Here is a 288,358-nt window from a genome sequence, read left to right as displayed (position 1 = left end):
CGTCGCGATCGGCGCGGCCGACCGCCGGTCGAGTTTTATGTCAAAGAGTGTACGTCTCCCGTACACTGACGGTGGAAGCCGCGGGAACCTATCCGGAAGCCGTTAGCTGTGAGGAAGTACATGATGCGATCGCAAAGGGTGCGTTGAATCGGTCCCCAGGCGTTGATGGACATCCTGCTGAATTTTATCGAGAATTTCTCAACGAAATGGCACCGCGATGGACGGAAATGTACAACGAGATGTTAAATTCCGATGCGCCTATTCCACCGGCTTTTATGGAAGGCCTCTTGGTGCCAGTACATAAACCGAAGCCAGGAATTACGGTCACACATTATTGCCCCATCACCCTGCTTAATGCCGACTGTAAGATCTTTGCAAGGTTGCTAGCGTCCCGATATCGTATGTTAATTCGTAGCGTTCTCTCTCCCGAACAGACGACACCAGGTGGATCGGTGAATGTGCAAACAGCTACTGGCGAATGCCGTGATGTGATAGCGCTGGCGGAGTAGTGCCGGCTTAAAGCTGCGATGGTGGCTGTTGATTTTGACAGTGCTTTGGATAAGGTGCACCACAACTATCTGTACGCTGTACTGGAACAAATGGGATTTCCAGACCGTTTTACTGGTGTCATTAGAAGGATTTATGGGGGCGCACAATCCTTGGTACAGGTTAATGGGCGTTTAGCAGGGCCCATTCAAATTCGACGATCCATTCGCCAGGGTTGCCCTCTTTCGATGCTGCTGTTCGCTATTGCTTGGGAACCATTAATTGGGAGGCTAACAAATTCTCTTTCTGGGATGGAACTGCGGGGCTACACCTTCAAATGTCGTGCCTATGCGGACGACCTCCTGCTGCTCGTTCGTTCTGAGGAAGAGGTGAAGACGGTCCTTGAACTGTTGTTGGACCACAGTGTGACGGCGGGTAGTACAGTGAACACGTACAAATCGGCAGCAATGCCGGTTGGAAGGGGCCTTACGCCGGAAGAAATCAGTCCGTTTCCTTATGTGCAACGATTCCGCTGTCTCGGCATAGACTTTACCTCATCTGTAAAACATACTGCGGCAGTTAACTACCGACGTATTTTACAGACAACACGTACCATGGTCCGACAGCATCTCCTACGGCGCCTTGATCCTTTGCAGCGAGTCGAATATCTGAACACTTACGTGGTTTCTCGAATGGTGCATATTTCGCAGATCCTGCCCCTACCACTCACGCTCGGACGTCGACTTCAATCAGCACTAGGCTATTTTGTGATGATTGGGTCGCCCCTCAATGTGCTATACGCAACGCTCACGCTCCCTACGGACAAGGCGGGACTCGGACTTACGAATGTTCACTGCCGAGGGACGGCGCTCCTTCTAGCCACGATGTACAAGCAATGGCGTAGCGGGCGTGATTCCCTTACATCCCGCCTACTAGATCTCCTAGTTCCAGCGTCTCTTACACCTCCGGTGGCGGTAGGCAACATTACGCCATATTTTGCGCATGTATCAACATTTATCGTGGAACTTAGTTATATCAGAGACGAGCTTCCGCGCACGAGACCGCCATGCGCGAAGGATTTTTATGTTTGGCTGCTACGACTGATAAATCGTAATGTCATTGAACTCAAACACCCGAAGTTGCATTGGCCGAAGATTTGGAGATATGTGCACCAAAAATTCCTTCCTACCTTCGTTCGGGCACTGGTTCTCTGTCGCCTGTGGCAAGTTCAACACCAACCAACAGCTCCATGCAATTGGACTAGTGGACACTCCACTATGCCCGAAATGTCGCCAAGTGGATGACGACCATCACCGCTTAACTTGTATCGTGGTGGAGGACGCATGGCTCCTAGGAAGACAGATGGTGGCATGCTACCTCCGTGTGACCCCGCAACATATTACACATGCTTCCTTCTTACACCCGGAGAGTGACTACTTTCCGGCGACTAAATCACAGTCGATCATCTGGGTCAAAGGTTGGACGATCGCGTACCTCTATGGGGATGCTGCCAAGTCGCGACTCGACTTTTGGTATTTATTGCAGCAAGCCCACAATGAGGTTCATAGATGGTCACACTATCGGAAAACCTTTGCCAACTATCTTCAGGCAGTCTTCCACGACCCCCCACGCATTTGGGATGTGCCGGGTGCAGTCGGTGTGCACATTTGACAACTGATAATGAACCTCACGCTTCTCTCACCGCTCAATATGTAATGCACTTACTATACCATGAAATGATCTACATGTTCCTTTTAACAGAGTGATCTTTATGGAAAATAAATAAAAAAAAGAAAAAGTTGGTAGAGCACTTGGCTGCGAAAGGCAAAGGTCCCGAGTTCCAGTCTCGGTCCGGCACACAGTTTTAATCTGCCAGGAAGTTTCACATCAGCGCACACTCCTCTGTAGAGTGAAAATCTCATTCTGGAAGTGAAGCTATACTTTTTGTCTGCTTACAGAATGAACCTAGAATATTACATTACACCATACGGAAATGTACAGATCTATGTAAATTAAGGTAACTTCGTGAAAGTCATCATACAGAGCAAAAGATGAACATGAATTAAAAACACATTAATCTTTTGTTATCAGTACCTACACGAACATTTTCATTTTCGTATTGCCTTTCCACATTATTTATGAGCCTGTCATGCACAGAACAGTACGTGTCACTTCGAATTGTGCTTCGCTTGTGAAGGTCTTTTAATCTTTCCCGTCGCTCTCCCTCCCACCCTCCCCCACACACACATTGCACATAATTTTCCGTACAAATTACGTCATTGAAGGAGCAACCATATGTTAGGGTAAGGGACACAGGCAGCTCAGTATAGTCGTGGGACGTAGGTCGTTACGTTGCGGTGACCTTTCAAAGAGAAACACCCCCCCCCCCCTCACACACACACACACACACACTTCCGAGACGCGAAGCTCAGGAGTAACGTATCTCATCATCTCTTGTACAGATGAAACGATAGGAACAGCGCGACGTCACAGCGGCTAGCCTCCAACAGACACTTGGATACCGCAGTTGCTCGATCGATTTCATAGATGCGTAAGGTACAAATTCCAGATGCTGTCTGGAGACAATGCCGCCCAGTCTCTGACGGTCGCCTGTAGTTGTTTTTCCGTGCTGAAAATGAATAAAAAACAGTATGTCATATCTAAATATTAGGCACAGTGAAGCTTTGAGAATGACTGTATCTCTGTTTTCTGTGCTTTGCGAAGTAGCAAATTAATAATTTAAACAAACAACAACTCTAGTTGCGCAGAATGTATTTCGTGTCACGACGAGTTTCGACCCCAAAAACAATGTCAGGTGATCATAAATTATTTAACAAAAATTGAAGAAATGAAAGAAATATTTACGCATTTCTTTACATTCACGTTAAATAATACCCGACTAGAAAAGAATGGCCTAGGGAGAGAAAACTTTCTAGATTCGAGGTATATTTTATGCAAATGGACCTGGTGTATAAATTATTTATTTTGTGCAAGCACAGTAAACGGAGCTACAACTGTCCATGATGACATGTAGATAATTATACGCAACCAGCTATTAGCCGCAGCAAAAGCGATCAGTATGTTTAAATAAACATAGTCTCAACAAGTTGACTGAAGCCTGGAAATCCAAACCCGTGAACTCTCTTAAGTACGGAGCTCAGCACTGTACTATACAAGAACGTACTGCTAGGAAGTCCCACAAAGCACGTAAACGACTGATTCTAGGGCTGCCAGGTACTTAAGAATAAGATTAACCTCCAAGCATTCTGAAACTCTCTGAAAACAACTTTGGAAGAAAATTCTTCACAAGAATGGAGTTAATTTTAATTGCAACGATGTCGTAATGGATAGCTACCAAGCGACACACAGCAAATGCCTCTCGGCAGGAGAAGACAGCACCTTCAAACGAAGTCGTGACTAGCGCCGTGGTTTCACACGTTTGCGTCCCGTGTTCGAAACCTAATTATCATTTTTATTTTTGTTTTTGTTTTTCATTTACCTACCTATATCCGTAGAAGATCACTAGACGAATGTATGGTGAAAATGCGTTGCCCTTTTCTTTTATGGGACTTAACTGCTAAGGTCATCAGTCCCTAAGCTTACACACTACTTAACCTAAATTATCCTAAGGACAAATACACACACCCACGCCCGAGGGCGGACTCGAACCTCCTCCGGGACCAGCCGCACAGCCCATGACTGCAGCGCCTAAGACCGCTCGGCTAATCCCGTGCTGCTGTCCTTTTTTGTCTGCCGGAGAATGAATTTAACAAAAATAAAAAAAAGAATGAGAAAATTATTTGAAATTGTTTTCGGTGAAATTCCCAAAGTGTATCTTCCTTCATAATCAATTCCAAGTGTCAGTTTTCGGTAAGGGGATCCGTTATGCATGGATCGCCGCGAAGCTATTGCCAACGCTGAAATCTTCAGCAGTGTTAGCAACATTTCTTACCCAAAAGAGATTCACACGAAGAAATGTCGCTGTGGCAAACCTCCATCGCGCAGTGCTCTTGATGTTCGGAAGTTCTATGTTTCGATTGTTTCTACGATCGTTATCATCCAATAGAATGAACCACGTTCTCTGAAGAATAAACATAAGAGTAAAATATAAGACTTAATATAAGAATTGATATAAGAATGGAATATAAGAATATGAAAATATAAACGAGTGTAACCTCTGAAAATACCATACACTCATATAATATATAATTGATGTATGACACTTAGTGTGAGACCTAGCTGTAATTTTACAATTGATATAAAGTCCTTTATCGCCTAACTTGACAAGAAGCATTCGTGTAACAGCACTCTACGGACATGAGTAGGTAAATGAAAAAAGTAAATTAAAAATAAATAAAATAAATACAAACAATACTCGGGTTTTGAACATGGGAGGAAAAAGCGAGAGACCGCAACGCTAGCCACTAATATTACCACGCGCTAAAAGCATCTAGTTATGTCGGAAACTTTGACCGTCGTTTTCTCAGCTACCATCGAGTATCTACGGATAAGCCGAAACACGTGTACGCTTATTTTGACTCCTATTCCACTGAGCGAAGTTTCTGGAAAATCGGGTTATGGTGCTTGCCGTGTTCTCCTCGTTAGTAGGATGGGCTAAGATCGTACTCGAGAAACGCGCAAATTCTCGAGAATTTCCCGAGTACTTCCGAGAAGTTGTCGATGGTGCTACGCTCTCTGAGAGACTGCGCGAAACTACTGTACGACGAAGCGTTGAGCCGGAGCAGTCGTGATCGTTGTCTTCCGTACGAGTAAAGGAAGAATTTGAAATTGTACTTTCGACACTGGTATCAAGTTTACTACCTTTATTAATTTTTGTTGAAGTAGTAGTATATTTCACAGAAGACAAAAATGAAAGAACTGCTATTTGAAAAAAAAAAAAACAGATATGGCAAGAAACAAAACATATATATATATACAGGGTGTTCAAAAAAATGTCTAATTCTTTGAGTGGCCGTGATACTCGTCGATAAAAGAAGAATTAGTACAATAAACTTGGGTCCGGAAATGAATACTTTCTGCGACAAACACTTGTTCACAGGAGGTGTTCAACGTAGCGTCCACTCATGACAATGCATTCCTCTCCCCTCCAGTGTAAGGAATGACGCACCCTTTGAAGTATACCCAGTTGTTGTTGTTGTACCTGCTGGCACGCACTGAAGATGCGACTCTGGAGTGTCCGTACATCGTTGATTAGGGTGGCGTAGACCAAGTCCTTCAAGTGGCACCATAACGAAAGGTCTAGGGAATTGAGGTATGGGGAACGAGCCGGCCAAGGTGTCCCTCCCCCCCCCCTCCTCTCCCTCCCCCGACCAATCCCGCAGTCCTGAAATGTCCACGTCAGACGTTCGCGCACATTGTGACGAAAGTGGTGCGCCATCGTACATGAACAACATTTGTATTCGTTGCTGCAATGACGCAGCCTCCAGCAAGGTAGGCAACACATTAATAAGAAAGTCTAGATAATGCGTCCTTGTTAACATTTGTGTACCTCGTATGACCGTATTAATCTATCGTCAAGTACGCCTGCCCATACGTTGATTGAGAATCAATGTTGATGCCCTCTTTCCTGAATTGCATGGGGATTTACATCTGCCCATACATGCTGGTTATGGAAATTCACAATACCATCTCGTGTGAACCCAGCCTCATCGGTAAATAAATTCTTGGATGTGAACAGTGGATTTGTGGCACACTTCTGCAACAGAACCGCCCTCTGCCATGATGATCCTGTGGCCTTAGGGCCTGAACGCGCTGTAGATGGCTCAAAATGGTTCAAACGGCTCTGAGCACTATGGGACTTAACATCTGAGGTCATCAGTCCCCTAGAACTTAGAACTACTTAAACCTAACTAACCTAAGGTCATCACACACATCCATGCCCGAGGCAGGATTCGAACCTGCGACCGTGGCAGCAGCGCGGTTCCGGCCTGAAGCGCCTAGAACCGCTCGGTCACCGCGGCCGGTTGCGCTGTAGATGATGTGGGTACAGCAATTGTTCATGAAGTAGCCCCCAGATAAGAATGAGACACGCCTTCTGTTGCTGCTAACCACCGCACACTGGTCTCAGGGGGTTTCTTCCAGCGAACGTAGCACACACCCTCCATTTCAGGAGCGCGGACTTTGTGGGGCCTTCCATTGTCAGTCTCCCGAGGTGCAAGGGTAGCTGTGTCCCTCAGACGCTGGAATAGTCTGCCGAACAGCTTATCAGATAGCACTCTGCGCTGTGGATGTGTTTCAGGGTACAGGGTACGGGCTCGCAGGCTACGTCCATTTGCTAAACCATAACAGAATATCATGTCCGCCTTTCACTTGTCGAGTAGTAGGCATCAGTTTCTAACAAATGGTGGAAGAGAGAAAATGTAAATGTACTACACCATTTGTACTTACAAACAGCACAACAACAATGCGCGTTGACAGTACTGTACAATAAGGCACACAAACACTACGGAAACTAACGTGGACTACAACACGACTCGAACCACACAAACTGGCTGCAGACCACCTAATGGTAGGTAGAGTACTGTGAGTAAGACCTTATAATATCCTGCTGACACATTTGACGAAGCGCCAACGCAACGACTGTGCTAATATCCGTAACCAAGTGTCGCGCAGCCCTTCCTGTAAACACGAGTTTATGTACGAAAGTATGCGTTTCCGGAACCATGTCTATTGGACTTATTTTTCTTGTTTTGATGAGTACTACCACCTCTCAAAGTATTCGACACTTTTTTTGAACACCCTGTATATAAAAAGAGAAATGCTATAATCTATCATACCCAGAAACTGCTTACATGCATTTTCTTATTGCAAAAAAGAAGAAAAAAAATTATTCAGCAGAATGTATATTTGCTTCCCGTTACTGCACTGCCGTCGATTTTTGTTTACAGCTATGATTTTCTTAACCAAGTGACCTTTTATTCTGCTTCTTCGCTTATCAGTTATCAAATGGTTCAAATGGCTCTGAGCACTATGGGACTTAACTACTGTGGTCATCAGTCCCCTATAACTTAGAACTACTTAAACCTAACTAACCTAAGGACATCACACACATCCATGCCCGAGGCAGGATTCGAACCTGCGACCGTAGCAGTCGCGCGGTTCCGGACTGCGCGCCTAGAACCGTATCAGTTATCCTGTTTCGGAAAATATTCTCTCAGTGGGAACGGAAGTAGCAGGTACTGCGAGATTTTTTTTGCCACGACAGCTAGACCTCGGTAACTGCTGTCATTTCTCTTCCAGAACTGTAAAGGATTCTCCGTGCGTTGTATATGTACTATTCTTTCAACCGTCGTTGGACCTCCAAGTCTATACTATCGCAGCCGATTTTCATTAGATGTTTAATGCGAACTACTTCATCGAAAGAAGCCCATAAGGAACTCCGGAATGCTACTCGTGGCTAGTGTCGCTAGCGGGCGAATAAATAGATCTTTGAGGTCTCTGTCACGTGCGTGCACTCTGCAGTTAGGCTTGCAACGGCCTTTTTTGAATGAATGGGATTCGTAAGTGGCAGCTTCTCTAATGTTGTACTGAAACGTATTCGCAGTTGCGAATATGGGCAACCATCAACTGTATAACGAAATTGCAATGAAAATTTGTTCTGGGCCGGGATTCGAACCCGTATTTTCCACTTATCGAGAGCGATCGCCTTGCCATTTTTTTAATGCGGTATCGGCGGCAAGAAGTAAAAATATGTGCCGGACCGGCACTCAAACCCGGGAGTTCCTGCTTACTTATTTTTTTTTTTTCAAATTGAACAAGAAATAAAAATGACAGTGGGGAGATTTGAACCCAACACATATATCATCCCAATTGGTTCACATCCCATTACACTATTGTTTTCTTTCCTCCAAAGCACTTATTTAAGGCAATCAATCAAAATAAAACAAAGGAAGTCATTTCGACAAAAGCAAAGGGGTTATATCCGAAAAACGTATGTGAAGGAATATGGCGTTAATTTTAACGTGGCAACACCTTCTTTTCTCCTTCAGTTCTACACCGTGGAACATTTAAATCCAAACAAGGGTGTCCACAAAAAAAGGAGATTTTAACTTATACAACTCCTTGTCGATGAAAACAAAATACAGCATATTAGAAAAAAGCTCACGATAACGTGGCATCCCGAGCCACGTCCAATGGGAAAAGGCACACGGATCTGCTTCATATCCACTCACCATCACGTAGTGGACATAATGTCCAACAAGCCACATCATGGCATTGTTGTTCGATCGGGGAAAGAAGGTTGAATCGGGACGCACGAGAATTTCCCCCAAGATAGCCGCCTCCGACATCCGGAGGAGAAAAGCCAGTTGTCGGCGAAGCCATCTCCAATGGCCATGACCGCAGGAGATCAACCGATGATATAACGTATCAGTTTGATAGCAACGACTGCAACGCTCCGTCACATTGAGGCCAACACGAAAAAGTCGCACGTTGGTAGGTACAATATCATGAACAATTTGGTAGTACAAGGACGCTACTTCCATCGGGAAATCGGTGGCTAACGTTAGAGCAAACAATCTTCCAATTCGTTTCTGGCGACAGGGCTTCTACGGAGGGAATACTATGAGGAATTGTCCAGCGGCTTAACAGCATTTTTATGGAGAGATTCGCTTGGGAAAGGATATTTGCTCCTAAATAACTGACTTCAAGAAAAAATTCCTTAACGTGCAGTAGTTTATATCTAATCCTACCAATATCTACTGGAGGTGTTAAACTCGCCGGTCGGATACAGTCATGAAGGCGAGCTGTAAGTGACTGGGGTGTGGAGGGGGCGTAGACATGTTAAAACGGTGCGACAGATGAATAAAGCAGAAGCCTTAACCCGAATGTCAGGGAGGCCCAAACCTCCCAGCAGACGGGGGCGCACCATAACCCCATAACGCACGCGAAATGTAGAGTTGCGACAGATAAACCTGCCCGTTAAACTTTGCAACTTGCGGTACGTCATTGCAGGAAGTGAATAAAATAAGCCTTACTTAACACATGTTTCCACGGCCCGGACCTTATGAAGAAGTGAGAGTTAGCGACGCTCGTTTTCAATTATTGCTCCCTGAATCTTATCCGTGACAGACTTCTAGTAAATCGTAGCCATCTTTAGCGGACAACTGTCAATTGTAATACCTAACTATCGATATCGAGTGACCTTCAAAGCCCATGGAATTTCAACAGCGTCAAATCCTCTCAAACTGAGTAAGCGGCATTTCTGGTCATTAACCCGCGCTCCCGTAAGTCAACAAAAGACATCCAAAACTTCCTTCAGCAGTGGTATCTCATCATGGGTACGGAGAAGAACCACAACGTCATCAGAATATGCACGAACAGTAAGCCTTTCTCCCAGCCACCCAAACGAGCAGCTGTAGATCACAATAAGGATTCCAGAAACAGCACGTATAGCGACATAGATAATGGACTCCCTTGAAGGACTCCCTGACACAGCACGATGGGGGTAGTAAGGCGCCCATTTACGTCAATGGTCGACCGAATACCAGTAATTAGAGAGCTAAACAGCCGTCGTGCAGCATCGTTAAAACCAACAGTCGTCAATACTCGCATAAGGAATCCATGATTAACGCGACCTTCAAGGAAGTCCATTATCTATGTCGCTATACGTGCTGTTTCTGGAACCCTTATTGCGATCTATAGCTGCTCGTTTGGGTGACTGGTCGCTGTTGGGAGAAAGGTTTACCATTCGTGCATCAATGAAAAGCAAAGCGCTTGGCACGGGAATGGCGGAAGCAATCGAAATTAAATTACGACATTCAGCAACGGGAGTCAGGAGAGTACGACCCGAAAGACAGGTTTGATGGCTCGCGATGATGGTAGCCAACAATACCGATAGTCGGCTATTTACCATTCGCGCCACTATTTTATAATCAGAAATGAAGAGATTTATCGGGTGGAACTGATCCACACGCAAACGTCCGGGCTATTTTGGGGATCATGACAATTTTAGCAACCATGAAGCTGGGCGGGAGAAGACCTCCGAGGAATACTTCATTCACCATAGAAGTTATCGTATCTCCTACCAGGGGCCAAAATCGGATATAAAATCCTTTGGGAAGGCCATCGAAGCCAGGCGATTTGTGGGAGGGAGAACGAACCACAAAATTCTCCGGAGAGGTTACACTTAGCTCTATGTCCATTTACATTTGAGCATTATCTTTCATTTTTGTGGGGAGGTTACACTTGGCGACACCCAGTCCAGGATCTCAACAAGTGCCCCAATAATAATTTTGATTGCCAAAAATAATAAATGGGAGCCAAGCGTAGCCTCCCTAGCAATTAAATTTAATGACAATAAGAATGAGAATCGCAATTTGACTCAACGTGTAAGCTCTCACGAAAATAATGAAAAACAATTTAATGCTAATGAAACTTCTGTGACAATGAAAACTCAGTTAGACCGAAATGTCAGTCTTTGGCCCTGTGCAAAAATCAGGATTAATTTCTTACCTCAGTATAACTGCATGTCAAATTTCTGCTCTTATTGTTGGCCACGGCTTGGAGGAAATGCATTGCAAGTATTAATTTTTTTTTTTAAATTTAACTGAAACTTTTCTTTAAAGGAAATGGAAGGAAATCGTTCGTTCAATTAAATAGTTCTTTTGTTAAAAATATTGCTTTGAAATCAAAATTATTATTGGGGCACTTGTTGAAAATTAATTACAATAAATAAACTTTACATTATCTGATGGTTACCTACATTAATAATATACCTCATTCAGCATCTTGACCAGAGACCCATGTCGACGCCTGCGACTGCGTCCCACACAACTGCACTCGACTGCTACTACCGACATACTGCACTGCTCACAGACTGCCCACTGACAGACTGCTCGCAACTGTACTGCACGACTACTACCGACCGACTAATACCGACGACTGCACTGAGCTACTGCTACCGACAGAGTGCACTGCACGACGACTACTAGAGTACTGCTCGTAACACTCGCGCGGTCAAGCGCAGACTAACCACGATAAAAGGCTCTCTGGTCAAAGATTTTATCATGCCTCACCATCGCTGCTACGTTACATACGTGTTTCATAACCCTCCACTGGGGGGGCAAAAATTTGGCAGCGATGGTGAGTCATTTGGACTTGCCATCGCAAGAAATTTTTACAATTTACAGAATATTCAAATGTAGTACATAAATTAAATGTGGTGCACACGCACCAAGTACAAAATATATCAGACAAAGACAAAATGTGAGTACAAAACATAGTAGCAAATCAGAAAAATGTATATACAAATTATTTGACAGATAACAGAGTGCATACGCACTGAAAAAATTCTTTAGCATTTTCAGAACAAATAAACAGAATGGCAGAAAGTCATGTTGACAAGTGACATGAGTGTACTTAATGAACATATCAGGAAATCATAAAAGGTATACAGAATGAGTACAAATCATATTGAAAAATGAGAAAAGTGCACAGGCACTGAAGTTCAGTAGAAAACATATTAACACATAACATAAGTGCACATGCACTGTAGTTCAGAACATATCATCAAAAATAAAAATGTATATACAATATAAAAGACAAGAGTGGACATATACTGTACTTCAGAACAAATCGAAAAAATGTCTTTAGAATTTTCACAACAAATAAACATAATGGCAAAAAATCATGTCGACAAGTGACATAAGTGTACTCGCACTGGAGTTCAGCAAATCGAAAAAAATGTATAACCCATGAACATAAATGATGTTAGCAAAAAATGATCTTCACTATGTGACAAGAATTAGGATAGGAAAGGTAAGGATTGCATCATGGTTGTAGCACTTTAGATTGCACACAGCTGTTCTGAAAGTCCATATCTTTCCACAGAAGTACAACACCAAGTGACACAATTTGAAGTTCTTTTCCCATCAGAATTTATCAGCGTAGCCAAGACACTGAACTGTCGTAGTAATGTTCCATGTTTTCATTTTGGCAGTACACTAGGTACACCAAACAGTGCGACCATAATAACGTCTTCATCGCTCACGGTGGTGGGCAGCATGTCGTGTCAACACCACGCTCTTACAAGGCACACTAACGTAGAATTAGTGCAAAAACCAAATATAGTGCTCCATGATCATAAGGATGGACAGGACAAATCGACATTGCAGTAATTCAGGGTAGTTGGCTCATAAGGTGAAGGACATTAAGTCACATAATATTGAGAATTACAGTAGTAGTTTGCGGCATTCATACCCTAGTTATTGAACATTTCTGTACCATGTATTTAGTATTACAGAATAATGTTCATAAAATTAAATTATTGGCGTCATGGGTAATCTTATTACAATAAACAGTGGCAGTCCTTGGCCAGTTACAAAGCATATTTAGTATGACAGAATAATGTTCATCAGACGTCTTAATTGAAAAGTTGAGTCAATTATTGGCCTAGCATTAACATAATACATTGAGTGATACAAATTATTGGCACTCAGTGGCCATTTACCAAAACATGAAAAGTCAACATTGAAAACAAGAGCTAATTAATGGCATAACTAATAACATAATTCATTTAGTGACATTAATTATTGGCACTCAGTGGCCAGTTATTATAACATGAAAAGTCATAATTGAAAACAGGAGCTAATTGATGACATAATTAATATATAATTCATTAAGTGACACTAATTATTGGCACTCAGTGGCCATCAAGTATCGAATAGTATAAAACATTGTTCCTCATTCAGTATTATTCAGATCATTAAGAAGTCATTATTAAAAATCAGCTAATTACAATCATAGCATTAATAATCACGGGCATTATAAGTTGGTCATCATTCAGTATTATTCAGATCATTAAGAAGTCATTATTAAAAATCAGTTAATTACAATCATAGCATTAATAATCACGGGCATTATAAGTAGTCTCATTACCACAAACAGTGGCAGTTATTAGCTAGTGACAAAGCATTATTTTATATATATACTTTTTTTTGTCTCATTAAGAAGTCATTACTCAAGTGACATACTATTCAGAGCTAATCAGTATTATTCAGAATTATCATAAACTAGTGACATTATGTGGGACTGGTAATACATTTTTTTTTGTTAGCAATGCATTGCATTGGGATCGATAATTAATTGCTGAGGCATAGCAATATTTGCTTTTGACCTATTGCTGCAAATGTGGATAGGTAACGTCATTCGTCATGAGTCAGTTGTAGCAATGTTATGTAACAAGGCAGTATATGTGATCACATTTATAAATGATAGACACAAATGGGTAAAAAAATAAAATGCAAGTACTAGAACAGGTATAATAAGTAACAGGTTTAGTAAGTATCATGAAAAGCTTCTCCTGAAAAAAAATACAAAATGGATTATTGAGCTGAAAGAAGAAACGCATACTATGCTGAAAAGTAGTGAACTTCGAATTAACAGGTAGTGAAATGTGTATAAAAATGTGTTCATAGCTGTCCTTTCCAAAACTTTCCGTCATCCTACTGTGCAATATAACACCTGCTGTCAAAGCAAACTGCAACAAATACTTAAATAACTACATAGCATAAATACATAACTTCAACATTATCCTCATCCGTAAAAAAAAACTTCATTATCAATCACTTCATTATCCATATTATCATAACTTCATTATTATCATCACCTATAAAGAAAAACTTCATTATTCATAACAGCATATCCTTCATCATTATTCATCAGCATTCATTATCATCTGCAAAAAAAATCACTTCATTACTCATCACACAACTATTCCTTATCTCTAGCATATTTCATCACTAAAACTAAGATGTGTAGTTCTGTCTGACAGCCTGCATCAATCGCCTTGTATTCTGAAAGAAAAAATTAGTTAAGACTACTATTCTACGATGAGTATTGTATATTCTTGTTAATGCTTGTTAATCCTGATCCATTTACTCTTCCTCATAAAGTTATTGCATCTTCTTTCGTTTATTCTGTAGGTGAAATTCCCATTTCTGTTGAATTTATTTCTTACACACATCATTTCTTTCTGAAATTGATGAACAAAGATTAATGTCTTGCATTCAAATCAAATACCCACTCAATAATGACTGGTTAATGGTGACATAATTAACCATACAGCATAACATGACAGAAAACGTAATATGTCAAAGACATTGACAGTGTTCAGATGCAAAATGTACGGAGAATATCACAATGCAGCGGCAAAAAATGTAAAACAGTCACGATCTTGATATGTCATAGGGCAAAAAGAATGTCAAAATCAACTGGTGTGTTATACCTTAACTATTTCACAGTGCATATAAACAAAACTGGAATACAATCATACACACAAAAAATGGAAAATGTGCAGGGTCTGATGTGTAACGACAAGAAAAGCGACCTGCTAACCTTACCTTGCCGGGCACTTGCCAAGAAAAAATACGATAATCATCAGTAATTAGTCATGTGAATATAATTGCATAAGTGGTCAAAAAAAAAAATTAGTAAATGGCATCATAGTGTGTCGAATCATCAAGTGTCTTCATTCAATAAAGGGTTTAATATTTGACCAATGGTGGTTGCCTTTCGATTTTCTGGTTCTCAAAGTTTCGACGTGTACAACATTGGGGTGAGGGATGCTGCGAATCCGATATGGACCTGCGTATAAAAGTTCAAATTTACTGCACTTACCTTTTAATTTGCTGGATAAATAGTGTGTACGCACTAATATCTTCTGTCCAACGTGAAAGTCTCGGCGCGTACAAACCTGTTTTTGTTGTCTTCTCCGGCGCTCTGCGGCATGTTTGATGTTGTTCAGCGCAATGTCAATTATTTCATGGTGTCGTAGGCGACGACTTTTAGGGAAGTTTACTAATTCTTTAATTTTGTTTGGTGGTTCAACGTTTTTCAGTATAACAGACGGAGATAGCATAGTGGATTCATTTGGAATGGAATTAATTACATCTTGGAATGAGAGTATGTGTGTATCCCAATCAATATGTCTTTTGTGGCAGTATATTCGGCACAGCTTACCAATTTCTTTCATTAACCGTTCACAAGGGTTCGAAGAAGCATGGTACTTGGATATATAAATCGGAGAAATGTTTCTAGCTCGTAACATGCGTATCCATATGCCAGAACGAAATTGAGATCCATTGTCAGAAATTACTTTCATCACATGCCCTACATGGAACAGAAAATGTTTTACAAATGCTTTCGAAACAGTTTTAGCAGTAGCTTTGCGTAACGGAGTGAAAGTAACAAATTTTGAAGTGAGCTCAACAGCGACAAAGATGTAGCAAAAACCTCTGTTAGTTCTCGGAATCGGACCAAAAATGTCTACTGCGGCCATATGTCTTAATTTAACAGGTACAATGGGATATAAAGGAGGAATATGTGAAGTGGTGTCTGATTTAGGTTTCTGGCAAATTTTACAAGACGCTAAAACTCGTCGTATACGTTTCTCCATGTTGGTAAAATAACAGTTCTGTCTCAGTATAAGAAAACATTTTCGTGCTCCGTAATGTGCGTAACTTAAATGAGTGTACCAGATTAATTTGTTAACCAGTTCGTCAGGAATGCATAATAACCAATTGTTGCTGTCAGGATGAGAGCGGCGAAACAGAATGTCATTGCGTACAGTGTAATGGTTTCTAATCGTAACATTATTTTTGTTGTTGTTGTTGTGGTCTTCAGTCCTGAGACTGATTTGATGCAGCTCTCCATGCTACTCTATCCTGTGCAAGCTTTTTCATCTCCCAGTACCTACTGCAACCTACATCCTTCTGAATCTGTTTAGTGTATTCATCTCTTGGTCTCCCTCTACGATTTTTACCCTCCACGCTGCCCTCCAATACTAAATTGGTGATCCCTTGATGCCTCAGAACATGTCCTACCAACCGATCCCTTCTTCTGGTCAAGTTGTGCCATAAACTTCTCTTCTCCCCAATCCTATTCAATACTTCCTCATTAGTTATGTGATCTACCCATCTAATCTTCAGCATTCTTCTGTAGCACCACATTTCGAAAGCTTCTATTCTCTTCTTGTCCAAACTATTTATCGTCCATGTTTCACTTCCATACATGGCTACACTCCATACGAATACTTTCAGAAATGACTTCCTGACACTTAAATCTATACTGGATGTTAACAAATTTCTCTTCTTCAGAAACGCTTTCCTTGCCATTGCCAGCCTACATTTTATATCCTCTCTACTTCGACCATCATCAGTTATTTTGCTCCCCAAATAGCAAAACTCCTTTACTACTTTAAGTGCCTCATTTCCTAATCTAATTCCCTCAGCATCACCCGACTTAATTAGACTACATTCCATTATCCTTGTTTTGCTTTTGTTAATGTTCATCTTATATCCTCCTTTCAAGACACTGTCCATTCCATTCAACTGCTCTTCCAAGTCCTTTGCTGTCTCCGACAGAATTACAATGTCATCGGGGAACCTCAAAGTTTTTATTTCTTCTCCATGAATTTTAATACCTACTCCGAATTTTTCTTTTGTTTCCTTTACTGCTTGCTCAATATACAGATTGAACAACATCGGGGAGAGGCTACAACCCTGTCTTACTCCCTTCCCAACCACTGCTTCCCTTTCATGTCCCTCGACTCTTATAACTGCCATCTGGTTTCTGTACAAATTGTAAATATTATTATTATTATTATTATTATATTATTATTATTATTATATTATTATTCTTATCTTGCCAAAAGTGTTTAATTTCTTTCCACACGTTGTCTTTATTTTGCTCCTTTGCTATGTCCTGTAATGACGATGAAATAAAGTTTTCAAATGCAACTTGCTGAATGTACATGACACTGAAATTTGCTTTGCAGAAGTTGGTTGCTACGTCTTGCTGATTGTTGCTCAGAGAACGCGATAGTGCGTCTGCTATAACATTTTGTGTGCCGGGAATGTGAACTATTGTAAAATTAAATTCTTGTAAATAAAGTTTCCATCTGCTTAATCTGTCGTGAGTGAATTTAGCCGAAAGTAAAAATTGTATCGCTCTGTGGTCTGTGTAAACGGTGGTATGTCTGCCATAAAGAAAGTGCCGAAATCTCGTAAAAGCCCATACAACACATAATGTTTCAAGTTCTGTAACAGAATAATTTCGCTCAGCAGGTGACAGAATGCGGCTTGCAGATGCGATGTTTTTAATTACTATTGAACCATCTTCTTCAATCTCCTGGAAGATGTGTACTCCTAAAGCGGTGTTGGAACTGTCGGTGGCAATGGAAAAATTTCTAGTAAGATCTGGGTGCGATAAAAGTGGTGCATTCAACAGAGCATGTTTCAGGTTCATGAATTCAGAGTGTGCTTGCTTATCCCAAGACCAAATACTGTTTTTACCTGTTAATTGGCATAATCTAGGCGTATCTAAAGCAGAGTGATGAATAAATTTACGAAAAAAGTTAATTAAGCCCAAAAAACTGCGTAGTTGCTTTTTCGTTGTAGGAACAGTAATATCACGTAGAGCTTGAAGTTTTTCCGGATCAGGCGCAATCCCTTCTGCTGAAATTACGTGTCCAAGAAATTTTATAGAAGTTTTGCCAAAGTGCGATTTACTGAGGTTAACTGTGAGTCCTTGAGCGTGAAAAGTTTGCAACAGTTGTTCAAGAATCATATTGTGTTCAGACCAGTTAGCTTCTGCGATAAGAATGTCGTCTACGTACGTCGTGATTCTGTCCTTAAGTTCTGTCGGAAGTATTGTGTTCAAACCGCGAATAAAAGCTGCAGAAGAAATAGTTAACCCGAATGGTAATTTACAAAATTGATAACAGTCGCCAAAACAGAGAAAAGCTGTATATTTTCTGCAATTCGGATGAAGTTGAATTTGCCAAAATCCCGATTTCAAATCTAATGTAGAATAAATAGCAGTACCATGAAATTTCTGTAAAAGTTCCTCTAAAGTCTGTGGTCGATCTGTTTCATTAATAATAATGTCATTAATGTGACGTGAATCAAGTACAAGGCGAAGTGAGCCATCTTTTTTCTTAACAATATGTAGCGGGTTTATGTACGGACTAACTGCCAGTTCTATAATTCCTTGGTCAAGCATATCCTGCAATTCCTTTTTAACTTGTTCTCTGTGAATATATGGAATGGGATAATGCTTTGCTTTAAATGTGTCGTGCTGTTTCACTTGAAATTCATACATAAAACCGGACATAGTACCAGGAATGTTGTCAAAAACTGGAGCTTGCTGTAAAAGAATTTTGTGTAACTGCGTGCGTTCGTCGTCTGTAGTTGAACTGCTTTGTTTAACCTTATCAGAAATCATCTGTATTACGTCGTAGTCAGCTTCGTCTAGAGTATTATAGTTGTGTACGTACGTATCCGTGAACAATGTGGGATTACAGTTTATGCTACGTGTTGCGGAAATAACCTCTGTGCGGTTAATTGTTTGTTCTTCCGCAGACAATGAATGCTGAAACTCTAAAGCCAATTGTACATTTTCGTCCTTTAACATTAAATACGAATTCTGAAAATCAATAACTGCGTCGTGTTGTACCAGAAAATTCGTACCTAAAATAACGTCTGTTGTCAATAAAGGAACAATCCAAAAATTAGAGTGGTAAGTATGACCTCCAATACAAAATGATAAATGCGTCTGTAATTTAACGTCTACTCCTTTACTCGATACTGCTCCCTTCACTTTTGTTTTGCCTAAAGGTAATGTCGGATAAGTATTCTCTTCGTTGCACTCGTTGAAAGTTTCTTCATTTATTACTGATATAGGTGAGCCGGAATCGATTACTGCTGAAAATTTCGATGAACCAATTTTAATTTCGATAACAGGATGTGAAATAGTTTTCTGAACAAATGGTCTTTCCTGCAAAAGAGTGTCTCTGATGTCGTCAAAAGTAATTACATTTTCGTGAACAACATTTTGCGTGTCAAAGGTAGTGCTTGTGTTATTGGAAGATGCGACCTGTACAGTATCTAGTCAGATTCTATCTGACGTGTTATTGTTATCAGGAGGATGTTGTGGCATTTCTACTATTTGAACTGTTCTATTACTTCTTCCAGACGTATTACGCTCTGGATGATACCTACTGTCGGGTTCATTCATGAGAATATGTTCTTGTTGATTACTTTGTTGCTGGTAAGATCGACTGTTATTAAACGTATGTTGGTAATTATGCTCATTGTTTTTACGTCTGTCGTGAAAGTCATTCCTATACGGTGCATTGCGATAGGAATTGAAATACTGTCTTCTCTGTACGTAGTTGTTTCCTTGCTGCCGTGCGTTACTATTTGTTGGATCTTGGACAATACGTGCACGCGGCGGAACATTAAAGCCTGGTTGACCTTGTGCATTACATTGTTGGTTATGTATTCCAACCGGCTGACTTTCATGCTGTTGTGGTGGAAAACGTCTATTGTTATCAAAATGTGTTTCCTGTTGCTGAAAATTTTGACAATATTGATAATCTGAATTTTGTCTGTGATTTAACTTCTGGTAGTTGTCGTTCCTAAAGCGTCTGTTACTTTTCCTATTGAAATTACATCCCTGATCATAATTACTGTAAGTTTGTTGACCTTGGTTATTATACGAAAAGTTTTTGTTTACAAAAGAATAATCAGATTGCTGTACTTCCAAGAGCTGTAAAAGATCTCTGAATGCTGAAATGTTTTCTTTTTGCTGGCCCGTTAGAAGTGACACTCGTAATGACCGTGGTAATTTAGAGATGCATAATTGTATAAATGCGGATTCACTGTACGGTTCACTTAGGTACTGGTTTTGTTGCACCATGTGCTCAAAAAATTGCGTCACACTGGGAAAATTTGAGTTCTCGTAATTTGGCAAACTAATTAACTGATCTTTAATTCCGCGCTGTGTCGTCTTCGACCAGTACGCTGATAGAAAAGCATTCTGAAACTCTTCTACCGAATAGCACTGTCTCGCGATCGGTCTCATACGAGTTGCCGGTTCGCCTTCCAAAAAACTGCAAATAAATTCAAGTTTATGTGTTACAGGCCAAGTCGGTGGAAAAGCAAAGCTAAACTGTTGTATCCAATCCAGTGGGTGAATCTGTGTTCTGTCGTTTTTAAACACTTTAAACTTTCTCACTGACAGAAAATGTTTGTAATCAAAATTATCGTCCCTGTGTGATGGAACAGGTTCAGGATTGTAAGAGAATCTATTGAACTGTGGTTGTTCGGAATCTAAGTCCCGTACTCTCTGTAGATTACCCAAATTATACGCGTTGCGCGAGTCTGACAGATGTTCGCAAAGTGGCGTCTGCTGTGATGTGTTATTAACTGAAATACTTTTCATCTCTGTTACTTCTTGTTGTAGACTCGATAACTTTCTATGCAACGTGTTATTAGACGAATCGATCTCATTAAATGTCTGCTGTAAATTTTGAAATTCAGGTGTTTGGTTAAATGAAATCGGTGCAGTATCGTCTGACTTATTGTCATTACTACTTTCTATAACGTCAATACGACTGGCCAATTCATCACATTTTTCAGTCAGTATTTTAACCTGATCATCGGTTTTAGAATCGGACGCATTAATCCGTTTTTGCAACTTACGTGTAGTTTTGCTTTGATGACATCGCAATCCTGTGTTAGTTCTAATTGTTCGAATCTGTCTGTCACTGTTTGAATATTTACTGTGTGTGTATCTGTTTTTGATTTAAGATCAGAAATTTCATCACGTAATTCCGCGTTCAACTGTTCTATGGTATTAATTTTGTCGGACACTGTAGTAATATTATTGTCTACATACGTCTTTGCCTTCGCAAACATTTTACGTTTGTCTTCTTGTCTTTGAGCAGTGATTGTTTCCATGACTTGACGTTTGACTTTGTTTTGATCCTGAATAAATTTGCGGAAACGCGTATCACGGTTTTGTATGTGGTGACTAAATCGCTCGTCAATTTGAGTGTTCTGCTGCTCGAATTTCGCGTCTATCTTTTCATCCATTGTGCGCGAAAGTTCTGCTGTCATTGTTTTAAACTCGTCGCGTAATTGTGTAGCCTTTTCAGAGCATTGTTTAGCGACTCCGCTAATTTCGTCTCTGAGTGTTTCTGTTGCAGCTGTTTGCATTTCCCTTAATTCCTGAGCAACAGACCTAATTTCTTCGCTACTTTTTTTTTGAACAAGCCTCAATTTCCACGCGCAACTGTTCCTTAGTGTCATGGCACTGCGCGGCAACGGCTCTAATTTGTTCACTAAGCTGTCTGGAATTGTCGTCTAATTTTTCATTTAAGTGTCTGGCATGTTCACTAAGTTGTTTGAGATTTTCGTCATTATTGTCAAGTTTTTCACTTAAGTGTTTGTTATCTTCCCTAAGTTGTCTAAAATCTTCACTTTGTTGTCTGACCTGTTCACTAAGTTTGTCTTGTTTTTCACTCTGTTGTTTGAAATTGTTGTCTATTTTCTCACTTTGCTGTTGTAGCAAACTTCTCATAATTCGTACCAAGTCAAAATTAGCGTTTATATTCTCTGTGCTATTCAATGGTCGATCTGGAATTGTCTCGTTTTGTGTGACCATTTGGTCATTCTGTAATTTACAAAAAGATCTGTCACTCGAACGTACATTGTCAGTCACTATTTCGGAATTAAATGAATCCGTCGTATTTTCAGTACACTGACCATTTTCATTCAAAAAATTTGTCTGTACGTTACTTGAATTTTCCAAATCGGGTGTGTTATGCTGGGTAGCGCTCATTACAATAGAGCGTCCCGCGTCATCAATTGTCGTCAAATTAACAGAAGAGACAATTGAGTTCGTTTGTTCATCATTAAGACAAAAATCATCATTAGTGGTTGGAATGCATTGATTGTCAATGAAAGCAGGCTTGTCATCATTACTCTGCGTGTCACAATTATTATCAGTCACGTTGTTTAAGTCGGTAAATTCATTCACAATACCTCGCGATACACTATTCATAGTCTTTCGCGGCATTTTTACAACAGTCAATTATTCACAAAACAAATAATCACAAATGCAAAAGCAACACACAAATACAACAGAGCAAAGAATTGCCGTTGATCTGTGGAAAGAGAGTCACAAAATTAGTAAAAGCGTTGCGCCAAATCCTAATTATATCTAAGCAAATAAGAGCAGATCTCTGACTGTTTTTCAAAAGACTCTCAACGAAATACGATCCTGGCAGGGTCACCAAGTGTAACCTCCCCACAAAAATGAAAGATAATGCTCAAATGTAAATGGACATAGAGCTAAGTGTAACCTCTCCGGAGAATTTTGATTGCCAAAAATAATAAATGGGAGCCAAGCGTAGCCTCCCTAGCAATTAAATTTAATGACAATAAGAATGAGAATCGCAATCTGACTCAACGTGTAAGCTCTCACGAAAATAATGAAAAACAATTTAATGCTAATGAAACTTCTGTGACAATGAAAACTCAGTTAGACCGAAATGTCAGTCTTTGGCCCTGTGCAAAAATCAGAATTAATTTCTTACCTCAGTATAACTGCATGTCAAATTTCTGCTCTTATTGTTGGCCACGGCTTGGAGGAAATGCATTGCAAGTATTAATTTTTTTTTTTAAATTTAACTGAAACTTTTCTTTAAAGGAAATGGAAGGAAATCGTTCGTTCAATTAAATAGTTCTTTTGTTAAAAATATTGCTTTGAAATCAAAATTATTATTGGGGCACTTGTTGAAAATTAATTACAATAAATAAACTTTACATTATCTGATGGTTACCTACATTAATAATATACCTCATTCAGCATCTTGACCAGAGACCCATGTCGACGCCTGCGACTGCGTCCCACACAACTGCACTCGACTGCTACTACCGACATACTGCACTGCTCACAGACTGCCCACTGACAGACTGCTCGCAACTGTACTGCACGACTACTACCGACCGACTAATACCGACGACTGCACTGAGCTACTGCTACCGACAGAGTGCACTGCACGACGACTACTAGAGTACTGCTCGTAACACTCGCGCGGTCAAGCGCAGACTAACCACGATAAAAGGCTCTCTGGTCAAAGATTTTATCATGCCTCACCATCGCTGCTACGTTACATACGTGTTTCAACGTCCGGATCCAAACAGATTAAGGTGAGGTCATAAAAACTACAGCCTATACCGCGATCGTCATCTAGCATTTCGAAGACCGTCAGCGGGATTCCATCTCCATAAAGCAAAGCTATACCGAGAGAATTTTCAGGTGCGACATTGAAAAACAGAGTATCCAGAAAGACAAAACACATCAAATAACTCTTGTAAACTCACGATATCAGCTTGGGAATCCTAAATAAATTGGCGTAACGCAGCAACCCGTAATTGGGAAGATATCCTATTAACATTTAGGGTTAGAAATGTATATGCCTGCATCCGTTAGCTCATCTAAGGTCAATTAACAACACTAAGGAAAAAGCACTCATCACGTCCTTCTCTCCTCAACGTCCGAAGGAGAGGGAAACAAGGGATAATTCTAATCCTTCCCACCGGAAGCCGAGGAATCCTCGTTTTTCTTTTTACGACGCGCCGCTGCACGTGCAGGTTCAAAACGCTGTTTCACACCACTCCGTGAAAACATACACTCTTTATGTGGAAGGTTTGGGGGCACGTCAAGCTCCGATTTGATAGAGGAGTCATCGCCACTGCACTCATCAGAAATCGGGAAGCACAACTCAGAGCGATTAATTGGTGGAAATTCGCGAGAAGTAGGAGGTAATGTTGCCCCCACATCGCTTAAAGCTGGAGACTGACTGACAGCTGACTGCGATGACAATATGTCTCCTAATGTTAAAGGAAGACGTTTTTTATAAGACGTCAGAACAGTAGTACGGCGCGGACAATCACATCTGAGATGACCGCTTTCGTTACCCCTGCCTGCCACCTTCAGAATTTGAAAGAGAGTATTCCAGTCAACATTGTCAAAAACTTTCTCTAAGTCTACAAATGCTAGAAACGTAGATTTGCCTTTCCTTAATTTTTCTTCTAAGATAAGTCGTAAGGTCAGTATAGCCTCACGTGTTCCAACATTTCTACGGAATCCAAACTGATCTTCCCCGAGGTCGGCTTCTACCAGTTTTTCCATTCGTCTGTAAAGAATTCACGTTAGTATTTTGGAGCTGTGACTTATTAAACTGATAGTTCGGTAATTTTCACATCTGTCAACACCTGCTTTCCTTGGGATTGGAATTGTTATATTCTTCCTGAAGTCTGAGGGTATTTCGCCAGTCTCATACATCTTCCTCACCAGATGGTAGAATTTTGTCAGGACTGGCTCTCCCAAGGCTGTCAGTAATTCTAATGGAATGTTGTCTACTCCCGGGGCCTTGTTTCGACTCAGGTCTTTCAGCGCTCTGTCAAACTCTTCACGCAGTATCGTATCTCCCATTTCATCTTCATCTACATCCTCTTCCATTTCTATAATATTGTCCTCAAGTACATCGCCCCTGTATAGACCTTCTACACTCCTGGAAATTGAAATAAGCACACCCTGAATTCATTGTCCCAGGAAGGGGAAACTTTATTGACACATTCCTGGGGTCAGATACATCACATGATCACACTGACAGAACCACAGGCACATAGACACAGGCAACACAGCATGCACAATGTCGGCACTAGTACAGTGTATATCCACCTTTCGCAGCAATGCAGGCTGCTATTCTCCCATGGAGACGATCGTAGAGATGCTGGATGTAGTCCTGTGGAACGGCTTGCCATGCCATTTCCACCTGGCGCCTCAGTTGGACCAGCGTTCGTGCTGAACGTGCAGACCGCGTGAGACGACGCTTCATCCAGTCCCAAACATGCTCAATGGGGGACAGATCCGGAGATCTTGCTGGCCAGGGTAGTTGACTTACGCATTCTAGAGCACGTTGGGTGGCACGGGATACATGCGGACGTGCATTGTCCTGTTTGAACAGCAAGTTCCCTTGCCGGTCTAGGAATGGTAGAACGATGGGTTCGATGACGGTTTGGATGTACCGTGCACTATTCAGTGTCCCCTCGACGATCACCAGTGGTGTACGGCCAGTGTAGGAGATCGCTCCCCACACCATGATGCCGAGTGTTGGCCCTGTGTGCCTCGGTCGTATGCAGTCCTGATTGTGGCGCTCACCTGCACGGCGCCAAACACGCATACGACCATCATTGGCACCAAGGCAGAAGCGACTCTCATCGCTGAAGACGACACGTCTCCATTCGTCCCTCCATTCACGCCTGTCGCGACACCACTGGAGGCGGGCTGCACGATGTTGGGGCGTGAGCGGAAGACGGCCTAACGGTGTGCGGTACCGTAGCCCAGCTTCATGGAGACGGTTGCGAATGGTCCTCGCCGATACCGCAGGAGCAACAGTGTCCCTAATTTGCTGGGAAGTGGCGGTGCGGTCCCCTACGGCACTGCGTAGGATCCTACGGTCTTGGCGTGCATCCGTGCGTCGCTGCGGTCCGGTCCCAGGTCGACGGGCACGTGCACCTTCCGCCGACCACTGGCGACAACGTCGATGTACTGTGGAGACCTCACGCCCCACGTGTTGAGCAATTCGGCGGTACGTCCACCCGGCCTCCCGCATGCCCTCGCTCAAAGTCCGTCAACTGCACATACGATTCACGTCCACGCTGTCGCGGCATGCTACCAGTGTTAAAGACTGCGATGGAGCTCCGTATGCCACGGCAAACTGGCTGACACTGACGGCGGCGGTGCACAAATGCTGCGCAGCTAGCGCCATTCGACGACCAACACCGCGGTTCCTGGTGTGTCCGCTGTGCCGTGCGTGTGATCATTGCTTGTACAGCCCTCTCGCAGTGTCCGGAGCAAGTATGGTGGATCTGACACACCGGTGTCAATGTGTTCTTTTTTCCATTTCCAGGAGTGCATATACTCCTTCCACCTTTCTGCTTTCCCTTCTTTGCTTAGAACTGGGTTTCCATCTGAGCTCTTGATATTCATACAAGTGGCTCTCTTTTCTCCAAAGGTCTCTTTAATTTTCCTGTAGGCAGTATCTATCTTGCCCCTAGTAATATAAGCCTCTACTTCCTTACATTTGTCCTCTAGCCATTCCCGCTTAGCCATTTTGCACTTGCTGTCGATCTCATTTTTGAGACGTTTGTATTCCGTTTTGCCTGTTTCATTTACTGTTGTTTTATATTTTCTCCTTTCATCAATTAAATTCAATATTTCTTCTGTTACCCAAGGATTTCTACTAGCCCTCGTCTGTTTACCTACTTGATCCTCTGCTGCCTTCAGTACTTCATCCCTCAGAGCTACCCATTCTTCTTCTACGGTATTTCTTTCCCCCATTCCTGTCAATTATTCCCTTATGCTCTCCCTGAAACTCTGTACAACCTCTGGTTTAGTCAGTTTATCCAGGTCCCATCTCCTTAAATGCCCACCTACATACATACCTAGGTACTTTGTCTGAGTTCTATTAATAGATTTTTTTAAACATGACGGTACATTGTAGAAAGAATGTTGCAGTAAGTGTTATCTCCATCCTCCGTGAAGTATTGTCAGTTCCATGACTTTCATTTTCGTGTATCCATAATAATTTGAATCACTTTATTAAAGAGAAACTTTAAACAAACGATATTGGAGTGCCAGTGTTGTTAGGAAGAATGATGTAATGTTTCTTCGGACATGCACGCACGTCCGAAGGGACACGCACTGCGGCGACAACAGCCGTTATGAAATACATGAAATGTATTCGCAGTTGCGAACACTGACAACCATCAGCTCTATAAAGGAATGACGACAGTGAAAATTTGTGCCGGACCGGGACTAGAAACACAGATTTCCAGCTTTGGTCGAGCGGTCGCCGTACCCACTTCGGCTATTCGTGCACGACTCACGGCCATATGTCATCGTTCCTCTGTCACATCCTGTGTTCTTACACTCGGTGTGTAATGCCCGTACAGGGGAGGACATTTTAATTGAAAGTCGCTGCCTGGTATCGCCGGATGGATATGATATTGTAGTGCCTGTGTTGGATTGGATTGTTTTGGGGGAGGAGACCAGACAGCGAGGTCATCGGTCTCATAGGATTAGGGAAGGACGGGGAAGGAACTCGGCCGTGCCCTTTCAAAGGAACCATCCCGGCATTTGCCTGGAGTGATTTAGGGAAATCACGGAAAACCTAAATCAGGATGGTAGGACGCGGGATTGAACCGTCGTCCTCCCGAATGCGAGTCCAGTGTGCTAGCCACTGCGCCACCTCACTCGGTGTGCCTGTGTTGTTAAGAACACATGAAAAGGTATTCGAAGTTGCGAATACGAGTAACCATCGATACCAGGCAGCGACTTTCAATTAAAATATCCTCCCCAGCACGGGGATTATACGAGTACAGGTTGTGACGCAGGAACGACGACATATGGAAGTTTGGGTCTGGCCGTGAGTCGTGCGTTGATAGCCAAAGCGGTTAAGACGACCGCTCGCGTAAATCGGGATATCCAAGTTCGTCTCCGGGCCCAGCCAAAATTTCGTAGTCGTTATTCTCTTATACAGCCGAAGGTTGCTATTATTTTCAACTACGGATACATTTTATGTAAACATGCGAGCTAAGAGCACAGCGGGTCGCGAGCATGTTTGTGTTGTGTTAGCATTCAATTCAAATACAACCCCGGCGCGTATTGTCGCAGTTCACTGGCGCGCCACGACAGGTGCCGCCGCGCGGTTTCTCGTGAGCTTCTCGACAACTGTTAGAGAATTAAACTGAAGCGCCACAGAAAATGGTATAGGTATGCGTATGCAAATACAGATATGTAAACAGGCAGTATAAGGCGCTGCTGTCGGCAAAGCCTCTATAAGACATGTGTCTGGCACAGTTGTTAGATTGGTTACCGATGGTGCAATGGCAGGTTATCAAGATTTAAGTGTGTTTTAACGCAGTATTATAGTCAGGGCACGAGCGATGGGATACAGCATCTCCGAGGTAGCGATGAAGTGGGGATTTTCCGTACAACTATTTCACGAGTGTACTGCGAATACCAGGAATCTGGTAAAACATCGGATCTCCGACATCGCTGCGGCCGGAAAAAGATCCTGCAAGAACGGGACCAACGACGACCGAGGATAATCGTTCAACGTGAAAGAATTGCAACCCTTCCGCAAAAAGCTGCAGATTTCAATGCTGGTCCATCAACAAGTGTCAGCATGAGAACCATTCAACGAAACATCATCGATATGGGCTTTCGGAGCACTCGTGTACCCCCGATAACTGAACGACACATAGTTTTACCCCTCGCATGGTCCAGTCAACACCGACATTGGACTGTTGATGACTGGAAACATGTTGCCTGGTCGGACGAGTATCGTTTCAAATTGTATCGTGCCGATGGACATGTATGGGTATGGAGGCAAGCTGTTGACTCCATGGACCCTGCATGTCAGCAGGGGAATGTTCAAGCTGGTGGAGGCTCTATAATGGTGGGAGCGTGTGCAGTTGGAATGATATGGGAACCCTGATACGTCTAGATACGACTGTGAGAGGTGGCACGTACGTAAGCATCCTGTCTGATCACCTGCATCCATTCATGTCCATTGTGCATTCCGACGGACTTGAGCAATTCCAGCAGCACAAAGCGACACCCCACACGTCCAGAACTGCTACAGGGTGGCTCCAGGAACACTTGTGAGTTTAAATAGTTCTCCTGGCCACCAAACTTCCCGAACATGAAAACTATTGAGTATATCTGGGATGCCTTGCATCATGCTGTTCAGAAGAGATATCCACCCCCTCGTACTTTTGGGGATTTATGGACAGCCCTGCAGAATTCATGTTGTCAGTTCCCTTCAGTACTACTTCAGACATTAGTCGAGTCCATGCCATGTCGTGTTGCAGCACTTTTGGGTGCTCGCGGGGGCCTACACGATATTAGGCAGGTGTACCAGTTTCTTTGGCTCTTCAGTGTAGATACTGGAGGAATTTTCAATACCCTCAAGTTGTCGCGCTTCGCCGTCCCGGCTTTACCTCTCCAGCCCTACATCAGTTGTATCATGAATATGTTTTTTCCGTTGATAATGAAGGCTACATTCACATTTTCTGATATTTCAACGCGTTGTGTACTGCGCTTTTAGGTACTGCATGCATAATTCTAACGTGTGGTCTTCAGTCCAGAAATTGGTTTGTTGCTGCTCTCCATGCTACTGTGTCCTGTGCAAGCTTCTTCATCTCCAAGTAATTACTGCACCCTACATCCTTCCGAATCTGCTTAGTGTATTCATCTCTTGGTCTCCGTCTACGATTTTTACCCTCCACGCTGCCCTCCAATACTAACTTGGTGATCCATTGATGCCGCAGAACATGTCCTACCAATCGATCCCTTCTTCTGGCCAAGTTGTGCCACAAATTCCTCTTTTCCCCAATTCTATTCAGTACCTCCTAATTAGTTACGTGATCTACCCATCTAATCTTCAGCAATCTTCTGTAGCACCACATTTCGAAAGCTTCTATTCTCTTCTCGTATAAACTCTTTATCATCCATGTTTCACTTCCATACATGGCTAAACTCCGTGAAAATACTTTTAGAAAAGACTTCCTTACACTTAAATCTATACTCGATGTTAACAAATTTTTCTTCTTCAGAAACGCTTTTCTTGCCATTGCTGGTCTACATTTTATATCCTCTCTAGTGTACGCCCCATTAGCTGAATGGTTGCCGGCACGGTAGCTGAGCGTGTTCGGTCAGTGTGTTAGTCGCCCTCTGTAAAAAAAAAAAAAAAAAAAAAAAAAAGTGGTTCAAATGGCTCTGAGCACTATGGGACTTAACATCTGTGGTCATCAGTCCCCTAGAACTTAGAACTACTTAAACCTAACTAACCTAATGACATCACACAGATCCATGCCCGAGGCAGGATTCGAACCTGCGACCGTAGCAGTCGCGCGGTTCCGGACTGCGCGCCTAGAACCGCTAGACCACCGCGGCCGGCTGTAACAAAAAACTGAGTAAATAGATTAACGATGAACTCGAATGGGTGCCGTGGGACGTCCGCCCTCAAGAAATGGAACGAACAATAAAGAACAAAATGAGTTAAAATTTAAAAAAAATGGTCAGCACGTTGGATTGCCAACCACAGGTGCCCAGGTTTGATTCCTGGCTGGGGAAGGAGGTTTTGTCCCCTGGGGAACTGGGTATTGTGCTGTCATCATCATCATTTCATCCCCATTGTCGACGTGCAGGTCGCCCAATGGGGCTTCGCACTCAATAAGACCAGCACTTGGCGGCCTAACTTACCGTCTGGGAACTCCCGGCTCGGTTCTAGGCACTCAGTCCGGAGCCGCGCGACTGCTACGGTCGCAGGTTCGAATCCTGCCTCGGGCATGGACGTGTGTGATGTCCTTAGGTTAGTTAGGTTTAAGTAGTTCTAAGTTCTACGGGACTGATGACGGGACTGATGACCATAGATGTTAAGTCCCATAGTGCTCAGAGCCATTCCTAATCTAATTGCCTCAACATCACCCGAATTAATTCGACTACATTCCATTATCCTCGTGTTGCTTTTGTGGATGTTCATCTTATACCCTCCATTGAAGACACTGTCCATTCCGTTCCGCTGCTCTTCCAGGTCCTTTGTTGTCTCTTACAGAATTACAATGTCATCGACAAACCTAATTTTTATATTTCTTCTCCATTGATTTTAATTTCTACTCCAAATTTTTATTTTGTTTCCTTTACTGCATGCTCAATGTACAGATTAAATAACATCGTGGATAGGCTTCAACCCTGTCTCACGTCCTTCCCAACCACTGCTTCCCTTTCATGCCCTTCGACTCTTATAACTGCCTTCTGGTTTCTGAACAAATTGTAGATAGCCTTTCGCTCCCTATGTTTGACCTTTGCCACCTACAGAATTTGAAAGAGAGTATTCCAGTCAACATTGTCAAAAGCTTTCCCTAAGTCTACAAATGCTAGAAACGTAGGTTTGCCTTTTCTTAATATATCTTCTAAGATAAGTCGTAGGGTCAGTATTGCCTCACGTGTTCCAACATTTCAACGGAATCCAAACTGATCTTCCCCAAGGTCGGCTTCTACCAGTTTTTCCATTCGTCTGTAAAGAATTCGCGTTAGTATTTTGCTGCCGTGACTTATTAAACTGATATTTCGGTAATTTTCACACCTGTCAACACCTGTCAACACCTGCTCTCTTTGGGATTGGAATTATTATATTCTTCTTGAAGTCTGAGGGTATTTCGCCTGTCTCATACATCTTGGTCACCAGATGGTAGAGTTTTGTCAGGGCTGGCTCTCCCAAGGCTATCAGTAATTCTAATGGACTGTTGTCTATTCCCGGGGCCTTATTTCGACGTAGGTCTTTCAGTGCTCTGTCAAATTCTTCACGCAGTATCACATCTCCCATTTCATCTTCGTCTACGACCTCTTCCATTTCCATAATATTGCCCTCTAGTACCTCGCCCTTGTACATACCTTCTATATACTGCTTCCGCCTCTCTGCTTTCCCTTCTTTACTTAGAACTGGGTTTCCATCTGAGCTCTTGATATTCATGCAAGTGGTTCTCTTTCCTCCAAAGGTCTCTTTAATTTTCCTGTAGGCAGTACCTATCTTACCCCTAGTGATATATGCCTGTAAAACCTTACATTTGTTATCTAGCCATTCCCGCATAGCCATTTTGCACTTGCTGTCGATCTCATTTTTGAGACGTTTGTATTCCTTTTTGCCTGCTTCATTTACTGCATTTTTATATTTTCTCCTTTCATCAATTAAATTCAGTGTCTCTTCTGTTATCTAAGGATTTCTACTAGCCGTCGTCTTTTTACGTACTTCACTATTTCATCTCTCAAAGCTACCCATTCGTCTTCTACTGTATTTCTTTCCCCTGTTCTTGTCAGTCGTTCCATACTGCTCTTTGTGAAACTCTCTGCAACCTCTGGTTCTTTCAGTTTATCCAAATCCGATATCATTAAATTCCTACCTTTTTGCAGTTTCTTCAGTTTTAATCTACAATTCATAACCAATAGCTTGTGATCAGAGTCCACATCTGCCCCTGGAAATGTCTTACAATTTAAACCCTGGCTCCGAAATCTGTCTTACCATTATATAATCTATTTGAAACCTTACTGTGTCTCCAGACCTCTTCCACATGTACGAGGGTCACTCCAAAAGAAACGCACACTATTTTTTTTAAATCCATCTTTTATTCTACATGTCTGAAAGTTTTACAGTATGTAGATACATCCTTTATGAACAATATTTTCATTTCTCCACATAATTTCCATCCCTCTCAACTGCCTTACGCTATCTTGGAACCAGCGCCTGTATACCCGCACGGTAAAATTCTGGACCAACCTGTTGGAACCACTGTTTGGCAGCGTGCACAAGGGAGTCATCATCTTCAAATCTTGTTCCACGAAGAGAGTCTTTCAGTTTCCCAAAGAGATGATAATCACATTGAGCCAGGTCAGTACTGTAAGGCGGGTGTTTCAGTGTTGTCCATCCGAGTTTTGTTATCGCTTCCATGGTTTTTTGACTGACGTGTGGCCGTGCATTGTCGTGCAACAGCAAAACATCCTGATTTTGCCGATGTGGTCGAACACGACTCAGTCGAGGTTGAAGTTTCTTCAGTGTCATCACATATGCATCAGAATTTATGGCTGTTTCACTTGGCATGATGTCCACAAGCAAGAGTTCTTCGGAATCGAAAAACACCGTAGCCATAACTTTTCTAGCAGAAGGTGTGGTTTAAAATGTTTTTTTCTCGGGTGTATTTGCATGATACCACTCCACTGATTGCCTCTTCGTCTCTGGCGAAAAATGATGGAACCATGTTTCATCACTTGTCACAATTCTTCCAAGAAATTCATCTCCACCATTCTCGTACTGATCCAAACGTTCGCTGCATACCGTTTTTCTTCTTTCTTTGTGAGCCACTGTCAACATCCTGGGAACCCACCTGGCACAAACCTTTTTTAACGCCAACACTTTCAATATTCTGCAAACACTTCCTTCCCCTATTCCAAAGTAGCGTGACAATTCGTTCACTGTGATGTGTCTGTCAGGAGTCACCAAGTTGTTAACACTCTGCATATTGTCTGGAGTGTGTGTAGCACGAGGCCTGCCGCTGCGAGGACAACCCTCAATATTGCCGTGCCCGCTTTCATCACGTTACCTGCTTGCCCACCGACTAACTGTACTGCGGTCGACAGCATCTCTATACACCTTTTTCAACCTCTTGTGGATGTTTCCCACTGTCTCGTTTTCACAGCACAGGAATTCTATGACAGCACGTTGCTTCTGACGAACGTCAGGTGTAGCAGCCATCTTGAAGACATGCTGTGACGGCGCCATTCAATGGAACAGGTTGAACTAAAGAGTTTGAAAACAAGCGCGAAGGATGTATCTACAAACTGTATTTTTACAAAAATAGAGTGCATTTCTTTTGGAGTGACCCTCGTACAACCTTCTTTCATGATTCTTAAACCAAGTGTTAACTATGATTAAGTTATGCTCTGTGCAAAATTCTACCAGGCGGCTTCCTCTTTCAATTCCTTACCCCCATTCCATATTCACCTACTACTTTTCCTTCTCTTCCATTTACTACTATCGAATTGGCGCTGAGCACTATGGGACTTAACATCTATGGTCATCAGTCCCCTAGAACTTAGAACTACTTAAACCTAACTAACCTAAGGACATCACACACATCCATGCCCGAGGCAGGATTCGAACATGCAACCGTAGCAGTCGCGCGGCTCCGGACTGAGCGCCTAGAACCGCTAGACCACCGCGGCCGGCTTACTACTATCGAATTCCAGTCACCCATGACTATTAAATTTTCGTCTCTCTTCACTATCTGAATAATTTCTTTTATCTCATCATACATTTCTTCAGTCTCTTCGTCATCTGCGTAGCTAGTTGGCATATAAACTTGTACTACTGTGGTATGTGCGGGCTTCGTGTCTCTCTTGGCTACAGTAATACGTTCACTATGCTATTCGTAGTAGCTTATCTGCGCTCCTATTTTTTTATTCATTGTTAAACCTACTCCTGCATTACGTGTATTTGATTTTGTATTTATAGCCCTGAACTCAGCTGACCAGAAGTCTTGTTCCTCCTGCCACCGAACTTCACTAATTCCCACTGTATCTAACTTTAACCTATCCATTTCCATTTTTTAATTTTCTAACCTACCTGCCGGATTAAGGGATCTGACATTCCACTCTCCGGTCCGTAGAACGTCAGTTTTCTTTCTCCTGATAACAACGTCCTCTTGAATAGTCCCCGCCCGGAGATCTGAATGGGGACTATTTTACCTCCGGAATATTTTACCCAAGAGGACGCCATCATCATTTAACCGTACAGTAAAGCTGCATGCCCTCGGGAAATTTTAAGGCTGTAGTTCCCACTTACTTTCAGCCGTTCGCTGTACCAGCACAGCAAGGCCGTTTCGATTATTGTTACAGGGCCAGATCAGTCAATCACTCAGACTGTTGCCCCTGCAACTACTGGAAAGGCTGCTGCCCCTCTTCAAAAACCGCACGTTTGTCTGGGTTCCCAATAGATGCCCCTCCGTTGTGGTTGCACCTACAGTACGGCTATCTGTATCGCTGAGGCACGCAAGCCTCCCCACCAATGGCAAGGTCCATGGTTCATGGGAAAACGTAAGAATGCTATTGCGTTACATACTTGGGGTCAGAATGCTAAGACAAGCCATTCCAACACAGAACGACTAAAAATATCGACGTGTGGTTTTCACTAGTTTATAGCGGACAGTGTGGGACATTTTGTGACATGTGCATGCATTTTCAACGTTTATAGATGTCGAAATAGGTTACAGCCTTTTTCTAATAGAACTAAATGTTTTTCTATGATATTTGATAGAGCCTTCGTAAAGAACTCCAGAGTCGTAACAGTATAAACTTAATGAAATGAAAACAAAGTACTAACTCCGCAAACAACTTTCCGCATTAAGAGAAGAGGTCCCACAAACGTGTGCCATAGTGTGCCAATTGTAAGCAAGACGTAGCTCACTTACGTTCCCTGTATTAACCTGCGCGATTGAAGACTATCGATCTTTCTGTGCCTTACTGTTGCAGGGATCAGACAACTTGTTCGCGAAGTTTTTCAGACTTGCACAGTCTATATTACAGTCCAAAAAGTGGATATGATTTTCATTTACGGTGCATTTGGCCAAGCTGTTCAGGCAGCGGTGTTGTTTTATGCTGGAAGGTATCTTTACCGTGAGAACCTCCGCGATCTGTCTTTGCAAACGTCATACAAAAAGTTTCGACAGCCTGGAGGATTGACGAATAAAGTACACCAACGCAACAGCAACTGGCGAATAAATGCAAGTAACATTTTAGCAGTGTTAGCAGACAGCTCACATGCCACTACCCGTGAGAATGGGGAAAGCTAACAGTTTGTATGCGAACTCCACATTCTAATGCATTTCATCATTTCAGCATTTCATTTCATCAACAACTTCATGGTAATGACTTTCAAAATTAGTTGCAGCATCTTGAATGGTGTCTACGAAAACTGTAAGGTAGAGCGGCGTTTCTATGTAAGATTTCGTTTGAGGATGAAGCATAGTTTACAAAGCACGAGAAAATCAATCTTCGCAATCTGCACTACAAGCCAGTTGAAGATCTTCCCTGGCTGAGAGAAGTAGGTAAAGAACGACCTTAATTTGTCAACCTGTTGTGCAGGGTTTTCAGAAATCGCATTACTGGTCTCTGTTCTATTTAAGGGACTCCAAATATCCACAACTGTCTACAGCTCGTAAGATATGGGCTGCCGAAGTTTCTGGATGACACCCGACTCGACATAAGGAAATCCGTGTAGGTCCAACATGACGGCGCAGAAAATGCCATATAACACGGTGTTCTGCTGCGATAAGTCCGCCGGCCGCGGTGGTCTAGCGGTTCTAGGCGCTCAGTCCGGAACCGCGCGACTGCTACGGTCGCAGGTTCGAATCCTGCCTCGGGCATGGATGTGTGTGATGTCCTTAGGTTAGTTAGGTTTAAGTAGTTCTAAGTTCTAGGGGACTGATGACCACAGATGTTAAGTCCCATAGTGCTCAGAGCCATTTGAGCCATTTTTTTGCGATAAGTCCAGATGAAATTCGGCATGCAGTATCGTCTATCTGGAATCGTTTTGTGGCGTGCCTCAGTGCTCTAGACTAACATTTTTAGCACTTGGTTTGACAGTCATAATAATAAACACACCAACTGTAATTAATATCGGATGGCAAGTTGAGCAGCATAATTGGAAAGGTCTTCCCACATTTTGCGGCTGCAGACAACTTTCCTTTGCGAAGTGTGAGAGTTGTCTAGGTAAGTGTATCTGTTAAGTGTAGGTGACTAAAGTGCGTGTGTAGAGACTATGAGAGGAGAGACTGAAACCCGGTGCCATCAACTAGCCTACTCTACACGAAGAGCACTAAGGGGGCCGCCGAATTTAACGTCCTCATCTGACGGACGTATCATCATTGATAGTGTCACTTGCCTTCACTTCATGAGACGCTACATATATGTTTGAAATTTAATCCAGGACATGGCGCTAAGACTACTGATCAAGAACTTTACGCGACCACCTCTCCTCCTCTTGCCGGCCAAACAAAAAAAAATGTGCAAATGTGTGTGAAATCTTATGGGACTTAACTGCTAAGGTCATCGGTCCCTAAGCTTACACACAACGTAACCTAAATTACCCTAAGGACAAACACACACACACCCATGCCCGGGGGAGGACACGAACCTCCGCCGGGACCAGCCGCACAGTCCATGACTGCAGCGCCCGAGACCGCTCGGTTAATCCCGGCGCCGGCCAAACACTGGCAGTGAAAATTTCATCCACCCCCATCCAAGGAAAACGGATTCCGCTGTTGTCTTTGGCCACTAACGACAACTGTGCAATGTGCTCAAAACATTGCAAGTGTTAGTCGTTTTCAGAACAGTATTCTACGTAGTTTTTAGTGCGTTATGTTGGAGCTAAGTGAATTGGAACGTGGTTAAATTGCGTTCGAATGTTGGGTGTTTCTGTAATCAAGGCAGCCGAAGCGTTTGGTATTTAAAAAGACAGAATATCAAAGATTTATATCGCATACAGCGAAAACGGGAAAACATCAGCGGCTAAGTCACAACACGACGAAAGTGTGTGTGCTGAGTTGTCATGACGGACGGTCATTGAAGAGGATTGTGACGAGAAATAAGTAGACGACAGTTTGCAAAAGTCACTGGAGAACTGAATGTCGTACTCGCGAACTTTGTCACCACAAAACACTAAGGGAGCTCCGTAAGTAATGAACTGTAGGGCGAGCTGGAATACCAGACCCACTCATCAGTCATGCAGATATCCGAAACTGGATAACGTTCTGTCAGTGTCACAAAAGCTGGACTACGGAGCAATGGAAGTAGGTCATTTGTTAGGATGAATCTTGCTTTATACTGTTTCCAGATTTTGCCCGAGTTTACGTCCCGAGATTAAAATATGGCGGGGTCCGGTGGTGATTTCGGCAGCCATACCGTCGCAGTCCATGGGAACAACGGTTACTCTGCAAGGTCGCATTACCGCCAAGGATTATGTGGTTATTCTGACTGATCAGGTCCGTCCCATGGTACAACGTTTTCTCCCGAGTGGTGACGCTGTGTTCCAAAATGACAGAGGTCCAGTTCACGAGGATGAATTGTCTCATTTCCCTTGACCACCACAGTTACCAGATTTCAACATTATGGAGATTTTGTGGTCTGCTTTGGAGAGTAGGATGAGTGACCGCCGCACACCTGCATCATCCTTACCTGACATCGCCACTATTTTTCAAGGATAATGGTGTAAGATTACCCTGAAAACCACACAGGACCTATATTTATCCATTCAGAGACGACCGAAAGCTGTTCTGAATGCCAAGAGTTTTCCTACAACGTATTGGGCTTGCTAATGTATTGTGTTTTTGGTGTTTCCATAATTTTTGTCCGTCCTCTCTACCTACATATTGGCATGCGTGACTGCCATTAGCCCTGATAACTGTGGCGATGTGTCGCAGTAGGGGTTCCACGACATGCCAAAATCCGTGGGAAGCTCTCCTGAGATATGACCGCTCAGCAGATATCCACAACCCTCTGTCATTCGTCAGGCTTAGTGGGACTGGGCCAGGTAAACTTGGAATCACCAAACACAAACACTTCTGACAGGATTCGGGAGTTATGTATTACTATGTAAATTGAAGAGGTGGAAATGGGGATGATGGGAGCGGGGGGAGAGGGGGGGAAATTGATAATATATGCTGAATCGGGACTTTGTGCAGACTGAGACTCGAACCTGGGATCTCCTGCTTACTAGGCAGCTGCGTTAACCACTGCGCCACCCGGTCACAGCGTTCGTCGTAAATACGAGGACAATCTCGGCACGCTCCCAGGCCGACTCACATTCCCTCCAGGTGCCACATATCCGCACTATCTGTCCGTATCCTCCATTTTAGATTCCCACTGGAGCTCGGACGTAAATGTGCATCCACACTGAAGATTGTGGATTCATTGCCCATCGAAGTGAATCAATTATACGAAAGCGTGGTGTCTGTTCTTTTGGAAACGTCCGAAACAACAGACACCACGCATTCATAATATGCGTTAGCTTCATGAAAGTAACATGTCGGTTCTGGAAAAATGTAAGCGAAAAAAAGAATGCACATTGTCTGACAAAGTCTGCATGATTTGCCTGAGAGAGACCAGAGCAAAGTTATCAGAGTTATCATTTCATGTAGGGTAAATATACCCCATACTATAACAACTCCACCTCATGCTTGAATGGCGCCCTGTTGCAAAGTGAAATGCATTTTCGACGTATTCTGTACCTCGCATCGACGCGAACCAATGTGTATCGCGACACGTCAGTCCAGGCGGCGTTTATGCATACTTCGAGTACCCAACGGCGGTGTTGGTGCGATTATTCAAACCTCGCTGGTCTGTGGCGTGCGATGAACAAAGATACACATATGGAGGGTGAAGGCTTTCCAAGGCGCTTGTTGTGCAACACTGAACTAGCAAATGATTGGCTGCGTTTTAGTCAGCGAACCCACTGTTAATCGCTATATTCGTCGGCGATAACTGTCATCAACCTATTGTTTCCCACGCATGTGACTATGGCAGCAGCGTCTTTCTCCGAATCGGCGTACTAATTGTGCATAACCTGGCACGTGGCACATCAAAAGCTCAGTGTTTGCACGACCTCTGAGATAGAACGAGCCATGCGAGAAGTAAAACAAAAGTCTGACTGTGATGAAATGTGCTGACGTGGCACGTCATGTACACCATTCACTCGACTGTTACGTTGACGGGCAGTACCAGATCTGAGAATGTCTGAATCTAAAGTCCGAATTTCTCTTCTCTCTCCACCCCCCCCCCCCCCCCCGCCCCCATCCCCCCATTTCGCCCTCTGCCTCTGCGTCCCAGCCCCTTCCCCTCCTCGACCAATGACTAATTACTGAACAAGTAACGTCAATATATTACACTCATGAATGTACATCGATCTATCAGTACAAGTAGTTTGTTACAAGAGTAAGGCCTCATACGCGCCCAACAGATCGGGCTCGTATTTGGTAGGTGGCTTGTTTACAGCCTAAAATGAAAGATTAAGACATTTTCGTTGAGCATTGCGCCGTTTTTGGAAAAAAAACCCGCCTCTGAAGCTCAAAATTGAAGATTGGCAGGTAACTTTAAACTGAGCATTTTTCGTCAACATACATGGTGTCCACAAACGAGTATTTTCCTACAAATCGAAGAAAGAAACTTTGACTGCCGTTTGTGTACGTATGCATCAAGTAAACTCCGTGCAACGAAAGCATCGCTAGTGTAGCGACCAATGTATGTGGCTGGAGAGCACTCACCTGTGTTCGATTGTTAAGTGCATTCATTTGTTTCTGCAACTACATACACTCCTGGAAATGGAAAAAAGAACACATTGACACCGGTGTGTCAGACCCACCATACTTGCTCCGGACACTGCGAGAGGGCTGTAGAAGCAATGATCACACGCACGGCACAGCGGACACACCAGGAACCGCGGTGTTGGCCGTCGAATGGCGCTAGCTGCGCAGCATTTGTGCACCACCGCCGTCAGTGTCAGCCAGTTTGCCGTGGCATACGGAGCTCCATCGCAGTCTTTAACACTGGTAGCATGCTGCGACAGCGTGGACGTGAACCGTATGTGCAGTTGACGGACTTTGAGCGAGGGCGTATAGTGGGCATGCGGGAGGCCGGGTGGACGTACCGCCGAATTGCTCAACACGTGGGGCGTGAGGTCTCCACAGTACATCGATGTTGTCGCCAGTGGTCGGCGGAAGGTGCACGTGCCCGTCGACCTGGGACCGGACCGCAGCGACGCACGGATGCACGCCAAGACCGTAGGATCCTACGCAGTGCCGTAGGGGACCGCACCGCCACTTCCCAGCAAATTAGGGACACTGTTGCTCCTGGGGTATCGGCGAGGACCATTCGCAACCGTCTCCATGAAGCTGGGCTACGGTCCCGCACACCGTTAGGCCGTCTTCCGCTCACGCCCCAACATCGTGCAGTCCGCCTCCAGTGGTGTCGCGACAGGCGTGAATGGAGGGACGAATGGAGACGTGTCGTCTTCAGCGATGAGAGTCGCTTCTGCCTTGGTGCCAATGATGGTCGTATGCGTGTTTGGCGCCGTGCAGGTGAGCGCCACAATCAGGACTGCATACGACCGAGGCACACAGGGCCAACACCCGGCATCATGGTGTGGGGAGCGATCTCCTACACTGGCCGTACACCACTGGTGATCGTCGAGGGGACACTGAATAGTGCACGGTACATCCAAACCGTCATCGAACCCATCGTTCTACCATTCCTAGACCGGCAAGGTAACTTGCTGTTCCAACAGGACAATGCACGTCCGCATGTATCCCGTGCCACCCAACGTGCTCTAGAAGGTGTAAGTCAACTACCCTGGCCAGCAAGATCTCCGGATCTGTCCCCCATTGAGCATGTTTGGGACTGGATGAAGCGTCGTCTCACGCGGTCTGCACGTCCAGCATGAACGCTGGTCCAACTGAGGCGCCAGGTGGAAATGGCATGGCAAGCCGTTCCACAGGACTGCATCCAGCATCTCTACGATCGTCTCCATGGGAGAATAGCAGCCTGCATTGCTGCGAAAGGTGGATATCAACTGTACTAGTGCCGACATTGTGCATGCTCTGTTGCCTGTGTCTATGTGCCTGTGGTTCTGTCAGTGTGATCATGTGATGTATCTGACCCCAGGAATGTGTCAATAAAGTTTCCCCTTCCTGGGACAATGAATTCACGGTGTTCTTATTTCAATTTCCAGGAGTGTATTTAGTGCGTGGTGGAGGATACTCTGTACCCAACTAGTCGTTTCCTTCCCTGTTACACTGTCTATATGCCTCCGTATGAGCTTTAATTTCTCTTATCTCCGTGGTTTCTACGCGAGATGTATGTTGGCGCCGGTAGGATCGTTCTGCAGTCAGCTTCAAAGTTTCTCAGTAATGGTCTTTAATGTGAATGTGTTCTTCCCTTCAGGGATTCCCACTTGACGGATTAGGCTGACTTATTGTTTCATGTATATTTTTCCGTTACGAAACTGATACGAAAAGGACATAATTAGGTATGTAAATCATCAAGAAATAATAACAAGGCAGACAAATATCTAAAACGATTTGGATTAGTAAGGAATTCAGAATTATTACTTGTCGCTTTGGTACGTGTTATACAAACATTGGATTCAAATATACTCGCAGCAGCAAGAACATCTAATGCGTGCAATCTTCGCGCAACTATTTCGTTCCTTTCGAAGATGCGACAGAAAACACTTCGTTTACATTTAAAATTACTTATTTTTTCGGGAATTAATTTTGATACATACCACGCGTATGATAAAATTGCCCGAAAAATCGGTGCTTAAAGTTGATCACGAATTATGCTCTGAATCGTTATTCTATCCACACGGTTGTGCAATTCCTGCTGGGTTTCCAGAAGCGGATTACAATTTTGAAATCTTGAAATAACGTTTTAAACTTGGCGATAAACGTAAACATCACATTGCGGGCACAAAAGTATGCAGTTTGGCGGTATTGCTTCTACCGTGCAAGTCGGTTGACCATCGCGATCTATAACCATGCAATCATAAATGACAGTTTTCCACCACAGGAATCCAACATAAGACAAAACCTGTTGTCAGCAAGCAACCGTTTTCAAATGTTCAAGATATATTTCGTGAATTTAATTTATCAGTTTACTGTATTTTAATCAGATGACAAGCACTTTATGGAGGTGGTTAAACGATTGACCTCTTCTATAACCCGAGGACCAAATTAATATTTTGTTCTTTAAAAGTACACGAGAATTTTAGGCAACATTTTTCCAGGCAGTGTGATGAAATATGGCCCTTGTACTAATTTGTTGTTTCTTGTATCCTATCAACTGCGACAAGGATTCATTTTTATTCCTTATGCGATAATGTGAGCCGAAAGCATTCTTTATTAATCCAAGTCATTTAAGAAATTTGCTCAACTTGTTAATGTTCCTCGATGGTTTATTTACTTTATTAACTCTAATATTTGCACCAATTTTGAAACGGTAAATTCCAAATGAAAAAACTTAGGAATCTGACAGGTTCTCAGCTCCCGAACCAAATGTCTTTGTCGGTACGTCAGCGGCGCTTTCATCGGCCAGAGTTTATTTTACGGATACAAAAGCGGGTGCATCCCCCGTCCCGTCTTAGGGCGCAAAAACAACTGGGGTCATATGCACCTGTCGAAAAGTGGCACTTTCCTTCATTTCTAGTAAAATACGCGTTCTTGGACCCCACATATTATTATGGAAAGTGTTCAGTTTCTGCCTGCAGAGTATGCTGGAGTCGCTGTGTGGAGCTAGTCCGACCCCAAATCCAGTATTTCAACCATCTGCCACCCTGGTAACTGGTGAGGGCCAGAGTGATTTTAGATTTGGTGCACTTTTGCTTCCGTTTTTAGTGTGATATTTTCTGACATTTTATCCGAGCACCACAACCATGTAGCTGTTTTTTTACGGATGGGTTTAAGCAGGGGGACTCCGTTGGTTGCTCTGTCTTATTCCCCGATCGTGTCCTCAAGGTTCGACTGCCTCCAGAATTTACTATCTTCGACGCAGACTTATATCTTGCGGACACTGGAACAGATGAGCCGTTCCCCCAGTGTTAGATTTCTCGTATGTTCAGATTCTCTGAGCGCCCATCACACTCTTCACCGTTTGTACCCACCAGATAAAGTAACCAAGAATCTCCAGGATGCCCTTCTCCAACGACGACGACTGGAGAATTTGGTGTCTTTCTGCTGGGTAACAGGGCACGTGGGAATTGTGAGGAACGAAAGGGCGGATCGAGCACCCAGGGAGGCGTGTTGTGATCCCCAGGTATTTCGGTGCGCTATCCACGTGCTGCTCTCACCTCACTGTTGAGGTGTGAAGTGCTGTGTCGATGGGAGGGATGACTCATGGACTCTTACTCCGGCGAGAGTATCCTCCAATATGTGATGCTTGTGGCGTGCAGATCACAGTGCGCCACATTTTATTGGACTGCCTTTTTATTTGCCGGACTGTGGCGGATCTGCCTGCTATTTTATGCAATGATCAAACGAATGTGTTTCGAGGTCGGGGACTTCTAACTTTTCCCTAAAGCGGAAAAGACTCAAAGGGACCGTATTTCAGAACAGGGAAGACCTTATATAGAATTCGGCGGACCAGCTGATCATCATATCAAAAGAGGCTCTCCAGCGATTCTTCCAGCAGTGGCAGCAGCGTTGGGAGATGTAGATGCTGAACGGGACTACTTTAAATGTGATTGGTGTCAAAAAATTTCATTTGAATAAAGACTGAATTTATAAATAGTCGGGTACTTTCTGAACAGCCCTCTTAACTCTTTATCTGGTGTGTGGCGGAGGGTATTTTATGTACCACTGTCAATTTTCCTTTTTCCAGTTCCACTCGCCAATGATACGCGGGAAGAAAGATTGCTGGAAAGCCTACTAGCTAACTCTAATGTCTACCTTCACGGTCTTTATGCGACACGTCTGGTGAAGAGAAACTGAAATAAACCTGAAATTTACCACATATCAGTTTTTGATCTCATCAAAATGCATAAAATATATCGAAAAACAAGGCAGGAAACAAAATTTTTAATATATTATGTTTTTAAATCCAACTAAAGTATAATATAGTTTCTCGTAGCCTCACCCAGATTCCTAACTTAGACACACTAGTTTGAAAATGTGTAACTGAATTTTTAATAACTATGACATTACTTGTAAGATTTAAAATGAAAAACGCGCGGTGTAAGAATAGTTCAACTCACTCCAAGTGTGTTCATGGCTATTAAAAATTCACAACAGATGTCAGTGACTATCTTTATGGGGCTAGGAATGTATGTGGGGTCGAGGAGAAATTTTTTATGCTTTTTAGTACAATTTAAAAAGTTTTAAAATTTCATTTTTATTTAGATAATTATACTCTTATTACTACAATGCCTGGGCACACTGTTAGAAATAATTCTTAAACGAAATATCATGAAATGAAACAATGTTTCACATTCTTAGGTGTTTATATTGATACAAACTTAATCTGGACGTTACATGTTTCAGAGCATCTTAAACGTCTCAGCTCGGCTACTTCTACATTATTGATAGCAGATGACATTGAAGAGGTAAGGAAACTGCCTTTTCCTATTTTCTTTCTGCTTATTTCTTCATATTCTGGACAAATCTTCGTCGAGGAAGGGAGTGCGTGCTGCACGGAAGAACGCTATAGAGGTGTGGGATGTCCACACTAACAGAATATCTTGCAGAAAATTTCTCTAAAAATTGGGCATACTGACAGCACCATAATACATTTACATCAATCAACACGGAAAAGTAATATTCATAAATGTTATACTAGAATAAATGACTTGTGAAAGAGTCGGGGGGGGGGGGGGGTGTAAGTATGGTACTAATGTTTTTCTCACGTTCTATTCCACTTGCCAAATGCAAGCTTGTTTGGGAACCTAACAAATCAACATCTTAACATGTCTGACGGCATAATTCATGGGAAAAGGGGGGGGCCGAGGGTAATTTACCATTTAGAAAAAGTGTCGATTACAAAAGTGCGAGGAGAAACACACACACACACACACACACACACACACACACACACACACACACACACACACACACACACAGAGTCAGTCACTTTTCCTAGCTTCGTCGTAGTGATAAGTACGCAAATTCTTTGCTAGCAGCGGGAAATTCTCTCTAAATTAGAAGAATAAGATTTTACTTTCTTTTGGCGTCAACCATTGGAATTTCATTATTTATTCCATGTTTTCGCTCTGGCTTAAGCCCGTGACGGAAGCTGGGCTATTCTTTCAGTCTTCTTACACTCTTCTGTTAATTCCATTTGGTAATAGTCCAAGACGGACATTCAGTGCTTCAAAACTGATCAATTAAAAGTTCTGTAAGATGACTTTTTCTGACCTAATTACACTTCCTTAGGAGTCTTCGACGATATGTTAACTGCTTCCCTCCAAGGGCTAAATTTACGCTATCTTTTACCTTAAATTGCTCCAGATGCATACACCCATATAATTAAACACTTTAAATGATTGCAGCGAATCGTGGCCAATCCTGTAGTCACACGATATCAGGTCTTTTCAACTACCTACGCTCAATATACTGGATTTATGTAAGCAGAATCAGCTAATCCCACGGATTTTCCTGTATTTAGTAACGTCATTTACAACACTTTCGCCTCGTTGGAATGAGGCTCACTGGTATCTGGTTGTTACACTGCCGTACACGCAAGGGCTATCGTTGACTTCATCAAGCCCATCCTGCAGTATTTCTATATTTACCTGGAATCTTCTAAAGATATCTTCCTCTCGCCGCAGACGACGACGGTCGGTTGTGGATTCTTGATTTGATGCTACGAGAAGGTGATGAAAGGTAAAGCCTCAATTTTTTATGGGAAACTCCAAGACTTTCAAACAGAGCAAACTTTCTTAATATTTTACACCTTTATTCTTTATGTCTGCATGTTTATTTCTGAACATAGTTACTCTGGTGACGAACAAATTTCTCCAAACGAAAACCCAGTATCTACATCTACATACATACTCCGCAATCCACAATACGGTGCGTGGCGGATGGTACCACGTAACACAACTAGCATCTTCTCTCCCTGTTCCACTCCCAAACAGAACAAGGGAAAAATGATTGCCTATATGCCTCTGTACGAGCCCTAATCTCTCTTATCTTTGTGGTCTTCCCGCGAAATGTAAGCTTGCGGCAGTAAAATTGTACTGCAGTCAGCCTCAAATGCTGGTTCTCTAAATTTCCTCAGTAGCGATTCGCGAAAAGAACGCCTCCTTTCCTCTAGAGACTCCCACACGAGTTCCTGAAGCATTTCCGTAACACTCTCGTGATGATCAAACCTAACAGTAACAAATCTAGCAGCCCGCCTCTGAATTGCTTCTATGTTCTCCCTCAATACGACCTGTTAGGGATCCCAAATGCTCGAACAGTACCCAAGAATAGGTCGTATTAGTGTTTTATAAGCAGTCTCCTTTACAGATGAACCACATCTTCCCAAAATTCTACCAATGAACCGAAGACTACTATCCGCCTTTCCCACAACTGCCATTACATGCTTGTCCCACTTCATATCGCTCTGCAATGTTACGCCCAAATATTTAATCGACGTGACTGTCAAGCGCTACACTACTAATGGAGTATTCAAACATTACAGGATTCTTTTTCCTATTCATCTGCATTAATTTACATTTATCTATATTTAGAGTTAGTTGCCATTCTTTACACCAATCACAAATCCTGTCCAAGTCATCTTGTATCCTCCTACAGTCACTCAGCGACGACACCTTCCCGTACACCACAGCATCATCAGCAGACAGCCGCACATTGCTATCCACCCTATCCTAAAGATCATTTATGTAGATAGAAAACAACAGCGGACCTACCACAATCCCCTGGGGCACTCCAGATGATACCCTCACCTCCGATGAACACTCACCATCGAGGACAACGTACTGGGTTCTATTACTTAAGAAGTTCAAATGGCTCTGAGCACTATGGGACTTAATATTACTTAAGAAGTCTTCGAGCCACTCATATACTTGGGAACCAATCCCATATGCTCGTACCTTAGGTAGGAGTGTGCCGTGGGGCACCGAGTCAAACGCTTTCCGGACGCAAGGAATATGGCAGCCGTCTGATAACCTTCATCCATGGTTCGCAAGGTATCATGTGAAAAAAGGGCAAGTTGCATTTCGCAGGAGCGATGCTTTCTAAAGCCGTGCTGATACATGGACAGAAACTTCTCTGTCTCAAGGAAATTCATTATATTCGAACTGAGAATATGTTCGAGAATCCTGCAACAAACCGATGTTAAGGATATTGGTCTGTAATTATGAGGATCCGTCCTTCTACCCTTCTTATATACAGGCGTCACCTGCGCTTTTTTCCAGTCGCTCGGGACTTTACAGTATGTTGATATTGTCGCTGTAGAATGTGACATTGTTGATGAAGCCACAGCCTCAACTGTGCTTGCACCGCTTCATCAATATGAGAGTGAAGTCCTCGAATGTGTTCTGTAAGTTTCGCAAATACACGAAATTCTGATGGAGCCAAGTCGGGACTGTATGGAGGATGATTGATAATGGTGAACCCAAGGCGTCTGATTGTTGCAGCGCTCATGTGTTGGCTGGCACTGTAATGTTGAAGGAGAGGGAGCTCCAAGTGTGGATGAACTCTTCGAATTCGGAACTCTATTATAGCGCGGTGACCGTCATGCACTGACAGTTATGTTACCACCATGGTTCAAAATGGCTCTGAGCACTATGGGGCTTAACATCGGAGGTCATCAGTCCCCTAGACTTAGAACTACTGAAACCTAACTAACCTAAGGACATCACACACGTCCATGCCAGAGGCAGGATTCGAACCTGCGACCGTAGAGTTTGCGCGGTTCCAGACTGAAGCGCCTAGAACAGCTCGGCCACACCGGCCGGCTTACTTACCACCATGTCACACGCTACAGTTAGGAGCCCTCTTGTGTGAGATGGCTGCAAAAATTAAGGATAAAGATGTGGAATGTTATAACGCGTGTTTTATTTAAAAAGATTAGGAGTTTTTACATAATCTCCGAGGCCTGACACTAGCAATTTCAGAGTTGTGTTCGGTAGATTTACGCTCCAGTACCATAGAAAAGAGATGGCGAATTGCTCCCAAATTTTTCCCAAAGCACGAGGTTGAGAAACAAAGTCATACAAAAAAATAGTATTGGTAGTTTATTCACCTCCAAGATTGGTGCTTCCAGTTCTTAATACAATTTTGAATATTTTTCTATAGAGTAAAGGTCGAAGTTACGACCTAGTTATTAGTTTGAGCTCCCTCACTGTGATAAACTTTCATTGGTATTCCCAGAACATTAAAATGCTGGCATATATTCTCTTCTTACGAAAACTTTTTATGTCAAGTGTGTATCTGTTTCATGTGAAGTTTCTGGCCCAATGTTGGATAGGGATTGTGGAGAGAGGAGAGAGGAGAGAAGAAAGAAGAAAAAGAAAAAGAAGAAGAAGAAGAAGAAGAAGAAGAAGAAGAAGAAAAAGAAAAAAAAGGGGGGGAAGGAGGGCCGGGGAGGGGGGGGGGGGGAAGAGAGTAAACCGACATCGATAAATACGGTACTGACTTCTGCCCTCGACTTCTTCAGACTTTAAAAAATTAGTCTATTTTAGGGTTCATCGGTTTTGACTGACTATGTGGTTGATCAGACAGTGGCCCATTGATACACGGAAAAAGAACACACAGCATGGAGGGAGTTCGGACGATAATATTTTTTCCTCTTCCGTTTACTGAAATATGATGGTTATGACTTCCTGCATCTTCGCATTATTATTGCTACGCTTGTAGTGTTTTACTGTTACTGTGGTTTGATCATCAGTAGAAGTTATCAGGAGACGAAAGTATAGTTATGGATACTATGTACGTGAAAAGTGTTCGTGTTGCTTGTTGCGAGCTTAAGCAATTAGCGGGTTGGGAAGGAAGGAGGGATGGAAAACAAACAATCGATAACAAAGTGAATTTATTAAAAATCTGATATGCAACGTATTTAAATTTTAAGAATGTTACAAAAGAAAAACAACAGCATCGTTCTCAACGAACGCAATAAGTAGCAAATTTACAAAAGACTATGAAAACAAGTAATCCGCGAGTAAATTAACGGTCATTGCTTTTGCAAAATTTATACAAGTTACACAAATAAATCAGTTTGACCAACCATTAACAAATTTTTCTCATATTCCGAAGATCTTTTGTTTTATTTACAACATGCAGTGAAATACTAAAAGCGTCATAGTTTGAACCGAATGACTGATTTTTCAGAAGAAAGCCTGTTTTCGTACACGCTCAAGACCCCTCTCAAATCACGGGGCACCTATTCTTATTTTGCTATGTGGGCGCAGGATTCTCTGAGAAAACTGCGAACAAGTGCTGGCCGCGACCGCCACGACGACTGCCACTGCCACAAAAGCGTCACCAGCGACGCCTCGGCACATCAGTCGCTCTCTTTAGCGTCAGTCATCAAACTCTATACTATACGTTTTGTTTATCGATAAAGTTTCTCGCTTTCGTGGTCTCTTTCACAAAAATCAGATTTGGTTATCTGTTTGGTGATACCAAATGTGTTTGATAACTAAATTCAAATACTTAAACAAATCATAATCTGAACTTCAACTTTGGTAGATCATACACGACTGTACATTGTGACTCTTTACAAACCCTCCTGTTAAGAGGAATTAAGTGATTTGGATTTTACTTCCAAGGAAGTGACTATCATCTTCACTGCTGTTACACGCCAGTATTCTGTCATAAGATTCACCGTACACCAATAATTACGGTTCTTCAGTTGAACCTAACGTAAATTATAATAATCAGAGCACTGCACATTTACTGTATGAATGGGTGTTGACAGAGAAGATGCGGTCCATCAGGTGAGTTTGTGTTCCTTCCGTTGGACAGCACATTCAGATTCCTTCTGCTGTTGTCTTTGATCACAGATATGAACTGAACCTACACTAGATTCAGTCTCACATGCACAAAATTACTAACATACACTCTTAACATACTCACGTCCATTATATTCGGAAGTGCTTGCACTAATATGTACAAAAAATAAGTTACTTGGCGATTTCACTAGTGATTTTGCAAGAGAACTGTCTGGTCAGGTATACAAAACATTGGAAAGTTCATGGTAAATCGCTCCCAGAAACCAATTTCGGAGACATTTTTCGATGACTCGTCTCCTGTATCTGATTCCTTGACTGGAGCAGCTTCTTTCGCTCGCGATCTTACCCCATCAACCTGCAACAGATACAACAAATATTTAATTGTAATTTACTTTAAGACAAACATAGCTTGGGTATATTTCGTGCAGTTCACACAGATTTTTATTAAAGAAATTCACAGAGATTCCTCTGCTATGAAATCTATTAAATTTCTTGAACATATTGTCTAGCTTTATTTATCGAAGATGTTGAGTTTGAGCGAGATCGGTGTGAAGGAAAGTATCGACATTGAGGTTAAACACACTGGCTACAACGAGGTGTTGAGCACTGACACGTACTGGAGGAGGAGGCGGCGGCAGGGAGGCAGAAAATTGCCCATACCCTTCTCGAAGGCACCCTAGTGATAGTCATGTTAATTGATTTGGGAAACTATCCAGCAGCTAAATTTGTATCCCCGGGCGGGGACTGAACCCTGTCCTTTGTGAATAAGAGTGTCATTTCAGTTTGCACTGTTACGGCATTTACTTCGTGAGTGGAAACATTGTAAAGTTTAGGACGAAACTGGCCAGCTCCAAATGACCATGTGAGCAGCATGGAATTGTTAGCATTGCACGAAACGCTTCTGAAGTAAAATTAAAGCTTAACATCTCTTAGACCTCTTCAAAATAGGACAACTAGCTTAGATGGGCAATGTTGGAGGAGGACACGGTCCCGGTTGCTTAAGAAAATATCCTGACATTCGTCTGAACTAATTCACGAAAACTTCGACGAAGATGAGGACAATGGGCAATGGTGATAGTTGCTCCCAACGGAGTAATTTGTGGAACAGTGACTAAGAATAAACCCCGAAAACCTGGACCATACCTTAAAACCTTGAGAGCCACGTTCCGCAACGAACAGTGCCCTTCGGTGATTAACACTCCATGTAATTCAAGTAGAAACACTTCGACGAGCGGTAATAGATTGGTAGTTAGTTGGGTTGGTGGAGGGATGGATTGGTACGTAGGTGAGTGAGTAGGTTGGCTTGGTCGGATAAACGCGAGGAAAATAATACACGGTGACAGTTTTTGAAGAGACCACTGAAGTATCTAATAATACTAGTAGTGACCTACTACCATATAACCGCATAAAAGATTTGCGGTACTAAAATTTAATTGTTGTTGTTGTTGTTGTTGTCTTCAGTCCTGAGACTGGTTTGATGCAGCTCTCCATGCTACTCTATCCTGTGCAAGCTGCTTCATCTCCCAGTACCTACTGCAACCTACATCCTTCTGAATCTGCTTAGTGTAGTCATCTCTTGGTCTCCCTCTACGATTTTTACCCTCCACGCTGCCCTCCAATACTAAATTGGTGATCCCTTGATGCCTCAGAACATGTCCTACCAACCGATCCCTTCTTCTGGTCAAGTTGTGCCACAAACTTTTCTCCCCAATCCTATTCAATACTTCCTCATTAGTTATGTGATCTACCCATCTAATCTTCAGCATTATTCTGTAGCACCACATTTCGAAAGCTTCTATTCTCTTCTTGTCCAAACTATTTATCGTCCATGTTTCACTTCCATACATGGCTACACTCCATACAAATACTTTCAGAAATGACTTCCTGACACTTGAATCTATACTCGATGTTAACAAATTTCTCTTCTTCAGAAACGCTTTCCTTGCCAGTGCCAGTCTACATTTTATATCCTCTCTACTTCGACCATCATCAGTTATTTTGCTCCCCAAATAGCAAAACAACTTTACTACTTTAAGTGTCTCATTTCCTAATCTAATTCCCACAGCATCACCGGACTTAATTCGACTACATTCCATTATCCCCGTTTTGCTTTTGTTGATGTTCATCTTATATCCTCCTTTCAAGACACTATCCATTCCGTTCAACTGCTCTTCCAAGTCCTTTGCTGTCTCTAAAATTTAATTAAGCTTGTTTATTTGATTTCACCTGTGACGGTCCCAGTCACATCGGTTTTCTTATTTTGTTAAGACTCATTGATTTCCTGAGACTAAAATTTCTTTTAGTTACTTTGTAAAATACAGCTTGTAGGGCTGTGTGTTGGACGGTGGTGCAGACACTCCCACCTTGTCTAAGCTGAGTCCAGCTGTGTGTGGCAGTTGAGTACCGTGTAAAATTTAGCTCGCAAGTAGATTCACCAAAATTATTCTCCCGAACTGATGTGTTATTAGATATTAACGTAAAGTGTCACTGGGCAAGAAAGGAGCACGGGTGGAGGGGAATCAACGCATAAACAGCAGTTTAATAATAAATGTGAGACATTTTATACGCCTACGATAAAACAAATCAATAAACTGAAGTCCGAATGCCAGCGAAGAGGCACAATATTCTATCATTACTTTTTCTGTTCACTGCAAGAAGACAGCCGTACAAGAAGTACGCTATAGGTCTTAACTCTGTGGCAACAAGTAGCTCAGAAAGTACTCAATTTTATTCTTAGTAGTTGAGTGGTTTCTCCAGACACACCAAGTGTGTGAAAGTTGTTTACACACATCGCATATTATGAATCATTGGAAAAGGCCTATCACATTCAGTTAACAATGTAGACTGTCATCTTTACTTCATCTATAATGCACCTCTCATTATCCAAATACATGAAGTAGCCGTCATAAGAAAATTTCTTTATAGTGGGTTGCGTTGCCGATGATCCCTGTAGTACGTGTTCACTCTGCCAGCCTTAAGTACTATCCGCGGATAGGAAGGGAGAAGTCTCCTTTGAAGTATCATGAAACTTTGAATTAAAGGCTTAAATATTCCCTATGTGTTAATTTTAGTTATGTTAATCGAGGTTGACTTTTTTTAGTGTATCGTGTAACCACTATACAGGATATAAGCGCCTGTAAGTGCAGATATATTTGTGTGGTACCCTGATATGTACACACAGTGTGTTGGTTGTTTTCCCTCTGCATCGTACAGTCTTCCCACAAACATGACAAACTTTGCGACCCGAAGTTTTCTGCACGGCCGTGACTGCACTACTAAGTGGACTACGCCTGTCAGTATACACTAACCGTTTTGCGTCCACACTTTAGCACCTGACCTTATGACCAGGGAAAATAAGCATTAAGGGTTTGCTCTTGTCATATGTACTTGGAGGTACTAATCAATATTAAACATACAACTTCTAATAGCTGTAATTGTTCATCGGCAAATGATGTATACTGACAAGCCGAAACATTACGACCACCAGCCACCTCTACGTAGGATGCCACCTGGTGGCGTTGCGGGAACGTGACGCGGTGTGACAGAAGTATGTAAGCACAGCAGACACTGACGGGGGATCACACTAGCTAAAATATGGGCTGCGAACGGGGAAAGCCACTGATATAAGTGACAAAGGGCAGATTACTATTACGCAGAGCCTGTGAACAAGAATGTCGCAAACGGTGAAGCTTGTTGAACATTCACGTGCTACTGCCGTGATAATCTACGGAAAGAGGTAGGAGGATAGTGAAACCACCACTAGGCTCTTCACTAAAAGTGGGGTTCAGAGGCTTGCCTGCTCTGTAAAGTAGGATAGATGGTGATTTGTCGCCCCTGTAGCATCTCTGCCGAAGGAGCGCAAGTGAAGCTGGTGGACGCACAAGTGTTTTCGGAGCGCACCGTTCATCGTACATTGTTGAACATGGAGCTTCGCAGCAAACCACCTCTACGTGTTCACATGTTGACCCAACGACAGCGTCAAGATTTCAGTGGGCACGGGACCATCGGCAATCTATCGTCGATCAATGGAAACGTGGCGGCTCTTCGGGTGAGTCACATTTTTGCTACATTAGGTCGATGGTCGTCTCTACAGACGCCGTCATCAAGGTAAAAGGCGGCTCGAAACGTGCAACGCACCACGGACGCAGACTGGTAGGAGCAGTGTTATACTATGGGAGACATTCTCCTGCACTTACGTCGGACCTGTGGTAGTAATGTAAGAGACGCTGACAGCTGCGAACCACCTGCAGCCCTCCATGCTTTATGTCTTCCCCGGCAAAGATGTGATATTTCAGCAGTATAATTGTCCGTGTCTGAGCCAGAACCGTGTTGCAGGGGTTTGAGGAGCATTATAGTGAACTCACGATGTCTCGGTGCCCAAATTCGCCTGACGTAAATCCTATGGAACACATCTGGGTCGCTATCGGGCGCCATCGCCGCGTACGCAAATCAGCGCTTCGTTATTGAAGCGAATTTCATGACGTGCGTAGACATCTCATGGCACATACTTGCACAAATTTTCCAACAAACTGTCGGATCCCTGATACGCAGAATCAGTGTTTTGTTTCGTTCCAAAGACTGACAAAAGCTATTAGGCAGGTGGTCAATGTTTCGGTTCATCAGTGTAATGTTATTCAGGACACCGTCCTCAGTCACCAGTAGAAATATATATTACACCCTGTGTAACTTCAGTGTAACATAGTATCTGAAATTTCCCAGAAATGTCACTGGTGTCAGATTTAGTGGGATTCGAAAAACTTACTTCCTTGTTAGCCACGCTACACTGCGATCTTGTCTCATCAGTTTTCATTTCTTTGAATACGCATTCGAAAAGAGGGCTTCAGGATACTTACATTTGACTCTGAGTGTTGGAGATATCCGTTCATTGAACTATGCACTGTTCCATTTGCCGCATCCTTCTTTTCAACCTCTTTCAGGTGTCCATTCTCTGTAACTGCTTCAGTTTTGTTGCTTGTCACTGCAGTGGCATCGTCATCCTGTGAACAGAGCGTGTAAATCGGTTTGGCTTTCAGCAGCAAGCCAGCATACACATACGCAATAAAAGCAATCTGAGAAACTCAGCAGTGGTTTTCTGAAAGCAAAATACAGTTGTGCGGATATTCTAATAAGATGAGAAACCAGGTAATGTAAAAGTTGTTCTCGACGAAATACTTAGATAAAATTCTCTCTTTTTCGCAGTGGTATGTTTTAATGGTATCTTTACGTGACCGCACTGTGAAGTAAGTCTGCAGACTGTTACACACAGAATACCAGCAAAGAAGCAGTTATGTTTCACAGTTCCTGTATATAACTAAGGAAGCCGCTGAAAGCTTGACATATTGAAAACTAACGCGGCAAGGAAACCTAAAGAATTTTGTCCAGTTTCAGGACATGTGCGAGATTTTTTTCTCCATCAATGCGCAATTCGTAAGCAGTTCACTTCTGCGATGCCAAAGGCTTCATTAGCCGAAGTGAAGTGTGCTCACTGTCAACTGCCGCTTTTGTTTTGTTAACGAATATTTTAAGATTTGTTACAAACCTTCTTGCTTTTCCTATCGTTTCTGTAGGCTTGTTTGTAGAAATCAGAGAAGAGGAAGTAGAACATGAGAGCGTGCATGCCGATCCACCAGACGAAGCCCTTCGGATAGTCGCATTCGATGAACAGCAGCTGGAAAGCGTGGACCATCATCAGCACGAACTGCACCTGTGAATTGGATAAACCAAATTACAGCTCTGCGATCGGAAAGTCTCAGTGCTCCTACATTCCTCTTCACCATTCTATGTCACAGTTTTATCTCACTTAAAAATTTAAAATCTAGTACTTACTCGCAGTGCTCTTAGAAACATGCTTTAAATTGTGTGATCGAACTAGCTGGAGATATATGTGTTGTTTTGTATTTCAAGGCTTGTATATTGGTAAGTATAAGAAAGAAATCTAAGACGCTCCATATATCTGACGTCAAGTAGCCTCCATCACCGCTTCCGAACTACAAACGACTGAATGACTGGTTTAGTTAAATCAGTGTAGCACAGGAACATACCATCTCGCGTACAAAATGTCAAATGAAGTAGAGGGGGCCAGTAGCACCCGATTTCATGGAAGAGATGTTCATGGAGATTAATGGACAATTTGGACATTAGTATTCTGCAAATTACACGGACCAGTCCCATTAGACCGTAGCTCGTGGTCTAGTAGCTAGCGTTGCTACCTCTGAATCACTGGGTCCCGGGCTTGAGTTCTGACCGGCATGGGGATTTCTCTTTGCCCAGGGACTGGGTGTTTGTGTTATCATCATTCTATCATAATTCGTGGAAGTGGCTAGATTGGACTGCGCACAGATTGGGAATTTGTACGGGCGCTGATGACTGCGCAGTTGAGCGCCCCCACAAATCAAACATCAAATATCAAACATCGCGTGACTTCAGTGTGACTACCGAGAATGTTCGACGTCCAAGTGCAGTAACTACTCACAGACTGCAGGTGACAGTACTAGCAGTGGAAGGTATGTGAAACAAGTCCGGGAGACGCGGAAAACAGTGCATTTGTCGTCGTAATGCGGAAACTGAGCGATTTATCTGATGTCGAAAAGGGCACGATCATTGGCTTTCAGCAAATGTTGCATTTGTACCGAGTGACGACAGGTGGCGTTTTCAAATAAATCACGTTGTATGCTATATCGGAGAGATAGCCTTTGGCGTGTGCAGGATGAAATGTCTGAAAGCAAACGTCTTCAATCGTTATGGTCTGGGGAATGTTTTCGTGACATTTGCTAAGTTATCTCTTGTCATTCTGCAAGGCACCACGGATCTTCAAAGGTATGCATCTATCCATGAGGACCATGTTCATCCCTACATGCAGTTCGTTTTTCCTCGGTACGATGGCGCCTCGTAGCAGAACGGTGCAACGCGTCACACAGCTCTCATGGTTGGAAGAGCATGAGAATGAATTTAGCGTATTTCTTGGACGCCAGAGCCCCAGGTTAAAACCCAATCGAGAATCTGTGGGCTCACCTCGATCGGCCTGCTCGCACCATGGATCCTCAACCGAGAAACCTAGCACAGATGTGCACAGTACTGGAGACTGTATGGCTTCACATTCCTGTCGGTATCTTACAGAAACTCATTGACACTGTTCCTCCAAGTCCCGCAGCGTTCCGCGCTGCAGAAGGTGATTAATCAAGCTTGCGGCAGATATTCGCATTAATGCGACTGGACAGTGTAAACGGTGATGCTGAGTAAATGTTTTAAGGAGATCAAACAACTATGGTCATCAATCTCCTATTCACCCTCCTCCAGCACGCAACATACCCAATCTGTCTTCGTATAAAGTAGTTAGTGTGAGGAAGTTCCAAATGGTTGTGTAGCGTGTATCTGAGGCACACGGGAACCAGCCCGGACTTCAGCTAGTGGGACGTGGGAAACCGCCTAAAAGCCACCTCCAAGCTGGCCGACACACCGACCTCTCATCGTTAATTCTCCGGGAGGATTCAATACGCATCTGGCATACCTCTTCGTTCTGGAAGCGGTCACGTTAACACTCGCAGCTACCTGCGCAGGTTACAAATTAGACCTGTGGCACTTAACACATGATAGCAATTTAGTTTTGTTGTTTATGTTTACATTGCAGCCTAGATTGCATGTTCCAGCACAATACTGAAAACTTTGAGGCGGCGACTGTACCTCCACAATTCTGTAATTCCTTACGACAGACACTGAACTGATAATTAAATCTCAAGTGCTACAAATGTCACCGTCTGTGCCATAAAGAAGGCAGATTCAGTAAAATCATCTCTTGCAGAGGGAAAAGGAAGCTATACTGTGTGTCTTCAGCTGATATTTCTCTTCATTTCGTTGTACTATCGCACACTCCAGGATTCTCGACATGTGACACTTTGCAGGTGCGACTGATGACACTGTTTTGCTTGCAGTTTCTGCCTGACATGGGCAAGAACAATAGCCAGCCGTAAGAAGAAGTGCACGTTACGAAACGTTTAGACAAAGTTTGCGTGTGCTGCTGACGAGCTGCAGCACCAGCATTCTTCCAGACACGTGCAGCAGGGCTCAACTTGCTGCCGAGCTTCGTGACTGCAAACTAAACTTGCAGCTTACCGAGCACGCCCGTGAACAGGCCACACGTGTAGTCAGACTAAGTCCTCTCGGTGATATGAATGAATATATTCCTAGATTTACGAAATATAATGGCGTATATGACTGAAAAAGCGTACTGCGATTCAAAAAGCCTTCGGAACGAAATCTCAAATTTCTTCGGATATACTTTCTAACGTTCCTACCGCGTTTTCAGAAACTTGTTGGGATAATGAACCTTCCAAACACACATTTGTGCTATCTACACATGACTGTTCGGAATGTGATGGTTTGCACTTTTTCACGTAACAGGTCACCTTCCCTTTTAGGAATGAATACCCCGTGACCACTACGTTTACAGAATCAAGAGAGATATGCTGAAGTCAGTTTGTGACCTTGGCACGGTCCACTCCATAGCTAACCTCAAAGTGAGTGTGATCAATAGCGAAAAAGTTTTGTAATAGGCAACAGTAGCTGCCATATGTTCTGAAGTTTCATTTCCTTCCTCCACCACTTTGACGTATCAGTATAGAGCATTCTCTTCAGTAGTAAAATGATTGCACAACTTGTGCCAAAAGTTTTATATTATATATGAGAGAGTTTCCATTTGTGGGCACTGTTCTCAGTGGAATTCATTAAGTGAACTCTTTCCCAGTTAGCGAATCCGCCACATATCGCACAGTTCTTTGAATATTTTTCAGTCAGTAATTATGAAGCTTTGCTAAGATCAGAGAAGGACGAGCTGAGTCGTACGACTGATTTGTAAGCCACAGATAAACCACACCATTTTAGAAGTCTCCAAGTAAACCGAGACCTGGCTTTTCTGTACTCTGTTACAAGAGCCACAGCGTCGCTCGATCGTGGTCTATATCGGCGTAAGCTGTCACGCCACTATATTTGATCGATGTCTCTGGCGAAAGTGATTTATAGCTGATAACATACTTAAAACCATGTAAGTGCTTTTCTTCTACGTGTTGGCACTAGCTACAAAACACATCTTTACCGTATGTGTATTGAGGAGATAGTAGTTTTTTTGCCCTTTTCGTTTTCCGGATTCACTGCTAGTTATGAGTTAACACTTATTTGTGATGGCTAGATTTCACTATCGCCGTCTCCACGTCTGGGGATGGAAGTATTCTATGCTGTTTTCTACTTTTTTTAACTTTCGTCCTGTGTGCGTTAAACTTGTTTTTAAGAATGTTAAGCATGGCTGCTGCAGCAACTTTGCATATGTAATATATGGAAAAAAAAGTCACCAGTTGCGGAAGATAGTAGTCGAAACCTCTTGACCTCGGTTTCAACCCATTTTATGAATGTCAGACGGAGAAGGTAATTAAAACGAGGAACGAGGAACGAGGAACAAGGAACATTTACTGGGAAAGTAGGGTATTAATATTCATGGCTCCACATACGCTGAACATCTCTTTCAAATCGGACTTTCCCCTAGTAATTTGGAAGATAAAGCTATTTTGTGAAGAGAGTAGGAAGTATATAGGTTGGATTTATTGGAAGAACTTCAATGTTTTAAACACAGTTTCAACAATAAGGATTCAATTTTTAACGACGAACTGCAATTGAAACATGAAAATATCTTCGATGGTTGTCGTACTATGCTTGAATTAACATACTTATTACATCGCGCCACTCTGTTTTCTAAAGGTCAAGCTCTTCATAAGCGTTGCCAATAAAATGTTGAATATGTGTGTAATGACGTCACTTCTAATGTAATTTTCACAAGCCTAGTTGTCATATTGTAACAATTTTTGCTTCTGTCACTCACTGTCTTCAGAGACTGTTATAAAAATGTTTCGGTTTTAGCATGTGGTACAGTTAAATCATATGTTTGCTGCGGATATAGGCCACAGGGTGTATCAGTGCCATCTTGGCGCAGTTTTCTTAATTTCTGTTCGCACATGAATGTTGCCTCGATAGTTGCATGTTTAGCCGTTACTGGTCACACGCGTCACATCTACGTATTATTTTATGCATGACAAAGCCAGATGGCCGGCCGGAGTGGCCGAGCGGTTAAAGGCGCTACAGTCTGGAACCGCACGACCGCTACGGTCGCGGGTTCGAATCCTGCCTCGGGCATGGATGTGTGTGATGTCCTTAGGTTAGTTAGGTTTAAGTAGTTCTAAGTTCTAGGGGAATTACGACCACAGCTGTTGAGTCCCATAGTGCTCAGAGCCATTTTTGAACAAAGCCAGATGGCTGTTTTCACGATTGTCAATTTTAATTATGACTTAGCCTGTTGGCGGCACATCATGGTCCGCATGTAACACTAGAGTTGTGGCTTATTTTAATAATTAATAACTTTTGGCTTTATCAAATGTTAGGCACTTGGCCTGTCGGCAACTCTGCTGTGTGTGCATTTGGCCATTCTGCTTGCATTTATGGTAACAAGTGGACGTAATTTTATTGTCTATTGTAATAACCTCCACTATACGCAGGTAGTGTTTTATAACATCCTAAAGTTTTGAACGTTGTATTTATCTGTGTATACTTATTTCGAATAAAGATTTCTGAAGAACGACCATTTATATGGGTTGAAACCGAAGCAAAGAGCTTTTTGAATTATCTACGGCAACTGGCAGCTGTTTTTATTCCATATATAACTTTTTTTTAGTTATTGGTATTTGGTGTGTTAAGCAATTGCGTACTGATTATTTGTGACCGTGAATGCCAATGAAAACAGCATTCGCCTGAAAGGATGTGGGAGACTGTCTAAATTTCACGCTTAGTCTCATCACCTCGAAAGTCGCATAGTTAGGATCCAGTTCCGGCTCGCCATGTTGTTTTCACTACTTGGCGCACTACGGAGCCGCCCGAAGAACGCAACAACTATGAAATCAAATTTGCCGCTCTTAATGAAATTCCGAGTACTCGTTCCTCGTTCCATCTGCTGTGGATAATTTAAAAACGAGCCATAATATTGCCTTTTTAAATATTATTAATTCGTCCTTGGTACGGTCATATAAGCCACGATTCTCGGAAATTTACCTCATCTCTCTGTGCATCAATCGTGGAATCCGAGCTGAGCGTTAAAGTGTGAAATGTTAATTCAAAGAAATGGCATGCGTTAACAGGAGGACGTTGGTGTAAGATAGGGGACACGTGAAAGACTCGTCATTGGATATATTTAGAGAGGAGGAAATTACTATAGCGCAGCATTTATTAATTTCTTGATAAGCACTCTTAAGGAACACACCAAGAGAGTACAAATCCATCTGCTGTTACGACACATTGACATCTTACCGCATAATGCGCGAAAAAGGATTAGCTTTTCAGCTGAAAGGCGTAGTTTGGTTAAGAATTTTTTTTTAAAGAGGGCGTCACCGTACCATCGGGAGAAATCAGCTTAGGACACGTGATTCGTAGGTGCCAAAATACAATTTCAGTTGCATGCCTTCTGATTTCGTACGGTAAAGTATCAAGCGGTGAAAACAAAATTGTCTTTACTTTCGGATGAACTACAGAATTTCAGATGGATGTTTCGTGATATCTTATGGCAAGTGAAATGAATAATTACATATTGTTATACCATCGTCATGGAAGAATTTGACATCCAAGGCTGTAGATGTCTATAGTTTTATCCTACGTTACTCCTGCCACCGGTGGAAATCTAACTTCGGAAAACCAGTCGTTTCCAACTGATGATGATCCAACCGATCAGGGATTATTCTATTACCTCTGATTTCTGCGAAATTGAACAAAAGAAGGGGCTGTATCAGTGCAAGTTGATTTCCAGACTGACTGATTTTTCTTAAACTGGTTTCTTAATCTCTTCTACAATTTGAGTGCAATACCCCTTTCTGGTTAACTGGCTATATTAACATCGTTCATAGTCTACACTTAGACTAGATGCAGAGCAACAGTCGAGAGAAAAGGGCGGGGGCGGGGGAGGTGTAGCGTGTGTAGCTCTCGATAGACGGAAACAAGTTTACTCGTCGTCTTTAGTCGTATCGTCGCTCACTGTGTTTGCAATGTCACGCAAAGCCGTGACGAAATTACTTAAGTCCTGACAAATATATAATCGCAATGGGAAACACTATAGCTTCGGCATGACTACACAGTAAGTATCGGTTCCTTGAGGGTTAGTCGTACAAAACACTTGCTGCATTTTGTATAGCAGCGAAATATTTTCGGAAACTGGTGGCTCTGATATCTGGATTTCCAATGATCACAAGGGACAGCGGAGTATGAGAGAGAGAGGTCAACGGTAGGCTAAGTACTAACCACTTTATTTTATCAGGATGCTCGACTATACAAGACAATGGGTACATTATGGGATACCGATTCTATGTGGTCACATACATACATAACATGGGAAACACTGAAAACATTAATAAACTATTTCAGAATAATCTTGAGCATAGGCGCATCACGCTAGGATTGTTGAGAAATGAATAACACACACACACACATATATATATATATCTATATATATATATATATATATATATATATATATATATATATATATATATATATATATATATAAGGAATACTTCTTATAAATCTCAACAAACGGAAATACTACTAATCATATAGGGTTTCATTTTGTTCAGCAAAGTTCTTATTTCGCAGTCAGAGGATTACTGAGGCTTTAAACGGCGATCAGAACCAACCGGTAAGATTTATATAAATGTTACCGCAAGTATAGATGTTCGTTTCGTTAATTCGCCCCATTCAAATAGGAATGTTTCCTAAGAGCAAACTAGAGATTCGCTTACGTGTCGAGGTCGGTACCACATGAAGGCGCAGTTCTACGAGGAAGACAAGAAATTTAATTGATATTACTCCGTTAAAAGCCGCACTCTGCACACTAGCATGTATTAATTGTTAGGCATGAAGCTGAAACGTTGAACTTCATTGAAATGGGCTTGGAGAGAGCACGTGGCCTGATCCAGACTACGAAGTTCGCTGTCTATATGCAAATTTTATTGGAGTAAGAAAGATCTTCACCAAAAACATTAACGCCTGTCGAACCGATGTACACTGTGAGATCAAAAGTATCCGGACACACCTAAAAACATACGTTGTTCATATAAGGTGCATTGTGCTGCCACGTACTCCATATATCAGCGACCTCAGTAGTAATTAGACATCGTGAGATTGGTTGGTTGGTTGGTTGGTTGTTTGAGGTTTAAGGGACCAAACAGCAAGGTCATCAGTCCCTTGTTTCAAATATACTCCATTCTGCTAATGGGACATCTCAGAAAAGTCAGAACAATAAAACGGAAAAAGGAAAAAACGTAAAAGGGCAGTCACGTTGTCATTGGTAAAAAAAAAAAAATGATGGAAGTCGGCAAGAGAACGAACCCCAACACTATGCTGAAGCAGCATAGGCAAGACCACCTGTGACTTAAAACGTACAACAGCTATAAAGCAGAAAGTACGTATGGGAATAGAAAGACTAACCAAGCCTTAAAAAAAAAAAAAGTATAAACAGAGTAAAAGGTGAAGAAAAGAGGATTCCAGTCAGGGAGGTGAATCGGGAATTTCTGAACACAGCCTACAGTGGGAGACACCCAAACACTCACCGCCCTGTCCCAACACCAGAGAGAGATTAAAAACCTTAAAACTGAGAATAAAAACCACTCTCCCGGAGGAAACCGAGAACCGGAGAGACCATCCGGGAATCGTCAGCCAACATCAAAGGTAAAGTGTGGGGGATTCTGTACTTAGCACGCAGAGCCAAAAGAAGGGGGCATTCAACCAAAATGTGGACCACTGACAGGAAGGCTTCACAACCACATAGCGGGGGCGGCTCATCACGCAAAAGAAAACCATGGGTCAGCCTGGTATGGCCAATGCGGAGACGACACAGTGTGGTCGAGTCCTTTCGGGAGAGGCGAAAGGAAGAACGCCATGGGCCTAGTGTCACCTTAATTGCACGAAGTTTATTAGACAGGGGAGTAGCCTCCCAAGAATTGGCCCATGACTGTGCGAAGTGGGATTTGATGTGAAGCCGTAAATCCGCTGCAGGAGGGGTTACAGAAAACGGGGGTAAGTAACTGCTCCCCCAGCCAAACGATCAGCGAGCCCATTACCCGGGACACCCACATGGCCAGGGACCCAAAGGAAGTCAATGGAACAAGCAGCACGGTGAATATCAGCGAGATGGTCATGGATGGCAGAGACCAAGGGATGGCGCGAAAAACACCGGTCAATAGCAAGAAGGCCACTCATCGAGTCCGTACATAACAAAACGCGGTTGTGTTGGGATTGTTTAATAAAGGTAAGGGCCTGGGAAATTGCCATCAATTCCGCAGTAAACACCCCACATGTAGGAGGCAGCAGATGACTTTCCGTTCCAACAGAGGACGTGAAGGCATACCCAACATGATCAGCAGATTTAGAGCCATCAGTGTAAAAAACAACAGCATCCCGAAACTCCCATAAAATTTGGCGGAAAAAGGAACGGAACACTACCGGGGGGATGGAATCTTTCGGACCTCGGCGGAGATCCATCCGAATTCGAGGCCGAGGAACTAACCAAGGAGGGGTGGAGGGAAGGGAGCGAGGAAGACAGGACAAAGAAGGAAGCTGAAAATCACGGCAAAGAGACGCAAGGCGCAGCCCAACCGGTAAACCCGCCCGAGCGCGGGAGTCGTATGGGCGACGTCCATGGTCTGGGAACAGGTTAGAATAGGAAGGATGAGTGGGAGAGGAACGGATAGTGAGTGCATAAGACACCAGAAGCTAGGTTCAAATGGCTCTGAGCACTATGGGACTCAACTGCTGAGGTCTTTAGTCCCCTAGAACTTAGAACTACTTAAACCTAACTAACCTAAGGACATCACACACATCCATGCCCGAGGCAGGATTCGAACCTGCGACCGTAGCGGTCTCGCGGCTCCAGACTGCAGCGCCAGAACCGCGCGGCCACTTCGGCCGGCCCAGAAGCTGGGACCGCCGAACTGAAAGGGGGGGGGGGGGGATCCCAGCTTCAACCAGGAGACTATCAACAGGGCTAGTAGGGAAGGCACCGGTGGCCAAACGGATACCACGATGGTGGACTGGATCCAGCACGTGCAGTGTGGAAGGAGCAGCTGAACCATAAACTTGACAACCATAGTCCAAGCGAGACAGAACTGGAGCATGATAAAGACGGAGGAGGAGGGAACGGTCCGCACCCCAAGAGGAGTGGGCAAGGAAGCGAAGGACATTGAGTTTACGGAAACATCCTACCTTCAGGAGTCTGATATGGGGCAGCCAAGTGAGCTTGTTGTCGAAAAGAAGACCCAGGAAACGAAACTGTGGGACCACAGGCAATCGTTGTGCAGCGAGATAGAGCTCTGGATCAGGGTGGATCGTAGTACGGCGACAGAAGTGGACCACTCGCGATTTTAAAGGAGATAATTGAAACCTGTGTGAGAGGGTCCATGCAGAGGCACGCTGTATAGCTAGCTGGAGCTGCCGCTCTGCAGATGCCATCGAGGAGGAACTAACCCAAATGCAGAAATCATCCACATACAGGGCAGGGGCGACCAAGGGACCGACAGAGGCCACAAGTCCATCGATAGCAATGAGGAAAAGAAGGACACTCAAGACAGAACCCTGTGGGATGCCCGTCTCCTGGGTCCGTGGAGAACTAAAAGCAGTACCAACTCGAACTCTGAATGACCGATGGATCAGGAACTGGCGGATAAAAATCGGGAGTGGGCCCCGAAGACCCCACTGATGAAGGGTAAGTAAGATGTGATGGCGCCAGGCCGTGTCATAGGCCTTGTGAAGGTCAAAAAACACTGCAACCAAACGGCGGCGCTGGGAACAAGCCTGCCGAACTGCGGATTCCAAGCGAAGTAAATGATCGATTGAAGACCGTCCCTCTCGAAAGCCACACTGGTAAGGGGACAATAGATCCCGAGATTCGAGGACCCAATTGAGCCGACGGGCTACCATCCGTTCAAGTAACTTACAAACAACATTGGTCAAACTAATTGGCCGATAGCTGTCAACAGATAGGGGGTTCTTACCAGGCTTAAGGACAGGAACCACAATGCTATCCCTCCACTGAGAAGGGAAGTCACCCTGGAGCCAGATACGGTTAAACACCCGAAGATGATGTTGCCGTTGTGGAGCAGTGAGATGCTGAAGCAGTTGGTTATGAATGGAATCTGGGCCAGGGGCCGTATCATGAGAAGAAGATAGAGCAGAAACAAATTCCCATTCAGTAAAAGGTTCTTTGTAAGATTCTGACTCACAAGGGGTGAAACATAAGGTGGAAGCTTCAGCCAGCTGTTTTTGATGAAGGAAAGCAGCTGGATAGGAGGCTGACGCTGACGCCACTGCAAAATGGGTCGCAAGATGTTCTGCAAGAACTAATGGGTTCGTACAAATGCCATCTGGGAGGTGAAGGCCTGGGAGGGTGGACTGCCGATGGCAACCTTGGAGAGAACGAAGTGTAGCCCATACCCGTGACAGAGGGACAGTAGAACCAAGGGAAGAAACGAATCGTTCCCAACATATCTGCTTGCTCTGTTTGATTAAATAACGGGCTTTAGCACTGAGGCGTTTAAAGGTAGTAAGGCTGGCTACGGATGGGTGCCTCTTAAAGTGTTGCAAAGCACGACGGCGATCACGGATGGCAATGGCAATGGCCATACTCCACCACGGGACTTGCCGGCGACGAAATGGTCCAGATGAGCGCGGGACAGCAAGGCTAGCAGCGCGAACAATCGCGTCAGACATGTCACGTCGGACGTCATCAATGCAACCCGACAAAGAGGGAGAAAACTCGACCTGTGCAGTGTATAGAGGCCAATCGACGCGGTGGAAAGACCAACGAGGTAAACTGTCTATCGGGGAGCGGGAAGGGAGCGTGATAATCAACGGGAAATGGTCACTATCACAAAGGTCGTCGTGTGGCGACCAGTGTAATGAAGGGAGGAGAGAGGGAGAAGAAAGAGAAAGATCAATGGCAGAAAAGGTACCATGACCGGCACTGAAATGAGTAGGGGAGCCATCATTAAGAAGGCACAGGTCGTGGTCTGCAATAAATTGTTCTATAAGAAGACCTCGTCTAGATGGAAAGGCACTGCCCCACAAAGGATGATGAGCATTAAAATCCCCAAGGAAGAGGAAGGGAGGAGGAAGTTGCTGATGAAGGGTGGTTAACGCAGCAGGTGTAAGAGTCCTGTCAGGAGGGAGATAAAGATTGCAAACTGTGACTGCAGAGTCTAAGTGGACCCTAACAGCAACCGCTTCCAATGTAGTTTGGAGAGGAATCCACGTGCTAGCAATGTCTGTACAGACCAACGTACAAACGCCACCTGAAGCCCGCAAGGATCCGACCCGATTTCGACAGAAAACACGGAACCCACAGAGGGTCGGTGAGTGAGCACCAGTAAAATGAGATTCCTGGAGAACCACACAAGCTGCAGAGTAGGACGAAAGAAGGGATTTCAATTCCGGAAGGTGACGATAGTATCCATTACAATTCCATTGGAGAACCACAGAACGATGGTTTAAATGAGGGCTGAACACGCTAAATCCAGTCATACCGCCGGGTCCCCACCCGTCACCGACAAGGAGGGGGCAACATCCATGAACGACAGGTCAGAATCCGGTTGTGAAGTCTCGGAAGGGACCTCCGGTGACACCAGACGCTCTTTGTCCCGGGACTTATGTTTCTTCTTCTTTTCAGGCTGAGATCGAGGAGGGCTGTGTGGCATAAAGGAGCCAGCTGCAGCAAGATCAGGAACAGAAAGAGACCGGGCGACCTGGGGGCCGACAGACCGCGGCTCTCGCGGTCGCCGCGCGGCAGCAGACCTTTGACCTGGAAGGTGCCGGGAAGGGGCATCCCGGGATAGGCGCCCTTGACCGGCAGACGCCGAAGGAGTGGGGCACTTCTCCGGCTGGAGAGGGGGAGCAGCGCCCACAGGAGAAGCTGTGGGAGCCGCAGGGGAGGAGGGGAGGAGAGGGGTCCGGGAAGGGGGTAAGGAAGGGGGAGGAAGGGGTGAAGATGTAACCAAGGCGTAACTAGATGTCATGGACACAGGGTGCAGTCGTGCATATTTCTTACGGGCCTCTGTGTAGGTTAAACGATCGAGGGACTTATACTCCTTTATCTTTTTTTCTTTCTTATATACTGGGCAATCTGGTGAACGTGGAGAATGACTACCATGACAATTTACACATACAGGAGGGGGAACACAGGGACTCCCCTCATGGAGTGGACGTCCACAGTCACCACAGAGAGCGGCCTTGGAACAGCGAGAAGACATGTGGCCAAAACGCAAGCACTTAAAACACCTCATAGCAGGTGGGATGTACGGCTTCACATCACAGTGATACACCATAATCTTAACTTTCTCAGGGAGGGTATCCCCTTCAAAGGCCAGGATAAAGGCACCAGTATCAATAAGATTATCTTTAGGACCCTTCTGAACACGCCGAACAAAGTGAACACCCCGCCGTCCGAGATTGTCCCGAAGTTCCTCATCAGTTTGAAGGATGAGGTCCCTGTGAAAAATCACACCTTGTACCATATTTAGAGACTGGTGAGGGGTAATGGACACAGGAATTGTGCCAAGATGGGTACAGGCACGAAGGGCCGCAGATTGGGCAGCTGAAGCAGTTTTTATCAGCAACGAACCCGACCGCATCTTGCTCAGGGAGTCCACTTCGCCAAACTTGTCTTCAATGTGTTCCACAAAGAATAAAGGTTTGACACTGGTGAAAGTATCTCCATCAGTCATGGTGCAAACTAGATAACGGGGGAAAGGTTTTGCCCCTAGACGACGGGCCTGACCCTCTTCCCAGGGGGTAGCCATGGAAGGGAAGGCCGAAGGGGCAAGAGAAGCTGCACTTGAGGAATCAGTTCCACGCAGAGAGACGGCCGCAGAAGAACGGCCAGAGTTTTGGAACCATATGCGTTTCATCTGCATAGTGTCCGCCCTGATACCACCCACTCCGATCAGGGGCTCTCCTCACAGGCGCCACCCAGCCACACCAAGGGCCGTCTGGCACGGCGGCCATTGCCGGGAGTTCCGATGCTCCAGGATGACGAGCAACCACTCCAAGGCATGCATGAGGAGGTCACAGCTCAGGTATCAGAAGTGTGATCCCTGTGTGTTCAGGGGACTCAACCAAAAGGGTACATAGCGACACCACCACATGGGCTGGCTACGGTGCTGGCTATGCACCCTAGTATCAGACAACGACGTGAAAGAAAAGGTGGAATGTACTAGGAGGGCGCACATCGGAGACACTAGGTAAGGTGCTCTTCCCCAAATGGCTCACACTACGGAGGAGAAATTTTGTAATGGAGGTCAAACCCCAGAGGGGGACCAAGGAATGCCAAAAGGAGGAGATGATTACACAACAAATCCGGAGTGTAAAACCCACAGAACCAGGAGGATAGCAGGGCCAACATAATCAAGGACACCAATAGAGGGAGAGGAGAGGGCGAGGGGAAAGGAGCATGGAGGGGAAAGGAGGGGAAGGGAAAGGAAATGAAATGAAATGCAGCCTGGGAGAGAAAGAAGGCTGCAATGGCTCGGGGCCCCGTGCTCGCCACGCACGTATCCACAAAAGAGTTGTGGACCCCCTGGGGGGGGGGGGGGGGGGGGACATCGTGAGAGAACAGAATGTAACGCTCCGCGGAACTCACGGACTTCGAAAGTGGTCAGGTGATTGGGTGTCAGTTTTGTCATACGTCTGTACGTGTGACTGCTACAATCCTAAACATCTCTAGATCCACTGTTTCCGATGTGATAGTGAAGTGGAAACGTGAAGGGTCACATACAGCGGCAAAGCGTACAGGCCGACCTCGGCTGTTGACTTAAGAGACCGCTGACAGTTGAAGAGGGCCGTAATGTGTGATAGGCAGACATCTATCCAAACCATCACACAGGAATTCCAAACTGCATCAGGATCCACTTCAAGTACTATGCCAGTTAGGCGGGAGGTGAGAAACACCAGTAAATGCCAAATGACGCCTCTCTTGGTGTAAGGAGAGTAAACATTGGACGATTGAACAGTGGAAAAACGTTGTGTGGAGTGACGAATCACGGTACACAATATGGCGATCCGATGGCAGGGTGTGGGTCTGGCGAATGCCCGGTGAACGTCATTTGCCTGCATGTGTAGTGCCAACAGTAAATTTCGGAGGTGGTGGTGGTGTTATGATGTGGTCGTGTTTTTGGTGGAGGGGCTTGCACCCCTTGTTGTTTTGTGTGGCACTATCACAGCACAGGCCTACATTGATGTTTTAAGCACCTCCTTGCTTCCCACTGTTGAAGAGCAATTCGGGGATGGCGATTGAATCTTACAACACGATCGAGCTCCTGTTCATAATGCACGGCCTGTGGCGGAGTGGTTACACAACAACAACATCCCTGTAATGGATTGGCCTGCACAGAGTCCTGACCTGAATCCTGTCGAACACCTTTGGGGTGTTTTGGAACACCACTTTCGTGCCAGGCCTCACCGACCTAGATCGATACATCTCCTCAGTGGAGGACTCCGTAAAGAATGGGCTGCCATTCCCCAAGAAACCTTTCAGCACCTCATTGAACGTATGCCTGCGAGAGTGGAAGCTGTCATCAAGGCTAAGCGTGGGCCAACACCATACTGAATTCCAAAATTACTGATAGTGGGCGCCAGGAACTTTTAAGTCGTTTTCATGCAGGTGTCCGGATACTTCTGATCACACAGTCTAAGTGCATTGGTTCCCTCACCGCAATCCGTATTTTGAACTACACGAAGCAACCTGAACTTACAACGGATCATGTTCTGAAGAATAGAGAGATTCACGAGTTGATGACTGCAACGAGAGTGTATTTAAAAACCAGCCAATAGACGACCGTTGGAATCTGTCTTTTTTTATTTTCGTATGGTGGGGAGGACCTGGCCAATAAGAAAAAGGAACAGCAAAAGCTTTGAGTCCACAACACTCAATGTTACTGGATATCTCTGAAAATTACCCAGTGAGGTTGGCACGACTATACTATTAGGTAACGAAACTTCTCGGACCTCCAACGGCAAATTTGAAATCATTCACCCACGCATCCATAAACGACGGAAATTATTCGAGGCATAGCAGGAAAAAGGAAAGGTTGCTAATTTTAAAATAAAAAAAAGACTTCTCCAGCGTATTCTTTTCCCAAGTACTCAAGTATGACTTGAGAGCAGAAACAGCTGCGAGACTTCAAAGAAGAGGTAAACTAGGCATGAGACTACAAACAACATTAAAGTGGTCTAAAACAGCCTTCTTTTGTGACCATCACATGGCCTTCCGATATTTGAGAGACATTGTCAACTTCAGCTATGCGTCCATTGCATACCGGAGTCTGACAGACTATTCCACCTTATTTATTCAGTAAATGACAAGGGCAGTAATCAAGTGCTATTGCTACTACCCCAATATTCAAACTAGAATACATCGAATGGTTCACGTTTCCACTGTAAGGAACCGTCTGCCCAGGAATTTGAATCTTTTATTAAGAGCCTCATTTAATTCTAGGGTTACAGCTGTGAGATTCCCTCGGAAAAAAGTGAGTATTTGCTATCATCATACCGCATTGCAACAATTTAAAAAGGTAAATACATGTTTACACCTTCAAAGCTTGTTCTGACAAGTTTAAATCAATAAATTCCAGTATTAATTTTCACTCTGCTCCGTAGCGTGCTCCGATTTGAAATTTCCGGGAGTTTTATCAGTGTAATCTATGCAGAAGAACTTAAGTTTGGCATCTAGGAGACGAGGCACTGGCTGAAATAAAGCTCTGAGAATGGGACGTGAGCCGTCCCTGGATAATTCAGTCCTATGAACGCTCGCCCACGAATGTCTCAGGTTCAAATCCCGGTATGGCATACTGTTTTAATCTGCCAGAAAATTTCAACCAAAGACCAGCTGTAGACATGAACACAGTTTTCGCTTTCCGACACTAAACAGAACATCTGTTTTTACCAAGATAAGGGGTGGAGGAGGGGAGTTGCATTTGAGCTTCGTATTATACAGATTGACATGGTCAAGTTCTGGAGCACGCAATCCGATTCTTCAAAACAAATTTTGTCTCGAAATGAAGATACAATTACATGTGACAAATGAAGTTTATACGAAACTTCATTATTTCGTATTGTACACATGTTTTTTAGGTTTGTAAAACTTAAGAAACGTTCGAGAACGAAATCTCCACTCTTCAGTGAAGTGTGACTCTGCCCGACATCAAAACTAAGTACCCAAGCGGCAGCCTTTCCCTTTTAAGAGCGATGGCCTACAATATTCACTATCCCAACGCACCTCGCAGACCAACATCCAGATTTGGACCGCGTTGTAGCACACGATTTAGATCTGCTTAGAAGGACTTCAGAATGTATTTTGAGTATTACTGCCACAAAAGTAGAGTGAGTGTGGTGAATACTGATTGCATGGGCGTGCGGCTGTAAGAATGTTTCCTACATGGTGAGTTCACACCGCAGCTGCTACTTGCAGGAACAATCAGTGGGAGCATGCGGCTCCCGTGCTCTGGAGGATTCGCGTCTGAATCAGTTGATGAGCTCAGCTGGCCCGAGTTCCGAGACAACCGCACGAGGCGCTACCGTGCGCCGCGTCCTACACACAGCCGCCTGTCTCCGCGTCAGTAGGACTGCGTAGCTACGTCACATTCAGCTGTGGACAACACGTATTGGGGCTATCTACTATCGATTAAGAGACAAACTACCTTCCCACGTAGTGTTGATAGACCAAGGACACCAGGTCCGTTATTATACCGAATTTAATACTGACTACACGGTCTCAGGCAAGAAAGTGGCCTTCATTACATATCAGTCTTCTCCGTGTTTCGCTTTCACTTATCGTCTAACTGGTTGCTTTCGCTTGTATTATCTTATTACGAGGGCCTGACTGGTTTCTAGTAGTGAGAAGTTATCGGCTCATTTCGGATTGTGTTACCTTTAATTTCCAGAAGCATGAACAACAATAACAACAGAAACTAGTAACAAACACGACATAGGAATAGTAATAGCAATAATAGCAGCAGCAGCTGTTATTCATCCACAGATCACTTTCACAAGTATAATGGACATGGCGTAGTGTTAAGGACAAAAACTGGACATTTCATGAAGATAGCGAGTGTGTGTAGCGCTCGCTTTTCAATCCTGAATGCTATCTAGTTTACGCGATGATTACTTACCATCTGGAAGGCTGTGAGGTATTTCTTCCACCACAAGTATGGACGCATCTGTGGCCCCATGGCCGCCAGCATGTAGTATGTATACATAACGACGTGTACGAATGTATTCAGCAGACCGAAGAAGGAACTGTGGCCTCCTGAAACAATAACCAGTGTGTTTAATAACGAGTTTACGTTGTGTCACATTCAGTATTTCATAAGCAACACGAGACTGACTGCTTCGTTTAAATGATAGTCTGATGAAAGAGAGAGAGAGAGAGAGAGAGAGAGAGAGAGAGAGAGAGAGAGAGAGAGAGAGAGAGAGAGAGAGCGCACATTAGCAGAGTTAAGAAATATAGGTGGAGAACTGGTAATGGTCTAATAGAAGGAACAAGTCATTCTCACTTAATGTCCTTTAGGGAAACTATAACAATCAGCATAGTCGGGTGGGGATTGAACCTGTTGGCTGCTCGGTCTGAGGAGCATAGCTGGTGCGTGAAACACCCGTGCGTTAATTAGTAACATCATCAGTCTTGAGCAGTCTGACCGCTGCTGGATTGTAGCTCATCCTACAATTTAATGTAATTTCCCCAAAGTACACTCATTGCCTTCAGAGATAAGCGTATATAAGTAAACTGTTCATATTTTCGGGTGTTCACTACTGTGAACTAAAACAAGTAATTGTAAGAACAAAAACTGCTGCCGTCTCTGAGAAATTTCTAATATACCACACTGACTTAATAGCAAATGATATTGGCGATTGTCTTACTTCCTTTTCTCATTTTTTACGCCTTCATGAAGACTGAACTGGAAATTAATAATTTTTACCATACCACTAGTACTTTCGCGATATGGGAGCTTAAGGTAAGACAAAATAGTCTATCCATATTTTGAAATTTTTATTCACTCAAGACTTTCGAAAGAGAAGTGAGATAAATACTTGCAGATCAGCGAACGGGAACTACTCATAAAGTGCATAAGGCGCCGCAGTCATGGATTGTGCGGCTGGCCCCGGCAGAGTTTCGAATCCTCCCTCGGGCATGGCTGTCCTTAGGATAATTTAGGACAAGTAGTGTGTAAGCTTAGGGACTGATGACCTTAGTTAAGTCCCATAAGATTTGACACACATTTGAACATTTTTTGAACGTTAAGTGCAAGAAAGGCGGATGAACTTTGAAATTATGTTGCCGAAATAGGCTGAGAGACTAACGAAGCCACGTCAATGTATCTTACATCGTCAGAGATACGTGCCTGTGCTTTTGGTTGTGGTTATGTTTCGTCCCGGGATTTACGTCCGTCTCACCGCAAAGCTATTAAAATTCACGCCGCAGGTACTTTCAGTAATGCAAGAGAAGTGGGTAGTTTCGTGGAAGCATGCTGCCATGTCTATACTGAGAAATACGAATTAAAAGAAACAGAAGGGAAAACCTAGACCCCAGTATATGTGGAACATATTCCATTAATAATCGCGCCTCGAAACTGAGCTTTATACTGTTGAGTTGCTGATACAGAATGGAAAGGTTTACGCTTATGATTGCCATTCATCCTGATTTTGCCAGACTGGCGCGGTATTTTGATACGGATGTAAGTCCGTAGGCGTTTGTATCGTAATTACTTATATTGATACTTTCGTGAAATTACTAGAGTAAACAAGATTTTTCTTTGAAAACGAGACCGTAGTCTCAAGGATTTAACTAAATACCCCCTTCTAATTAATTGCTTATATTTATATTTTCGTGAAATTGTCGGAGTAAACCAGTTTCTCTTCTACGAGGCTACAGCAGGCTTCGGCGCTCGGGTTATTGGCTGCTAAAGAATTCTTTACCGGCGTTGCCTGGTGAAACGTTGTGTGATGCCTTGTGTGAAGAGGAGAAATGCGTACCATCACGTTTCCAACTTTGGTAAGGTCGGATTGTAGCCTATCGCGATTGCAGTTTATCGTATCGCGACATTGCTACTCGCGTTGCTCGAGATCCAATGACTGTTAGCGAAATATGGAATCGGTGGGTTTAGGAGGGTAATACGGAACGCCGTGCTGGATCCCAACGGCCTCGTATCACTAGCAGTCGAGCATCTTATCAGCATGGCTGTAACGGATCGTGCAGCCACGTCTCGATCCCTGAGTCAACAGATGGGGACATTTGCAAGACAACAACCATCTGCACGAACATTTCGACGATGTTTGAAGCAGCATGGACTATCAGCTCTGAGATCGTGGCTGCGGTTAACCTTGACGCTGCATCACAGACAGGAGCGCTGCGATGGTGTACTCAACGACGAACATGTGTGCACGAATGGCAAAACGTCATTTTTTCGGATGAATCGAGATTCTGTTTACAGCATCATGATGGTCCCATCCGTGTTTGGCGACATCTCTGTGAACGCACGCTATTCGTCATCGCCATACTGGCGTATCACCTGGCGTGATGGTATGGAGTGCTATTGGTTACATGTCACCCCTTGTTCGCATTTACGGCACTTTGAACAGAGGACGTTACATTTCAGATGTTTTACGACCCGTGGCTCTACCCTTTATTCGATCCCTGCGAAACCCTACGTTTCAGCAGGATAATGCACGATCGCATGTTGCAGGTCCTGTACGGGCCTTTCTGGATACAGAAAATGTTCGACTGGTGCCCTGGCCAGCACATTCTCCAGATCTTTCACCAATTGAAAACGTCTGGTCAATGGTGGCCGAGCAACTGGCTCACAATACGCCAGTCACTCCTCTTGATGAAATGTGGTATCGTGTTGCAGCTGCATGGGCAGCTGTACCTGTACACGCCATCCAAGCTCTGTTGGCTCAATGCCCAGGCCTATCAAGTTATTACGGCCAGAGGTGATTTCTCAGGATCTATGCACCCAAACTGCGTAAAAATGTAGTCACATGTCAGTTCTAGTGTAATATATCTGTCCAATGAATACCCGTTGATCATCTGCATTTCTTCTTGGTGTAGCAATTTTTATGGCCGGTAGTGTAAAGTGTTCCAGGCAAGGAGGAGGGAGCGTTATGGTCTATGGAATATTTTCGGGGCATTCCTTGAATGATTGAATGATCTCGTCATTCTAGAAGGCACAATGGAGCAAACTGAAATGCATCTGTCTTTGGGGACCATATCCACCGCTACATACAGTTTGTTTTTTCTCGGCACGATGGCACCTACCAGCACGATAATGCACAGGTGACAGCTGACAGTGTACGTGCAATTACCGAAGAGCACCACTATGAGTTTAACCGTACTTTCCTTACCATGAAACGCCGCGGCCGCCGCCTCCCCCGCCCCTCTCCCCCCCCCCCCCCCCCCCCATGAGTTTAAACCCAATAGACAATCTGTGTGACCATCTCTATCGGCATGTTCGCGCCATGGATCCTCAACCGAGAAACCTAGCCACTGCACTGAAGCCGGTATGGCTCCCCATCCCTGTCGGTGCGTTTCGGAACCTTATTGATACCCTTCCTGGACGTCTCGCGGCGGTCCGCGCAGCAAAAGTTGGTTATTGTAGCTTTTGACAGGTAGTCGGGTTAATATGATTCGATAATGTATAATTTACTGTCTGATCAGCACTTGCACCATTAACACGGCGAGCTTAACAAATGAGAAAAGACTTCCAGTTTAATGACTACCTTATTTGTTGATTAATGGGCAATTACAATCTTCACACCAGTTTAAACTTCGCATATGAGTAGAAGCCAGTTTAGTTTTCGTAGGTCTATGTTAGTATGGACCAGCACCACCGACGGGGAGATGCAGAAGACACAGTTAAGAACTGTCTGGTACGTGTTACAGCAGTTGCTCTGTTGCACTCAGTGCCCGGTGTGGGTATTTCCTCGGGTGAATATTTTGTGCCATTACACATCCTCAATGAAGGCACCGGTCAACCAGCACCACCCTTTGGAAGCGGTTTCTGTAGTGGACTGACCCGACAGCCAATCTACTATGACTTGTAGCCGAATAGCACGCGTTTAAACTCACTCAGGCTGGCGTGAGGTCTGAAACAGGATACGTAATGAATCTATAAAGAAAAGTACGTAGCTGCTGGAATACTTTAATCCATAATTGGTGTACATCGCTCTTGTTGATACAGTATTATCGTCTCAATATAACTTGGTGATGGCGCCTTGCTAGGTCGTAGCAATTGACTTAGCTGAAGGCTATGCTAACTATCGTCTCGGCAAATGAGAGCGTATTTGTCAGTGTGGCGTCGCTAGCAAAGTCGGCTGTACAACTGGGGCGAATGCCAGTACGTCTCTAGACCTGCCGTGTGGTGGCGCTCGGTCTGCGATCACTGACAGTGGCGACACGCGGGTCCGACGTATACTACCGGACCGCGGCCGATTTAAAAGCTACCACCTAGCAAGTGTGGTGTCTGGCGGTGACACCACAGTTTCCTTAGCAGTTGTGCGCACGGTATCGAATGTGTTTAAATCAGTTTCTTTTGAGGCTTACTGTAGCTCTTCCGGCGGACACGTGTTGGAGTGTAAAGGCCAACAGGAAAGAGGTTGTGCGGGAGCCCTAAGGCGAGCCTGTCGTAAGAGCACGCGCTGCTAGTTGACGCGCCGCGCCGCTTGCGTAACCGCCGCCGAAGGCCGCGCCAACTCACCTGGCGTGAACTTGACTCCGAACCACACGCTCATCGGCATCACACCGTGGTGGATGACGTGCAGGTTCGTGATCTGCTCGTTCTTCTTCCGCAAGATGAAGAACAGCTGTAACAGCAAGAGGAGTCCACATTTAGTCACCACATACTATTAATTATGTCACACACACGAGGTGTCCCTATTAAGAATAGTCAGGCGCATTTTCTCTAACGTTTCGGCAGATATTTGCAATTTAGTTTCTGACATTCGTAGATAGTGTCAGCCTAAACAAATACTGCTCATCGAGTCGTTCATGCGGCGCCCAGTGGCGACGGAAAGCGTCGGTTTGTTTCCCGTTACAAACAAAATGATTTTAAAGTGGAATATTTCGTGTCAATTCGATGGAGTGGACCGTCTCCGATATTCGTTTTATCGATATGTTTTAACAAGGACAGTAAAACAACCAGTACACCAGCGGCGACTGAACAGGGCTGCTGCGTTGCGGTAGCAGTCGGCGCGGGCCTGGGCGATCGTTGCTGATTCTGGTTATTGTGTTTTACTGTCCTTGTTAGTAAATATCGATAAAAATAATATCGGAATAGACTAATTTGGGTCCACTATCGAATGGACAACTAAAATTCCACTTTGAAGTCATTTTGTTTGTAACGAGTAACAAACCGACGCTTTCTGTCGACACTGGGTACGTAATGATTAATATTTATTTGGGCTGACTGGTTCAAATGGCTCTGAGCACTATGGGACTTAACAGCTGAGGTCATCAGCCCCCTAGAACTTAGAACTACTTAAACCTAACTAACCTAAGGACATCACACACATCCATGCCCGAGGCAGGATTCGAACCTGCGACCGTAGCGGTCGCGCGGTTCCAGACTGACGCGCCTAGAACCGCTCTTCCACTCCGGCCGGCGAAATAAATACACTGAAATAAAAATTAGTCTCCTCCAGGAGACATGGCACTAGTACCGTGTAACAGCCTTTAGCCTCAATGAGTGTTTAATTATCCGTTTACTTATTTACATGTCATGTTCCGTAGGACCCAACTGAGGAGCAAATCTGGAAGGTTATGGAATGTTTCAGTACATGAAATTACAACATAAAATTAATAGATAAAAATAAAATGCTTATGGAACCAAAAAAGTCAAGCCACAAGTTTGAGTAAACGCAATCAACAATACAACATGAATCGACTTAAATTTTTAAGGAACTCTTCGAGAGAATAGAAGAAGTGACCCATGAGGAAACTCTTCAGTTTCGATTTGAAAGTGCGTGCATTACTACTACGATTTTTGAATTCTTGTGGTAGCTTATTGAAGATGGATGCAGCAGTATACAGCACACTTTCCTGCGCAAGAATTAAGGAAGTCCGATCCAAATGCAAGTTTGATTTCTGCCAAGTATTAACTGAGTGAAAGCAGCTTATTCTTGGTAAGAAGCTTACATTGTTAAAAAGAGATTACAGTAAGGAATATGTATTGAGAGGCCAGAGTCAAAATACTCAGACTCCTGATCAGGGTCGACGACAGGTTTGTGAACTTACTCCACTTATTGCCCGAAACGCCCGTTACTGAGCCAAAAATATCCTTTTAGAATGGGAAGAGTTACACCAAAATATAATACCATACAACATAAGAGAATGAAAATAAGCAAAGTAGACTAATTTTCGTGTCTAACCATTACGTGTCGAAGTATCACTCACTTTCGATACCGTTCGAATAGTAAAAATGACAGTATTAAGTCTTTGAATAAGATCCTGAACGTGGGCTTTCCACTACAGTTTACTATCTAAACACCTAGAAATTTGAACTGTTCAGTTTCACTGATCATATGCCCACTCTGCGAAATTAAAACGTCGGGTTTTGTTGAATTGTGTGTTAGAAACGGTAAAAACTGAGTCTTATTATGATTTAGTGTTCGTTCTTTCTCTACAAGCCATGAAGTTATTTGAAACCGAGCCAATGTTGCATACAACATCCGATACTACCAAGCTAGTATAATTAGCAAACTGAAATATTTTAGAGGTACATGTAATATTAGAGGGCATATCGTTTATATAAATAAGGGGCACACCCCATTTGACAGTACCCCACTCAGACCCCACGTAACAACCATTCTGTTGCTGTAGTAAGAGGTAAACCAAATGTGAGCTACTGCCCCTATTCTGTAATGGTCCAACTTCTGGAGCAAATTTTGTGATCAACACACACAAACGCCTTAATTAAATTAAAAAATATGCCTAGCGTTCTAAACCTTCTGTTTAACCCACCCAGTACCTCACAGAGGAAAGACAATATAGAATTTTCAGTTGTTAAACGACTTCTAAAGCCGAACTGAGTGCCACAGACGTTTCTTCAGGTGTGAAGCAACTCTTATGATTAGATCCCATGTTGCTGTTGTGGCTTCAGTCTGAAGACTGATTCTATGCAGCACTCAATGCTACTATATCCCGTGCAGGTTGCTTCGTCTCCGAGCAACTACTGCAGCCTACAACCATCTGAATCTGCGCATTGTATTCGCCTCTTGGTCTCCCTCTACGCCTTTTAATCCCTACACTTCCCTCCAGTATTAGATTGGTGATCTTTTGATGTCTCAGAAAGTGCTCTATCAATAGTTCTCTTCTTATAGTCAGGTTGTACCAATAAATTTCTCTTCTCCCAAATTCTATTCAGTACCTCCTCATTAGCTCCGTGATCTACCCATCTAACTTTCAGTATTCTTCTGTAGCACCACATTTCAAAAGCTTCTATTGCCTTCTTGTCTAAACTGTTTATCATCCACGTTTCATTTCCATACATCGCTACACTCCAGGCAAATGCCTTCCAAAAAAGACTTCTTAAGACTTAAACCTACATTCGATGTCAGCAGATTTCTCTTTTTCAGAAACCCTTTTCTTACCATTACCGGTCTACGTTTTATATCCCCTCTACTTCGACTATCATCAGTTATTTTACTGCCCAAATGGAAAAACTGTTTTACGTGTCTAGTTTCATAATTTCCTCAGAATCACCTAATTTATTTGGACTACATTCCATCATCACTGCAAGTACTTTTTGTCTCTGACATAATTACGTCATCAGCGAACTTCAAAGTTTTTATTTTTTCTCCCTCAACTGCATTTCCCACTTCGAATTTTTCTTTGGTTTCATTTACTGCTTGTTCAATGTACAGATTGTTTAAGTTCTCAACCACTGCTCCCCTTTCATGCACCTCGTCTTTTAACTGCTGTCTAGTTTCTGCCCAAGTTGTAAATAGCCTTTAGCTCCCTGTATTTTACCCTTGCTACCTTCAAAATTTCAAGGAGTATTCCAGTCAAAAATGTTGAAATTTTTTCTCTCTGTCTACAAATGCTATAAACGTAAGATAGTCTTTCTTTAACCTATCTTCTAAGATAAGTCGTAGGGTCAGTATTACCTCGCTTGTTCCACATTCCCCGGAATCCTAACTGATCTTCCCAGAGGTCGGCTCCTACTAGTTTTCCTATTCTTCTAACACGAATTCCTTATTCGCGTTTGTGTTTTGCAACGATGAATTATTAAGCTGATAGTTCGGTAATATTCGTTCCTGTCCGCACCTGGTTTCCTTGGAATTGGAGTTACAGACCCCACAGAGCGACCAAATTGCAGTGAGGTTGATTGCTACATTTCATCTGCTGTTTCAGGCAGTCTCAGTCATTTTCAGTGGGGTTAAGATCGGGTAAATTAGGGAGCCACTCGAGAGGGATAACTGACGGTTCGTTAAATCAGGGACGCGTACATGTAATCCTGTAAACACGGTAGTTGATATGCTGGAAAAGTGGAGTGTCCACAAAACACTCGTCATGAAAATGAAGACAGGGCTATACTTCACCAGCGATAATGCTGAATTTAAAGATTCCGGTTCGTATTCATCCCTTGTATCAGCTGAAGAAAGATAGAAAATTGTGACTTATCAATTACACGCTTCCACTCCGCTATAGGGATGGGAAAAACCGACCGGCTAAAACAGACACACATTTTAGATCTAAATAACTGGTATTTTTCGGTGTTTGTTTGGCCTCTGTTATAAAAGGTGTTTTTTATTTTTACTACTAAGAGGGGGAAAAACCGAAATATAAATGACACATAGCAGCAACACTGAAATTTTTAGTTTTTAAATAAACCTTTAAGAAACGAGTAATCTTTATTCGTGAAATTTCCATTGTTTTGAAACATGGCGTTATTATTAAAAACGGGAAAATCGATCAGTATTATTAAAATAACAATGCCGACAGAAACGTGCAACGAACACAAGGCACGAGAATTGGTATAACATTGTTGAGAGAATTTACTTATTACCATGTGGCATGGCCTTGGATGGTACGCTTGTACATGCAGTGTGCGAGACTTGACCCTGTGTGGTCTATATGGTAGTTTCACACTGTCGTCCTCTGACAGTTGTATTACAGAATGGCACCAATCCTAGTCGAAGTATTTTATGAAAAGCAGTACCAATGTAGTATAACGCTGAATTTCCCTTGAAAGATTAAGAACTGGAGGAGCCACAACGAACTTGCGACATCATGTAAGGAGAAAGCTTATAACTGAACAATTCACTCAGTGTTTACAATAAAAGCCAAGTAGCTGGTATGTTGCCTGGGTCTAAGCAATATGTAATATGCTTTTTACCTGCTTGCAGCTTTTTATCTGCCTAATCCTAAAAATAGACCTCTTCAGTCTCAGTTTTCACCGTTTAACGCTGACTATTCTTAATGACCAAGTAGTGGTATAATCCCAGATTAAAACACAAGTTTTGAGCGAAGTTTCAAAAATTGAGAATCGGTAGGAGAATGGCGATTTTTGGAGAATTCAGCCACTTATCACTTTTATCACTTTCCGAGAAAACCGGTGAACGAGGGACAGAGAAGTTTTCTTTTTATTTGCCTTTTAATGTAGTATTTTGACTATTTTGAAACAGACAATATTTTCAGTCTTTGTTCGATTTCTACATTTATTGTAGGAAATAATAATAGGAAACCGAAAATCTTACTTCAGAACCCGTTTATTTTGAACGGTTTTAACACTAATGTTAAACTGGCGTTGAAAAACTGATAACCGAAAACCGGTTAAGCCAGCGATAACCGCCATACCAAGGTAGCTACTCCCCAGTTTCCGTATTTGGTCCATTGAATACTTAAAGCTGTATGTGCCACTGTTAGAGATGGCATTGTGCATCTGACTCCAAATGTCCAACACATACAGCTCTCTTCACGATATTCACTCGGAAACTGCTTGAGATGGACCTGCAGTTAGTGATTAAGGGAATCCTGTCGGGTTTGAAACCCACTGTCATTGGCAAGGCATGAGACTCGTCTCCGGTCCCCGTCGGTTAGGATTCTTTTTGCCACCACTGTTCGTGCACAGTGACATGGCTGCACGTGGTGGGCCATTTCTAGTAAGAGACGCGTTGATACACCAACAGATCGAGAAATGTCATTCACGGTGTGGTCATGAGCACCTCCAAACACGATAGTTCCTTTCAGCTATTCTGTCACGTCGACCCATCTTATGCTCTGATATGCATAACCTGCTGGCGTATCCACAGCACTGCAACGTCCAGAACTGTTTAATCTACAGGGAGGCCTCAAACAGTTTAGTAGACCCTAAGTCACCTTTATTCTGTTTAACCACAAATCGCTATGAAAAGCGCGATATTACCACCACCACCACCACCAAAGAAATTTATATCATGCTTCAGAGATTGAAGAGAGCTCTGATCGCGTTCATGGGCAAACTGCGTTTGATAGAGAGCAGAAGAAAAGACTGCCTTAATCACATTACGTGTCTGCATTTATCGCTAGTTGAGATATATTGCGCTCCTTTCACCACTGTAATCTTATCTTTTCATTTGCCAACTCCACAGGTGATCCACTATGAATGTGTTTATGAAGTTCGTCATACTGTTTCCATTGATACTATGTTCTCCAGAAGTACATAAATCTAGATCGATAATTTCGTAGCAATAGCGTCCGCATTGTAGACAACAATCATCAAGTTCCACCTGCCCCCATCATAACTTAGACGTGATCATAAGTGCAGCCCTAGGTCAGATAGTCGGCGCACCTGGCTATGACGATGTGCTCATTGCTGAAATGTCACACTTAGTGGACTCTATGGACCCGCAGTACATTCCTGTGTTTTGTTGACTTGTGTTGGTGCCGCCGTATTAGATGCAGTAGTTTTGCATACCCCTGGCAGAGTTGTCACTGTAATGGTAGATGCACTCACTATGTGGGCCCACACTATCAACTTTCAACAAATTCCACAGTGCAGTGGATTTACTACAGTATCAACTGTATTAGGGAAGTACAACACTTACAGACGTTACAGTAAAGGAAATTGACGACGTCAGGCCGTATCAGACTTCTTCAAACCAACAGACTAATTACTTACCTATAATGCGACTTATTCAATGTTGTACGTAGGTGTAAATTTGATTATAAATGTGAAGCCTTGTGCTACACGCATTTCATCGCGGGGTGTCCGTGGCTGAAGTTTCTAAGTTAGCGGTATTTTTACCAGTAAAATCCATTTTTCAGTAATAGTTAAGAGAAAATAAAATGGTGACAGAGGACGATATATTACTGTGAAAACATTTGTAAGCTCTGAATTATGGTTTCATCAGATTTATGGATGGATCCTGTTGCTGTATTTATAGAACTAACTACCGAAGAGCTATATGCGGTAACGTCGGTGTATTTACCACTTTCTTCACCATTATTGTAAGAAGTCCAACCCGTACTGCGTTTTAAAGTTAATGCTACCCAAAACATTGGGACGACAATGTCCCTTCCGATATGACAATGCTTTTATTCAGATGGCTAGCAGTATCTAATATTTGTCGACACGTCTGAAGTAATACGTCTTCTTGTGTCTATAACAGCCAGGTTTGAATAGCGTCAAGTCATCGCAGTTTATATGGCAAACAAGGGCCCGATATAATAGGGACCGTTGGTTTGGAAGTGTGTGAAGTTATGTTGAGCAGCATTAAAATTTTTGTTTACATCCGTCCCAGAAGTGGTATGACTGTTCTGAATGCCACAGCTGACCCCTCGTCTCCTTAGACGGCTGTTGGTATTTTGCCAGACACCTGAAGTTAAACCAACAATAGACCAACAGATACGTGTTTTCTGAAGCTCTAACATCGCTCGACACGTAATTCAATACTGTTAGTGATGCTACGTCTTACGGGATGGCGATAAGCAGGTGTTACAGAACAAGAACGGGATTCCAGTAATGTAACTCCTGGAGCCGTTGAAATATACACCCATGGGATTAGTATTGGTGTAGGGAGACAGTAACAGACAGTGGCAGTGTTTAATTACCAATGATGATATATGTGGTTTTGGCTCCTCACATACGAGTAGAGGTGGCGCTTTGCCAGATAACGCTGTCTACTCAGCTGTAATTATCCATAACTGCTGAAACTTAATAGGAAGTGAAAATTTACCTGTAAGGTTAGAACTATGTATTATGGGTATTGCTGAACGCCGTGACTGTATATTAAATTGCTTCTATAGGTAGCTGCGAATAGGCACTTATGAAATATATCGTCCAGGTGACCTATTTTCACTCACGGAAAGAATATTAAATATATATTGATTTGTGACTAATACGACTTACAAGGGGAGGCCGCCAATTGTGAAATTCAGATTCGATTGATACTGCGCTTAATAAAAGCTCATGGCCAGAGGTGTAATGTGGCAAAGCACCAAGATGCACTTCTCAGCCGTTGTCGAGCAAATCAACAGTTAAAAGAAACCGTTGCGGTGAAATACTCCACGATTAATAATTTTGTACAGCGTCGTGGCGCAGCGGTAAGCGCTCGGGTTCGTAATCCGAAGGTCGCCGTATCTAATCTCGCGCCATCCAATTTTTTTTATTATTAGTTTTTTAGTATATATATATATATATATATATATATATATATATAAACTATTAATGAATCCTTATGCATGTTGGTGAAGGCGGATCGCTCTCCAATTGTACCGCCTCCATTTTTCCGTTTTCTTAACAGGGTGTACCAAAGCTCTCCCGTCCGCACTGATTTTCGACGCTGTTATAAGTTGCGCTAGGGACCGCACCTACCTTCTTTCGAAGTTAGCAGGCAACTACGCTATTATCCGGCGGCTCGTTTCGGCCCACTCACCATCTGTCCTTCAAGTGTAACGAGCGAGTGACGGTGTTTATATTTCATACCTGCCGCAGCAAATTTGTGTTCGTGGGGTCTCTATTCTAATTCGAACGTTTGACTTACGCTATACGTATTCGTTTCGGAATACCGTTTCTACGTGTTCCGTTAACTATACGTGGTTAACATTATGAAGACAATTAATAACATTTGTGAAATACAACTTTGTTTGCGGAAAACATAATGATGTTCGAAGTCGCCAGTTTTTCCACGACAAACGACTTTCAACGACTTATTATATGTATAATTGTTGCAACTGATTGCCGGGAATTATATATATATATATTTATTTGAATTACAAAAAACAAATACTAAAAAAAAGGGTTGCATGGCGCGAGATTCGATCCGGCGACCTTCGGATTACGAACCCGAGCGCTTACCGCTGCGCCACGACGCTGAGTAAAATCATTAATCGTAAGAGTATTTCACCGCAACGGTTTCTTTTAACTGTCGATTTTCTCGACAACGGCTGAGAAGTGCACCTTGGTGCTTTGCCACATTACACCTCTGGCCATGATCTTTTATTATGCGCAGTATGAATCGAATCTGAATTTCACAATTGGCGGCCTCCCCTTGTTAGCTTGAAACTGAAGAGCAGATACCGCTACCCTAACAGAACAATCAGCGTTGGTATACGCTTTGAAGTCTCTCTGGACAGGATTGTAGAACTGAGCCATCATCTCTGCCGCCAAGGCAGTGCGTTTGGAAGTTGACCCAGAACGGGTAGAAAACCGGAGCTGTGGCTCGCTTCCTTCCCAGAGGCGGTCTGGAAATTACAACCCGGAAAAACTGGCCGCTTGCCGTCGCAGAGAACTCGCGTAAGGCAGGCATATTGTTAAGTACTTCTGGAACTGCAGCCTAAGACAACACACGCTGAATTGCAGTCTTACAACATTCAGTATTCAATTCCCTCCTAAACACTTCATGTGATCCATATTTTAGAGGAATTTACGTTCGGCAATTTGTGTGGCCCATCAGATCAACTCAACACTGGTCTTCACGATAACTGCCACTGTAACAGACTAAGTGCCCTAACAACACGGCTGTGTTGAACCCAAAATTAGAAACCAGTCTTACGACATCTACATCTACATTTATACTCCGCAAGCCACCCAACGGTGTGTGGCGGAGGGCACTTTACGTGCCACTGTCATTACCTCCCTTTCCTGTTCCAGTCGCGTATGGTTCGCGGGAAGAACGACTGTCTGAAAGCCTCCGTGCGCGCTCTAATCTCTCTAATTTTACATTCGTGATCTCCGCGGGAGGTATAAGTAGGGGGAAGCAATATATTCGATACCTCATCCAGAAACGCACCCTCTCGAAACCTGGCGAGCAAGCTACACCGCGATGCAGAGCGCCTCTCTTGCAGAGTCTGCCACTTGAGTTTATTAAACATCTCCGTAACGCTATCACGGTTACCAAATAACCCTGTGACGAAACGCGCCGCTCTTCTTTGGATCTTCTCTATCTCCTCCGTCAAACCGATCTGGTACGGATCCCGCACTGATGAGCAATACTCAAGTATAGGTCGAACGAGTGTTTTGTAAGCCACCTCCTTTGTTGATGGACTACATTTTCTAAGCACTCTCCCAATGAATCTCAACCTGGTACCCGCCTTACCAACAATTAATTTTATATGATCATTCCACTTCAAATCGTTCCGCACGCATACTCCCAGATATTTTACAGAAGTAACTGCTACCAGTGTTTGTTCCGCTATCATATAATCATACAATAAAGGATCCTTCTTTCTATGTATTCGCAATACATTACATTTGTCTATGTTAAGGGTCAGTTGCCACTCCCTGCACCAAGTGCCTATCCGCTGCAGATCTTCCTGCATTTCGCTACAATTTTCTAATGCTGCAACTTCTCTGTATACTACAGCATCATCCGCGAAAAGCCGCATGGAACTTCCGCCACTATCTACTAGGTCATTTATATATATTGTGAAAAGCAATGGTCCCATAACACTCCCCTGTGGCACGCCAGAGGTTACTTTAACGTCCTTAGACGTCTCTCCATTGATAACAACATGCTGTGTTCTGTTTGCTAAAAACTCTTCAATCCAGCCACACAGCTGGTCTGATATTCCGTAGGCTCTTACTTTGTTTATCAGGCGACAGTGCGGAACTGTATCGAACGCCTTCCGAAAGTCAAGGAAAATGGCATCTACCTGGGAGCCTGTATCTAATATTTTCTGGGTCTCATGAACAAATAAAGCGAGTTGGGTCTCACACGATCGCTGTTTCCGGAATCCATGTTGATTCCTACATAGTAGATTCCGGGTTTCCAAAAACGACATGATACTCGAGCAAAAAACACGTTCTAAAATTCTACAACAGATCGACGTCAGAGATATAGGTCTATAGTTTTGCGCATCTGCTCGACGACCCTTCTTGAAGACTGGGACTATCTGTGCTCTTCACATATATTCGCAATTTTACTGGGAGGGAGGGGTAGCATTAATCTATGAAAGCTTATTATTTATTAAAAAATTATCTAAATCTACATATATACTCCGCTAGCCACCAAGCGGTGAGTGGCAGAGGGCACAATTCGAGTCAAAGTCATATTTCCCCCTCTGTTCCACTCGCGAATCGTTGTAGTTAAGGAGCGAATGTATACATTACGATTATTCTATCGAGGAATGCCGCACACCTCGGCCGAACTCATCCAGAGGTGGTCACCAAACTCTTGCATATTACGCATCAAAAGAGGAGTACACTACACTATGGGGCGAGCGACAACGTGACTAACATATTCGTGAGCAGTTTAATTCGAGATACTTATCCACTGGTGTGCAGCAGTCCAAATTCTTCAGGGTACGGTAATAACTTATTAACTACTGAAATGCTTCCCTTTGTAGGTCGTTCTGGTTTCTTCCCGTTCCACTCGCGCATGGGGCGTGGGAAGAGTGGCTGCTTAGAAGCCTCTTTGGGCGCTCTAATCAGTCTCAACTTGTCTCGGTGGGCTTTAAAGTAGTGACACGTGGGGAGCAGTAATATGGAAACTAGAAATTCAACAGGACTCTGCTTTATTCTGTATCATAACTTTTGTGCTGAATTTGCTCAACAATGTATTTACTTTGCTTTCCCATCACACATAATAAACAGTTAAGAGTTGTGATATTTTAACAAGGAAACCAGTGAAACTTAGGGTAGCAGGTTACAATTTTTTTTAAGACCTCCAGTAAATTTTACTGTTTGGGAATATACTGCTGTATGTGAGAGGGCGGGGGTGGTGGTGCAAATCAATGGAAATATTTTATTACTACTAAGTTCTTAAAATATTTTAAGCGGCTAGTGCCTTTTGTAACTTTTTCTTACCGTGTCAATAAACTCCGTGTACTTCGAGAAGTAGTACCACCAGCAAGCGCGAGCCATCTGTAGGAAAAAATATTGAAGCTTATTCAGCATTGTTCTATTTATTGTGTACACTAAACTATAAATTAACGTTACATTTCTTAAAACTAACATTTTTAGCTGTAACGGACAGGTCAAGCTGTTTGATTCTGGCATATGGAGACAATTCTACGGAAGTTGTTAAATATTTGTTTATTCTTAAAAAGAGCAGTGTATTAACGTTTTAACACCCAACACAAAGCTGTCAACCTTCAATGCCATTTATTCCCGTTAACAGCTTGCTTTCAATTCATTAAAGAATTCTCAGCTAACTACTGAATACTAGTGACTGGGATTCCATGGCCAACAATAAATTTAATAAAATCCTTTTGGATATTAGTCCGCCTTATTTCTAAACTACAAAAACCGTTTTTCGTCCATGTAAAGAGTTAACCAAAACTCCAACGACAAGCTTTCAGAAGTAGTTATATGGATAGAACCAAGAAAAAATGCTCAGAAAACATGGGCTCTAAAGGGCACATCTTAAGGTCCGTTACACGCTTAAGCTAGTGATCAGCGCTCCGCGTTCCGTACGCGGCGGCGGATTCGTATCGATGGTTTTCACAGTCGGGCGGGGGCGGAGATCTATGCTCTGTAATTGTTATGTTTCTTCGCAAATAGAGACGAGCTCGCTGCAATTAAGTGATTTCAGCTTATCTGGTATACAGGAAGAGAAATTCCATGCACTAAGGAAGATTTTGAGTGGATACTATTATGGAACAAAGGTCTACGAAAAGATCGTTCGTTACACTGTAGCCAATAACGCGTATCGACGAAGAGAAATACAATGATTTTCGTATGCATGTCCTTTCTTATGACGAGCTAGTCGGTGGGATTTAAGACTCTGCTGATCAATCTTATTACCATACTAATGAAATACTTTAGCCGAAATGTTTTCTGTTTCGTCTGCGCGTGATATCCGCACGACTGTGCACGCAGCAACTTAATCTTGTGCATTTAACTGCCACGGACACTGCGGGGCGCGTAGAGGCTGCGCGGACAGCTCCAACGTGTGCAGACAGTCTGGCCAACTGTGAAACGTCCATAAAAAATACCTGACTGCCAACCTCGCCCAGACGGCGGAGCGAGGACCATCCGCTAAAGTCTATAACGAGCCTAAGAGCTATGAGTACTTTTTCATCTTCGCTACTGTGAATCATCTCTTATGAGCACTTGCCTAGTAACCCTGAAGGCAGAACTTAGAACCCATATTTACTAGACACTTTTTCCTTGTTTTGGTCCATACTACCCCATCCGAAAGTTATTCGAAGTACTCGTTCACTTTGCATGTATTAATCCATTTCAGGGTGATGAACCCCAGTTTAGACAACAGAAAATGAGCATTCTACTAAGGCGCAGCACATGTGTTTGTATGTGTTGCAGGTTCCAAACGGAATTTGAAATAGTCTTGATTATGCCAATGGGGTGTTTGACTAATACACATTTCATCCACCTAACTGCGGCGTGGAGTGATTTATATTCGTATTCGGCGTCGCCCGGTTTCTAATTCTCGTTCAGACGTTCTGAACAACTTTCGCAGTTCTTTCTGTAAATTACGTTAGGCATATATCAAGATGGTTTCTTCAAAATCCACGGCCGAAATCATTACCCATCTCAGCGTTTGTTCCATCTCTAATGGCTCTGAGCCCTATGGGACTTCACTTCTGAGGTCATCAGTCCCTTAGAACTACTTAAACCTAACTAACCTAAGGACGTCACACACATCCATCCCCGAGGCAGGATTCGAACCTGCGACAGTAACAGCAGCGCGGTTCCGGACTGAAACACTAGATCCTCTCGGCCACAGCGGAGTTTAACATCCCGTCGACGAACTCATTAAAGATTGAAGCACCAGCTCTGACGGCGGAAGGAAATCGACCACTTCTTTATCAAAGGAACCATCGATGCATTTGCCCTATAAATGATTTCAGGAATACCGAGAAAACTGAATTGTGGACACCCGACGGGGATTTGAACCCTTGTCCATCTCTTAATGTTCCTGAAGACGCCCTGACCGAATTTCCTGTCTTTTTACTTCTTTACTAGCTGTTTCTCAAGATTTCCACAAAACTCGCTTGTTAAAACCGACATATACGCCTGCACACACGGAAGCTGGAGTGTTAAGCTTAGCTGGAACCTGTGGACGAAGATAACAAATAATCCTCAAAGTACAAGGGCTGTTCGGAAAGCAACGTCCGATCAGTCGCGAAATGACAACTACAGCGAAAATTAAAAAAAAAAATTATTCGAAACAGTTAGCCACACCTTCGATAGTTACCGCTCCTACTTAAGACATTTGTCGTGGCGTTGTACTAACTTTCCAGTACCTTCGTCACAGAAAGCAGCCGCCTGTGCTTTCCGTCACTTCTCTAAGCTGGTCTCACTTCTGTTGTTTGTGCCAAAATGTTGTCTTCGTAGCCAGCGGTACATGTGAGCAGAGATAAACATCGGAGGGAGCCAATTAAGGGCTTTATTGTGGGTGCTTAAACACTTCCCATCGAAAACGCTGCAGGAGCGTCTTCATTGCCCCTGCAGAATTCGGGCGAGAATTGTATTTAAGAAAGAAACGCATAACATTTATGTTACATGGTCTGCATAGCTTCAGGCGAAATCTCTCACCAGATCCACATACCTTGCGGGAGACGGTGTTGTTTTAAGCATTTCTACGTGATCACTTTGCGTTCTGAACTGAAAAGAGCGGCGTGAAGAGATCGACAGGCACACTAAAGACACTGTCCAACACATCTGTGCAAAGTTCCATCGGATTTTCACAATGGTTTCCACTTAGCGTCTAATGGACCTTACTTTCCGAATACTCCTCGTAATTTAACACTTTTGAGGCCCATTACTTAATGTTTACAGCGTAATTATTTCGGCTAGGATTATAGCCATAAGATGATGCGCAAATACTCTTGCTGTAATAGTGAATTCATTCAAGCCTTCCCATAATCGTTGCTTTTTCATAACTGCCTTTTTGCTGTAATATTTTGAACAAGCTAGTCCATTAGTCGATTTATCAAAATCGCAGAAAACCTAAATCTGTATGGGCAGAATGGTATTCGAAACTCGCTCCTCTTAAACCCCATCTTACGTCGTGACCAGAGCCCCGTTCCAGGCGAATCCGGCGTTTTTTCCAATCTCCGTCTCTGGCAGCGACTATAACGGCCTGGTTGCACCAACGAAATCTGATTAGTTGAAGTCAAGCTACACCCGATTTTAGTTCATCACATACATCTGTGTAATGCAATAATCTAGTAGCATCAAATACTATCCTGAAATTTCCTAGTATATTAAGATTCTGTGCCTGCCTGGAATTCCAATACGGAATCTTTCCGATCGAGCTATTTTCTAACGACTCCAGGCACGCCCTCACAGCTTTGCTTCTGCCAGACCTCCCTCCTACTGTCCAGACTCCCAGAAATAAAGCTGCGAGGGCGTGTCGGGAGTCACAGGATAGCTGCCAGTAGATTGACTGTCCGCAGATGGCAAAGGTTTCGTGCTAGAGTTCGATCCGGCGCAGTTTTTATCTACCAAGAAGTTTCGAATCGGCGTACTCTCAAAAGTGAAAATTCATTCTGAAATTCGAAATTGACGATATCTTATTTGTACTCTTTGTATATTCGAACTCTCTTTTAGTTGATATAAAAAGCCAATGTAACAAAGGATGAAAGTATATTTCCGAGCCATAACTTCCACAATCCTACAGGTAACGTAATCTAGTTGCTTGTACTGATGACCCTCTATATTCTACCTCATTCGCAGCAACATACATGTATACGCCGATTTGTTACGTTAAGTTCCTATGGATCAACTCTCAACCAATACTCTGTACGTAATTGTGACATATGTGAGACTTCCTACCAGCAGGTTTTGTTCACATCTGTTGAGTGACTAAATGTAAAATATTGGCCAACTTCGTCATACTTATACATTAAAGAAGTAACTGAATCCATTTTCTAACAAATTGTCTTCACAATAGAGAAACTTTTTGATATTGCTCAAATTTGCTAATGGTAATTGCTCTGTACCTACTTTATTCCTGTCAAAAAAAATTGAAAATAAAATTGCTTTCGGTCTGTTACTAATTAACTTTAAAGGATTGTAGCGTGTCCTCTCCTGGGGACACCAACTTGACGAAGCTCTGTCTGTGTGGGCGGAGAAGCTTGCGTATCCGCGTGAATCTGAGGGCTATACCGAAGGTAGAGGACCTACTACCAGGAAGGCCTTAGCTGATGGATCAGACTAAAAGTGCTCCATAACGTCCTGTCTTCCTTATCCACTCCTAGTCCTTACCAAATTCCCTTCCCCAACCCAAGGTGGGATGAGATCCCTGCTGAGGAGTGCGCAGCACATTGGAAGATGTGTCGCAAACGGAGACTCTGGGATACCAGGACCTCCCTGAGTAAGTAGCCTTACACTGCGCGGCGTTTCCGAGGTGTGGACCGTGTAGACCCCCAAATCTTGTGGTACCAAGATGTACACGACTGATGAAAATAATTGAAAACAAACAGACCTCAGACACCCTAACATCGGGGTCAGGACCGATGGAATGCACTCCCACTACTGAATCAGTGTCTAGAAATTAGCAAGAAGTGGGAACTGTAACTGAGAAGTTGGACCAGATCAAGATTAAAGCCTTGCCTGGGGCCCAGAGGAGGAAACTTATCAGGGAACGGAAACAGAAGGAAGGAAAAAAAAATGGCTTCCCAAACAAAAGTGGAGGGAATTAAAACGGGTTGAACCCAAGAACCAAGAAAAAACTGTCTCAGGTCGAAGGAGATACGCAGACTCCCTTAACGTCAAAGACAGGCAACAAGAGGATAAGGGAGGAATCAGACTCCCTCCTCTCAGGATAAGCGAGTCCAGGAAAAGTGAAGTCAAGAAACAGACCTATAGTACCGCATTCTGGGTTTTTAGGATGGCAGTTATCCAAGGCAGCTATCCACTGGTAGTAAGTATCACATCACAGCAGGAGCAGCTCGTGCAGATGGCCCTCTTTGAAAAGATTGGAGGGTGGGGGGGGGGATGGGGCAGCTCAAGGATAAGGTACCCATGATATCACCATGGGAGGATGTGAAGCTGCTGGTCAAGATGGCAGCTGAACTTCTTAAGACCGCAAAGGTATCAATATGGGCAACAAAGATCATTAAGGATGTCCTTCCAAAGACTCTGTTCGTGAAAATAGGGGTTCAGAACCCAAAAGTCTCGACAGAGGATTTGAGAGTAATTAACCAAACGGTTGTACCGGAAAGACAAATCCTTGTGATGGAGGTCTGAGAGAAGTCCCTGAAGGCGATGCGAGAGCAAGACCTGAAATTGTTTTAAGGGTTCTCACAGGTCGCTGTCAGGGTAATCAAAGACCTGAAAAGCAATGATGGCTGCAAGATGGAGACTTGAGGTGCTGCAGATCAATCTGCACCAAAGTAAAGGGGCCACTGCTGCCCTAAGCTGTCGCCTGGGGACACAGGAAGTGGACGTGGCCCTGATAGAAGAACCCTACTTACATAACTGGGGTGTATTGGGCCTTGGTGGTACTGGAGATAAGTTGATTTATGCTAGAAATCTAAAAATGGAATTTCTTCCATGTGAATGATGGATTTCTGTTCCAGGGACCTGATGACCATCAGGATGCAGCAACTTGAGGAAGGCATCACAAGGGAAATTTTTTTGGCCTCAGCATACCTTCCTTAACACTCTAAGCGCCAAGCCCGTAAAATTTACGGGCCTGGGATCGCGCGAAAATCACCAAGCCCGTAAAATTTACGGGCCGCTACATTTAATTTCATTCAAAACACTGCAACGTTATTTCTACGGGTTTGGCCAGCGCTATACGTTTTTCAGATGTTTATTAACAAAATGCGTCCATAGATGTCACGGCAGCGCTGTAATTCATGTTAAAACTTATCTTTGCGTTCTCAGTCTGTATATCATTCAGTTGTTTGTCATCATGTTTCGGCGCGGTTTATCAGACGCAGAAATTGCGGATTTGATCAATCATAGCGACACTCTGGATAATGTAGAGAGTGATTCAGACGATTCTGAATGCAATGGTGTGTTTGAAGGTACGTATTTCCGAATTTTCCACGTAATTGTGCAGTACGCACATATCTGTTGAACATGTGTAAACGATGTATGTAGTTACACATAATGTGATATTCTTTTTAGAAGACGAGATTGATGACAGTTTGTCTTCAGATGAAGACGAGAATGATGTTGAAGGTGTTGCTTCAAATCCAGCAGCTGTGCCGTATCCGAAAGACAGTGAGTGGACTGCAGTTGACACCTACCGACCTCTGCCTGTCAACACGACACCCAGGCAGATACTAGTGGATATTGATGAGTCGAGTTCTGTACTGGATTGCAGTAAAGTGTTCCTTACTGACAGTGACGTAAATGAACTCAAGAGACAGACAAATTTGTATGCATCACAGACAATACAGAAGAAAAGAAGAGGAAATAATCTGAAGCCCCATTCAGTTTTGAGTTCGTGGAAGCCAGTGACTATAAGTGAGATGAGGCGTTTCTTGGGTATTATTTTCCACATGTGTGTTTCGAAAAAGCCAAAAATTGCGGACCATTGGAGCACTAATCCTGTTCTTAGTTGTAACTTTTGTCCCCATGTCATGAGCCGTTTGCGTTTCACTCAGATACTGTCATGCTTGCATCTTGTTGACAATTCAAATCAGAAAAAACCAGGCGAAGATGGATTTCATCCACTTTACAAAGTTTTGCCATATTATAATAATTTGAAGGAGCGATGTATCCAGGCATATCGTCCCTCAGAAAAAGTGACAATTGATGAAGGAATTTGCCCATTTCGAGGTCGTGTGAGTTTCCGTGTTTACATGCAAAATAAGCCTCATAAGTATGGACTGAAAGTATATGCTGTTGCTGAAGCCAGTAGTGGCTATGTTGTAAATTTTGAAGTTTATGCTGGTAAGCATATTGTTGACAATTCTTCGTCTGCGGTTATTTTGCGATTGTTGTCTGACAGCAGCTTGCTGAACAAAGGCCACACTGTGTATTTAGATCGATTTTATTCCAGTCCAGAGCTATTTCAGCAACTGGCAGAGAAAGGCACTGGAGCTGTTGGTACTGTGAACAAATCCAGGAAAGGATTGCCTAAAGATTTAGTATCTGCTAAGCTGAAAAAGGGCGAAATGTCTTTTCGGCGTAAAGATAATGTATTGGCAATGAAGTGGAAAGATAAGAGAGATGTGTATACATTGTCTACAAGGCATCAAGCAACATTTGGTACGCATACTAAGAGAAATGGGTCTGTAGTATTGAAACCACTTCAGGTACTTGATTACAACCTCAATAAAATTGGAGTGGATATTGGAGACCAACGCCTGCAGTACAATCCGTTCCAGCACAGAACTGTGAAATGGTGGCGAAAATTATATTTCCATTTGCTGCTTATGGGAGTATCAAATGCATTTTGGCTGTACAATGCAGTGCACAGGAAGAAAATTACAATAACAGACTTTATAACAGTGCTTGCAGTTCAGCTTGTTGAAGACGACACACTTGAATTCATTCCAAGAAATGAAGGAACTGTAGGTCGGCTAACAAAGAGACATTTTTTGCAGCACATACCTGCAACTACTAAGAAGTATGCTGCTCGTGTGTGTCACGTGTGCAGTTCCAGGAGCAAGAAACAGAGTGGCAAGGCTTCTCGCAAAGAGACACGATACGAATGTGAACAGTGTGGCGTTGCACTCTGCCTGGAACCTTGCTTTAAAATTTTCCACACTAAAAAACAATATGATTCTGTGTGAAATTTATATGTAATACTGTATACTATCAGAAACATGTAATGTAGTGCCACAATTTTGGTTAAAAATAAATCACAATTGTATTCCCTTATTCGTATGACTTTTTCTAAATTCTTAAAACATCTAAGTGATTTCTATAACTGTACCTTAAAGCTGTGCATTGTAAAGTAGTTTCTTTCACTCAGAATTAAAGTAGAAATGTGCAGCTTCAAGATGGTACCAAATTTGCCACAATCCAAACAGTAGATTTGATGCAGTAATTTTTTTAATATTGGTAAAATTGCCCGGTTTCTAGGGACGGGTGCATAAAATAGGCCTGGTACAGAGAGTGTTAAGAAGACAGGTCTCCTCCTCCTCTGGATGTGAGGAAACTGATGGAAGCTTGCCATCAACAAGGCGACCAACAATTGGTTGGGTGTGATGCCAATGCCCACAACCTGATGTGGGGCAGCAAGGACACCAACAGTAGAGGTACCTTCTTGAATTTCTCATATCTAACAACTTGGAGGTCCTGAATAGGGGTGATGAACCTACATTCAGAAACAGCAGAAGGGAAGAAGTTATTGACATAACCTTTGGTTCCTTGATGATGGGCAGCTATATCAAACAAAGGCATGTGGCGTTAGAGCCATCCTCATCAGACCACATGTACATTAAGTTCAAGGTTGAAATGGGAATCAGAAGGACCATGGCCTATAGGAATCCCAGGAAAACAGACTGGGAGATATATAGGAGGGACCTGGAGTTAAGCTCATCGAGAATTAAAACCTCGATAAGGAAACCAGTAGAGTTTGAGAAAGCAGCAGAAGCTGTAACCTCTGCCATAGTGACCTCCTACCACAACAACTGCTCAATCACCAAGAAGTACACAAACATGAGTGTGCCTTGGTGGAACAAAAACTTGGAAACACAAAGCAGACAGATACGAAGACTGTTTAACGTTGTGAGACAAAGGGCAATGGGCAAAATATCGTGAGGCCCTTGTCAACTACAACCTTGCAATTAGACAAGCAAAGGAGGCATTCTGGAAGGCATTCTGGAAGGAATTCTGTAAGGAAGTGAAGGGCATTGTTGCTCAAGCCAGACTTCACAAAATCCTCACAAGAGTACCAACTAATCCAGGAGGTACGTTGAGGAAGGAGGATGGGGGATATACAAAGACAGCTCATGAGAGACTGGAATTGCTCCTCAAAACTCACTTCCCTCAACATGCTCTGGCGGATAACACAGACCAGAATGAGATCCCTGAGAGACAATGGTTCCCAGGCACTAAGAGAGGAGTGGGAATCGGCCAAGGAGTGTGCCGACTTTACTAAAATCCGATGAGCAGTGGGAACATTCCAACCGTTCAAGTCACCTGGCCCAGATGGAATCTTTCCAGCTCTCCTGCAATACGCAGGAGAGAATCTTTTAAGAGTCCTATGCAAGTTATCCAGGGTTAGCCTAGCAGCAGCAATCATTCCCAACGCTTGGAGGGTAGTGAAGGTTGTCTTTATTCCAAAGCCAGGGAGAAATGTTCATACCAAGACCGAGGATATGAAAGAAATCAGTCTGTCCTCTTCCATTCTTAAAACACTGGGAAAACTGGTTAATGTACATGTTGGGGAGAGGAGGCTGACTAGGGCTCTTCTATATTCAAACCAACATGCATATCAACCAGGTAAATCTTGTGAGACAGCTCTCCACCAACTCGTTGGGAAGGTGGACAAAGCACTTCACTTTCAGGAAATAACCCTCTGCATCTTCCTGGACATAGAGAGGGCTTTTAGTAACATAACCTTCGATTCCATGGTTAGGGCAGCAGAGGTGCATGACCTAGGAACCACTATATGTAGGTGGACTATGGCCATTCTTAGTGGAAGAAGGTAGAGGCCACCATGATGAATGAGAAGATGGTAACTAACACCACTAGAGGTTGTCCACAATGAGATTTGCCCCCTTTATTGTAGAATCTAGTGGTGAACGAACTCATCAAGGAACTAAATTCCAGACAATGCTTTTGCCAAGAATACACAGCTGATCTTGTCATTGTAATACTTGGCAAATTTACTGACACAGTCAGGAATATGGCACAAGGGGAGCTGGACATTGTGCAAGATTTGTGCAGGAAACAGGATCTAAGGGTTAATTCTAAGAAGACTGTTGTGGTACCATTCACGAAGGAGCATATCCAACACTTAAGTTGGAATCTAAAGATTTTCGATGAAACTCTACCTGTTAAGGGGATAGTGAAATAGCGAAATATCTGTGGGTAACCTTAGATGAGAAACTAACATGGACCCTTCATATAAAGAGCATCTGCTTGTAACGCCGGAAATGCATATCCTCCTATTTCCATCTATTGTACTATTATTTTTTTTCCTTGTTTTGTTACCTCAAGATATGACATTTCTGTCTCTCTATATATTGTAATTGTTTTACTGTTTGTATATATTTATGCACTCATGTCGATGTATAATTGGTTTGTATCGTAAATATTATTTGTATTTTTACGCTGGGTCTTGCCTGGGGAAAACTGCTATCGAACGATTACATCGATGGGTCGTGTGAAGAATCAAAGTGTGTAGGATCTTTGGTAGTGTTAACTCTGCCGCGTGGTGCGCGGGCAGAGAGAGTCTGGCTGGAGTAGCGAGTGGAGCAGGTGTGTTGTGTGACGCTCCCGCGAGTTGCCGCGCTTTCGGGGTTTGGCAGCATGTAATTGCGCTCGACTGGCGATGATAGTTTCTGACATGGTGTCGCGGACGGGAAGCATTAGCTGGCGCACATCAAGAGCCCGTTTCGCCTGGTGACCGTGTCGAGAAGAAGGCGCGCCAACATCCAGCTTCTGCAACAGCGACGGCCGACAATGAGTGACTGTCGCCACCTCCTCGATCGACGGCTTCAAACCTTCAATCAACCAACAAGGAAGACTAAAAGCACGTAAAGTTTCAGAACTGTATGGCAGACCTCAGCTTTTCAAATTGTTCCATTTGCCTCGCAAAATTACAGCAACTTAGCATGAACCTTTGTTGCTCATTGTCCCAATTGCATTGCCAAGCAGGGTCCCTTCCTTTTCCGAAATGAGCCCGAGGGTCGTTGAAATTCAAACGCCAGCATCATTCGATTTCACTGCTTTAATTTCAAAGTTCAGCTGGCTACAATATTTAGATTGCACAAGCACAAATTAAGAGTGCGAGTTTTGTTACCGTATTTTAGTTACCTGTGACTGCAGCTCAGCTTGGTACGTACTAAATTTTACTATTGTTAATTGTTCAGAATCATTTAATTCAAGTTCAAAGTTAATTCTCTTATTTCTAAATTGCGTAGATTCAAGTAGCTTTTGAAATGATTGTTGAGGTAGTCCAAGACTAACCTTATTTTACTGAATGTCGATGTGCTTCAGAAAGAAAGCTCACTATTAACTTCAGTCACTAAATTAACTTTCGATTTTCCAGTTTTATTAATTCTTTTGCTAAATTAAGTCAGAGTGTAGCGAAATTTATTACTTCTGACAAACTTTCAGTTTTCACACTACACGTGTCAACCTTCAGTTGCCACGCTTCTAGTGCTAATTATATGTGTAATTACCTTTCTTTTTCAGTTACTATAGTAATTGTCCTTAGGACTGGCGACCGTAATTTCCCCCAAATCTCAAATATCTAATTACCGCTAGTTAATTGTTAACGTAACGGCCGCACATTTACTTTCTTTATTAACTTTACCCCTTTTCAAAATTAATTTCCACCAGTTTCATTTGCATTTTTCCTTTCATTTAGATGTAACCCTTTCCTCCCTCTTTACCGACAGATTAACTTCGGTGACGATTGCCTTTCCCAAATTTCCATTAGGTACACGCGGTTTAATTTTTCATTGTCATTAAGGTCGATAAGTGAGGGGGAGGTTACATGCTAAGGCGAAATGTGCAGTATTGAGTACCAGAAGAGCTTGTGGCAAAAATGGGGGCCTAAGCCGCAGAGGTACGCACTAGATATACACCACGGTCGTTAGACTTAGGATCTCCTACGAAGACAGTGTGGTGGAAGAAGGCAGAACAGCAGGTTGCAGCTAAGGATCTTGCTAAGTTGCAGAGACTGGCCTGCTTAGCCATAAAAGATGGCATTAACAACACACCACTGCTGGGATGAAAACCATGCTGGATATGCCTCCCTTACAAATTTGGGTCAAAATGGTGGCAGCAGCGATGCATACCGGCTCAAAACTGATAAAAACTGGATCTCATTGGGATATCCAGAATCACACACTAAAATAGTGAGGGAGGTAAATAGAGGAATGGTTGGGGAGATGCCGGTCGACTATATAATAACTCCCAACTGCATCAACAAGTCTCACAATATAATAATTGGAAGCAGGGAGCAGTGTGGAGAAAAAAAAAAAAAAAAAAAAAAAAAAAAAAAAAAAAAAAAAAAACAGTTCGACACTATATGGGGGATATGGTCTGGTTCACTAATGGGTCGAAATCAGACCAAGGCGCTGGGCCAGGGTGTACAGCGTTCAGCCAAGACAGAAGGGCATCATCTCTCTAGGAAAACTGGTCTCAGTATTCCAAGCCGAAATCACTGCAATCAGGACGTGTGTGGAGGAGAACGTGAGTAGGTGTTAGAAAGACCGTAGGATCTGCATCTATTCAGTCAACCAGGCAGCCCTGAAATCATTGGCAGCTCCTGCATCAAGATCTAAGATTGTTGCAGAATGTCACAGAGTTCTGGTGGAGCTAGGGGGAAGCAATTGGGTAAACCTTGTGAGGATTCCTGGCCACTCAGGGGTCTGTGGCAATGAAGAAGCCGACAGATTTTGTTTATTTTTTTTCGTGGCTGATCGTTGTATTTGGTCGTTGCGGACGTCACATGACATCCGTTGAAGTTCGTTGTTGATGCTTTCCCTCAGTTTTTTATTACAGAGGCCAAGCAGCTCTCTGACCCAACACGCTGAGCTACCGTGCCGGCATCAGATTGGCAGGATGGGAGCAAAGACTCCCTTCATTGGACCGGAACCTGTCCTGACAATCACCAAGGCTATGATCAAGCTATACCTACGGAACTGGCTCAGAAGACAGCACGTAGAATGCTGGATCAAGATCTATAAACAAAAACATGGAAAGGTAATGATGCCAAAGCCGTGTTTTAAAAGAAGCTCTGTAAGCCTGGGCTTGAACAGGAAAGAGATTAAACTCGTGGTCTGACTGATGACCGGTCATGGGAATTTCAAAAGACCCTTACATACAGTGGGTATAATGGAAGAAGATCCTAAATGTAGGCTGTGTGATGAGAGTGAATAAACTGTATCACACGTTATCTTCGAATGCACTGCAGTGGAGAGCAAGAGACAGAATTTTCGGGACAGGTAGACCTGAAGAAATTGTGTCTAACGAAGAACTGGTAATGGGAATCCTTGAACTATTTAAAGGTATTGGTTGGCTTTACTAGACATACAGAGGGCGATAACACAGAAACTGTGTTTCGGTGCGAGCAGTGTCGAGTTAGACCAGAGCTGTTGTAACTTCCCTGCTAAAATCAAATCAATTATAGCGTGCAGGTAAAGTCACAGGCAGCGTAACACTATGCCCTGGTGCACTACTAATTGAGCGATGTCTTTTGGACTACATGTACGGTTCAAATTTAATCATTATACAAAAATCAGCACGTATTGTTAACAATCCTTATGAGTATCTTGAGAAAGTGAAAGTTTATTGGGCTTAATTATACATCCCTTTTGTCTCTAAGCTGTATTTGAGACCACTGTTGTTCGTAGAGAGAGAGAGAGAGAGAGAGAGAGAGAGAGAGAGAGAGAGAGAGAGAGAAGAAGAAGAAGAAGAAGAAGAACCCTTTCCTTCGAATATCCCTGATAGACGCAGAATTTCTGACATTTAGTGTGTTATATACTCACCCTGAGAGCGACGGGATCGTTCGAGTAGTCGACGGGTTGGCATCTGAAGCTGTACCTATTCCACCAGCCACCCATGAGTAACTGAAACAAGAGAAGACTCGTGACAGAATAAAGCCAAGACTTATTAGCAGCAAAAACAAAGTTTAAGTAGATTTGGTAATCAACCGATTTCGCGAACAGCAAAGAGATTAAAGATAAACCGCAATACACTGCAAGTATCAATAAACCCACATCAGCATAAGAATAAGTCTCTTTTTAAGTAGAGATTACGGAATTTCTCATTTCCACAGGACAGTTAACAGGTTAGTCAGATACTTGTCTGTTGTGTGAAGAACAGAAATGGCTATTGATGAATATTGTGGATAAACAAATGAGTCATTAGCTGAGAAATTTCTTTCCATGCGGAAAGCATCTTAGTCTGCAGCTCAGCCGTGTGCAAGCTGAAGCAGCTTCTTCACTCGTCAGCTCTTCCTGCATCGACGTATCATTTCTTCAATATTTAAATTAAAGCAATAACAGCCCTCGGTCGCAAAAAATAAGCATCAGACTACCTGTAGCTCGACATGTGTGAGCAGTCGATAGTGGCTTTCCTTCTACGTATTCTATTTCAAAAATTTTGTGACAAACCTTATCGCCTGATATTTATGTTATACGCGACAATCAGTTTGAGCGTTTTACATCTGCTGAAGGCACTCATAATAGTGCCGAATCTAGGTCCAAAGACCTATTTTTGCGACAAAGGGCTGTTGTTGGTTTAATTTTGCTTTGTAAACGGTCGCTGACCACGCAGCCATGTTTAAAATCTTCAATATTAATTTTGCGCTACTTATTTTGCATATTTCCCCATCAATTAAAATCTGACAATTTTACGTTTTTCTCAGCATTTACGTATCGTCACAGTCCTGGTCGTATCAGAGTTTCACCGCTGCCAGCATACGAATATCTCCCTCAAAATTCGTCGCCAGGGAGAAAGAACAGAAGTATTTCTTTGGATTGCCGTGTAAATGTTAATCAGTCTTTGTCCCTTGCCCTTTGGCACACTTCGTCTCATTTTCCACTTTTCAGTTAAACGACTTTCATTTTTGATCAGTTCAGGAAAACAGAATCCGCCTATTTGTGCTGCACTGCCTTACGATTTCTATTGTAATTATGGAGTCATCAGTTTGTTTTTCTCACGATATTAGCTGCGTATAGACACTGCAGCGAAAAGCAAACGAATGCAGACGAGCAGCGATGATCTCATCAGTTCGAAGCAAGGTGTGGAGATCAGAGTTTACTGTCCCTTTTACGACTTGGCCATCAAAGACGGAGCATAATCTGATTGGACAAGCGTGATCAAGGAGAGCGGAATCGGACGTGCCCTTTTCTAAAGAACCATCCCGATGTTCGTTTTAATAGAGTTAATGAACCAATGGAAAATAGAAACCTGGCTGGGGATCTGAAGTGCACGCACCCCGAATAGTTCACTGCCTTAACCACTACGCTACCTTGCAATTTATTAATGGGCTATTGGAGCCCATATGGGACTTTTCAGATTCTTATGGAACTTAAACGAAGAAACTAAAAAAAACTGCGACGGTATTACGAAATCGTCTTGGGTGCATTTAGAGACTCTGTATCCGAGGATGCGGAACGAATCTGTTGTCTGCATCGCCTGTGTCGCACAGGGACCATGAAAAATAAGGAGAGAGTAGGGCATGTACAGAGGAATATCGACAGCCATTTTTTTGTCATTTCATGCTTGAATGTAATAGGGCAATAAGTCGACAATGCAGTTACGAAGTATCTGCAATGTACAGTACAGTGGTGTTCGGAACAGGTACGAAGATGCAGATTCCAGAGCATGTCATTAGCTTAGACAACGACTATCAGTGTCAGGCAGCGAATTTCCTGTAGGTCACTGTTCATGCATTTAGGAATACTAGGGCTACCATCTTAACCGCAGTACACAGACAGTAACCTCTCGCCCACCTCTCTTCAGCACCACCACTCTCCACCAAATCGGACTGGTGTTCAATAAAACTGACTCGTTCAGAATAAATCATAGCAGCAAACACTAGCAAGAGGAGAAAAGATTACATATTTATATTATTTCCTTCATCACTCTACAGATGTATGTATTTTGTACGTTCCTTAACCGTATGCTACAACAGAATAGAAAAAAATGTGACTGATAAACCTCAGGTTTTCAGATGAAACTTCTAAAGCTTCCTTTCGATATCTCTGTATTAGGTTCAATAGTTTCACTTCAGAATATTTGTAACTTTAATGTTGTCTTATGTACATTATACGGAGAACGCCTCGTTTTCGTCTCTCTAAACTACTCCTGCGCAGTGTAAATATAGTGACTTAAGGGACTAGCTCTGCCTCTGATGGTCCTACGACATAAAGAAAGAAAAAGCCGCAGTGCGATGCACATCTAGGAGAGGTTATTTAATCTTCTATAGTAGTTTGAAATATGTGACTATGAGCTAGGCAAAAACTGACTTATAAAAATATCCCTACCGCACGGAACATTCTGAACTGAATATCGTGTTGACTTCAAGAACTATCGGAAATTCAGTGTTTCTGTGCTATAAAATAGTTCTTCGAGTGCGTTCCTCGAAACTGGAGCAGCATTCCTAAGACCAGATAATGTTATGCCGTAAACCAGCCCGCAAAGTACAGCAGGTTTCGTCACTGCGTTCGCGCGTGCCAGTTAAGAAGCGTTAACATGTGGCGCTTCGAGAAACAATTACTGCCTCCGTTCAGCTTCTGCTTTGTGCAGCACGCGTCAACAAATGTTCTCGTAATCTGTCACTGCTCACAGATACCCCACACGATCACGATAGGCAGCTACGGAAAAGAGTAACAGGCCACATTAAATAACAGTACTGAACAGCAAACAGAACACTTGACTGGTGAATATCAAGCAGGCTGCAGGAGAAGTAGTGTCGAGCAGATTCGGTGTCTAAAGACAGTATTAAGAATATATCGAAGTACCAACAAACGTGTCACCTTTGTGAACTTTAAGAAGGTTTATTACATGACAAACTATTGTGGACACTTTAGAACAGCTCAGAAGAAACACGAAGACTAGAGAACTAGTCTACCAGACTAAGGATACATCTCAAATACCTTCGAGAAATATCTGAGCCTGTTGAAGTAAGTACAGATGCTTGACAAGAAGGTGACCTCTCCACTTCTGTTTAGTGTAGTGTTAGACAAAGTCATCAGAGAATTGTGGAAAGAAATCGGGGAGTAGGCCTCGAGACTTAGGGACTGAGAAAGTGACGATCTGTCTGTCTTCGCTACGGATAGTGAAGAAACCAAATACGCCATAGGAAAGTTACAAGAGATTACATCAAGGACAGGCCTGTAAATATCTTGGTTGATTTGAGTGGAGTGGATGAAACAGCGAAGTCATCGCTCCCATTGGATTAGCGAAGGATGGGGAAGAAAGCCGGCTGTGATTTTTCAAAGGAACCATCCCGGCATTTACCCGAAGCCATTTAGGGAAATCACGGAAAACCTAAATTATGATGTCCGGAAGCGGGTTTGAACCGTCGTCCTCCCGAATTCGAGTTCAGTGTACTAATCACTGCGCCACTTCGCTCGGTCCTCCAACTATGAGAATAATCATTTGATGGAAAATTTACATAAAAAATAGATCCAACTAAAAACAAAATATGGGACAAATTCTATTTTGTTTTCTTTTAAATATCTCCGATAAATCGTACTACCGTCTGGACTAGACAGTAAATCCTATTTAGAATGAGCCATAATACTCGAGCAAACGTGTAAAGTAATATGAAATTACAACAATAGGAGTGATATCGTGTGATGCCGTACTTCGTGGTAACGAAACAGTTGGTTTTCGTGAAGAATTATAATACCTCAAACTACATCTCTAGCAAGTCATTTAAAAACTAATAAACTTCAGAACGAAGAGTGAAAAATTCAGAAAAATTTATGGTACGATTACTATAAATTTCATATGGACTGAAAGAAACTATAGACCTCTACGCGGCAACAGACAAGTTCACTGATGCAATGCGCAGAAGACACTTAAGTTCTACCGTCACGTCTAAGGAACGGGAAACACCCTTTTAACTTAAACTACTTAATTCACTGCGGTGACTAAAGTCATGGATGCCTCCTGATATCGTGTTCGACCACCTTTTGCTCAGCGTAGTGCAACAACTTTACGTGGCATGGAAACTCAGAAAGCCGTTGGAAGTCTCTGCAGAAATACTGAGCCATGTTGCATCTATAGCCTCCCATACTTGTGAAAGTGTTGCCAGTGCTAGGTTTTGTGCACGGACTGACGTCTCTATTATGTCCCACCTAGGTTTTGTGCACGGACTGACGTCTCTATTATGTCCCACAAATGTACGACGGGATTCACGTCGGGTGATCGGGGTGGCCAAATCATTCGCTCCAATTGTCCAGAATGTTCTTCACACCAATCATGAACAATTGTGGCTCATTGACATTGTGCATTATCATCCACAAAAATTTCATCGTTGTTTCGTAACATTAAGTCCATGAATGGCTACACATGGTCTCCAAGTAGCTGAACATAACCGAGGATACAGTCCATTCAACGTAAACACAGCCAACACCATTACGGAGCCAACACGATTGCGCAGTGCCTTGTGGGCAACTTGGGTCCATGGCTTCGTGGGGTCTGCGCCACACACTAACCCTACCATCAGCATTTACCAACTGAAACCGGGACAGATTTCCAGTCGTCTAGGGTCCAACCAATATGATCACGAGCCTAATAGAGGCGCTGCACGTGACGTGCTGTTAGCAAAGTCACTCGCGTCGATCGTCTGCGGCCATAGCTCATAACGCCAATTTTCCCCGCACTGTTCTAACAGTTAAGTTTGTCGTACATCCTACACTGAATTCCTTGTTTGGTAGCGCTGACAACTACGCAAACGTCGCTGCTCTCGGTCGTTAAGCGCACGCAGTCAGCCACTGCGGTAACCGTGATGAGAGGTAATGCCTGAAATTCGGTTTTCTTTTCACACTCCTGACACTGGATCTCTTGATATTGAATTCCCTAATGATATCCATTATGGAATGTCCCATAGGTCTAGCTCTAAGATTTTGTGTTCAAAGTCTTAATTCTCACCGTGTGGCCATAATCACGTCGGAAACCTGTTCACAAGAATACCTGAGTACATATGACAGCTCCACCAACGGACTACCTTTTATACCTTGCGTACGTGATACTACCGCCGTCTGTATATGTGCATATTGCTGTCCCATGATTTATCGACTTAGTGTTGAACAGATTAAACAAAAATTGAAGCTTGCTTGGTTAGAAGCTAAGCAGAATATATGAGCAATGAACATCACATAACTGGATGAAAGACTTCAAATACTAGCTGCACATCACACAGTTGGGGGAGGGGGGGGGGTGAAACAGTTGGGGGAGGGGGGGGGGGTGAAACAGTTGGGGGAGGGGGGGGGGTGAAACAGTTGGGGGTGGGGGGGCGGGGGGGGAAACAGTTGGGGGTGGGGGGGCGGGGGGGGAAACAGTTGGGGGTGGGGGGCGGGGGGGGAAACAGTTGGGGGAGGGGGGGCGGGGGGGGGAAACAGTTGGGGGAGGGGGGGGAAAACAGTTGGGGGAGGGGGGGGGAAAACAGTTGGGGGAGGGGGGGGGGGAAACAGTTGGGGGAGGGGGGGGGGGAAACAGTTGGGGGAGGGGGGGGGAAACAGTTGGGGGAGGGGGGGGGGAAACAGTTGGGGGAGGGGGGGGGGAAACAGTTGGGGGAGGGGGGGGGAAACAGTTGGGGGAGGGGGGGGGGGAAACAGTTGGGGGAGGGGGGGGGGAAACAGTTGGGGGAGGGGGGGGGGAAACAGTTGGGGGAGGGGGGGGGGAAACAGTTGGGGGAGGGGGGGGGGAAACAGTTGGGGGAGGGGGGGGGGGGAAACAGTTGGGGGAGGGGGGGGGGGGGGAAACAGTTGGGGGAGGGGGGGGGGGGAAACAGTTGGGGGAGGGGGAGGGGGGAAACAGTTGGGGGAGGGGGAGGGGGGAAACAGTTGGGGGAGGGGGAGGGGGGAAACAGTTGGGGGAGGGGGAGGGGGGAAACAGTTGGGGGAGGGGGAGGGGGGAAACAGTTGGGGGAGGGGGAGGGGGGAAACAGTTGGGGGAGGGGGAGGGGGGAAACAGTTGGGGGAGGGGGAGGGGGGAAACAGTTGGGGGAGGGGGAGGGGGGAAACAGTTGGGGGAGGGGGAGGGGGGAAACAGTTGGGGGAGGGGGAGGGGGGAAACAGTTGGGGGAGGGGGAGGGGGGAAACAGTTGGGGGAGGGGGAGGGGGGAAACAGTTGGGGGAGGGGGAGGGGGGAAACAGTTGGGGGAGGGGGAGGGGGGAAACAGTTGGGGGAGGGGGAGGGGGGAAACAGTTGGGGGAGGGGGAGGGGGGAAACAGTTGGGGGAGGGGGAGGGGGGAAACAGTTGGGGGAGGGGGAGGGGGGAAACAGTTGGGGGAGGGGGAGGGGGGAAACAGTTGGGGGAGGGGGAGGGGGGAAACAGTTGGGGGAGGGGGAGGGGGGAAACAGTTGGGGGAGGGGGAGGGGGGAAACAGTTGGGGGAGGGGGAGGGGGGAAACAGTTGGGGGAGGGGGAGGGGGGAAACAGTTGGGGGAGGGGGAGGGGGGAAACAGTTGGGGGAGGGGGAGGGGGGAAACAGTTGGGGGAGGGGGAGGGGGGAAACAGTTGGGGGAGGGGGAGGGGGGAAACAGTTGGGGGAGGGGGAGGGGGGAAACAGTTGGGGGAGGGGGAGGGGGGAAACAGTTGGGGGAGGGGGAGGGGGGAAACAGTTGGGGGAGGGGGAGGGGGGAAACAGTTGGGGGAGGGGGAGGGGGGAAACAGTTGGGGGAGGGGGAGGGGGGAAACAGTTGGGGGAGGGGGAGGGGGAGGGGGGAAACAGTTGGGGGAGGGGGAGGGGGAGGGGGGAAACAGTTGGGGGAGGGGGAGGGGGAGGGGGGAAACAGTTGGGGGAGGGGGAGGGGGAGGGGGGAAACAGTTGGGGGAGGGGGAGGGGGAGGGGGGAAACAGTTGGGGGAGGGGGGGGGGGAAACAGTTGGGGGAGGGGGGGGGGGAAACAGTTGGGGGAGGGGGGGGGGAAACAGTTGGGGGAGGGGGGGGGAAACAGTTGGGGGAGGGGGGGGGAAACAGTTGGGGGAGGGGGGGGGAAACAGTTGGGGGAGGGGGGGGGAAACAGTTGGGGGAGGGGGGGGGAAACAGTTGGGGGAGGGGGGGGGAAACAGTTGGGGGAGGGGGGGGGAAACAGTTGGGGGAGGGGGGGGGGAAACAGTTGGGGGAGGGGGGGGGGAAACAGTTGGGGGAGGGGGGGGGGAAACAGTTGGGGGAGGGGGGGGGGAAACAGTTGGGGGAGGGGGGGGGGAAACAGTTGGGGGAGGGGGGGGGAAACAGTTGGGGGAGGGGGGGGGGAAACAGTTGGGGGAGGGGGGGGGGAAACAGTTGGGGGAGGGGGGGGGGAAACAGTTGGGGGAGGGGGGGGGGAAACAGTTGGGGGAGGGGGGGGGGAAACAGTTGGGGGAGGGGGGGGGGGAAACAGTTGGGGGAGGGGGGGGGGAAACAGTTGGGGGAGGGGGGGGGGAAACAGTTGGGGGAGGGGGGGGGGAAACAGTTGGGGGAGGGGGGGGGGAAACAGTTGGGGGAGGGGGGGGGGGAAACAGTTGGGGGAGGGGGGGGGGAAACAGTTGGGGGAGGGGGGGGGGAAACAGTTGGGGGAGGGGGGGGGAAACAGTTGGGGAGGGGGGGGGGAAACAGTTGGGGGGGGGGGAAACAGTTGGGGGGGGGGAAACAGTTGGGGGGGGGGAAACAGTTGGGGGGGGGGAAACAGTTGGGGGGGGGGAAACAGTTGGGGGGGGGGAAACAGTTGGGGGGGGGGGAAACAGTTGGGGGGGGGGGAAACAGTTGGGGGGGGGGGAAACAGTTGGGGGGGGGGGAAACAGTTGGGGGGGGGGGAAACAGTTGGGGGGGGGAAACAGTTGGGGGGGGAAACAGTTGGGGGGGGAAACAGTTGGGGGGGGAAACAGTTGGGGGGGGAAACAGTTGGGGGGGGAAACAGTTGGGGGGGGAAACAGTTGGGGGGGGGGAAACAGTTGGGGGGGGGGAAACAGTTGGGGGGGGGGAAACAGTTGGGGGGGGGGGAAACAGTTGGGGGGGGGGAAACAGTTGGGGGGGGGGAAACAGTTGGGGGGGGGGAAACAGTTGGGGGGGGGGAAACAGTTGGGGGGGGGAAACAGTTGGGGGGGGGAAACAGTTGGGGGGGGGAAACAGTTGGGGGGGGGAAACAGTTGGGGGGGGGAAACAGTTGGGGGGGGAAACAGTTGGGGGGGGAAACAGTTGGGGGGGGAAACAGTTGGGGGGGGAAACAGTTGGGGGGGGAAACAGTTGGGGGGGGAAACAGTTGGGGGGGGAAACAGTTGGGGGGGGAAACAGTTGGGGGGGGAAACAGTTGGGGGGGGAAACAGTTGGGGGGGGAAACAGTTGGGGGGGGAAACAGTTGGGGGGGGAAACAGTTGGGGGGGGAAACAGTTGGGGGGGGAAACAGTTGGGGGGGGAAACAGTTGGGGGGGGAAACAGTTGGGGGGGGAAACAGTTGGGGGGGGAAACAGTTGGGGGGGGAAACAGTTGGGGGGGGAAACAGTTGGGGGGGGAAACAGTTGGGGGGGGAAACAGTTGGGGGGGGAAACAGTTGGGGGGGGAAACAGTTGGGGGGGGAAACAGTTGGGGGGGGAAACAGTTGGGGGGGGAAACAGTTGGGGGGGGAAACAGTTGGGGGGGGAAACAGTTGGGGGGGGAAACAGTTGGGGGGGGAAACAGTTGGGGGGGGAAACAGTTGGGGGGGGAAACAGTTGGGGGGGGAAACAGTTGGGGGGGGAAACAGTTGGGGGGGGAAACAGTTGGGGGGGGAAACAGTTGGGGGGGGAAACAGTTGGGGGGGGAAACAGTTGGGGGGGGAAACAGTTGGGGGGGGAAACAGTTGGGGGGGGAAACAGTTGGGGGGGGGAAACAGTTGGGGGGGGGAAACAGTTGGGGGGGGGAAACAGTTGGGGGGGGGAAACAGTTGGGGGGGGGAAACAGTTGGGGGGGGGAAACAGTTGGGGGGGGGAAACAGTTGGGGGGGGGAAACAGTTGGGGGGGGGAAACAGTTGGGGGGGGGAAACAGTTGGGGGGGGGAAACAGTTGGGGGGGGAAACAGTTGGGGGGGGAAACAGTTGGGGGGGGAAACAGTTGGGGGGGGAAACAGTTGGGGGGGGAAACAGTTGGGGGGGGAAACAGTTGGGGGGGGAAACAGTTGGGGGGGGAAACAGTTGGGGGGGGAAACAGTTGGGGGGGGAAACAGTTGGGGGGGGAAACAGTTGGGGGGGGAAACAGTTGGGGGGGGAAACAGTTGGGGGGGGAAACAGTTGGGGGGGGAAACAGTTGGGGGGGGAAACAGTTGGGGGGGGAAACAGTTGGGGGGGGAAACAGTTGGGGGGGGAAACAGTTGGGGGGGGAAACAGTTGGGGGGGGAAACAGTTGGGGGGGGAAACAGTTGGGGGGGGAAACAGTTGGGGGGGGAAACAGTTGGGGGGGGAAACAGTTGGGGGGGGGAAACAGTTGGGGGGGGAAACAGTTGGGGGGGGAAACAGTTGGGGGGGGAAACAGTTGGGGGGGGAAACAGTTGGGGGGGGAAACAGTTGGGGGGGGAAACAGTTGGGGGGGGGAAACAGTTGGGGGGGGGAAACAGTTGGGGGGGGGAAACAGTTGGGGGGGGGAAACAGTTGGGGGGGGGGAAACAGTTGGGGGGGGGAAACAGTTGGGGGGGGGGAAACAGTTGGGGGGGGGGGAAACAGTTGGGGGGGGGGAAACAGTTGGGGGGGGGGAAACAGTTGGGGGGGGGGAAACAGTTGGGGGGGGGGAAACAGTTGGGGGGGGGGAAACAGTTGGGGGGGGGGAAACAGTTGGGGGGGGGAAACAGTTGGGGGGGGGGAAACAGTTGGGGGGGGGGAAACAGTTGGGGGGGGGAAACAGTTGGGGGGGGGAAACAGTTGGGGGGGGGAAACAGTTGGGGGGGGGAAACAGTTGGGGGGGGGAAACAGTTGGGGGGGGGAAACAGTTGGGGGGGGGGAAACAGTTGGGGGGGGGGAAACAGTTGGGTGGGGGAAACAGTTGGGGGGGGGGAAACAGTTGGGGGGGGGAAACAGTTGGGGGGGGGAAACAGTTGGGGGGGGGAAACAGTTGGGGGGGGGAAACAGTTGGGGGGGGAAACAGTTGGGGGGGGGAAACAGTTGGGGGGGAAACAGTTGGGGGGGAAACAGTTGGGGGGGAAACAGTTGGGGGGGAAACAGTTGGGGGGGAAACAGTTGGGGGGGAAACAGTTGGGGGGGAAACAGTTGGGGGGGAAACAGTTGGGGGGGAAACAGTTGGGGGGGAAACAGTTGGGGGGGAAACAGTTGGGGGGGAAACAGTTGTTAAAGGAACGCGAGAAATAACCCAGCGAACTCACGAAAGGATTTTGTGAAGAGAAGAAGGAAAGGAATTTGTCATCTGGCATGTGCAAGTGCACTTTTTAACTGGGCATGAAATAAGAGTAAGAATTACGAAGGATTCACAAGGGAAATGTGTTAAATTGTCCAACCTCTCATCTCGCCAAGCGCTTCTTAGTTCTTTAGTGTATTTTCACCAATAATGGTTAGATTTCATTGGTCTTGGCCGACCTAACTTAGCTGAAACTGAAGTAAGGATGAGGTAAACATGAAGAGGAAAGTACATAGCCATAGAAGAGCCCCAATGACCGCCGTCTCCATAGTGCGTTTTATCTGCACTCAGGTAGCCACAAAAAAAAAATGGTTCAAATGGCTGTGAGCACTATGGGACTTAACATCTGAGGTCATCAGTCCCCTACAACTTAGCACTACTTAAACCTAACTAACCTAAGGACACCACACACATCCATGCCCGAGGCAGGATTCGAACCTGCGACTGTAGCGGTCGCGCGGTTCCAGACTGTAGCGCCTAGAACAGCTCGGTCACTCTAGCCGGCTCTGCATCTGCAGCTATACTCCATAAGCCACCTTACGCCATGAGGCGAAGGGGACTTCATGTAGGGCTGTTACTTCTCCCTTTCCTGTTCCACTCGCAAATAGTTCGTGGATGCACGATTTGAGCTAAGCTTCCACGTGAGACCTAATCTCTATAAATTTACCTCCACGGTCTTTTGCGAGAGATACTTTGGAGGAAGCAATACACTGGTTGAAACTTCTTGGCACATTAAAACTGCGTGTCAGACCGAGACTAACTCGGTGCCTCTGCCTTTCGGGGCAAGTGTTCTGCCGACTGAGCTACCCGAGCACAACTCACGGCCCGTCCTCACAGCTTTACTTCCGCCAGTACCCATTCTCCTACCTTCCTACCTACATAACAAGCTCTCCTGCGAGACCTGCAGGGCTAGTACTCCCGGAGGAAAGGATATTGCGGAGACATGGCTTAACCACAGCCTGGGATATGTTTCCAGAATGAAATCTTCAGCCTGCAGCGGAGTGTGCACTGACATTAAACTTCCTTGCGGATTGAAACTGTGAGGACGGGTACATCAGTCGGTAGAGCACTTGCTCGCGAAAGGTAAAGGTCCTGAGTTTGAGTCTCAGTCCGGCAGACAGTTTCAATCTGCGAGGAAGCTTCATATCAGCGCACACTCCACTGCAGAGTGAAATTTCGTTATGGAATAGATTGGTTGTCTCCTCCAGGGGGAACGTATGCTCTCTAAACTTTAACTTAATAAAGAACGACTGATCCCTATGAGATATACTGTCGTATTTCTTAGTCCGAGTTGCAAATTTATACCCTATTGTCAGATTACTGGTCAACACTTGCCTAGCAAAAATATTATTCTATTTCTATGGTCACTCAGTATAAAAACTTCTCGATATCACAGTAAAGAAAACGAATATGGTCCCCAGTCGAATAAACTGTATCTGACACTTTTTGGCAGATTAAAACTGCGTATTGGAACCGATGCCCTAGTCTTAGTGTCTGCTGAATGTTGTGGATTAAAAGGCATTTTCTTTAGTAGTCGTCGTCGGTGTGACGGATTTAAAATGTTTTAGACAGTATAGGAACACCAGACAGACATTCTTATATCTATCCATAATTTTTAGGGCATCGTGTTTGTGAAAAGGACGTTCATACACATATCCATAGTTTTTACGGTATCATATTTGTCGAAAGCAATAGTGCTTCGCATTGTGTTTTCAGAGTCCATGAGTCCAGTTAAGTTTTGAGTAATACTAAATCTTGCAGCTGAAGCATTCCAGCGTTTTTGTGATGAAAAGATAAGTCTCCGCTGTATTTTATTTATTTATTTATTTATTTATTTTGTACACCAATACAGTCGGTTCAAAATTACAGGGCTGCCCCTCCACTGAAGGCACCAGTCGGACACACACACACACACACACACACACACACACACACACACACACACACACACACACACACACAGAGAGAGAGAGAGAGAGAGAGAGAGAGAGAGAGAGAGAGAGAGAGAGAGAGAGAGATAAATTCCAGTTCATTTTCACACACACATTTCACATCTCATTTCTCTGCGTTCTGCCTTCGATGTACGATCACGTGGGTGGCCAGGTGCATACTGTGCTGGTTCAGGAGAGCTGAGAGCTGCCCAACTAGGGCCAGGATGGTGCGGCCCAAGTTGCCAATGGCAGCCTAGCCTTGCGCGCCGCTGCTTGGCCCTGCTTCTCACGTCTTGAGACATGTTTGTGGCCTGGAGAAAACTCGCTTGCATGCCTTTGCATTCTGTGCGTCGCTGCCAGATCGTAAAAGACCTTCAAGAACAGAATTACTGAATGAATTGCTTGACAGGAATACGACTCAAGCTGTTTGGAGGCTGGTAGCAAGCTACTAGAGATTCGGGTCGTTCCGAAACCACCATAGTGGAGTGTGAAAGTTAATCACGATATAAACTGTGTCTTGTTTTTCTGAGTTCTTATTGGTAGATAAGTAATCGACGCTTCTTTGTCTGCACTTCGTTTCTCTTGTCCTGTTGGATAACTACTATTTTAAGTAATAGTATTTCATTTGAATTTGTAAGGTGCTTACGTACTTATTATTGAGGATGTGTGAATTCTGTCAATTTTGGTAAGCTAAGAGGACCTATTGGAACCTATCAGTGATTCCCAAGTGAAATACTCTGCCAAGTGAGATATATTTCACGGGCATTGAATGGAGGTAATTGGGACGAGTTTCAATGCACTTATTTCATGTCACTGCATCTTCAATGATCTCATCTCCATTACCGTCACTAATTTTATGTCCTCCCTCATATTGTTTGTCTGGCAGTCCTGTACCCGAATGGAGTCGTCTGTTCAGAAGTAACAGGAAGAAAACAACTGAATTTCATACTGGGTCCTAGAGGCATGCTCAGACAGTTAAGTGTACCACTCACCTTTGACGGTGTAGTGTACCATTTGTACAGAGAAGACGCCAAAGTGCCAATTGGCTGAAAGAAATCATATTAACTAATTTTGTGTACTTTTGTGGTACGAGATAGTTCTAAGGATCGTCCTTGGATCCTCGTGAACGGCGAGACAGGTCTATGCGCCTTTGGGGAGAAAAAAAAGGGGCTATAATTTTCTTCAGTTTCTCATTTTCGTGAAACTAAATCTATAGGGACCGAAGGAATTATATTTCAAGTCAGAAGAGTTACGTTCCATTCCACCGCCAGCGCGGATGACAACTTATGGATTGTCGCTGGTGGATGTGAAATCAAAGCTACGTGTCCTTTGTGTGGGCAACTAAAATAGTGTGGTCTGCCGGAGACACTGTTCCACCCTAAGCGTTCGGGTATTTATCGGTAGCGCTGTGTTACGCTAGAATGTTAATGAAGCAGCGGTAGCTACAGAAGGTTCTGGTCAAGGAAACGTATGTAGTGAGATTTGTTAAACTGGATATAAAAAGCTTTGCTTTTATGGACTGGTATTTGTATGTGATTATGAACCTTACGATTATTATGGAATTTCTGTTTTCTGACATTCTTACGACGTTGATAGGACCTTTTTGGGGGTAGATGCAGACTGTTCGTAGTGCATTTTGTGTGGCCCAATGGTCAGGACGAAGACCCAGAGTGCAATCAAATAGACGTAGGGCTAAAACATTTGGCGCAGAGTGTGTAACTTTGTTTATCTTGTTTCGTGAGAAAAAGTGAAGGAGATGGCTTTCATTAGAGAAATTTGCAACCTCAGTGTAGTAAGTTCATACCGATCCGTTTCCTTAAGCGGCATATCGCAATTACGTGAAGTTGCGAAACTGCGTAGGTAATGTATTGCTCTAGTCACGCGGGTTTGGCGGAAAAGAGCGTGGTTTGTTACTTCTGTGGCTCTTTTATTATGATACAGGTTCAGGGATTATGGTAGTTACCAAGACTAAATTTTGCATGTCACGCCAAACAGTTCCAGCTTTTACAGACAGATGCCTTAACACCACGTAGATCGAGACGTCGGGTAACATTTACGTAATGAAAAAATAATGGAAGGTAAATTAACTCTTCCACTATGAAGCAAGAAGCTCCACAGGCGAGCTGTCATCTTCTGAAACTGAAGTCCTTCAGAAGAGGAAAGTTTAAGAGGAAAGCGATGTAGCTTCTCGTTTAGTTTCACTAACTTCTACATTAACGATCTTCTTTGTGGTTAGAATAATTATTCGTTTCCATAGCGTTTACCTGTTACAGATAATTGCGACTGCCTAAAAAAAGGTTCTCCCCATGGTTACGTAAAATCTGAATCTCAGAACTACCTGTTCTGATATGATTCTGAGGGTTAATACCATTAACTATTTCTTAAAGCTTTTTAGAACCACCCAATGCCAACACAAAAGCAACAGTTTTCGTTGAAAACCTAATATTTCTACCGATTAATTTATTTAGAAGGTTGCAAATCAGAATGGCACGGGAATGATGCAGTCTAGTTCACGCATAGAAGGTAACTGAGGTAAGCGGTTTATCTGAAATATTTCCGGATCTGTTACGATATCATAATCATGTTATCACACAAATTAATTTTAAGTAAGTCTTCACTAAACGACGTGTGATCTCTTGTTATAACTGTATTAATTACAGAAATATTGGTACCAAGTTCATTTTTCAAATAGGAATTTAGTAATTTCTACTGCTGTTGTCTTAGATTTCAAAGACACAACCTGAACCGTGGCTCACTCAACGAAATCAGTTTCGTAGAAGTTACAGTGTTTAGAACACGGAATTTATCTGTTTTAAACTTCAAACCGAAATTTGGATGTCTTGACATAGTCAACCTATATGTAAACGAACCTGTCAAGGAAACAATCAGTTTAATAACAAATTACTTACTCAAAGATGGAACAATGGGTAGGGCTGAAATCTATTAATTCCTGGAGATCCTGGAGCATATATTTTCACACTACTTCCTGTTCAACAACAAGTTTTACATTCCGGAAGATGGATTGGCAATGGGTAGTAGTATTTCCTAATAGACATATTAATAATCTCAAAACAACTTTTTAAGATCTCAAACCAACTACAAGGTAAGCTGCTTTACTACAAACGTTAAGTTGATGACACACTCATTCTGTTCAAATGGAACAGTAGAAATAGAAAATCTAGCAAAAGAACTTAATAAAATACACAACAAAATTCAATTCACAGTAGAACATGAAACACCAGAAGACATTAACTATCTTTATTTAACAATCTCAAATAAAAACACAAAGCATGAATTTCAAATTTTCAAAAAGCCACCAACAACCACCAATATTACCATACACAAATCCTCTTGCCATCCAGACCAACATAAAAAAAAGCATTCTTTAGATCAATGGTTAACTGCATGCTTAAAATCCCAGTGGACACAAGTGAAAGACAAAAAGAAACAAATTATTAAATCAATTGCCTCCAGCAATAGGTGCAACCCTGCAATAATAGATAAACTAACCCATACAGCAAAATTAAATCAACCAACTGCTGAACAGCCACCCATAAAAAAGGCCGCATTTATAAGCCTGCCTCTCTCACCAAATTGCCAACCTCTTCAAGACATAGTTCATAAAAAATAAGCATCTTCACCAACAACAATACAAAATAAAATCGTTCACAACATCAAAACCACTAGACAACACTATCGAGAGTCAGTTGTATACAAGCCCATTTGCCACATATATTTTTATATATTCACTCCGTCTTAACAACCTGAATAAATCCACCTTTGCTTCACACCATGCCCAACACAATCATTCTGCAAACAACATGGAATAAAATCTCCAAATACTCCATTTTGCCAACAAAGGCACGATACTTTACCTCCTTTAAGAAACTGAAATATATATTTACACAAATACAGCATTTGACTACCTACTCAATGACCAAACTGAAATGAAAAACAAATTTTCCCTTCGGAAAAGATTTAATTTGAAGATTTACTAGTTTAAAAAAAGTAACCACTCAACCAATCCTACACCACCTCCCCATTCCTCTCTGCTCCCTCCCTAACTCCTCTCCTTACACCCTAACTACCCTGGTGCCAATGTAAATATCCTGCCACAGAATAAAACCTGTACTATATTTCTAAATGGTAAAGCCCTCTAGTGTTAGAATAAATCAGCATTTTGACACTTATTACATCTAGCTGGAATTAAAAGAAGCTGCCTCTAACAGTATTCCAGATCACTTTAATGTAAGAACAAAAGTAAGTCAACAGTTCACTTTTAACTTTTGTTCTCGGTTTTAAATATAAAGTGTATGGCAATGCAAACAGCTTTAGTCCATTACAAATACTATAACTTTTATACATGTACCTTTAGCTAAAATAAACAGCATCTACTCGTACTAATATTCCAGATCATGTTAATGTAACAAATAAGTCAACAGTTCATTTGGAGGTTTGTTGTTATTTGAAATTTATATCTAAATATAAAGCTCCTAGTCATTGCCAATATGATAACTCTGTATTATAGATTCCTGGGCGTTCATGTTAATGCCAATCTTGATTAAAATATATACTATAAACTGACTGTATTTTACGTTTATATATAAATAGAAAAGAGGCATCAGATCACTAAGTTTGTTCTTGCAGTAATTTATTTATTTGTTATTTGTTATTTATTTATTTATTTTGTTATCACATGTTATCGCCAGCCTGATTAAAATACACTTAAAAAAGAATAAATTAGATCTCTTCACAGTAGGCCTATTCCATATCCATTTGCCAAGATCTTTGTTACAAGCAACTGTTACATAGAACATGCTGGATGCTGGCAAAGTTTCGCTGTCGGAGTGTAAGTTGATATAGATTGTGTATAAGTGTGTGACGTGATATACCAACTGACCATCAAAATGAAGGCCGACAGATGTACACTAACGGAAGAAAGCCGCCGATACTGCCGCAGTAAGTGAACTAAATTTACATCCATATCGACAGAAACAATAGTCATGGCGACACAGTAAATCGTTTTCCATCTTTTTGTCACAGATCCAGCACCCAGCATTATTCTAGAAATAATGATGTAAGTTCCAGAAACCATCTGAAGATGAACCTGAAAAGATTGGAAAACCGGTTCATGGAATAAAACAATTATTCAAATAAAGTGACTGGTAGCAGTTTTATGTAACTTATTTACATACAAATAAAAATGATTTTCGATGTACAATTTAACCATGCCAATCATATTGAAGAATAGCGAATCTCATGCAAATGTACTTCACTTTAACAGTGAAATTTTAAGGCTCAAAGAAAATAACGCACAATAGCGATGTTAATAATTAGATAGCGCTACGGTATATCTTTAATGACACTCTCATTCGTTTCACTCATTTCCATTGCTTTTGTAAATCGCAAAGTAAAACTGTTCAAAGAAAAGAAATATTTGGCACTAGCTACTGGTTAGAAATGCCGCGCTTTACGCAACTTAAAAAGCATGTTACCAATATCAAAACAGTACTCGACAAACCTCTTCCTGCACTGTAAAGTACTTCGCGCTCGGGCATAAGCGCCTTCAGTGGGGCGGAGCCAGTGACAAAAGTCGTGCTGGAGAAAGTCTAAAAGCTATTATTTTAAAATGCCATAACGGCGCAGTATCAGAATATGGCACAAATTTCCGTGCGGGTTCGATTTAAGGAGCTGGAATCGCGATATAGTACTTTTTTTCCTCCGTAATAATTCGCTGCCATGAGGACGCCGAGAATCTTAGGAATGGGTTTCTCACGGACCCCGTGGGAGCCGGCTCCCACATTATTTATAACATTTTCAACTGACAAAGAGGCTGGCCGGAAACCAAATCTGCCTTTTCTATGGCCATACTGGGTAGTGTCGTAATAGTACTTGCAGTGGCCGCTAGATAGCAGCGCCATTTAGTTTTCGAACTCTGCCTTGTGCGTGACGTGGTTCTGTTGCACTGGTTCCATGGTTATTACGCTAGATGGCAGCAGTGATACTGCTTACGGAATCTTGGGGCAGAATTATCGTAAGTGTTGGACTAAGCACAGATTATTCTGGTAACTATTTGGCATATTCGGAATTATTCTTTATTAAATTATGTGTTAAATACCAAATTTATTTTGACACAGTATTGATTTGCTGTCTGTTGTACAGGAAATGGCATCTTCTAATCTCGAAAATGTTGGACCACGGAAGAAGAAAGATGCAAATGCAATTCCCGGTTCTTGTAACGGTAAACAGAGACTGGAAGATACGTCTGGTTTCTTGACAGAGGAAGAGCTGATACAAATTCTCAGTGCTGGTGATGGCGAGTTGTCTGACTGTTCCGATTTGAGTGAGGACGATGGTGACTGTACACTCACTCAATGGAACGTCCTCTTACACGGAACAGTTGTTAGACAATGAAAGTGGCGAGGAACTTTAGAAAGCTAACCCTTAACTCACGAGGTGTAGTCTCTCAGACCGCGCGAAAATCTTAGATCGATCGATCTCTCTCTCTCTCTCTCTCTCTCTCTCTCTCTCTCTCTCTCTCTCTCTCTCCCCCCCCTCGCTCCCTCCCCCCTCCTCCAAGGCCAGTTGTGGTGGAATGCTTCTACACTCCCCCTACCCTCCTTAAATTACCGAATTATGTTTTGTCGTCGGTTGCGTTATCGCCTTCTGTGTTTATTGTTGACACGTGTTATTGATGGGTGTTAGAGTCTCCTAGACTGCGACTTGTGAACTACGCACCTGTTTTTTTCAGTACGGTACCAATAGCTCAAAACGTGTTCGCACGAATGTGTCAGTATTAACTTTCCGGAGTTTGATAAAATTCTTAGTCGGTCTATGGAGGAAAGAGTCAGCCATACAGATCAAGAACTAAACGAAAAAGACGACGATTTTAGATTAGTCAATTATCACAGTTCTGCTATCGAACAAGAGTATCATCCAGAGGGAGAATTCCAGGAAAGTTGTGATGGGGATCTTTCTGTTTCTTCGGTGAAATACTTCAAGTGTGTGTTAAAATCCAGTGTGTTCCGAGTGGTGATAAGAAAAGCGTAGTTCCCAGTAATGAATGTCAATTTGACATTCTTTTTGTACCTATCGCGTGGAATTTTTATGCGCAAATATCAACTCAGGAATTTAGTTTTATTTGGAACCTTATTTGTTACAGAGATTGTATAATTTTTCAGAATGTAAAATTTATTACTCTAACAGTCCATTTGTGTGTGCTACTTAAAAGAACCACACAAAATTTAGGTGCTTTTGGGTGATAAATAGTAAAATGATGCAGAATTTGTTTAGTGGAATAAAATAAACTAGAAGCATTGAAACAACACTTAAATAATTGTAAAAATTAATTTTATATAGCATACATTAGAAATTTCATATGATTTTTGCCTTAAATTTAATTTTAAATAGAGGTTCTGTAGACCTCACCTCGTGGTATACGTTATAGAAAAGTCACCTCGCGAGTTAAGGGTGAGCCATCCATCATACGACCTCCCTCAATTTCTAGAAGGACGGGAAAACTGGGCCAAAGTGAACTGCAGCACGCTGAGGAACATGCAGTTCGAAAGTATGGAAAGTTTTGAACACATCCGCCTCTGTAGCTGCGCGATCAGCACGGTGGATTGCTAACCAAAGGGGCACGGGTACTATTCCTGGCCATGTCAGAGACTTTTGTCTGATCAGGGGCTGGGTGTTTTGTTGTTCTCAGGTCCACATTGTCATAACTGACATTCCATTATTGAGATGGCTGAAAAAAAAAAAACTTTTGAACGTAATGACCCATGTTACCCTGATAGTCTGAAGGATTTGAAACCTATGCAAGTCTTTAGGACTTGCACCAGGGACGATATTTTAGGATTGTCACTGGCAAAAAAATAGAAATGCAGCACAATTCTTGGCTATTGCTCAGTTTGCAAGCAGACAAACGACGTTGAGATGCTCAAGTTCTCTGGCTTGGTTATGTGCATGGTGCTAGTTCACTACCCACACAATGCAACTGCAGACAAAAGTGATTGTGTATTCGAGATCTGAAAGCTTCTTGATATGATCCAGAGTATTTTTGCTCAAAACGTGAACTGGGAGAAATGCTAGCATTGGATGAGTCAGTGGTGCTCTTTCATGGACAACTTATTTCGTCAGTACATCACCAGTAAAGCACACAAATATGGAATCAACGTCTTCAAACTATGTAACCAAGCTGGCTATACGCTGTGGATTGTTTACACAGGACAGCTGTACACTGTAAAAATCTGGCAGAAAAAGTAGTTTTTGACTTAATGGAAAAATATGTAGACAAGGGAGCCACCGTTGTTAATGACCATTGCACAAGCGTGTCATCAGCTCAGACTTTGCTTAATAGAAGTACCAACCTCATAGATACCCTGCGAAAAAACGAGGTGTTTGCCCCCACCATAAAGAAATCATATTTGTGACTTCGTCACAGTGGGTTGGTTGGTTTAAAAGAGGGGGGGAAGGGACCAAACTACGAGGTCATTAGTCCCTTGTTCCTAATAAAACAATGCCACAAGTGTTACACTAAAACAGACGAGACAAATAACACACAACAAAAAGAAAGGGAAAACCACAAAAACGACGGAAAGGCAAGGAACACTTAAAGGAACAAAAGAGGACAAGAAAACAGAGACACACTAGAAACAGAATAGAGTAAAACAAGAAAGCAGATTACAGTGGCTGGCCGACCATGAGAATAAAAAGGATAAGCCAGCCACTCTGCAATACATTAAAACCTTGACCCTAAAAGAACTAGGGTGGAGGACACAGAGGGACAAAGGACATGCGCTAAAACTTAGCTCAAATGATAAAACTCAACCTCACGAATAAAATGTAAAACTAAATCATCCAATGAGGCGTTGTCAGATAAAATGAGCGGCAATGAGTCCGGTAACCCAAGATTTCGTCGCTGGGCAGTCAAATTGGGACAGTGCACCAGAATATGGCCCACTGTCAACTAGGCGCCACACTGAGGCGGGTCTTCACGGTGCAAGAGGTAACAGTGGTTTGCCAAAGCATGCCCAATGCGGAGCCAGCAGAGGACAACCGATTCGCTGCGAGAGGCCCACATGGAAGACTTCCCAACATTCGTAGTCTCCTTAATTACACACACTGTTGTGCATACTGCTATGCCATTCTGTCTCCAAAAGCCGAAAAACCCAGCTGCATAAGTCAGAATGCAAGTCAGGTTCAGAGATGCCCATCTCCAGAAGCAGTTTCCATGTAGCCTGTTTGGCTAGCCTGTTGGCAAGTTCGTTGCCTAGGATGCCGACGTGTACTGGGGTCCACACAAACACCACTGAACGACAGGACCGGTCCAGGGCATGGATGGACCCCACCAAACGGTGGTGAGGGCAGCACTGGTCGATAGCTTGTAGGCTGTTCAAGGACTCAGCACAGGAAGAAATGATTCCTCAGGGCATGAACGTATGCACTCAAGACCACAAGATACAGCCACCAGCTCAGCAGGGAAAACACTGCAGCCATCAGTCAAGGAATGCTGTTCAATATGTCCTCCATAGACATATGTGAAGCCGATGTGAGCATCAGCCATCAAGTCGGTGTAAAACACTTTGTGGCCTCAGTACTTGTCAAGAATCTAGAGGAAGTGGCAGCAGAGAGCCACATGGTTAATTGAATCCTTAGGGTCGTGTGAAAGGTCCAGGTGAAGCTGCAGCCTAGGTGTACACCATGGAGGTGTACGTGAATGGACCTTAAGTATAGGTGGTAAAGGCAAGGACTCCAGTTCAGAAAGAAGGGATCGGACACGAACTGCAATTGGAAGCCCTGACCTGGGCTGCCGATATGGGAGATGAACTGCCGTGGGTAGGAAAAGGAGATGGTGATTCAGATGTGCAGGAAAACTAAGCACATGTGCTACATAATTGGCCAGCAGTTGTGCACGCCTAACCTGCAATGGAGGCACTCCGCATTCCACAAGGACGCTGGTCACAGGAATCTGCCTAAAAGCTCCTGTCACTAGGCGAACGCCACAGTGGTGCACTGGGTAGAATAAATGCAACGCTGAGGACACCACCGAACCATAAACCACACTCTCATAGTGAAGGCGGGATTGAACAAGGGCTCTGTAGAGCTGCAGCAGCGTAGAGCGATGTGCACTACTGTTGGTGTTGCTCAGGCAGCGGAGGGTATTGAGGTGTTGCCAGCATTTCCGCTTAAGCTGACGAAGGTGAGGAAGTCAATTGGGCGTCGAAAACTCTGTGTGTCTCCACGACAGTGAGTGGATCGCCATTAAGGTAAAGTTATGGTTCTGGATGAACGGTACAACGCCGACAGAAGTGCATAACACACGACTTTGCTGCCGAAAAATGGATACTGTGGGCGTTAGCCCATGACTACGTCTTGTGGATAGTTCCCTGTAGGCACCGCTGAGCAACACCAGTACTGGTGGAGCAGTATGAAATGCAGAAGTCGTCTGCAAACAGATGGTGAGACGGACAGCCCTACAGCTGCTGTTAGACCATTAATGGCCGCTAAAAATAGAGAGACAATACAGAGCCCTGCAGGACCCCATTCTCGTGGATATGGGGGGGAGGGGGGAGAGGGGGAGCTATGGGGAGGCACCAACTTTGACACGGAAATTACAAAGCGACATTCTGGATAAAAATTGGGCAGGCCGGAAGTGTAAGACAGTGAGGTACACTGCGTTATCACGGCCCTCAGTTGCAATCTCTTTGAAGGTGGTTCCACTTCTGAGCCATGAAGACGCCGGCTACCTCACAATATAAGCTCTCTTATGAAGCTGTCGTTCATTGAAGGTGCGCTTCAGGAAATTACAATATATTCAGTACGTGGTTAGAAACCAAACCAAACAATTTTTGGCTGGGGGAGGGACCACTTCCCGGAGCCCTGATGGCAGCGAGTGTGTTGACATAAAATTGGTCATGTTTCTTTGCAAGAGGGTGTGCAACTGACATCTCGCATCCACCTTGTTGGGATGAGCTTTCAGCCTTTCGTGTACCGACACTACAGCCTCCCTGAAATGCAGTTAATTGCAAAAAACTGAGGTAGAACAACACTGCTTCAGGGTGCTCAGCAGGTCAAGTGCATTTGCTACAGACTCAGCGTCTGCATGCTCAGTACATACTTCTCCCTCCGTCCACAGCACAGCGCGTTCAGTCCCTGTCTCTACTGTTCAGCATCACTGCCCTCACACAAACATTTCTACTTTGCCTCCCTAGGACAAATTCTCCACGCGTGCTATTCCGCTAAAATTCGGGATTAGAGTGTCGCATTGCAGCTATACCATTAACTGAGCTTGTGAAAGAATATAAATACGGTGTACATGCTAACAATATGAATTGGAGCCGCACACTGTATGTCAGTGATACTTTAGAAGACATGTTGACACATACAGACGCTCAAAATTTGCCATCCCTAAAATATTTCTTAATTCCAATCGATGGTCAACGGTGTGATTTGTTTAACGCTTCAGGTATTATAAATATTTCGAGTAACTTCTACATGGTATTCCTCACGGAAATATGTCTCTGACTACGATATTTTAAAAACAGTTTATTTGACAGAACTTTTAATCCGCAAGTACGAATGACAGACACATAAATTATCTAAATCTGTATCTTGCAAGCCACTTTACTGGATGCGGCGTGAGGCGGAGGGTACCTTCTGTGCCGTGTGACTTCCTTCCCTCCCCCCCCCCCCCACTCCCTCACCCTCACCCTCCCTCCCTCTTTCCTGTCCCAGTCTTGAGTGATGCGCTGGAATAACGACAATCGTGTTCTTTTCGGGAGATGTACATAGGAAAAAGCAACCTATCAGTTGACGCTTCTGCGAAAGTATGCTCTTCGAATTTTAACACTAAACCACTTCGTGACACACAACGACGCTTTTGTACGTCTGCCTCTGGAGTTGAGGTGACAACCAAATTACGCTGTAACCCTTAATAACTAGTGAGAGCGTGTTGCTGATCTTAGGAACTTCTCTATTTTCATTAGCAGTCCTATATGGACTAGTTCCCAGACCTATGAGAAATATTCACATGTCGATCGATACCGTTGTGTAAACTTCCTCTTTCGTAGGTGGATCATACTTCCTGAGGATTCTTCCGATGAATCTGTCTGCCATCTGCCTTACCAGCGATTAGTTTTGTGTGGTCGTTCCACATTAAGTCGCAGCGTGCGCATACTCCCAAATATTTACTGGATCTAACTGATTCCACTGAGTGTTTAACAATCATGTAATAATAAAGCAACGGGTTTCCCACCTATTCATGCGCAGTACTTTACATTTGTTTTTGTTGAGGACCAACAGCCACACACTGTCACAAAAATCGATCCCCTGCAGGTAGTCTTGCATCTGGCTAGACTTCTCTAGCCTTGCAACTTGTCTCTATACTACAGCATCTTCCGCTAATCTCCGCACGGAGCCATCGAAGTTATCCGCTGAGTCTTTCCATCTGTCATCTAAAGTAATGGTCCTGTAACACTCCCTTGAAATACCCGTAACTAGTCTTTCTTGTCTGAAGATACCTGCCCGTTAAGAATGACATGCTGCGTTCTTTTTGCTAGGAAATCTTCAGTCCGATCACAAAGCTGGTCCGATACTCCGTACATTCGCATTTTGTTTTTTTAGGCACAGCGAGGAACAGTAATTACTATGGGAGATCTAAGGTTCTTATATGAAAATCTTGCTTTTATTTCGTGCCGTGTGTTGTGTAGAACTGTCTCAGTGGAATGACGACAAACCAAAGCTTAAATTAGTTTGTAGTTCCTATTTACACAATATACTGATGGTTCATACTTCCATTCCGACAAGCGATGTGTCACATTTACTCTTACGGAACTCTTCTGAGCTCTATCTTTTGAAGCATAACATTAGCTTTAAGCAGACTGGGTCGCCATCTTGTTTGGTATGGAAGCAGCCCACCAGTAAATAACAGCTATACTATAAGCTGCTGCTGTTCTCAGAGCACCGGAGCGTACTGCTAGCAGTTAAAAACAAGTTGCCATCATCTCTTTTGTGAAAGTTCCACTTCTCATCCACTAAGATCTTGAGAGACCTGAAATCATTGTGTTCAATGTATTCACTATTTTCTTTCTTCCGTATCCTCCAGACCTTTATTTTGAGGTACATTTCGACATTACCATGTTCAGAAAAAAATGTGTATCGTTTTTGCTATAGGAAACAATTGAATCGAGCCGAAAGTCGCCACACACCATCAGGTGGCTTGCGGAGTATGGATGTAGATGTAGAAGCTCAAAGAAAAGTAAAAAATTATCCGTAGGCTTAATAAACAAGGATTTAGTTTAAAATTCTTTTATATTGGCACGAAACGTACTTCAAACCACCACAATCAACAAGTAAACTTTGAATCTTCGCGGTTAAGAAATCTCTCTCGCAGAAAGAATGTAAAAAGACGCAGCCGTTTCACCATCGTACGCATTCCCGTATGGAGGACATAATAGGCATCCGCACCGTAGAGAAGGTAATGAAAGAGTTGAAAACAAATCGCCAGGTCAGGACGAAATCCAAATTCGGTTTTACAGCGAGTACTCCATGGCATTGGCCCCTTACTTAGATCATATTTATTGCTGATCTGTCGCCTATCTGAAAGTCCTATGCGACTGGAAAATTAGAGCAGGTTATTCCTGTATGTAAGAACGGTAAAAGAACGGATCTGCGAAATTACAGATCAATATCCGTAACATCGATCTGCTGCAGAGTTCTTGAGCATATTTTCAACTCAAATGTAATAAATTTCTTTGAGACGAAAAGTTTCTGTACACGTATCATTGGGTTTAGAAATACGCATATCTTCTCTCTCATCATATCCGACGAACCACAGATTAACAATAGGTAGATTCCATATTCCTAGATTTCCAGAAAGCGTATAACAACGTGCCCAACTGCAGACTGATAATGAAAGTTCGAACATATAGAATAGGTTCACAGATATGAGTGGCTCGAAGACGTCTTAAGTAATAGAACCAAGCATTTTGTTCCCTGAATGTCCATCAGAAACAAGGGTGTCGTCAGGTACGCCACCGCTGTTTTCCTTTATGTACGTAAATGATCTGACAGACAGGGTGAGCAGTGAGCAGTGATCAGCAGCTGTTTGGTGATGATGCTATGGTGTACGGGAAGGTGTCGTAGTTGAGTGACTATAGAAGGGCACAAGATAACTGCAACGAAATTTCTAGGTGGTGTGATGAGAGAGCTTGCTCTAAATATAGGAAACTAAGTTAATACAGATGAGTAGGAAAAAAACAATTCCGTAATGCTCCGATACAGCATTGGTACTGTGCCGCTCGACACATTAACGTCGATTAAATATCGAAATGGAACGAGGATGTAAGGACTGTAGTGGGATCGGTGGATGGTCTATTTTTGTTTATTGTGAGAATTTTAGGAAAGTGTGGTTCGTCTGAAGGACACCGCTTGTAGAACACCAGTGTGACCTATCCTTTAATACTGCTCGAATGTTTGGGATCCCACCAGGTCCGTTTAAAAGAAGAGATCTAAGCAGTTCAGAGGCACGCTGTTAGATTTGTTTCCGGCAGGTTCGATCAGCACGCAAGTATTACGGAGATGCTTCGTGAACTCAAATGGGAATCCCTGGAGGGAAAGCGACATTCTTTTCACGAAACCCTAGTGAGAAAATTTAGAAAAGCGGCATCTGAAGCAGACTGCAGAACGATTCTACTGCCGCCAATGTACATTTCACGCAACGACGGCGAAGATAAAGTAGCGCTCGTAGAGAGGCATATAGACTGTTTACCCCACGTTCTGGTGGCGAGTGGAACAGAAAAGGAAATGTGTAGTAGTTGTACGAGGCACACTCAACCACACACCATATGCTAGCTTGTTGAGTCACCACCACCACCACCACCACCACCACCACCACCACCACCACCACCACCACCACCACCACCTCTCCCCCCTTCTGCTCTCAAGATGAAAAGTGCGAAGTTTCACCGTGGTTCTGGTCCACTTTAAACTGTATGTCGTCCTACAATTGGCTGGTTATATCAGAACAGATAACCATCTAGAGAAGGCAAGTATGCGCCACCTTTAATACGGTAAGACCTTTGATAGCAAAGGACTGTAGTGTTCAACCTTTGGTAGACAACAGTTCTACTAAGGAAGTAAAATTCGAATTACACATGGTCGTAATTGTTCTCAGCCCTTAACGACATTGGCCGGTCGAAGTGGCCGTGCGGTTCTAGGCCCTACAGTCTGGAACCGAGCAACCGCTACGGTCGCAGGTTCGAATCCTGCCTCGGGCATGGATGTGTGTGATGTCGTTAGGTTAGTTAGGTTTAATTAGTTCTAAGTTCTAAGCCACTGACGACCTCAGAAGCTAAGTCGCATAGTGCTCAGAACCATTTGAACCTTAACGACATTCAAATTTTGTGCCATGCCGGAAATAATTCTGCTCTATAGTTCCGCTATCCGAGCATACCCAGAAGTCCGAAACAAAACTTCATCCTGCACCTGTCCTCTCCAGTTATTCCAGTTCAGCATGGAAGACAAGGCCACGGATTCCGTTGTTAGAATTCCTCCCTGGTACGTAAGTCTAGAGTATCACTAATTAGCGTAGCTTACTGAACTGACTATCGAAGAAAGATTCTGCTGAGTTTTCTTAGGCTAATTACTACAAAACATCACATTTTACAGCCACTAGGAAATCTAGTTTTCCTTCTCCGTGCTCCTTTATCATCAGTATTTAAGCAAAAGTTGGACTGAATCGCTAGCACAATTTTATCGGCAATCGCAGGAGCAACGGAGCATTGCATGTTTTCGAAAGAGGAAAAGTTGTTTCAGTTGGTGGAGTGTTTCGGAGTACAGATTGACAGTCTGCCATACATATGTTACATTAGCATGCTGTAGAGTTATTTTAAGTGGTCTATGTTCTCTTATGATTTTTTTTACTGACTAAACTCTTCTGTAGGAATCAATACAGGTTTCACAAGCTCCTATCCGATGGTGCGAAATCCAGCACGTTTAGTTCTCGAACTGCAGAAGATTACACTGAGTGGCACCTAAGCTGTTGCCCTGTTCCTCTACTCCGGGAAACAAAGTGACAGTTCACCAGTCTAATCCAGGAAACAATACGTGGTTGACGGAATGTTAGGGCAGGGAAGCGTTTGGTTTGAAGATTTCTTTGAAATCAAACTCAGTACGGCCTCCACAATAGCGGAGGTGAAGTCAGAAGGGGAACTAGCATTGCGCATGCTTTGAGATCTCTGGCGAACATCATTATTAGCGATATAAATAAACTAAGTGAGGACATGCTGCATGTGAATGTAGTTCATTAGCTGCTTGTCAGTTTACAAGCAGTCAACAATGGTTTGGGGAAAAAGGAAACCTGAGCAGTTACAACAGCCCACTTGATTCCATATCGTCGTAAGTTGGTTTCCGTAATCCAGCATTGCAGTTGTTCGCCACGGAAACAATTGCCTTCTGATAACGAGTTGCTGTTATTGTCCCAATTGCAAGTCCCCTTGGCGACTTGAAACTAAGACGCGTAAATGAAAGCATACAGCTCAACGTTGAGCTGTGGACGTACCTTTGAACGTATGGTTGCCAGAGACAAACATTTGAACGTCCCTGGCACACTTTAGTTCCTACCAGGGACACGATTCTCTGGTGTGGCAGCAATGTCAACTTCCTAAATTAAGTGTGTTTGTTATGCTCTCTTCCTTTGCATACAAATTGCGTGAACGCATGGAACTGCGTGACAGTCTTGTGTGTATTCTACCCATTGGGAGACTCGCGGGTAAATTCATTATTATGTCGTCATCCTATGTCCAGAACGTGAGGAAGAGACCAGAGAAAAACATTTTATGTTTACTATGGGGATCTCTATACTCACTGCAAGCCTTTCATAATGACCTTACCCTGAGAGTTCGTAGTGCCTTCTGCAAGGTGAACCAGAAATCAACCTACAGAATTTCTGAATGTCTAGAGGGAGATTATCCAAGCATCTTGATAAATGTGACCCGGGGTTTTCGGTGGCTCGTTACAGATTAACGGTATTACCCTTTGATTTCTTAGCTCTTTCTACCATTAATCTGTACTGCAATGAAAGTCTGTACACAACAATGCAACTGTGTACGGTATGTGCTGCGCGTTTTTTTCTTTTCGGACATAAACTTATTCCATTCATTTCCCGTACTTGCCGTTGGGAGCAGTTATGCTCACTTTATTCTCCACGTCATGCTTGTATTCAGTACTACTCCGTTCTTGTCGTATTAGTTTTTCAGTCAGTGTTCGTTGTACATTGGGCCGCCTCTGTAGCTGACTTGTCAGCGTGGATGACTACCATACGTACTACCCGATACAACCAAATCATCATCATCATCATCATCATCATCATCATCATCATCATCATCATCATCATCATCTTCTTCGTGGGAGGAATGGACCGGGTTGCACTCAGCCTCGTGATGGCAACTGAGAAACTACTTGAATAAGACAGTGGCTCCAAAGTCGGCTACATGGTCGGGAGAACGGTGTGCTGACCACATGCCCCTCCATTGCCGCATCCCCATGGCGCCTAAAGGAAGAGGATTACACTGCGATCGGTCGATGTCCTTTGGGTCTAGACGACGAACTCGTTCGTTTTAAGGTAACAGTGATACACAACCGTATAGACAGGTTTACTAATGAAGCGTTGGTCGATACGGACATCGTATTAGTTCACTGAATGCAATGGAAGAGCGGTTGTGTTAATTAGGGGCTCCGTAACCAGAAAGTGATTTTGCATCTTAGCTTTGGCTTTGACCACTGCGTCGATCAACCCCGCTGCGCCCATTATCTAAATCGAGAAAAAACAATGCTTTCCATCTCTCAAGATCTTGTATCTCTAATTTACTACCTTTTTTGCAATTTCTTCAATTTTGATCTCCAGATAACAACCAATAAATAATGACCGTGTCTGCTCCTTGAAATATTTTGGGTCTTAAAACCTGGTTTTAGGGCCTCTGTGTTACCATTATGAAATCTATTAGGAATCTTCTGGTGCTTCCTGTCTTATCCTACACAACCTTTTTTCACGATTCTTAAATCAAGTGTGTACGCTGGTGTCCAAAATTAAAGCAACAAAGTGCTAGTTCACCGTCCTGTGTCTAATTAACGATATAATCATACAAGCTGTCAACAGATTTAGTTACGACCGTCTTCTGAAAGGAACGGACGACCGTCCCAGCAATGACGTTCAGGGCACTTAATCTGGGTAGTGTTTGCAGGGTACTCCCACATCGACAATCGCTGTGTACACAGTCACAGACGGTGCAGCATGGCAGAGAGGAGACCCCTACAGACACTGCTGTGGAGGACCATAGGAAGAATGGAAACAGGACGGTCGCAAACAGTTTAGAGAGACCGAAACTATCCCGGAGACCAGGACAGGACCGACCACGTACGACATCAGAAAGAGTGGACCGTTAAGGGCACGACGGTACCGCTCTACTACTGCACTGCAATGGGCATTTGACCTCGCAGCATCCCCGGTGTACAGAAGGCTTCATCAGAATGGTCATTGTTGTTGGAGACCTGCTGTCTGTCTACCTCTGGCGTGTCTTCGCAGAAGGGAACGTCTAGAGTGGAGCCGTCAACATGTCACCTGAACGGTAGAACGGTGGGCCAATGTTCTTTTCACATATGAGTCCCAATTTGGTCTGTAGAGTAATTCTCGACCGATTCGCATCTGGAGGTCACGTGGAACATGATTTCGGGACGCCAACATCGTGGAAAAATATCGATATCGAGGAGGATCCCTAATGGTATGGTCAGGGACTATGTTGACCACACGAACACTTCTACATGAGACTGTACAGGTGAATATGCTGTCAGGTAACGTGAAAATATCTTGGAATCTCATGCGCGGTTGTTGCGAGGTGCTGTGGGCCTAGACTTCGTATTGATTGACGATAATGCTCGACCTCAAAGCACGGGTGGTTGATATTTTTGGAAACGGCGTGGCCTGCTCGCCCTCCGGACTTTAATCCCATAGAGAATGTCTGGAATGCACTAAGGAGACGGGTTGCGTGACACCAGTATCCCCCAACCACTCTCCAAGATTTATTAGCCGTTCTGCAGGAAGAATGGACGTTATTGCCTCAACAGGAGATTGAAAGTATCATTCATAGCATGTTGTCAGGCCTATATTGCTGCCAAAGGTGGTCACACCCCATACTGAGCACCTTAACCAGTTGTCAGAATGTTTTTTTTTTTTTTTTTTTTTTTTTTGTTGGGGTTTAAGGACGCTCAACTACTGAGGTCATTAGCGCCCAGTCACAATCGTTAGAGCACATAGAATCTAGTAAAACTCAAGGGGAGGGGGGGACACCAGAAAGTCCTTACAAAGATGCAGATAAAATAAGTAAAAGAGTTAGATGTCTGTGGACAAGCCAGTCAAAGTTATAAAACGCAGAACACGAGCAACTGCTCGAGCGTCATCAGCTAAAATATCCGGTAAAGTAGATGGCAGGGACAGGACAACACGAGATTGACTAAAGCGGGGACACGACAATAAAACATGGCACACGGTTAATGCTTGACCACAAGGAAACTGCGGGCTGGGTCACTGGAGAGCAGGTAGCGGTGGCTAAACCGGCAATGTCCAATCCGCAACCTGGTCAGAAGGACCACCTCTCGCCGAGATGGTCGGGAGGAGGTTGTCCAAGCAGTTGGGAGTGGTTATACTGCCTGGAGATTGTTTCCTTGGAGGGATGATCAAGCATCAGACCACAACGACACAATCCTCTTACAAACATCCCCACGAACGTCAGATGACGGGACACAATCGGAGGCTGGCCGAGGCAGGAGGACTGCAGCCTTGGCTGCAGCATCAGCAGCCTCATTCCCAGGCACTCCAAGTCCGGGAACCCAGAGAAAGCTGACAGGAGAACCATTATCAGCGAAAGAATGGAGGGACTGCTGTATCCGTTGAATCAAGGGATGGACCGGATAGGGAGCTCCAAGGCTCTGAAGAGCACTGAGTGAGTCAGAGCAGAGTACATACGATGAATGGCGGTGGCGGCGGGCATACTGAACGGCCTGATGGAGAGCAAAAAGCTCGGCCATAAAGCTCGAACATTGGTCGAGGAGCCGGTATTTAAAGGTGGCGGCCCCGACGACAAACGCACAGCCGACACCATCGTCAGTTTTGGAGCCATCGGTGTAAATAAAGGTGTGACCGGCAAGTCGAGCACGAAGTTCGACAAACCGTGAGCAATACACTGCAGCCGGAGTACCCTCCTTCGGGAGTGAGCTGAGGTCGAGATAAATACGAACCGGAGCCTGGAGCCAAGGTGGTGTCGGGCTCTCACCCTCTCTGAAGGTGGTAGGGAGGGCAAAATCCAATTGTCGAAGCAGGCGACGGAAGCGGACTCCGGGGGGCAGCACGGCAGACACATAAAACCCGTACTGACGGTCGAGAGAATCGGCGAAGAAGGACTGATGAGAGGGGTGGTCGGGCATTGACAACAGCCGGCAGGCATACCAACACATCAGTATGTCGCGCCGGTAGGTCAATGGTAATTCTGCAGCTTCAGCATAAAGACTCTCGACAGGACTAGTGTAGAAGGCTCCGGTCGCAAGACATAACCCCCGATGGTGGATGGAGTTGAGACGGCGTAAGAGGGATGGCCGAGCAGACGAGTAGACGAGCTCCCATAATCCAGCTTCGGTCGGACTATGGACCGATACAAGTGAAGCAGGACAGTGCGATCCGCTCCCCAAGATGAACCACTAAGAACTCTGAGGACATTAAGGGAACGTGTACAACGGGCCGCCAAATAAGAGACGTGCAGAGACCAAAGTTTCCTGTCCAATGTGAGCCCTAGAAACTTAGTTGTTTCCACGAATGGGAGAACGGGACTGAGATGTAAGGATGGCGGAAGGAACGCTTTATATCGCCAAAAGTTGATACAAACGTCTTCTCTTCAGATAACCAGAAGCCATTTGCCACGCTCCATGAGTATAGGCAGTCTAGACAACGCTGAAGGCAGCGCTCCAGGAGGCATGTTCTCTGGGCATTGCAGTAGATCGCGAAGTCATCGACAAAGAGGGAGCCTGAGACATTAGGTGGAATACAATCCATAATTGGATTGATCGCGATGGCAAAAAGGGCTACGCTCAAGACGGAGCCCTGAGGCACTCCGTTCTCCTGGAGGAAGACGTCGGACAATACGGAACCCACACGTACCCTAAACTTTCGATCTGTTACAAAGGAATCAATAAAAAGGGGCAGGCTACCGCGTAGGCCCCACCTGTGCATAGTGCGGAGGATACCTCCTCTCCAACAGGTCTCATAAGCCTTCTCCAAATCGAAGAACATGGCTACCGTTTGGCGCCTTCGCAAAAAGTTGTTCATGATGAATGTCGACAAGGTCACAAGGTGGTCAACAGCGGAATGGCGGCGACGAAAGCCGCATTGGACATTGGTAAGTAGCCATCGAGATTCAAGAATCCAGACTAACCGAGCATTAACCATGTGCTCCATCACCTTACAGACACAGCTTGTAAGAGAAATGGGGCGTTAACTAGGAGGAAGGTGTCTATCCTTCCCTGGTTTGGGTACAGGAACAACGACGGCGTCACGCAAACGCATAGGACCTGACCTTCGGTCCAGACGCGATTGTAGGTACGAAGAAGGAAGCTTTTGCCCGCCGGAGAAAGGTGTGTCAGCATCTGAACGTGAATGGCATCTGGCCCCGGAGCAGATGACTGGGACAGTGCAAGCGCACGTTCGAGTTCCCGCATAGTAAAGGGGGCATTGCAAGTTTCCAGATTCAGCGAGTGGAAGGAAGGTCGCCGAGCCTCATCTGCCTCTTTCCTGGGAAGGAAGGCAGGGTGGTAATGGGTGGAGCTTGAAACCTCCTCGAAAAAGCGGCCGAAGGCGTTGGAGACAGCCACAGGATCAACAAGGACCTCATTACCTGAGGTCAGGCCAGGTACCGAGGAGTGGGTCTTAATGCCCGACAGCCCGCGCAGGCCACCCCAAACGACGGAAGAGGGAGTAAAACTGTTAAAGGAGCTGGTGAAAGAGGCCCAACAAGCTTTTTTGCTGTCTTTGATGACTCTACGGCATTGCGCTCTGAGTCGTTTGTATCCAATACAATTCGCCAACGTAGGATGGCGGCGAAAGGTGCGTAAAGCACGTCGTCGAGCACGGATAGCGTCTCGACAAGCCTCGTTCCACCAGGGGACGGAAACGCAACGTGAAGAAGAGGTAGTACGAGGAATGGAACGTTCGGCAGCATTGATAACAGCCGTGAGGTATTCGACCTGTCACAACTGAGAAAATCGTGGTCCAGAAAGGTCGCCAGGGAGGAGTAAAGTCCCCAGTCAGCTTTCGGTATGTTCCAGCTCGAAGGACGTGGGGATGGGGTGTGGTGCAGGATACGAACGACACAGGGGAAGTGGTCGTTCGAATAGGTGTCAGAAAGGACATACCACTCGAACCGACGGGCAAGAGTGGTAGAACAGATCGAGAGGTCCAAGTGGGAGTAGGTATGAGTAGAGATCGAGAGGAAAATCGGGGCGCCAGTATTGAGGCAGACAAGATTAAGATGGTTGAAGACATCCGCCAAGAGTGAGCCTCTTTGACAGGATGCAGGAGAGCCCAACGGGAATGATGAGCATTGAAGTCGCCAAACAATAAAAACGGCGGAGGAAGCTGAACAATCAGGTGCATCATGTCAGCCCGACTAACTGCGGATGACGATGGAGTGTAGATGGTACAAACTGAAAAAGTAAAGGCAGGAAGAGTAATATGGACAGCTATTGCATGGAGTGGGGTGGTCAATGGGATGGGATGGTAATAGACATCGTCCCGAACGAGCAACATGAGCCCACCATGAGCTGGGATACCGTCCACAGGGGTGAGGTCATACCGCTCCGAGGTATAGTGGGTAAAGGCAATACGGTCAGTCGGGCGCAACTTGGTTTCCTGGAGACCAAGGACGAGCGGACAGTGCAGGTGGAGGAGCAGTTGTAATTCCTCCCGATTAGATCGAATACCTCTTATGTTCCAACGTTACAAGGCCATCGCTAGTCAAAAAAGAGGGGGAACGAGATGGGGGAAGAGCTGGTCTTCTCGACGGCCGCTTAGGGCCAGGTTTCGAGGGAACAACGCTACAACCGGTGGGAGACGGATCCTTTTCCATCGAGTCGTCGCCAGCTGCAGCCGCTGTCCCTGGTTGTGTATGAGGGACAGCATCATTTGCCGACGAGAGGCCAGCTGAGCGCCTGGCAGCAGAGCGTCCCGGAGAAACTGAGGACGGCAGGGAGCAGCGACTCACGGATGGAGCATCAGACGAAACGCGCTGGGGTGGGGAGGTGGATAGAGACTTCTTGGAGGCCTTCTTGGAAGTCCGAGGAGGCACAGGGATGGTGGGCTGGACCTGAAGAAGGTCCTCAACGCGCGGGGTCCGTTTTGGAACGCCGGACCTCAGAAGTTGGGGTCCGGAATGTTTCCCCAATGGTCGCCTGAGAAGAGGATCGCTTCTCAGGTGGCGGGGGGGGGGGGAGGAGGAGGAGGAGGAGGAGGAGGAGGAGGAGGAGGAGGAGGAGGAGGAGGTGGAGGAGGAGGAGGAGGAGGAGGAGGAAGGGTGGCCCCTGGAGCAGAGGGGGCGGGGGCCACAGGGGAGGAGGATTCGGAAGGGAGGGATTTGGGAGGCGGAGGCAGAGACCTCGGATGGGGGGAGGAGGCAGGGGGGGACAGGATAGGGGTGAGGATACCGCGGAAAGAGTGGATACAACTGAGGCAAACGAAGTGGTCAACGGCACGGGATGGAGGCGGTCATACTTCTTCCTGGCCTCAGAATAAAAGAGCCTATCCAAAGTTTTGAGTTCTTGTATCTTCTTCTCCTTCTGATATGCGGGGCAGTCTGAGGATCTAGGTGAGTGGATGTCAGGACAATTAACGCACCGAGGTGGTGGGGTGCATGTATGTTCTTCACGAAGAGGACATCCACAATCGCCACAAAGGGGCTCAGCCTCACACCGTGACGACATGTGCCCAAAGCGCAAACACCGAAAACAGCGCATAGGAGGCGGGACGTAAGGTCGCACGTCGCACCGGTAGCACATCACCTTTACCTTCTCCAGGAGAACGTCCCCTCGAAGGCGCGCATAAAGTCCCCAGTGTCGATGCGACGGTCTTTGGGGCCGCGCTGGACTCGCCGGACGAAATGCACGCCTCGGCGTTCCAGGTTGGCCCTGAGCTACTCATCAGATTGCAGCAGGAGGTCCCGATGAAAAATAACCCCCTGCGTCCTATTTAGTGACAGATGCGGGACAATGGACACTGGGATGTCCCCTAGGCTGTCGCACGCCTTGAGCGCCGCCGACAGTGTGGCGGAGGTGGTCTTGATAAGAACGGACCCCTAATGCATCTTACTGAGAGCCTCGATTTCCCCGAAGATGTCCTCAATGTGCTGAACAAAGAACATGGGCTTGGAGGTGGCGAACGTCCCCCCATCGGTTCGAGAACATACCAAATAGTGGGGGAAGTACTTCGCCCCAAGCAGGCGGGCCTGTCCCTCCTCCCAGGGAGTGGCCAAGGGGGAAAGGGCAGGAGAACCAGAACTAGAAACAGTACCTTTCCTTTTGAAAGACTCGGCCGCAGAGCGACCTGATACGTGTTGACGTTTCATCTGCGAAACGTCTGCCCCGATACCACCCACTCCGACCAGGGGCTCTCCCCACGGGCGCCACCCAGCCTCAGCAAGGGCCACCTGGCAGGATGATCGTTGCCGGGATTCCTGATGACCCAAGGAGACGGGCATCTACTCCTTGGCCGACGTGGAGAGGGTGCAGCTCAGGTATTGGCAGTACGATCCCTGTGTTGTCAGGGGGCTACAACCTTGAGGGTACATGACGACCCCACCAGAACGGGCTGGCTACCGTGCTGGATTTCTGGTGCCATGGAAAGTCCATCATGATCGTAGGTGCAGATGGGGAAGCACTATGGGCGTAACTTGTACAACCCATCAGGCGTTTAGGCCCAATTTGAGGAATAGTGGGTATGGTGACAACGCCGGTACAATGCTGAGTGCCAAGGTCTTAGTGCACTGAGGACCAGTGGTACACCACGTAAGGCGTCCTTCCCCAAAAGGCTCGTACTTCTGTAGAAGTTTGAAAAATGGAGGTCAAACCCCAAAGGGGACCATCACATGGAAGGCCGAAACAGTTGAAACTCCTTTTAGTCGCCTCTTACGGCAGGCAGGAATACCTCGGGCCTATTCTTACCCCGGACCCGCAGGGGGGCAGGTGGCGGTGGCTAAACCGGCAATGGCCAATCCGCAACCTGGTCAGAAGGACCTCTTCTCGCCGAGATAGTCGGGAGGAGGTTGTCCAAGCAGTTGGGAGCGGTTCTACTGCCCGGAGCTTGTTTCCTTGAAGGGATGACCACGCATCCCACCACAATGACACAAGCCTCTTACAAACAACCCCACGAACATCAGATGACGGGACACAATCGGAGGCTGGCCGAGGCAGGAGGACTGCAGCCTTGGCTGCAGCATCAGCAGCCTCATTCCCAGGCACTCCCACATGGCCCGGAACACAGAGAAAGCTGACAGGAGAACCATTATCAGCGAAAGAATGGAGGGACTGCTGTATCCGTTGAATCAAGGGACGGACCGGATAAGGAGCTCCAAGGCTCTGAGGAGCACTGAGTGAGTCAGAGCAGAGTACATACGATGAATGGCGGTGGCGGCGGGCATACTGAACGGCCTGATGGAGAGCGAAAAGCTGCGCCGTAAAGCTGGAACATTGGTCGAGGAGCCGGTATTTAAAGGTGGCAGCCCCGACGACAAACGCACAGCCGACACCATCGTCAGTTTTGGAGCCATCGGTGTAAATAAAGGTGTGACCGGCAAGTCGAGCACGAAGTTCGACAAACTGTGAGCAATACACTGCAGCCAGAGTACCCTCCTTCGGGAGTGAGCTGAGGTCGAGATAAATATGAACCGGAGCCTGGAGCCAAGGTGGTGTCGGGCTCTCACCCTCTCTGAAGGTGGTAGGGAGGGCAAAATCCAATTGTTGAAGCAGGCGACGGAAGTGGACTCCAGGGGGCAGCAGGGCAGACACATACAACCCATACTGACGGTAGAGAGAATCGGCGAAGAAGGACTGATAAGAGGGGTGGTCGGGCATTGACAACAGCCGGCAGGCATACCGACACAGCAGTAAGTCGCGCCGGTAGGTCAATGGTAATTCGGCAGCTTCAGCATAAAGACTCTCAACGGGACTAGTGTAGAAGGCTCCGGTCGCAAGACATAACCCCCGATGGTGGATGGAGTTGAGACGGCGTAAGAGGGATGGCCGAGCAGACGAGTAGACGAGGCTCCCATAATACAGCTTCGATCGGACTATGGACCAATACAAGTGAAGCAGGACGGTGCGATCCGCTCCCCAAGATGAACCACTAAGAACTCTGAGGACATTAAGGGAACGTGTACAATGGGCCGCCAAATAAGAGATGTGCGGAGACCAACAAAGTTTCCTGTCCAATGTGAGCCCTAGAAACTTAGTTGTTTCCACGAATGGGAGAACAACGGGAACGAGATGTAAGGATGGCGGAAGGAACGCTTTATATCGCCAAAAGTTGATACAAACCGTCTTCTCTTCAGAGAACCGGAAGCCATTTGCCATGCTCCATGAGTATAGGCTGTCTAGACAACGCTGAAGGTAGCGCTCCAGGAGGCATGTTCTCTGGGCACTGCAATAGATCGCGAAGTCATCGACAAAGAGAGAGCCTGAGACATTAGGTGGAATGCAATCCATAATTGGATTGATCGCGATGGCAAAAAGGGCTACGCTCAAGGCGGAGCCCTGAGGCACTCCGTTCTCCTGGAGGAAGACGTCGGACAATACGGAATCAATAAAAAGGGGCAGGCGACCGCGTAGGCCCCACCTGTGCATAATGCGGAGGATACCTCCTCTCCAACAGGTATCATAAGCCTTCTCCAAATCGAAGAACATGGCTACCGTTTGGCGCCTTCGCAAAAAGTTGTTCATGATGAATGTCGACAAGGTCACAAGGTGGTCAACAGCAGAGAGGCGGCGACGAAAACCGCATTGGACATTGGTAAGTAGCCATTGAGATTCAAGAATCCTGACTAACCGAGCATTAATCATGCGCTCCATCTCCTTACAGACACAGCTTGTAAGAGAAATGGGGCGTTAACTAGAAGAAAGGTGTCTATCCTTCCCGGGTTTGGGTATAGGATCAACGACGGCGTCACGCTAACGCATGGGGACATGACCTTCGGTCCAGACGCGATTGTAGGTACGAAGAAGGAAGCTTTTGCCCGCCGGAGAAAGGTGTGTCAGCATCTGATGTGAATGGCATCTGGGCCTGGAGCAGAGAACCGGGACAGTGCAAGCGCACGTTCGAGTTCCCGCATAGTAAAGGGGGCATTGCAAGTTTCCAGATTCAGCGAGTGGAAGGAAGGTTGCCGAGCCTCTTCTGCCTCTTTCCTGGGAAGGAAGGCAGGGTGGTAATGGGCGGAGCTTGAAACCTCCGCGAAAAAGCGGCTGAAGGCGTTGGAGACAGCCACAGGATCAACAAGGACCTCATTACCTGAGGTCAGGCCAGGTACCGAGGAGTGGGTCTTAATGCCCGACAGCCCGCGCAGGCCACCCCAAACGACGGAAGAGGGAGTAAAACTGTTAAAGGAGCTGGTGAAAGAGGCCCAACAAGCTTTTTTGCTGTCTTTGATGACTCTACGGCATTGCGCTCCTAGTCGTTTGTATCCAATACAATTCGCCAACGTAGGATGGCGGCGAAAGGTGCGTAAAGCACGTCGTCGAGCACGGATAGCGTCTCGACAAGCCTCATTCCACCAGGGGACAGAAACGCAACGTGAAGAAGAGGTAGTACGAGGAATGGAACGTTCGGCAGCATTGATAACAGCCGTGAGGTATTCGACCTGACTGTCACAACTGAGAAAATCGTGGTCCAGAAAGGTCGCCAGGGAGGAGTAAAGTCCCCAGTCAGCTTTCGGTATGTTCCAGCTCTAAGGACGTGGGGATGGGGTGTGATGCAGGAGACGAATGACAGAGGGGAAGTGGTCGCTCGAATAGGTGTCAGAAAAGACATACCACTCGAACCGACGAGCAAGAGTGGTAGAACAGATCGAGAGGTCCAAGTGGGAGTAGGTATGAGTAGAGATCGAGAGGAAAGTCGGGGCGCCAGTATTGAGGCAGACAAGATTGAGATGGTTGAAGACATCCGCCAAGAGGGGGCCTCTTTGACAGGATGCAGGAGAGCCCCAAAGGGGATAGTGGGCATTAAAGTCGCCAAACAATGAAAACGGCGGAGGAAGCTGAACAATCAGGTGCATCATGTCAGCCCGACTAACTGCGGATGACTATGGAGTGTAGACGGTACAAACTGTAAAAGTGAAGGCAGAAAGAGTAATATGGACAGCTATGGCTTGGAGTGGGGTGGTCAATGGGATGGGATGGTAATAGACATCGTCCCGAACGAGCAACATGAGCCCACCATGAGCTGGGATACCGTCCACAGGGGTGAGGTCATACTGCTCCGAGGTATAGTGGGTAAAGGCAATACAGTCAGTTGGGCGCAACTTGGTTTCCTGGAGACCAAGGACGAGAGGACAGTGCAGGCGGAGGAGCAGTCGTAATTCCTCCCGATTAGATCGAATACCTCTTATGTTCCAATGTTACAAGGCCATTGCTAGTCAGAAAAAAGGGGGGAACGAGACAGGGGAAGAACTGGTCACCTCGACCGCCGTGGAGGGCCAGGTTTCGAGGGAACAACGCTACAACCGGCGGGAGAAGGATCCTGTTCCATCGAGTCGTCGCCAGCTGCGGCCGCTGTCCCGGGTTGCGTAGGAGGGGCATCATCATTTGCCGACGAGAGGCCAGCTGAGCGCCTGGCAGCAGAGTGTCCCGGCGAAACTGAGGACGGCCGGGAGCAGCGACTCACGGACAAAGCGTCAGACGAATCGCGCCGGGGTGGAGAAGGGGATAGAGACTACTTCTTGGAGGCCTTCTTGGAAGTCCGAGGAGGCACAGGGATAGTGGGCTGGACCCGAAGATGGTCCTCACGCACGGGGTCCGTTTTGGAAAGCCGGACCTCGGAAGCCGGGTTCCGGAACGTTTCCCCGATGGACGCCTGAGAAGAGGATCGCTTCTCAGGCGGTGGAGTGGGAGGAGGAAGAAGGGTGGCCCCTGGGGCAGAGGGGGCGTTGGCCGCAGGGGAGGAGGATTTGGAAGGGAGGGATTTGGGAGGCGGAGGCATAGACCCCGGATGGGGGGAGGAGGTGGAGGGGGGGACAGGATAGGGGTGAGGATACTGCGGAAGGAGTGGACACGACTGAGGCAAACGAAGTTGTCAACGTCACGTGATGGAGGCGGTCATACTTCTTCCTGGCCTCAGAATAAGAGAGACGATCCAAAGTTTTGAGTTATTGAATCTTCTTCTCCTTATCAGAAGGGGTGTGTGTGTGTGTGTGTGTGTGTGTGTGTGTGTGTGTGTGTGTGTGTGTGTGGGTGGGTGCGGGCGCGCGCGCGCAAATCCGTTGAGTTGAAAAAACTGGGAACATTTTTGTCTACCGTTATGCATGTTGCAGTGGATTACTTTGTGTATTCTTTACATTGTTTCTATGTTACTATCACCTGTTTATACTGTTTTGTGGCCATCCTTTCCCCCATTCCGTGTTGTACTTTTTCCTTTTCCTAGAGTCAAATTCCAGTATCCCCACCACAAATTCTGATCTCCTGTAACTATCTGAATAATTTCTTTTATCTGATCATACGTTCCTCTAGTCTTTCAATCCGCGGGTATAGCTGCCATAAACTTTTACACTGCGGTGGTTGTTGATTGCATGACTATTTTCGTGACGATGATCGCGGTTTTCCACTGTAGTTCCCCTTCATTCCTATTTTATTGTTCATTATTAAACCTCTCCTCATGAACCCTATTTGATTTTGTATTGGCAATCAAGTATCCATGCAACCACAAATAATAATCCTTCCTGCCATCGCACTTCACTAATTCCCACTACTTATTTTATGCTATCCATTTACTAGAGTTCTCTAACCAACCTACGCCATAAAAGGTGTCTAGCATTCCTCGCTTCAACCTGTCAAATTCCAGATTTGCTTTCCCTGATGACTTCTTCCAGACTAGTCCTCGCCATTAGATCCGAATGGGGGGACTAGTTTACTTCCGGAATATTTTATCCCAAGATGCCATAATTAAACCATGCAGTAGAGCTGCATATCCTCGAGAAATGTAACGGGTTTAGTTGTTTAGTTCCCACTGAGTTCAGTCATACGCAGTATCAACATAACGAGGCCGTTTTCGTTAACGTGACAAGACCAGATCAGTCAATTACCCAGACTGTTACTCCTGAAACTACGGAAAAATGCTGTTCCTCCTTTTCAGGAACCAGATGTTAATGTGGCCTCTCCGGAGATGTGATTGCAGTCACGATGTGGCTACCGTATCACTGTGGTACAGAAACCACGCTAATTGCAGAAAGATAAAATCTGTGACACTGTAGGTAATTCATTTTAGCACGCGACCGTCTTAACGTGGCTCCCTATCTCACGTGTTGCGGTAGTGACTCTGGGACGTCCCCTTCATCATTCACATCCACATTCTCCTCCTCGTCCTGCCCGCCCTCCACCCATCCCCCATCCAAAAGACTGCTGCTGTTTGTCGTTCTCACCTGATTTAACGCCGGATACAGTCTTCGGAGTTGAATCATTTTCGTTTCTGTCAGACTAGCATTTAGGTACCTGGAAATCGGCGCTGATACTCACCTCGTAGAAGAGCCACATGCTGAAGAAGACCTGCGCCAGGTTGTACAGCACGAGTGGGACTTTGAGCTGCATCGCTTTGCGGTCGCGCATGAGTCTCGGCCCCACCACCTTGGCGATGTAGGCGTAGCTCACGCATATCAGCAGCGTAGGCAGCGGACCCGACATCAACGGCCAGTCCTTGACGCGCTGGTCTGCAACCACAGCACACAGTACACTCATTGTAGCGCTCTGCGACACACACACACACACACACACACACAAGAGATCTACATCTGCACATAGCCAGCTTGGAAATAGAATTGTTGGTAAGCCTTCGTGTTCGCGATCTTTCTGATTTTACCTTGAAGGTTCTTTCATGAGAGAAACGCAGGAGCATCCAGTAAGTTGACTAATCCTCCTACGGTTTCTCCCTCTAAATTTTAACAGTGAACGATGCCGTAGTGTACAATGCCTCCCTTGTAGCACCTGTCACTGGAGTTTATGAGCGTCTCCGTCAAGCATTTGCTCTTATTAAACGAATCTCTCACGAAACATGCTGCTCTTCTTTGGATCCTGTATTATTTAAATCAGTCTGAAAAGGCACAGTCTGAAGTCCAATATTCAAGCATCGGATGACCGAGGGTTTTGTGAGCTGCCTTTCGTGGGCAGACTACACCACCTATCAGTCACATTCAGGGATCTGCCTTTTCTGCGATTAGTTTTATGTGGTCGTTCCACTTTAAACCACTCCATAAGCATACTCTAAGATACTTTACGAACTTGATCGCTGCTTGCGATTGTTCTGCGATGGTGTGACCATATAACAAGGGTCATTTTCGTGTCTCTATACAAAATACGTTGCATTTGTTTGTTGTGAGGCTTAACTGCCAGTTTTTTTTGTTTTGGTTTTAGGGCGAAAAACTGCTATGGTCATTAGCGCCCGGTCTGTGACTTAGGAAAAGGTAAAAAACGAAAATTGAAACCAGCAGCAATGGGAAAAACTCAAAAAATTGGAGAAACTAAAAGGAGGAAAGCTTAAAAAACCACTAGAGAAAGTGGGTTGGTTGTCCGCAAAAAGAGCTTCAAATGACTGACGTCATCTCACTGGCACTAATAAACTCGAGAACGCGATCGGCCGAGCGCGTGTCATCTGCTAAAATGAACGATATTTCAGGCGACAGCTGTAGACGGGCGCGTAACGGAGTAAAATAGGGGTACTCAATTAAAAGGTGTCTTACCGTCCACAGCTGAGAGCAGTGGGGACAGAGTGGGGGAGGATCGCCGCTTAAAAGATGTCGATGGCTAAAAAGACAGTGCCCTATCCGGAGTCTAGTTAAAATTACCTCCTCCCGACGACGCGGTCGGGAGGAAGAGGTCCAAGCACAGGGAAGAGCTTTCACGTCCCGCAATTTATTATGGGAAAGTGTCGACCAATGTGCATTCCATAAAAGAACAACACGACGACATAAAACACTCCGTAGATCGGCGAAGGGAATCGTGCGAATAGCTGGCCGAAGAAGAGAAACTGCAGCCTTGGCCGCTATATCGGCCACCTCATTTCCACAGATGCCAACGTGTCCTGGGATCCAGAGGAACGCCACCGAGACGCCCCCCAAGTGGAGCAAGCGTAGGCAGTCCTGAATCCGGTGGACCAGAGGGTGGACAGGGTAGAGAGCTTGGAGACTGAGGAGAGAGCTGAGAGATTCTGAGCAGATAACATACTGTGTCCGCTGATGGCGACGGATGTAGTGGACAGCCTGGAGACCAGCGTAAAGCTCCGCAGTATAAACCGAACACTGGTCGGGAAGCCGAAATAGATTTGGGGTGTTGCCAACAATATAGGCACTCCCTACACCTAACGATGTTGTTGAGCCATCTGTGTAAATAAATGTGGCTTCCTTCATTTGTGCACATAGAGCAGAAAATGCTCGACGATAAACAAGTGAAGGGGTACCATCCTTGGGAAACTGACAAAGGTGACGGAGCAGGCAGGTCCGGGGACGGAACCAAGGCGGTGCTGTACCCCAAGTTGTCAAGAAAGTTTTAGGAAAGCGGAAGGAAAGAGAATGGAGCAGTTGACGGAAGCGGACTCCCGGTGGTAGTAGGGAGGAAGGGCGGCCTGCATACCCTAAATCCAAGGAGGCGTCGGAAAAAATGTCATGGGCCGGATTAGCAGGCATGGAAGACAAATACGACTTACGACAGCTCGCCGATTGGACAGCGGAGGTTCAGCAGTCTCAGCATAAAGGCTTTCCACAGGGCTGGTGTAAAAAGCTCGAGACACTAAACGTAATCCACGGTGGTGGATAGAGTCGAGACGCCGAAGAATAGACGGCTGAGCAGAGGAGTAGACTATGCTTCCACAGTCCAATTTCGAGCGCACTAAGGCGCGATAGAGGCGGAGAAGGACAGCTCGGTCCGCTCCCCAGGAGGTACCATTCAGGACACGGAGGGTGTTGAGGGATCACAGACAGCGAGCCAAAAGATAGGAAACGTGGGAGGACCAGCACAGTTTTCTGTCAAACATAAGACCCAAGAACTTAGCGACGTCTGAAAACGGAAGGTTGACGGGTCCTAGATGTAAGGAGGGTGGAAAAACGCCTTACGTCGCCAAAAATTAACACAAACGGTCTTAGTGGGAGAAAAGCGGAAGCCTGTTTCGATGCTCCAAGTGTGGAGGCGATCGAGACAGCCTTGAAGACGTCGTTCAAGAAGCCTGGTCCGTTGAGAGCTGTAGTAGATCGCAAAATCGTCCACAAAGAGGGAGCCCGAGACATCAGGAAGGAGACAATCCATAATTGGATTTATGGCAATGGCAAACAGTACAACACTCAGCACGGAGCCCTGGGGTACCCCGTTTTCTTGGGAGAAAGTACGGGAGAGAGTAGTGTTCACCCGCACTCTAAATGAGCGCTCTGCCATGAATTCGCGAAGAAAAAGGGGCAGCCGACCTCGAAAGCCCCAAGAGAACAGCGTGCTGTGGATGCCTGTCGTCCAGCAGGTATCGTATGCTCGCTTCAGATAAAAAAATATTGCTACTGTTTGGCGGTTCCGGAGAAAATTGTTCGTGATAGAAGTGGAGAGAGCAACAAGATGGTCAGCTGCAGAACTATGCTTTCGGAACCGCATTGGGCTGGTGTTAGACTGCGGGACTCCAGCCACCAAGCTAAACGGCAATTCACCGTACGCTCCAAAACCTTACATACGCGATTTTGAGAAGAGAAAGCAAAAGGTCGCACTTCCGCTGCACGTTTCTTCGGGAGAAACGCTGGCGGGTAATTTGAAGAGCTCGAAAACTCAGCAAAGTGTTGACCCAATGAGTTAGAAATTGCGACGGGGTCCACTAATGTATCATGCGTGACAGTGATCCCAGAGACTGGGGAGAAACTAGGCGCGCCTGATAACCGTCGAATCCGACTCCAAACTTCCGAGGAGGTAGTGAAGGTGTTAAAGGAGCTAGTAAAGAATATCCAGCTTGCCTTCTTGCTATCGCGGATGACGCGACGGCACCGCGCACGGAACTGCATATAGCGGATACAGTTGGCCAAAGTAGGATGGCGTCTGAAAACACGAAGAGCACGCCGCCGCTCCACCAAGGAACTGGGGGGCGGCGGGGCAATTCGGAGGTGCGAGGTATTGAACCTTCCGCAGCTGTAAGAATAACGTCTGTAATATGAGTGACCTCATCGTCGACGCTAGGAAAGTGACGGTCATTGAATGTGTCTAGAGACGAAAAAAGTGTCCAATCGGCTTGGGCAAACTTCCAGCGTCTCGGGCGCATATATGGCAGTTGTGGCTGCAATCTAAGGACACATGGAAAGTGGTCACTCGAGTGCGTATCAGCAAGGGCAAACCATTCGAAGCGCTGAGCTAGCGGAACAGTACCGACCGCAAGGTCCAAATGAGAGAAATTTTGTCGTGGAGGCAGACAATAATGTAGGGTCCCCAGTGTTGCGGCAAACAAGATCCGCTTAGTGTGATACGTCTATCAATAGTGAACCAGGCGGACAAGGATGTGGAGATCCCCAAAGCGGGTGGTGGGCATTGAAGTCCCCAACCAGCAAATAGAGGGTGTAGAAGCTGACCAAGAAGATGAAGGAGATCAGCTCGTGCCATTGGTGTGGACGATGGAATGTATACAGTACAAGGAGAAAAGGTATATCCAGAAAGGAAAAGACGGACAGCGACAGCTTGGAAGGAAGTGTTTAAGGGGATTGGGTGATAATGGAGAGCATCGTGGAGAAGAATCATGAGTCCTCCATGTGCGGGAGTGCCTTCGACAGAGGGGAGATCAAATCGGACTGACTGAAAATGGGGAAAACAAAGCGGTCGTGGGTATGGAGCTTTGTTTCCTGAAGACAGAAGATGACCGGCGAGTAGGATCGTAAGAGGATCGACAATTCATCCCGATTGGCTCGAATGCCGCGGATATTCAAATGGATAATGGACATAGGGTGGACAGAAAATGGAGGAATGTGACCAAGGTTGCCGTCAACTCAACGACTGCTCAGAGCTTGCGACCGACAGCATGGAATGGCATTCAGCCAAAGGGAGAAGATCCTGATCCATAGGTTGTTCAGGAGCAGCTCCTGCCACCAGCGATGGGCCGGTTGATCGGCCGCCAGCAGTGCGCCTTGGCGACACAGAAGATGGCCGAGGGCGATTTCCGCCAGGTGGTGCTGTAGATGAGAAACGCCATGGCAGAGGAGGAGAGGAACTGGGTTTCTTATTAGCCTTCTTGGAAACATCATGATTAGATGAAGGAGGAACCGATGGTTGTGAAGTTGGGGTACATAAAAAATCTTCACGAGTGTGCTCTTTTTTGGAAGTCCGGGTGTCTGACTTTTGGGCTCGAGATTTATCAGAACCCGATGAAGGGTGAGCCATAGATTGAGCAGGCGAAAGTGGGGAGGTTGAACGGACGATCTTTGCGCTGGCCGTTCTGACGACCGTGGCACTAAAGGTGAGATCACAAGTCTGTGTGGCCGCCTCCTTTATTGGCCGAGGAGAGGCAAGGACAGTGCTGTATTTTCCTGTCTGAGGCACGGTGGGCTGTCGACTGGCGAATAATTTTCGAGCAGCAAAGGTCGACACCTTTTCCTTCACTCTGATTTCTTGAATGAGCTTTTCGTCTTTAAAAATGGGGCAATCTCGAGAGGAAGCAGCGTGGTCACCCATACAGTTGATGCAACGAGGGGATGGAGGTGGACAAGCACCCTCATGCGCATCCTTGCCACACGTAACACATTTGGCCAGGTTGGAATGGGACTGGCTGGTATGATTGAACCGCTGACACCGATAGCAACGCTTAGGGTCTGGGACATAGGGGCGAACTGAAATTATCTCATAGCCGGCTTTTATGTTCGATGGGAGTTGAACTCTGTCAGATGTCAAAAAGACAGTACGGGTTGGAACGATGTTCGTGTCAACCCTTTTCACGACTATGAACAGCCGTTACGCCCTGGTCAGACAGGTAGTGTTGAATTTCCTCGTCGGATAATCTGTCGAGGGAGCGTGTATGAGCGACTCCACGTGAGGAATTTAAAGTGTGGTGCTCTTCCACCCAGTCAGGGAAGGTGTGGAGCAGTGATGTACGCAGCATTTTTTGTGCCTGGAAGGCACTGACTGTTTCTAATAACAAGGTGCCATTCCGTAATCTGGAACAAGACTTTACAGGACCTGCAATTGCGTCGACACCTTTCTGAATAATGAAAGGGTTGACCGTGGAGAAGTCGTGACCTTTGTCAGACCGAGAAACAACAAGGAACTGTGGCAACGATGGAAGAACTGTCTGTGGCTGATACTCAGTAAACTTACGCTTGTGTGCAGACATAGGGGAAGACGAGGAAACCATTGTGGAAGAATCCCCATGATAACCGGCGTCTCCGATGGCGCGCTCTTCCCTTGTAGGGGCCCTCTCTGAGGGCACTCCCGCCTTAGGTGTTCGTTCGCACCTCAGGTCACACCTCCAGAGAAACGGACAGAGGGACCAATCGGCACTTTCAGAAGGTGCTGGGGTAATCACCCCTCCCTGGGCCTGACCGTTACCAGGGGGTACGTACGTGTCCTACCTGTCTACCCGGGGCTGGGAATTACGCATTACCCCATCACTGGCTACGCATGAAAATGCGTGGGTCGGCCTTCAGACACGCACAGGGAGGAAAAAAGAAATGGAAAGGAAAGAAGAGGTCTCAAATGCCGCAGTGGAGAAAAGGGTAAAGAGAAGAGGTAAGGATGGGAGAAGGATGGGAGAAGGATGGGAGAAGGATGGGAGAAGGATGGGAGAAGGACGGGAGAAGGACGGGAGAAGGACGGGAGAAGGACGGGAGAAGGACGGGAGAAGGACGGGAGAAGGACGGGAGAAGGACGGGAGAAGGACGGGAGAAGGACGGGAGAAGGACGGGAGAAGGACGGGAGAAGGACGGGAGAAGGACGGGAGAAGGACGGGAGAAGGACGGGAGAAGGACGGGAGAAGGACGGGAGAAGGACGGGAGAAGGACGGGAGAAGGACGGGAGAAGGACGGGAGAAGGACGGGAGAAGGACGGGAGAAGGACGGGAGAAGGACGGGAGAAGGACGGGAGAAGGACGGGAGAAGGACGGGAGAAGGACGGGAGAAGGACGGGAGAAGGACGGGAGAAGGACGGGAGAAGGACGGGAGAAGGACGGGAGAAGGACGGGAGAAGGACGGGAGAAGGACGGGAGAAGGACGGGAGAAGGACGGGAGAAGGACGGGAGAAGGACGGGAGAAGGACGGGAGAAGGACGGGAGAAGGACGGGAGAAGGACGGGAGAAGGACGGGAGAAGGACGGGAGAAGGACGGGAGAAGGACGGGAGAAGGACGGGAGAAGGACGGGAGAAGGACGGGAGAAGGACGGGAGAAGGACGGGAGAAGGACGGGAGAAGGACGGGAGAAGGACGGGAGAAGGACGGGAGAAGGACGGGAGAAGGACGGGAGAAGGACGGGAGAAGGACGGGAGAAGGACGGGAGAAGGACGGGAGAAGGACGGGAGAAGGACGGGAGAAGGACGGGAGAAGGACGGGAGAAGGACGGGAGAAGGACGGGAGAAGGACGGGAGAAGGACGGGAGAAGGACGGGAGAAGGACGGGAGAAGGACGGGAGAAGGACGGGAGAAGGACGGGAGAAGGACGGGAGAAGGACGGGAGAAGGACGGGAGAAGGACGGGAGAAGGACGGGAGAAGGACGGGAGAAGGACGGGAGAAGGACGGGAGAAGGACGGGAGAAGGACGGGAGAAGGACGGGAGAAGGACGGGAGAAGGACGGGAGAAGGACGGGAGAAGGACGGGAGAAGGACGGGAGAAGGACGGGAGAAGGACGGGAGAAGGACGGGAGAAGGACGGGAGAAGGACGGGAGAAGGACGGGAGAAGGACGGGAGAAGGACGGGAGAAGGACGGGAGAAGGACGGGAGAAGGACGGGAGAAGGACGGGAGAAGGACGGGAGAAGGACGGGAGAAGGACGGGAGAAGGACGGGAGAAGGACGGGAGAAGGACGGGAGAAGGACGGGAGAAGGACGGGAGAAGGACGGGAGAAGGACGGGAGAAGGACGGGAGAAGGACGGGAGAAGGACGGGAGAAGGACGGGAGAAGGACGGGAGAAGGACGGGAGAAGGACGGGAGAAGGACGGGAGAAGGACGGGAGAAGGACGGGAGAAGGACGGGAGAAGGACGGGAGAAGGACGGGAGAAGGACGGGAGAAGGACGGGAGAAGGACGGGAGAAGGACGGGAGAAGGACGGGAGAAGGACGGGAGAAGGACGGGAGAAGGACGGGAGAAGGACGGGAGAAGGACGGGAGAAGGACGGGAGAAGGACGGGAGAAGGACGGGAGAAGGACGGGAGAAGGACGGGAGAAGGACGGGAGAAGGACGGGAGAAGGACGGGAGAAGGACGGGAGAAGGACGGGAGAAGGACGGGAGAAGGACGGGAGAAGGACGGGAGAAGGACGGGAGAAGGACGGGAGAAGGACGGGAGAAGGACGGGAGAAGGACGGGAGAAGGACGGGAGAAGGACGGGAGAAGGACGGGAGAAGGACGGGAGAAGGACGGGAGAAGGACGGGAGAAGGACGGGAGAAGGACGGGAGAAGGACGGGAGAAGGACGGGAGAAGGACGGGAGAAGGACGGGAGAAGGACGGGAGAAGGACGGGAGAAGGACGGGAGAAGGACGGGAGAAGGACGGGAGAAGGACGGGAGAAGGACGGGAGAAGGACGGGAGAAGGACGGGAGAAGGACGGGAGAAGGACGGGAGAAGGACGGGAGAAGGACGGGAGAAGGACGGGAGAAGGACGGGAGAAGGACGGGAGAAGGACGGGAGAAGGACGGGAGAAGGACGGGAGAAGGACGGGAGAAGGACGGGAGAAGGACGGGAGAAGGACGGGAGAAGGACGGGAGAAGGACGGGAGAAGGACGGGAGAAGGACGGGAGAAGGACGGGAGAAGGACGGGAGAAGGACGGGAGAAGGACGGGAGAAGGACGGGAGAAGGACGGGAGAAGGACGGGAGAAGGACGGGAGAAGGACGGGAGAAGGACGGGAGAAGGACGGGAGAAGGATGGGAGAAGGATGGGAGAAGGATGGGAGAAGGATGGGAGAAGGATGGGAGAAGGATGGGAGAAGGATGGGAGAAGGATGGGAGAAGGATGAAAGAAGGATGAAAGAAGGATGAAAGAAGGATGAAAGAAGGATGAAGACATGCAAGCAGAGGAAACGAAGAATGTGTTACATTTTCGAGCGTCCGTCTCCAGACGTAGGCACAAATCATACTCCCAGAGGGGGAGAAAGGGAAGGAAAGAGCCAGTGGTGAGGGGTGGGGGGGCGAAGATGGGGGATAGGGAAGGATGTGGAAAAGGGAGGTATGCAGCCCAGAAATGAAGGAGGGCCACATTAGCTTGGGGTCCCATGCTCGCTACGCGCGTATCCACAGAAGAGTTTTGGACCCCCTGGGGGGGGGGGGGGGGGGGGGACTGCCAGTCTGTGCACCAAGCGTCGATTCTCTCCATGTCTTCCGGCATTTCGCTGGAATTACTTCTCAATATGCAGTGTAACAGTAATATCTACGAACAGCCTCTACACGAGGAGATGTGTGGCATGGGTTGAACAAGGTGACAAAAATTATACTGAAAATTTTTGAATCACAATATGAATGCATACTATAATTCACGCATGCAGGGACTTACAACGGAAGTACACTGAGGTGGCAAAAGTCATGGTATACTTCCGAATATAGTGTCTGACTTACTTTTGCCTGGAGCAGCACAGCGACTATGTGGCTTGGTCTCGACAAGTCGTTGGAAGTCCCCTGCAGGAATATTAAGCTAAGCTGCCTCTACAGCCGTCCATAATTGCGGAAGTCTTGTCGGTGCAGGATGTTGTGCACGAATTGACTTCTCGATGATGTCCCATAAATGGTACATGGGATTCATGTTGGGTGATGTGTGGCTATATAATTCTCTCGAACTGCCCAGAAAGATCTTAAAAACCAATCAGGAACAGCTGTTTCCCGGTGACATGGCGCATTGTCATCCGTAACAATTCCAAGTTTGTTTGGGAACATTAAGTCCATGATGGCTCAAACTGGTCTCCAAGTAGTCGAATATAACCATTTCCAGTCGATGATCGGTTCAGATGGACCAGAGGTCCCAGTCTATTCCATGTAAACACAGCCTACACCGTTATGGAGACACCACCAGCTTGCACAGTGAGTTTTTGGTAATTTGGGTCCACAGCTTCGTGAAGTCTGCGCCACACACTGATCCATCAGCTGGTACCAACCGAAATCCGGACTCATCTGACAAGGCCACAGTTTTCCAGTCATCTGGGGTCCAACAGATATGGTCACTAGCCTAGAAGAGGCGCCGCAGGTGATTTTGCGCTGTTAGCAAAGTCACTCGCGTCACTCGTCTGCTACCACAGCCCATTAACGCCAAATTTCCCCCTCACTGTCCTATTGGTTACGTTCGTCGTACGTCCCACATTGATTTATGCGCTTATTTCAAACAGTGTTACTCGTCTTTTAGCACTGACAATTTTTCGGAAACGCAGCTGCTCTCGGTCGTTAAGTGAAGATCGTCGGACACTGCATTATCCGTGGTGAGAGGTATCTTGGGAACGCGATGCTGCCGCCATCAGTACATGTGCATATCGCTATCCTATGACGTTTTTTACCTTACTGTTTTTTGTCTCCAATAAGCACACTTACAATATAATCCTGTGAAGGATTATTTAAAGGTCCCTTATATTCGTTTATCTGTACACATCTGCAGTCATCAATTAGTGGCAGCTCAGTCGAGACCAATAGAGACGGATGCATTTTGCGTGTGAAGTTGCATTTTGTGAAGTTACTTGCGTTGGAAAGCGTCAGATGGGTCGGCGGTTGATAATCAACTCTGCTAATGTATTGTGATTAGTTGAGACGAAGTTACGAGGAACCCTTTTCCGTGAAAGTTTTATTGCTGTGGAAAATGAATCATTCCCATGTTTTCTGGTATCTATTATAGTGCAAAAATGCAAGCTTTTTCACCTGTTGGAAACGGACACTGTTTTAACATTAACATATAATTATGATGCTAGTGACGTTAATGACGAACGTGTGACTGCAAGCTGTAGTAACAGGCAAGTTCAAAAAGAAGCGATGGAAACAGTGAAAGTGAATTCCAACCTTCTCCTGATACGTTTAAAGTCGGCGGTGTCATTACGGTGTTTGATGACACACTAGAGGGAGCATATACGATGATTATCACGTCAATGTTTCAACTGCTATGACAATCTCCTGAAAGCATACCCTAAACCGAAGGCTAAATGCAATAATAAAACCGTACTGGACGATGTGACAAAGAAAAGAAGGCAAACTTTTCAAAGGGATTCTTACTCCGCATTTGAGTATCTTCAAGGAGCGAGTAATGTGAATTTCAATTATGCGCGAGAATGTGGTTTTTTCCGTTCATTATTGGCATGATTAGTCCGCAGCTGGTGGTCTCGCGGTAGCGTTCTCGCTTCCCGAGCACGTCGACCCGGTTTCGATTCCCGGCGGGGTCAGGGATTTTCACCTACAGCGAGAGGACTGGGTGGTGGTGTGTCCTTTTCATCATCATGCATCCACATTACAGTCGGAGGAAGGCAACGGCAAACCACCTCCATTAGGATCTTGCCTAGTACGGCGGCGCGGGTCTTCGGCATCGTTTCCCTACGCTCTGTCAAGAAGCATGGGACTCCATTTCCATTGGCATGATTCAAAGAGCTCAAAAATTTGTTGCTGAAATCGAAGCACATATCACGACAGAAAACATGCAAACTGTCTCTGTATGGAATTGCGATCAGAATCAGTTCAACTATAAGCTTTCTTCCGTAAGAACGCTATCTATGAAATGGAGGGAGAGTGTCTAGACGTTGCCATCAGTGAACAGTGCAACACACAGCTACACGATCGATTTTGCTTTATCAATCGACGGACGGTTGGCATAAAAACTCTGTATATGCTTCTGAGAACCAAGTGGAAAGTTTGGACCCCATGCGCCAAGGAAAATAGAAAAACGGTGCCTTTCAAATGTGTCCGTAGATTCAAGTGTGAGCTGAAGATGGCAAAAGAACGTCTAAAGATATTTTTTGTATCAGTTTTTAATCCACATCTGCCGACAAATTCACAAATGCTTTGTCTCTCCTGATCTGGAAATAAGGACGAAGAAGTTCTACTGGAGGAGTCTTGAGAAAAAGATGTAGCTTTAAAAAATGATTCCACCTTAAATAAATATGCGCAATCTCTGGACGTGTATTTCTTCAGGCAGAATAAAATGTGTGCCTAGAGAACAGATTTTTCTTGAACCCATTTCCAGGAACATGGAGTCAAACTTGCATGACAGACACACTTCATCATGAAAATGCATTGTCATTTACAGTCAGTTGTCGACGGAAGTATATAGACCAATGCTTCGTTACGCGTAGCAGAACGCTAGCTACGATGTTGGTGTAGGAAACTTCTAAAGTGTCAGTGATGTGGCGTTCAGCACTATTGATGTAGAATGTCCAGTTATGACACGTGCTCAAACTGCTTTTCTTCACTGTGCTTTTTGTAGTTCTTCACACTCTTCGAACATTTTATTGAAGGTTCTCGCTTGAATTTATAGTTAAGCTATCTGCATTGCGTTTGGCTTCTACAATGGCATCCGCAGTAACATCTAGAGCATATTTTCAGAGTCTTGCAGGAAAACTACACTCGCCATCACATTGAGATGTACATAATGATCCTATAACCAAAATTTGATATACATATGTTTGTTCGAACGCAAGTACATTCCTTCTTAGTCGCAACACATCATAAAGGGAGATTGTTTTGTTTCGTTTTAGGGTGCAAAACAACTATGGTCATACGCGCCCATGTAGAAAGGGAGATGATGTCTATCAGCAGATGAGAAATCTATAGCTATAGAATGTGTGTAGGTGTAAGTGGGTCCATTTTTCGCGTAATGAAGACTAGGAGGAACGGTACAGAGTTGCCACCAGTTTTCTCAACCTGGAAGATGCACCGAAGTCCCAGCTGGCTGTAATTGCCTGTTGCCTCTCTCAGTACCTTTCAGAGGAATAGAAGGGCAGCAAGTGAGGAAGCAAAATAGGGGAATAATAGACGCATTTCGCTGACTCACAGAGTTGCTAATACAGACATTCGTAGGGGACCAACTGTGTGCACTCTGACGACCTACCGAGCGAGGTGGAGCAGTGGTTAGCACACTGGACTCGCATTCGGGAGGACGACGGTTCAATCCCGTCTCCGGCCATCCTGATTTAGGTTTTCCGTGATTTCCCTAAATCGTTTCAGGCAAATGCCGGGATGGTTCCTTTGAAAGGGCACGGCCAATTTCCTTCCCAATCCTTCCCTAACCCGAGCTTGCGCTCCGTCTCTAATGACCTCGTTGTCGACGGGACGTTAAACACTAATATCCTCCTCCTCCTCTGACGACCATTAGTGGCACACGCTACGGATTCCTTTTATCAGTTCCAGGATTACCTCCATCCAATACGGAAAGCGGTTCGCAGCTCAGACAGCTGCTATAATCGAGGTTTTAATAACCCTGCCGCATAGGCTTATTTCAACACCATTCCAATGCTGTTCAACCTCTCCCCCACAGATATGATGTGTGTGTAAGACACCCCTGGCTACTCTAGCCTAGATATTACAGAAGACTACATCTGACCAGCTGGAGAGAGACTATACCCGGCCCAGTAATTGCTCCACTCTTTTTTTTAGTGATGGAAACACCACGGCTCAAAACATTGAACTTTTATCAAAACGAGTGAAAAAATAACTTAACAACCAAGAATAAAGATTATTAAATTTTAATGTCCCGCCGGCCAGAGTAGCCGAGCTGTTCTAGGCGCTACAGTCTGGAAACGCGCGATCGCTACGGTCGCAGGTTCGAATCCTGCCTCGGGCATGGATGTGTGTGATGTCCTTAGGCTAATTAAATTTAATTAGTTCTAAGTTCTAGGCGACTGATGACCTCAGAAGTTAAGTCACATAGTGCTCAGAGCCATTTGAACACAGACTAAAGGAGGCTGTTTGAGGCCCTTCAGTAGAATATCGTGTAGGATCCCAGCTGGCCTTCTCACTTTTGGGCGATGAGAAAACTGAACTGCTGGCTGTGGAACTGAGTTGAATGACATGGGTGCGTAGGCATCTGACAGACTGACTGCGTAACTTGCCAGAAGCTGCTGTCACCCAACCTACAGCGGTGGGACATCTTCCACCAGGAGGCTGTCAACAGGGCTCGTACTGAAGGCACCTGTTGCCAATCTCTCACCAGTGTGGTGAACAGGGCCCAGCAAGCACAGTACAGATGGTGCTGCCGACCCATAAATAACACATCCATAGAACAAGCGGGATAAAAATCAGCGCTTTGTAAAATCTCAGGAGAACTGCGTGGTCCATGTCCCACGAGGAGTGGCTAAGAAATCAGAGAGCATTAAGCTTCATGCATGTTGCCTTGAGCTGGCGGACATGCAGCAGCCAAGTTAGCTTGTGGTCAAATAAAATACGTAAGAATTGGAAAGTAACAATGACTTCGAGTAACTGGTCACCAAGATAAATTTCTGAGTGTGGGCGAACAGTCTGAAGTCGACAAAAATGCATAACTCGCGATTTTTAGGAGAAAATTGATAGCTGTGATTCATGTCCCACTCATGGACTCTCCAGAGAGCCCCCTGAAGTTGGTGCTCAGCAGTGCACTGTCATGCAGAGGCATAGTACAGGCAAAGATCATCCATGTACAGTGACAGAGTGACTATGGGCCCCACAGCATTTATTAAACTACTGATTGCGATAGAAAACAACGCTACTCTCAGCACCGATCCATGAGGGACTTCAGTTTCCTGTACATATTAGTTGCTGAGAGTCGAACTTATGCAGACCCAAGAAAATTGAAGAGATAGGAAATAATGTATAAAAATGGATAAACTGCCCCAGAAATCCCACTCATGCGGTGTAGACAGGTGGTGATGTGGCCAGATGGTATCACCAAACGCGATTGAAAAGCCCAAGGATATGTTTCACTTTGTCGGCACAAATATGTTTGAGCATTTGATTGTGGATTTTATTGGGACCAGGAGCTATATCTCGACTCTCCACTAAAGCGCTGCGAAGCTCCCATTCACTGAAAGGGAAATTATATGAGAGAGAGCGGTACGGATGGAAAGATAGCAGGCGGCGCTCAATAAAATGTTACCAGGTCAGAAAATAATGATTACTGCAAGTGGACACTTCAGCGAAGTGTGCTGCAAAACATTCGGCAATTACCATGGGATCTGTGTAAATGCTACCATTGACAAGGATGCCAGGAACCGCCTTGAGTGGTGGATGGCCAACATACGGCGGAGTTTAATCCATACTTGGGACAATGGGGTGTGGGATCCCATAGTTGAGACATTGCTGTCAACACTCCTGATCCCTTTTCTTTATTAAAAACTGGACTTTCACCTGGATTCTCTTAAATGCTATTAAATTATCTATAGAGGGATGGCGCTTGTGCCGTTGAAGGGCCCTGCGGTGTTCCTTGATAGCTGTGGCTATATCTTCAGACCACCACGCCACTGGCGGCCGTCGGAATAGGGCATCGTGGCTGCTGCATCATGAGTGATAGTCTCAATAGTATCCTGTATGAATTTGTTGATATCTGTCTCACGACTAGCTGCAAAAGTGGCTACAGAGGAGAAAGCCTGCCTGGCAGCTTTCCGAAGTGAAGAATGTGGAGCATGTTCTAGATGTCTGAGTGGAGAGGGAGAGAACAGTAGGAAATTGGTCGCCGAGACAAAGATCGCTATGGACACACCACTGAATCAGGGGTAAGATACTCTGTCTACAAACTGCGATATCAGTAGCTGGAAACATGCTGTGGGACACACTGCAATGAGTTACAGCCCCAGTGTTGAGTAAGCAGACGTCCAATTCTGATAGGTGTTCTAGTACTCTGCCTCTGTGAGACAGTGTCGTCGCCTCACAGAGGATTATGGGCACTGAAGTCCCCCAATAAGAGGAAGGGGGCAGGGAGATGTGCCACGAACTCTGACACCTCGTGATAATAGAAAGGTCCATCTGGAAGAAGATAAACATTACATATAGTCATCTGAACTGTTTTGGTTTTAGGGCACGAAACTGCTATGGTCTTTAGCGCCCGGTCCGTGACTTATGAAACAGTAAAAAACCGAAAATGGAAACCAGCGGCAATGGGAACGAAACTCAAAAAATTGGAGAAACGAAAAGCAGAAGGAAGGCTTAAAAATCCACTACAGAAAGGGGTAGTTGTCCCCAAAAAAGCTTCAAATGACTGACGTCATTTCACTGGCACTAATAAACTCGAGAACGCGATCGGCTGAGCGCGTGTCATCTGCTAAAATCGACGATATATCAGGCGATAGCTGTAGACGGGAGCGTAACGGATTAAAATAGGGGCACTCAATTAAAGGGTGTTTTACCGTCCACAGCTGAGAGCAGTGGGGACAGAGTGGGGGAGGATCGCCGCTTAAAAGATGTCGATGGCTAAAAAGACAGTGCCCTATCCGGAGTCTAGTTAAAATTACCTCCTCCCGACGACGCGGTCGGGAGGAAGAGGTCCAAGCACAAGGAAAAGCTTTCACGTCCCGCAATTTATTATGGGGAAGTGTCGACCAATGTGCGTGCCATAAATGAAGAACACGACGACATCAAACGCTCCGTAAATCGGCGAAGGGAATCTATTGAATAGCTGGCCGAAGAAGAGAGACTGCAGCCTTGGCTGCAATATCGGCCGCCTCATTTCCACAGATACCAACGTGTACTGGGAGCCAGAGGAACGCCACCGAGACGCCCCCCAGGTGGAGCAAGCGCAGACAGTCCTGAATCCGGTGGACCAGAGGGTGCACAGGGTAAAGAGCTTGGAGACTGAGGAGAGAGCTGAGAGAATCTGAGCAGATAACGTACTGTATCCGCTGATGGCTGCGGATGTAGTGGACAGCCTGGAGAACAGCGTAAAGCTCTGCAGTATAAACCGAACACTGGTCGGGAAGCCGAAAGTGATTTGGGGTGTCGCCAACAATATAGGCACTCCCTACACCTAACGATGTTTTCGAGCCGTCGGTGTAAATAAATGTGGCTTCGGTCATTTGTGCACATAGAGCAGCAAATGCCCGACGATAAACAAGTGAAGGGGTACCTTCCTTGGGAAATCGACAAAGGTCACGGAGCAGGCAGATCCGGGGACGGAGCCAAGGCGGTGCTGTACCCCAAGTTGTCAAGAAGGTTTTAGGAAAGCGGAAGGAAATGGAGCAGTTGACGGAAGCGGACTCCCGGTGGTAGTAGGGAGGAGGGGCGGCCTGCATACCCTACATCAAAGGAGGCGTCGAAAAAAATGTCATGGGCTGGATTAGCAGGCAGGGAAGACAGATGGCTAGCATAACGACTCAGAAGGACTGCTCGCCGATTGGACAGTGGAGGTTCAGCAGTCTCAGCATAAAGGCTTTCCACAGGGCTGGTGTAAAAAGCTCCAGACACTAAGCGTAATCCACGGTGGTGGATAGAGTCGAGACGCCGAAGAATAGACGGCCGAGCAGAGGAGTAGACTACGCTACCTTAGTCCAATTTCGAGCGCACTAAGGCGCGATAGAGGCAGAGAAGGACCACTCGGTCCGCTCCCCAGGAGGTACCATTCAGGACACGGAGGGAGTTGAGTGATCGCAGACAGCGAGCCGAAAGATAGGAAACATGGGAGGACCAGCACAGTTTTCTGTCAAACATAAGACCCAAGAATTTAGCGACGTCTGAAAAAGGAAGGTTGACAGGACCTAGATGTAAGGAGGGCGGAAGAAAGGCCTTACGTCGCCAAAAATTAACACAAACGGTCTTACTGGGAGAAAAGCGGAAGCCTGTTTCGATGCTCCAAGAGTGGAGGCGATCGAGACAGCCTTGAAGACGTCGTGCAAGAAGCCTGGTCCGTTAAGAGCTGTAGTAGATCGCAAAATCAGGAAGGAGACAATCCATAATTGGATTTATGGCAATGGCAAACAGTACAACACTCAGCACGGAGCCCTGGGGTACCCCGTTTTCTTGGGAGAAAGTACGGGAGAGAGTAGTGTTCACCGGCACTCTAAATGTGCGCTCTGCCATGAATTCGCGAAGAAAAAGGGGCAGCCGACCTCGAAAGCCCCAAGAGAACAGCGTGCGGTGGATGCCTGTCCTCCAGCAGGTATCATATGCTCGCTCCAGATAAAAAAATATTGCTACTGTTTGGCGTTTCCGGAGAAAATTGTTCATGATATAAGTGGAGAGAGCAACAAGATGGTCAACTGCAGAACGATGCTTTCGGAAACCGCATTGGGCAGGTGTTAAAAGACTGCGGGACTCCAGCCACCAAGCTAAACGGTAATTCACCATACGCTCCAAAACCTTACAGACACTACTCGTGAGAGAAATGGGGCGATAGCTAGAGGGGAGATGTTTGTTCTTTCCAGGTTTCGGAACAGGAACGACGATAGCTTCCCGCCATCGTCTGGGAAAAGTACTGTCGGTCCAAATTCGATTATAAAGGCGAAGGAGGTAACGCAGACTATGGGTTGATAAATGCAGCAACATTTGGACGTGGATACCATCCGGTCCTGGGGCGGAGGAGCGAGAAGAAGAAAGTGCATGTTGTAGTTCCCGCATGGTGAAAACAGTGTTGTAGCTTTCGTGATTTTGAGAGGAGAAAGCAAGAGGTCGCGCTTCCGCTGCACGTTTCTTCGGGAGAACGCTGGCGGGTAATTTGAAGAGCTCGAAATCGCAGCAAAGTGTTTACCCAAGGAGTTAGAAATTGCGACGGGGTCCACTAACGTATCACGCGCGACAGTAAGCCCAGAGACCGGGGAGAAACTAGGCGCGCCAGATAACCGTCGAAGCCGACTCCGAACTTCCGAGGAGGGAGTGAAGGTGTTAAAAGAGCTAGTAAAGAATTCCCAGCTTGCCTTCTTGCTATCGCGGATGACGCGACGGCATCGCGCTCGGAACTGCTTATAGCGGATACAGTTGGCCAAAGTAGGATGGTGGCGGAAAACGCGGAGAGCACGTCGCCGCTCACGTATTGCGTCACGGCATGCCTCGTTCACCAAGGAACTGGGGGGCGGCGGGGCAATTCGGAGGTGCGTGGTATTGAACGTTCTGCAGCTGTAAGAATAACATCGGTAATGTGTTTGACCTCATCGTCGACGCTGGGAAAGTGACTGTCATCGAATGTCGCTAGAGACGAAACAAGTGTCCAATCGGCTTCGCCAAACTTCCAGCGTCTCGGGCGCATATATGGCAGTTGTGGCTGCTATCTAAGGACACATGGAAAGTGGTCACTCGAGTGCGTATCAGCAAGGGTGAACCATTCGAAGCGCCGAGCTAGCGGAACAGTACCGACCGCAAGGTCCAAATGAGATAAATTTGTCGTGGAGGCAGACAAAAATGTAGGGACCCCAGTGTTGAGGCCAACTAGATCCGCTTGGTGGAAGACGTCTAGCAATAGTGAGCAGCGTGGACAAGGATGTGGAGATCCCCAAAGCGGGTGGTGTGCATTGAAGTCCCCAACCAGCAAATAGGGGGGTGGAAGCTGACCAAGAAGATGAAGGAGATCAGCTCGTGCCATTGGTGTGGACGATGGAATGTATACGGTACAAAGAGAAAAGGGATATCCAGAAAGGAAAAGACGGACAGCGACAGCTTGGAAGGAAGTGTTTAAGGGGATTGGGTGATAATGGAGAGTATCATGGAGAAGAATCATGAGTCCTCCTTGGGCTGGAGTGCCTTCAACAGAGGGGAGATCATATCGGACAGACTGAAAATGAGGGAGAACAAAGCGGTCATGGGGACGCAGCTTTGTTTCCTGAAGGCAGAAGATGACTGGCGTGTAGGATCGTATGAGGACCGATAATTCATCCCGATTGGCTCGAATGCCGCGGAAATTCCAGTGGATAATGGACATAGGGTGAACAGAAAATGGAGGAATGTGACCAAGGTTGCTGTCAACTCAACGACTGCTCAGAGCTTGCGACCGACAGTGTGGAACGGCACTCAGCCGAAGGCAGAAGATCCTGATCCATAGGTTGTTCAGGAGCAGCTCCTGCCACCAGCGATTGGCCGGTTGATCGGCCGCCAGCAGTGCGCCTCGGCGACACAGAAGATGGCCGAGGGCGATTTCCGCCATGTGGTGCTGTATGTGGGACACGCCTTGGCGGAGAAGGAGATGAACTGGGTTTCTTTGTAGCCTTCTTGGAAGTATGATGTTTAGATGAAGGAGGAACCGATGAGTGTGAAGTTAGGGTACGTAAAAAGTCTTCACGAGTATGCTGTTTTTTTGGAAGTCCGGGTGTCTGACTTTTGGGCTCGAGATTTAGCAGAACCCGATGAAGGGTGAGCCATAGAGTGGGCAGGCGAAAGTGGTGAGGTTGAACGGGCGATCTTTGCGCTGGCCGATCTGACGACCGTGGCACTAAAGGTGAGGTCGCAAGTCTGCGCGGCCACCAACTTTGTTGGTCGAGGAGAAGCAAGGACAGTGCTGTATTTTTCTGTCTGAGGCACGGTGGGCTGTCGAATGGCGAATAATTTTCGAGCAGCAAAGGTCGACACCTTTTCCTTCACTCTGATTTCCTGGATGAGCTTTTCGTCCTTAAAAACGGGGCAATCTCGAGAGGAAGCAGCGTGGTCACCCATACAGTTGATGCAGCGAGGGGATGGAGGTGGACAAGCACCCTCATGGGCATCCTTGCCACACGTAACACATTTGGCCGGATGGGAACAGGACTGGCTGGTGTGATTGAACCGCTGACACCGATAGCAACGCGTAGGGTTTGGGACGTAAGGGCGAACGGAAATTATCTCATAGCCTGCTTTGATTTTCGATGGGAGTTGAACTTTGTTAAATGTCAAGAAGACAGTGCGGGTTGGAATGATGTTCATGTCAACCCTTTTCATAACCCTATGAACAGCAGTTACGCCCTGGTCAGACAGGTAGTGCTGAATTTCTTCGTCAGACAGTCCGTCGAAGGAGCGTGTATAAACGACTCCACGTGAGGGATTTAAATTGTGGTGCGCTTCCACCTGGACAGGGAAGGTGTGTAGTAGTGAGGTACGCTGCAATTTTTGTGCCTGGAGGGTACTGACTGTGTCTAACAACAGGGTGCCATTCCGTAATCTGGAACAAGACTTTACAGGACCTGCAATTGCGCCGACACCTTTCTGAATAATGAAAGGGTTGACCATGGAGAAGTCGTGACCTTCGTCAGACCGAGAAACAACAAGGAACTGTGGCAACGATGGAAGAACCGTCTGTGGCTGAGACTCAGTGAACTTACGCTTGTGAGCAGACATAGTGGAAGGTGAGGAATCCATTGCGGAAGAATCCCCCATGATTACCGGCGTCTCCGATGGCGTGCTCCTCCCTTGTGGGGGCCCTCTCTGAGGGCACTCCCGCCTTAGGTGATTGTTCACACCTCAGGTCACACCTCCTGACAAACGGACGGAGGGACCAATCGGCACTTTCGGAAGGTATCAGCTCGGGTAATCACCCCTCCCTGGGCCTGGCCGTTACCAGGGGGTACGTACGTGTCCTACCTGTCTACCCGGGGCGGGGAATTACGCGTTACCCCGTCACCGGCTACCCATGGAAGTGCGTGGATCGGCCTTCAGACGCGCACAGGGAGGAAAAAAGGGAAAGGGAAAGGAAAGAAGAGGGGTCTCAAACGCCGCAGCGGAGAAAAGGGCAAAGAGAAGAGGTAAGGAAAAGAGAAGAACAGAGGAAGGACGAAGACTTGCAAGTGTAGAAAGCAAGGAATTTGTAACAGTTTCGAGCGTCCGGACGTAGACACAAACCGTACTCCCAGAGGGGGAGAAAGGGAAGGAAAGAGCCAGAAGTGAGGGGGGGGGCGAAGATGGGGCATGGGGAAGGATGCGGAAAGGAAGGGTATGCAGCCCGGAAAGGAAGGAGGGCCACATTAGCTCGGGGTCCCATGCTTGCTACGCACGTATCCACAAAAGAGTTGTGGACCCCCTGGGGGAGTCATCTGAACTGACAGACACTAATGGCCACGACCTGTAGTGCAGTGGTAAGGGACACCTGCCCACGCAAAATATCAGAGCGTATGAGATTACAGAACCCACCAGACGCTCGCTCTACGTTAACGCAATTGGTTCAGTAGGGTTGGTAGTTTTTCAGAGCAGGGAGGTTTGTTGCCGTAAACCATGTTTCCTGAATCGCTATACCAATTACCGAGTACGTAGCCATTCAATAACAGAGTTCGGTCAAATGACGATAATAGCTGTTACAGTTCCATTGAAGGAACGTTGGAGTCCGGTCTGAGAAAGTGGCGAATGGTAAAGATGGGTATGATTACTTCGCTACCAGGTCCTGGTTCACCTGATTGCGCGATCCATCGTCCGTGCACATAGGCTCGGACCGTTCTGAGAAAGAGCAGTTGGAATAAACGAACTGCGTATATAGACAAATGAAAATGAAGTCCATTTTGTCGATATTTTTAGCAATTACATTTGGATCTCCTTGTTCTTTTTAATTAAGATTATGTGAAACAAATGTTTGGATAAATTCAGCCAGCTATTCTGGATTCATATACTATAATCAGAGTTAACCAGCATGAGGGAATCCTGTTAATTTTTGTAATACTTTGTAGAGATGTAACTTAAGTAAAATTTCGCTAATAGCGAATGAGCTTAATGATTTATTTCTGGATAATATTCTGTAGACTTCAGAGTCGAGATAGTTTGTTCACGTGATAGTGTCTTTTGGGTAGTTGTACACTGGGCCAAACAACCATAAGAATACCGGCCGGAGTGACCGAGCGGTTCTAGGCGCTTCAGTCCGGAACTGCGCGACCGCTAAGGTCGCGGGTTCGAATACTGCCTCGGGCATGGATGTGAGATGTCCTTAGGTTACTTAGGTTTAAGTAATTCTAAGTTCTAGGGGAATGTTGACCTCAGATGTCAAGTCCCATATTGCTCAGAGCCATTTGACCCATTTTTTGAACCATAAGAATTTTAAAAGAATGGACGGGGCAATGTTTTCTCAATTTAAAGTGTGGTTTGTGATCAAGGCAGCAGCCAGATTTGTTGCCATTTAACGTTATCCATAAACTTGTGCACACAATAAATGAGGGCTCATTCAGCAGATAAAAAGAGTAATTTTTTGAGTCATTGGGTATACTTTCAACTAAAATTGGCGGAATAAGAGGAGTAGATAGTTCACTATTTTACCATTTATATCGGATCTTGGCAGGAAAAGAAATAACTACTACAATACAAGTAAGTTTCAAAACAATCATTTCATCATCGTTATCTATTTCAATCTGTTATTCTGGAAACAAAATCATATCTTTGAAATAAACCAATATCCCCCACCATATTTTATTCTGACATTGCTTACAACAACAATACACCTTGCAAGTTCTCGTGAAAGTGCGGCTGTAATCTGGTTCATACTTGTCAATGGAATTGGCGACTGACATAGCCCTGGGAAGAAGGCCCCATGCCACCACTCCATCCCCAGAGAACAATAACCGAGCATGATATTTCTGCCTATTTTGTTTGGACGTCAAAAGGACGAGATACCACCCGTCCAGCATGGGAAGGTCCACAGGTTTTGTAAGCTTATGCCCTATTGTGTGCCTTGTGGGTGGAATACATTGGCTGGAATCTTCAATTAGATTTCTTAAATTGGCCCATCTGACGTAAGTGACTCATCTTCCATCAAAACAATGATAAAGGATTTCATCTAATTATGAGATGAGACAAGGACGACAAACTCAGTTTATCACACACGTAAGTAGTTAAGCTCAACTAATATGTGGATTAACAATCACTGAAAACAATAAGCTAACATCTTGGCGATACTGGACAAGGGCTCTTGAATGTGATTCAAGTGAATGCGAATCTGGACAAAACATTTACATTTGCAGTAGTAGCACCATGATTGCCGAAGTTTATTGTAGATAAATGGGAAATACTACAGAAGGATACGAGTGCGCATTTATTGCCAGAGTTGAACCTCTAAAGACAAACAAGTCTTTAGAATGAAGACTGAAGTCACTGAACGTCGTTACAAACGACTCGTCTTTCCCTTCGGTTTGCTTCACTGCTGTGGCTGGATCCCACAATATTTATAATCTGTAAGTTGCAGCTGAAGTGACTGCAAAATCAGTCACTGGTTCTGTACCAACGACCACACTGTGTGCACTTAAGTTCAACTCAGCCGTATCGGAGCCTGGAGATGCAGTCTAGAAGTGAAGTTTGCCCATCCAGGTGTCAACCTGGTAAGAAGCCTATACATCAAGTAACTTTCTGTAGAGGATTTCTGACAAGGAAATTTTTCGGCATCACATAATTTGTTATTGGCTGGATAATAGCTCTTGTAAATGCTGACCAGTAAGAAGTTACCTTCCAAGACGCATGTTTCCCTCCCTTAGTCGCATATCAGTTTACTGAACAGTTAGGAAGCTTGTTAGTGTTGACACTACAAAATGCGTCAGAATTATCCTCTCTACCTACTTTCATGAACTGGCCAATCTGGAAGGACCTCTAAACACATTCGCACTCCTCATTACCAGTGCCGTAGAGTACTCTTTGTAAAACCGGATTGGGATTCCAACCTGACTTGGTTACTTACTTGCTTTCAAATCTTTCAGTTGTTTCTCTACGACAGGGACACTTATTTCTATGTCGCCCATACGGGAGCCTGTTAGATGGTCAAACGACGGTATGTTTGTCCGATTCTTCAGCGTAACCGATTTCTTGAACGCGTAACTTAGAACATAAAACTTCGACTTTCGTTTTGCTATTTTCAACTGCCACACCAGACTGGTCAACGAGGGACTGATTTTACGTAGGACCAGAATTTTCTCGTGTTCTCTGCCAGATCTTTTGCTGATGTGTCCATAGAGGCCTCTAAGTTAGCAGTGCATGCAGTTTAATATAGGAAATCATAATTAAGTAATGAAGTATTGGCAACCACTGGTACTGATTCGTATTTCATTATCTGGTGGGGGACAAATTTATTCCGATTAGATTTGACGTTTTTTAAGGATTTTATGTAAGTTACAGAACAATTTGGGAAAACTTTTACTCCAAAATTTTTTATACAGAATCGAATTGAGTTATCCCGGCATTGTGCTTGGTGCGAAGAAACCAAACAATTGATGGGACATTGCTCCATACCCAGCACCAAACTCTGTTTTTTCCACGAGAGTTTTACTCGCCAGGAGTGGGAAGTTTCTGCAGCGCTCTATTTCTTTAATGATACAAGCGACATTCTCTTCCGTTACACTGGCAACAGCAATGAATCATCCCCTCCATATAGTGTGTTTTTTTTTTAAATTAGGGAGTTGTCGAGGGAGATTATGTTTCGTTGTCATTTAATCGCTGGCTTCTCTGTGGGTCACTGTTCTCCCAGCTCCCGTTTAGTGCCGAGGGGCGCACGGTTGGTAATTTTGGGAAATGTCTCTAATGATGGTTGTACAACTCAATCTGAGCAGTTCGCTACTTGCTTACTTCGCCACGCAACTTCTGTTGCTTAATTTACTTATAATTTGAGGCATATTTTATCCGCCCAGATTAGCAGATCTTGTTGCGCTTTGTCTATGGAGTCTTCCACAGTTTGTGTTACCTCTCCACAGTGTTAACGTCATGTAGTAATTTGATTTGAGTCAGTTTTTTTTCACTTAATTTTTGTTTTTATTTTTGCCAGTTATTGGAACAAATAAATACTTGTTAATCTGAGTCGTAACTTAGATTCCAAGATACTTTACATTATTCTACAAGTTCTCCATAGTAATGCTACCCATTAATAAATACAACCTGGAGCACACCTATGCTACTTGTTCTCACCAGACGGCATTATTGTGCACAGTGACCGAACTCAAAAATCAGTTACATCAAGAATTCAGAGAAAAGAGTGTGTGTTGCACTCTCTTATCTTGTACGACGAAAGATTTATTTTATAAGGATCATTATATTTATGCTCCTCGACCCTGATTTATTACTGGAAACCAGCTTTCATGTGTAGCCGAAATTTAACGAATTGCTTTTAGTATTCGTGTGAACGGCTTTTACTTTTCCTTATTTACAATCAGTTTCCACTTTTCAAACCATTCAGGTATCTAGTCAATCATTTTGCAGTTGTTTTTAATCTCCTGATGACTACCACACGGTAACAACAACGTGATCTGCGAACAATATAAGACGACTGCTCAGACTGTCTCCTAAATTATTGATACAAATTAGGAACAGCAGAGGCCCTGTAACACTTCCTTGGGGAACGCCAGATAGCACTTCTGTTTTGCTGGATGACTTCCAGTTAGTTACTAGCTAACTAACCTTTCGGACAGGAAATCAGGCATTCAGCAGCACAACAGGCGATAATGGACATGAACGCTATTTGATTAAAATGCGCTCGTGAGGAGCGGTGTCAAAAGCCTTCTGGAAATCTAGAAATTCAGAATCAATTTAGCAGACTTTTGTAAGACTGTCAGTCGACCCAGACCATAATGCAGCTTTCTTTCCTTATCTTTTCACACTGATAGCCAAAGTCGATCAACTACTCGAGGAAAAAGGTGTCAGATCAGTAGATTATATCCAGTCACTTAAAGACAAACTGGAGATTCAGCGGATCCTCAGAAGACTTCTGTTGTGGCCTTAAAGGGCATAATAGTTTGTCTTCTGTCCCCATACGCTATGGAAGTTACTGGCTGCATCAAAATCCGGAGATATACACATGGCGATACACGCATTAAAATGCGCCTTATTGTGTGTGGGTAGTTATTGCCAGTGTTGAGTGTCAACCCCGTAGAAGAGTGTTCCAGCATAGCCCTGTTTTTAGTGAGTTCTAATGACTTCAGTTTGGTGCTATTAACACTACACACGACCCTGTGTACTAGGTACAAATTAACATGTACGCAACTTGGGAGTTGGTGCATCCTATCCGCCCAGTACCCACTTTCACGTCCCGTTCTGACGCCTCAAATCTATATCAGTGTGCCAGAAGGTGCTTGCACTATGTTTGCTAGGTCTAAACACAGAAGGGATACGGGAGTGTAAATTCGTAAGCCAGTGAATGGTTGCACATGTGGTGACGCCACTTGGTCGTGCGCATCCAATTAGTTGCTCATCCGAGAGATTGCTCTGGGCATTAGCAAGTTGTTGAAAGAAACAAGCCAAGGCCACGCGCGTGCTCCCACAGCATTAGACAACATTAAATGGAAATGCTTTGCTGTAATCTTACACCATTTTTCTTTTGTCTTTTACTCTTTTCTACTGGTGTTGGTAAAGGATTAGACGTCGATAACATGTAAACCGTTTTCTGGATTACCTGGGCATAGGTTTGTCGATGCTACAGTCGAAGTAGTTATTGGCACCAGTTGTAAATTGGTAGTTCTTTGGTTGCCGATAACGGCCTCTGTGTCAGCTAGCCCGTACATTAGCAAGTCACCAATTGTGCGCGTAGTCAAGATTCGACACCGATTTTTATATCTTCATTTTCATGGATGAAGATTTGTGACAGCGGATCAATCTCTCTTAAACAGCCAAGTGCCAGAGAGAGAGAGAGAGAGAGAGAGATATTAGGGGTAGGGGTAGGAGGGGGAAACAGGGGAGACGATGATGTCAGGAACCTTAACGACTTGCTTAATGCTGTTTTACGTACATAACGTCATACACAGACGGCTAAGTATGTTGCCAGGGGCTTAGGCTGCAGCCGACGCTGAGTCATTGACACAGATACCAGCGATCTCGTAACGCATGGTATATTACAGGTGTGTGTGTGTGTGTGTGTGTGTGTGTGTGTGTGTGTGTGTGTGAGCCGTTACGAGAAACTCCTCACCGTTTTAAAAGTCAAAACGACTTTAAAATTAAAGGACTTAAGATGTTGTAGATGTAAATATATCAAGAATGACTGCGGTTAGTCCGTTACAAATAACATTCATACTCTGTAACAAACAGAAAGCAGAGTGCGTGTTGTACAGAACTGGTATATAGTGCAGACTATAGACACCGCCACGCCTAGACCGCGGATATGGAATCTTAATGTGCTGCTGCTCACCGTTCAAATGGTCTAAGTCTACACAGATACTCCGCAATCCAGTGTATGGTGCGTGGTAACACTACTAGTTATTTCCTTTCCTGTCTATATGCCTCCATAAGAGCACTATTCTCACCTTCGAGGTCCTTACGCGACATGTTGACGGCACTAGAATCGTTCTACAGTTGGTCTCAAATGTCGGTTCTCTAAATTTGTCAATAGTGCTTCCCTGAAAGAACTTCGTCTTCCCTCCGCTGATTCCCATTTGAGTTCCCGAAGTATTCTGAATACTTGCGAGTTGTTCGAACCTACCGGTAACGAATCTAACAGCCCGCCTCTTAATTGCTTCGATGCTATGTAGAATAGCCTTTAAGGGAAAACTAATTCCAGCCGAGACGTCAATAAAGTAGTCACTTTCTTCTGTTTACCTTAGTGGCAGGGAAAACCACGGGACACTTATCTTCCCAATGAAAAATTAAAGTTGTGTACTCAGCGAATTTACATCTCATAGGTAGCGCACACACTGTGAAATTCGGACATGTTAATTTCTCCTTTCGCCTAAGTTGTTAATTGCTAATGAGACTCTTTCTGCAAGGCTGTTGTGGGAATTTAGATATTCTACATCAGTTTGTATAATTTTAGTAAAATTGTTATTCTACCAGAGGAAAAGAAGGAACTGAAGAGAGAAAACGGCCTGGGGAAAAACATATGATCAATTTTCCATAAATTTTCGATGTAGGACTTTGCTTTTGAAATGTAAGTAACGAAGCTAACGTCGCAGTACTAAGAGTACCTTTGAATTGACCGAGAAAAATCCTGGTAGCCATTTCCTTATTTTATGTTTTTTAGCAATAACTACTAGTAAAATAGGTACATTTCATACAATATAATTTTTCTTAAATTACGATGTTAAATGTTACCCACGTTCTGAACAGTTAAATAAACGAAATAAAATCGGTAGTACGCTGATGTCTATTACCGAGTTTTCCAGGAAGATTACTATTTAACATTATTTATCAGTGTTAGTTAACAGGACTGTAAAGTAAGTATGTAGGTAATGAAGCCTTTAGATGATTTAAACTGAGGTATAATTTTGCTTGCAGAATTCTGTATTTAGTGCGTGCTATCTTTAGATGGGTGAATCGGCTGCTCCTTGACTAGCATCCCCGCACATGAGATTGTCAAGCAATTTTGATGCTATTACTGCAGTACCTTTTAAGTCCTAACCGTATTCGTACAGCGGAATCGTGGTGTTATTTACTTATTCTGAAACCGGTAAACGCCGCTCTTTTCAGCAAATACGTCAAGCAATCAGCTTTTGTGTGATGCTGAACGACAGTAATCCCTTGGTATTCGCCTTTATAATACTTTCAGTAGTGCCGCTGAGAATGGAAAGGAATGCTCTACGCAGGCAGAATAGTAAATGACTGCTTGGGTGAATCGCTTCGTACGTCAAATGAGAACGTCATATGAAACCAGACATCAGTAAGAAACTATCCAGACCAAATGGCTCAAGAATGGCTGGCAAACGACGGAGGAGACATTGTCAGTATTTGAACACGGCAGAAAACGTTCAAACTCGAGAGCGATGAGACAGCCACCAAATGTATTTTTTCCAATCCACGGGAATTTTTTATGAAGTAATGAATGCAAGAGAACAGAATGACAGTAGATGTATCATAACTTTGCTATAGCGAACGTTTAAAATATTCACGTTTTAGTTTGTGTGAATCAAAAATTAAGAACTGTCCAAATATAAAGAACTCTGCAATTAATATTGAATTTTTATGAAATGCAAGGAGCAGGACTCAGAAGGTGGCCGTGTAACGATTAAGTTGTCCTCTGCCTGTTTCAGTAAATGCAGGGATTCCCGCTTCATCGTATCTCACGTGAGATAAACATAAACCTGAATAGCCAGACGCAGTTTTAAAGTCATCGAATGCGAGTCCCATATTTTCACCACTGCACCGTCTCGCTGGGTCAGTGTACTCAAGGTCACAGTGCCTTAGGTGCTTTGAGAATGGAAGACCCAAGGGTGTCTGTTGGAACCTCTCACCTGGTCGTAGACAGCAATTAAGTTGACAGGTTCTTGTTATGGTAGATAGTCAGCGTTGTCAGAAACGCTTCCTCGACAACCGCAGACAGCTCTACAGGTGAACACAGTCATTTTCAAGGCACAGATGAAATGCGAGGCAGTTGTGCATGGCTACTTGAACCCTCACTGGATGGGACAATGCTAACCAGGAACCAAAAGATGGCATAACCAGAAAGAAACATACAGTAACCAGCGCCCCGACACAGCCGGAGAATACCAAAGTCAGACGTACTTGCTCACCTGTTCAATATTTCACTATTTATGTGGAAGGAAATAGGCCATGTGATCCAGTGAAACTACGGAAAACCTAAATGTGGATATGCAGACGTGGTTTTGAACTGCCGTTCTTCGAAATTAGAGTACTGTGCCACCTCGTTCTATGGAAGCCAGCGGAAAGCTCCAGAAACACTGTCTTTGGATAATTCTTCTTTCCCCTTGCCCGATATAGTCTTAAAATGTCTAGTGACATACGTCAGAACTAAAAACTTTGTTTTACTTTACTGAATATTTTAGATGGGTTCTAATAATTTTAGGACATGGGAGGAAACGACGATAAATTTATCTGTGTTTGCTAAATCAGCTAGACGGGAATAGTGCAACGAGCGCCGTATTGCATAACCCACGAAGGCTGCGTTATCTGAGATAAGGTGTCAGGAAGATTGCGTCACAAAGACGTGTCTCTCACACGCGATCCGCTAAGTAAATCTACGCCAGATAAGGTAGTCAGAGCCTTGCACGATCCTGTCTTCATTTCAGTTTTGTCTTAATTCTCTCTCTTTCTTCGCGACAAGAAATACAGACTTTTTCAGTCTACGATTCTCCAGAAGATTGTAACTGTAACGAGCTCTTATTTCTGCAGCGTTTTTACAGTTTTACTGTCATTTCACTCTGTGTAAATCACACATTGAGGTGAGGAGCAGTGTTCGGTTCCAGTGCAGCCATCCTCATTTGTTTTCCGTGGTGTCCGTAAATCATTTCGATGCTCAGCATAGTTGCATACACAATGCCACGGTAATTTTCGGCCACTTCCTTCTCAGTTACGCTAATGTGCACAGTCTGTAATAAACTAGGTATCTAAGATAGCTGGGGACCACCTTCCTTTCGCTTTTGGTGTAAAACGAATCAATGGAACGACTTTTCCTAATCCGAAAAATCTGGACTCATTGATTCTGGTTATCACATGACAGTTTTTCAGTATTGCCGTATTTGCCTCAACGATGCAGCGCAATTTCATTACCCATCTTAGTTGTAACTAAAAAATACTGCACGTCTTATAACATCGTGGGCAGAGCGTAAAACCATAATACTAAATACTCTGTTTTCACTAATTATCTCTCTAGTTCCTTTTCTGTGAAGGCATCGTTAAGGATTTTTTTATCCTAAAGCGCTACAAGTCTTACTGTTTTCATTCTGAAGATAGTTTATCGCCCACACTAGTCTATTCCGTGTCAGGCTCTTCGTCTCTGTGTAAGTGGCAACGTGCAACCGGTTGCACCAGCTCACTATAGGCAACCCTTTGTCTCCCTCTACAGTTTTACCACTCCCCCCACACCAGCAGCTCCGTTACATACCTGATGTGTCCTAGTAACTCTTCTTTTAGTGATAGGCCATAAATTTCTTATCTCTCCAATTCGTTTAAGTAAATCTTCATTAATTATCCTCTCTACCCATCTATGCTTCAGCATTCTTCTGCGGCAATATTTCAGATGCTGCTATTCTGTTTTACGATCAATACTTTCTTGGAAAAAAATTGTGGAAAGTAGTCAACCTAACACTAAAAGTTTCCTCTCACGAGTAAATACCAACCCGTGACGGGCTCTCTAGAAATTAATGTATGGACCATTTACTATAAGTAATTTATTTGGTGCTTGATAGTGACTACTTAGAAAGATTACTGTACTCGACGCGACGGTGCCTTCCAAGTGACATTTAAAGGAGTGAAACGCCATGAGGGAATGAAATTTCTTAACATTTAGTTTTGGATAACTCAGAAGACGCTTAAGGCAATACCATGACAGCAAAGTCGCAGCCGAGAAACAACGCTAATCCGTAGGAAATTACGGTGGATTATATTATGATCGATTGCTCGGAATTTCAGGAGGCTTCATTGCTGAGACATCAACAATATATTTCTTTCGAAACTTTCTTTTGCGCTGATAAGTGGACATCTGTGCTGCAGAAGAAGCAGGTAACTGCACCTTCAAGTTCAGTTCGTCTGCCTACACACCTTCACTGATGCATTAAATAAATACGTCCAGTTTAAGTAGCATAGAGCGATAAATAGTTACCAGAGTAAATGCAGGCATTAACAGCGTTATATAATACAGGTATTATGTTGTCATAAAAAACATACTGCACAAAAAGTAACAATCAATAAACAGTGTTTAGTTGGAGTGAGATTTCATTCATAGTAGTAGTTATCGAATACACAGTGCGGACTGTGTGTTAATTTTCTGTCTGTGCCATTACATAAGAGAACCGAAAAATTTTGAAACGAAAATAAAAACTTTGTAATCGCTAAAAAAATTATCTGTGATCGTGACATACGAGAGCTCTACAGTTATAGGAAAGAAGCACCCTCATATTCATGCCTGTACACGATTCAAAGGTAACAAGATTCTGTAAAGTAGCCCAGGAACGTCTCCGTCGTAACTGCACTTTTGTTGTTAGCAGGGTGGAATCACTTCGTGCCACTGCTTCATCAAGTTCACCAAAACAATTTGCGACCTGTTCAGCAGTGTTAATCTTTTCTCATCGAACGAGGTCAGACACAGTCGGCAGTTTCAGGAGAGTTAATTTTAAAGTTTGCCTATGGTTCCATGACGCAAGAGATATTCGTCGTAGGCTACACGTTGTTGTCCGAGAATGAGTATTTCATAGCAGATCAATATTTGGCCTTATCCGTACTGAGAAACATAACGATATCTTAAAACTGTATGCAAAGTTCACAGACGCTTCAGGATTTGCAGTTTCCCGACAGACTGTTTCTCGGTGCTTCGGTGTAACTGGATTGTATACCATTCTCAAATAAGCTACTCACGTCGGTACGTCTATTGTGGATGCAGGAATACCGATATTAGGTGATAAAGTAATGTAGAAATGTGCACTTCACAGATGAATCCCATTTCAGTTTGAAAAATGATGCTCATCGGACATTCGTCTGTAGAGGGAGTGGTTGACAATACTGTCATAGGAATTTGGTAACTGGAAGTGTATAGCACTAAGCTGTGTTAAGACAGGCAAACGGGGCAACAGATAATTCAACTCTTACCAACTTAAATCGGGTTTCGTCTGATCAGGCCATGGTTTTACAGTACTCTAGGGTCCAACCGATATGGTCTCGAGCGCAGGCGATTTCGCGCTGTTAGCAAAGGCACTATTGTCGCTTTTCTGCTGCCATAGCTCATTAACGCCAAATTTCGCCGCAATGTCCTAACGGATACGTTCTTTGTACTCCCACATTGGTTTCTACGATTATTTCACTCAGTTTTGCTTGTCTGTTAGCACTGACAACTCTACGGAAACACCGCTTCTCTACGTCGTTGATTGAAGGCCGTCGGCCACTGCGTTGTCCGTGTTGATGAAACTGAATTTTGGTATTCTCGGCACGCTCTTGACACAGTACATCTCTGAATACTGCATTCCCTAACGATTACTGAAATGGCGTGTCCCATGCGGCTAAATCCAGGTACAATTCCGCGTTCAAAGGCTGTTAATTCAAATGGCTGTGAGCACTATGAGACTTAACTTCTGAGGTCATCAGTCCCCTAGACTTAGAACTACTTAAACCTAACTAACCTAAGGACATCACACACATCTATGCCCGAGGCAGGATTCGAACCTGCGACCGTAGCTGTCACGCGGTTCCAGACTGAAGCGCCTAGAACCGCGTGGTCACTTCGGCTGGCCGGCTGTTAATTCCCGTCGTGTGGCCAGAAACAAAAACCTTTCCACATAAATCACCTGAGTACAGGTAACAGTTTCGCCATTGCATTCCCTTTTTGTACCTTGTGTACGCGATACTACCGCCAGCTGTATACGTGCAAATCGCTATCCCATGACTTGTCACCTCAGTGTAGTACTAATCTTTCCTCCACGTCTTAACATATTTCAGCCATAGGACCAACTACCCAGTAATCTGCGTCTGATCCAAAGCCAAAGGAGAGTAAAGCATCTCCTGTTATCGGCGTAACCTTTCTCTCCGCATACCTCATGTATCTTCTTTCAGTCCATCAGCGAACCAGTACTCTCTCGCTTTGACAACGTTGTTCGTGCTTTTCTTGTCTTTATTACTGATTTCTTTCTTCCGACTCATCTGTTAATTTTACTCCATTATTTCTCGGTCTTCACCAAGCCAACCAGCTTCTCCAGGTTTGATTCCTTTTGCACTGTTTACATGCCTTCATGTTAGTATGTCTTCACGAGACCAAAAATTTAAGCTGTTGCTCCTTAAATTCCTTGCTGTTTGAATGCTTATGCAAAGAATACATCACGAACATTCCACTGATTTTGTTGTTCCTTATTTCAGCGTCAAAAACTGCTGCAGAATTCTTTTTCCTTCTTCACAAATTTAACTCTTATGGAATTTTACTTTCCCTGTTTTCTTTGAGACCATTGCTGAAAGTTTGGGTTTTCGTTCTAAAACGGTAAGAGAAACACTGCTCTCACTGGACCTTAAGTGGCATGTTACACGGAACAGCTGCTCTGAAAATTTGCGTTACCTGATCTAAAATAAATATTTTTAGTTATTGATTATGCGCCCACTGATCTCCCAAGGTGCTTTTTAGTTGAACACACCTTTTCTTTGCTGTATCGTGGAAGTATTTGTGTAATTTCTCCTGACATTAAAGTTCTCTATGTTTTATCTTCTTAGTCTGAAATGCTCTTACATTCATAATGGGAATCTTCTGCCTCACTGGACGCCCTGTTACGCTCATTCAAGCCTAAGAAGGCATCTGTACTCTCCTCATTGTCCTCCACTGTTATTCATTCCCAGAAAGAGAGGAAAGATTTTAGTAGATATGCCTATCTTTCTGCTGCCTTCTTTCCGCTGTAAAACTGGCCGTTTACACATCAGCTGGTTATCAAAAAGAAGGAGAAAAAAATGGCTCTGAGCACTATGGGACTTAACTACTGTGGTCATCAGTCCCCTAGAACTTAGAACTACTTAAACCTAACTAACCTAAGGACATCACACACATCCATGTCCGAGGCAGGATTCGAACCTGCGACCGTAGCGGTCACACGGTTCATGACTGTAGCGCCTATAACCGCACGGCCACTCCGGCCGGCCAAAGAAGGAGAAAAGTTACAATAATACTTTCTACGAAAAAGTCTCATCATCTGAAATATACTGATGAATGAAGAAAATTTGGTAAGGCAAGGCACGAATGTCACATCGGCATCAAAACAAAACAAAAATTCCAAGTGAGTTATTCAAGACAAAAATGATGAACTGAGTAAATTAAACACAAATACCACATGAAAAAAGTATGAATTTCTGTTATTTATGGGAAGTAATTTCAGAAATTACTGTGAGGTAGCCCACGACGGGAAAAAGATACGTTCAGTCTCTTAAGTCCTGTATTTTCATTCAGTTTATTCCAATCCCTCTTTCAGGTTTCCGTTCCCTAGGTAAGGACGTGTTTTAGACAATATGCAGCACAAACGGCGTTTTGTGCTTTGTGTTGCAACAGGTGAAATTCAGTTGCAACTATGTCAAGTGATTTTCTGAACAATGAACTGCCTCAAAGACAGATTTACTACGAAGGGCGTAAACATCTCGTATTACATCATTGGCCTCTAAGGTCGTCCGATATCACCGTATTCTTTTTTATTTTGAGATAGATTGTGAAATACGATGTCTACGTGCTTACCTTTCCAACAACTATGAAATCGCATAGCAACATCAGGTAATGCAGCAATTCCAAACATTCTGGCAAAATTGTGATACTAGTTTGACTATCATCTGGATGATTGTCGCGCGTCCGGTTGAGAGCTCATTCAACATTCGTTGAAGCTAAATGAAATCTGATTCTGAAAGCAATTTCAAAAATTACTCCAAGGTTACATGTCATGGATGTAAAAAATATGTATTTTTAAAATCGGATGGTTCCTTGAAAATAAAAACTTTAGTTCTATGAACAGGTTAAAATTTATTCTAAGTTTCAATTTTATTCACGTAGAAGATAGTATTGTGAAATCAGATACATCTTTTTGTAACGCCCTGCACTATATTTTTGTTTATACACCCACGGCTTTCTCTCTGCTGCGGCCCCCCCACACCGCCACCTCCCTTTCTTCTCCGTGAAACTCTCCATCTACATCTACATCTACATTTATACTCCGCAAGCCACCCAACGGTGTGTGGCGGAGGGCACTTTACGTGCCACTGTCATTACCTCCCTTTCCTGTTCCAGTCGCGTATGGTTCGCGGGAAGAACGACTGTCTGAAAGCCTCCGTGCGCGCTCTAATCTCTCTAATTTTACATTCGTGATCTCCTCGGGAGGTATAAGTAGGGGGAAGCAATATATTCGATACCTCATCCAGAAACGCACCCTCTCGAAACCTGGCGAGCAAGCTACAACGCGATGCAGAGCGCCTCTCTTGCAGAGTCTGCCACTTGAGTTTATTAAACATCTCCGTAATGCTATCACGGTTACCAAATAACCCTGTGACGAAACGCGCCGCTCTTCTTTGGATCTTCTCTATCTCCTCCGTCAACCCGACCTGGTACGGATCCCACACTGATGAGCAATACTCAAGTATAGGTCGAACGAGTGTTTTGTAAGCCACCCTCTTTGTTGATGGACTACATTTTCTAAGCACTCTCCCAATGAATCTCAACCTGGTACCCGCCTTACCAACAATTAATTTTATATGATCATTCCACTTCAAATCGTTCCGCACGCATACTCCCAGATATTTTACAGAAGTAACTGCTACCAGTGTTTGTTCCGCTATCATATAATCATACAATAAAGGATCCTTCTTTCTATGTATTCGCAATACATTACATTTGTCTATGTTAAGGGTCAGTTGCCACTCCCTGCACCTAGTGCCTATCCGCTGCAGATCTTCCTGCATTTCGCTACAATTTTCTAATGCTGCAACTTCTCTGTATACTACAGCATCATCCGCGAAAAGTCGCATGGAACTTCCGACACTATCTACTAGGTCATTTATATATATTGTGAAAAGCAATGGTCCCATAACACTCCCCTGTGGCACGCCAGAGGTTACTTTAACGTCTGTAGACGTCTCTCCATTGATAACAACATGCTGTGTTCTGTTTGCTAAAAACTCTTCAATCCAGCCACACAGCTGGTCTGATATTCCGTAGGCTCTTACTTTGTTTATCAGGCGACAGTGCGGAACTGTATCGAACGCCTTCCGGAAGTCAAGAAAAATAGCATCTACCTGGGAGCCTGTATCTAATATTTTCTGGGTCTCATGAACAAATAAGGCGAGTTGGGTCTCACACGATCGCTGTTTCCGGAATCCATGTTGATTCCTACATAGTAGATTCTGGGTTTCCAGAAATGACATGATACGCGAGCAAAAAACACGTTCTAAAATTCTACAAGAGATCGACGTCAGAGATATAGGTCTATAGTTTTGCGCATCTGCTCGACGACCCTTCTTGAAGACTGGGACTATCTGTGCTCTTTTCCAATCATTTGGAACCCTCCGTTCCTCTAGAGACTTGCGATACACGGCTGTTAGAAGGGGGGCAAGTTCTTTCGCGTGTTCTGTGTAGAATCGAATTGGTATCCCGTCAGGTCCAGTGGACTTTCCTCTATGCAATGCGCTGCCAATGAGCTGACAGTTCATAGACGGATATTTACACACAGTAAAATGTAAGTTATCACACTAATAAACTGCACTGACGCACACGGCCTTCACTGTGAACGCATGCCGGCCCGAAATGGCTCTAGACGCTATTGGGAACATGGAAAGTATGTATAAAAACTAATGGAAAGAAATCTACGGAGCAATATAAGGGTTCACATGTGACACTATATCGACCCTGGGACATGTATGCTGGGGCGAAAACGATAGCTGGCGGCAACAGAACCTTTTAGAGCCGTGCAAATAGTTCGCCTGCTAACAACACTGTCAGTCAGAATGGATTCCAATGTTCGTAACCTCCGAGGGCTGTATTTTCACGTCTCGAAAATTTATTTTTATTACCAAACTCTATCGTGTGAAAGGTAGTGGTCTGAAAATAGTTTAGTTTTGTTTCGTTTCAGATCAAAAACAGTTCGTTTATTAACGCAAGCTGACGCAAGTATAGGGCAAGTCTGACTACAATCTGCATGTTAGTGCCTCTCGTGGAGGGCACATTGCCCAGTTGTGGAAAGTTATCTGTGCATGCATGTAAAAATACTCGTGTACACGTCTTAGTAGTCCTTCACATACGACCCAACCACCACTTTATGATGGGTTTCGGAAGAATGTGTGATATTCAACGAAAAAAACTGGTGCCTCCTCAGTGGTAAGTATTATTTTGTCTGGGAACTTTAAATATTCTAAAAGGGTACGTGAAATGCTGCAATTATTTTTACTGGAAGAAGCGAAAAATCTGTTGTATTGAGAATGTATACAGGAGTTAAAAGCTCTATAGGAGGTTGAACAGACGATTGCTGACGGATATGCGGCGTCCTTTTGATGCACCACACTGCTGCCCTAATACAGTGAACGTGTTACCGATCCACGACCGCCAAGTGTTAGTCCTGTCAATCTTTGGTCGGGACAAGCAACTGCAGAGTGTGGCTATCTACAGGTTATATTAACTACTCAGTAGATCTATGTTCGCACAATGTCTACGTCGACGACTAGCATGACTGCAAGGGCGCCTGCAAACAATTGACCGCTCTTTTCTTGAAGGATCATAACAAGTTAGTCAGCATATGCGTCAGAGGTCGGACTAGCCGTAGTTCACGGCTGTGCAATTCCGAAATGAAACTTGGCTCTGCTGCAGAGCAGTTGCTGCATTCATGCGTTCACATACGAAAATTTTACGCCGGACCGGGACTCAAAGAAGGGTCTGTCTTTCTCGGACAACGTTCAGTTACATTATTTTTTTTGTTTCTTTGTTTTGGTTTTAGGGCGCAAAACTGCTATGGTCATTAGCGCCCAGTCCGTGACTTAGGAAACAGTAAAAACCGAAAATGGAAACCAGCAGCGATGGGAACGAAACTCAAGAAATTGGAGAAACGAAAAGCAGAAGGAAGGCTTAAAAATCCACTACAGAAAGGGGTAGTTGTCCCCAAAAAAGTTTCAAATGACTGACGTCATTTCACTGGCACTAATAAACTCGAGAACGCGATCGGCCGAGCGCGTGTCATCTGCTAAAATTGACGATGTATCAGGCGACAGCTGTAGACGGGCGCGTAACGGAGTAAAATAGGGGCACTCAATTAAAAGGTGTCTTACCGTCCACAGCTGAGAGCAGTGGGGACAGAATGGGGGAGGATCGCCGCTTAAAAGATGTCGATGGCTAAAAAGACAGTGCCCTATCCGGAGTCTAGTTAAAATTACCTCCTCCCGACGACGCGTTCGGGAGGAAGAGGTCCAAGCACAGGGAAGAGCTTTCACGTCCCGCAATTTATTATGGGAAAGTGTCGACCAATGTGCATTCCATAAAAGAACAACACGACGACATAAAACACTCCGTAGATCGGCGAAGGGAATCTATTGAATAGCTGGCCGAAGAAGAGAAACTGCAGCCTTGGCCGCTATATCGGCCACCTCATTCCCACAGATGCCAACGTGTCCTGGGATCCAGAGGAACGCCACCGAGACACCCCCTAAGTGGAGCAAGCGTAGGCAGTCCTGAATCCGGTGGACCAGAGGGTGGACAGGGTAGAGAGCTTGGAGACTGAGGAGAGAGCTGAGAGATTCTGAACAGATAACATACTGTGTCCGCTGATGGCGACGGATGTAGTGGACAGCCTGGAGACCAGCGTAAAGCTCCGCAGTATAAACAGAACACTGGTCGGGAAGCCGAAATTGATTTGGGGTGTCGCCAACAATATAGGCACTCCCTACACCTAACGATGTTTTCGAGCCATCAGTGTAAATAAATGTGGCTTCCTTCATTTGTGCACACAGAGCAGCAAATGCCCGACGATAGACAAGTGAAGGGGTACCATCCTTTGGAAATTGACAAAGATCACGGAGCAGGCAGATCCGGGGGCGGAGCCAAGGCGGTGCTGTACCCCAAGTTGTCAAGAAGGTTTTAGGAAAGCGGAAGGAAAGAGAATGGAGCAGTTGACGGAAGCGGACTCCCGGTGGTAGTAGGGAGGAGGGGCGGCCTGCATACCCTACATCAAAGGAGGCGTCGCAAAAAACGTCATGCGCTGGATCAGCAGGCATGGAAGAAAGATAGCTAGCATAACGACTCAGAAGGACTGCTCGCAGATTGGACAGCGGAGGTTCAGCAGTCGCAGCATAAAGGCTTCCACAGGGCTGGTGTAAAAAGCTCCAGACACTAAACGAAATCCACGGTGGTGGATAGAGTCGAGACGCCGAAGAATAGACGGCCGTGCAGAGGAGTAAACTATGCTTCAATAGTCCAACTTCGAGCGCACTAAGGCGCGATAGAGGCAGAGAAGGACCACTCGGTCCGCTCCCCAGGAGGTACCATTCAGGACACGGAGGGTGTTCAGGGATCGCAGACAGCGAGCCGAAAGATAGGAAACACAAACGGTCTTAATGGGAGAAAAGCGGAAGCCTGTTTCGATGCTCCAAGAGTGGAGGCGATCGAGACAACCTTGAAGACGTCGTTCAAGAAGGCTGGTCCGTTGAGAGCTGTAGTAGATCGCAAAGTCGTCCACAAAGAGGGAGCCCGAGACATCAGGAAGGAGACAATCCGTAATTGGATTTATGGCAATGGCAAACAGAACACCACTCAGCACGGAGCCATGGGGTACCCCGTTTTCTTGGGAGAAAGTACGGGAGAGAGTAGTGTTCACCCGCACCCTAAATGTGCGCTCTGCCATGAATTCGCGAAGAAAAAGGGGCAGCCGACCTCGAAAGCCCCAAGAGAACAGCGTGCGGTGGATGCCTGTCCTCCAGCAGGTATCGTATGCTCGCTCCAGATCAAAAAATATTGCTACTGTTTGGCGGTTCCGGAGAAAATTGTTCATGATAGAAGTGGAGAGAGCAACAAGATGGTCAACTGCAGAACTATGCTTTCGGAAACCGAATTGGGCAGGTGTTAAAAGACTGCGGGACTCCAGCCACCAAGCTAAACGGCAATTCACCATACGCTCCAAAACCTTACATACGCGATTTTGAGAAGAGAAAGCAAGAGGTCGCACTTCCGCTGCACGTTTCTTCGGGAGAAACGCTGTCGGGTAATTTGAAGAGCTCGAAATCTCAGCAAAGTGCTGACCCAATGAGTTAGAAATTGCGACGGGGTCCACTAATGTATCATGCGTGACAGTGAGCCCAGAGACTGGGGAGAAACTAGGCGCGCCTGATAACCGTCGAATCCGACTCCAAACTTCCGAGGAGGTAGTGAAGGTGTTAAAGGAGCTAGTAAAGAATATCCAGCTTGCCTTCTTGCTATCGCGGATGACGCGACGGCACCGCACACGGAACTGTTTATAGCGGATACAGTTGGCCAAAGTAGGACGGTGTCCGAAAACGCGAAGAGCACGTCGCCGCTCACGTATTGCGTCACGGCATGCCTCGTTCCACAAAGGAACTGGGGGGCGGCGGGGCAATTCGGAGGTGCGGGGTATTGAACGTTCCGCAGCTGTAAGAATAACGTCTGTAATATGAGTGACCTCATCGTCGACGCCGGGAAAGTGACGGTCATAGAATGTCGCTAGAGACGAAAAATGTGTCCAATCGGCTTGGGCAAACTTTCAGCGTCTCGGGCGCACATATGGCAGTTGTGGCTGCAATCTAAGGACACATGGAAAGTGGTCACTCGAGTGTGTAACATCAAGGGCGAACCATTCGAAGCGCCGAGCTAGCGAAATATCACCGACCGAAAGGTCCAAATGAGAGAAATTTGTCGTGGAGGCAGACAAAAATGTAGGGACCCCAGTGTTGAGGCAAACTAGATCCGCTTGGTGGAAGACGTCTAGCAATAGTGAGCCACGTGGAGAAGGATGTGGAGATCCCAAAAGCGGGTGGTGGGCATTGAAGTCCCCAACCAGCAAATAGAGGGTGTAGAAGCTGACCAAGAAGATGAAGGAGATCAGCTCGTGCTATTGGTGTGGACGATGGAATGTATACAGTACAATGAGAAAAGGTATATCCAGAAAGGGAAAGCCGGACGGCGACAGCTTGGAAGGAAGTGTTTAAGGGGATTGGGTGATAATGGAGAGTATCATGGAGAAAAATCATGAGTCCTCCATGTGCTGGAGTGCCTTCAACAGAGGGGAGATCAAACCGGACGGACTGAAAATGGGGGAGAACAAAGCGGTCATGGGGACACAGCTTTGTTTCCTGAAGACAGAAGATGATCGGCGAGTAGGATCGTAAGAGGATCAACAATTTATCCCGATTGGCTCGAATGCCACGGATATTCCAGTGGATAATGGACATAGGGTGAACAGAAAATGGAGGAATGTGACCAAGGTTGCGGTCAACTCAACGACTGCTCAGAGCTTGCGACCGACAGCATGGAATGGCATTCAGCCAAAGGGAGAAGATCGTGATCCACAGGTTGTTCAGGAGCAGCTCCTGCCACCAGCGATGGGCCGGTTGATCGGCCGCCAGAAGTGCGCCTTGGCGACACAGAAGATGGCCGAGGGCGATTTCCGCCAGGTGGTGCTGTAGATGAGACACGCCTTGGCGGAGAAGGAGATGAACTGGGTTTCTTATTAGCCTTCTTGGGAACATGATGTTTAGATGAAGGAGGAACCGATGGTTGTGAAGTTGGGGTACGTAAAAAATCTTCACAAGTATGCTCTTTTTTGGAAGTCCGGGTGTCTGACTTTTGGGATCGAGATTTAGCAGAACCCGATGAAGGTTGAGCCATAGAGTGGGCAGGCGAAAGTTGTGAGGCTGAACGGGCGATCTTTGCGCTGGCCGATCTGACGACCGTGGCACTAAAGGTGAGGTCACAAGTCTGTGTGAGGCACGGTGGGCTGTCTACTGGCGAATAATTTTCGAGCAGCTAAGGTCGACACCTTTTCCTTCACTCTGATTTCTTGAATGAGCTTTTCGTCTTTAAAAATGGGGCAATCTCGAGAGGAAGCAGCGTGGTCACCCATACAGTTGATGCAACGAGGGGATGGAGGTGGACAATCACCCTCATGGGCATCCTTGCCACACGTAACACATTTGGCCGGATTGGAACAGGACTGGCTGGTGTGACTGAACCGCTGACACCAATAGCAACGCTTAGGGTTTGGGACGTAAGGGCGAACGGAAATTATCTCATAGCCTGCTTTGATTTTCGATGGGAGTTGAACTTTGTCAAATGTCAAGAAGACAGTGTGGGTTGGAATGATGTTTGTGTCAACCCTTTTCATAACTCTAAGAACAGCTGTTACGCCCTGGTCAGACAGATAGTGCTGAATTTCTTCATCAGACAATCCATCGAGGGAGCGTGTATAAACGACTCCACATGTGGAACTTAAATTGCGGTGCGCTTCCACCCGGACAGGGAAGGTGTGGAGCAGTGAACTATGCAGCAATTTTTGTGCCTGGAGGGCACTGACTGTTTCTAACAACAAGGTGCCATTCCGTAATCTGGAACAAGACTTTACAGGACCTGCAATTGCGTCGACACCTTTCTGAATAATGAAAGGGTTGACCGTGGAGAAGTCGTGACCTTCGTCAGACCGAGAAACAACAAGGAACTGTGGCAACGATGGAAGAACTGTCTGTGGCTGAGACTCAGTGAACTTACGCTTGTGAGCAGACTTAGTGGAAGATGAGGAAACCATTGCAGAAGAATCCCCATGGTTACCGGCGTCTTCGATGGCGCGATCCTCCCTTGTGGGGGGCCCTCTCTGAGGGCACTCCCGCCTTAGGTGATTGTTCACACCGCAGGTCACACCTCCCGACAAACGGACGGAGGGACCAATCGGCACTTTCGGAAGGTATCAGCTCGGGTAATCACCCCTCCCTGGGCCTGGCCGTTACCAGGGGGTACGTACGTGTCCTACCTGTCTACTCGGGGCGGGGAATTACGTGTTACCCCGTCACCGGCTACGCACGAAAATGCGTGGGTCGGGCTTCAGACACGCACAGGGAGGAAGAAAGAGAAAGGGAAAAACAAAGAAAGGGAAAGGAAAGAAGAGAGGTCTCAAACGCCACAGCGGAGAAAAGGGTAAAGAGAAGAGGTAAGGAAAAGAGAAGGACAGAGAAGGATGAAGACATACAAGCAGAGAAGGCGAAGAATGCGTTACATTTACGAGCGTCCGTCTCCGGACGTAGGCACAAACCATACTCCCAGAGGGGGAGAAAGGGAAGGGAAGAGCCAGAGGTGAGGGGGGGGGGGCGAAGATGGGGGATAGGGAAGGATGTGGAAAAGGAAGGTATGCAGCCCAGAAAGGAAGGAGGGCCACATTAGCTCGGAGTCCCGTGTTCGCTATGCACGTATCCACAAAAGAGTTGTGGACCCCCTTGGGGGAGTTACATTATTTGTAGGCCATTGCGGACAGTGAATCTGATGATGCAAAGCATCTTTCTGCAGCGTTGTAGAAATGATGTGAACTGAATATGGATTAGCCCTTACGATTCCTCTATCAGGTGGTATAAGATATTATTCCTCCTTCACTAGTTTCTGTGATCCAGAAAAATTGTCTCCAGAAAGGTACATATGACCTCTAGGATGGTGAAACCATTCCGCAAATGCGAGATACACAACATCGAAACATATTTTAGTGCCAGTCTCCGCGAGAGAACGTGCAAAATAATTTATCACCACTCTTATGTTATCTTCCAGTTATAGACAGCTCTGGTGAAACTGATGGAAGCAGTCAGAGATCTTCAGTTCACTGGGCCAATGGAACACAAACATCCACAGAAGCAGATTGTGACTTGTTGACACGGAGCCTTAAATTCACATTCTTCCCCTTATCTTTTGTGCATTGGTGAAACAAAGGATCAGTAAAAGATCGCGATTACATTTGCTCACTACACGAAGAAGGAAGTCCCATTCTGTTCACTTGACGCATCAAACATGACACACATGGAACCCTGGTCAAGTATGGGAGCTATGGCAGCTAGCGGTGTTTAGATCTAAACCACATTTTGGCAAGAATAAATTTGGTACAATGTCTCAGCGACTATTTTTAGGAACTGGGGCATGGAGGCTGTTTTGTTAGCGACATTGCTCGACGGCTGGAGTTCTCGTGTGGTATTCAACAGGCCAATAGGTTTGCAGCTCTTTCTCGGAAACAACATAGAAGCGTATCCTACTAGGTCGGCATTTGTTAACAGGAAGTACGTACCAGACGGTTGTAATTAATGTACAACTACTCACAGAGCTCCAGTGTGGGCTATAAATATCGTATGGTAGCGAAACTTAGTGGATATTCTAATGCGTTAATGCGGACCCGATTTACGCCGGAAAAAAATTAGTTCCAGTTTTGGCCCCCAGGTGCAAATCTGCCGCTGTGAATGCAAGAAAGGGGTATTGAAATGTTTCCATGTGTAATGGATTAGGAACGGCACGTGTACAGAAAACGTCAAACAAGTGAGAAAGGCATAACATTGTTTTTATTATTAACCGATCCGTACACTGTTTGTCAATGTGAGCATCGGAGATGACTGCGATATGCTGTACACTGCCAGACTTGCAAACGTGTGGCGAAAACCGGAGACATTTTTTTCCAGCGTAAATCGGTCCCGCATTGAAACATTAGCATTTCTACTAAATTCCGCTCCCATACAATAAATACAGCCCACACTAGACCTCTGATTAGCCGCAATTAAATGATAAGCATCCGGCACCACAATTGTGCGAAAGAGAAAAATCGGTGGCCCATTCGGTGTACTCTTATGTTGCTCTGCCTATCACTGAATTCATGCCACACGGGAAATAATGTTCGCCAATTGCACCAACGACTAGCACTATCAGAAATGCGATGACGGCTGCTGAGCTTGTTTCTCAACTATTTCACTGAAATATCTCATATCTGAAGTAAGACCGATTGAGCTCTTGTATGAATACTGTGACAAAGATCGAGCGATCTGGTGCACTGTGTAAGGCACTAGATTGCAATCCGGCGAAACGGAGTTCAAAGCGTTCGTTTACACAAGCCATGTCAGTCAGACAACCGACTATTTCCTTCGAGAATGACACACACCGGTCTTCTTCCGCATTTTCGACCTGTCCATTGTTATGAATTTGTTGTCGACGGGACGGTTAACGCTAATTTTCCTTCGTTTGTATTTGAACGTTTAATGCTCTACGAATGCTATTAGAATCACAAAAATTTACCTTTACGTGGTGTCATGTTTCGTTTGATACCTGTTTGTTTTATGTTGAGTCGTATATGCTTGCCATGGGCCATTTATTTTTTTACGAAAGTTGCAGTTTCCCCGATACCCAAAGAACCGAAGCTTGTCACCTACGTTATATGCGTTTGAACCTGAGATGGCACCCCCGCGCACTGCCATCTCCATCTGCTTCTACGATATGGATCTCTCAAAATTTACTCACATTTGCTAGTGAACTTTAATGTTGCTGAGGTTTTAATTATCGGAAGTACACTACCTTACATTTTTATGTAGTTGGGGCATCGTAAAATGTTTCCGTCATATTTTATCTTTTTATGGTCTGCCTAGGTATTTTTTTTCCTCTGATAACATTTCTTAGGAAATAACCAGGTCCACTGCTCTGAGAACTGCAATTTCCGCATTTGATATCTCAACACACAGACCAGTCACCGAACGGAATTTTCCAAGATGCATCGCCACTAATGGAAACTTAACTCTGTACATTAAAATTCTCGTTTTGCATAATCGAAAGAACACTTAGGGCTGCGTGTATCGTATTAAGTTCATCACTAACTATGCCGCTGAAATATTCATTCTGAAGGAGGAGATTAGCATGTTTGGCAGATAGTACGTCGGTTATGCCAGAGTGCCGCTTCGCAGTATAAGGAAAACTGAGACCGTGGAGAAACTACTGGGATCTTAACTTCATTGTAGTACGGGTAAATTATTTTTTGAAGATGAAAGTGTTGATAGAAAACAGTACTGTAACTTTTTCATTGCGTTCATCACTGCACGTCGATCCATCAGGAAGCTCGTAAATGAAAGAGGCCTATATTTATATTTCAGAAAATTTTCTTAAGTGACTAAAGATCTGAAAAATCTGAGTGTGGCTGCAGATATTCGAAATCGGAGCCTAATAAGAGAAACTTTAAAGGCGAGTTTATCAGATTTTAAAGTGCAGAGAAATTTCACTATCGGTAAAAACAATCAATGAACTCAAATTCTTGAAAGAAAGATGAAGACAAGTTTTAATAAACATTTCGGAAATTATTAGATCAGTTATCAAGTTACTGAAATTTGAAGCTTACATTGTTCTGCTCAACTGAGTCAAGTATTTTTTGTCAGAGTATTTATGGCCAAGTTTGTTGTGAAACGTCCGTGACTGACGTCAACTCAGTTAGCGAGGATGTAGGCGGAAAGAGTTCTAGCAGTCGGTGATAATGACTGACTGGCTATGGTTAAAATTTTGGGGGTTACCACGAAACGCCTTCACTCCTATCTGGGCAATGCGCATAGGCTGTCAACTGTAATGACATTTGGAACTGAAAATTGTGAAGTAGTTCAGCATTAGGTTGTCCTAATCACTGTCAACTAGGACCTGATGAAAGCGAACTGCTTACATCTGGACGATTATTCTGAACGTGAGACACTTACCGCTCCTGTTATCCATCAGGTCCCTGTAGAAGTTCACGAGGTCTGCCACCACTTGCAGCGTCATGGTGCCTGATATCTGTAACAGAATACAGTATTCTGTCAAAGTTTTGCTTTCAGATCATTGCACAAGCAATGCCACAAGTTTCTTTAGAAAAAAAAATACTGAAAGCTAGTGTAGCTGAACAAAACACGAGCTATGCGTATCTAGTTAGACTTAACACTTTAGCAGAATACTTAACATCTGTGATCAATGTCCTTTGTAATTGTTAGAGGATAAAATACCGACGTTTGGGAAAGTCTGCAGCGAAATCCGCATTTCTTGGCAGACTGATAAAACTCTTGCAGCCGGAATGTTAATAGGGGAGTTCATCTGCAAACGTCTAACGTTGATATGGTTATGTTTGCTTCTCGACTGTAACACGTATTCCCTCAAGACGATGTGGGTGACTCCGTGGGCTCAGGAACCATCACTGTTCACTGAAGTGGGAGTCCTGTGCCTTAGAGTCTCACCTGAAGAATGTGTGTGGGTTTTATACGTATCATCACTACGTGTGTATCAAACATTAGTACGCTGATTAATTTGCAATGCGTTATACTTTGAAACAATTTTAGTTTGCTTCCCTCCAGTTGACTTATTGGCTATATAGGCTACAAGCCAGCTTAAAAAGAGTGAAGTCCGTAAATTAGCAAGAGTCAGAATCATTCCATTTACTCAACTTTAAATTTTTAATTGTTCCTTTGTATCTGACAACGTTTTACCTGGAATGAGTACGGTGTCGCCACGATTATACACCCTAAGAAAGATTCGACTGAGAGTTGCGGAATACAGTCTAGAATGCAGACCAGTGTCGTCCCAGTGCATGGGCAGGAGTCTTTTAGCCTCTTTGCCGACTGTTTACACTTCTCACACTGCTGTTCGCGACTCATTGCGAACTGACCGAGTCATGGACAGCTTTGTTTGTAGAGCGCTGCTGCTATAAGCTTGTATGGCTGGAAGCGGTGGCGTGTTCGTGGAATCTTGGCACTTTTGTGACGCAGGAATAAGGAAATTAACTCCACGGTGGAACAAGTTCTGAAGTTTCGTTGGTTAAAATGAGGAAAAAATATCTACACGTGTTCCAGTACATGTTTCCCCCCACAACTGTGTTTTATTTCTATTTAAGATCTCATGGAAACATTTCTAGGTTATCCTAGCATAGTTTTAGGTATATAGCTGCAGCTTGCGGTTATGTGAAAGTAATTTTAACGAACGCCAGGCTATCAATTCTCAGAACAGATACTAAACTCGAGCTCCCAGTAAAAGAAACTGGCTATTTTGTGTAAGCGCTGTCTTATCTACGCCCATGGTAACCAGATCTACTTCATTTAGGGCACGACCTACTTCTACAGCTTACCTTTGCAGGGCAACCTGCTGTATAGGAAGCGTATAAATATGGTGAGCTCTGAAATTACGGGGAAGTAATTCAGACTTGTTCCTTTCGATTTTTCCAAAAATAATTTACTTTGTTTTAAGCTAATGGGACATTAATATAGTATGAAAGAAACACCCGTTACACAACCTGCCTAGTTACACACACTAGTTTTGTCAGTTGGAAGTTCAGAGCAATTGGAGGTTTAGATAAAGTGCTGCACCATTTACTATCCAAATTCAGATGTGAACCTGCTGCCGTCTCAGATGATTTGGTCGTGGACAAAGGTTGTGTGAGTAACAGTCACGAAATGGTTTTATTATCCTATCAGGTGTTTGAGGACGTGCATACTAATTCAACATATGGAGCATCCATAACTGTTTCGTTACTGCTGCTGCGTCAATACTCGCAGCTGTCATCCAGCAGAATGCTGTGGTAGTAGCAGTATTAGTAGTAGCGTTTGATTACTAGTGCATATCTTTTTAAAGGATTACACATGTAATGGTGGTATAGTTTACCAAAAGAAGAGAGATATTTACCTACTTGCAGGTCTCGTTTGAGAAGGATGGGGCAGGTTGTGATTTGTAGCTTCACAGTAGAAACATGAAGTAATGACGGGAACTATAGAAACTAATTACGTTCACACCGGATCCGAAAATTGTGATCCTGGTTGTGGAACGGCTCGCGTATTCACGCTGCCCTTCATCTGCGTCGCTGCTTTTCCTGTTTCTAGCGGCGAGAAGGCGATCGTATTACAACACACTGAACAGCTGCTTTAATATCTCGACCTTTTACTTTGAAAGTGACTAATATCCACTTTTTAAAAAACGACATATCCAGCAAATTTTACACGAGATTAATCACAAATTATGTGATCTCATTTGTTCAGAAACCTCTTTCGTCAAGGGTTACACAAAATCGAATTCACAGCTGTTCGTTGCGTCTGGCTGATAGGTGCTAGACCATACGTTAGTGCTTTACTAGTAGCACAATTTTTAGAATCGAGAGTTCATTCGTTATCAGCATATTTAACTTTTCTAAAATATGTACGAAAATGATTTAGCGAAATTGCCAATATTTTAATGACGATAAATTTGGGCACGTTCAGAATACGAAACAGGACTTGGCATTGTTAGCAGTACTGAAGTCCGTAAATGATACCATCAGTCTGAAGTGGCTGCCGAAAATTTCAAAGGCCATCCGCTTTCCTTTCTGGGTAGTTCTGTCTTTCTCCGTAGTGTACGGTCAGTTTGAGCGCTGGATACTGGTCATCCTATAAGACTGTCACTTAATGCGAGAGACAATCGCCCTGACATAGTTCAGTCGTACGGTGCCAGATGTATGGTTATTTTCCGGAGACATATTTATCAGAATTGCGTGTTTATTGTGAATTTTAGCGTTTAGTAAAAACTTTGTAGCTTAAGCAGCCGCCATTCAAAATAAGCTGACAGATTAGCCTCTGAAAATCTTATATGCGAGTTCCGTAATTCTTAATATGTTAGAATTTTTATATTTTAAAATGTTCAGCTCATTTGCTGCATAAATGTATTATAAAGAAAAACCATCAGCATACCTTCCGGTAAGGAATATTGTGGTCTTAGCCTAGAATTTTAGATAGCAAAAAATTAATTCATGCTTTAAAATTAACACTAATTTTCTTTCTTTCTTTAATTCTTGCTTCCTTCAAAAATACGGAAATAGCGTAGGAATAACCAAAATTTCATTTCTGGATTTTTGAGAAAAATTGTAAGTAACCCTTTGTGGGAACTATACTTTAGTATTACTTCTATTTTACCATGATTTGTGAGTGTTGCTCTGATGAAGTGGAAACTGTTTCAACTAGTCGGGTTCAGCAAACCAGGAAAAGGTTAAGAAAATGTTTTATAATTCAATAGCAAATTTTTTGAATCTGTAACTTAACTGATACTTGTGTCTGTAAAAGCTGCACGATTTCAAATTGAGGGTTAAGCTCCGTCACAGTCGGCAAGTCACATGTGTATATTAACAAAGCTCCAGTCTGCGTAGAAAACTGGGTTCAACAATGCGTGGCGAACAGGTTTACTATGGCGTTTTGTTGAGCCTTTGAAGCAGTTAAAGTCTTTCAATACAACAGAAAAATCGTGGCTCTACTAGCCCATCTTTAACGCTTTCAGCCACTTTACGAGCCTTTGTTTATCTCCTCTTATCATGGTTATGGTGATGTTGTTGTTGTGGTCTTCAGTCCTGAGACTGGTTTGATGCAGCTCTCCATGCTACCCTATCCTGTGCAAGCTTCTTCATCTCCCAGTACTTACTGCAACACACATCCTTCTGAATCTGCTTAGTGTATTCATCTCTTGGTCTCCCTCTACGATTTTTACCCTCCACGCTGCCCTCCAATGCTAAATTTGTTTCCCTCGATGCCTCAGAACATGTCCTACTAACCAGTCCCTTCTTTTTGCCAGGTTGTGCCACATACTCCTCCCCAATTCTATTCAATACTTCATCATTAGTTATGTGATCTACCCATCTAACTTCAGCATTCTTCTGTAGCACCACATTTCGAAAGCTTCTATTCTCTTCTTGTCCAAACTATTTATCGTCCATGTTTCACTTCCATACATGGCTACACTCCATACGAATACTTTCAGAAACGACTTCCTGACACTTAAATCAATACTGGATGTTAACAAATTTCTCTTCTTCAGAAACGCTTTCCTTGCCATTGCCAGTCTGTATTTTATATCTTCTCTACTTAGACCATCATCAGTTATTTTGCTCCCCAAATAGCAAAACTCCTTTACTACTTTAAATGTCTCATTTCCTAATCTAATTCCCTCAGCATCACCCGACTTACTTCGACCACATTCCATTATCCTCGTTTTGCTTTTGTTGATGTTCATCTTATATCCTCCTTTCAAGACACACTCCATTCCGTTCAACTGCTCTTCCAAGTCCTTTGCTGTCTCTGACAGAATTACAATGTCATCGGCGAACCTCAAAGTTTTTATTTCTTCTTCCAAATTTTTCTTTTGTTTCCTTTACTGCTTGCTCAATATACAGATTGAATAACATCGGAAAGAGGCTACAACCCTGTCTCACTCCCTTCCCAACCACTGCTTCCCTTGCATGCCCCTCGATTCGTATAACTGCCATCTGGTTTCTGTACAAATTGTAAATAGCCTTTCGCTCCCTGTATTTTACCCCTGCCATCTTTAGAATTTGAGAGTATTCCAGTCAACATTGTCGAAAGGTTTCTCTAAGTCTACAAATGCTAGAAACGTAGATTTGCTTTCCTTAATCTATTTTATAAGGTAAGTCGTAGGGTCAGTATTGCCTCACGTGTTCCAATATTTCTACGGAATCCAAACTGATCTTCCCCTAGGTCGGCTTCTACTAGTTTTTCCATTCGTCTGTAAAGAATTCCCGTTAGTATTTTGCAGCTGTGACTTATTAAACTGATAGTTCGGTAATTTTCACATCTGTCAACACCTGCTTTCTTTGGGATTGGAATTATTATATTCTTCTTGAAGTCTGAGGGTATTTCGCCTGTCTCATACATCTTGCTCACCAGATGGTAGAGTTTTGTCAGGACTGGCTCTCCCAAGGCCGTCAGTAGTTCTAATGGAATGTTGTCTACTCCCGGGGCCTTGTTTCGACTCATGTCTTTCAGTGCTCTGCCAAACTCTTCACGCAGTATCGTATCTCCACTTTCATCTTCATCTACAGCCTCATTTTCTAGTCTACCTGCCCGGCTAAGGGATCTGACATTCCACGCTCCGATCCGTAGAACGCCAGTTTTCTTTTTCTGATAACGACGTCCTCCTGAGTAGTCCCCGCCCGGAGATGCGAATGGGGGACTATTTTACCTCCGGAATATTTTACCCAAGAGGATGCCATCATCATTTATCCATACAGTAAAGCTGCATGCCCTCGGGAAAAATTACGGCCGCAGTTTCCCCTTGCTTTCAGCCGTTCGCAGTACCAGCAGAGCAAGGCCGTTTTGGTTAATGTTGCAAGGCTAGGTCAGTCAATTATCCAGACTGTTGCCCCTGCAACTACTGAAAAGGCTGCTGCCCCTCTTCAGGAACCACACGTGTGTCTGGCCTCTCAACAGATACCCCTACGTTGTGGTTGCACTTACGGTACGGCCATCTGTATCGCTGAAGCACGCAAGCCTCCCCACCAACGGCAATGTCCATGGTTCATGGGGAGGATGGTGACGTGCATTATCTAATTCACGCGCAATAATCTTAGGCGTAAATCTCAATCGCTCATTGGAATGCTGGACGACCACGGGTAGAGTTCTGCACCGATAAGAGCAATGCCATCCGCGACCGGAAGTCTTATTCGTAATCACAGACATTAAAATTTTTGCAAAGAACTTCAAGCCATCCCGTAACCCAGAACTCTAACAAGTCTTACGCCTGCTGCTGTCCGACCTCGTAATTTACGCCCACTAAAGCTACAACTTGGTCGTAATTACTGAAATAAATTTCGTGAAAGAATTTTGTAACATTTTCAACTCCGGGAAGTCAATGAAATCGTGTTACAAGCTGCCATTACGTCTTGGATGCTGTTAAATGCTAGTCATTATACACACACACACACACACACACACACACACACACACATCAAAACAAGTTTTGCATCACCTTGGTTCCGAGAGTTCCGGAACTTTTACAGAAAACTGGAAGCGAGATCAACGTAAACATCATTTCCGCCCTTTTATTGCTCATGAAAATCGCACAGTGGATGTTGTACCACCATACAGCGAGACCATCAGAGGTGGTTGTCCAGATTGCTGTACACACTGGTACTTCTGTTACCCAGTGGCGCGTCCTGTTGCATTCATGTATGCCTATATTCAACGTGAGATACTATCCAAAAGTTAATGAAGGCATCGTTGGTGCAACTGTCCCACTTCTCAATGGCGATTCGGCGCAGATCCCTCTGCGTAGTTGGGTCACGTCGTCCATAAACAGCCCTTTTCATTCTATCCGAGGCATGTCCGATGGGGTTCACGTTTGGAGAACATGCTGGCCATTCTAGTCGAGCGATATCGTTATCCTGAAGGAAGTCATTCACATGATGTGCACGATGGGGGCTCGAGTTGTCGTCCATGAAAACAAAAGTCTCGCCAATATGCTGCTGATATGGTTGCACTATCGGTCGGAGGATGGCATTCACGTATCGTACAGCCGTTACAGCGCCTTCCATGACCACCAGCGGCGTACGTCGTCCCCACATAATGCCATCCCAAAACAGCAGGGAACCTCCACCTTGCTCCACTCGTTGGACAGTGTGTCTAAGGCCTGATCGGGTTGCCTCCGAACACGTCTCCGATGATCGTCTAGTTGAAGGCATATGGGACACTCATCGGTGAAGAGAACGTAATGCCAATGCTGAGTGGTCCATTCAGCATGTTGTTGGGCCCATCTGTATCGCGCTGCTTGGTGTCGTGGTGGCAAAGATGGACGTCGGGAGTGAAGATGCGCATCATGCAGCCTATTGTGCACAGTTTGAGTCTTAACACGACGTCCTGTGGCTGCACGAAAAGCATTATTCAACAAGGAGGCGTTGTTGTCAGGGTTCCTCCGAGCCATAATCCGTAGGTAGCGGTCATCCACTGCAGTAGTATCCCTTGGGCGGCCTGAGCGAGGCATGTCATCTACAGCTCCTTTCTCTCTGTATCTCCTCCATGTCCGAACAACATCGCTTTGGTTCACTTCGAGACGCCTGGACACTTCCCTTGTTGAGAGCCCTTCCTGGCACTAAGTAACAATGCGGACGCGATGGAACCGCGGTACAGACCGTCTAGGCATGGTTGAACTATAGACAACACGAGCCGTGTACCTCCTTCCTGGTGGAATGACTGGAAGTGATCGGCTCTCGGACCCCCCTCTGTCTAATAGGCGCTGCTCATGCATGGTTGTTTACATCATTGGGCGGGTTCAGTGACATCTCTGAAGAGTCAAAGGGACTGTGTCTGTGACACAATATCCGGAGTCAACGTCTATCTTCAGGAGTTCTAGGAACCGGGATGATGCAAAACTTTTAATGTGTGTAGTGGGTTTAAGAAGTTTAATTCAGCACAACGTCAAATTATTTTAACTTGCTAATTTTCTGCAATTAATAAACGACGATCTATACTTTTAAATATATTTGAGAGAATCGTTATACAGATTCACTGATTTTATTCAAACATTTATGAGCATGTAACTCAAGTAGATGAAAATCGTAATACTGACACTGACCTTTAACCACAAAGTGTCATTTATCATTGAAATCCGCAGATACACCGTCATCGGCGTTAGCTGTTGTCCAGTAAGTAATCACTGGAGATGTCCATCGGGCCTTTCCTCTACGAACCATAGACATTACTGCGGTGAGGTGTCTTGCGCGCCTCGACGATACAGAAAACCGCAGCATGAGTGTAACAAAATCTGTGGGGTTATCTGGCGAAGCGAGATTAACATATGGTTCTTAAAGAAGGGCTGCAGATTTTTCAGTAGCTGTAGGGGCTACATCTACATCAGCGTCTTCATTCATACCGATCAAGCAATCGTATGGTGCGTGGCGGAGGGTAATTTGTGACTACTGCTGATTTCCTTTACTGTTACACCGTCAGACAGACCAAGGAGAAAACAGCTGTCTGTCTCCGTACGAGACCTACATTCTCTTATCTTACTTGCGTAGTCCTTAAGCGAAGTGTACGTTGGCAGCATTAGGATCGTTCTGTAGTCAGCTTCAAATGACACACTAAATTTTCTCAATAAGAGTTCCTCGAAATTGACGTCGCCTCCCGTCCACATGCTCCCATTTGAGTACCCTAAGCATCGACGTAATACTTGTGTGTTGATCGGAATTACCGTTAACAAATCTAGCAGCCAGCCTTCGAATTGCATCGATATCATCCTTTAAGCCATTGGTTCCCAATCAGTAGTCCAAACACCGCGAGCGGTCCGCAAGAGTCGAAATATGATCCGCGAAGGACTTAAAATTTCGAACGATTATTCGTTTGAAGTTAATAATCCCTTTTACGCGGGCGGTGTAGCGCTGCGCGGGCGGTGAGTGCCAACGTACGTGGGTGGCCGGGGTACGGAAAGTGATGGACGTCACAGCATGGGACGAGCCGGTCAATAATGAGCGTTCTTCTGCCTTGCTCAGGGGTCTCAGTGATTGCATTTGTCTGTTTAGTGGTTCTATGGTATCAGTAGTTTAACTGACTGTTGGTCCTTAACATGCTTATCAATTTATGGCGTACAAAAAAAAGTTCGAATTTTTCTATGTTAAATATCCTTTAATCAAAACTATTTTTTACAAAAGGGGAAATAGACGTGAGTATATCTATGTATGTTTGTGTTACAGGAAGTTCACAGCAGATAGGTGCATTTCGTTGAATACCTAATTGGAATATAACATTACATAATAATAATAATAATATCTAATTAAAATAAATGTAGAAGTATTTATTCATTATTATTTTATTGATTTTATTATGAAAATACATTATGTTTACCTTTTTGCTTGTTATGTTTCTATTGGACTGCATTTCTGTTTTATTTTCAGATATTAGTCCAAGAGAAAATTCGACATGAATTACATTAAATTCGGATTTACTTGGATGTAAAGTAACGGGGAATAAAACTTCAGTACGGTATACGCCTAACAATGATCGTGAACGATTCTTTGAAGCCATCGAAATTAAAACGCCGCTTATAAACGGTCCTTCCTAATTCCTCTGACCGACTACCAAAATTCTGCGAAGGAAAATTAGTGTGGTTCGAAAAAAATAAAATAAAATTCAGGCTTAGAGGTATGAGATTTGCATCCTCGGAGAAATAATCGATAGTCTAATTTGAGGTATCGAAATTGATAGCGCAATCAAAACAGTTTCTCACAACGGATGACACACACTTGAAACCTTGTTTAATGAAAGTTATTTTAGTTAAAATATCGCCATATTTAACTCTGCAGTGTGATGAATCGACAGACATTTCTAGTCTTTTGTTACTGGTGTTCATCAATTTTTTAGAGGACTAAAACATAAAGAGTGATTAATTTCGCGGCAACTGCAACTTATCGGCGTCATGAAAATAAGAACCGAATATTTCAAAAACCAGAGCAGTATGTCGGAAAATGCTTATCGGTTTCTGTACAGATGGTAGGCGCTCCAGCTATGTTAGGATCATGCTCAGGTCTAGTGACGTTAATAGAACAGAAGAATGCTTCGACATTAACAACGAATTGTATCATACATAGCCAGACGTTAACTTCCAAGTGTGTGTGTGTGTGTTGTGTGTGTGTGTGTGTGTGTGTGTGTGTGTGTGTGTGTGTGTTGGGGTTTATGGGCGCTCAACATCGAGGTCATCAGCGCCCTGACACACATTAAAAGGAACGAATGTGGAGAGACCTAATAAAACTGAAAAACACATTCAAAGAAAACAGGAAAAGAGGGAAATTACTACGTAAGAAAGTATAACCGAAGGTAAGGGAAAACATAGCAACAAGAATGACACAGGAATGTGTCATTGGCTGGCCACTTACAGAAAAAATGGGCGAGCTTGTCACACAGTGAGCAAATTAAAATCCGCTCCCTAAAATCTTTGTAAAAACATTTGACAAGGCACAGAACTCTAAAACTTTAACCACATTCGTCCGAGTGTTGCCTAAAAGAGTTGGCAGGTCCGCTGGCAAATCAGCCGAGGCCCGCTGGTCAGAAAATAAAACACAATCCAGTAAAATGTGGCTCACAGTGACCTGGACGCCGCAAGCACCACACAATGGAGGGTCTTCTCGCCGGAGCAGGAAGCCATGCGTCATAGGGCTGTGGCCTATTCGAAGCCGAGTGAGGAGAACCTCGTCCCGTCGATGGGGCTGAAAGGAAGTACACCACACACGCGTTGTGGGCTTGACTAGACGGAGCTTATTGTCAGGTACTTCCAGCCACTCATCCTCCCACCGACACATGACTCTGGAGCTCAACAGCGAGGTGAGTGCGTGCAACGGGATAGCACACTGAGATACGTGTGGATCAAGACACGCCTCCTTGGCTGCGAGATCTGCCCGTTCATTCCCAGCAATGCCGACATGCCCCGGAACCCAGCAGAAAGCTACAACCTTCCCTAGTCGCTGTAGTCGGAGGAGGGCATCCTGGATGGTCTGGACTACTTTATCCGCCGGATACAAACGGTGCAAGGATTGAAGGGCACTGAGTGAATCGGAACAGACAAGAAATTTAAGAGAGGAAGAAAGTCTCATCGGCTCCAGTGCCCGCAAGATCGCAGACAATTCTGCATCAAAGACAGTAAAAGTCGGAGGCAGGCGAACCTTGAGGACACGATCCGGAAAAACAACTGAGCAACCCACGGAATCCCCTTGTTTCGACCCATCCGTAAAAACAGCTACATAGTCGTGGTGCTCAGATAAAATAGCAGAAAATGCTGCATTAAAAACGGTGGCAGGAGTGCAATCGCTCTTGAACTGCAATAAATCTAAAATCACACGTGGCCTCTTCAGTAACCAGGGTGGCAGGCGGTTAAAACCCAGGATTTGGGGTTGTACAGACTCCACACCGAGGGACTCAAGCACACGGTGCACTCTGATCCCAAACGGCAACGTAGCCCGGGGACGGCGGGAAAAAAGGCGATCCAGAGGTGGATGGACAACAAGATGGTGAGCAGGCGAGCTGGGAGCTGCAAGAAACTTACAAGCTTGGCGCACCAGCAGGAGCTGCCGCCGGATGGTAAGTGGCGGTTCGCCAGCCTCAGCACAGAGGCTGGGTACGGGACTGGTCCGATAAGCACCCGTAGCCAGTCGAATCCCAGCATGGTGAACAGCGTCAAGGATCCGCAAATAAGACGGCCTCGCTGACCCATATACTGTGCAGCCATAGTCCAGCCGTGAGCGCACGAAAGCTCGATAAAACTGAAGGAGACGCGCCCTGTCCGCTCCCCAAGACCTGTGGCTGAGGCACTTGAGGATGTTCAGTGCCTTCAGCGTTCTGGCTTTCAAGTCACGTAGGTGTGGCAACCATGACAACCTGGAGTCAAAAATTAGGCCTAGAAACCGCACTGTGTCTCCAAACTGTAGGACAGTATCCCCCATATGCAAGGCAGGCAACGTAAAAAGACGACGAGAACGATTAAAATGAACACAAACACACTTATCGGCAGAAAACCTAAAACCCGTCTTTGCAGCCCACTCCTCTAACCGCCGCACCGTTAGTTGCAATTGACGGCTCGCGGATGCAACACTAGAGGAGGAACAGAAAACAGCAAAGTCGTCCACAAACAAGGAGCACTGTACAGGACTCCGCACTGTAGACGTTATACTGTTGATGGCTATGGCAAAGAGGGTAACGCTTAAAACACTGCCCTGGGGGACACCGTTCTCTTGCTCAAAGCGATCAGACAGTGTGTTACCAACGCGGGTCCGAAAAAACCGCTGAGACAGGAAAGACCGAATGAAAATAGGGAGGCGGCCACGAAAGCCCCATTGATGCAGTTGTGCAAGAATACAGTGTCTCCAAGTAGTATCATATGCCTTACTGATATCAAAGAAGATACCGATACAGTGATGCTGACGGAGGAAAGCCTGCTGAATAGCCGCCTCGAGGAGGGTCAGGTTGTCGACTGTGGATCGAAATTTTCGGAATCCACACTGAAAGCGGCTAAGGAGCTGTCTGGTCTCTAGCAGCCAGACCAGACGACGGTTAACCATCCGTTCCAGGGTCTTTCCGACACAGCTTGTCAAGGCGATACTACGATAACTACTGGGACATGTGCGGTCCTTTCCTGGTTTGAGGAGAGGGATGAGGATTGCCTCCCTCCACGAGGTTGGGAACACTCCCGTGTGCCATATGAGATTAAAACATTCAAGGAGGATTTCCTTTGACGCCGCTGGAAGATGTCTAAGCATGGAGTACCGGATGCGGTCGTAACCTGGTGCAGTGTCAGAAGTCTCAGTAAGAGCCGACTCAAGTTCCCACATGGAGAAAGGGGAGTTGTAGGCCTCAGAACCGTTCGACCGAAAGTTCAAATTCGCTCTTTCGACAGTCGCACGGTAGCGACGAAACGCTGGATCCTGGGTTGCAGTGGCAGTACTTTGTGCAAAATGCTCTGCCAGCGACTGAGCTATGGCGCTGGGTGTCGTTTGGAGGCATCCCTGGTTCAGGACTGCAGCTATTGGTAAACGGCTGCGTTTACCGGAAATCCTCCGGATGGCTTCCCATACCTTTGTGGAACAAGTGGAACGGTTGATGGAGTCCAGAAACTCCTGCCATGACCTTTTCTTGCTCTCTTTAATGACACGGCGTGCCCTGGCTCTCGCGATACGAAAGGCGGTAAGATTGACCGTTGTTGGGCGGCATTTAAATCGGCGAAGAGCCGCACGCCTGTCACGGATGGCTGAACGGCACTCTTCTGTCCACCAAGGCACAAGGCGCCGCTTAAGAGTGCCAGAAGACTGTGGTATGGACAGGTCAGCAGCATGGTGGATCACAAGCGTGATGTGATCCACCCATTCCTGTACGCTGGTGTGGCGGTCAAAGACAGCCAACCGAGTGAACAGTGGCCAGTTAGCCCTGCCAATCATCCACGATGGTGGCCGCTGCTCCAGCAATACACCATCCAGGAGATGAATGCGGATAGGGAAGTGATCGCTGGAATGTAGGTCGTCAATGACCTCCCAGTGAACGGAGTCAGTGAGGGTTGGAGAGCAGAAAGATAGGTCAATGGCTGAGAATGACCCCGTAGCACTAGAGAAATGAGTCGGAGTACCTGTGTTGAGGATGCACAACACTTGAGATGTTAGGAGGCCCTCCAAAATTCGACCTCGAGCGCAAAGAGAAGTGGAGCCCCACAGGACATGATGGGCATTGAAGTCTCCCAGGAGGAGAAATGGGCGGGGGAGTTGGTCGATAAGGTTTGTGAGAGCCTCTAAGTTCACTGCATCCAGAGGGGGTAAATAAAGGGAGCAAACGGTAAGCCTCCGACCGGAATAAATTGCAACTGCAACTGCTTGCAGGTCAGTATCCAGGGGGAGAGCAGAGGAGTGGTGGTCATTATCGACAAACACGGCGACTCCGCCTTTGGCCCTGTCTCCAGTCAGGTCATCTTTGCGATACAACCTATAGCCCCTGAGTACAGGAGCATCAGATTGTTTGAGATGTGTTTCCTGTAAACACAAGCACAGGGGGCGTTGCTGTGCTAGGAGGTGCAGTTCCTCCACATGTGCCCGGAATCCATTCATGTTCCACTGAATAATGGGAGCCATCTATCAGGGCGGGAGTACCTTCAGTCGCACTTTCTGTCGGGGAGGAGAGCCCACAACAGGTGGAGGCTCAGTTTTGGGGCGAGACGATTGCCCCAGTCTGACATCTACCTCCATCGCCTCAGAAGAGGAGTCGAGAGAGACGTCAGAGAGAATGACATCCACATCAGCAGACTGTAGAACTTCAGTCTCCTTTAGTGGGCGAGTCTTCACCTTTGTCTTTGGCTTCGATTTTCTGGCCTGAGGTGGCATTGGAGCCAAAACCTCAGAAGCAGTAGGGGGTGTACCAGCACTAGGCAGTACACAAGACTGGACCCGGGAAGGGGCAGGAAGTTCCATGATGTCAGCTACCACAGCCTGGTCAGAGGGCCGGGAGGGAGCAGCAGGCTTCACAGGAACGGCAGCAGCACATGTACACTGACAAACGCAGGTGCTAGTGCTGACAGTAGCAACCTCCGTTTGGGTAGCGGCATCGGTTTTCAAGACAGGCTGTTTCAGAACGGAAGAAAAGGAGGCAGCGAACGTGGGCGGCTGCATGGACTTGTAGATTTTCTTTGCCTCACCATACGGGATGCGTTTAGTGGTTTTAAGTTCCTGGATCTTCCGTTCCTCAAGGAAAACTCTGCATTCCCTACTCCACACAGGGTGATCCCCAGAGCAGTTCACACACTTGGGAGGAGAGGAGCAATCAACTCCCTCATGAGCGGCTTTACCACATTTCCCACAAGTGGCTGCCCCTTTACAGCCGAGAGTAGTGTGGCCAAAGTGTTGGCATTTAAAACACCGCATGGGGTTGGGGTAATAAGGCCGTACACTGAGATGTAGGAAACCTGCCTTCACATGCTCTGGCAATTTGGTGCTGTTAAATGTAAGAATAAATGAGTCAGTTTTTATGAGAGCACCATCCACCCGTTTCATAACGTGTTGCACGTCCACAATGCCTTCCCGGGACCATTCAGACTTCAGTTCGTCTTGGGGAATGTCGACGAGATCTCTGCAAGTCACAACACCCTTGCTGTAGTTCAAGGTGTTGTGATAGTCAGTCTCTATCGCAAACTCCCCAAGAAAGTGTGCCTTCTGAAGGTTCTGGACTTGCTGGAAGCTAGATGTTTCAACCAGCAAGGTGCCATTGCGCAGGCGCTTTACAGACTTTAACGTGCCAGCAATACCCTCTAAGCCCTTCTGTATGTAAAATGGCGAAACCTTTTCAAAACTCCCATCTTTTCTTTTAATTATGAGAAACACATTCTGAGAAGCAGAATGCGTTCTGTTACTAGTAACTGAATTAGGAGGACTGGCTACACGAGCCCTCTTGTTAGATTGGGTGTTAGAACCTACCAGCGGCCCACCCTTCCCGCTGGGAGGAAAAGAAAAGTTCGAGGGTTCCATCTCGATCCCACGAGCAGCTAGGGAACTAAAGGTCCGCTCAGACAGAGCCCCGCATGCCTGAGTAAGCCCTATACAACTGGGGTGTGGCAGGTGCCCCAGAGGTTGCCCGCTTGCGACTGTTCCACCTCAACAGCCATGCATCTCATAGGCGCGGAGCACACCGGAAGATTGAGGGGTTTTTTATAGAGGTTTGTTCCATCCTCGCGATCCAGGCGGCCAAGCCAAGATCCCCATTCCCCGAGACACACAACATTCCACCGCCGCGCCGCACGGTGGTCGCTGAAGTGTACTCAGAGCTTACGGTGACGGGGGACAGGTGGCGCTTACCAGTCCCCAGCTCAGGAACCCCGGGGTCGCCAAGCCCGTACCCAGCAAATGAATGCTGAGCCCCTGGGGGCGTTAACTTCCAAGACTCTTCCTTAATGTCTTAGTAGTACAATGCAATTGATCATAAATGTGATACATATCAAAAGCAGTACCTTAAATAGGCTGTCGAAAGGTAACATGCTATTAAGATAATACGATTTCAGAGGAGAGGTTGAGTTGTTTATACGTGGAAAAAAAAAAATTTAAGTCTTACTATGGCAGCATTCTGAGCTGACATCTCATACGTTTAGCTTTTCTTGTGGATATTTTTACACACTAAGTTGAATTTGCAGTTGGAAGATTCCAGAACCATATTTATAAGCTATTTCAGATATATTTATCTTTGAAGATAAACTTCTTGCCGGCCACGGTGGCCGAGCGGTTTTAGGCGCTGCAGTCCGTAACCGCGCGACTGCTACGGTCGCAGGTTCGAATCCTGCCTCGGGCATGGATGTGTGTGTGTTGTCCTTAGGTTAGTTAGGCTTAAGTAGTTCTAAGTTCTAGGGGACTGATGACCTCAGATGTTAAGTCCCATAGTGCTCAGAACCATTTGAACCATTTTTTTGATGAACTTCTTGAGTCTATTTGCCAACTTCAATTATGGATAGGCAAAATAGGTGAAAAGAATTCTTGTCTGTTCATGACATTAAACGCACTTCACGATGAAAAATATGAAACTATTAAAACAGAAAACATTAAGAGCGATCTGCAAATACTGAATGATGAATTCAATCATTACTTCCGAGAATATAGCAAAACACATGCTAAAGTTAACCAAAAACAGATTCACAACCCTTCTGGCACTTTTATTTGAGAGATTACAAAAGAAATTCAGAAAGATCTTACTTTACTCCAGAATTGTAGGAACTGTATCAGATTCTCTTAAGCAGTTTTCGTGCAAAAAGGCAATTTCACACAATAAAATTCGAGAAATTTCCTCGCACTCTCTTATGCCTTACTGCACAGCTTATTTAAGCGAACAAGGGTTTTTCTGCTTTTATGGTAATTAAAACCATGTCCAGCAATCGACTGAAAGAAGGGGAAGACGTGGGTATAGCTTTGAGCTAATTAGTCCAAGGTTTACCGAACTGCTACAAAGGATGCAAGCTCAAAAATAATTTGTGCAAACCGAATTTAATTTTTGTTTAAAATTTTGAGTTCTATTATAACAGTAGAAGTAAAGCCGTTTTCTTTTGAGTTTAACGTACGTGTTAGAAGTTTAGATTATTGTTTACCTTAGACTGAGTATTTTTCTTCAGCTTTGTGGTCCCCGCTACCAACAAAGTAGTCTGAGTGGTCCATGGACTAAGAAAGGTTAGGAACCACTGCCTTAATCCGACCTGGTGGGGATCCCAAACACTCTAGCAGTACTCACGAACGGGTCGTGGTAACGTTTTATATGCGGTGTCCTTTACAAGTGAACCATACTTCCCTAAAACTCTGCAAATAAACCGAGAGAGACTATAGCCTTCCCCAACACAATCCTTGTGTGATCGTTCCATTTCAAATCACTTTCCAACTTTAAGCCTAGACATTTAACCAACGTTAATGTGTCAAGCAGCACACTAGTGATGCTGTATTACAATATTACGGGACTGTTTTTCCTATTCATCTACATTCGCTTGCAGTTATCTACGTTTAGATCAAGTTTCCACTCATCACACCACACACAGATCTCGTATCTTCCTACAGTCACTTAAAGACGACACCTTCCCGTCCACAACAGCATCCTTAACAAACTGCCGCACATTGCTGTTCCCCCTGTCCTCCTCATTATATAACGGTGCTATCCCGATTCCCTGGGACATTCATAAGGATACCTTTACATCTGATCAGCACTAGCTATTGAGGCAAACATACTGGTTCTGTTACTTAAGTCTTGAGCCACTCACATTTATGGGAACTTGTCCCGTATGCTCATACCTTCGTGAACAGTCCGCAGCGTGGCACCGTGTCCAACGCCTTTCGGAAATCTGGGAATGTGAAATTCGCTTGTTGCCTTCATCCATGGATCTCAGTATCTCATGTGAGAAAAGGGCAATCTGAGTTTCGCACGAGCGATGCTTTCTAAAACCGTGATGATTTGTGGACGTAACCTTTTTCCGTCTCAAGGATGATTGCTTGATCCGGCGTTTAACATTTGCCAACAATACCATGACAAGAGGATGTTAAAGCCTTTATACACTGAGGTGATTAAAGTATGGGATACCTCCTCGTATCTTGTCGGACTTTTTTTTGCCCAGCGTACTACAACAACTATGTGACGTGGACTGAACAACTCGTTCGAAGTCCCCTGCAGAAATAATGAGCCTCGCTGTCTTTTCGATGGGTTTCATGTCCGGCGAACTGGGTGGCCATACCATTCTCTCGAACTGTCCACAACGTTCTTCCAAACCAATCGCGAAGAATTGTGGCTAGGTGGCACGGAGTATCGTTTTTGGGGAAAATGAAGTCCATGAATGGCTGCAAATGGTCTTCAGTTATCCGAACGTAACCATTTCCAGTAACTGATCAGTTCAGTTTGACCAGAGGACCCAATCCATTGCAGGTAAACGCAGTCCAAACCATCAGCTTGCACAGTACCTTGTTGAGAACTTGGGTCCATGGCTTCGTGGGCTGTGCGCCACACTAACTCTATAATCGGCTGTTATCAACAGAAATCGTGACTCATCTGACCAGGCAACGGTTTTCCAGTCGTCGAGGATCCAGCCGATATAGTCACGACCCAGTAGAGACACTGCAGGCGACGTCGTGCTGTTAGCAAAGGCACTCGCGTCAGTCGTCTGCTGCCAGTTCATTAATGCCAAATTTCCCCGCAATGTCAGAACGGATACGTTCGTCATACAAATTGATTTCTGTGGTTATTTCACGCAGTGTTGCTTGTCTGGTAGCACTGACAACTCTACGCAAACGCCGTTGCTCTCTGTCGTTAAATGAAGGCCGTCAGCCACTGCGTTGACTGTGGTGAGAGGTAATGCCCGAAATTTGATATTCTCGGCACTCTTGATACTGTAGATCTCTGAATATTGAACTCCCTAACGATTTCCGAAATGGAATGTCACATGCATCTAGCTCCAGCTACCATACCGCGTTCAAAGTCTTAGTTCCCTGTGTGCTGTCATAATCACATTGGAAACTTGTTCACAAATTCCAGCTCCGCCAATGAACTGGCGTTTTATACCTTGTGTACATGTTGCTACCGTTATCTGTCTATGCGCATATCACTATCCCGTGATTCGTCACCTCAGTGTATTTCCAGAGGACATTCAGCTATACTGTATTGGCGTAATGATGCGTTTAGAGACCTGCGTCAAACCAAACGTCAGACAGAAGACAACTAGTTTGCGGATTCTGGCATCGGCGTAACCTGCACGTGCTGGCGGCAGGTGATGGCGCGGTCGGCGACCTCGCCGGCATTACATGCCTAGACGCGCGCCGCCGCTTTCCTGCTTCCTGCTTCCCGCAGCCTCGCTGCCTTGAGACTACTCGCCAATGTCGCCGCTACGACGACCGCTGCCTACGCAAAGATCGCAGCATCACGTTCTCTCACGTGCAGCTCCTTCGGGCTGAAATGACAAAATTTCTCGAGCAGTACTTCCGCTGCCTCTGGCAGCATTCGAGCTCGAGGAGCTCATCGTTACAACGTATAATCCATTTCGATTTTTGTTTTTATTAAACTTTTTTCTGCATGCAGTATATTGTCAAGATGTTGCCGCGAATATGTTTCATCTGTAACTCAGGGTGCAATATATAGCGAGAAATGACAGGTAAACGTGGAGGAAAGTTGGATAAATTTTAAGTTTTTGAGATTTCTTTTCTTATAGCCTAAATAGTATGTTACAAAATTATTTAAACACTGCCATCCTGAACATCAGGTTATTTTTCTTCGTATCTAATTAATTAATGGAAATTATGAGAAAAATGAATCCACTAAATTTTCTGAACATCTGCAAGTGGTACAAATAAGGAAACTGGTTTTGTAATTTGCACCAGAATGTCCATAAATTGTACCATTATTACAAACTATGTCGCAGAACTTTAAGATAACCCTAGTCTGAGGTGGTTTCCAAATTTTTGCAGATACTGCAACTTAACCGTCGCTCCTGGCCCTCTCAAGTGTAAAATAATCTAATATAACTGGAACTGAAGTACTAGATAGAACGAAGTGTGGCCCAGTAGACTCGCGGTAGTTCACAAAACCTTAGGTCTGAGATTCAATCAGCAGTTGGCTTTAGGATTTTTTCTGTCATAGCTTCTTTCATTTCTGCAATGATCTTGACTATGAAACATGCTAAAGTGCACTGTGATTACGTGTGTACTATAAACTGTAGCTCCCTCAGGGCTGGCTGGTAAAGCGCTTCGGAGATCGGAGGAAGATAAGGGTGTATATATACCACCTAAGTATGACCACGTCCAGTCCAGTACTGCGATGTTTAAACGATTTTCGTATCAAGAATAGAGTTTCTTTACTTTCAAGTATATTGGAGGATATGAAGGTTGGAGACTGTGTCGAAATGGATGTCAGACCGCCTATCTGCAAGGTGTTGCTCACCACGGCACCAACGACGCCTGTCGCATGGGTTCTGAGGCTATCCTCATTTCGTACAGATGGCTGCAGGAGATTGTTAAGACTGCTCGCCTCGCGAGCAAGCAAAGCTCGCAATTTGCAGCATTGTTCCCAGAGTTGATCTTGATCCTTTGGTTTGGAGCCGAGTGCAGCGTCTCAACGAAAGGCTTCGTCGACTGACTGTCTTGGCTGCAGATTGCTAGATCTGCGTTATCGTGTGGGGATTTGTAGAGCTCGCCTTGATAGGTCAGAGTGCATTACACAAGGGAAGCAGCTATTCGGATAGAGTACTTGCGGAGTGCACATGAGGGTTTTTTAGGTGCTCTAATGAACACTTGCCAGTCGATATGCAGCAAGGGAAGCCAAAAGACTGTCGGAAAGACCGATTAGAGACCATAGGAGTTGACAAAAATATTGTCTCTAGTGAGATCAAAGTTGATTCACAGTGAAGTTATCTGGTCGCGTATAACAGGTGTAACTGAAACCAAGTTAATTATTGGATGTTTTTACTTGCCATCTGTTTCTGCTATGACAGGCCTAGAGTCATTCAAAGATACTCTAGGGTGAATAGCACGCAAATATCCAGATCATGGAATACTAGTTAGAAGCAACTTTAACTTGCCACATATAGGCTGGGAGATCTATGGATTCATTGCAGGGAGTACAGACAGTCATGCGAAATTCTTTTGGACGAGTTCTCTGAGAGCTGTCTTTAACAGATACCCTGGCAGCCCACACGCAATGCAAGTATCTTAGATCTTTTGGCTACAGATAGGCCGTACCTTTTCGGCAATGTCAATATAGAAATGGGGATTAGCGATCATGGTGTTATAGCAACTATGATTACCAACGTTAATAAATCAGTCAAGAAGGCTCGGAGAGTGTTTATGCTAAACAGAGCAATAAGCAGTTATTAGTATCTCGCCTCGTGATGACTGTGTGTTGTGTGATGTCCTTAGGTTAGTTAGGTTTAAGTAGTTCTAAGTTCTGGGGGACTGATGACCATAGATGTTAAGTCCCATAGTGCTCAGAGACATTCGAACCATTTTATTAGTATCTCTGACAGTGAATTAGCATCAGTTCCAGTAATATGGATGTAGTGGAATTATGGGCGAAGTTTAAGTAGATTATACATGTGGTCTGGAGAGTTGTGCGCCTGGTAAGTGGATAAACGATGGAAAAGCCCCACCGTGGTTTTATAACTAAATTCGTCGGAGGCTAAGGAAGCAGAGGCTGTTGCACGCACGGTTGAAAAGGGAACGCATAAATAATGAGTGAAGGTTAGTAGACATTCGGGCGTCTGCTAAAAGATCTATGCGCGAAGAATAGCACTACTACCAACATCACGCCTTAGAAAAAGATCTGGCAGATAAACCTAGGAAATTCTGGTCCTATGTAATACCGGTAAGCGGGTCTAAGGCTACCATCCAATCCCCTGTTGATCAGTTTGGCGTGGTGGTAGAAGGTACCAAAACGAAAGTCGAAGTTTTAAATTTCACGTCAAGAAATCGTTCATACTGGAGAATCATACAAACGTTCAGTCATTTGACCATCGGACAGACTGCCATGTAGACGAAATAGTGGTAAGCATCCCTGACACAGATAAACAACTGGCGGATTCGAGAATAAATAGGTCATCAGGTCCAGATGGAATCCAGTTCGGTTTCACAAAGAATACTCTACGTCACTAGCCCCTTATCTAGGTTGCATTTATCGTGAATCTCTCATCCAGCACAAAATCCCAAACGACTGGAAAAAAAAGCGCAGATGACTCCAGTGTGTAAGAGTAAAAGAACGGATCCGCAAAATTACAGATTAATATCCTTAACTTCTGTTTACTGCAGAATCCTTTAACATATTCCGACTTTGAATATAATAAATTTTCTTCAGACAGAGCAGCTTATGTCCACGAATCAGCCTAGTTTCAGAAAGCATCGCTCGAGCGAAACTCACCTTGCCCTTTTCTTACATGATACTGCGAACTATGAGTCAAGGGCAACAGGTAGATTCCGTATTACTAGATTTCCGGAAAGTATTTGACACGGTGCACCATTGCAGGCTGTTAACGAAGGTACGAGCATATGGAATAAGTTCACAGGTATATGAGTCGCTCGAAGAACGCAGTATGTTGTCGTAGACGGCAAATATTCATTAGAGAAAAGGGCATCGTCAGGAGTGTCCCAGGGAAGTGTGATAGAAGCGCTGATTCGGTGGACAGGGTTGGCAGCAATCTGCGGTAGCTTGCTGATGATGGCGGCGTGGTATACAGGGATATGTCGAAGATAAGTGACTGTTGAAAACACAAGACGACAGACAAAATTTTCAGCTGGTGTGATGAATGGCAGCTAGCTCTAAATGCGGAAAATTGTAAGTCAATGCGAATGGGTAGGAATATAAAACCTGCATTGTTCTGACACAGTATTACTAGTGACCTGCCTGACACAGTGAAGTCGCTTAAATATCAAGCGTAACGTTGCAAAGCGATACGATATTGAAGGAGCATGTGAGAACTATGGTAGGGAAGACGAGTGGTCGACTTCGGTTTATTGGGAGAATTTTAGGGAAGAGTGGTTCACCTGTAAAGGAGACCGCACACAGGACGCTGGTGTGACCTATTCTTGAGTACTGCTGCAGTGATTGGGATCCGTACCAGGTCACATTGAAACAATTCAGAAGCGGGCCGCTAGATTTGTTACCAGTAGGACCGAACAATAATTAGGTGTTACGGAGAGGCTTCGGGAACTCAAATGGGAATCGCTGGACAGGAGACGTCGTTTTCGAAAAACACTATAGAGAAAGTTTAGAGAACCGGCATTTGAATGTGATTGCTGCCATCATACATTGCTATTAAGGAACGCAAAGAGACGATTCGAGAAATTAGGGCTCATACGGAGGTATATAGATATTAGTCTTTCGCTCGCTCTATCTGGGATTGGAACAGGAAAGGAAATGACTTAGTGGTACTGGGTACCCTCCGCCATGCACCGCACGGTATCTTGCGGACTATCTACGGAACTGGGGTGCTACGAATGAAATATTTTACAAGCAGTAAGTGTTAATTCGCATGTGGCGTGTTTACTCGATAATGAAGAAAGGCAATTTTTAATGTAGTAACTTTATTAAATCTAATAGCTTCATGTCTGCAGACTTTGGACTATGTTGTGAATTCATCTTACTACAAACCTATTATCCTTGCTGCGTAATATTATGTATATAGTAGTTTAATGATATTATAAACTGGAGCATTTTGGGCTTTATTTATTCAGTTATTCATTAGAAAATTATAAATTTTCGCTACTGTATCTCACATCCGAATGCTGCACCGAATACGGGACGCTGCGAAACACGATCCCAAAATAAGTCTCGCTCGTTCTCATAGATGAGAGCCCAACGAGATTGTTAGTTTGTTAAATGAAATCTGAGAATCCTAGGATTGTGCGTTCAAAGTCCGTACTCCAACTTGGATGAAACTTTTTTCCCTACGTAAAGTGTGTTTTCTCACAAACAAATCAGTAATTTAACATTGTGTGAAGTTCTCTTGTATTCCTTGTGCGTGGGCAGATTTTTGTAATTTTTCGGTAGTGGAGCACGCCGCTGGACCAGTTCCCCTGAGAAATTAAAGGATACGTGTGAAACGTCCTGCAAATCTGGAGAACTCTCCTCTCACTGTTGTCAGTCATTTGGACCAAATCCTGTAAGACTTGCGACCAGGAAAGTAAATTTTTCTGATAGTGGGTTCGTGGTGCGGGCAGACAGTATGGTCTACGACAACTTTAATCCGCAAACAGTCCATCAACGTATGGGCTACCGCTGTACTGCACACCTACTTCCCACCTGTGCGACATTTTCCTCATCGCTAAATAAATTTTTTCGCCAGAATGATGAAGTGAAATCGTTGACTAAATAAAAACGCAGAACTCCAATTGCTAAATTTCGAAGGAACGTAGCTGCTAATAATGTCAAAATGTTGACTATTTTGTGGAAAAATACACTTTACACAAAGAAAAAAGTTACAGCCATGTGAGGATGCTCACTAAATTTAAGAGAACGAATGCAGCACAGGACATTCTCAAAAGTCTAGGTCGCCTCACCAGTCACTTTTAGTCAATATTACGAATAAACTTTTCACGTGTTCTCTCAAAAACTACGATGAACTAATATCTAAAAAAGCTGTGTTTTACGCAAAATTGAGTTGCTAACAGTTACAAAACATAAAATAACAGTAATCAGCTCCTCCTTGAGGATCTAAAATCACATTTTTCTCTATGTTAATAGGATATATATGACAATTTCAATCAAGAAAATGCTACAACGTTGAGATCACAGATTTTCTTCAAACTCTGTACGCATTTAGGTTGGACATTAAAAGAACATAATGTGCACTACTCTGACAATTCAGTTTTGCGTGTATTATGTGACCTAGGTGTCTGTGCGTACGAGCCGGAGTTCATGGTGGTCAAGTGATTAGCATTCGAGTTTCGTTAAGGCGAACGTGTATGAAGCGATTGTTCGACTCCTGCTCAAACTAAATTACTTTTTTTCACCGCTGGTCATATCTAATTTATATGATATTAGAAAGTTAATATAATGAAAAAACCACGTGTATCTGCGTGAAGTATCTGCAAAAAGTTTCAATTTATGTTTTCCATGTCCGTAGGACAAATAACATGGCGAGAGCACATCCGACAAGTAATTTTACATCTTGTGGTCCGGCTCATTGTAACTTACTATATTCCTGATTGTGAATAACATCATTCGCATCAATAGTTATTGAGGTTTTACTTGGGTTTTCCAAACCTGGCCCTCGTCCTAATTTAGTAAATAGTAAATAGGCAATTATATGAAATCACTACAACTTCATGAAAATACACGTGGGTTTTTCCCCTTTACATTACCTCTCAAATGTCAATTTAAATAATGTGACCAGTGACAAAAAGAATACAGATCAAAAGTGTTCGTGGGATTCAAACCATAGCCTAGTGAATGACCCTCTTGCTACTCGCGAAAGCTAACCACTTGTCCACAATGACTTCTTACGTCCGTCACCTTCGCACAGCTATAAAAGCCACATAATAAACACCTGAAACTTTTCTTGCTATGGGATCGGAATTGCCAGAGAAGTGCACATTAATACTTCCACATTACGTTGTATTAATGGCCTACTAAAGGTATAGAAAGTTTGATATAAATCCTTGATTCCAACGTCGCGGCCTCCCCTCGCTACACAAGTTCAAAATAAACAACGAATATCTATCTAGTTTTAGTAAACATCACAGAACGACGGCTACAATTAAAGCAGCTGAAGACCAGCTATACTCCATAGACAACCGTGACGACCTCTGTAACTAGACTTCAGCGAAGTAATCGACACATTTAACTTTGCTGTCCAGTACTTTCGTGAGAATGAAGCCTGTGTTATCTGTGGATATGGAAGTTTTAATGTAAAGGAGTGCCGTTATGTGTGCCTTGAGGTTAACACTTATTACATGTTAATGAAATCTCTTCCGTATTGTTTCTCCCGTAAATAACATTTCAGTGTTCATGATGTCGATCTCTCCTTAAGCGACGAAACAGAATATAGTAACGTTAGCGTCAGATGTGTGCCGAATCAGAGTCTAAAATTAAATACAAATATCTCCGAGATAATTTACACACGCCACCCAGTAGTTAATAGGTCATGAATAGGTTTTCCCTATTCTACTGGCATATCTGATCAAAAGACACTAAAGAATTTAGTTGACTAGTAACCCAGTTAAATAAACTGGCTGCGCCACAGGGAAGCTTCTGCTTTTGTCTGTACTCTGCTAAAATTTCGTTCATTTTCAAAGCATATAAAACACGTCTACACAGTCAATTTGGCGAGCGTTCACGACTGTGATAGAGTCCAACACAGCACGATTAATGGAAAATCTACACGCGTAGTGTTAACTACGAATGTAAGTGCGCGTTAGTCTGTAGCATTCTATTGAAATACTCTAGTTTTCATTGTTATTAAAATATTAGTCATTAAACGTTTTCCAGGTATCTTAAAATATCTAGTTATTTGTAATTCGAATTTTCTATTCTGTATGAAATGAAAGTTGGACCAAAATTTCTCCCTAAAATAATGTAAGAAAATGTGTCGGTGACATGGAGGAATTTTTTTTAATTATTTTTTTTTAGAAAATCTTAATCCATCACAACCCAAACTGCTGCTGGAAAATGAGACTTAGAAACAATTAGTTGTAGCTCTAAGCCAAAATGTTTGTGTTTTAGTATTACAAACAATTCTTGCACATAATGGACATCCGTCAAAGGGCACTGACTACAGATGATGCATTGCACTGTATTGCATTGCAGTGCATCAATTTAGGGGGTTGAAGCTACACACCCGAAACAAAAAACTGTATTTCGTGAAAGTGGATTTATACTTTTTTATCTAGCAAGCACGGAATGATAAGGAACTCATTTCCTCTTATGATTTTTAATAAACAATAATGCATACAGAGTAATACTCTGCCTTGTCATTTATGTTCTCATTATTTCACTGTAATTTTCCTGTTGATGGCAACTATAGTTAATTCAGTGGTCCAAAATTCCCCATTTACATTTATACCACAACTGGGGAAGGAATATGTTAGTGGTGATGTTCTCGGGATTTCATCTGCGTAGTGCTGGCGGTCACAAGACATTTTTAAGATCTTTATCAAAAAACGTACGTCTCGAGAATAAATAATTTTGTAGTTTCACACAAACGCACATCGTCTTCAAATTTAAAAGAATTATTATGCACCTTTCCAGCAAAGAAATGTGACAAGAAGACTAAATCACTGAAAAAAGTTTTTCTTGTAACTAGGCCAATACGGTTACTGTAAACACTTAGTGGTGTGCATGATCTGTACATAATATACAGTTTCAAAAACTGACGAAGTGGTTGTAAAACCAGTTGTCTGGTGGCCATGAGGGTCATGATTCGTAGAAAATTGTTAAGGTAAAAAAATCTGCACGTTGTGCGACTCATTTCAGGTTACGGACATAATGGCTAAAATCATGACTGCAGCCCATACGAACGCTTGTAGCAATTTTCCACGCTTAGCTGTACAGTAATTTTAGTCGTTTCCTGCACGAAACGTCTTCGAAGTACGTCGCAGTTACTCAGTTTTCTCTGAAAATATTGCTGTCCACTTTATGCCTGTGTTGTGTTATGGCACTATTATAATTTCTGACCGCCTGCATTTAACTTATACGATCTAGTCATTACCCGGGACCACCTTTTTAAATCTTATCGGCTTCATTCTGTTTTATTTCTCGTAACAAATGAACGTCACCTTTTTATGACACTTCAGTAACTGTCTTGTTCCCCGGTATCAGTGCTAATGTAGTTCTGTGTTAGTGTCATCCAAACGAGTTTCACTTTGCTGCCAGACCAACGCGTGAGCCCCTCTCGCAATAGGGTTTGCCCACACGGGTAGACAGCCATTGTTTTGTGCTGCATTTTGCTGTTACTTGCGGAAATTTAAAACAAAGCTCTTACTCCTGTCTTCTAGTGGTTGGTCCGACTGTAGTGTTATACGAATGAAAAATGAGTTATTTTTGTGAAGACAAGTTACCCAACGATATTGATTGGTAACCGAAATAACTGGACATCGTTGACGTGATGATACTTTAAAGGCATTCCGTTACAAACAAATGACACAGAAGCAACCCATTTTGCCAGGTTTGGGCAGAAGTTTCGAGATCACTAGACTTCGCAGCAAGGACATCAGCGGAATTCCATTTCTTCATCACTAAATTATGAAGCAAGGACATAAATCACCACCTACGTCATATCGACAGATCGGGACTTTTCACACCATCCACTCTTCTTACGTTATGAATGTGCAAATAACAGGATACGAGTAAATAAGCACATATCACTGAAGTTTCGCATTAATACCATTCAAGCATTGACCTTCAGTTTGTAGAGTCATAGACGACATAAGTCGAAGACATTTTGCTAAACAATACGGGTTTCCATGAAAACTAATGAAATTGTTTGGGAGGACGAATATTCGTGTTAATAGTCAAGCGCCTAACGATGACCATAATCTATGAAATTTTATTGTGCTTGACCAAAGAAAATTTCTGTTGAAGCCATGGTGCATACGCGTTTTCCTATGATCCATTTTTTTCTAAAAATTCGTGTTTGGCAGCTTAGTCGTACGGCCAACTCATTAGCATCTCTTCGAAGTCGCTATCGTCTTTTATACGTAGAAAGACGGGTTTTAGATTAGATGCATCTCATTAAGCTAATACCTAAAGTTATCTCTGGATTCTTTATTTAATATGAATGACACACACAATAACGTCATATTTGAAAAACTACTACATACCAAAGTCGGATTAAGCCGCACCCTTTATTTTTTTTAAGCCAGTGACTTTCCAAGGCCATGGGCATCTATTGCCTGTGAATTTCTACAGTTAAAGTTCTAAAATACTCAGAAGTCTCGTTACTTCAGAATACAACTGTTTCACGTTTTTACAGAACTTCGTAACGCCTTCCCTCACTCCCAATCTCTAAGTGTGATATACTTTAAATTTGGAACTGTGGCTGTAGGAAACCCAAAACAGTCCTGCGCTCACTGAGCATAAATTCAGTGATTTATGTTTTAATAAAAAGCAGTCCAGAGTGCAGTTACTTTATTTTCAATTCTGGTAACCGGTTTCGGTCTAAAGGACCATCCTCGGATCGAAGACTCCAGATGACATGAGGAGCCAGGACACGGAACAGCTGTGTAGTTCTAGTCTGTACCGTTTACCAGAGTTATAAGAGTTACGATATGGACTCCTTTTTATTAAAATGTGAAGTACAATCCCTGTTCCGCAATATAGTCAGCCATTATTAATTATTTCTGCTATAAAAAATAATAGCTGGAAAATTTTTTTCCAAGCTAATCTACTATGAAGAACACTACAGTCAGATTTTCTTTAAATATTTATCACAAACCATGCGTGTGTCTGAGATGATGATCCATCTTAATGATTTTTAAGTTTATCTGATAAATGTCAGATTACAAATCCAAATGTCCGGTTGGTCCTCCCAAGGAGGTTTTAGGATTTTTTCTGCCACTTCTCGCATCTGTCAGTGACCTGGTAAGACGGGAAGTGTCAAGCCGGACAGTGGTCCAGTCGCATCTGTCAGTGACCTGGTAAGACGGGAAGTGTCAAGCCGGACAGTGGTCCAGAGTAAAAAAAACCTGTAGGTCCGCCCTTATATGGCCGTTTAAGTCAGCTTCAAAGTCCGAAAGGAAGGCTATGCCAAACTGTCTTCAGCAGGGTAATGTGTAATAAAGCAACACTCTTGGTAAAACACTGCTATCCTCGAAGTTACCTTATGGTTGATTGTTACTTTGAGCCCTTTAAGACAACGAATTGTACCTTAATTAGATGAAAGCAAAGCAGTTAACTTAAAAAATCAGTTTATGTAAAAGCTGTACCAGTTCGAAGAACATTGTGACGAAAGAGCCGCAGTGCTAAAAACATCGTCCTTGGAAACCTAAAATTGATTATTTTGAAAGTACACTCGTTTACTCGTCTCTAGAACACTTTCAAGTAGCCTAGTGTGTGAGCCTAATTGAAAGCATACAACCGAAAAGGAGAGTAATAGAGACTGACGTCTGAACCATTGTCTAGTGACTACTGACTTGCACGATGAACAAGTAATGAGATGACACCAGTGTAACAGTCCAGTGTGCAAGTTATTCGCGCCAAGGCTACACTTTCAGGTACCTCTCAAGGGAAACTGCCCATCGCACCCCCTCAGATTTAGTGGTAAGAAAGACCCGTGGACAGCCCGTCAAGAACTGGGCACAGAGCAAGCATGAGAACTGAATAAAAGTGTACTGAACTGTAAAAAAAGCACAATAGAAACAGTGAACGGTCCAAATACAAGGAGTGCAACAGAGCAGTCTGGCAGAGCAACGGTGACGTTAAATGGCCACGCTGTTTAATTTCAAAGCGGGCGGGCCGAGTTCAAAGCTCTGTCGTGCCAATTTTTTTCCGCTGTATTCAAATTTGTGTGTGTCGTGGTGTTACGTCTTTTTCCAACAGCGATGTTTAAGGAAAGGGCCTATAATTAAAGTTGATCCTGCACAAATGCTCTATTAGCAGCCGAAGGGAAGTGGCTCTCGAATGGGAACCGCGAACATTTGCTGACAAGGCGACAAGTCAACCGAATCCGCCACTGGAAAATGTCTGGTGTGTCATACACGGCATTAGCGACAGTACTTGTGTCATGACAAATCTGTTTCCGTCGTACCTAATTTGTACACCTGGAAAGTGAGTGAGATTGCCACGTTGCCCGATTTAGGTGTCACGTAAGCTGCAACAAATGAACGCAAAAGTTTCACAATCACACAGTTTCTCTATGCTCTGTGAAAACATGTTTTTACGTTTTTGAAGTTACGTTCCGTTTTCGAAATTTTAACTCTTGGGCTCCTTTGTTGTAACATACGCACTTATTTGTTGTTTTCATTACTGTGAGACGTCTATGTGGTACCTCGTTAGTTGCGACGGTAATGTATTTTTACCACATGACTCATTCTATAACCAATGTGTTATGGTAACTGCCAAGACTACAGAAAGGGAAACATTTCAATGACCAGACGGACAGTTCATAATGTTGTGAGAAAAACAAACATATATATGGCACGAGGGAGTTTCGAGCACGGCTCGTCAGCTAGATAGTCCAACACCGTGACCACTTCACCACGATGCCGTGGCTGTTTCGGTGTGCTTTATGTTATAGTTGTTAAGCTTGGGCCGTTCACTATTTTTTTCACAGCTCAGTACACTTTCATCCTGTTTTCATCCTTTATCTGTGTGTTCAGTTTCTGACGAACTGTCCACTTAGCCATCTTACCAATAAGTCAGAGGGGGGGGGAAGAGATGGGGAGTTTCCCTTGTCAGAGACGTGGATGTATGAAGGAAAGCTCTCAGCATGAAAGTGGCTAATCCAACCAAACATGATGTTCAAAGAAAGAAAGGAAGAAAGGAAGAAAGGAAGAAAGAAAGAAAGAAAGAAAGAAAGAAAGAAAGAAAGAAAGAAAGAAAGGAAGAAAGGAAGAAAGGAAGAAAGGAAGAAAGGAAGAAAGGAAGAAAGGAAGAAAGGAAGAAAGGAAGAAAGGAAGAAAGGAAGAAAGGAAGAAAGGAAGAAAGGAAGAAAGAAAGAAAGAAAGGAAGAAAGGAAGAAAGAAAGAAAGAAAGAAAGAAAGGAAGAAAGGAAGAAAGGAAGAAAGGAAGAAAGGAAGAAAGGAAGAAAGGAAGAAAGGAAGAAAGGAAGAAAGGAAGAAAGGAAGAAAGGAAGAAAGGAAGAAAGGAAGAAAGGAAGAAAGGAAGAAAGGAAGAAAGGAAGAAAGGAAGAAAGGAAGAAAGGAAGAAAGGAAGAAAGGAAGAAAGGAAGAAAGGAAGAAAGGAAGAAAGGAAGAAAGGAAGAAAGGAAGAAAGGAAGAAAGGAAGAAAGGAAGAAAGGAAGAAAGGAAGAAAGGAAGAAAGGAAGAAAGGAAGAAAGGAAGAAAGGAAGAAAGGAAGAAAGGAAGAAAGGAAGAAAGGAAGAAAGGAAGAAAGGAAGAAAGGAAGAAAGGAAGAAAGGAAGAAAGGAAGAAAGGAAGAAAGGAAGAAAGGAAGAAAGGAAGAAAGGAAGAAAGGAAGAAAGGAAGAAAGGAAGAAAGGAAGAAAGGAAGAAAGGAAGAAAGGAAGAAAGGAAGAAAGGAAGAAAGGAAGAAAGGAAGAAAGGAAGGAAGAAAGGAAGAAAGGAAGAAAGGAAGGAAGAAAGGAAGAAAGGAAGGAAGAAAGGAAGAAAGGAAGGAAGAAAGGAAGAAAGGAAGGAAGGAAGAAAGGAAGGAAGGAAGAAAGGAAGGAAGGAAGAAAGGAAGGAAGGAAGAAAGGAAGGAAGGAAGAAAGGAAGGAAGGAAGAAAGGAAGGAAGGAAGAAAGGAAGGAAGGAAGAAAGGAAGAAAGGAAGGAAGAAAGGAAGGAAGGAAGGAAGAAAGGAAGAAAGGAAGAAAGGAAGAAAGGAAGGAAGAAAGGAAGAAAGGAAGGAAGGAAGAAAGGAAGGAAGGAAGAAAGGAAGGAAGGAAGAAAGGAAGGAAGGAAGGAAGGAAGGAAGGAAGAAAGGAAGGAAGGAAGAAAGGAAGGAAGGAAGAAAGGAAGGAAGGAAGAAAGGAAGGAAGGAAGAAAGGAAGGAAGGAAGAAAGGAAGGAAGGAAGAAAGGAAGGAAGGAAGAAAGGAAGGAAGGAAGGAAGAAAGGAAGGAAGGAAGAAAGGAAGGAAGGAAGAAAGGAAGGAAGGAAGAAAGGAAGGAAGGAAGAAAGGAAGGAAGGAAGAAAGGAAGGAAGGAAGAAAGGAAGGAAGGAAGAAAGGAAGGAAGGAAGAAAGGAAGGAAGGAAGAAAGGAAGGAAGGAAGAAAGGAAGGAAGGAAGAAAGGAAGGAAGAAAGGAAGGAAGAAAGGAAGGAAGGAGGAGATGAGAAGGAAGGTATGAAGGCAAATTAAGATTTAATGTCTGGTCTACCACGAGGTTAGAGAAAACAGGCACTGATTGGACTATGGTGGGGCGGACATAGGTTTTTAGGCTGTCGCGGTATTAGTCTCTAATGATTTAAACAGAATGTTGACATATTAGAGACTGTCCTATACAACCCGTGTATGCAGCGAGTGGAAAAATTATTATGCTTCTCAGTAAGAGCCCTAATATCTCAGATCTCATGGTTACTACATGAAATATACGAAGAGCGAGCATAATTGCTGAAAAGTGATTCTCGAATAACTGTTCCCTAAATTTACCAAGCAAGCTTTCACGAGAACAAGGTTGCACCTTTTTCCAAGATTTCTGGTGAAGTTAATTAAGAAAATTCGTTAAATATTCGTATGCGCTGCACTGACCCATTACGATCTTAGCACCACGACTCTGAACTTTCTGGATGTTTGATGCTTCGCTTACATCACGAATCCTGATATATACAGTAAAAATGGTCGCATTAGCTTGTTCAATGTTATATCTTTCCTAGAAACCGCTCAGAGAATTCCAATTTTCCTTCCACCTTCCCTGCAAATGTGTAAGTGTTCATCCAATTTCCTATTACTACGTGGGATTAAGCTACATGTTTGGACGATGTGACTCCAGAAGTTTATCAGCATGCTTTTATCGTATAGAGAACGGACGAATGGACTGGTCTCTTCAAATACAGTCAACTGTGTTAGCTACTGGTGGTAGTTTGTTTTATGTCACAGGACCATTAAAAGCTTAAAAGCCTTTCCTGTGAAGTAATTAATCATCATTCATCATTTGGTGATAAGATAGAAGCCTGTGGCTGGTAATCCGCATCTACAAACTTGCTGAGTGCCAACACGAAAATTTGCATGTAAAATTGCCTCAGTGTGGCGACACTTGTCGGAACCACCTGGGAATGCCGTTCCTGTGTTGGACGGTATCCAGGCTCCCACGCCAAACCTTCCTAGATACCGACAGGGTGTTTAGAGAAGCAAAATTTGCGGCAGGTCACGTAGATGTTCCCCGTGTAACTCACGGTAAATGCGAGAACTATCCGTAACGTACCGCCATTAGGCTATAATGGAAATACTGTAATAGTAAAAACATAGCTATTTAAAATCTTTAAATTACACCTGTCTTACTTCTCTTCATAATCACCGTACCATCTGACGAGCTGATAAATTCGTCCTGTAAATAGTTCTGCCGGCTGAGACTTCAACTATCCTGTGACAGCGTCTTTCAGGTTTTGGCTGGAGTCGAAACAACGAGCAGGCCCCTTTATCATATGCATGAAAATGTGATAATCGCTTTAAGCCAATCCTTGGCTGTAGGGAAGATGTTCAAGAATGCCCTTTTCGAACCGGCGCAATGATTTATGTGCTTGTGCTTGTTGCTAAGTGTGAGATCGAGCAGTGTCGTATAAAACCGTTATACATTTAGTCAAGACACCGCCTAGCTTGTTTTGAATGGCTGTTCTCCGGTTTCTTTATGTCCCACAGCAAGCTTCAGAACTGATTTTCCTTCTACGATCTAATAACGTACTATCTGTATTCCTCTAAGGTAAAACAAAAAAAAAGGCAGCTATAACTTTTATGCATGACAATTTGCCGGCCTTATTTGGTTCATCGGGCGAGGCGATATGACCTCATGCCATTAACTACTGTTTTGTCTCCGCGTGCGGATAGGAAACTCGACTTTACTAGTTATGTTCTGTTCAATAGGTCGCTGAGGGAAAGTACAGAGAAGCAGTCATCCGTTGAGTTTTGTGGTTCTCAGAAAGGAGTTCTGGAATCCAACTAGCACATAACTTAGGGTATCTTAATTGCTTAGTTATCATCGTATGCAAAACCCCGTGAAAAATTTACGAAAAGTTGTCCGTTAGTTCAGGTATCTGATATATTGAAACGCCTGTTTTCAAGAATTTCTTCTTACATATTCTGTTCTAGTTCGCCGCTGACAGACTGTCACTTACATCATGATGAACATTCGTCCTTCCACTTGTAAACGAACGACATCACTGGCACCCAACAAATTCAGTAAACACATTTCGTTCGCATAAGCCACATATTCGACGGTATTATCAATTGCAACGCTCCTACTGAATATGTACTGTAGGCGAACCTGAAGCAATTTGAGTTTTAACTACCGTAATTCTAACCGCACTGCCCTACTGCGTCAGTTGATGTATGGACTTAACTTTCCCAGCACTTCCCATGCTGCATTGAAACTGGGATGACTTTCCGGCTAGGCCTCTTGACTGGTTGTCCGTAAAACCTTTATCCTTCGATCACGGGCTCGCCCGCGACAGTGGTGGCAATCGAGAAGTAAAAATACTCTACTTTGCACTAACTAGGCTCCTACGGGAGGCCAACAGTATACTCAGATTTTTGTCCTGTACCTTTAAGGTCTTTTAGCGACATGATGCGAGAGGCAGTTGAAATGCCAGAGCGTCGCTTATGTGGTGGCCATCCACATTCCAGCGCGGTGCCATCTATGCGTCACGGAAGTGTAGCGCGAATGCCAACTAGAAAGTGTCTGGCGCACACGCAACTTTCGCAAGGCACTGCCGCCCAACACGCAACACGAGTCGCCGGCAGTTTGTGACGACTCGGCGCAGTCTCCTCACCGGTTCGCGCATGTTACTCGTATTTTCGACAGACGACAACTGCAGACGAATTTAGTCAAGAATCGTTATATGTACTTATTACCACAGAAAAATTCTTTAAAGTGGACGCGAAGCGCTTTGGCTACGTAGAAGGAATAGATGGTTACATAAACCTTTATTTGCTCCTGTCCATGAATCATCACGGATTTAGAAACAATGACTCTTGTGAGAAAAACCATTTTCACATACTGCATCCTTCAAGCTATGGATGTAGGCCATCAAGCCGGTTCTATATCCCTATGTACCCAGTATGGCGCAGCATGTTATGTTCCCTGCATATATTGATGGCGGTACTTGGGCCAGGCGATTGGTGAGGTGCTTCAGTATGCCCATCGTGTTTCAGAATATACCCCTAAACTTTATATATGGTTGTTAGACATTTATGAGTCATGACATTTTTCTGCCACTTTGTGGGAATTAGCTACTGACGTTGTGGCGTAATAAGCGTACCTGAAATAGAGCTGTGGTGGCTTTTATTAACATTTTCTACTCAGAGGTGAGACTGAACGCTGAACAAGGAAACAGTATATGCACACGCGTGCAAGATATCTTGAATGCAAAAGCTTTAAGTTAGGTCTAACCGTGACCGTTAAAATTGAAACACAGGATGAACCAGAACTCTAAAAGCATTCTGTGGTAGAAGTCTAGAGCAAATAAAGGAAAAAAAATATGGTAAATGTTAGCTCTAAAATGCATGATTTCAGAGCTATGACCACTTGCTCAGTAGAAAAGATGCGTTTCACAGCAGCGAAGATTAACGAGTGCTCATAGCTCTTAGAGTTTGCAGTTTAGATCCAATGTTCACTAGACCTTGTTTGGGGCCATACTACCATCTGTAAGTTTTTCTGTGGGATTCTGGTTTACCCTGCATAGAACTAACTAGTTATTTATCTTTCGATTATTAATCTAGGAGGATTTTTTTGCACAACGAAACAGATGGACGCACGATTTTATAGAAACTTGTGGAACAGTCTTCAGTGGTCACAGTTTTTAAGAATCGTGTTTACATCAGACATTTGTTTTTCTTGACAAAGCAGAGAACACTTAACGGAAAGTGAAGAGTGTAATTCGAATACAGTTTATGAAAATGCCCTGCGTTCGCTGACGGCCCTGCCACACTTCGCCAGAAAAACGTATGTGCAATATATCTGTTACTTTTATTTCTTTAATATGCAATTCAGCATTATGATACAGGCGGTAAACTGTAGATCACGTAGTGGAGAGAGAAGTGACTGGCTTCGGGTTTCCTGCAGTGAGATCTTGAGGAGGCGTTTCACCTACAATCCTACGCTTATAATCCTGCTCCTATAGATTTTCATATTTTTTGTGCCTAAAGACATTTCTGGCCCTTCAGCAATTCTCCAGTGGCTAAGTACAAATTAGGGTCATACGACGGGTTCCAACAGGTAGATCTCTTACGACACAGCAATTCAAAACTTCACTCTGTCAAACCTACGCAATTCTGACGGATATCTTTAGATCCAACTGAACTGTTCCTGTATATTTTAACAAAGAGTTCCAACAATGTTCTTTTCTGTTCAAGTCTCCAGGGAAACATTTTCTGGATAAATATTTACTGGAAGAGTGCCTTACTTTATTACGAACTTTCTCATTTTTGTATAGTCAGTCTAGAACCTTAATTTTAATCCTGTAATGCGTATACTCTCTAGTTATTTCTCACTCGTCTTCAACAACAGTGAAATACCAAAAAAGGGTGAAATAGGACTAGCAAGTTATTTCAGTAGGATTCTTTCAGGAGGCGTGATTGAAAATTGCTTTAGAGTAAATTAATCTAAAAGTCCGTATAATTACATCTATATATTATGAAACATGTGTAGGGGAGAGGACAAAAATATGGAAACACCGAAAACGCAACGAATTAATATGTCTAATGTGATACAGGAAAACCGGTGACATTCGAAACACTGCCATTAGGAATGGTTAAACACGCGTCATGTATGGTTTTCAAGAGATTCTTATACATCTTATTCCATTATTCCAACAAAATACTAGCAACTTCGGATAAAAATGGAGTTGGAGAGCGATCACTCTTCCTTCTCTCCAAACTAGGTGGTGGTGGTGGTGGTGGTGGTGGTGGTGGTGGTGGTGAGAAGAAGCAGAGTGATAATGTTCGAAACTACCTGTTTTGTGTTTTTCTTGGTGTCAGCTAGCGTTGAATATTTTTGAAAGAATGAAGTGGAATTTGTCTTATTTGTGTTGACCAGTATGTCAACCAGGTCGCGAGAATGAGCACTGCAGCGAGCCAATAATTTTGCCAACGTGCTTGGTGACTGAAGATCAAGCCACAAGGCTTAATACTAAGATTAAATTTAAACATCCTCTCTGTAGCAGTGTTGTGTAAAACAGCAGAGAATCAGACATATATGTGTGCCTTGTATGTCACATACTCAGATGTTCAACATCTGTACCAAAGCCACTGGATGGATTTCCATTAAACTTGTTACACATATTACTTACAACGTGGGGGTAAAAAGTACCCAACTCCAGTTCAGATGGAGGTGGGGCGTTGATAATGGGGTGACTTACAAGGACATGTCCTCTAGCGAGATGGTGCAATGGCTAGATGACTGATTCGAGAGGACGGCACTTCAAATCACCGACATACTTTTCAGATTTAGGTTTTCCATTGTTTCCTTCAATTCTTTAACGCAAATGCAAGGATGGTTCCTTTGTTAAGGAAACAGCTGATTTCATTTCGCATCCTTTCCCAGTTCGAACTCTTACTCTGATCCCAGTGATCTTGTTGTCGACGGGATATTAAAGTCTTATCTTTCCTTGTTCAAGGACATCGTTACTGCACTAAGTCTACATCTAAGTACATAATCTGGAAGGCACCATACGGTTCACGTTGATGAGTATCCTGTACAATTACCTTTTCTTTGCCACTCGAAAATGGAGCGAGGGAAAATGACTATCTGTACATCCCCGTACGAACTCTAATGTGTCGTCTTCGAGGTCCTTACGCGATGTATACGTTGGTTGCGGTTCTGCAGTCAACCGCAAATGCCGGTTCTCTAAATTCTCAACACTCTTCCCTCCAGTGGTTCCCACTTTAACTCACGAAGCGTCTCCCGTATTATTCGGGTGTTTATGTAAGCTGTCGGTAGCAAATTTAGCAGCACCTCGCTGAATTTGCTAGACACCTTCCCTTGAAATGACTTTGCAGAGACAGCGAACGCACTAACAGTACTTAAGGACGGGTCGCAGTAGCGTTCTATACGCTGTTTCCTTTGTAGATGAGCTACACATTCCTAGAATTTTCTCAATAAACCGGAGTCCATCAGTCGCCCTCCATACTTCCGACGTTACGTGCTTGTTCCTCTTCATATCGCTTTCGAAGTTGCGCCTAGATTTTAGCCGAGCAAGCAGCACAACACTTACCATATTCGAAAACTTGATGATTTTTCCATCCGCATTAACTTAAATTTTTATGCTTCGAACAAGCTGACATTCGTCGCACCAACTCGAAATTTTGTCTGAATCATCCTGTATCATCCTACAGTCACTCAACGACGACATTTTGCGGTTCACTACAGCATCATCAGCGTAGAGTCGCAAATTGCTACTCACCCTATCCGTCAGATCGTTTATGTATGTTGAGAGCAAGAACAGGGTCATCACACTTCCTGGGTGCACTCCTCACGATATTCTTTTCCCTGACGACCGCTCTCCCTCCAGAGCAGTGTAATAGGTTCTATTATGTAAGTAGTCTGAGCCGCTCTCATGTCTAAGGCTTTTCCTTGTGCTCTGACATTCGTTAACTATCTCCAGTAGGGAACTATTTCAAATGACTTCCGGAAATCTGGGAATTTGCAATCTACCTACAGCCCTTCATCCACGGTTCGCAGGATATCGTGCGAGAAAACAGCAAATTGAGTTTCGCACGAGCGATGTTCTGTAAATGCGTGCTGATTTGTGGACAGAAGCTTTTCAATCTCGAGGAAATTTGTTGTATTCGAACTGAGAAGGTGCTCAAGAATTCTGCAGCAAACCGACGTTAAGGATACTGGTCCGTAACATTGCGGGCCCTTTCTCTTGCCGTTCTTTTATACGCCACGCCTCCAGTGTTTTGCGACTGCGCTTGGCGAGGGATTTGAGATTCTTAGCTTTTTTATAGGTCGCAAAAACAACTACGCTCATAGGCGCCCTTGTCAAAACTGTAGAACACGGAGACAGATGAGGTAAAAATCGATTACACGTCAATCTCAATCGACGTAAGAGAAGACAGCTAAAAACAGGGACGTCTATAAAATACACCGTAGGGAAACGGAGGTTCAGAACTAAACATTAAATGGTCTTCTCCATATTGCTGCGACGCATAAAAAGTAAAACGCGGTGAGTTTTGCGATAAATGCAAGCTAAGTAGGGGGCCAATGATCAAGAGCGCGCCGGCCGCGGTTGTCTCGTGGTTCTAGGCGCTCAGTCCGGAGCCGCGCAACTGCTACGGTCGCAGGTTCGAATCCTGCCTCGGGCATGGATGTGTGTGATGTGTCCTTGGGTTAGTTAGGTTTAAGTAGTTCTAAGTTCTAGGGGACTGATGACCACAGATGTTAAGTCCCATAGTGCTCAGAGCCATGAAGAGCGCAATGTGAAACTGATTTGGGTTGTATTCGGACTTTGAGACGTTCTTGCTTTCAACCCTTTCAGTTGTTTCTCATCGACAGGGAAGCCTGTTTATGTGATCCATAATGGACTCTGTTTTAGTCTTGCTTAAACCTGAGAATAAACTGACCATATTCGTACATTTGATTCGAAGAAGCCAGAATACAGACCTTATAATCATGAAGTCTGCATGTGGAACAGAAGAAACCAAAACATACACTAAGAGTGCTGAGGATTATCGGGTATTTTTGGTACAAAGGATGTCAGGAGTAACCTATGAATTTAAATAACAGCTTTCAGGGTACTGTTAATTATGAATGATGGAGTAACAGACGAAAACCGGTTAGTGTAACAAATAATAAATATTTTATAATATTACACCAGTGTTGTGTGAGTTTCATTCTTAACGTATAAAATATTCTACGAAGAACCAACGAAAAAGTCATTCAATGTAATATTCATTACAATATTATGTCAATGACCAACCAGCAGATAGCTTCACTTTCGTAACTTTTTTCCTTATGTGCCTATGCTGACATCAGGGCAAGATACAAGGAAGTGAATAGTAAAATGATTTCTCTTCTTGGAGAGAAATAAGTCCACTGTAAAAATAGCCACTAAGAACCAAATACGAATGAAGCACAAGCTTGTGGTTCCACTTGGAAGATGGAATGATGTGAATTTCACTTGCCAAAGCCATTACTGACAAACACAATGTTAATGCAAATAACTTCTGTGTAATGCTTGATCTTTTCTTGACATACAGACCACATCATCAGGCTGCTAGGCAGGCATTGCTAGAAGGGTTAAAGGAGGCATAAATCCGTTGTTCTACATATGCGGGCTTACTGCTTCTTTGCTTCAGAATACAACGCATCAATATATGAGAACACTAATAACTGCGCTCAAATTAACACAGCCATTAACGAGATTGTGCGCATAATTACAGGACGTGTGTCACCTATACATGTAAGTAATGTCTCGTCGCTCTTAGGCTGTCACCTCCATGCAAGGAGCGCCAGCCAAAGTCGAGAAGAGGAGGCAAGAAAGATATCAAGTGATAATGTTCATACTTCTCTCTATTTCATAAAAATTGGGGTCTACGAAGACTATTCGGCCAGCAGCGTCAGTGCCATCTATAGCCGAAGTTCTCAAAACTCAACAGTTTGATGAGGACATCAACTAGAGTTGACTACGTGGCAAAGGAAATACCTGAAACAAGACGTTTCCTTCGAACGTATAAAACCGTTAAGGAGCCCTAGCGCTCTGTACAAACTTTAAAACTAAGCCTATACCAGTAGTAATGAAACAGCTCTGTCGAAAGAATGCAGGCCATCTGTTTTATTCTAACTTTATTGAATGGTGCTATATTGTAGATACGTATCAGGCGAGTAATAAGGCTGCGCAGGTAAGCAATTGCGGTTAGAGCCAACATACCTTCGGCATAGAGGTCAGAATGTGGAACACTAGCTCGGACATGGAGGATGGATAAAGCCAGTGTCTAGAAGTAGGAAGCATTCCAGCATTCGGCTGAAGTCCCTTCGGCAAGCAGCGTAAAATGCAAATTAGGATAGATAGACGTGCCTCTATGTCCCGCTCATACTGAATCTGATGTCTGAAGTATTGCACCAGATACCTCAGTAAGGCAGGTTGCCGAGTACTGCTAAAAAGAAATGTAGAATGAAATAAGCCTGTACTGGTCCGTATTATAAGGGACAGTCAGATGAAAACGAGACATATGGGAAAAATTAAGTGAACTGCTTATTTCAAAAGCAATCGCCATAGCTGTTAATACATTTATCCCACTGTAAAACAAGATTGTCAGTGCTTTCATAGTGTAGTGTTCGTCGTTGCCTGTGGAACCACGATTATACCAAGGTGTGCACCTCTTCGTCCGAATCAAATCGACGGCCACGAATGTAGTTCTTCAGGGCTCCAAAAATATGGAAATCTCTTTGGAGAGATAGGCACTGTATGGAGGCTGTGTAAGGGCTTCCCAGCGAAACTACTGCAGCGTAGCCGAAAATACAGCCACCTCAGTTGCGGTAAAGTCATGACCGTTTTCTTTGACTCGCTGTTCATTGACTTTCTGGAATAACGCACAGGGGTGCATGGACACTTTGCAAAAATTGAAGAACGCCATGAAGTCCAAACGCCCAGGAACGTTGGCCGACGGCATCATTTGTTGCTAGAAAATATCCGCTCACATAGTGCCAAGGTTGTTTCGACTATGCTGCAAAAGTTTCACTGGGAAGCCCTTACACATCCTCCATCAGTTCCGTTCTCCATGCGATTTCCATATATACTGACCGTCTTTTCTCGCAGTGCGGTAAATATATTAACAGATACGGTGGTTACTTTTAAAATGCTGAAAATTTTACTTTTTCCAGTTTCTCTTATTCATTTGACTGCACATTATGTTTGCAAGAATATCAGACATATTTAGACAACTTACAAAACATTTCGGAATCTGTACACCGTAGATTCTAGATGGCATCCACCTAAGATCTTTTTAAATCTGTAATTTTGAGAAAACCTTCCATGCGCTATGTCATCATTGTTGACGGCTGTCGTCTGTGTTACGAGGCCAGACTTCTTGTTGCCTGTTGGGTTGAGGTATGCCATTTTACGACGAGTTAAGCTGTTGTATGTAGCGACACACACACACACACACACACACACACACACACACACACGGCTTAGCGTCTAGCGTTGTAACGCTATTCAAAACTGACATCTTAGGTTATCAATGTGTAATTTATCCATAAAAATGTATGTACAATTCCAGGCTTAATGTGCTAGGCAGAAGGAAAGTTGCGTTTCTTTGAAGTATCAGGGTGTTGATCCATTTCATGAGTGATAATGGAAAAATTTTAGGGCAGTTCGGATAAATATCGGGTAAATGTGCCGAGAAAGTACTTAATAATTCAGATGCAAGACGGATTTACTTGAGAACGTTATGAAGAAGCGTGTGATAGTCGTGGAGAAAGATTTCGTGCGAAGAAGTTTTCGGAGTAGCTTGTGTCCTTTCCTCGCTAGTATGGGAGCAAAGAGTTTCGTGGTTAATGCATGGTCTCTGCTCATCATCGGAATGTTAAACACCTTTACAACTGATGCCACAAGAAAAGAAACATTCTATAAATATATGGCGGCACCTAAGTCCAACGACATTTACTTCATAGCAGTGCGAATAAAATAAAAATTACGTATAATTGCATAAGAGTAGTTATGTATTCCGAATATGAATGACATTGAAATGTAGGCAAATAGAAATGAGACGCTACCTTGTAGACAAGCGTTTCATCGAATGTTAAGATTAAGCTCATGTCATGACTGTCAGGAACGATAGCTCTGGAAGCCTTTTTGTAATATAGTCACCCATGAGTAAATATGAATTGTCACCTTAGCTACAATTCAACGCCGAAGTTAATGATTAACAATGTATTATCTTTACTTAAGCATCAGTCTTTGCTCTGCTGCACCTACTTTGCAACCGTAACCAGTTTGAAGACCCTTGTCGTATCTATTCGTTGTCGATAGGATGTGCGAATCCTAGGAGACACGACTGGAGGAAATTTTCACTACCTTAGCCTACGAAATTTGTGCACTCGTTGCTTCAAGGCTACCTAGCGCATACAGAGGTAATAATTAAAAACAGAATTTCTTTAAAATTTATTCAAAACTGTCTAATAACAAGTAGGAAGATCCGTCATATGACTCCAGTGTTAAACTAGCGGATTCAATTGAAGTGAGGCTCGTCTTTTCGTTTTGGAATAACAATAATAAGGCACTCTCCACGATGCAAAAGTTCCACGGTAATGACCGTTCAAGGTTCAAGACTATAGCTCAGATGTGATTTCTCTCTTGTGTGAAAAAGTATGTGCAATTCATGCAATGAATTGTTAACAGTACAAAAAGTTATACTGCTGAAGTAATTTTTGCACCTCAGCATCACACAAAAAACCTGATCACTGTCACAACATACGAATGTGAACTTTGTATAATAAAAGTCAACTGCCTGGGGTCACGGTATTTCAATAAGAAATTAAGGAAGGAAGACAGCTTAACGCCCCGAAGATGAAGTTATTAGAGTTCAAGTACGAGCTCAGATTAGGGGAGAATGGGAAAGCAAAGCAACCGTGGTTTTTCTGAAGGCATTTGCCATAAGTGATTTTTGGAAATCATCGTAAACATGAAGTATGTATGTCCAGATGGGGATTCGAACAGCCTCCCTCCAAAATAAGACCAGTGTCTCACTACTGCACCTCTCTTTCCGTGTTTAAGCAGAGTCTTGTAGAAAATGTTAACACTGAGCAGTTGTTTGATTCAAACATTTCGCACCTGTGAGACCAATGTTCCGTAGGTTGTAAGAATATCAAAAACGAAATGGCAAATATACTTAAACCGGCATAACCGAGCGAGGTAGCGTCGCAGGATGAATTTAGACTACAATAATCCATACGTGTATTCCGCATTGGGACTTCAAAGGAGCGCGCCTCAAAGGCCAAGAAACGCTCTTCCGTCGTCACAGTGTGTAAATTGGGTCCGAGCTATTCTAAAGATTTTGTTACGAAGAAACACTAAAACACTACATGCCAATGCTGCTCAATACATTGCCACTAGTGGTTGCTAACAATAGTATATCCGAAACGGAAAACTACGAATGCATGCTGTAGCGTATCAAGTTTGTTCCGAGCGAACGTTTGTTTTAGGATGGCTTGCTGCATGCAACTTCAGGGGTTGACATCTGCCGGCCTAACCGGGGACACACTCGAATCTGTCGCTACCTGCCGTGGAAAAGCTATCCAATGTCTCTTACTGGACGCGTACATTCACCATCTATAAGAACCTATATAAATGATACTAGATATTAATCATTTTCAAAATCGGTACACTACCTTTTGACATTCAGGAAAAGATGGTATCCAAACTTCAGCTTTATAACTATCATAGTTTCAGAGATAAAAAAAAAGAATTGCTGAAGAAAGTCAAAACCCAACACTTAGAAAACTAAATTCAGTTAGGAAATATAATAGTTTATCTTTTGGTATTCTGTAAAAACAAACAGAACTCACAGGGTGCAGAATTAGTTAATTGAGATTTTCATACTAAAACTTTATTTTTCGTTTTCGTAACATAAAAAACAGACAAAATTATTATTGGTGTCTAAGATTGTTGTGGGAGTATAAGTGAGTGAATGAGAGTGTGTATGTGGAACAGTCATCAAATTTTAATGTTGCATTACATACCGTCTTAAGTAACCTGCAAGAATTACGCAAGCCTGTTGTGGGAAAATATTCATAGGGAATTTACCCACTTTGCTGATGACGTATGTTTAGGTGTGATTGCTCTTTTAACAGTAGCCAGAAAGTCAGCTGGAGTATTATCTGTATCTAAAGGATATTTCCAGATTTATTGCCTTTTCGTTTATTAAACGTTGCTTTAATATTTGTATATCAGAATGACGTAGATGCGCCTGTATGTAAGGATTGGTGCAGGCCAGTTTTGGCCCGAGTATGATCATGAGCGAACATTCTGATTGGCAGCGAGTATGGTCAGCCAATCAGAATAGAGACAGTTCCTGCTCGTTACCTGATAGTTATACTGGGAGTGAGGCCACAAGAAGAGAGTCTCTCACTAGCTTTGAACGCGGACGGCCATGTTACTAGTTCCAAGGAAGGAGTATTGAGTTTCTCGCCTTTGATACGTGTCGTGACTAACGCTGATGTAGCTACGGACAGTTTTGTGAAGTTTGGAAGTTTTAGAACTGTATTGTTGGAATGACATTCGAGTGTGAAAATTTGGCCTTCGGAGTATCCGCGTGGCATGTTTCAGTATTCAAGCACTGAGCATTTTTGGCGAGCAATTTCTTTTTTTTAAATCCACCAGAAGGAACGAATGTAGTAACTCATCTTAGTGGTGGAATTAATGACTGTAGAAACGTTGTTTAACTCGGGTCGGATTTGGACAGATTTCTGGCTGCTATGTGTGCGAAATGAGTGTATGAATTGTGAACTTGACGAAAATGACCAATAGTTTAAATGTGAACTGAATAGTACCGTTTCTTTGGTTACAAGAACAAACATTTTTGTGTGGAAATTTCGCACATTTTCCAGAAGCCAATCCTTTATCTTACCGCGCGATAAATTTTTTTATTGACAGTTTTTCTACGTAACTATTTCATTACTAGAGTTGTGCGGCCTCAGTATTTGTAGATATTAGATGGTGTTTTTTTTATCAACGCTGCTTTACATCATCTTTTAAGTATCTACGTTGAGCCAAGTGAAGGGACATCGAGCAGACGCCGTTCTGAGGTAGGTGAATTTCTAATTTGCAGCCTGCACAGCACACAATGTTCAAACCCCGCCACGCCGCAATGCGAACTGCCAAAATATCTAGATACTTGCACAGTCGTTAAAGAAATCTCACCTGCATCTTGCGTTCTATCCAGTACACCTGTGGACGATCAGTAGTAGTCAAAGTGCCAACAACAAAAAAAGAAAAAGTGACGTTTCTAAAACATTAAACTCTTACCACTCAAGTAATTTTTTAAGAGCTACCCCTACCGTTGTGTATTTGGCATGCAATCTCACTAGTTATAACGTTTGAAAGTTGAGAGCGACGGTTTCTTATTCTGCGTCTTGTTCACAATACCTCTGAGTTTACTAGCGGTAATGGCTCAGTATCGAACAAGGTGGCATGGTGGTAGGATGCTGAACTCTCATTTGGAGATGACGGCAGTTCAAATCTTTGTCCAGCCATTTGATACTGCCGAATTCATTCCTCATCTTTATCCTTTTCCAATCAGTACTTGTTGACGGGACTTAAAACTCAAATCTTTGTTTTTGGGGCTAAATATTAAAATATTTATACAAAATCGCATGCAAGCTTTTTCGTTCTCTGAACTTTCCACGAATCTTTCCGTATCCGAGTGTCACCGTTTCATAACGACCCAAGGTTGACAGTATACAATGAAATGTAATAATTTCATGTAGTGTGTTCCCCTTCTGGAGCCAAGGCAATGAGCGTCGTTGGCGTTGCATTCTTGCAAACACACGTGCGCAATGGAGGAAAATAACTTTTCTAAACGCATTACGCAGTCAGAGGTATTTTGATACCACGCCGAACGTGCTGTGTGACATTGGGTAATGTACCTGATGGTATGCGGAGTGTTCCAGTAACATGGTCAAAATTCTATGGACTGTAGAAGAAACTAACATGATCATTTGAAATAAGAAAATGATCGGAATTAAATATTTAAGGCAGTAAGGGATCTTTAATGAGCAATTTGTATGAGGCACCTGTTTGTGAACAGCGTATGTTTCATCAACGTTGGCAGACTAACAAAAAAACTCCCAGAATAGTCCGATGTGGCCTTGGTTGAGTTTACCACTGTTTATAATTCTTTACTAGCTGTCGAAAACAGAGCATTACTCCTTAAATGTATGTGCATACATGCATTTAATGTAGGATTAGTACCAGACGAGACTAATGAATGTACAGAAAAACATTCCATCAGACGTTATCCTAACTGGAACTAAGGAAGTGGAGAAATAAGGGGGGGGGGTGTAGTAAGGAGGTAATGTTTAGATTCAACGCAGCGTCGATGGAGCTATCATTAGAGCCGAAGCGCAAGTTCGAATTGCGGAGGCATGGCGAATGAAATCAGCCATGTCCTCTTTCAAAGGGAGCATCCCGCTATTCGCCTTTATTTAGTGAAATCATGGAGAAGTTTGATCTGAAGAGCCGGATGCTTCTTTAAAGCAATGGCTTCCCGTAAACAAGCAGTGTCGAACCTGCGCAATGTCGCCCGGTTGAAAAAAAAGAAAAAAGTACTGTGCGGAGCAATAAGTACACTCCTATCACAAATAAAGCATGAAAGTAATGGGAATGAACTGGTTTTGAATTGAGTTCTGTTATGTCACTGAATTTTATTCTAACTCTTGCATTGCGATTGGTTAAAGTCACTTTGAACAGCTGCTATGAGCTTCAGCTGTTACAGTGTGGTGTAAATTATTTGGGTTAACGGAAACTATTTCTGATCATTGTTCCTTATCTCTAAGCACTGAGTTTAAGAATGTCATTTGTACAATGTTTACCCTAAAGTTTTAAGACCCTACAGTGGAAACTACATTAGGCGTCTGGCAATTATTTTTCGTTTAAGAACCAGCAGTTATTTATCTCCCTCCCTCCCCCCTTCTCACATTTGGTTCAAAATGGTTCAAATGGCTCTGAGCACTATGGGACTTAACTTCTGAGGTCATCAGTCCCCTAGAACTTAGAACTACTTAAACCTAACTAACCTAAGGACATCACACACATCCATGCCCGATGCAGGATTCGAACCTGCGACCGTAGCAGTCGTGCGGTTCCAGACTGTAGCGCCTAAAACCGCTCGGCCACTCCGGCCGGCCCTTCTGACATTTCCCTAAGACAAAAAACGCAAATTGGAAGTGACAGGAGGCGTTCTGCTTGCGCCGTAGATGGCTAGTCGTGACGCAGTCTGACCCTCTTTAGGAGCCAATACTTCCATTGTTCGTCTGCCAACGAAAGTCGCCAGTTGCGCAACAAACGCTGCCCGTAAGCTTTCTTCGCCGCCGGCCGTCTGCTTCATATGGCTAAACCACTGGGATTCGGATCCGGAGAGTCACACGACCGTAATTCACCTGCAGAAAGGTTTCATTTGCACCATTCTGGATTACCTGACGTTGTAGTCGTCGACTCCTTACTTCTCTTTGCCCTACTCTTACTCCATGAGAAAATGGGCAGAACTATTACGTTTACAGTTTTCCAGAGACCATTAGCTGTTCCAGAATTTTTCGCATCTTCCGTTTCCGACCACAAATGTGGATATTACAAACGATGTTCCCGTACTAATTCTGAAATCCTGTTAAGCTTTATTAAAGGTTGCTAATGCCACCTGAATAATGTATAAGTGGTAAGTGGATGCAATGCGAGCAAATCTTGCAGAGACATTAATCTACATATGTTTGTTGTATACAGATAAAGTACCAAATATCGTCGTGGCAGATAACCTCCATTTTTACTTAGGTGCCATACCTAAGGATGTTAGTGCACTTTAATGACCATGAAGCAGCTTTATCAGCTGGGCGCACAGTCCGAGCATCATACTGAACGAGAATTAGTCCCAGGTAATTATAATATGCCATACGAACTGGTGTCCCATTCTCTTCAGAACATCCAAATATGATGATAAACTTGCTCCTTGCTACCAACAAGGTTTTTGTTTATTTCTGGAGTTCGCACAATTTCTCGTATGATAAATGCCTCCCCCCTCGAACTTCAAGCTTAACAGAACATATGTCGTCGTCGAGAATGTTTTAATAAGGATAAATAGATGATACATAGGCTCTGCGGAACCGGCACTGCTTGGAGGAGCTCCGACTTCCCCTTTTAAGGTATATTGTCTGTCTGGAGATTTGAATTTCTAGCGCGATTAATTTACTATCCATAAGCGAAATCCTTCAGGGCGCTGGCGACTCGACATGCCCACTGCGGTAGTGGGCCTTTAAAGAACGAGTATATTGTTGAAAATAAAGAACAATGTGAAATGCTACGGTCGCAGGTTCGAATCCTGCCTTGGGCATGGATGTGTGTGATGTCCTTAGGTTAGTTAGGTTTAAGTAGTTCTAAGTTCTAGGGGACTGATGACCACAGCTGTTAGCTCCAATAGTACTCAGAGCCATTTGAACCATTTTGAACAATGTGAAAAAAATTGCTGATTGTATACAAACAAGTGAATAATCACATCAAGAAGTAATAAATTACCGTGAGGTATTTCTGTACAGATTAAACGGAATGTTCTACAAGAAAACCTTTCTGCTAGTATTCGAAAATCCAGGGTGTGTCAACATTTCTCAGTTCTGCTGGAAGCCTGTTGGAGCAGGAAACGTAAAATAGTGGACTTCACTTTCTACAATAATTAACCAAGTTTCATTCGGATGGGAATCTTACCTGACCGGTATTCAGTATGACAGTATTGCGATTATGGCGCTTATCATGATAGATCAAACAAATAACTATACTCTTATTATGTCAGCACAAGGTGGAAAGGCATAATTGCATGAATACAGCATTTTGTGATTGATTTTTCCACATTACTGTTCTGCAAAGTGGCATCGGAGTAGAATGCTTAATTTATTTTCATACATGAATGTCACATTGCTCCAGATCGAACTTACAGGTAACGCAACAGATATCAAGGTTACTGAGATCTCGAGGGAACAGCACAAATATCCATAGAAACAGAACGTGAAACTTACGTATTTCCTGTTCTTGAGTGTTAAACAATTCTGCTTCTCTTTCACATAATTCGAATAATTGATGAAAATATTCTTGAACTATCAAGATAATAAGCCAACCAAAAATTTGAGGAGGAATGCCACAATAGTATCTTGGTAACCGTGATATGTATAACTTTTTACGACGCGCAATTAATTTCCTGCTGCAAAAGCTACATTGGATGATAAAAATACATTTTTATCCGTATGACTGGATAATAGTGCTTGTATGGTGCAGAATACGTAGAGATTCACTACTAAATTTTGGACAGTATGTAATCGGCATTGTTAAATTGCCATCCTGCTGCAGCGTATTCGTTGCTGATATTTTTACTACTTTATAAGCATTCACAGAGACGAGGGAAGTAACAGAGCAGAACGGGCAGGCAAACTACATCTACATGGATACCCTGCAAATCACATTTAAGTGCCTGGCAGAGTGTTCATTGAACCACCTTCACAATTCTGTTAGTCCAATCTCGTACAGCGCTCTGAAAAAAACGAACACCTATATCTTTACGTGCGAGCTCTGCTTTCCTTTGTTCAATTTTGGTGACCATTTCTCCCTATGTAGGTCTGCGTCAACAAATGTTTCCGCATTCGGAGGAGGAAGTTGGTGATCTAAATTTCGTGAGAAGATTCCGCCTGTTGTGGTCTTCAGTCCTGAGACTGGTTTGATGCAACCGTCAACGCTACTCTATCCTGTGCAAGCTTCTTCATCTCCCAGTACTTACTGCAACCTACATCCTTCTGAATGTGCTTAGTGTATTCATCTCTTGGTCTCCCTCTACGATTTTTACCCTCCACGCTGCTCTCCAATGCTAAATTTGTGATCCCTTGATGCCTCAGAACATGTCCTACCAACCGGTCCCTTTTTCTTGTCAAGTTGTACCACAAACTCCTCTTCCATTCTATTCAATACCTCATTATTTATGTGATCTACCCATCTAATCTTCAGCATTCTTCTGTAGCACCACATTTCGAAAGCTTCTATTCTCTTCTTGTCTAAACTATTTATTGCCCATGTTTCACTTCCATACATGGCTACACTCCATACAAGTACTTTCAGAAACGACTTCCTGACACTTAAATCTATACTCTATGTTAACAAATTTCTCTTCTTCAGAAACGCTTTCCTTGCCATTGCCAGTTTGTATTTTATATCTTCTCTACTTCGACCATGATCAGTTATTTTGCTCCCCAAATAGCAAAACTCCTTTACTACTTTAAGTGTCTCATTTCCTAATCTAATTCCCTCAGCATCACTCGACTTAATTCGACCACATTCCATTGTCCTCGTTTTGCTTTTATTGATGTTCATCTTATATCCTCCTTCCAAGACACTGTCAATTCCATTCAGCTGCTCTTGCAGGTCCTTTGCTGTCTCTGACAGAATTACAATCTCATTGGCGAACCTCAAAGTTTTTATTTCTTTTCCATGGATTTTAATTCCTACTCTGAATTTTTCTTTTGTTTCCTTTACTGCTTGCTCAATATACAGATTGAATAACATCGGAAAGAGGCTACAACCCTGTCTCACTCCCTTCCCAACCACTGCTTCCCTTTCATGCCCCTTGATTCGTATAACTGCCATCTGGTTTTTGTACAAATTGTAAATAGCCTTTCGTTCCCTATATTTTACCCCCCGCCACCTACGGAATTTAAAAGAGAGTATTCCAGTCAACATTGTCGAAAGCTTTCTCTAAGTCTACAAATGCTAGAAACGTAGGTTTGACTTTCCTTAATCTTTCTTCTAAGGTAAGTCTTAAGGTCAGTGTAGCCTCACGTGTTCCAACATTTCTACGGAATCCAAACTGATCTTCTCCGGGGTCGGCTTCTACCAGTTTTTTCATTCGTCTGTAAAGAATTCATGTTAGTATTTTGCAGCCGTGGCTTATTAAACTGATAGTTCGGTAATTTTCACGTCTGTCAACACCTGCTTTCTTTGGGATTGGAATTATTATATTCTTCTTGAAGTCTGAGGTTGCCTGTCTCATACATCTTGCTCACCAGATGGTAGAGTTTTGTCAGGACTGGCTCTCCTAGGGCCGTCAGTAGTTCTAATGGAATGTTGTCTACTCCCGGGGCCTTGATTCGACTCAGGTCTTTCAGTGCTCTGTCAAACTCTTCACGCAGTATCGTATCTCCCATTTCATCTTCATCTACATCCTCTTCCATTTCCATAATATTGTCCTTAAGTACATTGCCCTTGTATAGGCCCTGCATATACTCCCTCCACCTTTCTGATTTCCCTTCTTTGCTTAGAACTGGGTTTCCATCTGAGCTCTTGATATTCATATAAGTGGTTCTCTTTTCTCCAAAGGTGTGTCTAATTTTCCTGTAGGCAGTATCTATCTTACCCCTAGTGAGATGAGTCTCTACATCCTTACATTTGTCCTGTAGCTACACCTGCTTAGCCATTTTCCACTTTCTGTCGATCTCATTTTTGAGACGTTTGTATTCCTTTTTGCCTGCTTCATTTACTGCATTTTTATATTTTCTCCTTTCATCAATTAAATTCAACATTTCTTCTGTTACCCAAGGATTTCTACTAGCTCGTCTTTTATCTACTTGATCCTCTGCTGTCTTCACTACTTCATCCCTCAGAGCTTCCCATTCTTCTTCTACTGTATTTCTTTCCCCCGTTCCTGTCAATTGTTCCCTTATGCTCTCCCTCAAACTCTGTACAACCTCTGGTTTAGTCAGTTTATCCAGGTCTCATCTCCCTAAATTCCCACCTTTTTCGAGTTTCTTCAGTTTTAATCTACAGGTCATAACCAATAGATTGTGGTCAGAGTCCGCATCTGCCCCTGGAAATGTCTTACAATTTAAATCCTGGTTCCTAAATCTCTGTCTTTCCATGATATAATCTGATACCTTCTAGTATCTCCAGGATTTTTCCATGTATACAGCCTTCTTTTATGATTCTTGAACCAAGTGTTAGCTATGATTAAGTTATGCTCTGTGCAAAATTCTACCAAACTGTTTGCTCTTTCATTTCTTAGCCCCAATCCACATTCACCTACTACGTTTCCTTCTCTCCCTTTTCTTACTCTCGAATTCCAGTCACCCACGACTATTAAATTTTCGTCTCCCTTCACTACCTGAATAATTTCTTTGATCTCATCATACATGTCACCAATTTCTTCATCTACAGAGCTAGCTGGCATATAAAATTTTACTACTGTAGTAGGCATGGGCTTCGTGTCTATCTTGGCCACAATAATGCGTTCACTATGCTGTTAGTAGCTTACCCGCACTCCTATTTTGTTATTCATTATTAAACCTACCGCTGCATTACCCCTATTTGATTTTGTATTTATAACCCTGTATTCACCTGACCAGAAGTGTTGTTCCTCCTGCCACCGAACTTCACTAATTCCCACTATAACTTTAACCTATCCATTTCCCTTTTTAAATTTTCTAATCCACCTGCCGGATCAAAGGATCTGACATTCCACGCTCCGATCCGTAGAACGCCAGTTTTCTTTCTCCTGATAACAATGGCTACATAGCAAAAAGTTACATTCTCAGATACACAAATATACGGAAATAAGAAATTTCCACCCTGAGAAAGAAGATAAAACATTTTCTAGCATATAGCCAGGCAGCATTTCAGAAACATTGGTTCAAAAATGGTTCAAATGGCTCTGAGCACTATGGGACTTAACATCTATGGTCATCAGTCCCCTAGAACTTAGAACTACTTAAACCTAACTAACCTAAGGACATCACACAACACCCAGTCATCACGAGGCAGAGAAAATCCCTGACCCCGCCGGGAATCGAACCCGGGAACCCGGGCGTGGGAAGCGAGAACGCTACCTCACGACCACGAGCTGCGGACTCAGAAACATTGCTAACCCATTAAAACGATAACAATTGTGTTCACCTCTAACAAAAAGTTTGGACATTTACTAGTCCACAACATCAAAACGCATAGCCAAATATTCAACAATAGTGGGGTACATCAAGTATCATGACCCAATTGCCCTGCCTACTATGTAGGGAGAACGGAAGTTTCCAAATGTGTTTCCAGGAACACATGAATGCATTCATACTTAACCACTTCGAAAAATCAGTCGTTGCACAACATATGCTAGTGGTAAGATCTGTTAGAGCTACTGGAAATCTACCTCCATACAGTCCCAAAACGAATTCATGTTTAATGAACAAATAGACTTCGCTAGAAATTTATTAAAATAATTTCGAAGACTTAATTTAGTGCCTTACATACGTTAATTTATTTTAAAACTGATGTATGTCATTACATAATAAACATTCCTGCTCATCCCATTGGACGAAATGTTTTAACATGTGCAAACAAGTGTCTCTCAAGTGACTAAGTTCAATTACATAATGGATAAATCAACGTTTACTGCAATTAAATCGTGAATGTTCTTCCTGGCTAAAGTTTCCCACAGTTTCTCATAATATTTTCCGTTATTTGATAATCTAACCTTCTCGTAACAGGAACATATATTCCTCATCACCTCGCTCGAGACCAAAAGTAAATAAGGTGTTAAGCGATCTGCACTTTATGATGGACCCACGATGTCCAAAACAAATCGCGACTTCATGAAACAGGAAAATTGTGACAGACGTTATTATTCGTACTTTGTGCAGATGCATTGGCTCTGATGGGGGGATAAACGATTATAAGAACGACTATGTTTCAACAGTAAATTGCTTTTAACTGTGTTGGTCTTCCTTTGAATATAATAATAGGTACAACTCTAAATTGTTTTGTTCTGTACTCTTTGCTAATTATGTCCTCAGTTTATTCACTTTGCATGATGATTGCATTGCACCACAAAATAAGAAAGCTATTATGTGAACCCATATAAGTCGATTCTAAATAAAAATACTGAGTTCACCTTTGATCAAATGTTTACAGTCATTAAAAAAGCTAGAGCAAAGCTAACGATGCTGTGCGTTAGCCTTTCGGCAAGAATTACATGCTCAGCAAGAGCGAATTCAGGGGACTAACGTCAGGTATCAAAACTTGGAATCTGAATACTAATTGTATCGACGCATTTCACGCTGGGCAAGCGGGGAAACTAACCACAAAGGTAACGGACCGCATTAGGGAGTGCCCGATCGGTAATTATAGTCCCGTGGAATATCACTTGTTAACGTTACGTAACTTTTTTGCAGCTCTAGCACACTAGATTTCACTGTTAGGCACTGAAAGACTTAACAAGATCCTGATGGGTGATCATTGGGAAATTGTATCGTCTGCTTTCTCCCGGATGTCAGACCGGATGTCAGACTGGATGTAGCCTATGTTTGTTGGGTCTTTGCTTGTGGAATCAGATGGGTTATCAGCGGCTCGATATTGTTTTTCACACCGGCTTGAGAACTACGATAGAACTTCCGGGTACTTGAGAGGTTTCCACTTCCAAAAGCTTTAATGGCTGGCACTCGATCGGAAAGCAGGCTAAGTCGTTTAACAACAGGCTTACGGCCTCAATCGGGCGCCTGGCCGGCCAGAATTTCATAGAAACTCTTTACGGACCTGTTGCGTCAACCCGATGGAGCATTTTACTGTAAATTCTGTTTTAATTTCCCCACCATATTTTCATTTTCGGTAATTAAGAACATCGTTGATGAAAGTGCCTTCGAAGAAGGGAAGAAAAAAAGCATCAAGTGAGGTACGGCAATTCTAACGAGGAGAACAAGGCAAGTGCTATAATCCGATATCCAGGAAATTTCTCTCGGTGGAAGAGGGATCAAAATAAGCGGAAACGTGTCTCCACTTATCTTTAGATACTCGATCGCTTCTGAGAAACGGTCAACGTTAGCGAGTAAAACTCAAATCCAAGCGGTGCCATAGAGGCTAGCGTCGCTGCTTCATGTTTATTATTATTATTATTATTATTATTATTAATTTATCTACTCATGTCTGTAGAAAATTAATAAAATGTTTTCCAATGTATATCGAAATAACTGTCCGTTTAGTAACTGTGAGACTGGTAAATGGCTAAAAAATACATTGAATAACTATTTTGCTTTCGATGCAATTCCTGTAGCGCTCTTGATAGATAATCAGCAAGCGCCAAACGACGTTTCCTTCCCGAAGAAATGTCGCTGTGGCAAACCTGCTTTCACGCGACACTCGTGTTGTTCGGAATTTCTACGTTTGGAATATTTCTACTGTCAGTGTTATCCAAGGAAATGTACCAAATCTACCTGAAGAATAAACATAGCAATCAAATACCGAAATTAAGAATTGATATAAGAATGAGGATTTAAATAGATTGTGACCACTGAAAATGCCATACACAAATATATAATAAATGCGATAATTACTGTTAAATTAATTTGTAATTTTACAATGGATACAGCGCCCATAACCTGATAGGCGTTCGTGTAGTAACCTTCTACGGACACTGGTAGATGAACGAAAAAAGTAAGCAATAATCGGGATTCGAACACGGGCAAAAGTGAGAGGGAACGACGCTAGCAACTATGCCGCCAGTTGGGGTTTGTGTATGGCGCACCAATAGGCATCTAAATTACTTCGAAAACTTTGGCGCTCCTTTCCTCAGAAACAGTCTAGTATCCACTGATAATCAGAGCTGTGTTCGCTTATTCTGACTCCTCTTCCAGTGAGCGAAGTTCCTGGAAAATCGGATTGTGCCACTTGCTGTGTTTTCCTCGTAAGCTGAGTTCAGATTCATGACCGACCATCCTAATGGAAAGTCTCCTGCGGTTCCCCAAAATCGCATTCTGCGATATATATTTGAAGACCCTTTTGTCAAATGGAAAATTAAATTCTTCAGAGTTGAAACTTTATTGAAGAACAGAAATCTACCTTCAACAATCTTAGACGTTTCATCATCCCTTACTAAGGCCTTCAATTTTCGAACATTTGTTACTACTTTTCCTATTTGATTAAAGTTGCAACAGCTCGTTTCTATAATCACTTTCTTACTATTAATTTTGTTTTTGTGGTCTAGATTATTGTTCTTAAGAGTGTTCATAAAGTGACTTTCGTTCGAAATTATTTTTCTACTTTCTTTCACTGCTCTCCTATTGTACTATGGAGTTTTATTTTCCTCTGTAAACTCAAATGCTATACAACTGTGTGTAGAATGCGGTAAACTGCAATGGACTGTCGACTCGTGCATTTAGCGACTCATCAAAATTCAGACGGCAATCGCCATGTGTAAGTGATATACTGCAACTGATAATTATGCGTAAGATGCAGTCAAATGAAGAATAGACACCTGGGAAAATAGTAAACTTTATTATTTAGAGAGTAATCGTCCTAACTTAACACTTTGATCACATTGAGAGACAAGACGGTCAGTGTCTACGTGGAAAAACGTTTGCAGTTGCCTACACAACCATGATTGTACCCAGGCACGCACCTCTTCGTCCGAAGCAGATGAACGGCTACGAATGTCTCTTCAGAGCTCGAAAAACATGGAAATCGTATGGGGAGAGATCAGGAATGTATGAAGGATGTGCAAGGGCTTCCCAGCGAAACTTTTGCATCTTAGTCTAAAGAACCTTGGCAACATGTGGGCCCGGACGAAGAGGTGCATGCCTGGATAGAATCATGTTTCCGTAGGCAACCACAAACATATTTTCCATGAAGGCATTGACTGTTGTCTCAGTGGAATAAATGTATTAACATTTATCCCAATCACTTTTGAAGTAATAAACAGTTTATTTAATTTTTACCATCTGTCTCGTTTTCATTTGACTACCACTTGACACCAAGGAACGTCTCTTTAATTTCATATAATGGTATCAATGACTGATGATACGTTGGCAGAAGCTGGTTGTCGATAAATGAAAACATTACTGGCGGTTTTGGTGGTTTCTGATTCCGGTTTTTTGAAATTTTCTTATTGGTTCTATTCGATAGTAGTTCAGCGCGTGTTCTTTTCCTGCAGGATATTAATTACTTCGCTCCATCATAGTCTTTAATGCATAAAATATTAATTTACCTCCACGCGAGAATCCACCACCCACAACAGGAACACGGAATGCTTCATGAAGTTCCTTGAAACTTTTAGACTTCTAACTGGAAATATTTAATGTCTTATCTATACGTTTGTTTGGACGTTGTGATAACCGTTACACCTGTAGACAAGAATCCTCAAAATAGTATTGATAATTCTGGAACGAAAAGGATGGGGCTTTGTCTTGCTGAAGGTACATATATCATGTAGGGTGTTGCAGACGAACAGGCAAATACAGGGATGCACATGGATGACACTAAGCTCCTACATAGTTCGCGGTGGGAAGTCACAGCAGACTATTTCATCCAAGGAAACAAAAATACCTTCACCAACAACATGAACGGAGTTTGTGAATCGGCTCACGTAGGTAACTTTTTTTTTCCCAGTACCGTGGCTCCAGCACCCATGCTAACCTCTGCCCTATGACTATGTGAGCAGAGGGCAGCAGCTTTTGTACCATATGAGTAGTTGGTTTTGGATGGTATGGCTGCTCACCAATTGTCCAGGATTTTGTTGGCGATTAATTTGCGGCATTGTGCCCCGTCTGCCCACGATAACAATCTTCGATGACAACCCCTATTGTCATGACATCGGTGCCCTCGACAGTTGACACTACTAGTGGTATTTTTCACCGAATCGAGGTACTCTCGCTGCACACTAGACGGTGGGACACATGAATGCGCCAGTGCCTGCACGACCTCTGATACTCTATGTATTGGTTGTCTACGATATGATTCCATTCAATCGCGCTAACGCCTTACGCCTTTCCAACCTGCGCCAACGGACAGTACAGGGTTTGACGAGGTCTGTCTCGTGACACGCCGAACATACTCTTCGCTTCGGGGGTTAGGAACACTCTCTTTCCATTCAGTTGCTCATTGTTTTACTCAGGAGGAGAGCATGGCAAGTGCCACCAACTGATTACTCAGAAACGTCACTCAGTGGAAGGGAGGTCAAAACAAGCGAACACGCCCGTCGGCTTATCCGTAGATACTCGGCCGTTTTGAAAAAAATTGCGGTCAAAGTCTTCGACGTATCTTCGAGGTATCTTATGCACCTTTTACAGCACGATATCCTCACACGAAATGACACTAGTTAGCGCCGCGGCTTGTTAGTTTTGCACTCCGTGTTCAAATTCCAATTATTGCTTTTATTTTTGTTTTTCATTTATATACCAATGTCTGTAGAAGAGTGCTACACTACTGTTTTCTAGTGTATATTAACATAACATTGTCCTTATTCGTCCATGAACTGGATTTCAGATTAATGAATTTTAAAAATTGAGAAAATAATTTGAAACTATTTCATGAAATTCCTATAGTGTATCTTGATTCATTATCAACTGCAAGCGCCAGTTTTCCGAAAAGTGATCCGTTATGCATGGTACCCCACGAAATTATTGCCAACGTGCGGAATCTTCACCATTGTTAACGACATTTCTTTCCAAAGTGAGACTCGTCCGAAGAAATGTGTCTTTGGCAAACGCGGCTTAGCACGATTCTCGTATTGTTCGGAATATCAGTTTCGATTGTTTCTACTATCGGTATCATCCAGTGGAATGCACCAAATCATCCTGAATAAACGTAACTTACAAGACTAAGTATAAGTATGAAATAAAATATGAAAATTGAAATCGATTGTTGCCTCTGAAAATACGATATACATATTACATAATTAACGTATAACCCTTATTGTGAGACCTAGTTGTAATTTTACAATTAATATAACGCCCTTTTATCCCCTTACTTGATAAGAACCATTTTTGTAGAATTCTTCTACGGACATAGATAAATGAAAACAATAAAAAGTAAATAAAACAATAGTTGGGTTTCGAACACGAGGCGCAAAATTAAGAAGCCACGACGCTAACCACTAAGCCACCGTTTCTTTTGAGGGTATGACGCGGTAAAAGGCACAAAGTATTTCTAAAATAGCTCCAAAACTTCGACAGTCGTTTTTTCAGCAATTGGAGTATTTGTGTAAGTTGACACAGGTGGTCGCTTATTTTGACTATTCTTCAACAGAGCGAAGTTCCTGGTAATCGGGTGATGGCACTTTACCATGCTGTCCTCAACAGAAAGGAAATGATACTAACTGAAGTTACCTTTTCGACACTTCTCCTCTGCTATCATGTGGTTAATAAGGCAAAAATGTCTTTTCATTTAAATGGTCTCAATTTTGCATATTAAACTCTGAAACAGATGAAATTCGTGAGATAGGCTGCCGTGAAGAGCGTACCTACTACAAGAGGGTTGTGTATGTCTATGATATCATACCGAACAGGTCGATTAACCTAGTTGATAACGCAAATGCGCTATCACAAGACTGGGTGCAGTTGTTTCTTCAATGGAGCGCACAAGCAAACAATTCCGGCATTTGTTGAGCCGTTGTACGCAGTTGACGGTTAGACCGCTAGTTCCGTGACTGACGGAGTTGTTTTGGTGTGCACCTTGCTATCTACACAGAACTCATTAAAGGCTCGTTAGAGGCATATTCCTCACGTTTAACCGAGTTCGTGGAAGAAGCTGCACGCTTGTATCGCCGAGGAAACGTTCGAAAACTTGCTGGTATTTTACAACACATCCGCAAGTCGCTGTCCGTAAAATTAAGTCGCATTCCGGTTGGTCCCGAGTGCTTACTGTGTGTGTGTGTGTGTGTGTGTGTGTGTGTGTGTGTGTGTGTGTGTGCGCGCGCGCGCGCGTTCGCGTTCGCGACTGTTTGTGGTAAATACCAATAAGTGCATCTAAATAACTATATTATTGTTTCATCTATGAGTAATATTGTTATTGTCAAGAGAAAGACTGAGGAAATCAGCCATAGTGACGGAATATGGGCTATACCAGTTTCCAGCTATCTAACTCAGTGCCAGGTGTTGCGTTTGAGAACCATTACGTATTTATTTGATAGATCTGGTCAAGAGGTTGCAGATTTTAGTGTTGTGAATCTATAATTTCGTCGACCGATGTGGACGAGCGGTTCTAGGCGCTCCAGTCTGGAACCGCGCGACCGCTCCGGTCGCAGGTTCGAATCCTTCCTCGAGCATGGATGTGTGTGATGTCCTTAGGTTAGTTAGGTTTAAGTAGTTCTAAGTTCTAGGGGACTGTTTACCTCAGATGTTAAGTCCCATTGTGCTCAGAGCCATTTGAACCATTTTTTTATCTATAATTTCTATAGAATACCTGAACAACCCGTAAACTTTCTCTGGTCTTTAATGGTATACGATCATCTTTTCAGTGTGTCTAGGTAAAGCATGCAGGGAAAAACAACAGTGAGCAAAACTAGCGGTAAATACAGTTTTATTTCTTTTGGTAGTCAGTTTTAATTTTGTCTAATCATTTTCGACATCCGCAGAAGTCAGATCATGTACAGGGATGTCAAAGAGTCTGAAAAGCTTGTAAATGTGTTGCAGCGTAGGTTGTGCTGAGAAATAATTGTTAAGACAAAAATTCGATACGTTGCGTCGTTTCGGAGTTAATTATCATTGGCTAACTTCAATCAGGCCGTTGTGCTCGCACATTCACGCGGCCCGCCAGATACAATTACTGTCTGTTGTTCTCATAGCTTTTGGCTTGGTTTCGATCCTTACTACTGTCCCACGTCTTGCTCTCTTGCTCGACTTTAAAAACCCAAACAAAGTACACGTTTGACGACGCCTCTGGTGTGCCGCTTGAATTTGAGGCGCAACGGCCAGATTGGCTAACTTTAAAGCTAAGTAGATCGGAAACGGCGCAACGCAGAGAGTTGTTTTCTTAACAATTATTCCTTAGTACAACCTACCCTGCAACTTAACAAGATTTTCTGATTTTTTCTCACAACCCTGGACACACGTTACCCGAACGTATCGTGATCATTGTGGCCTGAACATCGAGAGTACCGTAAACTTGCAGTTTTAACTTGACATGACATCTCCTCAGGACAAGGAAAAGTGGAGAATAAAAGAAATGTCAATACGTGAACGCTAGCCCATCTTTACAGTGGTGCAGGAAGATCAGCCGTGACCAGTTGGTAGACTATTGCAGCGTTTACTCTGAAATTTAGGGAGAGAAAGGAAATATTACATAAAGATATCTGGACCGAGATTTGATCCCTGTTCCTTCCTAACACGAGGTCAGTGCCTTAACATCACTCAGCCTCTCAGGATAGAATTCTTTTCGCTCTTCTGCAGCAGAGCACTATAATAATCGAACAATTATATGTTCTCTCATGATACATGATTTCCTTCTATTTTGTATTACTTTTCCTCCTCACTTAAACCGGTTCTATATTGACTTAAGTTATACTTTACCTAATTTTTAATCGCATTATAAGAATTATAGGAATGAATATGTGACATGCTTGCACATACATGGGTCTATTCTAATCACAACCATTATTGCTTCGAATTTATTGTAGGCCCTTCTTACGAACTGGCTGAAGTTTCAGATACATGATTCTACAGTCTGGAGGAGGAGCACACGCATTACAGGTTCAGAGATATTCATTAATTTTCAATACATTGTGGGAGTAAACAGTGATCAATGTGTCACAAATATTTACTACCAAAAACAGTCTTGATCACAATTTATTTATTACGGTGACCGGTTTCGACCACTACTGTGGTCATCTTCAGACCAATGAGTAAGAATCTCCTTCTGGTGGTAAATCACTAAGTAATGATTGGTCTGAAGATGACCACAGTAGTGGTCGAAACCGGTCACCGTAATCAATAAATTGTGATAAAGACTGTTTTTGATAGTAAATATCAGAGATATTTGTTTGGTACAGAGCCTTTGTAGTTTCCATAGGGATGATGGCTATGTCGATGAACTACTTAATAATAAACCATAGCTCCAATTCCAGCGGAAAGAATCCGCTATGTCAAACTTTCACACTTATTTTATCGCAAGGTAGTTCGCAGTAGTGTTAAGTCCTTTCCTGTGCCTTTCCTCGTTTTATTTTAGGTTTAATATGGGTAAGTTGTCACAGACTGAACAATATTTCTCAAAAATTTTGAAGATAATGTCTGCAGTATTGTACCTTACTGGTTCCACATATTTAACATGTAATCTGAATATTGTTGACTGTCTCATATCTAATCATAGCGTGTAGGCTTTCACGGCCGGCGTCTTCAGTAATTAAAACTTCCGGGCTAAGAGGCCGTGGTCCAATAGTAGAAATACTTCTCCCTGACGTTTCGTTGCCAGCTGCGGGCAACATCATCTGAGGTGAGTCTACGACTGACTGCTAGGCCGTGGAGGTCCTGTTTATATAGAGCACGTAGAGGGCGCCACCACTCGTCACGTGTTGTCAACAGTAAAACTATCTCTGGCTGGCGTCATTACTCTCGATCGAAGGTAATCGATTGTCACATCTTTGGTACAGAGTCGATCGCCATATATTATCTAGCTTCAAGCCTTCTTCTTTCCTGTTAAAATTATTGTGGTGTTTAAAAATCTCTACAGCCTCTCTATACATACGTGCATAATAATGCGATGTCTTAGCTAGCACGCTCGTCTCACTAAATTTAATTTCATGGTCACCTGTTTCAAAAACGTGTTCCGCTACAGCCGATTTGTCCGTGTGTCCCAGTCGACAGTTCCTTTTATGTTCAGTTAGGCGAGTTTTGATACTTCTTTTCGTGGTTCCAATGTAAACCTTCCCACAAGTACAGGGAATCTTATAGACACCAGGAGTAGCTAAAGGGTGTCGTGCATCTTTCGCCGATCTTAAGCATTCACTAATTTTCTTGGTGGGTCTGAAGATTGTATCAACTCTGAACTTGGCCAGCACTTTCCCGATACGGTCCGTAATATTGTGGATGAATGGAAGAAAAACTTTCCCCACCGATGGTTGTTGTTGTTGCACGTTTTCGGACATTTTTCTTCTGGGATGGAGTGCTCTATCTATCTCCTTGTCAGCGTACCCATTTTTCTGGAAGGCGGTTCGCAAGTGGTTTAGTTCCTCTTGCAAATAAGCTGGCTCACAGATTTTATTAGCCCTGTCCACCAATGTCTTGATGATGCCTCTCTTCTGCCTGGGATGATGGTTTGAATGCTTATGAAGATAACGATCGGTATGCGTATCTTTTCTGTAGACTTTGTGACCCAGAGTCCCATCTGCTCGTTTAATTACTGAGACGTCCAAAAAATTTATCTGTCCATTACTTTCTGTCTCCATAGTAAATTGTATTTTTGAATTGATGCTATTCAAATGCTTCAAAAAAACGGTTCAGTTCTTCTTCACCATGATTCCATACGACAAAAGTGTCGTCCACATACCGATACCACTTCAAAGGCCTTTTTCTGGCTGACTGCAGTGCTTGCTGTTCAAAAAATTCCATAAAAATATTAGCAACGGCTGGGCTTAGAGGGCTACCCATTGCCACTCCATTAATTTGTTCATAGAACTCATTATACTGAAAATAAGTCGTGGAAAGGCAATGTCTAAACAAAGCTACTATATCAGTCGGAAATATGTCAGATATGCAAGCAAGAGCTTCGTTGACAGGAACCATGGTGAACAGAGACACCACATCAAAGCTGACAAGAATATCACTGGGGCTGACGGTAATCTCCTTCAATTTTTCGATGAAGTGCATAGAGTTTTTAATATGATGATCAGTTTTTCCAATGAACGGTTGTAACAAGGTGGCAAGATGTCTAGCCAGCTCTTGAGTAGGGGATCCAATAGCACTTACTATCGGTCTAAGTGGGACATTAGGTTTATGCACCTTAGGTAGCCCATATAATCTAGGAGGATAAGCTTCCGTTTTACATAGATCTTTTTTATCCTCTGAAGGAATAGAAGACTTTTTTATTAATTGATTGGTAACTGTCAGCACTTTCGTTGTAGGATCCTTTTTCAACTTTTTATAAGTGGTAAGATCCAAAAGGTCACTGATCTTCTTGTGGTAGTCTTCACTCTTCATCACCACGGTAGCATTTCCCTTGTCAGCAGAAAGTACAATAATACTCCTGTCCGCAGAGTTGATACAATCTTCAGACCCACCAAGAAAATTAGTGAATGCTTAAGATCGGCGAAAGATGCACGACACCCTTTAGCTACTCCTGGTGTCTATAAGATTCCCTGTACTTGTGGGAAGGTTTACATTGGAACCACGAAAAGAAGTATCAAAACTCGCCTAACTGAACATAAAAGGAACTGTCGACTGGGACCACGGACAAATCGGCTGTAGCGGAACACGTTTTTGAAACAGGTGACCATGAAATTAAATTTAGTGAGACGAGCGTGCTAGCTAAGACATCGCATTATTATGCACGTATGTATAGAGAGGCTGTAGAGATTTTTAAACACCACAATAATTTTAACAGGAAAGAAGAAGGCTTGAAGCTAGATAAGATATGGCGATCGACTCTGTACCAAAGATGTGACAATCGATTACCTTCGATCGAGAGTAATGACGCCAGCCAGAGATAGTTTTACTGTTGACAACACTTGACGAGTGGTGGCGCCCTCTACGTGCTCTATATAAACAGGACCTCCACGGCCTAGCAGTCAGTCGTAGACTCACCTCAGATGATGTTGCCCGCAGCTGGCAACGAAACGTCAGGGAGAAGTATTTCTACTATTGGACCACGGCCTATTAGCCCGGAAGTTTTAATTACTGTCTCATATCTGTTTAAAAATGACACTATGCCTTGACACGAATCAACAGTTCGAAGACGTACAGGAACTAATAATCGTAAGCTGTATCAGCCACATGTACAAATTTCCGTGATGATGGTACAAAATTACAGGAAGGATAAAGCTTTAAAGTATAAGTGACGCATACGAAGGAGTGTTAAGGTCCGGAAATTCGCCAGTAAACTCTTAGCTGGCCTAATCTCTATGAAGTAATGAAAGGAGTAAACGCCACATGTTTACCCAGGGGATTGTCTACCAGCCGTTTAGCCCTATGTTGCTATCAGCTGCTCCACCAGTCAACGTACGTAAGTAGCAAGTTTCACGAGATTTGTCACCAGCCACAAAGAGAGAGAGAGACAGAGAGAGAGAGAGAGAGAGAGATTGTGTTTATGTAGTTTGTAACTAGTCGTTGAAGGTCTGCTGCTACGTTGCACTGGCTGCATGAAACTACGATGGATAAAGCTTTTCCCGCAAAAGTGGCAACTCTTAACTGACCTTTAACATTTTCAATCCATTGCAAGATCGCGAAAAAAGTTAAGAGCAACTGTGAAGGTGTTAAAAGAGGCAAGTCGCCCATTGTTCGCCGACTCAGCCGTACTACGTCCGCTCATTTTAGTGGTCAAGTCTAATTTAGCGGGCTACAACGCTGTAAAACTTGTCGCGTTATACGGTACTAGCTTGTAACTTTTTTTCTGGAAAGAGAAACAAATTCTGGTAGTACGTGCGTCAGGAGTACAAATTTTACTCCGCAATTTAATGATATTCGCGCACAGTCTTCTGTGTTCCAAAGTTCTACAACTGATCGACGTTAGAGATATGGGCATTGTTCTCGTGGCATTCCCCGGGACATTTCGTTATTCTGGAAGGCACAATGGACCAACACAACTAAGCGTATACCCTTGGGGACCACGATCCAGTTTTACAATAGCACTCACCAACAAGACACGTGTCAGACAGCTCGCAGTGTAAGTGTGTGTTTCGAAGAGCACCAGGGTCCGTTTACTGCACTCAACTGGCCACCAAACCCCTGGATTTAAACTCAGTTGAGAATCTGCAGGACCACCTCGATTGGGCTGTTCACAATATGTATCTCCAACCGTGAAACCACGGCAGCTGGTCATGGCACTGGAGTCGTCATTGCTCCACTTTCCTGTCGTTACCTTCCAGAACACCACTGACTCTTCCTTCTTCCTGCACGTCTCACGCTGCGAAAGGTCCGTATTAAGGCTTTTGACATGTGGTCGCATTTTGTAAGCCGAAAAGTGTGGAATTGACAACATAGCAAAGGGTTCCCAATTGTCCTAGAAGACGCTGTGTTCAACACTGAACCTATTTGTGCCACAGATGCCAGCGATCAAGATATAAACTTGTATGCTACTGGCATCTGAAAAGACGAGTGTTCGAAAGCAGGTACGATAGGAGCTTAGGGTCCCGTCAACGACGAGGTGATTAGAGATCGAGTACACGCTCGGATAGTCTGATAGGGATTAATTTTATAGAGTTCTTTTTAAAGAAAGAATTCCAATATTTGTCTTAGTTGATGCAGAGGAACTAACCTATATCTAGATGCCCACCGTCGTCTAGAATGCGACACTACCGTTTAACACCGCGTCACCTCGCTCGGTACGAGATGTGCACGTTCACTGGACTATCAACATCAACACTGATGGACACCAAACAGCCCAGCTTTCGGTGGCACGAAGTGCGATTGTTTATGACCCGGCATGTCTACCACATTTGTATCATTGCAACTTTAACACTGTTGTTTTCGGGTTTCACTTTGACCACAGAACAGCGCTGTGAACCTAATGTTCTGTCACTATCGAACCAGATGTGTTTCGTTGACTTTTTTTTTTTACTTTACACTTGAGCATGTGAAAGTTCGCATGTGTGGAATTAAGAATATTCAGCACCGCGTCCCTAACGAAGCAGACGCTCAGCTTATAAACAGTATTGCTGATCATAAATGCAAACACGAACATGTTTTGCAAGTTTTTCTTCATATGCAGTTATACCGTTTAAAGAGCGGAGCTGCGTGTCTAAATGCGCTGAGGTTAGTTAACGAAATCATGGAAAGTAATTTCTTATTAGTACATATAAAACGTTTTGCGTTGATTCTACGGTTGGGGAAGTTACAAGAAATCCTCATGCACATTTTACTATGTTGACTTTCCCCAGTCACATATTGCTTCATCTCAAACTGAGTGCTTGGTCAGTAGTACAATAATTCGCCGTAGTTCAGATTCGGCCTCCGTAGAAATGATTGGATAAGTCTATTCACAGATCGGAGGTGAGAACGAGTGAACCGCCATGTCTACTCATTCCAACTAAGCCTCCGGTTAATGACAGCGTTACTTCAGTTTCAACATTGTTGGGCGGGGGTCAGAGAGGGGACAGTTTGACAGGAAGCGTCATAAGCGACGAGTCACGTTCTGACAGCTTTTCTCAATACTCTTAGCATATATTAGAATGAAGAGGTATTGCTTTTAGGGGCAACACTATTGCCGAAAATACATCTGAATCTTAACACTGACGGGCGGACAATAAAGGGAATAGGATGCGGACTTCTCGATCTCAGCTCTCTGACGAAAAATTGTAGGTCAGGCGTGGACTACCCGCACAAAGGGTCTAGTACGATGTTTAGTGTTGCGTGCACACAGAAATCCCTCCACATCCAAATAAGATACATACTGATTTCGGACAGAAGATAACTGTCCCTATTAATTAAAGATAGAACTGCTCATGGCAGACTGGAGAAAGAAAATGTTAATATAGCTTTAGTTAACTGTGGGACTTTCTATGAAACGTTTCTAGAAGTAGTCTCGCTTATAAACTGTAACAACACCCACGTATTTTATGGACAGAAACCTGGCTGGAACCAAATGACAATAGCAAGGAAATTCTAAATTCCGGCTAAATACGTATGGTTCTTACAGATTCCGAATGCAAAATAACTTGGGTGAAAATACATGTAGAAGGTGGATCAAACATGGTCATCGGATGATTTTCTAGATCCACTGCCTCAGCAGCAGTAGTGGTGGAACATTTGAGGGAAAATTTGGGGAATATTTTGCGTAAGTTTCCTGGTCATGTTATGGTGTTAGGTGGGGACTAACTTAACAGCTATAGACAGATCCAAGTGGTTGGGGCAGGTACTATGCTTGGGGAATCATGTGACATTGTTCTAAATGCCTCATCTGAAAATTACTTTGAGCAGCTAAGCAGAGAACCGACTTGTGAAAATTACATATTAAATTTCCTGCTCACCAACAGGTCCCAAAGATCCGATTCAGTTAACGAGTAACAGGAAAACAATGGCCGTAAGGGCTTTACAACACCGCTGAACACTGCTGCAAATATGAATGTAAAGAATGGTAGGAAGCTATTTCTTCTTAGCAAGAGGGGAAAAAATTCAGATTACCTGGAGGGTCAACATGAAACATTCGTTTCTGAGATTGAAAGTCTTAAGCATAAATGAAGACATTTCAAGATCTCTGTAGATTATGTCTTATATATATGCCAAGCGAAGTTGTGAGGGACGAGAAAGACAAATGTGTTACAAAGTTGCTAAGAAAGCGAAAGAGGCGTACAATGTAAATTTAAACTTAGATAAAGCCTCACAGACAAGTATCAAACGAATTCAAAACCAACGTAAGCAGAGCCATGTGTGAAGCGTTCAACATATTCTGAACTAAATTTGTATCTACGGACTTTACAGAAATTCAGATGTTTTGGTCGTATGTTAAGTCAGGAAAGGATCGAAGCCATTCGTCCATGCACTCTTGTGATTATAATGGCATCGAAACACGGATACACAGATAAGGCCGAAAAACAAAGTCTTTCCAAAACCGTTTCACTGATTAAGATCGCACTGCAGCCTCTCACCCCCCCCCCCCTCTAGATCATGGCACAAGTGTCAAATCACATATCGAGGTAAGTGATGTGATAGAAAAGCAACTGCAGTCGCTCATCAGAGGAAAGGCCTCTATCCCTGACGGGATACCTAGATTATTCTACATAGGGCATGCTAAAGAACTTTCCCCTACTCTTGCAGCAGTTTACACTAGGTCGCTGTATGAGCGAAGAGTTCCTAATAATTGGAAAAAAGCCCAACTTCTTCCCATTTTTACTAACACTCATCGTACAGACGCACAATACTGTTGGCCTAAACCTCACGTCATTCTCTCGTATAATTCTGGAACATGTTTTATGCTCGTGTATGACGACATCTGCATCATACTCCACAAGCCGCCTAACAGATCGGGCCGCAGGTACTTCTTATACCGGTAACTGATCCCCCTACCCTGTTACACTCCCGAATGACAGGTGGTATGAATGATTGTCAGTAATGCTCGGTATTAGCCATAAGGTCGAGAATTTTCTCCTCGTGGTCATTTCGCAAGATGTATGTGGGAGGAAGTAATGTGTTGTCCGAGTCTTCCCGGAAAGTAGCCTCTCGAATTCTCAATAGTGAACCGCTTCGTGGTGCACAACGCCTCTCTTGTAACCTCTGCCACTGGAATTTATTGAGCATCTCCGCAACGCTCTCCCACCGACCTAATAATCCCATGACGTTCTTCGTTGGATATTCCCTATTTCTTCCATCAGTCCTAAATGTTACGGATCTCATATTGATTAACAATACTCAAAATTCGGTCGAACAAGCTCCTTATCAGCCACTTCCTTCAATCCTCTGCAGGTCATTGAACGAATCTGTCGTCTTCTGGTGTTTCTACTTTCTTACTGAACACCGCATCATCTGCGAACAGCCCTGAAGAGCTTCCGATGCCTTCTACTAGATCATTTATATAAAATGCAAATAGTAACGGTTCAATCACACTTTCACGAGGTACTGCGGAAATTACATCTCTCGATTTTGTCCCGTTAAGAGCGACGCGTTTCATTCTGCCTGCAAGGAAGTCTGGTCTGATCTTCGATAAGCTCGTTTTTTTTTTTCGCTAAATGACAGTGCGGGATCGTATAAAATGACTTCCTGAAGTCTAGGAACACGGCATCAACCTGTGCGCCGTTCTTTACAGCGCTATAGATCACATGGTCCTAGAGCGAGCATTCGCAAATCTGTTCGCAGAATCCATGTTGATTTTTATATATGGCCCTTCTTGAAAACGAGAATGACCTGCGCTTTCTGACCAGTCACTGGGTACCCTTCGTTGCTGCTGCGATCTACGATTAACTGCTGTTAGAAGGGGAGCAAGTTCTTTCGTATAACCTTTGTAGAATCGTATAGGTGTCATCGGATCCCGACGCCTCTTCACTACTAAGCGACTATAGTTTCTTTCCTCTTCCGCGATCGATTGTCTCAATATCTGCCATTTCGACGTCCGTACCATGATTGAAAGGAGGGATTGTGGGATTTTGTTACTATCTTCCACGGTGAAACCGTTTCGGAAGACCTAATTCAGTATTCAGTCTTCTGTATCTTCTGTTTAAGTACCAGTATGGTCACTTAGTTAATGAGCAGAGGATTTCTAACCACTTACTGATTTTACGCACGGTCAAAGTCATTGACCGCTTCTCTCAATGCTTTCATTCTCATTTTAGCTTCGTTCAGCTTTTGTTTGCTAGCTAGGCTTTGCCTTATATTGAATATGTGTGATGCTCTCTTCGTAGGCGTAGCAGTTTTTAGCACTGCTAGTAAACCACGGTGGGTCTTGCCGCCTGCATCACGATGTTTAGTCTTAAGGTCCCAAGAGCATGCGTTCATGGAAGAGCCAACTAATATTTTGCTACATCCTACATGTATCTTGCGAAAGACCATGAAGGTAAAATTACAGAGTTTGGAGCTCACCATAATCGCTCTTCCAGCGAACCATTCGCGACTGGCTCAGGAGAACGTGGAAGTGACAGTGGTACACAAAGTAACTTTCCGCTGCACACCGAAAGGTGGCATGCGGATTATAATCTGTACATGTAAGCTGTCCCCTTCGGCTGTGTATAGAATTCTTTCTAAGAATCTCATTCTAGCAACTGTCTTTCCCATGATTAGTTTTGCGTGGTCGTTGCTCGGTGTAAATACCTGGCACTTTTGACTCGTTCCAGCTACCAATTGCCCATTACATTGTCAAACGGTATGGTCTCTCTACGCTCATTACCTTACATTTCTGCATTTTGATCAGCTGCACCAACTAATGATCGTCTTCAAGTCTTCTCGCACGTTATCACAAATCTGAGGGTCAAGCGAAAGATTGGTTTAAAAACTACAGCGCTTCACTAAACTTGTTTGTATTGGATGTGAAAAGCCCTTTATTTCTTCCCAACTCTTAACTGTCGTCCATGGCCAGTTGTATGCGAGGGATCTACAGTGTAACGTGGATTGCAATGCGATGGTGGCTTGACATTATTCACAATAAGAAATCTTTGCCAGATGTCTAAGAACTGCTTAATGATAGGTAATCCTAGGATCGATCAGATACCGAACCTGGAACCTTTCTATTGATGGTTTGGTACTCACTGACCCACTGAACTGCTCTGAAGTTCCTTAATTATACAACTCAAATATTACGGAAAAATAGCTAATGAACGCCTAAGGGCACATCAGTTTTTCTATGTAATATATTCTTGAAATATGCTGGAAAAAAGATGAAACCTCTTGTCAGATTAGATGTATGATGGGTCTTTTTAGATGACCAGGTTCCTTAGCCTTCCACTTGTTTCACAAATAAAGAAAAGATGTTATGTGGACATGTGTTCGGAAACGCTTATTTCCATGTTAGAGCTCATTTTAGTTTCGTCAGTATGTACTGTACTTCCTCGATTCAACGCCAGTTGGCCCAATTGAAGGAAAGTAATGTGGACTTCGGTGCTTGTGTTGACATGCGACTCATTGCTCTACAGTACTAGCATCAAGCACATCAGTACGTAGCATCAACAGGTTAGTGTTCATCACGAACGTGGTTTTGCAGTCAGTGCAATGTTTACAAATGCGGAGTTGGCAGATGCCCATTTGATGTGTGTATTAGCACGGGGCAATAGCCGTGGCGCGGTGCATTTGTATGGAGACAAATTTCCAGAATGAAGGTGTCCCGACAGTAAGACGTTCGAAGCAATTTATCGGCGTCTTAGGGAGCACGGAACATTCCAGCCTATGACTCGCGACTGGGGAAGACCTACAACGACGAGGACACCTGCAATGGACGAGCCAACTCTTCATGCAGTTGACGATAACCCTAATGTCAGCGTCAGAGAAGTTGCTGCTGTACAAGGTAACGTTGACTTCGTCACTGTATGGAGAGTGCTACAGGAGAACCAGTGGTTTCCGTACCACGTACAGCGTATGCAGACACTATCAGCAGCTGATTGGCCTCCACTGGTACACTTCTGCGAATGGTTCATCCAACATTGTGTCAATCCTCATTTCAGTGCAAATGTTCTCTTTACGGATGAGGCTTCATTCCAACGTGATCAAATTGTACATTTTCACAATCAACATGTGTGGGCTGACGAGAATCCGCACGCAATTGTGCAATCACGTCATCAACACAGATTTTCTGTGAACGTTTAGGCAGGCATTGTTGGTGATGTCTTGATTGGGCCCCATGTTCTTCCACCTACACTCAATGGAGCATGTTATCATGATTTCATACGGGATACTCTACCTGTGCTGCTGGAACATGTGCCTTTACAAGTACGACACAACATGTGGTTCATGCACGATGGAGCTCCTGCACATTTCAGTCGAAGTGTTCGTACGCTTCTCAACAACAGATTCGGTGACCGATGGATTGGTAGAGGCGGACCAATTCCATGGCCTCCACGCTCTCCGGACCTCAACCCTCTTGACTATCATTTATGGGGGCATTTGGAAGCTCTTGTTTACGCAACCCCGGTACCAAATGTAGAGACTCTTCGTGCTCCCATTGTGGACGGCTGTGATACAATACGCCATTCTCCAGGGCTGCATCAGGGATTCCATGCGACGGAAGGTGGATGCATGTATCCTCGCTAACGGAGGACATTTTGAACGTTTCCTGTAACAAAGTGTTTGAAGTCACACTGGTACGTTCTGTTGCTGTGTGTTTCCATTCCATGATTAATGTGATTTGAAGAGAAGTAATAAAATGAGCTCTAACATGGAAAGTAAGGCTTTCCGGACACATATCCACATAACATATTTTCTTTCTTTGTGTGTGAGGAATGTTTCCTGAAAGTTTGGCCGTACCTTTTTGTAACACCCGGTATATTGGGTGGTTATCTAATTATTTATGCGAGCACCGTTGCGATTTACCGTCATTGCCTCAAAACCAGCACTCTTCAAACCTTTGTGTCTGGACCGTTTATACTGAAATAAAGAGCTAGTCAGCTGGTATGGAAACTGATAATGGCATGTGCTGGGTGCTATCCCATCTGTGTTACCTTACTGCCGTAGTTGCTGGAAATGGGTGTCTCGTCTTAATTGCGTATCTCAATTGCTTACAATTACTACGCGCAGGTGGTGCCAGTGATGTTCTTTGCTCTGTTAACCGGTATACCTACAAGGTTACTGTGAAAAATCACATTCTATACGAGAAATTCACACCAAGGACAGGCCACTGTGTGACCTTCGCGTGAAGTGGTCTCTGTCCAAGGCTGGAGAACGCACCGGAAATAACAGCCAGACCAGGTGTCTGCACAGACGAACGCAGGAGAAGCACGAAGTCGTAGCTTAAATGTTAGACCTATTTTAATGTTAGCCTTGTACGACATACTAAGAAAGGGCGCTTTCTCGTTGGACGAACTGCACGTGGCGTCCGTTATGCAACGGGGAACGTGCTCTACCCGCCAGCAGCCCAGCGGCGAGGCTAACGCAATGCTACGCAATGCTTACGTAGCGGCGCACGCAGCACTTGCATATCAAAGCACGTTACACTTACCCGCAACCCTTGCACCATGTGTTCATCCTCATTTCGCAATTTGATTTGTCTTCGTTTAATTCGAAGCAATGACCCACTGAGCAAAAGCCTCTAAGAAAGCTTATTTCAGCTTCTTTTATTTTCGTGATGGTTCTGAAGCACAAACATTCCGAACTGATCTAGGAACGTAAATTGCTGATTATTCGAACAGTAGTGCAGGCAGGAAGAGGGAACATCTTAACTCTTGCAGTAATATCACAGTCCTAATGATATCTCTGAACCAACAGCAATGGGGCAAATAATCAAAGAATTTAAGTGCCCTAGGAAAGATGGTCCATTTCAGTAGAGAGAGAGAGAGAGAGAGAGAGAGAGAGAGAGAGAGAGAGAGAGAGAGAGAGAGAGAGAGTTCGACCAGAAGGAGTAGAAAAAGCGAATTATTTCGCCAAGTAGATTATGTAGTAAGAACACTATGTCTAGAGCATCAAAGGAAGGTACTGAAACACTAAATGGGAATGTATGAGGTAGAGTAAACATAACTGAAGAACTGCGCTGAATAGAAACTCTCGGAAAATTCTTGTTCCACACCAGTACAGAGCAATACAGATGGATATGGCTGAGAAGGTATCCGAAGCCACAAAAAATAACGGACACGATATTTAATATGACATGTTGCCCGGTCTTCTGAAGAGAGTGGCTTCAATTGAATACCTTCTTACAACTCATCTTAGGACAAACTTCACATCTTTCATCCAATAAATCGTTTGAAACGTGCTATAATACAAAGATAAGGTTTTTTCCGTTAAATGCTGGATACATAACTGAAGTAGGAGCACGTAACAAAACATTTCAGAAGAGATGGTTAGGTCAAAATTACGCTCTTTTCACTTTTATCGTGAGAGATACATTTTTTCAAGAAACTATGCCGAACTTTTTAGTCTTCATTGCTGCAAAATATTAACTTTGTGTGCTTCTATACGCTTTCCTGGTAGATTAGTTGTTCCAACGGCTCTCAGAAATACGCCAGTGGCATTACTAATTATTGTCCCGACGTTTCGGCTACCAACATTATACCCCTCAAGGAGTTCACCGATTGCTTCGAGTATGACATTGCACTTATTTATTGTTTGAACAAAAGTCAAAGACCATGCAGTAAACGGCCATGACTAACAAACACGCTAGGTGGAAGATGCAAATCCATACCATTTCTAAACCAAAGCCCTCATCCCGGTTTATTAGGTTGTCTTCTAGTTGTATTTACTGAGAACATTTAAGCAGTTTCCCAAAAAGATGTAGTTGTGATCGGTACAGAAAGCACCCATTCGGACACCACCACTAGTGTTTCCACGTATCGTTCCCTTACAGTGCGTCTGGCTTGTCCTATTTACCATGTTGGTACAAAATTTGATCTTTTCCTCTCTTTCGAGGTAATAGATCGTCCTTAACTCTTGTTAGAAGAGCTGCCGCCTTGTCAGGCTGGAAGATCGCTTGCACTTGATTCCTGTTAATTTGAAGCAAACACTTCCCAGATACGGAAGGAAGGCAGATGTAACAACATCCCTAGCCTCCTCTTTCACCCTAATTTATAAAATTCCACGTATGATCTCTCTGAAATTTTCGTTCCTAGTTATGCAGCGCCTGAAAATTTGAATGCCGAACCATTTGCTGGATATCATCATGCATCTAAGCGCTCTCCATAGCGTTTATCTTTGTAAACGACATTTATTGCATATTATCTCTGGCTACTTTATTACTCTGGGGTGCCAAGGAACGAACAAACAGGCACAGACACCCACTCAGAAGTAAATCAGCAACACTTTTTAACAACGGTACTAAGGTTTGTACTCAACATATCTTAATACGGAATAATAATGTCGTTGCGCTCTCCTAACAACCACTTAGCTTTTATTTATTCTATTATGCTTCCGTTAAGTTTAAGATAGTATCACAATAACCGACACTTTACGAAGTGGCACATAGGGAGGAAAACTTCTTACTCTGTAGAATGATGCTTCAATCTAACGGTACTTTTAGGTTTTACTTTTAGCACTATCTATGGACGTAGTACATTTCCAGTGGCCTAATTAGTTTTATGACAAAGCACGCTTTCCCTCCTGAAATCTTCTCGGGTTATCAAGAGAAGACAGGGTCTTCTAGTTTCTACGCGTCACTATCAGGCAAAAGCACGAATAAGAAACTTACAGAAAACTTTCTTCAGGAAGACGCTGCTACATTGTTGACAACCCTACAGAATGTCTGCACATTAATTAGCTACTATTTCGATTATGCTCGACTGATAAAAGTTTAGTTTCCCGCCATTTGCGAAACATTCGGATTTTACTGAGAGTCATTTTTTACTATTCACAAAACCTTACGCTATTATATGGTCTCCATGTCTGCTCAACTGAACACACAATACTGCAAGCCTTGATAACCAGCAATCTGCTCATAAAACCTGGTGTAGGCCTAACTACGATACCCACGAACTATTAAAAACCTCTTAAATACTACAATTCCAGTCACTCCTCCGATTGATATAAACGTGCGGTATAGCCAATAATGGACAGGTAAGTCTTCGAAACAAAATATTAATAGTTATAATACCAATACTTCATTTGTGTTCCGGTTACTAAATACATTTAGGTATTAGTGTAAAGATATAGATTACCACTGATATCATCCTTTCTCAAAACAAAAGATGTCAACACTATTCATACGTTCTGATTTTGTTACAGTCTTCAGTCCGACTATATGTCTGATGCAGCTCTGTCAGCTTATCTTACGCAAGTCCTTTTATCTCTGCATAACTAAAGCAACCTACATCCACTTGAAACAGCTTCGCCTCCCACAAATCTTACCCTATGTATATATTAAAAAATTAACTTATATTTTATGATTAAGGATGTTTGATATCAACCCATCATCCTTTTAGCCAAAGTGCTACACAGAACACTTTTAATCGATTCGATTTAGTGTCTGTTGATTGGCTGTTCGAAACACGAAACTATTTTTTTCTATGTTCTGTAACACCAGTCAAAAAGCATCTGTTCCACTCTTGTTGTACTGTCTTTTGTGCACGTTTCACTTTCAGATATCGCTAAGGCAAGCAGTTCACTGTGTCCGAAGAAGATACAATCTCTGTTGGAGCCTATCATTTTATTTTTATACCCGTGTGTGTGTGTGTGTGTGTGTGTGTGTGTGTGTGTGTGTGTGTGTGTGGGGGGGGGGGGGGCCTCTTTGTCCTTGACTAGACTGGAAGAGCTCACTTCTGTAGTAGCCTGTAGCGATGCAGCTCACATTAATTACGAATAACTGCGAGGCTTAACATTAACATGCAGAGCAGTCACGGCAGTGCCAAAGTTAATACGAGTGCCATACTAATCATTTATACTCGTAATTTCTTCTGTCGTTTAACAGCCGTGACACATTCCTACTTGTTTAACTGCTTCTCAGTGTCTTCTACCAGTAGGTTTTATGCTGTAGTCCTATAGTACTGTACTTTCTTAACTCGTTTAAATACGTTGTGTCGGTCTGTATTACTTCGCTCTCGAAAGAGCACGTCACGTTATGTCACACCTGTAGGTTCTACAGTTTACATAAACACGTGGCATAGCGTTGTTGTTGTTGTTGTTGTTGTTGTTGTAAGAGCAGTCAACAGAGCGTCATTTTAGCTACATTTCTTGTAAAACAATACAAATTACGTTAGCAGAACTCAAAATGTACAGTAAATACTAGAGAACGTACAAAGGGTTGGCTCAAGTGAAAAAAATCTCATGTAAGATCACAGAGTGAACCACCTAAATGTATACAATCACATTCTGTGAAGAAATGAAATTACTTCGTAACAGCACCTAATAAATATAAGTGAAGCTCAGTAGAGGTATAGTGAGTATGGAAATAGTTTTTTATTCTTCAAAATGTGAAAAATGAAGAAAAATTGCTCTGAGCGCTATGGGACTTAACTGCTGAGGTCATCAGTCCCCTAGAACTTAGAACTACTTAAACCTAACTAACCTAAGGACGTCACACATCCTTGCCCAAGGCTGGATTCGAACCTGCGACTGTAGCGGTCGCGCGGATCCAGACTGAAGCGCCTAGAACCGCTCGGCCATAACGGCCGGCAAAATACGAAGAAATATATTGCCTGGCCTCTGAACGTCACCGGCTTCAGCTGAAGTGAAAATTTATAAGGAAGATGCTTTGAGAAGGGTGAATGTGTGTTCTTTCTGTTAGATTTACTTCCTCAATAATTGTTTTTACAGCTGCCCAAGTAAGGAAACTGTTTGGAACTTAAGGCTATGTGATTAAACGTAGACATGCCGGATTTACGACCAGTTTGTGTGTAACCACAAAAAAGAAGTCAAACGCGGTGCTTCGGGGCAGAGGAGAAGCAGTCATCACAGTAATACCATGATATTACATTGCGTAAATACATTGCGCCCAACGTATTGGTAGATGAATAAATTTGCACTTTATAAGTTCCGATCGTGTCCGCAAACGCTGACTAAACCTCGTATCATTTTAATAGTGCGATCGCAGTCAGCAGAACAGGACAGGCGAGAAAGAGGAGTTGTCTACCAGTCATAACTGCCCTCACTTCTTTTTAACTAATTATTCCTACGTTAAATGTTCTCGCATACGTAAACGTATGGTAGAGACTCAACAACAACAACAACAACAACAACACCAACAGCACGTCTTACTGTAGAAATAGATTAACGTGACTCCAGCTTTTATTGGGAATAATATTTTCAGAATTTCTGGGAACAAATTTTGGGCCTCTCCCCGGCATGTAGTAGATATACCTCCAATTTGACCAATAGTAGGACTACACTACAGAAGAACTCTTTCACAATAAGTGAGATCACAAGAAATAGGCCCCAATCTCACGACAATACATAGATCGCTATTATTTTTTCACTAACTTCGACCATGTTTAGCCCATAGATGTATTACCATCAAAATGCTGATAACAGAGGCTCATCCTAGATTTTGAAAAATTAATTATTGTAACTAATTGGTCAACGTCATTTGACATAACGGAATGAAGTTAAACGGAAGAGGCTCTTAAATTTAGCAGGTTATTTCAAAAGAGAGTCAATGGGGAGTCCTCAAAGCTTAGACTGCGCACGCAAAACAAGGTCGCGTTTGTCAGAAACATTGGTACCTCAAGAAACAACGAGTAGCTTTGTGAGTGAAAGACAGTGAAGGTGTGCCGAAGCTTTGGACAGCCTTCCCACATTATGTCCTCCATGCTCACTTGCTGGAACAGTGGAGGTCATTTATTCTGTAGGTGCTGTCTTATTCGTTACAAACTGGTGTACATTTTGCTTCCGGACTATAGCTTCCTGGCGAGTGTCACATTAATGAGAAAGAATTTGTCTAGACCCAATTTTAGGGTACATTGTGTCATACAAACGTGATAGGCGACGATCTGTGACAGACATGACGATAGCAAAATATCAGTGCAGGCACAAGTGTTTCTGAGTGCACCGTTCCGCGCGCATTGTTTAATACGGGAGTCCGCAGCAGACCACCTCTACGTTTTCCCATGTTGACGAAAAATAGTTACGACTACATAGGCATGGACTCATCGAAATTTAACAGTTGATCAATGGAAACGTATCGCCTGGGCTGCTAAATCACGTTTCTTTTAACATTAGTTCGATGGTGGTGACCGGATACGCAGTCATCCAGGCGGACGGTTTTTCGAAACATGCAACACGTCACCGACACAGGCCCATGTGTGGCGCTGTGTGCTATGGAGGACATTCATCTCTTCTTTCATGGGGCCTATGAAGTAATTGAACCCACCATGATAGCTGCGGACCACGCGACCATTATTGTGGACCACCTGCAACCCTTCATGCTCGATATCTTCCTCTACGTTAATAGCGTCTTCCAACAAGATAACAATCTCAAGGCCAGAATCGTGCTGCAGTGATTTGAGGAACATGATGAAACTTCCTGGCGGATTAAAACTGTGTGACGGACCGAGACTCGAACTCGGGACCTTTGCCTATCGCGGGCAAGTGCTCTACCATCTGAGCTACCCAAGCACGACTCGCGCCCCGTCCTCACAGCTTCACTTCCGCCAGTACCTCAAATGGCTCTGAGCACTATGAGACTTAACATCTGTGGTCATCAGTCCCCTAGAACTTAGAACTACTTAAACCTAACTAACCTAAGGACATCACACACATCCATGCCCGAGGCAGGATTCGAACCTGCGACCGTAGCAGTCGCACGGTTCCGGACTGAGCGCCTAGAACCGCGAGACCACCGCGGCCGGCGCCGCCAGTACCTCGTCTCCTACTTTCCAAACTTCACAGAAGCTCTCCTGAGGAACATCATACTGAACTTAACGTTGATATCTTCGTCTTGGCCACCAAATTTACTTCATCTTAACCCAAAGGAACACATCCCAGACGCTATCGGATGGCAGCTGCGTGCCCACAAGCCACCAGCCCGTAATTTATGGGAATAAAGTGACCTATGTGCAGAAAGCTGGTGTCACATACTTCCGAAAATGACTACAAAGGACTTGTCAAATCCGTGCCTCGCAGACTCGCTGCTATGTTGCGTTCCATAGGTGGACCAGCAGGCTGTTGTGATGATGTCTTGGCTGATCGGTGTATATCTCGAAGGTCATACTGATAATTTACCGATATGTTTGACTCCTCTTGTATTTTATAGGGAGTGTGGAGTCCTACCATCCCATCGACTCTGTGGACAACCGATGCAGATCTGGAATGGCTGTGATTCATTTCATTTTCAATCTCCAGATGTTTGGACAAGAATGTTTTCAAGAATGGTAAAGCTGGAGCACTCTTAGAAGCCATTAACAGTGAGCTCAAGTTGCTGGTTTCACATATTTTTTGTTCTTAGGAAACAAGCATAGTCGCTCAATAAATTAATGAACGTGTCTGCATTTTCATGACCATTCAGTTGCCACTTAATTTTCTTAAATAGGCCACAAAATTGTCCACCCCGTAATGGAAATTACGGTTAATGCCTTTCTTTTCGTGAGTATTAGCAGAATGGGAGGAAATGTTTAAAGCCGCGTTTACGAGTTTGCAGATAGCAAGAACATATGAATAGCGTCACAACGACGTCTATAAGTGAGAGGCGATACGAAATAATTTTAAGATTGACCGTTTCATTTATGTGTCACACGTTAAACTGATGCTTAACTTCATTGACTAACAGCTTTAAACGGCAATTTTCGAATAAGCATGATAGCCTGTAAGCAATGGCTTTTTCAGTCTTCCAGTTCAAATACAACAATGGAAAATGAAGCCAAAATATTCTGAACTCCATACCGCAGACATCACGTTAGGGATCCAGGCATAAACGCTAATGGCTATACTACTGGACGAACGAGACGACGTGACGTCTCAAATCGTATACAAGCTCCGTGAGTATCGGCCTTATTAAACATCAGTGCGAGGTGCTTTTAGTCACCCCTGTAAAGGAGACTGCATTTTATTGTTACTGTTTACAGCCAGGTATGTACCAAAATACATTTGGATGAAGGATGATAAAATGTAGACCACTCGTTAACGCCATAAGAGGTAATACCAGCTGAAATCAAGAATGCTGAAGTAACTAAACTGCCCCGGGTTGCCTAATGAGCCGTCTCAGCATTTGCCTGAAGAGATTCAGGTAAAACTTGGCCAACACAAATTTGGATGACCAAAAGGGGATCTGAACAGAGTACTTCCCGAATTAGAGTCCAGTGCCCCAACTTCACCTGGCTCGGTGTTGGTTCGTGTGTTTCCATGTATTGTTGGAACAGTAGTAGAACCTAATTAAGAAGCAATAGTGTAACTGAGCAAAAGTTATTCGCCACATCTCTCTCTCTCTCTCTCTCTCGAGGCGCCAATCCAGTAACAAAGCCTATGTGCAGGTTGGAAGGATGCTTTGGAAGATTAGTGGTTTTAACCAATGTGCCCTAACAAATCATGTAGTAAGAACTGTCCAGAGTTCAAGTCAGTTTCTGTAAAGCATCTCAGAGGACAACTTAGTGCCTAATTTTGCTCAAGAGTGTTCATTGTAGACACGAGAAAGAGGTACCTCTAGTGTCCTATGAGTGATTAAAATTTTATGACGCTTTCAGGGACTAATGTAGGAGGGTTATATGAAATAAAGACACCTTGGCAACAGGCTTTGCAATGAAACAGCAAGAGTATGGTGAAAAATTCATTGCCTTTACTGAACGGTCTTCTTCCGAGCAATATCTTAACGAAAACTGCGAGCGTAAGTACACAAAATGAAATGTTTACGTATTTACAGGTTTTGCTTTTAACTATGTCTTAAAATTACTTGACACTGTCGCCCCTCCTGGTCAGTTTAATATAGAAATACTCTTACGAAACGTCTTCTTAGTGAAAAGAAACCCCAAATTTCATTGCAACTTCGGAACTCTTATCAAGTCTCTTTAAACACTCCCGTTCATCGTCCTCTTTCTTCTCGAGCTATAATAAAGATAGCAATTACAAAAATGACATTTAATGTAGAGTGACCTATGTCGAGGAACAAACGGTCTTCCAATAGTATCACGGAAAAGCCAGTTCTAAGCTGTTACATCAGTGTCAGCGCGCTGCGCGGCAGCAAAGGGCGTGCACGGTAACAATTCCTGTGTTCAAGGCCAAGGTGAAGCTACGGCAGCTGATCGGTGATCCGATCCAGCCAGGGACTTTCTAGTCTGTTGACAAGAAAACGCTTTTATTTTACAGAGTACATTTTAATCATTGTTAATTATAGCTTCTAAAATTGTTAATCCATTTTACTGACACCTGTTAATCAGTTGAAATATTTGCTCAGTATCTTGGCTCTTAAAATGATGGTTCCCTCCTTACTGAAGAAAGTGAAGTTTATTATCAAAGGGGTGCCATCTTTCGCATTAGCACTCGTCTAACAAACATCCAATTACCTTGTTCTAGGTATTGTGCGTGATTACTTAGTGTGATGTTTCCGCTGCTGACAAGGCTATTCGTGGATCTGCAAAGATCCAGTGCATATCTAGAAACCATGAAGTCGAAATAAAGGAAGGAATGTTGGGGTTTAAAATTCCGTAAAGACAAGGTCATGTCGAAACAGTGGAATCATTCAGGAGGAGGAGGAGGAGGAGGAGGAGGAGGAGGAGGAGGCGGCGGCGGCGGAGGAGAGCTAAGAGCCCGTCTGGGTACCCCCAGTTTCGTTTTTTCTTTGTTTCCTTAAATCAGTTCTCACGAAGGTCGTTATCATGCCTTCAGAGCTAGAGATATGTTTCCAAGTCATCGATTCTCAGTCTGAGTTACTGCCCCTTTTAATAAGTTCGATGCTAGCAGTATGTTAAACTTTATCCTTTTTCTACCATCCAAGTTCAGGCAAAATTTATAATGAATATTTCTCGCAATGAATTTCGGTGTATGCCTAATTTAACATATTTCGTGCGAGATACCATGGGGGTAAAACTGCACCAGGCCATTACTGATCGAATCTTAGATGTAACCGACGTTCCATACCCGTTTTAATGCATGTTACTGAGCTGATACGGGGTTAAGTCTTTTAAAGATTATCGGTAAGCGGTGTGAATAAACATCAGGTACGCTATTTCAGTAGCGATTTAGATAACAGTTTTGCAAAGAGATCTTTTCTGACTGTGTAAGGATGCCTTTGTTCGGTCCCATAGCAAACCTTTCTTTAAAAGTTCCACGGAATGGAATAGGGAAACATGGCTGGGCGTTCTCTTAACCTTCCTGCGCCAGTCTCTGGCATCGAGATCCAATATTGTTAAAGTAGTAGCACACTGGAGATGCTACAGTATCTGAATAGGTTGCAACCACAAAAAGAAATATATTTAATATATTCAGCCTAGAAACCTAAAAAAAAATGTCGCTACTGGCGATGTTTCATTCTTGGGCAACGGAAATTTTCAAAATGACTTAGACGTTTCCTAGGACGGTTTTTCCGTTAAAGACACTTTAATATTCCCCAACCTCACTCCAGTTTCCATCTGAGTCAGGCTTCCCTTCCTATTGACCTCTGAAATACTTAAATCTTTTTGTGGTTGTTGTAGAACATTGTTTGTCACAGTCACATCTTAATGTAAACAACATTGGTCAGCTGATGACGTAATATTCAAGTCTGGTCAATAAGCTGCTCCCATTTCAAATTCTGGCTCGACTGTGGTGGATTAGGTGTGCTCTAATTTCATTAAATCAGTTTAGAACGAGAGAATCCTTTAACAAACTGATGGGTACAGTCTTTCCGTTTCAGATTTAGAAATTACTTCTTTATCGATTTAACACTTTTAGGCGTCAAGCTGCTTAGGCTAGGCTACGCTAGGCTAGGTAACAATACGCACTAGAGGGTGTCCGTCGTTTAACGCGTCTACTGTGCAATTGCTGGAATCCATCTGCAACCTATCAGAGCACCAAGGAAAGGGGAATTTCCGAAGGCTCCCGGGCTGGAGCGAGCGGTTTCTACGGATGTAGCTTTCTCCGAAAGGGAGGAGGCGAGAGAAAGCACGTTTCATCGGCCGCCAGCCGCGACGAGGTGCCAGCTGACAAAATCGCTCACAGCCACAACCTGACAAAAACCGTTACGCAACCAACCGTACATAGCTGTATGCGCTCACCCGTCTGGGCCTTATATGGGACGAGCAGGCCTTCGAGTAGCGTAGGCAATTATGGGTGTGATAGGGGGACGAAAGACGATAAATCTGCCACAGGTTTGAAAATGTACACTTCTTCATGCATCGGTCGAATGTTACAGACACTTGCCTGCTCGCTCCGAGTTATTAAATCACTGTGTCAAACGTCTGCATGATTGATGAAGATATAGTAAAACGACTATGTTTTAGCTAGTGCAGTACTATAATACATTGAGGAAATGATCGACCAGTGCTATGATGAGTGTTTAGGTTACTAGCTCAGATGGGCAAAGATGGTGGAGGAAACTGACCGTGGTGTGTGATTGCCTTAATCACTACGTACTTTGTTCTGTAGTTACCAGAACGCTGTATAGGAAGTCCCTTGGGTTCTCAACGCGAAACTCCAACAAAATTTAAGTTTAATGAGAAGCAATATTAGGATTTATTGACCCGGTGACCATGAGGTGGTTAGAAAATAGCTCATATTGGGGAATTGTGGTAAGTTCCTATGGAACCAAACTGCTGCGGTCATCCGTCCCTCGAATCCTTATCAAAGGAACCATTCAGGCAGTTAATTTGGAGAATCGCTGAAAATCTAGAGCTAAATGTCTGGTGGAGGAATTTTATCGCCATTTTTCCAATCCGAAGGGAAGGAAGGAAGATAAGTTTTAAACGTATCGTCGACAAAGAGACTCCCGAATTCAAGTCCAATGTTTTAATCACTGCGGTTCCCCGATCAGTCTAAGTTTTACAGAAACGCGGAGCTGAACATCATTGCTGGAAACTAAAGTCTACATTATGAGAGTAGGAAGATAAAAGTTTAATAGAATCCATGAATCAGCTAACGTTTTGTTGAAAAGCGGTCTCAATCACGGATCCAAAAGAGAACGCGAAATAAATCGTTCTTTCGAAAGACATAGCACGTCTTCATCGGAAAAACCCTCAAACTACCTCATGTGAAATACAGACTTGGAAATTTGAATAGACGAAAAGTACGCAGCAAACTCTCACTTCAAGAGTATTGAGTTGTCCTGACAGTATGTTATATACAGCCTGGAGAAAGGACCTTATTCCGTCACGGTTAGAGAAACAGCGTTTTCGACGTACTACAGAGAGATTCTACTGCCTCCAACTTTTATATGGGGTAGTAACCCTAAAGACAAAATAAGGGGCGGGTTTAGTACTCAGATGTATACACGCAACTAATTTTCCTCGCTTCAACTGCGAGTGGAACAGGAAAGAGTGAGTAGCAATGGTCATAGCACCTTCGCCATGCAATTTTCATTTGTTTGCGGAACACGTATGTAGATGCAATTTCGTTATCCAGACTACTGTAGAGCGATACGACAAAATCAGCTTCAAAGTTCTTAAGGGTGTATCCAGATCGAAACTTTCGCGTTTCTTCCGACTTATGTTAACTGTCATGCGCTTTTCTTCCTGCGCGGACGTATTCTTTACAAAACTTCAGTAACTGTTACAAAACCACGGATTCAAAGTCTAGCTACAGCTACCATTGCCTGCCTACACGCAGGCGGAAAGCAGTCTGGCCGTTGGCGCGGAGCCTGTTTCACTTTCAACCAGCGGAGAAAGCACATTTATTTGCTGTGGGAGTCCTCTGGCCGCTAAGCCTCTTGAGTTCCGGGTTACTGCTTCAAAGCTTTAGCGCTGTTTTTGCGCAATGACTAAGTGGAATGTAAGCGAATTTCCTCTAGGGAGGAAAAGAAAGGTTCCATTGACAGGTCACATTGATACGAGCAGCACGTTATCTATAGCAGCCCAAGTCTGTCCGAAACTTAAGTTGCGAAAGGACTATTAGATGCAAACTAACTAGTGTTATAATTCTTTTTCCGTAAAGGGCAAGAAATTTCATTCAGTACAACACCGCAAACATTGGCCATATCTGAGATACCTGCGTTCCAATTCAATAAGAACAATAAAAACGCCTAAGAAATAATCATTCTCCTAATAATTATATAGCTTTCATCCGCATAGAGTCTCGCATTAATGATTGTACACGACTTCTAGAAACACAAAAAATATATATACTTCCCATGAAATGTTCATTTCAGGGGGCTTGTAGACTTAAAAATAGTAGTTGTGCCTCGAAATGAAATAAGTGTGTAAGGATATTCAATATTTCGTTATTATTTAAAGACATCTTTTTGGTATGAAAGGCAGTACACGGCGAGAGTTAATGCAACTGACACACTGCACAAATAATCTAACGTTTCTCTGTTTAAGACTAGATAAGAAGAAACTTTAACAACCTGTTCAGTGAAGGAGTAACTCTCTCCCGCACGACAACCAATAAAAAGCCGGCACTACTACTGAAGAATGACTCACTTTTATATTACACATGGAAGAGATTTCACGCAACGGAAAACTGTAGTGTGTTTATACCAAATAACTGCACTGCATTTATTTCTTCCACTTTTTACATTTGTTACAGATCCTTTGGTTAAGTGGCCTAAGTTTTTTCGCCAGTGAGGATGACTACCCAGTAAAATTAGCTTTCTCTATCATCTCACTCATACATTTTCTGAATAGTGCAATAACCTGTAAGGGTATTCATGGCTAAGTACAGCTTTGGAATTAACGAAATATGAACATATTTATATTAGTGACAAAAACAAATTACACTGAGAAGCGAGACCTCCACATTCGATCATATCTGTGGCGCAGAATAAAAACTGTAAGCCAGATTTCCGATGGCCAGGTGTAATATACAAGAGTAAATACTTTCTACCTACGAACGGTTGCTTCGTTCCGAGTGTTACAATAACAAGAAAAACGTTTCAGAGTATTATTTGCTCCGTACATTGGAAAAACATACGAGTTTAAGAAGTTGCATTAGAGAACACCGAAGTTGTGGGATATTGTAGACGATGCTGTAATAAAGAGAACGACAGTTTCTCCTTGCAGTGCTTGTGAAATTTGATAAAGCCGAAAAGCCTTGTCCTGGAAGTACATATCTCGAAAAAAGTTCTTTCCATACAAATATTTACTTCTCGGAACGTAATCGGGTGCGGCAGGAAGAGATTCGATATCAGAAGACTGCTGGATGACACACACACACACACACACACACACACACACACACACACACACACACACACACTAACGTAACCTAAGCAACAAATACCGAGCTGTAAGAATGAATGTGGAACTGATGCTCAAAACATGGATAACATTTCTGCGGCATTAAAAAGCGAAGGCACACACACACTAACGTAACCTAAGCAACAAATACCGAGCTGTAAGAATGAATGTGGAACTGATGCTCAAAACATGGATAACATTTCTGCGGCATTAAAAAGCGAAGGCAACGAAACAAAAGTAATGAACAGTACCTTATCGGTTAAAGCTGGAAGCACAACAGAGACCGCGTCCTTCGAAGTACCAGACTCGACGACACCGTTACTGGACCAGAGTCATCGTAGAAGCAAAAACTGACGATCTGTTTAAGTTCTCAAATGACCTTGGGTGCTTGGTAAAATCGAGTAAGAGGCGAGAGCGGCTGCCGTTTCTAGCTGGATGCGGGTGCTGAGAGGAGTCCACGGTTGGTATCGGACACACACACGTCGGCGTCGCACTGAGACGGCTGCTAGGCTAGCGAGCGGCGAGTCCTCCGGCAGCTGCGGCCGTCCTCGGAAGACTGACGAGGCCCGCGTTAGGTGGCGTCGTGGCCGGCGTCTGCTTCGCCTTGCGGTACGTACCTCTACCTGTGTGGCGGGGCGGGCGGCCACGGCTGCACTAGGCAGCGCGGGCCCGCGCACGCCTATATATTCCCGCACTCTCTCAATGTCAGTCAACAGCCTTGGCAGGCGCAGGCCGCGCTCCGCTTGCCACCACACTCTGTTTGTTGTCTCTGCGTCCAGATCGTCTCGAGAGCAATATTCCCAAGAAGGAACTGGTCTTCGTCATTTTGATCCCCTCTTTTAGTCGGCTAATCTCTCTTAAATGATTTTACCGTGGGGCCCAAATCATTTGAGAACTGAAACAGTTCGTAAGTTTCTGCTTCTGCAAGAACTATGGTCCATTAACGGGGTCATTGAGTCTCGTACTTCGAAGGTACGAAGTCATACTTAGGTAGAAATGGAAAGACGAAGCAGTAGAATTTAACCGCCCGTCAACGGTTTACGTCGTTAGGGAGGAACCCCAAGTTGTGATTGATTATGACGCGACAGGAAATCGGTTACGGTATATTCGTATAAAGTGGTAGGAAACCTAAATGGCATTGTGGTGGTCTTCAGTCCGAAGACTGGGTCAAATGGTTCAAATGGCTCTGAGCACTATGGGACTCAACAGCTGAGGTCATCAGTCCCCTAGAACGTAGAACTAATTAAACCTAACTAACCTAAGGACAACACACACATCCATGCCCGAGGCAGGATTCGAACCTGCGACCGTAGCGGACGCACAGTTCCAGACTGAAGCGCCTAGAACCACTCGGCCCCTGCGGCCGGCTCTGAAGACTGGTTTGATGCAGATCCCCATGCTTCTCTATACTGTACAAGCTTTTTCATCTCAGAATAGCTACTGCAAACTACATCCATTTGTAGCTACTTACTGTATTCATCTCTTCGACTTCCTCTACAATTTTTACTCCAACAATTTTACCTCCCCCCTCCCCTCCCGTCACATACACTCTTCTCCTCAACAATACATTGACGTCGTGAAAAGTATTCGCAGTTGCGGATACGGGCAACCATTAGCTCCATAATGGAATGACGACAATGAAAGTTTATACCAAACCGGGACTCGAACCCAGATTTCCCGCTTATCGTGATCGGTCGCCTTACCATTAGGCATCCGAGGACGACTCACTGCCAGACACGAACTTCCATATGTCGTCAACCATGTGCCTGCCTGTGAGTCGTGCTGCGATAGCATAATGTCTCCTCCGACTAGCTTCTCTCGATCCACCGATCAATGTGGCACCTATTTTTCCATTATCGTACCACGTCGCCAATTGTTTCATAGAACTCAGCTACATTCGCGCCGATCTTCCAGTCACCCGTCCTCTCCATACAAAAGATTATTATCGTTCGTTTATGCTGTCCAACCCCTGCGACCCCATGGTGCGTCTGTGTCTGCACTCTGGTATGTTTTAGTCTATGGCAAATGCCCGACTAATAGTCGACTTTATCGCATAGGACTGGCCACTTCCCCACTCTGCCCTGACTGTCAGCTCGAAGACACTGACAAGTACCGTCTTATGTGCCCCATCAAACGAAACGTATGGTTCCTCATCCAACGAATCGTGGGCTTTTACCTTCGTGTCCCGTCAACGACGATAACCCCAGATTTCTTGTTGTTGCCCCAGACATTTCACTTCCCTCTTACTAAGCACCATACACTCATCTGGTTTCGAGGACAGGCTTTAGAATATCTCTTTCAGGGGGGTCCGCATACAGTCCTTGACTTGTAGTACAAAGTTGTGACCGCGCATAGCACCCTCACCCGAAAACCGTCTTTTGCCGCCACGTGGGATTAGCCGAGCGGTTTAAGGCGCTGCAGTCATGGACTGTGCGGCTGGTCCCGGTGGAGCTTCGAATCCTCCTTCGAGCATGGTGTGTGTGTTTGTCCTTAGGATACTTTAGGTTAAGTGGTGTGGAAGCTTAGGGACTGATGGCCTTGGTAGTTAAGTCCCATAAGATTTCACACACATTTGAACATTTTTTTTAAACTTTTGCCGGTTATCTCCGCAGCGTCTTCCTTGACCCCCCTCAAAGTTGGGGTGTGCCATGCCTACACATCACATAAAAAGCACCCTTATCCACGTTCTCAAGCATCGAGAAAAAAAAGGGAAGAAAGCAGAATATGTTATAGATTGTTGTATTTAATGTTATTCTAATATTTTTGTTTAACTAACAATCTTTTGTATATGTTTAAATGGTACCTTGAAGAAGCGTTACATATATATATGTGTGTGTGTGTACTGTTAGTTTGTTCAATAAAGATTATTGCACAAAAAAATTAAAAAATGGCAAGGCGACCGGTCGCGATAAGCGGGAAATCTGGCTTCGAGTCCCGGTGCAGCACACATTTTCTCTTCCGTCATTTAATTATACAGCTGATGGTTGTGCATATTCGCAACTGCGAATACGTTTAATGTATTTGATAAAAGCTGTAGTCGCCGCACTGCCTGTTCCTTCGGATATGCATCGTACTTTTGAACAACACAGGCACTGCAATATCGTGTATTGTACTAAATTGAGTCTTTGACGTCTCAGAACGTGTCATATTATCCGATTCTTGCTCTTAATTGAGCTGAGTCACATATTTCTTTTCTTCCCAGTTCTGTTCAGTGGCTCGTCATTAGTTACGCAATCTATCCATCGAATCTTCAGCATTCTTCTGTATCATCATATTTCAAAACCTTCTATTTTCGTATTGTCTGAACTACTTATCGTCCACGTTTCACTTCCATACAGAGTGAAAAGTATTTAAACCGACAAACTCTGGGAGGTTGTAGGGGACATCAAAACAAATATTTTTCCCTAATGTCATTTTTTCCTATGAGGAGTATTTAAACTGGTAGAGGAAGATTTCTCTGGCGGCAAATTAATTAAACCAACAAACACTTTTCCATTTTTTATGACCAAGAGACAACACATTAACACAACCCAATTTCAATTACAACAGATTTACAAAAATGTCTCCATTGACACGTAAACAAAGGTTACACCGTCGGATCACATATTCTGTCTGACACGGACAAAAACCCCAGGAGTATCCTAAATTGTTCCTGCTGCTGCTACTATCCGAGCAACCAGATCCTCTTCTGATGCAACAGGATTTGCGTAAACATGGTTGCGCATCTCTCCCCACACAAAAAAGTCCAGAGGGGACATATCTGGGGATCGAGCAGGCCATAGTACAGGACCACCTCTGCCAATCCATGTTTCTGGGAACCGTCGGTCCAGGAATCGTCGCACACGACGACTGAAATGTGCCGGCGCCCCGTCATGTTGGAACCACATGCGTAGTCTTGTAGGGAGCGGGACGTCTTCCAGCAATTCTGGCAATGCTCTGGTGAGAAAATTGTAATAGTGCCTGGCATTTAATGGCCTAGGTAACAGATACGGCCCAATTAAACAGTCCCCAACAACACCGACCCACTCATTAACGCAGATGGCTCTGAGCACTATGGGACTTAACTGCTGTGGTCATCAGTCCCATTAACGCAGAACCGCACTTGATGAGCGCTAGTAACTGTGGCATATGAGTTATCCTCACTCCAAACATGCGACTTGTGCATGTTGAAGGCTCCATCACGCCCGAACGTTGCTTCATCGGTAAACAACGCAGAGGCTGGAAATGTAGGATGCATTTCACACTGTTCCAGGTACCACTGCAAAAACTGTGCTCTGGGTGGATAACCAATTGGTTCCAGGTTGTGGACACGCTCTAAGTGAAATGGACGTAACAATTGCTCTCGAAGGACTGTTCTTACATTCATCTGATTCATCTCCATGTTATGTGAAATTGCACGAGTGCTGATTGAAGGATCCCGCTCCACATGCTGCAAGACAGCTTCCTCAAATTTCAGCGTTCTTACCGTGCGACGGCGCCCCTGTCCAGGTAATCTGCTAAATGACCCGGTCTCACGCAGACATTGGTACACAGCAGCAAAGGTCGTATGATGCCGGATACGGCGATTAGGATATTGCTGTTGATAAACCCGCTGTGCAGCTAGTCCGTTGTGGTGCGGTACGTCGTACGCACCAACCATACCAGTGTACTCACTCCAGGTGTATCGCTCCATTAGTAAACAGAGACAATGCACTACTACACTGGTGGACAGTAGGTGCCTACAACTGAAGAGTGTAATACGCCCTCTAACAACTGAAGATCGTAATATGGCCTCTAACGACTGAAGAGAGTAATATGGCCTCCACCGGTTTAAATAATCCTCATAGGAAAAAATGACATTAGGGAAAAATATTTGTTTTGTTGTCCCCTACAACCTCCCAGAGTTTGTCGGTTTAAATACTTTTCACCCTGTATAAGGCTACGCTCCAGACAAACACCTTCAGAAAAGACTTCCTAACACTTAAATTTATATTCGATGTAAACAAATTTTTCTTCTTTAGAAACACCTTCTTTGCCATTGTAAATCTAATTTTATAGCATTTTGTAGCCTCTCTACTTCCGTCATCATCAGCTACTTTATCTCCCACGTAGTAGAACTCACCTATTACTTTTAGTGACATTTCCTAATCTAATTCCCTCAGCATCACTTGATTTAAATAGAGTACATTCCATTAGCTTTATTTTACCTTTGTTAATGTTCATCATAGATGCTTCTTTCAAGACACTTTCCATTCCGTTCAACTGCTCTTCTAAATCGTTTGCTGTCTTTGACAGAAAAACGATGTCATCAGCAAACCTCAAAATTTTTATTTCCTTTCCATGAGCTTTAATTCCATCTCCAAATTTAGCCCTAATGTCCTTTACTGCTTGCTCAATGTGCAGACTGAAGCACATCGGGGACAGGCTACAACACTGTCTCACTCGCTGCTCAACCATTGATACCCTTTCATGCCTCTCGACTCTTGCGATTGTATGGTTTCTGCACAAGTTGTAAATACCCTTTACCTTCCTGTATTTTACCACTGCTACCTTCAGAAATTTAGAGAGTATATTCCATTCAACATTTTCAAACGCTTTCTCCATATCTACATATACATTTACATGATTACTCTGCAATTCACATTTAAGTGCTTGGCAGAGGGTTCATCGAACCACAATCATACTATCACTCTATCATTCCACTCCCGAACAGCGCGCCGGAAAAACGAACACCTAAACCTTTCTCTTCGAGCTCTGATTTCTCTTATTTTATTTTTATGATCATTCCTACCTATGTAGGTTGGGCTCAACAAAATATTTTCGCATTCGGAAGAGAAAGT

General features: G+C 44.3%; 2 protein-coding genes across 2 annotated transcripts; one reads left to right on the top strand and one right to left on the bottom strand.

The window, feature by feature from the left end:
* Positions 1-49,484: 49,484 nt before the first annotated feature.
* Positions 49,485-283,183, bottom strand: LOC126470397 (elongation of very long chain fatty acids protein-like). The gene is made up of 10 exons (XM_050098240.1): positions 282,791-283,183; positions 194,278-194,353; positions 146,787-146,977; positions 103,497-103,577; positions 89,761-89,817; positions 78,232-78,337; positions 73,651-73,787; positions 55,959-56,123; positions 55,273-55,416; positions 49,485-50,774 (listed from the first exon to the last, which is right to left on the bottom strand). The coding sequence occupies exons 2-10, from the start codon at positions 194,339-194,341 to the stop codon at positions 50,607-50,609; spliced, it is 1,113 nt and encodes a 370-aa protein (XP_049954197.1). The 5' UTR covers positions 194,342-194,353; positions 282,791-283,183; the 3' UTR covers positions 49,485-50,606.
* On the top strand, positions 225,246-226,769 carry LOC126470974 (ABC transporter F family member 4-like). The gene has a single exon (XM_050099020.1). It carries the CDS (start codon positions 225,246-225,248, stop codon positions 226,767-226,769), a length of 1,524 nt encoding a protein of 507 aa, XP_049954977.1.
* Positions 283,184-288,358: the final 5,175 nt, after the last annotated feature.

Source organism: Schistocerca serialis, chromosome 3, assembly GCF_023864345.2.
Source record: "Schistocerca serialis cubense isolate TAMUIC-IGC-003099 chromosome 3, iqSchSeri2.2, whole genome shotgun sequence".
In the NCBI taxonomy this organism is placed as follows: domain Eukaryota; kingdom Metazoa; phylum Arthropoda; class Insecta; order Orthoptera; family Acrididae; genus Schistocerca; species Schistocerca serialis.
This window is presented reverse-complemented; position numbering and strand designations above follow the sequence as displayed.

Bases quoted from the DNA above. Each gene is read 5' to 3' on its own strand.
- LOC126470974 (XM_050099020.1), top strand. From the start codon at position 225,246: ATGATGTTCAAAGAAAGAAAGGAAGAAAGGAAGAAAGGAAGAAAGAAA.
- LOC126470397 (XM_050098240.1), bottom strand. From the start codon at position 194,341: ATGACGCTGCAAGTGGTGGCAGACCTCGTGAACTTCTACAGGGACCTG. The intron at 73,788-78,231 runs GTGAGTTGGCGC...TTATTGTTTCAG, and splicing joins CGGAGTCAAGTTCACGCCAG to GAGGCCACAGTTCCTTCTTC. The intron at 55,417-55,958 runs GTTTGTAACAAA...CTCTGTTCACAG, and splicing joins ACGATAGGAAAAGCAAGAAG to GATGACGATGCCACTGCAGT.